At 43.8% G+C, this 208446-nt stretch overlaps 8 protein-coding genes and 1 non-coding gene across 17 annotated transcripts; 2 read left to right on the forward strand and 7 right to left on the reverse strand.

Moving 5' to 3' along the window:
* Nucleotides 1–6758: 6758 nt before the first annotated feature.
* On the reverse strand, nt 6759–9498 carry NHLRC1 (NHL repeat containing E3 ubiquitin protein ligase 1). The gene has a single exon (XM_090037281.1). The coding sequence runs from the start codon at nt 9461–9463 to the stop codon at nt 8261–8263; it is 1203 nt and encodes a 400-aa protein (XP_089893407.1). The 5' UTR covers nt 9464–9498; the 3' UTR covers nt 6759–8260.
* Nucleotides 9499–18506: 9008 nt separating this feature from the next.
* Nucleotides 18507–36447, reverse strand: TPMT (thiopurine S-methyltransferase). 3 transcript variants are annotated; one of them, XM_090039280.1, is made up of 9 exons: nt 36358–36447; nt 34403–34563; nt 33917–34009; nt 30730–30862; nt 30173–30225; nt 23329–23403; nt 22465–22550; nt 20618–20662; nt 18507–19704 (listed from the first exon to the last, which is right to left on the reverse strand). In XM_090039280.1, the coding sequence occupies exons 2-9, from the start codon at nt 34540–34542 to the stop codon at nt 19586–19588; spliced, it is 744 nt and encodes a 247-aa protein (XP_089895406.1). In that variant the 5' UTR covers nt 34543–34563; nt 36358–36447; the 3' UTR covers nt 18507–19585. The 3 variants fall into 3 exon arrangements, with proteins under 3 accessions (XP_089895406.1, XP_089895407.1, XP_089895408.1); XM_090039281.1 differs by lacking the exon at nt 36358–36447 and adding an exon at nt 34697–34718; XM_090039282.1 differs by lacking the exon at nt 33917–34009.
* KDM1B (lysine demethylase 1B) lies at nt 36415–76906 on the forward strand. Of its 3 annotated transcripts, none has more exons than XM_090039272.1 (21): nt 36415–36454; nt 43038–43140; nt 44146–44273; nt 45830–45919; nt 46709–46820; nt 47665–47781; nt 50319–50357; nt 50907–51111; nt 52910–53094; nt 54181–54357; nt 54990–55064; nt 57630–57767; nt 63200–63371; nt 64722–64849; nt 66667–66798; nt 67875–67949; nt 69095–69211; nt 69925–70050; nt 71698–71820; nt 72366–72518; nt 73803–76906. In XM_090039272.1, the coding sequence occupies exons 2-21, from the start codon at nt 43051–43053 to the stop codon at nt 73884–73886; spliced, it is 2466 nt and encodes an 821-aa protein (XP_089895398.1). In that variant the 5' UTR covers nt 36415–36454; nt 43038–43050; the 3' UTR covers nt 73887–76906. The 3 variants fall into 3 exon arrangements, with proteins under 3 accessions (XP_089895398.1, XP_089895399.1, XP_089895397.1); XM_090039273.1 differs by lacking the exon at nt 36415–36454 and adding an exon at nt 73218–73241 and having other exon boundaries at nt 39164–43140; XM_090039271.1 differs by lacking the exon at nt 36415–36454 and having other exon boundaries at nt 39168–43140.
* A 3193-nt stretch (nt 76907–80099) lies between these two features.
* Nucleotides 80100–107975, reverse strand: DEK (DEK proto-oncogene). Of its 3 annotated transcripts, none has more exons than XM_090039277.1 (11): nt 107828–107975; nt 103165–103296; nt 99185–99286; nt 97427–97536; nt 96206–96300; nt 92213–92333; nt 90390–90581; nt 88252–88384; nt 83875–84023; nt 81789–81857; nt 80100–80772 (listed from the first exon to the last, which is right to left on the reverse strand). In XM_090039277.1, the coding sequence occupies exons 2-11, from the start codon at nt 103283–103285 to the stop codon at nt 80761–80763; spliced, it is 1104 nt and encodes a 367-aa protein (XP_089895403.1). In that variant the 5' UTR covers nt 103286–103296; nt 107828–107975; the 3' UTR covers nt 80100–80760. The 3 variants fall into 3 exon arrangements, with proteins under 3 accessions (XP_089895403.1, XP_089895405.1, XP_089895404.1); XM_090039279.1 differs by having other exon boundaries at nt 90399–90581; nt 107828–107974; XM_090039278.1 differs by lacking the exon at nt 107828–107975 and adding an exon at nt 107463–107618.
* LOC149868857 (U2 spliceosomal RNA) lies at nt 106477–106670 on the reverse strand. Its single transcript, XR_016441551.1, has one exon. It is a non-coding gene; the product is annotated as a U2 spliceosomal RNA (small nuclear RNA).
* A 193-nt stretch (nt 107976–108168) lies between the features above and the next one.
* On the forward strand, nt 108169–146686 carry LOC149868858 (uncharacterized). Of its 2 annotated transcripts, none has more exons than XR_016441347.1 (6): nt 108169–109299; nt 113975–114083; nt 130858–130939; nt 141619–141667; nt 142897–143001; nt 146407–146686. XR_016441347.1 is itself a non-coding variant. In XM_090039283.1 (6 exons), the coding sequence occupies exons 1-4, from the start codon at nt 111410–111412 to the stop codon at nt 141652–141654; spliced, it is 297 nt and encodes a 98-aa protein (XP_089895409.1). In that variant the 5' UTR covers nt 108169–111409; the 3' UTR covers nt 141655–141667; nt 142897–143001; nt 146407–146686. The 2 variants fall into 2 exon arrangements, 1 of the variants encoding a protein (XP_089895409.1); XM_090039283.1 differs by having other exon boundaries at nt 108169–111479.
* LOC149868859 (ovalbumin-like) lies at nt 119146–130733 on the reverse strand. Of its 2 annotated transcripts, XM_090039275.1 has the most exons (8): nt 130677–130733; nt 128437–128621; nt 127259–127309; nt 126457–126585; nt 122912–123029; nt 121899–122041; nt 120943–121098; nt 119146–119731 (listed from the first exon to the last, which is right to left on the reverse strand). In XM_090039275.1, the coding sequence occupies exons 2-8, from the start codon at nt 128602–128604 to the stop codon at nt 119330–119332; spliced, it is 1167 nt and encodes a 388-aa protein (XP_089895401.1). In that variant the 5' UTR covers nt 128605–128621; nt 130677–130733; the 3' UTR covers nt 119146–119329. The 2 variants fall into 2 exon arrangements, with proteins under 2 accessions (XP_089895401.1, XP_089895400.1); XM_090039274.1 differs by lacking the exon at nt 130677–130733 and having other exon boundaries at nt 128437–129378.
* A 1180-nt stretch (nt 146687–147866) lies between the features above and the next one.
* Nucleotides 147867–164632, reverse strand: LOC149868860 (uncharacterized). Its single transcript, XM_090037283.1, has 7 exons — nt 162146–164632; nt 159952–160200; nt 158524–158633; nt 158301–158347; nt 151135–151193; nt 149408–149465; nt 147867–147991 (listed from the first exon to the last, which is right to left on the reverse strand). The coding sequence occupies exons 1-7, from the start codon at nt 164630–164632 to the stop codon at nt 147867–147869; spliced, it is 3135 nt and encodes a 1044-aa protein (XP_089893409.1).
* LOC149868861 (uncharacterized) lies at nt 155392–157120 on the reverse strand. Its single transcript, XM_090037282.1, has one exon. It carries the CDS (start codon nt 157021–157023, stop codon nt 155392–155394), a length of 1632 nt encoding a protein of 543 aa, XP_089893408.1. The 5' UTR covers nt 157024–157120.
* Nucleotides 164633–208446: the final 43814 nt, after the last annotated feature.

A 208446-nucleotide genomic window follows, 5' to 3' on the forward strand; every position in this document is an offset into this window, starting at 1 on the left:
TCCTGGGCTCCAGACCTCCGGGCTCCCTGGCCCTGCTTATACTGGCCCTTCGGGGCTCCCACCTCCATCCCAGCAACTGCCCCTCCCCGACCCACATTCTCAGCCCTACCTGAGGCTCAGGCACTTCCATTGTGCCCATGCTTCCATTTCCACCCTTGCCTGGCTACAGGCCCCTGGCCCTGCCTGCTCAGCCTTTCTGGGGCTCAGGCTCTCCCCCCTGGGCCACAGACTCTCTAGTCCATGTTCCTAAGCTTCTTTACTCCCAGACCTTGGGCTTAGGTGCTTCAAGCCCAGCCCCTTCTGGTCAGGTGATTTTCTAATTGGCCCCTGCCACACATGCAGGCTGCTTTTCATGCTGCCTACCTTCTCTTAAAATAGCAGGAGACTTGGTGCAATCAAGAAGTCAATCATAATAAATTATAATATACTAGAAATATGCAAGCATCACTTCAGGCTTGTAAAAAGATAATGCACAGTTTCCAAAAGCTTATATTCCAGAGCTTGAACCTAACCTTGTAATGACCTCTGCACAGCAGACCTCTGTGCCAATGTGAATCCAGTTGATTTCAGTATATTGTCAGGTACAAACCTCCAGCATTCACTTATGGGGACACTCCAATCTGGGTTAGTCATGACCATTTACACACACGTACATGGAACAGTGGGTTAGTCATTGTAACAGAATTAAAAATATTAGCAACATACATATATGAAGAAATGTGCCACTAAAATACAATGATGTACAATTAACAAAGATGAATCCAGCCAGCAGAAGAGTACTGGGTAGTTGTACTATTTATTTAGAGGAATATAAGCTATATTTGGGCCAAAATTTAAATTAGGTATTTTTTCCAGTCATTCAAGGCTAGGAATATCTTCATATTTTAAAAAGAAGTGCTACTTTTGATTGAAACAGATCATGTATAATTAGAACACAACATAGTAACCTATGACCATTGTACAGAAATGGCACATTGTAATTTTTTTTTAGATTTTTTTTTCCATTTATATGTAGTACATGCACATCTCTGGGAGGCTTAGCGTGCCCTAAAACTTTAGATTTTGCATATATGTGTTTCAAATATTAAGTTGAAGCAGATTGATGGTTTTCTTAATTATGTCAGTTTTGAGAAGTGCCAAATTCTGTGTTGTCATGCCTGCTCAAAAGTAGTTTGTTCCACTGCCAAAATCCAATATTAATGAAAAGAAGAGATCCCTTATCTTTCTGTCAGTGTTCCAAACTGAAATGTTTTCCCTTTAATGGAACTTGCTCTACTTCATATTGATGTGGGCACCACATGCATTTAAGCAGTGGACACCTGTTCACTAAATCCTTCTCTCCTTTTCACTTTTAATCAATCCTCTCCTCTTCCACCCCCAAAATAATAAAGTAGGGAATTTACACAGTGGGATAGAACATCACAGCTCTACATTTCTGTATATTACATTCCAAGAATGTGTAATGACTTATGCAGTCTAGTGGAGTGCATAGCTGCACTCATCTAAAAATACATTATGTTCTAGAAAGGTATAATTCACTTGATTAAAACTTTTGCAGTGAATAATAATGGAATTAAAAAACAACAACAAAAAAACCAGGATCAAGAGCAAAGTATCAAAAGCTCCTTACAAAAAGCCCATCAAGGCAGTTCTCAGACAAAAAAAATACTGTCATGGAACTTTCTTCTCCTTTTCAGGAATGAAACAGAGCTGGGAAATCTGGGACCTGTTCTCAAAGTCTGCCACAGGGTTTCTTTGTGACAACTTGTATGCTAGTTCATGTGTCTACAACAACAGACATTGAGTATTTATTCCTTGGTCACCCGAAAGGGCTGCCAGACAGCTTACCCTATTTTCACACATACAACATGCCCCTAAATCAGATATATAACTTGTTAGCTATATAACTTGTTTATGAAAGGCAGAATGGAAAAAAGGTCTTTCCTCGAAAATCCTGGTAAGTATGGCAAGTACTAATAAGTAGATATTTTCCTAGGGGAAAATGCAGGCAGCTACAGCTGTAGGAGAGCAAAACCTCCTAGCTGCAGGATGCCTCGGGACCCTGTTAGCAGGGTCAAACCACCCAACAACCCCTCTTCTCCTCTTTGAGCTGAGCTGGGTGGGCAGCCAGCAGCATCTGCCAAGTCAGCTGAGGGCCCAGTCCCTCAGAGTCAGCTAATTCAGCAGAAACCTCTGCTCCATCGCCTGAAGCTCAACTCCCCTTTAGAAATACAATGGAACTGAGCTCCAGCTACCAGGGCAGAAACTTCTGCTGAGTCCATAATAGCTTCTGCAGCATAAGTCTCTGCCAGAGAAAGTATCCACAGCCAGCAGCCAGGGAGTCTCTTGTACAGCATTATTTTCTCTTTCCTCCCATAAAGGCTTGTGTGGCAAAGACTGCTATTGCTGATTTCCATGTTTAAAATGCACCCTCTCCCCCCCCACCCCCAAATGCCAGCAGCTGACTTTTGGGGAAAAGATGCATGTTATGTGAGAGAAAATACAGTAATTCAATATTAATGGTAGATTTCTACAAGATCCTTGGTTTACAAATAAACAAACAAATGCACTGCATTGTCTGGTTACTAAAACGTCTTTTAGCTTGGCTTACTTTGACAGTATCCAAAAGAATCAAGGTTGCATTTTAAGCAATATTTTACTGAAAATCTGTCTATTTTTAAATTGCCAATGCCACTTAGCTAAATTTGGAGAAGCATCTAGAGCCTTATATTGATGGGGAAAATACAAAAACAATCATGTTTCCCTCTGACTTGTGTTTTACCAACAGGAAAATGGACTGCTTTGCTCTTTGAATTGTAATACTTAAGGTTAGAAGCTTCAGACTTGTGTAATTTTGTGTCAGGAATTTTCATATATAGGTTGTTAATATGTTGGCAAAATAACTCACCAAAACAATGGGCTTGCTAAAGACAAATCAGGTTAAGGAAACTGATTGTCCTAGTTTGTTTTCAAGAGACAATAAGCTCTGGTTCTGGTCAGTAGATCACATAACAAAAACCTTACTTAAGCACAAGATTTGCTTAAATTGCTTAGCCACCAACAGGTGTAACTTTGTGGGAGGCCTACTTTAAAATTGTTTTAGATACTCTAAATTGTCTTGAACACCATGATCATATGCATACCTCCATTTTGTTTTCTTAGTACCACTGCAAAAGCTCTTCATGTGGGCTCTTCATGTGGACTGTTTATTGAGCTGAAACAAATGGGAAATGTCAGAAGAAATCCAGACACCTCCAGAAGATTACAATGGGAGATTATTAAACTTTGAAAATCTACCTTGTGGAAGTACCCTTGGACAAAAAGCTGCACACACCAGAAAGATGCTTCATCTGTGGCCTGCAAATAAACAGATCACCAGACAGGACTGATTAAGGGATCACAGATAGGGTGACCACCCATCCCTAACTGGGTGGGATAGTCACGGAATGGGAACATCTTAGTCCCAGTCCTGGCAGCATGACTCCAGGACAGCATTTGTCGCAGATTCACAGTATCATGCAGGGATCTGGGTTTGGGAAGTGATGGGTTTTCCCCATGAAAGCTGTTTGGGGCTGCCAGGAATGAGATGCATGTGGCCAGGAATACAGCCAGGCAGCATGGAGAGCAGCCCCGTGTAGGTAAGTCTATAGGGCAGTGGAAATTGAGGCCCCCTCCAGTGAGGGAGGGAGTGCGGCTGGCTCCCTACTGCTGTGCACACTTCTGTGGAGGGGCACTTATCTCCCACATTCACTTTCTGAAAGTTGTGCGGTCTGAGGAATAAAAAGTATGAGAAAGTATAGGCTTTTCCCCAGAGATCTGTAACTCTTACGTTATTTGAGAATAAAGGTAATGATGTTTTGGAAACTTGCGTGAAAAGCCTGTAATTTTTTTAAAATCTCTCATGGGACAGTTTTGAAGGTTTAAATTATAATCCACCAATTGGAGACTTTTTTTCTCTTTATGAATCATAGAAAAATAGGGTTATAAGGGAACTCAGCAGTTAATACAGTCCATTTCTTGCTCCTTCTCAAACCATCACAGACAAATGCTTATCTTGCATGTACTTACGAAATTCCAGTGAAGTGACCTCTGTGAGTATAGAGGGTGCTGTTAACTTCTGTGCACCTGTCTGCAAGAATCTGGCCCAGTGTCTTTCCCTTCAGCTTTCATCTTTCTCACTGCTGCACTGCGGAAAACTGCCTTCTCCAGAAAAGAAGTATTCTGTGAAGTCATGTCCATCTGTTTGAATGGGCCCTATCCTGTTCATTTTTTTGCAATTTGGAGACAACACACATTATTGATGCTTGCTCCATCTTCACATATGAAAAACCTACAGTGGCATTATAGTAAACTTTTATGAGAATACAAATGTCAAAATTGATATCATACTCATGAAAAGTTATGTTAAAGGCCACTACATAAATCCCTGACATACACTACATAATCATATGCATATGAATACTCCACCTTTCTTGACAAAGCATAAACCAAAAGAGAAGGCATGTTATAAGATGCAGCCAAAATTGGCCTTTAAAACTTCCTGCAGCTAGTACTTTACTTCCACATACTTTCATATGCTGACATGATGCAATAGTAACATGAAATAATGGCTTAAAATAAAAACCAAATATCAATCTGCACTTAGAACTAAAGATTTAGGGAGGTGTTAGGAATTCTGTACATAAAATTTGGTTTGATGCAAATTGTCAGAGTATGTGATACACAGAGAAGTATACAAACTTTCATTGTATTTAATGAAGGAACAGTTATTATAGTTAGAGTCTGGTAGAAGTACCTTGAACAGATTTTAACTTATTCCCTGTGCCAGCATACAGTCAAGTAGATGAGAAATTCCAGGTCTGAAACACATTTTGATGTTCCCTAGCATAACAGCCCACCCATTTTGAAGGTGCACCTCTGATCTTTAAAATATAAATTGCCCATTTTAACTAGTTCATATGCATGCTTGCATTTGACTTCTTACCCACTGTCATTCCTTTCTATTAGCACCATAAATTTATGCTACTGAAATCACTGGCAAAACTACAAGCTGTCTTCAGTTAGTGGGACCAATGTCTAATCCTCAGGCTTTAAGAAAAACTAAACACCGTGGTATCGTCTTTAAGATAAAGGGCATTTAAATATATACATGCAGGAAGATATGGGTAAGATTTTAAATTAAAACGTGCACAAACAGAAAGAAGAGTGAAAAAAACAAAATCAAGTTTACCCACATGACAGACCTCCCCCCAAGCTTACTGTCTCAGGACATTTAATCACTGAAAAGATTTTTTTTAAGTGTAAAAACATTTTGGCTTATTCCTACCTTCCCCCCCATGAATAGGGAAAACATCCATGAATACAGGGGATATTCCACTTCAGGCAGTATTTTTTTAAGTTTTAACACTGTGCTGCACAAGATATAGAAGAACATGTAGAATGAACAGAATACACTTCAGTTACAGTGGTTATACCAACATTCAGCAACTGTGCCCAAAAGCTTCAAAAGACCTAAAGTAAGCATCACAGCCTAAAGGAAGTTGCATAAATACATGTACACAGGCAATCTTCTAAGCCAGTTGGAGATGGAGTGAACAATCCTTATAATAAGGCCACTTATTTAGGTGCCTGTCTTTTAGGCACCCAAGTCTGGTCACTGAAGTCAGGATTTTCACTGATTTTTACACCCAGTATTTTATCAGGCAAAGCAATGACAATTATAACAAAAACAAAACTGTATCATTTGCAGAAGGAACAAACATCTGACAGACATCAGCTACAGTTAAGTATAGGCTGCAGGAGCCTACAACTCAGCCCTGTGCCTCTGGCTGTCATCTCCCTGCTGCTGCAGGGTGGGGACAAGGGAGAGTAGTGACAGGATGTTTGAATTTGCAAGCAAAATAAACTTCAAGCTGTTGTTTCTGTTCCTCTGTCCTAAGAGACAAGTACAGAACAAGTCACGCTTGCTTTTTGTGCATTTGTTTTGGATTTTAGAATAGGTTAAATGCTAGGGTCAGCATTTCACTTTCCAGCAAGTTGCCACTGTGACCCCGTAGGTGCTGCAAAGTTTGTTCCTAGTTTATGAGCCAGAGAGTAAAGACAGATTCCTTCTGGAGTGTGCTAAGGAGGCAGGGGAATGCCAGCTGATAGATCATGGTCTCAGTTTAGCAGTGTCCTGTATCACCCTTTTTACATATTACCAAGATACTCCTCACACAATAGATATGTGGGTACTATCACTCACATTAAAAAATAATCAGCTTCCCAAAAGAGGAGGAACAGAATGACACACTCTGTTTCTCTATACAATCAGATTGGAATCTCCCACAGATAGCTAGTTAAAAAAAATCAGCTTTTGCTAGCAGCTGGCAAGGAGGTTGTTCTTATTTAGAGGAGCAGCAGTTTCCCTTGCATTAGTGTCATGACCTGCTGAGGGCCAAAGGAATTCCTGTCGCAGAAAATCCCAAAAGAAACATTTCTGGTCCCTCCCAAAACCTTTACTAAGTCACCGGCCAGATGGTAAGGCTGGGAAAGACATATAGTCTAAATCCATACAGTCTCTTCAAGCATCAGGTCACCTTAGAACAGGTACTGCCAAAGAAAAATGAATATACAGCACAACAAGTAGAGAAGAAAGATTATAACCACAATCTATAATAAAGTGAAAAGATTTCCCCAAATTGCCCATGATAGGAATGGTGCCATCCTATCATTATTAATATATCAGTGTGCCACTAATCAATTAAGCCTTTTTTTAAAATAGCTTCTATTTAATGGATTTTTATTTACAAATGTTAACATGACAGATAAAAAATACATTAATTTTCAAGTAAGTGAAAAGTATCTCAATACTGCTTAAATTAACATTGTCACATTGATTATTGGTGCAATATTATCTAATAATTATTACCAGGTCTTGAAGCTAGCTCAAAAGCCTACTGAAGTTAATGGAAGGATTCCCCATTGTAGTAGTTTCACAGTCTGAAAGGCCAAAACTGCTGCTGCCACTATATTACTTATTTCAAAATATCCCATTTTTAGCAAAGAAACCTGAAAGGATTTAGTCAAGAGTCCAGTTACAATATTATCATTTCTGTTAAATTAATGCAATTATATCTTCATTTCTACTCTGCAGTGAAGCAACAGAAATGGTGACCAGAGATATGCAGATTAGCATGGATAAAATAAAGACTGAATCCAAATTTTTCTGTGCCTTTGCCTTCTCTACTTACTCCTATTTACACTCCTCAGTTCTGTTTGGTATGGAAGCAGGAGCACTGATATACTATTTGAAAGGCCAGCAAGAAACAACTTCAAACAAACATGGCAAATAGGAAGAAAAATAAAAATCTTGTCAAACCTTGAGATACAGTCTCCATAACAGATTATAAAAATATTTTTCAAATGAAGTCAGTGATCACGAAGAAGTGGTTTACTATGGAAAGTTGATCCTGGGAAATATCTAAAGAAAATGCCTAGTACTAACAGCAAAATCTTCCAAGTATAACTGTACTAATAATCTCAGCTTTTATGATGAGACATGTAGGGATGAGACCATGAATCAGTCTTTAATCCCATTGGCCTCCAACACCAGTTTTCATGGTAGTTTCAGTAATCATACTGGAAGTCCTAGACTTTTACCTTCCATTCATTTCACTTAGGCTCCTTAAAAATTATAATGGATGCTAGTATGGACCTTAGTTGAATGTTGTCTACAATGATCCTGAACTGAAAGGCACTTTTCAATTTGTCAAGCCAGTTCCCCTTCTATTAGAATTTCTGAACATGAAAATTGCTGTATTTTCTCATGTCATTCTCTCAACTTACCCAACACGTCAGATAAATTAGACACTAAGAAAGAAAACTAAAAGGTAAGACATCCTTTCCAGCAGTCAAAATAGGCAGGATTTCCCGTTATCTAGCACTACCCTTTTAAAAAATGTTTAGAACATCATTCTTTTTGTTCACACATGCACACACAAATCACAACTTCATTGTGTATAATAGTTTGGAAAAATGCAAAGTCATATGGTGGTAATCTCTGTCTTATGCTGCAGTAGACAGACTGTCACACAATATGCAGAAGTCAGAATTGGCAAGAATTTCACAAATCATACAGCACATCCATCCAAAAACCTAGCAGTTTCCTACAAGTTCACAGAAGGAACTAAAATGATGCGACTACCCAATAAAACCATAGCTTAGCTTTTTTAAAAGATGAAAATTGAATTAAATTATATTAGCAGGAATCAAAAATAGTTCAGCTAGTGATATATATTTTTACTGAATGGTCACCATTGTCTAAGACAATCAGAGAATTGTTTGCTGTGTATGTCAATGCTACAGGGTAAGCAAGCCCTTGGGTAATTATGGGCTTAAAGACCGGAAACTCCTTAGGCTTCCCTAAGCACAATACTGCCTGGTTATAGACATCTGCTACTATGATATGTCCCTCTCTGTCAAAGGTCACAGCAGTGACATATATTTTGGAAGGAAAAAATAGGTTGAGACCAAAGCTATCGAGCTGGCCAATAAGCGTCATGTCAGCATTGAATATCTTCATCCTTGTACTGCTGTAGTTTGGTCCTCTAGCCAGAAGGTGCTCAATTACAGCAATAACCCCAGACAGCTGAGAAACTGCCACTTCTCTTGGATTGCATAGGTTTGACTGGGTCTTCTGAATCTTTTTTAGTTCCCCTTTTTTAAAATCAGCTGTCAAATGATAAAGGGCCCCTGCGTTTGCATCAGTCAGAATAATTTTATTTTCAGGGGTGATATCCAAACCCCATGGTAAGTGGAAGGGCCCTCGAATAACTAGCTTGCCTCTTCCATCGAAGTCAAACACTTTCACAGACTGATCCCCGCTGTCTGTGACAACGACATGACCATCCAGTGTGACTGTTACATCAAGTGGGTATTTGATATCATTGCCTGCGTTGCCTCGTTCCCCAAACTGCTGTATACAGCTTCCACTCAAACCAAAGAGCTTAATCCTTTTCTTGCCATCATGTGCCACTACTACACAGCTAGATCTCTGACATATTGCAATCCCAGTCGGATTGATTAGCGTTCCCCAGCCTCCAAAAGAAAGGCTAAACGTTAAGCCTGGAGATGTTGATCCAGTTCCTTCATCACTTGCCCCAGCTGTTGTTCCCGAAGTAGAAGGAATATTAGTTGCAGGTCGTAAGATCTCAGTTAGGTGCAGCAATGGTAAACAGTCACTTGTCTCAGACGATTTGCACACTCTTCGACAGAAAGGGCATTCCAGCCTAAAGTTCCTTGGATGTGCTAGTGAACACACACAATCCAGGCATATAATATGCCCACAGGGTAAGTTCCTCGGACGATGTTGTTTTTGGTGGCTATATTTTTCAAAACAGACCTTGCATTCAAGCAGACTGATCTCAGTTTCATTTACTAGCTCCATCATGAGCTGCATTTTCTCAGAATCCTTGGCAGACATAGCTGCTGCTTTAAGAGGATTGTTGACTATGCTGTGTCAGCTGACGTTATCATCTGGTCACGTTGGGTGGTCACAGGACCACTTACATCAGAGGTCTTTCCATGAATAATGATGCTATTTTGTTTCAAAGCATCTAGTTCCCTCTAAAGGAAGCTTTGAAAAATGCAGTTGGTTTATAAGATTATCACCGATATGTTTATAAATGAGACGCTTCTAATCTCCTTTTTTTCATGTATTTATTTGGAATAAGAATAAATCTAGAGCAACATTTGAATGGTAAAAAACAGTGTCATGTAACTTAATCCATGGTAATTTATATATGTCAGAGTCCATGTAAGTGATCAGGAATCAATAAACCAGTAGACAAAGTAACTATATCATCTTCCTTCTGTACTTTTGTATTCAATCTTTAGGAAACCCTGTTTTAGAACCGTCAGAATTTGCTTCTAAGCCTGATGGGGCCAAGCTGTCTTACACCCATGAAAAATTTTATTTATTTATCAAATATTTTTTGCTTCTATGGTAATTGGTTTGGAAAAGGTTAAAGGTGTAAAACTTTGCAGAAGCTGACTCCCTATTCCTACCCACTGAATAAGTTTATGAATAAAGTACATTGCTAAACAAAATTAACTAACACAATAACTTACATAGCATTTGTTATCAAATTATACAGTGATGCTGGTGCTAATATACAACCTTATCACTGAAAGGAAGAAGCCACAGTTTTGTATGATCATGGTTTGCTGTTAAGTTTGATAAAGCCCTCACTCTCACCGCTACTTGTTATTGGAGCTACAGTGGGAAATAAACTAAAGACATCAAAAGCATCTTACACCACCGTGCTTGGAATAAACAACAAAGACATGTCAAAAAGAAACAAAGGAAAACAGATAAGCAGTTTTTAAGCTCAACTAATTAGTTTAGATTGGATAAGTGTTAATATTAAAAAACTCTCCAAAAAAAAAAAAAGGATTTCTAGCAAATAGAAAAACATACTTATCTATACTTTCTTTTAACTGCAGTAAATTCCATGCTACAATACTGACAGAGAGCCTTGCTGAGCTTATATAGGACAAATGGGATCATGAAAACAAGGAGCCCAAAGATCAGCATAGGACTGTGTTTAGATCCTGGTGACTTTTAGGTTATGTTAATGTACTGTCAAAAGGGACGTGGGTTTTCTGTTCAGAAGGGAAAAATTCAGAAAACCCTGTATTTTCTCATTTTCATAGATTTCATAGACATTAGGGCTAGAAGGGACCTTGAAAGATCATCGAGTCCAGCCCCCTGCCCCTGGGGCCATAGGATCCCAGCAAGATAAACATCCAAATGTCTCTTGAAGGCGTTCAATGCGGGTGCTTGAACCACCTCTGATGGCAGGCTGTTCCAGACCTTGGGGGCTCGGACAGTAAAAAAATTCTTCCTTATGTCCAGTCTGAAATGGTCTTGCTGGAGTTTATAAGCATTCAACCTCGTCATCCCTTGGGGTGCTGTGGTGAACAATTGTTCCCCCAGATCCTGGTGAACACCTGTGATAGGTGGCCACCAGATCACCCCTGAGCCTGCGCTTTTCCAGGCTACAGAGCCCCATAGCTCTCAGACTATCGTCATAAGGTCTGTTTTCCTGACCTCTGATCATGCACATGGCTCTTCTCTGGATTCTCTCAAGCTTCTCCACATCCTTTTTTGAATTGTGGAGCCCAAAACTGGATGCACTACTCCAGCTGCGGCCTCACCAAGGCCGAGTGCAAGGGAAGAACAACGCCCCAGGATTCTCTTGAGAAGCATCTATGGATGCAGGCCAGCGTTTTGCTCGCTTTACTAGCTGCAGCATCACATTGAAGGCTCATGTTCATCTTATGGTCAGTCATAACCCCCAAGTCCTTTTCATCCATAGTGGTAGTCAGCACAGCACTGCTGAGCCTATAAGGATGCTCCCAAGGTGGAGAATCTTGCATTTTTTTATGTTAAATACCATCAGGTTCTCATCCGCCCATTTCCTGAGCTTGTCAAGGTCAGCCTGGATTGCCCTCCTGTCCTCAGGTGTGGATGCTTTGCCCCAGAGTTTGGTATCATCGGTGAACTTGGTCAGTCCGCTTCTGACTCCAATGTCCACATCATTAATAAAGATGTTGAACAATATAGGTCCAACAACAGAGCCTTGGAGGACCTCACTAGTCACAGGGCATCATGACGACTGAATTCTGTCAACCACAACCCCCTGGGTCTGACCACGGAGCCAATTCCCCAGCCAATGGATCGTGGTGGATCCGAGGCCACAGTTAACCGGTTTTGCCAAGAGGTGATCATGAGATACCAGACCAAAGGCTTTTTTGAAGTCAAGATATATGACATCAATTTCCTCTCCCTTGTCCAGGTGATATGTCACTTGGTCATAGAAGGAAATGAGATTGGTCAAGCAAGATCTACCCACAACAAACCCATGCTGGGTATCCCTCAGGATATTGCCATCAGCTAGTCTGTTAAGGATGGTCTCTTTGATAATCTCTTCCAAGACCTTCCCCAGGATAGAGGTCATGCTGATGGGCATGTAGTTTGCCAGATCGACTTCCCTGCCTTTCCTGAAGATAGGCACCATGTTGGCCTTCTTCCAACCTTCGCGAACTTCCCCAGAGCACCGGGAGTTCTCGAAGATCTGTACCAGGGGCTTGCCAGCTCCTTGAGTACCCTGGGGTGTAGATTGTGAGGGCTGGATGACTTGAAGGTATCCAGCCTCTCAAGGTGTTCCTTCACCAGCTCAACATTAATGGAGGGCAGAGAATCTGCCTCACCCAGGCCTCCTTGTCTTGTAATGGGTATGGGTGTCCCATGGGACTGATGAAAGACTGATGCAAAGTACCCATTTAATAGGTTGGCTTTTTCTTGGGCGTCAGTTGTCAGTTGTCCCATCTGGTTTAGAGGGGGTCCAATATTGCCCTTGCTTTTCCTCCAGCTCCCTACATATCTGAAAAAGGACTTTTTATTGTCCTTGATACTTGTAGCTAGTTGGAGTTCAGTCACAGCCTTGGCTTTCCTGGTTCGCTCCCTGCAGGTCCAGACCAGTGTGGAATATTCCTTCTTGGAGGTGGATCCTGTCCTCCATCCTTTGTAGGCATTTTTTTTTAGCCACAGAAGGTCTGCTAGTTCCCTGGAGAGCCAAGGGGGCTGCTGTGCCCTTTTGCTGCCTTTCCTCCAAGACGGAATAGCCTGAGCTTGTGCATCAAGCATCACTCCCTTGAGGAGCAACCACTGTTCCTGAACTCCCCTCCCCTTAGGGTCATGGTCCCATAGGGCCTCACCGACAAGCCTCCTAAGCTTGTCAAAGTCAGTTTTCCTAAAGTCAAGGACTTCTGTATTGCTGACTAACTTGTCAGCTTTACGGCAGATGGTGAAGGTGATCAGCTCGTGGTTACTGTCGCCTAGCTTCCCATCAATCGTTAGGTTGCTGATTAGGGCACCCTCCGTTGCCAGTACCAGGTTGAGCAGCGCTTTACCTCTTGTTGGCCTGTAGACTTCTTGAGTCAGATAGAGGCCATCCACACGAGAGGAAGCTTTGCGACCACTTGGATTTAGCCGATCACTCTTCCCACAAGATGTGGGAATGGCTGAATTCACCATCCAGTGCAGGGTGTCAAGGGCCAGCAGCAAGGCAGTAGCCCTATACTTCAAGAGGGCCAACTTCAACAGTTGAGGAGATTAGTGGGAGAGGCGCTGGGGTTCTCAAGGGCAGGGGAACTCAGTGCCCAAGATGAGTGGTCATTCCTTAAGGGGATGATACTTAGGGCCCAAGGGATGACCATCCCAACAAAAAGCAAGGGGGGCAGGAGTGCCCAAAAGGCCCCCTGGCTCACCAAGGGCATCCTTGAATGCTTGATTGCCAAAAAGATGGCGTACATCCAGTGGAAGGGGGGTGCTATCTCCAAAGAGAAGTATACCTCCTCTACTCGGGCCTATAGGGGGGCTGTCAGGAAAGCTAAGGTGGACATAGAACTAGAACTTGCGTCCAAAATCAAAGATAATAAAAAGTCCTTTTTCAAATATATAGGGAGAATGAAGAAAGCACTGGGAAATGTGGGGCCCCTGCAAGATCCTCTGGGCAATCTGGTGGTTGCACCAGAGGAGAAAGCAGACCTCTTTAACCAATTCTTCACCTGTTTTCTTGAGCAGGGACCGGGACTTCCCCACCGTGATGCAAGATGGACTCGAGGGGAACACCTCCAGACCTCAGGCTCTGGAGGACCGGGTTAGAGAGCTTCTGGAGGGGCTGGACGTGTTCAAATCAGCGGGTCCAGATGCTCTCCACCCCAGGGTGTTGAGGGCGCTAGCAGGGGTTATTGCAGGGCCCTTGGCATGGCTTTATGAGCACTCATGGTGCTCTGGCCAGGTGCTGGATGATTGGAAGGTAGCCAACGTGGTCTCCATCTTTAAAAAAGGGAGGAGGGAGGACCCAGGCAACTACAGGCCCATCAGTCTTACCCCAATCCTAGGAAAACTCTTTGAGAAGATCACCATGGAGCACATCTGCAATGGGCCGGCTTCAGGGATGATGCTCAAGGGCAACCAGCATGGTTTCATTAGGGGCAGGTCATGTCAGACCAACCTGATTGCCTTTTATGATCAGGTCACAAAAGCCTTGGATGCAGGTGTTGCCCTGGATGTAGTCTTTCTGGACTTCAGCAAGGCCTTTGACACTGTCTTCCACCCCATCCTCATTAAAAAATTGGGCGACTGTGGCATTGATGCCTACACAGTCAGATGGATTGCAGATTGGCTGAAGGGTTGTACTCAGAGGGTGGTGGTGGTGGATGGGTCATATTCGACCTGGGGGGAAGTGGGCAGCGGAGTCCCCCAGGGCTTGGTCTTTGGGCCCACGCTGTTCAATCTCTTTATCAGTAATTTGGACGATGGGGTGAAAAGCAACCTGGTTAAATTTGCTGATGATACCAAAATTTGGGGTCAGGTGAGCACGTTAGTAGGGGGGGAAAGACTGCAGCAAGACTTGGATAGGTTACAGGGGTGGGCTAGCAAAAACAGGATGTGCTTCAATACTGACAAGTGCACGGTGCTGCACTTGGGCAGTAGTAACCAGCAGCACACTTAAAAGATGGGAAACTCCCTTCCTGAGAGCACGGAGGCAGAAAGGGATCTTGGAGTCATTATTGACTCCAAGATGAACATGGGCCGACAATGCAAGGTCACAGTTGGAAGGGCTAATCACACCTTGTTGTGCATCCACAGGTGCATCTCTAGCAGGGCCAAGGAGGTGATCCTCCCCCTCTATGCAACACTGGTCAGGCCACAGCTGGAGTACTGTGTCCAGTTCTGTGTGCCCCACTAAAGGAGGGATGTGGACAACATTGAGAGGGTCCAGAGGAGGGTCACCCGCATGATGTGGGTATTACAGGGCAGACCCTACAATGCAAGACTGCAGGACCTGAACCTGTTCAGCCTTCACAAGAGAAGGCTGAAGGGGGACCTGGTGACAGTCTATAAACTCACTAGGAGGGACCAGAAGAGTTTGGAAGAGACCTTGTTTCCCCTAGCTCATAACAAGGAATAACGGCCACAAGTTGTTGGAGAGTAGGTTTAGATTAGACATCCGTAAGAACTACTTCACAGTTTGGGCGGCTAGGATCTGGAACCAACTTCCAAGGGAAGTGGTGCTGGCTCCTACCCTGGGGGTCTTTAAGAGGAGGCTTGATGCCTACCTAGCTGGGATCATTTGAGCCCAGTTTTTTCTCCTGCCCAGGCAGGGGGTCAGACTTGAAGATCTATATGGTCCCTTCCGACCCGACTTCTATGATTCTGTGTCTGGGTAGTTGAAGCCTCCCATGACAACCATGGACTGGGAGCATGAGGCCTCAGCCAATTCCTTGGCGAACTCCTGGTCAAGCTCTTGACTTTGGGTGGGAGGTCTGTAGCAGACTCCCACCATCGTGTACCTTGTGTCATGTTCCCCATGGATTTTAACCCAGAGGGTCTCCAGCCATCCACCCTGGTCACCAATAACTGCTTGCAGGGATGTGTAGCTCTCCTTAACATAGAGAGCTAACCCCCCGCCCCTTTTGTCTACTCGATCTCTCCTGTACAGGGGATAGCTGTTTATACCCATGGTCCAGTCATGGGTGGAGTCCCACCAGGTCTCTATGACATCGTAATTATTTGTGTTAAGCAGGAGGATAAGTTCCTCTTGCTTGTTCCCCAAGCTCCTGGCATTTGTGTACGGGCAGCCAAGTGTCCTCTTGGGAGCCCTTGCGTTGCCCACAGATTGATCCAGGGCTGGGGCTGGGGCAGGGGTGGGCTCCCTTAAGTGCCTAGGCCCGCTGGGTTTGCAAGGGTTGCTCAGTGGACCATCAGTGGCAATAGTCTCCCCATCCACCAGCTGGCTTAGTTTAAAGCCCAGTGGAGCAGGTCAGCCAGTCTGGCTGAGAACAGCCTCCTCCCCAGCGGAGAAAGATGCAGGCTGTCCCTTCCCAGGAGCTGCCTCTCTCACCAAAGAGCAGACTGTGGTCATGGAAGCCAAAGCCTTCCTGATGACACCAGTGCCGCAGTCTTTGGTTCACTACCTGGATCCTCCTCTTCCACCTCAGCCCATAGCCTGAGACTGGGAGGATTGAAGAAAACACCACCAGTGCCCCCAGACTCTTTAGTCTTGCTCCCAAATCCCTGTAGCACCTCATGATCTGGCTGGAAGCACTCTGAGTTGTGTCATTGGTGCCCACATGGATGAAGAGCATGGGATAGTGGTCAGTGAGTTGGAAGAGTTTAGGGATCTTCTCTGCAATATCTCAGATGCGGGCTCCTGGGAAGTAGCAGACTTCCCAGGCTAAGGGGTCAGGGCAGCAGATTGACCCCCTCAGGATGGAGTCTCCCATGAGAAACACTTTGTGTTTGGCCTTAGGGAGAGTGGGGACAGTAGCCACAGTAGAGCCCCTGTTGCCTGTGGGAGCTGGCAACTCAGCAGGCTCTGCTGGGGCTGCAAGAGGTTTGTACCTGATGTTGAGCTCCAGAGGGGCAGGGGCCTTGGTGCGGCAGGCCTTGGGGCCCTTGACCACCCTGGTTCAACCCCTGGGCTAGACAGTAAGGGAGGTCCCTGAGTCCTCCCTTGTCCTGGAAGGCAACCGTGGTCTACCCCCCCATCTCCTGGGGAAGAAGGGCCTGGCAGTAGGAGTCTATTTCCTGCTCACAGTCCTTGATGGCATGCAGTCTCTGGACTGCACCCTGGAGCTCCTCCAGCTGGCGTGCCAGAGATCCCAGTAGGTAACAGACCCCACAAGGGGACGTGGCTATGCTCCTGGCCCCCAGAGCCTGAAAAAGCAACAGGCACCCTCCACAGCCAAGAGCTAGGGGCTCCATCTGTGTGAAGCCCAGAACTGTTTGGGTGGAAATCTCTGAGGAGCCAGAGGGAGGGGCCGCAGACCACGAGGGGACCCTCATGGTGTGGCATGTGCCCATCCGTGGCATGCCGCTGGTGGGCTGGCTACGGATGGGATGGTCTACCTTAGAGCAGAGACCCCCAGGCAGGGCCTCAGGCCTTCCCGCTCACCCTCCTACGCAAACTCCGTGCTAACTCTCATGCCTGTTTGCATGGCCTGTTCGTGAGGTTCCTTGGGGGGCTGGGCAAAGTAGGGGCCGAGACTCCTGGGCAAAGTAGGGGTGAGACCCTCCCCAGTTCCTAATCAGCAGGCTCCCTGCAGCTGAGCTGGGCTAGTCCACTACCACCATGGCCGCATTTAACTCTGGCTGCTGCTGGGGGTCGGCGGGGGGGGCTCCGCAGCAGTTGGGAGTTGCTGGGGGACTTTGGGGTGCAGGGGCATGACAGGCTTTCACCCGTGCATCTTGCGCTGTTCCCTAAGCTTCTCTGAGGAGAAAAACCTGGATTTTCTCCTTTAAGCAAGAAAAATGTGGGTTAAGATGGGTTTCCCCTTGCAGACTGGCAGAGTTCCACCCTGCAAGGCTTGCGGGGAGCAGGAAGAGGGCAATCAGGCAGGGGGTGCCACGTGCACGTGCACATATATGCATGCACATTGCTGCTAGGCAGCCTGGAAAGCAGCTCCCATAGGTAAGTCTTGGTGGGGAAGGGGGAATTAAGGCCCTCATAGTGAGGGAGGGAATTGGGCAGGTCTGGGGCAGGTGCACAGTCCGGGCAGTACATGGGGCTTGGGACCATGTGTGGCTGCAGGGCCCGGGCGGAGACCAGGATGGGGCTGCGGGCAGCTCGTCCGGAGGGTAGGGGGAGTGGCTCCCTGCCACCACATGCACTCTCAAGGGAGATATAGGGGGTCATGCTCCCCCCCAGATCTGTGCACAAGGCGGGGGTGGGCTTCCCACCCCATTGCCCACCCCCAGGGCCTCCGGGACCAGTGGGTGGGACCCAGCATGCCAGGGCAGAGCAGGCCTGGGTGGGGAATCCAGTGCCGTTGCCGTAAGTCTCATGCTGCCATGGAGAGGTGTCCCCTGTCTGCTTGGCAGCAGCAGGGGCCATGACCCCACACCACCACCCCTGCCGGGTGGCCAGGCAGCACCTTGCCATGGCAGTGTGGGGCTCACAGTGGTGGCCACGAGCTTCACTGCCCCACTCTGCCCAGTCCTGCCCACTAGGCTGTGGAGGCCCTGGGGAGAGGTCAGGGAGCCCACGCCTGTCTCCTCCCCCCGTGACGGGCTCCACTTCGGCTGTGCTGCCCATGGGGAAGGGAGAGCCAGGCTCCTTCTGTGGGTGGCTGCTGGGGTTTGGGTACTGCTGCAGGGGGCAGAGGGCTGTGTAACTGAGTTATTGGCCCTGTAGTCCTGGCAGCTGGGACTCCCTCTGGCAGGGCTGGGCGGGTGGGGTATGAGGGACACCAGAAGGACCAGGGGGCTGTGGCTTGGGAGTGAGGGGCAATGGTAGGGGCAGGACACTGACACATCAGAACTGTTCAGCACCATGAAGCAGCGGGGAGGGGGTGGACATGAGACAGCCACAGCTGGACCAGTGTCCTTGTGAGTGAAGGGGGTGGGGAGAGCTGATTTTCCATGATAAAAAAACTCAACTCAAACCCCCAAATTTATAGATATTTAGAATTTATTTTACTACAGTGTTTGAATCACTGGAAGGCTTCCAAATTGCTTTAAAATAGTAAAAATATCAGTAAAACATTGTTTAACCAATACATACATACATTCATACATACATAGTAGCATTTCATTTTAATCATGGATTTTGGGGTTTTAATCAGAGAGTCTGTGGGGTTTTATCAGAGAATTTGCAATTTTTAAACAGAGAAAGCTAGGATCCTTGATCATCAGGGACTTGAAACATGAATGTTCATTTGTAAAATTGTAATAGCCAGTGATGGCAGAACCTCTTGGGTTCAGATAAGTATCCCTATGGCCAGAGGCTTAGCCAAACCTCAGGAGTCTTTCTGTGACACCCCATAACTCATGCTTCCCGCACAAATGACATCCTAAAGCCAGGTTTCCTTTAATAAAAATTGCTTTCTTAAGGGGAAAAACAGCTTTCTTACTGATGCAGGGGCAGCATTTGGTCTCCCCTCAACAGATTCACTTTTGTCACATATTTCTAGTTGACTATGTCCTGTTCACCCAAACATAACTGCTGCTAAAATTCTGCTTTGCTCTCTGTCAACCAGTCTCTTTAACAGTAGAAGCGGGGAGAAAAAGGCAGGAGGCAGAAGCCACCAGACAGTCCTTGCCTACTGGCAGGAGAGCAAAATTACAGGAAACTATAGTTAGGATGATGACTACAAAACCGTCAACAGGTAGGGACCATTGCCCACTATAGGGTCACTTCTTTAAATGATCTTTTTAAGCTTTTAATTTACCAAAAATATAAGAAACAAAGGTACACAGTTAAAATGATTTTTTATGCAGGGAATTTAAACCTAGTTAAGAAAAACGGTCTTAAAACACATATAATGTAAATTAAGATAGAAGTACAGTATAATAGATTTTAGAAGCAGTATCTTAAAATAATCCCAAAACAAAGACAATCCCAGTTCCATACCCAAGTTTTTATACTTTGAAGTGCATTAGAAGAATTCCCATATATCCAGTTCATTAAAAACAAAGCAGAATCAATCAAACTTAACCCCCTCCCCACCTTGCTACTATTAGTGTGTTGCTTTATCCAGGAAAAATCTTTAGTAGATATAATACCTCTAGAAAATAATCTAGTCCCCATTCTTTTTGTCTTTCTGAAAAGATATCTTGCTTTTGAAGACATTTAATTTCACAGAATTTACCTGAAAAAGAAGAACAACACATTAAAATTACAGCTAAAGATGATGACTGTTTTGTTTTGTTTTGAATCTAGGATTTTATATTATAAAAAAATCTTGCTCAATTTACTCATATTTGTAGATTCATCAATTGCAATGAATAATAAATAAGGTGAGCAGGTTTTAGCTCTCACTCAGAATTGGATGCCACTGTTAATGGTAGATGCACCTGGGCACTGAAGGTTCAAGTACATTCTCATGAAGTACAAGAACTTACTGCAATAACAATGCATAACAGGAGGCACATCTAAGGTGAAGTTTCAACATTAGCACTGACTTTCTTTTATCGATAGTTGGGTTGGATCTTTGCTTCTCTTAGCATGGTGTTTTATTACATTTGTATTTCCTATAAATTAATATTTTAGCTTCAAAACTACAATGGAAACTAGAGCTACTGAGAAAGGTTTCTACATTAAGGCTTCTAAGGTAGAATGAATAGATAGAAGAGCCTGGGGAACATTAAAATGTTGGAACAGAAGACATGAAAAAGTCACTATAAAACTAAGAAAGAGGAGTTGCAAGAACACCAAGATCTAGTCTGAATTCTTGCAGACTCAGCATGAAAAATAACCATGGCCCCAAAAGAGACAGCATCAGTCTTACTGGTAAAACAGGTTCAGATTTCCACCATAATGCATAGTTAAACAATCAGCCTCTGCACAATGTAAGAAAGTAAGGCTTTGTTTCCTGGGATCAATATCCTTGCAGTAAAATGATATTTATTTGCCAACTGTATGTGCCCCACATTTTGTACAAGGATGAAACGTCCTATTAAGATTCCTTATCATTTGCCAGAGTGAGAGTCAATACAACAAGAAAACAAGTTTGTCTGCTACGGGTTTTATAAAACAATATAAATACAGTTGGGTTAACTCACCAAACAAACTTTCAATTTCATGTTCAGGGACATAAAATGGTGGGCCTGGAAAGCAAATAGATAAAGCTAAACCACTGGAAGCCACGATGACCATTCCAATATTATAATTAAAACCAAAGGCTGGCCAAACACTGGGAAATGTTAACGTATTTTCAAAAAATTATCATGGTGAATAATCAAAGGACTTATTCTTCCAATAAAGACCCAGAGGCTACAAACAGATGTCACAGTTGTCTCAGAAGAAACCATTTTCTCCTGGGACAAAGTGTGATTTCTCAGACATGCAAGTCCATTGCTCTGGGACAAACCCTAGAAAAGTTCCCTGGAATAAGAAGTCCTACCAGTTTGTGTGGGGCCATTACAAAGTGTGTCTGAACAGTTATCCCAGGATTTGCATAATTGAATCAATGGCAGAAAGTGGCAGTGCATTCAGTCACTCACTAAACCCTGATTGGAAGGGCAGTGTGTGTACATATCAATCCCGGGGCCATTTTTATTCCGAAACTAACAAAGTTTCAACTTATCCCAGAACAAATGCAATGTATGTTCCTAGCCAGGGTAGCTCAAACAGTACGAATGTCTTTTCATCTGACAAATTAAAAATTATCAAGAAAAACTGCAGAAGCTTCTTCATTTAACAGAAATCATTATGCCACCAGATACAATGATACTTAATGTTTACATAGAGTTTTTCATTTTTAATGCATGTTAATACATCGGGGATGTTCAGCCCCTGGGTCACAGGACTCCCCAAGTCTTCAGCAGTTTGGCAGAGGGGAGCAGTGGCAGCATTCATTGCCACTCCCCCGCTGCCAAATTTCTGGACTTGTGGTGAGCCCCGACGGGCTGGATAATGTGGCCTTGCACATCAGAATGCGGCTGGATCCAGGCACAGGAGGTTGAGTCATTGTGCTAGATCACACCCATGGATCAACCCCATGCAAGATCTAGCCTGTGAGCTGAACCTGAGCCACTCATCCAGCCTGTGGGACCGGAACAATGGACACCACTGTTATAAATGAATACCCAGACTAGACTTGAATTACTGTGGTAGTGAAAAGCATGGCTTTGTTTTGATGGAAAAAATATGATTTTTCAGATAATGAGCATAAGTGATGAAGCAGCACTGAAGTTGGGGAAGTGTGCCAAGGAAGTGAATTCTGTCTCAGCTATGTATGAGCAGCTGACCTATAAGGATCCCACTACAAACTCCTTACCAAGAAAAGGGAGATGGGAACCATGTAACTAATGAAAAATGGTTATATGCTTGAAGGAAAAATATTCTTTGCCACTATTTTCACAGCTTAATTCTTCAACAGGAAACTAAAGAATGGAAATGATTTTATTGCTGTTACCATGCAAGTTTAAATATATGGGCCAACTCCCACCTCTTGTCTTTATCAATTTTTATTTGTTAGGTTTCTGCCAGATTCAAGCAAAGTCCAAAAACTTAATTTTTGCACACAGGGAGCTGAAGATAGAAGATTGTTTTTTTACCTCCCTGCCTGCCATCTGACACCTCCAGGGAAGGAATTCTATCTGAGCAACACATCAAAGAGCTATTCAACACAGCTCACGAAGACACTCTCATGGACTCAGAGGGACAGACTTCCATCTTCAGCTCCCTCTGTGCAAAAATGAAGTTTATTTCCTACCTATGGGGACTTTTTACCATCTTGTACTATCTACACTTTTCCCAGAGCCTGACGAAGGGACTTTGATCCCGAAAGCTTGCAGAAAAGGACAATTTTCTTGCCATTTTCCAGTTGGTCTAATAAAAGGTATCATTTTGGCACCAAGAGGTCTAGTTTTTTGTATATGAAACAAAAACAGTTCAAAGTTCATACCTTTATGTTTATTTGGATCATATGAAACAGTAGCCAGCAGATAGGAACAATTTTTATCCATTAGAGACAACATCAAATTGGCATAGCTGAAAAACAAATATTTCATTGTTTATTTTGCAAATACATTGTATATAAAAACAGAATACTTAAAATACTCAGAAAAAGCCAGTATATCATGCATCCCAAGTCAGAAAAAGTTGAACTGAATATGATTTAATGCCACTGAGGTACTGCTTCCTAGCAGTAAAATTTCATGTAGTATACATGAAAAGTAAAAAATACTACATAACATAAACAAAATGCTATACAAACACACATATACTGGTTCTGGTATAAGCTAACAAACAAGAAAATGAAGCATTGACAGTGTTTGTCTGCCACAATGTACAGTTACTACAGTAGCCTGCATGATTATACTTAAAAATGCTGTGAATTCAGGGCGATGAAGGTGAAAAATAAAGAGGAAGAAAGGAAAAACAGAAGTGTGGGGCTAAGGAGGGTAAAACGAGGATGAAGACAAAGATGAAAATAAAAACATAGAAAGCAAAAAGGAAGAATCATATTCAGATCTGCTGCCAGCTTTGTCCAAATCAGCCATTAGAGGGGGACTTTCAGCTCTGCTACTGCTGATGTATAATAGAGTAAGCAACTTTTTGTGCTTAGGCCAACATTACTGTTTGCCCTAGCAAGGCACCTTCCTGGCAGAAGCTCAAAATTCTAGAAAGCATTGTTTAGTGACCCTAGTGGCCACATGGCAGAAAAATACTGGCTTAGGTTACTTAGGGTTTATACTAATGCAAGAGATGGCATATAATCACATTTTCTTCCTTGGAAACAAAAACAGTTATCAAATGTGTTACTTACCGCTCTCGGTCACATGGATTAATGGCCACTAGTGATCCTCTGTCCCAAATCCCATCAAACTTGCCTGCAATTTTACTACAGATAGAGGGGGGAAAAGATTCTGAGTTAAAAACTAGACTTGCCTTATTTTTTAAACTATGCCCGAGCTACTCTGATAAAAGAAGAGAATAATCTCCAACTGAATGTACATATACATAAAGTGCTGTTTTCTGTTATGGTCTGCCCCCTTTATACTACATAATGTTAGGAATAGGCCTCAAGAAGCATCCATAAAATAGAGACTTTCTTTGGGAGGCACAGAAAATCTGTTATCCCGTGGAAATGGGTTTGTGCTAGGGCAAGTGGGAACCTAGCACGAACAATGCTGTTTCAGTTAATTGTAACTTAGAGTAAGCCTTGGGATAATACTAGCCTTAAGCTAAAGGCAGCAACAGTTCTCAGCCACCACTAGAATCCACAGTGGTTGTGAAGGTGGCTCAGAACAGGCTCCCAGCACCTTCATATGCACTGAGCTCAGCTAATCTGACATTCAAAAGCAGGACCCAAGAATGTTTAGCTTCAGCATGACATTCCATTCATTCAAAAGAGCTGGGACCTGCTAGTTTTCATTGCAATCCAACAAATTATTTTACACCCGTTTTTTTCTGTGTGGCATGTTGAAATTGTGCAGTAGCTTTCTGTCTGATGCATTTTATGTTGGAGTCCATGGCTTCACTTTATCTTTCTTGCTGTTTCTCCTTTAAATTGCAACATCATTATCAAGCCTTTTGCTTTTGACTTGCAAGCTGGTCAAATATTTCCCCATATGATGCAATGAGACATGACAATTTAAAAACTGTTTTCTTTTTTTGCAAGCAGTCAAGATTACATCTACATTTGCCCTATGCATACGCTTAGAATCATAAATTTAATTATAAAGTCTCACAATCAAGACATGATATTCAAAAGCACATTTTACATTTCAGTTTGCAACTAGGGGACAAGTTGTTAGATTTGGATTCATGAGATCTGGACCCCAACTCTACCACTGGCCTGCTGCAAGGTCTTGGGAAAGCCCCTTCATTTCTCTGTGCTTCTGCTCCCCTTCTAGTTTCATATCTGCTTTATATAACTAGATAGCAAGGGCCTGATACAGCAAAGTTTGCAGGTGTTTAATTCCCCATTGATCTTAATGGGAAGTTAGATACCTAAATAGCTTTGGAAATTTAGGCCTAAACTCGTAGGGCAAAATCAGGAGCAGATTGGGAGTGGAGGGTGGGAGTGAGAGTGCAATCACTCCCCCCACCCCCTGCATTAGCTGACAAATGCATGTGCTATAAGCCACACATGCCCCACACATGTAGGCTAGGGGCAGAAATTACACATAAACTGGTGTAAGTGATCGGAAGTTAGTTCCAATCTGTAACATAACAGAAGTTCAGTGCACATAAACCAATTTCAAAGTGGCCAAAAGCAGTTTAAGATAAACCTGGATGGATGTAATATCAGACTGAACTGAATTAGGTTAAAATCAGTTTATTGAACTGTTTCAGATCTCCTTCAGATTCAAGTTAATTCACAGCCCCCGCCAGAATAGCAGGATGCTTTGCACCTCCCCTGCAAACCCCACCCTGTAGGGTGGGTGAGCTAGCCTTAGCCCAAGCTGTCTGCTCCAGCCAGCAGGGAGTCATGCTCTAGCACTGTCCCCCAGGCTTCTGGCCTGGGCCACTGCAGGCATGTGGCTGCGTTTCTGAAATCAAAAAGTGAATGTCCAGTTGCTTATTAATTCAATCTCCACAGCTTAGGCTAACTTGCGAAGACTGAATCAATCCAGGCCTTAGCTTTTTGACTGTTTATACCTAGCTGTGCAGTGACCTTGCTGTCATCACTACACTACCCTTTGCAGCATTCTGGATCTGCTCCTGGGCAGAGTGTCTCCCTCACTATATGTCCACAGTGCCGAGAACAATGAGCTGTGATATTAGTTGGGAAATCTTGGTGTTACTCTAATATAAATAACATTAATAACAGTTTATGTACATTCTTTAGGCCCAACCTTGAAGTTCACAGTCAACCAAAAATTCCACTGATTTTAGGAAATGTGACTGAATGAGGGCTCAGAACTATGAGCATGCTCAGCAGTTGCACAGTTAACAAAAACTTTACACTGTAACAACCACAATCATGTTATGGACCACAACTGAATGGTTTAAGCAAAACATATCTGTAGAGAGTAATAATTTCCATAATATGTTAATCAGCAAAGAATTTTTTGAAACATCTTAGTCTGATGAAGCCATGAACTCAAAGTTCCCCTATCCAAAGCCTGCTCAGCATTGAAAACAAAAGTCAGTTATCACAAGTCAGCTAAGGCAAAGGTGAAGTTTGGCATTTATAGTCACTGCATATGAACTATATTTTTCCTGGACAGAAGCCACAACAGTAGTGATGTATTTTGTATTCCAGACGTCTTCCAATGTTTATACCAACAGAAAGATATTTACACTTTCACTGTTTTCTGGAACTGAATATTCTACAAAACATGCATAACCTTTTATTTTGAATTCTGTAGGTTGTAGACTTGACCTCCTTAGTACTGTTTAATAATTTGCAAGGACAGCCTTGTTAATGAGCTACCTATTTTTTTATTTTAATTTAAAATGTTGTTCTGTAGTGCCAGAGCTGAAATGTTAGATTTTACCAATTATATGCAACTGTACTTAGAAAATTCAATCTTTTAAAAATTTCTGACAAGAAGGAAAAATGTTTCCTGGGCAGTATGTCAAATGTTAGTTAGAATGATTTTTAAAGTGTGCAGCAGCAGGTAGATGATATTGGACTGTTCTCCTACCTTTAATATAATTAGCTTTGATACAATGCACTTGGATATAACAAAATCTTGAGGCACAAAAAGATTTAATGACATCTGGTCTATTCTCCAAGATGCTGAGTACCTTCAATGCTCTATGAAGGCAGATTTTTCACTCATGTTGAGCAGAGGCAAGGAAGCAAACTTTAAATTTCCTTCTTGTACCCCCAACCAATCCTCAGATGGTTCAGCACTGGGCTGGCTTCCCATGACAGATTTAGAAGACTCCTCTAAAAGTGGCTGCCAACTCCATTTGAATTATTTGGGTGATTACAGCAAATCACCCAAATAGACAGATGGTTGTCCCAGGCACATTCTTTTATGCTGGGAGCTAAAAAATTATGTAAGAATTGGGATGGTCCCAGCCAAAGCATTGGAACAGTATTGCATTTCCTGGTGTAAAAAAAAATCTTCCACCAATTGTAATTAGCAGCTTTGAGCCAGAGCAAAGCCACTGACTGGCTCTGGTAGTTGACATGATGTTGCATTTGTCTGGATTGAGCCCACTGTCAACAAAAGGTATTTACAGATGTATTCCAAGAGAAACGGAATATTTGAGTTTCCCCACACAAGTCAAAGGGAGTTGCAGATGGCCCGTGCCTTCTGGGATTTGGTCCTTGCTTTTCACATCAGGATGAATAAAAAACAATAAGTTAAAAAAAAAAAAAAACTAAAAAATTTGATTTTTTAATTCAGATTTTTTAACTTAATTTTTTATTTTTTGTTAAGATGCTTTAAAAAAACACTTACATAAAGATCATTTCAATTTAAGATATGTTAAAACTCAAAGATATCATCATGGAATAGGGATTATAACTTCTAATTATATACCTTTTAAGACAATATATTCATGTAACTTTTTTAGAAGTTGTATAAATAAGTCACAACAGTACAGAGACTCGGGGCCCAATCTTATGGGATTCCCTGAATTAGTAAAGATTAAAGAAAACCACTCTACTCAATGGGACTCAGTGCTCAGTCTAGAAGATCCCATTAAGCATCTCTGTGATGCTTGGTTTCAGTTCTCAAACTATGGATTTATGCCTCCAGAGACCAAAGGCAAACAAAGTTCTTTGGGTAAATGTGATATATTAGAGCAACTAAATAGTTGGAAAAATTATTCTTTGCAATCTTTTGGACACAAACACCCTTTTTGGTCTCCAGAGATTTCACAGACATTAGGGCCTGAAGGGACCTCAGAAGATCGAGTCCAGCCCCCTGCCCCAGGGGCAGGAAGTCAGCTAGGGTCACAGGATCCCAGCAAGATAAGCATCCAAATGTCTCTTGAAGGCATTCAAAGTGGGTGCTTGAACCACCTCTGGCGGCAGACTACTCCAAACCTTGGGGGCTCGGACAGTAAAGAAGTTCTTCCTTATGTCCAGCCTGAAACGGTCATGAAGCAATTTGTGACTGTTCAATCTTGTCATCCCTTGGGGCGCTCTGCAGATGTTCCCCCAGATCCTGGTGGTCACCCCTGAAAACTTATAGGTGGTCACCAAATCACCCCTGAGCCTGAGCTTTTCCAGGCTACTGAGAGCTATGGAGCTCTGTCTCTCATCATAAGGTCTGTTTTCCAGATCTCTGATCACGCGCATGGCTCTCCGCTGGACTCTCAAGCTTCTCCACATCCTTTTTTCATTGTGGAATCCAAAACTGGACGCAGTACTCCAGCTGCGGCCTCACCAAGGCTGAGTGCAACAGGAGAATGACATCCTGGGATTTGCTTGAGAAGCATTTTTGAATTTTGCTCGCTTTACTAGCTGCAGCATCACGCTGATGGCTCACATTCATCTTGTGGTCAATCAGGACCCTGAAGTCCCTTTCGTTCATAGTGCTAGCCAACGTAGTACTGCTGAGCCTATAAATATGCTGCAGGTTTTTCCTCCCAAGGTGGAGAACCTTGCATTTTTCAGCATTAAACACCATCAGGTTCTTGTTCACTAATTTCCTGAGCCTATCAAGGTCAGCCTGGATCACCCTCATATACTCAGGTGTGGACGCTTTACTCCAGTTTGGTGTCGTCAGCAAACTTGGCCAGTCTGCTTCTGATACCAATGTTCACATCATTAATGAAGATGTTGAATAGTATAGGCCCAAGGACAGAGCCTTAAGGGACCCCACTGGTCACAACGCACCATGATGATTGACTTCCATCAACCACCACCCTCTGTGTCAGACCACGGAGCCAATTCCCCAGCCAGCGGATCGTGGTGGACCCAAGGCCACAGTTGGCCAGTTTTGCCAAGAGGTGATCATGGGATACCAGATCAAAGGCTTTTTTCAAGTCAAGATTTATGACATCAATCTCCTCTGCCTTGTCCAGGTGATAGGTCACTTGGTCATAGAAGGAAATGAGATTGGTCAAGCAAGATCTACCCACAACAAACCCATGCTGGGTATCCCTCAGGATATTGCCATCAGCTAGTCTGTTAAGGATAGTATCTTTGATAATCTCTTCCAAGACCTTCCCCGGGACAGAGGTCATGCTGATGGGCATGTAGTTTGTCGGATCTACTTTCCTCCCTTCTTGAAGATAGGAACCATGTTGGCCTTCTTCCAATCTTTGGGAACTTCCCCAGAGCACCAGGAGTTCTCAAAGATCTGTACCAGGGGCTTGCCAGCTCCTTGAGTATCCTGGGGTGTAAACTGTCAGGACGAGCTGACTTGAAGGTATCTAGCCTCTCAAGGTGTTCCTTCACGATGTCAGCATTGATGGAGGGTAAGGAATCTCCCTCACCTGGGCCTTCCCGTCCTGTAATGGGCATCCCATGGGACTGGTGAAAAACCAACACAAAGTACCCATTTAGCAAGTTGGCTTTTTCCTGGGCATCGGTTGTCAGTTGTCCCATCTAGTTTAGCAGGGGTCCAATATTGCCCTTGATTTTACTCCAGCTCCCCACATATCTAAAAAAGGACTTTTTATTGTCCTTGATACTTGTAGCTAGTTGGAGTTCAGTCACAGCCTTGGCTTTCCTGGTTCGCTCCCTGCAGGTCCAGACCAGTGCAGAGTATTTCTCCTTGGAGGTGAATCCAGTCCTCCATTCTTTGTAGGTCTTTCTTTTTAGACACAGGTGGTCTCCTAGTTCTCTGCAGAGCAAAAGGGGCTGCTGTGTCCTTTTGCTGCCCTTCCTCCAAGATAGGATAGACTTTGCTTGTGCAACCAGGATCGCTCCCTTGAGGACTTCTGTATTGCTGACTGACTTGCCAGCTTTATGGCTTATGGTGACAGTGAACAGCTCATGGTCACTGTCACCCAGCTTCTTGTCGATCGTTAGGTCGCTGATTAGGTTGTCCCCTGTTGCCAGTACCAGGTCAAGCAGCCCTTTACCTCTTGTCAGCCCACAGACTTCTTGCATTAGATAAAGCGCATCCACACGTAAGGGAAAGGTTTGAGACCATTCAGATTTGGCCGAGTGCTCTTCCCACGAGATGTCTGGGTAGTTGAAGTCTCCCATGACAATCACGCACCAGGAGCGTGTGGCCCCAGCCAATTCCCTAGCAAACTCCTGGTCAAGCTCTTGATCCTGAGTAGGAGGTCTGTAGTAGACTCCCACCATTGTGTCCCCTGTGCCATGTTCCCCACAGATTTTAACCCAGATGGTTTCCAGTCATCCACCCTGGGTGCTGATGAAGATAACATCCTTGTTAACAGCAGTATACAAAGATGAGAGATAAGAAACTTGATTACCCAGCCATGAGCCCTATTTTCTCCCTACAGGTTTGTGTGCACACAGTCAAGCCCTTACCTTTCTGTAAAAGTGCAAAGTTTCAGGAAATTACATGAATAAAGCATATCAAACAACAACATCAAAAACAATGATCAAATCAAGGCTTCCTGACCAGTGATTTAAACTGTGATTGAAATCATGATTTAAACTGATTTGATTTAAATCAAATCCACCACCTCATATTTATGCCTGGTTCAGAAAAGCAATAATTTAAATGTTTAATACATATTTGATTAAGGAAAAATGCTAACATGCTCCTTATTCCTACCTGGACAGATCATAGATACTGCAGCAGTACAGAGAAATATTCCCAGAGGTACTCTGCAATGAAAAGCAAGGAAACAGCTTTCAGGGAACTGTGTTTTGAAACAGTACTTACACAGAGAGGGAGAAATTGTGAGGAACTGTCTTTTTAATATTTTCCTACACTGATATGTCTCAAGGCCCTCAAAATGCTAAACTACTACTTCACCACTGTCATAAAGTATAAGCTTAAAAGTTCCCAATTGAAAGTACAGCTGCAAGCGTCTAAGTTTAAGTATGTGTGCAATCCCACTGACTTCAAACCATTTTAAAATTAGGTCACTAATATCTTGATGAAAATGCAATCAAATTAAGTAACAGCTTGAGATGACAATTACCTAGCACAGAATTAAGACTTGATGCTTCCCCTTCAGACATTGCTAGAATAGGTGAAAGATGCAATAAAAGACAGAGGCAAAAAAAAAAAAATGCAGAGGATGACTTGGCCATCACAGTTATTCTTGAACCACATAATTAGGCATACAAAAGGATGACAATACAAAACCAGTGCATAAAACAAACCTTAAATACTTTGCCATTAGAAATCCCTGGGATTGATTCCTCAGAATAAGAAAGATTTTGTTCTGTAAAGAACTCCTTCAGTGCCTGCTTGCTGAATTCCACACCAGTTACGCTGTGTCCCATGTCAGCTAACCTACACAGAACAATAAACATTTTCATATTTACTTACGAGTTACTGTTTTTTATTACATAAATTGATTTATATTCTCTCTCTCAAGTTTTGGCAACAGAAAATACACATTTCCTGTAGAACATTACAGCAGGTTTTTTTTTTAAACTGCACCTTGTAAAACAAATGGATTTGATCAGACTAACATTTGTTGTCCTTTGCTGGGAAAAAATATTTCTGATGAAAATTGGACTCAACAGCATTATGAAAACTCATAGTCACAATTAATGTGGAGAAGAAATTAGAAAACCACCACAGCTGTTTACAATTGTGGCATGTTACAATTCCCATGTTTTCTTGGCAGGGCGGGGGGGGTGGAAATGGACATCCCATCCAGGGGTGGGCAAAATAAGGCCTGCAGCAGGACTTTGTCCAGCCTGTGGTGGGTCCCTCAGTCCCAACTGGCCAAGGCACCATCTAGCCCGTGGTATGTCCTGCCACCCCCGGCACACAGTGGGGCTGTGGCAACCAGACTGCATTTTTAGGCAGCCCAGGCAGTGGCAGCTCCTTCCAGCTGCTGCTGCCACCAACCCCAGCCCCATGTACTGGTGCACACAGCCCTGACCCCTGGCCTGCCCTGTGCCTGCTCTGGACTCGGCTCAGTCACTGCAGTCCAGCTCCAGACCAGCCAAAACCTGCACACACAGCCCCTCCCCTGGCCCGCCCTGCTCCTGACTGCCTGCCCACACAGAGCAACAGCAGTGACTGGGCAGAAGCTGCTGCTGGGAGTAGGGGAAAAGTGGCCAGGCCCTTTTTGCTGCAACCACCTGAAGCCTGTGCCCGGTCTGCCCTGTGACTCCTCTTTGCCGCCATCACTGCCACCTCTGGGCCACCCAGCAAGGCAGTGATGGAAAGAGAGAGGAGCTGCAGCATAGCCCAGGCACGGGCTCTGGGCAGCTGCAGCCTGAAGGGCCCAGCAGCGGCAAGTGGAAGACAGCTGCTTTTTCCTCCCAGCCCAGCAGCACCTTCTGCCCAGCCACTGCTGCTGCTGCTGCTCAGCGTGGATGGGTAGGTCCAGAGCAGGTACAGGGCAGGCCAGGGTCAGGGCTGGGACTGGGACTGTATGCTCAGCTGCTGCCGGGTGCTGGTAGGGAAGAACTGCAGAGCACTTGGGCTCTGGGCTGTTGTGGGGGGTGGAGGGGTGCTGACAGCTCCCCAAAACTGCCCATATGGCCTGCAGGTCCAAATAATTGTCTTCCCCCAATATAACCTAATATGAGTTTGGATGATTAAATGAGTAGATCTTGGTTTGAAGAAAATGAATCAACTTCATATGATTTTTCAAAGCTGCATATGCAGTTGATTAGCTATTCACTCTTACTTCAATAATGAAAAATAAGGGAACATGCCAACGATAGCATCAGACTGCAAGTTCCATGGAAGATACCAAAGAACTCAGGAGCCTAGTAGATAAAGCATTTTGTTTCAGATTTCATATCCTAAGGCCCCCACTATACATTACATATATTATGTAATTAACTAGCTATTCACGCAATAAATTTAGACTGGTCACACCTGCAAAATAGCTACAACAGCTTAATCATGCAATATATTTAACCCAGCCACATGTGCAAAGTAATTATATCACAATAAAAATGACTATCCAGCTAGAAAAAGAACCAACCAGCTATAAAGTTAGTACTTGAAATGCGCAACAACTCTATAGCTGGTTTCTACCCAGCTTTGGTTTGAACATGTAGCCAGGCCCTAAGTTTACTAAAAATTCAGACATTTGAAAAACCCAGACGGTTGCTTGTTGAATGGTAGAAAACTTTACTAGTGAGTGCAGAGGACCTAGACCAACTGTTTATGAAACATTTGAGCATTTTCTTTTTGGTTTTGATATATTTTTGAAAAAAAATCCTACCCCTTATAGTCATAAAGTGAACCTTCCTAAACATGAAGTAAAATGGAGCTAGTGGCTGAAGATGGCAGTTCAACTTCCAGTAACCCAGACCTATATATAAAAGTCCTTCTGTGTGATAAAGTGCAATCTTCTACCAGCGTGCTTGAATGACTCAGCTTTTTTACTCAAAATACAAAATAATTTTCTCATGAGCCCTCAGGCATACAGTTCAAGGGTTCATCCTGTAGGCCTGACCCATGTCAAAAAACAACCAAGGGAAATTAAGAAACAACTCTGATTTATTGGTGCAAATCAGAACTTCTTGGGTGGCAGCGAAACTGATAAGGATTATATCCATTTAATTCAGCTCTTGGCTTGCAATGCAGGAGAGTGGGTTAGTACAGAGTACCCCCATCTTTTGTGGGAGGAAATGAAAAAAAAAGTAAAAGCAAACAGAGTTTCTTTCCCCTCCCTATAGCTGGGAAAAGTGGGAAACTGTATTTGTTCAGATACCTATTAATTAAAAGGGAACAACTCTCCCCTACCCCTACACTCAGGCTTTAGGGAAAGCACCTTGGTAAGCTTCCTTATTAGTACAGTTGTACTAGGTACAGAGGTACTAGGTTTTTTACCACATCATTATCCTTGAACATTACTTGTGTTTACTGTTCCCATACGCATTTAAATGCTTAGCAACTTTTTCTAGTTCGGAATTGACTTTTGCACACACCTTTCTTCTCCAAATCTATGCATTTATAGATGCTTAGTCTCTTTCTATAATTATACAGATAAGGCAAATCTTTCATGCAAAGAGATGCCTAGAATTAATTATGTGACATCTAGGAACATAGTTATCTTAGTTAAGGGTTAACAGATTAAAACGTAACAATTAAAGTTAACTCAATGATCTCTCCATCCCTTTTGCTCTCCCACAGTTAGAACTCCTTTGTGTCAATTTGTGCCTTGCTTGATGACTGTAAGGTTAGCCCTAACTGGCCATGTCTACACTAGATTAAAGACCGTGGACAAACATTAAAAAACAAAACAAACAAAGACCCCTAATTTCAGGCAATGTGGGTTTTCTGCCACTGTAGATAAAGCATAAACAAGTGAACTGTATGATTTTTTCCCCCCCGTTCTTTACATTTCTACTCCTATGGTCTGTATTTTACCATTTCATTTCTACTGCTTTGCCACAAAGTGGAAAAAATATCCTGAGTCCACTTCTGCCATTGAGAAGAAGATCAAGATGCTTCTTTAAAAGCCTGCCAAAGAAAAGAAGTTAGCAATTTAATATCAATTGTAATACCGATGATGTTTAAATGTGTAATATGTGAGTCAATTGCTCTGCTCATATATTGCAAAGCTGTGAGAAGTTTTATAGAAGGGTTCACATCTGAAAATACATATAGTATTTTTATAGCTTAGTAGCTTGAACATATAAAAAGCATCAGGATCTGCTGACCTCTCTATTATCTTTCTGGTAAATGCAGGCCACATAAGCATTCTGAAAGTTGCTTTGAACAATACCCATAAAATACACTTTGATTTTTGTACATATACGAATTTTTATGATGAGCCTTATGAAAGAGTTGATCATTCCACTGTTATTTGTCTCATCATAGACCTTAACACAACTTGAAGAGAACATTACATACGGATGTCCTTGTTCCTTATGAAATCCAATGTTGTTTTCTTCCCATTTCTGCAGCCATTCCTCTTCAGTCACCACTCTGTTCTGCTGTTTTCCAGTATCAGAACTTTCTTTGATTCTCGACAGGTCTGTTGAACTGGCCATGGTCCAATGTATATGTACCCACTGTGTAGAGAAGGATGCAGTCAATAGTTTGAGCCATGCACCACCTTAATCCTACACCCAGGCAAAACATTTATTCATGCTTAGGCCAAATTCATTTAGATTTGTAGTTTTCCAATACAGGAGGAGTACGTACTTGCTATTATTTACTTCAGTTGGAGTTTAGACTAAGTAAAGTCTATTAAGAATACCTAAAAGAAGTCATAGAACTATTTTATTCATAATATACATGATATAAAAACAGTACTAATTACACAGATTGCTTAATTGTGAGCAGAGATCATGCATGGGATGACACAACAAAACCTCTAATCTGTGCCTGGGTAAATGTTTTTTGCTCTCTGTTCTTAAACAAAATTATGATAGTCCCCTTTGTAAAAATGGAATATAAGCAAAAATTGTATGCAGTATGGTATTTCAAGTAGGAGTCCAGAAAAATGAACAAGGATTTATTTCAAACATAGTTGTAACCTCTGAAGATAAATCCCTGTAGTTTATTTTAGGTTGGCTGTTAACAATAAAGGATGAGCTGTTCACTTTCTTGACAGCAGGCTTAACTTCCAGAAATTTAGAAGTCACATTGCTGATAACATTGCTCTTTCCAGGCATGGGGTCAAAACCCTCTGCCTGCACTTATCTACAATACGTTGCACAGGGCACTGCAGGAAGTGTCTGTTTCAGCTCTTCTCAATTCTCATTTATTGCTGTCTGCAACTTTATTTTATTAGTGGCTTTTTATTTTCAGCTAAGTCTCTCCCTCCCCCCAGCAAAAGAAAAGGTAAAAACTAAAATAAAAGTCTGAGCCAGGTCATTGTGCAACACACAGAAACTCAAGTGTTACACAATGTCTTACACATTTTAGGCAGCAGTTCCTCTGATGCCAGCAGCAGACAGCCCTCTTTTAATTTCTTAAACGACCAATTTCTCCCCACCCCAGGCTCTGGTTTAAGCTCAGAGAGCCCCACTGAAGCCAAAGCAGGAGACCCCTGATTGAAAGCTGAGCAGGGGCTTGGGGTGGCTAATCTGGTGCCTAATCCAGTGCTTCTCAATGTTTTGAGATTCGCTGCCTCAGGTATAGACTGACAGACCCTGTGCTTAGATATGTGCCCCCACCCCCCAACCCTGCCCCACCCCACCTGCCACAGACACTCTCCCTGCTTAGACTCAGGGCCCCCACATCATAGACGCCTGCCCCATCCCTGCACAGACTCTCCCCTTCCCTTAGACTTGCGACCTCCCCAGGGCTAGACTCCCCTCTGCTTAGACCTGCAGCTCTGCCCAGGTACAGACTCAGAGCCCCCCTGAGACAGACTCAGCCCTGCTTAGCCTTGCATCTCTCCCCCAGCATACACTCACGCCCCCTCCGTCCCTGAGATAGACTCCCCACTGCTTAGACTTGCACCCCTTCTTCAGTATAGACCCCCCAGCACAGACTTTTGCCCCCATCCCCTGACACAGACATCCCCTGTTTCAGCTCACAATACTAGCATAGACTCGCACTGGCAGGGATCTGCCCCTGCCTGGCCCGGCCTCCCCCAGCACAGACTCGCACACCCCTCGCCCCGGCCTGCACTCCCCCCAGCTTATACTTATATCTCCCCTGGGCAAGCAGTCGTGCCCCCGGGGCTTAGACTCGCACCCCTGCCCCGAGCACGGCCTCCCCGAGCACAGGCGTGGGCCCCCACACGGGCTGCCGCTGCCGCTGCTTCGGGTCGCAGTCCCCCCCCCCGCGGCAGACTCGCCCCTCGCCCCCCGCCCACGTGCCCCCGGCTCAGCCCCGCGCCCGGCAGCACTCACCTCGGCGCCGCCGCCAGGCCCCGCCCCGCCCCGCGCCGGCTCCTCCCCGAGCTGCGCGCCGAGCGGAGCGGAAGCTGCAGCCGGGGCGGGGTGAGAGGTGAGCGGCGCGGCGCGGCGCGGCGGGGCCGGGGGCGGCGGGGCAGCCGGGCTGGGGCTGGGGCTGGGGCTGGGGCGCCGCCGCCGCCGCACAGAGCGGGGTGCGGGTGCGACAGCGAGCGGTGTCGCCGCCCCGACCCCGCGACTGCTCCTGGGGGCGCCGCGGGCCCCGCCGCGCCCGCCCGGGGGAGCCCCCCGCGCCGCGGCGTGCACGGACACGCGCCCGCGCACCCCCGGACACACGTCCCCATAGCACAGCGCACCGCACCGCACACATACGCCCTCCATATACATGTCCTCCCCCCACGCACACACCATAGACATGTCCTTCCTCCATGTACACGCCCTCCCACACTCTCGCCCCTCACACACAGCACCAAACACATACACCCCCCCCACGCACACACCATATATATGCCCTTCCTCCCATCCCCCATATACACCCCCTCCCCCAACACACACCACACACCCCCATGTACACACACCGCCCCTGCATGCACTGCACCACACACATACACCCCCATATACATGCCCTCCCCAACACACACCACACCCTACCCCTGTACACACTGCACCACACACATACATCCCCCATGTACATGTCTTCCTCCCCACACATACACACCCACCAGATACATGCCCTTCCCCCATATACGTGCCTTCCCTTCCACATCGCCCCATATAATGCCTTCTTCCCCCCACACACCATATACATGACCTCTTCCCCCCACACTCTGTGTCACGTGCACCACACAAGCACACAAACCACCCCCCATGCAACACCCCCTTCCCCTCACACACCACATGCAAGCCCCAGGACTGAAAGGACCCAAAAAACCCCAAGGGAATAAGCCCAGCCAGCGCGCACACACCTGACTGTGAGCCTGGTGCTGTCACGTGTGTCCCGGAGGTGAATTCCACTCTTCACAGGATGCAAAACCATGGGGCCATTTGGGTGCCTAGCAGTTTGGTCCCAGCTGATCATTTCTCAGTTAAAAACAAGATTTGTTTATCTCCCCCCCCCCCCAAGGAACTGAGTATATGTGTGGGTATATATGTATGTATATATGTATGTATTATTTAAAGAGCTGTTTTTTTTCTGGTCACAGATCATTTTGAGCATGTGTGTGCTGGTATAGCTATCTGCTGCCCAAAGTCTGTTTCATTTCATTTTCCCCACCTGCGTATCCCAAGTGTGTTTTTAACTGACTGGGAAGTCAGCAGTGCTTCTGCACTCCAGAATGTTTTCCCCATCCCAGTGCTTTAGAGATAGCAAAAACGTCACCCTGTCACCTCTCTTTCATGAGAGTCTTATTTCATGAGGCAAAAGCTACTATTAGAGCGTGTCAAGTTTAGCACACAGGAGCTGGTGAACTTGCTAGCGATTTTCCCCTCATGTCCCCTCTGTCGTGGGTGGTTTATGTATTTGTTTAACAAGATCCAGTAGGCAGATGACTTAGGATCAGAAAGGGCTGACCTGTGGATTTAGACAGGTCTCCCGGCCTCCCCTCCCTGCCCCTTTTGATATTTAATTTGAAGTATGCCAGCCATTCTTTGATACTGGTCTTGTACCTTTCTGGTCAAAAAGCCTATCAGTTCCTTCAGTGGTCTTCCCAAATGTTCAACAGCACTGTACCAGACGGTCCCAAAGTTGGCTTCCTGGACCGCTCAGTAGCCCTGTACTGGACAGTCGCCAAAGCCTTTTCTGTCTACAGTGCCATATACAGACATAGTTCCCTTTGATTCTCCTCCTCTCTTCAGGTGCCCTGTTTAGTAATTGTTCCTGTTAGGTACCAAATTCAAGTCCAGTTTCTTCAGACTGAGTTGTTCATTTTTTTTCTGGGTAATAGAGCCTACAAGCAGGCAGGTCTACGCACATGTTGCAAAAGGCTGGCTGCTTTAACTTTATGCATTGTTATAGAGTAAATCCTACAAAAGGATACAAGTTGCATACCTGCTTTTTGAACAGCTGCAGGAAAAAGCAACATCCTGTCCCAGAGAGCTGTATGTTTGCCATGTGTGCTTGTGTGCCTATTTAATATGCAAATTAGATGTTACTTAGCTTAGTACACCATTGCAGAATGGTATTGTTTTTGAGTCAGAATAACAGATCACTTGACTTCAGTTCTTCCATTCTAATTGGTGGGGTTAAAATGCATTTCTGCATCCAAAAAGAACATTAATTCGTATACTGACTAGTCTAAACCCCTTTCCCTTTGTCTTTTGATTTACCTAATTATGTTGGTATGACTTTTCCTTTTTCAGCCAATTTTTGTTGTACAGGTAAGGCCCTAAAGGTGTGTTGATTTTCTTGATTCACATAATCTCCATTTGGAAATAAATTTGTTTGTATAAACACCTACTATAATTTCCTGTTGGTTAAACTTCCTCTTTCACACTTTTCTAAAAGGAAGTTGCTATTATTGTTACATAATGGGAAGATGCCACATAAAAAGGTAAATCTAAAGCTAGATTTGATAGAGATTTATTGGAAATGCCTAAACATACATAAACTATAAACTGCCTAGGGTTGCAGTTGGTTGGTACACTTAGATTCCAATAATGCAGAATAAGTTCTCAGGTCAGTTGATTAACATGAATTATTTTTATGGTATTACTTCCCTTTTTGTCTTTTTGTTTACATTTTTCCTCTGTGCTCCCATTTTTTTTGAATATTTTATACCCCACAGGAAAGGCCACTCTTGATAATAGCCTATTCAAGATTTTGTTTTTTTTAAATAGGTTTTTCAGTGTGCTTAAAACCCAGCATTGGTGTGTGTTTAGCTTGTGTAGTAAGCTGTAGCTTCTCTACTCCCCAGCAAAGACCTAAATAACAGAGAATTATAGTGATGCCTTTAACATGCTCAGATTTTATTTTTGCAAAATATGCAAGTCATGCAATATTATAACTACATATAATCACAACAAAAGTTGAGTTTTCTACATCCTGAATGGTGAGTACTGTCCTAGAAGATGTGTGGGTCTCAGAACATCTCTAATTGACCTTTTACTTTTCATTAAACAATGTTTCTAATACGTTCATTTGAAAGATGTAACGCAATCCAAATTCTCCAGTAGGTAGGAGGAGGAGTGCCACTGTAAGTACAAGCATAAGGTTTGCATTTTGAGACTATGCTTGCTCATGATGAGCCAGGTCTTCATGTGGTACAAATCACCTTGGGTCCATTGAAATCACTGATGGGGAGTCTGATTTTGTATGCTTACTCTAAGCTTAAATTAAATACAGTTACTGTTTCTTCTTCCAGCACAAATTCTGTCACTTCCTTTTTTCTCCATGTGATTAATAGATTAATATAACTCGACAAAGGTACTTTGACCAACGTGATTCCTAGATTGTAAGGGGCTGGAAGGGACCTCTCAAGATCATCAGGTCCAGCCCCCCTGAACTAGTAAGGAAAGACAACTGGGGTCAGTTGACCCAAGCGAGGTGACCATCCAGGCTCCTCTTGAAAATTTCTAGGGTAGGTGATTGCACCACCTCTGGAGGGAATTTATTCCACAGTCAGGACACCCTGACTGAAGAAGTTTTTCCTACTGTTAAGCCTGAAATGGTCTTCCAGGAGTTTGTGGCCATTACTCCTGGTTTTCCCCAAGGGTGCCCTGGTGAACAGTTGTTCGCTGAGCCCTTGGTGTACTCCCCTGATATCGTGGTAAGCTGCTACCGAGTGCCCTCTCAGCTTTCCCTTTTTTTAGGCTGAAGAGACCCGAATTCCTCAACCTTTCCTCATATGACTTGCATTGCAAGTCTCTGATCATACGGGTGGCTCTTCTCTGGACTCTCTCAAGCTTTTCCATGTCCTTGTTGAAGTGTGGTGTCCAGAACTGGATGCAGTACTTCAGCTACAGCCTCACCAATGCTGAGTAAGGCAAAAGAATCACTTCCTTGGTTTTGCTTAAGATGCATCAGTTGATGCATGCCAGAGTATTGTTTGCCCTGCTGGCTGCAGCATTGCACTGACAGCTCATGTTCATACTATGGTCTGTTATTATCCCTAGGTCCCTTTCAGTCATGGTGTTAGTGAGTTTTGTGCCACCGAGCCTGTAGTATGTTGGTGATTGTTTGACCCCAAATGGAGCACTTTACACTTCTCAGTGTTGAACTTCATCTGGTTCTGACCTACCCAGCTTACCAGCCTGTCTAGGTCCTCCTGTATCTGCAGCCAGTTTTCAAGCGTAACTGCATTCCCCCATAACTTGGTGTCATCCACGAACTTGGCCACTGAGCTCTTCACCCTCACATCCAAATCATTGATAAAGATGTTGAAAAGCACTGGACCAAGCACAGGACCCCTGAGGGACCTCACTGGCCACTTCTTGCCAGGATGAGACAGATCTGTTCATTGGAACTCTCTGGGTCCTACCCCACAGCCAGCTTTCTACCCACCTACCTGTCAAGTAGTTAAGCCCACAGTTCTCCAAATTTCTCATGAGAACATCATGGGATACCAGATCAAAAGGTCTTTTGGAAGTCTAGGTGTACAGTGTCAACCTCTTCTCTCTCATCTAAGTGGCAAGTTACCTGGTTGTAGAAGGTGATGAGATTGGTAAGACAAGACCTGCCTGCAACAAAGCCATGCTGGCTGTTGTTCAGAATCCTACCTTGTACAAGCATATCGCACATAGACTCTTTGAATTTTTCCAGGATTTTCCCTGGGATAGAAGTTAGGCTAATTGGCCTATAGTTGCCCGGGTCCTCTCTCCTTCTTTCTTGAAGATGGACACAACATTGGCCCTCTTTCACTCTTCAGAGACCTCCCATGAGTGCCACGAGTTTTAGAAGAGTTTCTCCAAGAGGTCCTGTGATAACTTTGGTCAGCTCCTTTGCACTCTCAGATGAAGTTCATCCGGTCCTGCTGACTTATAATTGTCTAACTTTTCTAACTGATCATGTACCAGCTCAGTGTCAACAGTAGGAAGTTGGTCATTCCCACCAGGCCTAATCTGAGCCTTGTCTAGTATGATTTTCCTTTTAGTCCAGTGAAGTACTGGACAGATTTTCCTTTTAGTACAGTGAAGCAGAGTAGTCATTCAGGAGTTCAGTTTTCTCCTGAGTGTTGGTAACCAGCTGTCCTGAGTTGTTAAGCAATGGCCCCACGCTCCCATTTGTTTTCCTCCTGTTCCCTACATACCTTAAGAAGGACTTCTTATTGTCCTTGATTTCTGTTACTAGTTTAAATTCAATTGCTGCCATAGCCTTTCTAATGTGCTCCTTACAAGTGTGGGCCATTTTTGTATATTCCTCCTTGGGGACTGTCCCAAGTTTCCATTGTTTGTATACTTCTTTCTTCTTTTTAACGATATCCCTATTAAGCCAAGAGGGCTTACCAGCCCTTGGACTTCTTTTGTGCTTTGTGGATTGTGTCCTTGAGGAACAACTAATCTTCGTACACTCCTTTCACCTTCGGTTCTTGGTCCTGCAGTGCTTCCCCTACTATTGCCCCGAGCCTGTTGAAATTCACTTTTTTGAAGTCCAGAACTTTAACCCTGCTAGCTGATTTGCCTACCTTGCAATAGACACTGAATGTGATGGTTTTGTGGTTGCTGTCACCTAGGCTACCCTCTAGATTTTTTCAGGCTACCCTCTAGATTCTAGTCGCTCACCAGATCATCTCCTTTGGCTAAGACCAAGTCTAAAAGAGCGTTACGTCTGTTTGACCTGCGCACTTCGTGAGTCAGGTAGAGCTCTTTGATACAAGCAATGCAACCAATCCAACTTTGCTAAGTGTTCCTCCCAAGAGATGTCTGGGTAATTGAGGTTGCCCACGATGACCATGTCAGGTGCACAAGCAGATTCTGCCAGTTCTCGAGAGAACTCCAGATTGAGCTGCTCCCCCTGGTTTAGTGGTCTGTAGTATACACCTACAGTTAGGTCTCTCTCACTGCGGCCACGTGCCCCTGCCCCTGGTAATTTGACCCAGAGGGTTTTGAATCACTCTTCTTTGGAGTTGATGTTGGCCTCCAAGGAGCTTTACACTGCTCCCTCATGTAAAGAGCTACACCTCCACCCTTCTTCCCTACTCAGTCCCTTCTGTGCAGGGTGTAGCCCTCTATGGCTATGTTCCAATCATGTGAGGAGTCCCACCAGCTCTCTGTAATCCCTGCTAGATCGTAATGCCCACTGGAGAGTAGGAGAGCTAGCTCCTGCTTGTTCCCCATGCTCTTGGCCATAGTGTATGGGCACCTGAGTCCTCCAGTTGAGACCCTCGATTTCCTGTCATGCTTTGGGAGAGCCATTCCTTCAGCTTTTGTAAGACTGGCTCTCCTAGTGTCCCCAGCTTCAGAGCTTTCTTTGTGCCGGTCCCCAGGCATGTTCCCGTCAGTTTTTCCCCATCCCCCCCAGTGATCTTAGTTTAAAGCCCTATCTAGAAGATCAGCCATCCTGGCTGAGAACAGGGACTTACCCCACTGCATGAAGTGGATGCTGTCCCTTCCCAGGAGTCCTCTCTCCCTGAAATGTATGGTGATGGGTGATGGCAGTGTTTAAGTATCATCTGATTAAAACACTCTGTCAAACCAGGCCATCTTGTAATGTTACATAACTGTTTTCTGACTTTATCCTGCAGTTCTTATTAGACAATGTCAACTGGAAGAGTACGGGCAAAAAAAAAGGCATCGTCTGTGGATCAGTCTCCAGATAGCCTTCCTTTGCGGAGCTCTGGGAGACAGGTATTTTATAGTATTCAACATCATTATTTCTGCGCCTGTTTAACACTTGCTATGAATGGACTTCCCTGGTTGTTTGTATTCTAGAACTTGCCTGTTTTAAAAATTAACTTAAAATTTGAGGAACAGATGACAGTAACCTCTTTTGACTTTGACTAGCACCAGTAGGCTTTACACAAGAAGAGTTTTAAAGAGATAAGAGAAGGAAGATATGATGCTTGAAACCAGTGGAATACAAAGGAGTTTAAATATTAGTGTATAGTTTCATAGTTTCTAGGGTCGGAAGGGACCAGAGTAGATCATCTAGTCCGACCCCTGCCATGGCACGAAAGAGTATTGGGGTCAAACGACCCCAGCAAGGTGTACATCCAGCCTCCTCTTAAAGTCCCCCAGGGTAGGGCCAGCACCACTTCTCTTGGAAGTTGGTTCCAGATCCTAGCTGCCCTGACAGTGAAGTAGCGCCTCCTGATATCTAGCCTAAACCTGCCCTCTGCCAGCTTGTGACCATTATTCCTGGTCACTCCTGGTTGTGCTCAGGGGAACAGGGACTTCCCCAGTGCCTGCTGGTCCCCTCTGACTAGTTTGTAACAGGCCACCAGATCCCCCCTCAGCCTTCTCTTTTGGAGGCTGAACAGGTTCAGGTCCCGTAGCCTCCTCATAAGGCCTGCCCTGCTGCCCCCTGATCATGTGAGTGGCCCTCCTTTGGACTCTCTCTAGCTTAAACTAGAAGCTCTGCTAATAATTTCTTTAATGGTAGCAATCAGAAGACCAAAGCAAAAAACCCTTTAGCTCAAATGGATGTTGCCATAATTGTTGTTTTCTGTACAACTAGCTTATTTTAACAGCTGTCCCATGCTGCAGCTTTTTCAAAGAGAATCCAAAGATTTGATTGATATTATTATTTTAATTAGTTGTTGCTGTGTCCTGAACTACAAAACCAATAACGCTGTGGTGGAACATAAAAAATGCATTTGCCATCTCCAGTAAGTTTTAACTGTTCTTTATTAGGTGAAGAAGAAGGCGGCTGAAACAGCAGATGACGACGATGAAGCAACATCGGAGAAGAAGTACAGAAAGTGTGAAAAAGCTGGTTGCACTGCAACATGTCCTGTTTGCTTCGCAAGTGCTGCCGAAAGGTTTGTGCCTTTATCTGCAGACTTTTTTCTTTTTTTTCTGACAAAAACCTTTCCATCTTCAAACAATATAGTATAGGCTTAGGATGCCTGTGAAGCACCACAAACAATATCTTTTGCAGATGTGACGCTAATACTAAAATAATATTTTTCTAGGATATGGGTTATTAATGCAGCAGATCTGTTTTCTGGCACAGCTTCTGTTTTAGTGAAATTGAGAGCATGCTTATGAAATATAAGGCAGCAAAATTGCTGAAATTCTTACTTCTGTGCTCTGGTGTAGTGCTGTAATCTCTAGCTAAGGTCCTGACCCTGCAGGATAACTATATTAATTATAACCCTTTGTTCTTATTTGACATAACTTTCTCTGAACTCCTATATAAACACTTCTGCATTTTTGTCTTTGGAATTTTGAGACAGTATTAAATGGGCAAGGCCTATAATAAGCAACATGGTATGCTTAGTTAATATGGTAAGGACACTGCAATTTATGTGACATTCTCTTCCCAGCCTAATAATTAGAGTGTGTGCCTTGTGCTGTGTATTTTAAGATAATGTTAAATTATTTTATGCTGCCTTCAAGTTTTAAATTGTTTACATGTTATAATGTTTTGTACTGAGAATCAAAATGTATTCTGGAAATTGTTAGAGAACAGCTGGACAGTTAGGCAGCTGAGAAGGAGGCTTCTGGTACTTGTGGCATCCAGCAAACCAGACTCAATTTTGTGTTTTTCTAATTTTTGTTTCTAAAAGACGCTTTAGATTTCTCATTCATTTTTCAAGCTTTATTTTTATGTTTGTTTTAAATACTTCTGTATTATTACATAACTGAAATCGGATAGTTTTGTGACTAACTGGCTTAGGCCATTTAATTTTATCATTGCTTAATTTTATATTTAAGGAACAAAATTGTATATCTGTTCAGATTCTTTCATTTACTAAAAATAACAACCAACTCCATAATTGTACAAAAATAATTGGGTAATATGTATTTCATGTGTACAGGCTGCAGCTAAATGTAGATCTAGTTATGTTCTGTTATACTTACCAATTAATGAATCTGTGAGTTTAGAGGCAAAGACTATGTATTCCTGTATATCTAGAAAATACATAGCTTTTCCTGGCATAAATAATAAGAGTGACCACTGCCAATGTTTAACAGATACTTCTGGGGATCTAATTAATTGGTACTGGGAAGATCTGTGTGGAGCAGTGCTGAACCTGCCTTGCTAATGTGAGACTGTTGTAATCCCAAGCTAGTTACAATGCTACACAAAGCATCTGTTTTTGCTGCCTTTGTACCCAGCATTGAAATAAGAGGTTTTTGATGCATCTAAAATGATTGTTTACGTAGTAGTAGTAAAAGTAGTAGTTACTGTAGTATCTAAAAGCAAGACCCCCATTACACTAGGCAATACATGAATATATACATCAGGTAAAAGCGGTAAAGAATCAAACTTATTTCTGCCTTGCCCTTACTATTTGTTCAATTTTTAGAATGTATGACAGTCCATACAAAAAATATACTGTAATCTGTTCTGTGCTCTCTCATTTCATAGGTGTGCTAAAAATGGCTACACATCTAGATGGTATCATCTCTCCTGTGGGGAACACTTCTGCAATGAGTGTTTTGATTATTATTATCGAAGGTATGCTTACTGAGGCCAGCCATGTCATTTCGTTAGATATAGAAAGTGTGCAGACAGCCTTAGTCAATGTTTTTAAACATTGTCCTTTCTTCAATCTCTTGAAGTGAAGCTTGTGTACAGGACTGTGAGTGGTACAGATTGGAGGAGGTTTGTTAGGCTGTCCATCAGTGGAAGCCTGGTAATAATGGCTGAGTGTCAGTGTATGTGACACTTTTTATTTTTTAAGAGTTCCTTCTTTAAAGGATGCAAATGAACAAAACAGAATAATAAGAATAATTAGTTGTTGTTATGTACTTTTAAACAGTAACTCAAAAGCCTTTTTGGCTTTTAGATTGACACTAGCACAATTGTGCTTGTTTTTTGTAACTAAATATACCTACAATGACCTGGAGATGATAGAGATAGAAATTTAGTTTTACAAAGGGACTCTTAGATTTAAGGTATCCTAGTCAGTGAATGAATTTAATATTTCCAATTCCTTGACAGTGAAGATTAACATGGTAGCCTCTATATCCTTAATAGTAGCTCAACTTTGGTCTTCTACATGAGAGCATGTGTTTATTATGAAGAGGAAATGTTGGCAAGGATACTCCCTTACTGTTATCATACTAGATCTGATTTCCCTTTTTTAAAGAAACAAAGTCCTACACTTAGTCTCTCTCTTTCTCTCTCTCTCTCTCTTTCTTTCTTCCGCACTCCTGTCCCTCCTCAGATAAGTGTTATTTCTTAAAACAGACAAGCCCTGCTCATTTAGTAACTGCTTGTCATTAACTTTGTCTCTTTTCCTAGCCATAAAGATGGTTATGAGAAATATACTGCTTGGAAGAGGATTTGGACTAGTAATGGTAAAAGTGAGCCCAGTCCTAAAGCTTTCATGGCTGATCAACAGCTTCCTTATTGGGTAAGAAAAATAGTATTTTGACTACAGTAGCAGCTGTAGTTGGCTTTCATTATGGCAGGAGTTTGGGTATATGTGTGTGTTTGTTTTGATTTTAAATGGTGTTGGGAGGTCAAGCTGCTGGTTCTGAATGGGTTTCCCTAAAGAATTTCTAGTATTAGGGAGATGGGTTAGGGCAAGCCAAGGATATAGTCCCAGTCAGTTTTTCTGCTGTCAAAAATCTGTCTCTACTTCTGCTCTGCCAAAGCACTCTATATCCAGTCCTCTTGTTTCTCAGTCTGGCTACTTGGGCAGGAACAAGGATTTATAATGCGGTGCAATTGGGAGCAAATGTAAGAGCTAAAAGATGGTATATGGGAAGAAGATGGCAGCACTAAGAAGCAACAGTGAGAGATGGAGAATACACATTATAGAGGAGGAGGATTCTCAAGAGGTTTTTGGAAAAAGAATAGATGCAAAGGAGCAGTAGCTTCACTGTGTGGAGTGGAATCAGAAAGATAGTTTGGACAGCTGTGGGCATCATAGGATTAATCCCAAGAGGTGCAGAATGATTAAGATCCCCATTGAAATTGGTGGGAGTTGGGTGCCAATACATCTCAGAATGTAAACCCTGTAGATGGAATTCACCCTCATGCAGATGACTGGCACAAAGCCCTAAGAGCAACTTCCATCTGATGTTAGTCCACAAGGCATAAGTGGCTTGCTGCCGTTGGGCCGATGGTTTGCATGAGGGTAAGTTTCACCTTATGTGAATAATGTATTTAATAACTTCTTTGCAGGTTCTGACCTCAAACCACCTCATTTCCTTGCTGTTGTTTGTGCGTCATCAGTTTGTTTTTATTTTTAGGTACAATGCACCAAGCCAGCATGTGGGAAGTGGCGTCAGCTGACAAAGGAAATCCAGCTCACTTCGCAAATAGCCAAAACGTACCGCTGTGGTATGAAACTTAGCAATTCTACCAAGGTAATACAAATTCTGTTTGCACCTAATGAAACTGCAAAGCAGATGCTTCTACTGTTTATATGCTGTAGAGCAGTGATTCTCAACCTATTTGTTATAGTCGGCCACAGTCACAGCTCTCAAAGAGTTATGTGGGCTGCACCCACACTATTTACTTCATGTGTATCCATTTAAAATGGTTTTAACAGGATGTCACATGGGCTTCAGCAGTGTGCTGATTGGGCTGCATGTGGCTTGTAGGTTGAGAACCACCTCTAGAATGTGCTTGTTTCTCCTAATATTTATATTGTCAAAGTAATCAGTTGATTGTCTTGAGAGCTATGTAATTGGTAACCTGCAGCATGTTCAGTTTAGTAAACTGAAGTAGCCAAGACATTGTAAAAATGCCCAAGTAATCAGTTGTAAACTCATTTGTTTTGAAAATAGTGCTGTACTGCTGTCCCAAATATTTCAATTTCTTTTTACTTTTTTGAGTTTTGTTTTATTTGGTATCTGAATAATCCTATGGGTTTTTTAAAAATTAACATGCTTCTTTGCTGACAAGCGAAATGGAAAGTTTTGGATCTAACATGAAGAAAGTGGTCTGCTAAAGTCTGTACGAGTCATTACAGTGTCTTACTATCAAAATTGTACTTCTCTTGTAAAGCTACATTTTCACATGCTTTGGGAATGGATCAACACATGCTCTGGTATAACTCTCATTGGTTTTCTACACCGATGTACATTATGTTGGAATCAAGAACAGACAAATGTATACCTATTCTGGTGTAGCTCACCCCATAGGCAGTTATTGTTGTGCTGCACCAGATGGTGGGGAAGCAGCCTTGTTTGTTTTTTGCAAATGGCTACCATAGAGTAGATGCAAAAACTGCAGGCAGGATGTAAATCGGGCCCCTGCCACACATAATGCTTAAGACATGATTAACCAGTTAATCACATCTTGAGTTATAACCTGACCACATATTAAAGCAGTTAATGGCATCATAAAACAAGGAATAAGTCACAAAGTTGTTCTGCAAAAAAAATGTAATAACTCGGACTGGTTACAGACATAAAATTAGGAAAAAAACAGCACTTTAGTTTAAACTTGGTATGTCCCTGCACCAAGCCCATCACATGCCCAGAAGAGGCATTGTATCAATTTGACCTGGCTCTCCACATCTGTATAAATTGGGCACTTCAGCAGGGCTTTTTAGATGCTTTGATCTAATAGCTGATTGAATCAGCTGTTATATAAAAGAGCCTAAAAGCCCTGCTAAAGCGCACTGTCTGTATATAGATGCTGTAGAGCTGGGTTTAACTATGTGCTGCCTCTTCCAGTAAAGCACATTTGTGTTGTTCTTTTTAATGTCTGTCAGCAACCTTGGTGGCTGGTTACTATCACGCCATTAATTGAACGTGGCTAAGTGTACCCCTGCAGCTGGGAGCACCATCAGCTGCGGTCTCTCCCAGCTGCAGGAGCTTGCTACTTGCCAGTGCAAGGAGAGCCTGGGATTATGATTCCAGGCTCCCCCTGCACTGGCAGTGAGGCATGTGTCATGGCAGGAAGCATGATTGTGTGGATCATGCATCAGATCCCATTGTGCCTTTACCTGCACATCTGTTAGGGGTCTCACTGTTACTTACCAAGGTAAGATGTTTTTACCTCCGATTCTTTCAGATATAATTCTATGTTGGATTGGACAAAGGTATTCTGGCTTTGGGTTTGCCCTGTCTATTTCTTACTTGTTTTACATTGGTGTTAATGTTAATTATGCTAGTGTAAACAATTTGCCTGTCTGTGCTCTTAGGATGAAAATTCTGGCATGTTTAAAACTGGGGAGTGGAGGGGCAGGGGAGAGGAGACAGGAGTTAATCTTTAAACTCTCTGACAAAGATGCTCTTTAGAAAAAAAAAATCTCATGTTTGTTATCAGCCCGGAGTTGGATTCTTTCTGGAAAATGTGATAAAATTCCACTTGGCTGTTTTACTACATTTCTACAGAGAACTTATGCTGATTTTAGTGTACCACTAGGGCACCTTTTGATTCGATACAAAAAACCAAAACAAACTTGTTACTGAGAGAGCTTGCCTTGAAGAATGACTGATTATATATGTGGAAGAGGTGTCCTGGGGATGACGAGGAAGAATTTTGTACGTGATTTTTGTACCTTGTTCCAGATAGACACATATGCAAAAGAGTGTGTAGCTTCATAGTTGAGTATTGAAATTCATTTCAAGCCAAAATGTCTTCAGCTTTAAAATTCATGCCCTTAGGTTATATATTTAATGTGTGAGTAGTAGATTAAATGAATACTATTGGCAATCATCAAGGAACTTTCTGTCATTTCCCTTTATAGTGTTTTTATATTATTATGTACTATACATTTACTATTTTGGTTAGTTATGTGAATATAAATAGGAGAACTGTGATACAGGCATTAAAACAAGTTGTTTCTAATATTTTTAAGACAAAGAGAATTGTACCACATGCTGCTTTTTTAAAATAATCTTTTAGCACAACTTTAGAAAGGCTCTGATATAGTTACCTTCTTTTTCAGACTGAGGGCTCAGACCAGTGTTCTATGCCTGAGGATTTGGTGAGTAGGGTGTACACAGTTGTTCCTGCTCCTCTACTCCAAAGTATCAAGTTAGCGTGTAAACTGGGCACTGATATGACTCAAAAGTACCTCAGACACCTTCAATTTAAGTTTCACAACACTGAAAAATGTAGGCACCTAGCACTAGGAGGATAATTCAAAGAAAGGGAGTTAGTGCCTATGCAGTCAGTAGGAAAAGTCACGTGTCCTGGCATGATGTTCCACAAAAAATCATTCGTTGAGCAGAAAGCTATATAGGGCTAGCCAATAAAAAATGCTGAGCACAAGAACATATCTGAACTGCTGTTCCCTGGAGCCTAGGTGATTGTCAAATGTTAGATGTCTCTGTTCAGTTGGGAACCAGAGCCTGGAGTTCAGGAGGGACAGGTGTGGGGAAAATGTGTGTGAGACTAGCAAGTCTTTTTTTCTTGAGGTTGGTATTTTGAGTTCTGGTGGGTTTTAGTACTGAGGGTGAAAGCTAATCAAAATGTTTTCAAAGTACTGATGGTTGTCTTCTGTCCTCTCTCTTCCATTTCCCTGTCCAACCAGAGAGTTGCTGAAGTCTCAGACCACTGGTGGTACTCCATGCTCATTCTCCCTCCCTTGCTGAAAGACAGTGTAGCAGCTCCCTTTCTTGCTGCATACTATCCAGATTGTGTGGGCATGAGTCCATCCTGTACCAGCACTAACCGATTACTGGGTGAATCCAACACTGTGAAGTTAGAGCATTTAAAGAGCATGCCTAATTTGGCTGGTAAGGACTGTTTTTAGAGCTCTGTCATATAAATATTAATAGTTTATTTTTTGGCCTTCTTTGAAGGTTATAAATTCACTTATATTTAGCTTGCATGCTTATCAGGATAATAGAAAGCCTTGAGGTTTAGCCACGTGACCCAGTGACAGGAAATCTATGTTGTATTTCCAGTTCTTCTCTGTGACCTCCTGGGCATGTCTACATATGCATTAATGCACTTTTTCTAATGCATCTTAAATTTACTACCTCCAATGTGAGGTACTAAATAAATGCACATTAGGCTGCCCTGATGTGCAGTAGTGAAAGTGCATGTTTTTAAAGTGATGCTTAATGCGCAGTAGCTTATTTTACTGCACATTAGTATAATTGCATGGTTGTTTATGTGATGCTTTAATGCATGGTAAAATAGGTGCATTAAAGCACATGTGTAGATGCGCCCTCTATAACCATTTCACTTTTGCATGCCTCAGTTTACTTCTCTATAATGTGGAGGCAATAATGCTTTCCTGCCTCACAGCACTTCTGTGAGGACTTAATTATTAATGCTTTAAAGTGCCTGTAAGTTCTTGGATGAGGTGGGGCTTTAGAAATGCAAAGAATCATTATTATTCTTTAAAGATTTTGAAAGTATCAGTGTGCTCAATTATCTATGAACAAAATAGTCTATGGCAGACCTAATTATGTGTTATCTGCAGTGCTGATGTCAGAATCTGGCTAGCAACTTAATCTTCAATGTATTCAGCTCTTTTTCAGAGAGAAGAAAGAATTCTCTCTCTCAGACTAGAGCACCTTTTGGCTTTGGCTTCATTAAATCCATTTTCCCATGTGATTGTGTTAGTCATAGGTTCTCTGAGTTAATTTTAACAATTTTCAAAAGCAGCTAAATGACTTGGGTTTGAAAGTGGCTTTTTTTCAAATGTAATTGAGGAGTGTAAGTTTTATTCTAAATTAGTGAGCATAACTTTTAGACTCTAGTGCCCAAGTCATTTTGAAAAGTGTAGCACTTCATCTTTTAGAAGCAGATCTTTGAACTTGGACCTTTGAACTGAACAGTGACTGCATAGGTTGCTATTCCTTCTGAAATACCTTTTGTTGGCAGAAATGGGTGTGGAACAAGGAACATGATATCTGCCTGCCAAATGCCAGTTGTATCCCTGCCAGAGTGAAAATGCATAGGTTCCTTTAAAAATACAACTTTTTTTGACCAATTCTGGTATAACAGAAACTTGTGAGCCTCAGATAAAGAGACTAGACTTCTTAAAAAGCTCCAGTTTTCCCCCTTAAATAAACTGCATGCTTCCAAAATCTGTCAGATTGACAATCCTGGTGTTTAAATCCTCTTTTTTCCATTGGCCTGGGATGTGGATAAGCAGTGACAGTTCGGTCACCCAACTGCTCTGTCTCAGCTCCTTTTCTCCTGTCCTTTCAGATGTTACTGTCTCTAGAGCTTGACCATTGTGTTGCAGGCTCCCTTCTGTTAAAATCTAGAGCGAGACAACCAGCCTTATTTCATGTAAACCACCAAACAACTGTTGGAAGATTATTTTCAGTCACTACGACAGTGGGCCAGGGAGCTTGAGCTTGAAAAATGGAGTCCTCTGAACTCCTCCTATTAAGCCTGTATTGATTCTGCACCCAAAATCCTGAACTCCTTTCCTGTTCTCTGAATCTGACAAAACAAAGCAGGGAATGGATCCAAACCTCTTCAGGTAGAAGGATGAACTCTGTATATTCAGTACATAATCTGAGAGCAGTGATACAGCAGAGTATGACTAATTCACGGCCTGTCTTTATTCAGTTTCAGGGTTGAACAAATACTTCCAGCCTTTTTACCAGCCCAATGAATGTGGTAAAGCACTCTGTGTGAGACCAGATGTCATGGAACTAGATGAACTCTATGAGTTCCCAGAATATTCAAGAGACCCTACTATGTACTTGGCCTTAAGAAACCTCATTCTGGCTCTGTGGTATACAAACTGCAAAGTAAGAAAGGCTAATAATTAATGGTATAATTTTACATTTACTAGAAGTAGGTGCTCTCAAATGCTGCTCTGACGTGCGGGGAGTTTTCCCAGGAGAAGAGTTCACATGGGATGCTCTTCATTTAGATGTAGCAAAGGCATTTTTAAATTTAAGGAAGTCTTTAAGAAAAAAATAGGATCAAACTATAAAAATCAATTGCAGTTGAAAATGCCAAGAACCTTTCTTTAAAATTCAGTGTTTTAAAAAATGTTTGGGTATTAAGGTTTGGCAAAGGGGCATTTCACATATTTCTAAATAGCCTTTTAGAGTATTTCATTGCTGTTTGTTTATGTGAATGTTGATGGAGGTAAGTGAGAGAGCTTTTGGCAAAATTATAGCTAAGTATAACTAGGGAGGGAAAATGTGATATCAAAGCTTTTAGCTGTCAGTTGCCTAGATTAAAAGATCAATCCCAGATGGCTCTGTGGAGCATGCTGTTTGTGTCACAAACTCCCAGCTGCCTTCTTAGATCTCTGTCACCATGCAAGCAACCTCAGACAGCAGGTCATAAGCCTTTTAACTTCTTTTGATTTAATACCACTGAATGTATTGGAGTTGTTTTTTAATTACATCTGATATAAATGAGGTTAGTAGCCCTTTGGGCTTTTCCATAATTAATATTTCTAGATTTTGGTGCTCGTATGTGATGCAAAATTTCTGGATGTGATTACTTGGTTGAAGTAGTGTAGAAATATCTTTACTGTCTAGATCCATGTGGCAAGAGGTAGAAGAGCTTGAATTCTTAGGATCACATTATGTAATTTAAGGAAATGTCTTGGCTATTGTGGATGTAGTGAGGTATCTTGTACTGTAGTTTTCTTTGTCCTGTGTTAATTTTCTCTGTTTCGTTGGGAAAATTAGAAGAATCAGAACTCCCCTAAACAGTTGGCTGGCATACAAAAATGACCATGAGTTTTGCTAATCTCTCTGGGACTGTACAATTAATGGTTACATTGAATTATAGTTTAAAATTTTACTCTTTAGGAGAACATGTGCAGTATATTATGAAAATAAGCTTTTGTTTTGTGTTTTTATTTCTTTTTGCAGGAAGCTCTCACTCCTCAGAAATGTACGCATCACATCATTGTTCGGGGGCTTGTGCGTATTCGCTGTGTACAAGAGATGGAAAGGATTCTGTACTTTATGACAAGAAAAGGGCTGATTAATACAGGGATTTTGTCAGTCAGTCCTGACCAGTATCTTCTTCCCAAAGAATACCACAATGTAGGGCACCATAATTTTTTGTACTTTTTAATGCAGTAGAAATTAAGTAGCAGCATGTTCTGTCCATTCATATTTGGGGATTTTTTTGCAAACAGCAGTTCAAGCCATGTCTGTCAAGATTGGCTTTCAACATGGTAAGGCATTTGCTTCCACTGAAGTAAATGGACATATCAGATGCACAGTTTCTGTGGCCATGGTAGCCAAGATCAAGCTGTATTAATACCTGCTTTATAAAAACCCTGAAGTAAACTGTGCTACTTTTCCATACTCTAGCACTGTGTTGTCTAACTTTCTGTAACAGTTTAACACGGGGCCCACAGCCTCCTGTCTGGCTGCTGTTTCCCCCATTGCTCCCGCTGTACCAGCAGCAGGCAAGGAAGTGTGGGGCAAGTGACTGTGTGCAAGCGACTCGGTTCTCGAGCTAGCAGTAGCTGTACCAACAAACCCTGTGGGCCACAATTGGGCCACCAACCAGCCTAGTATCAAAGTATTAGAGGCCTGATCATACAGCATATGAAATTAGTGGGTTTGGCAGAAATCAATGGGAGAAACATTGACCATGTATAATGATCACCTTTATTTTTCCCCCTCATGGTTTGTTTTCAATTTTTCCTTCTCTTTTCTTTTTAAAGAAATCTGTCATTATTGTTGGATCTGGTGCAGCAGGGTTAGCAGCTGCAAAACAGCTTCACAATTTTGGAATTAAGGTAAGAAGCTTTAGAACTTAAATCAGATTTCGCACCTCACAGAATTTAGAAATCCTTTGTTCAATGGGGAAAATTGCAGATGGATACTTGAGGCAAACAAATTTACAGAACCCACAGTTCAATTAGGGAATGTTGTTTCTAGGGAATGTCTAGGCAACAGGTTGTCTGTTTTACCCTAAAAAGAAGGGAAAAACAAAACAAACAAAAGAACCCAAAAGGAAAACAGTAGTATGTGAATAAAATATTTTACTCTTTGTTATTCACCAAGATCAAATCATACCTGACTAACCTGATTGCCTTCTGTAATAAGGAGATGGTCCCATCCACCTAGAATAGGTGGGGAGCAGTGGATATGACATACTTTGACTTTAGCAAGGTTTTGGCCTAGTCTCCTATGACATTAACCAACTAATATAGTCTAGACAAAGACACTGTAGGGATACAGATACAGAAGTGGTTGGATCATCATGCTTAACGAGTATGGCTCAACGTCTACTTGAGAGGAGGTGTTAAGTGGGGTTTCCTAGGAGTCTGTCCTACATCCAGTATTTTTTAACATCTTAATGATTTGGATGATGGGATAGGGTGCACATTTAACAGATTTGCAGATTCATAGATTGTAAGGCTGGAAGAGACCTCGGAAGATCATTGGGTCCAGCCCCCTGCACCAACCAGGAAAGATAACTGGGGGTCAGGTGACCCCCAGCAAGGTGACTGTCTAGTCTCCTCTTGAAGATTTCCAGGGTAGGTGGTTGTACCACTTTTGGAGGGAGCTAATTCCACAGTCTGGACACCCTGACTGAAGAAGTTTTTCCTAATGTTGAGCCTGAATCAGTCTTCCAGGATTTTGTGGCCATTACTCCTGGTTTTCCCCAAGGGTGCCCTGGTGAACAGTTGCCTGAGCCCTTGATGTACTCCCCTAGTGTAGCAGTAAGCTGCTACCAGGTACCCTTTCTCCTTCTTTTCCCCAGATCTCTCAGCCTTTCCTCATATAGCTTGCCTTTTAAGACTCTACTTATATGGGTGGCTCTTCTCTGGACTCTCTCAAGCTTGTCCATGTCCTTGTTAAATTGTGGTGCCCAGAACTGGACATGGTACTCCAGCTGTGGTCTCACCAGTGCTGAGTAGAGCAAAAGAATCACCGTATTGGTTTGGCTGGAGATGCATCGATTGATGCACGGCAGAGTATTATTTGCTCTACTGGCTACAGCATTGCACTGCTGGCTTATGTTCATACTGTGGTCTATTATTACCCCCAGGTCCCTTTCATTCAGGTGCTGGGGGGGGGCAAAATCCCTGCTGCCCCGTGCTGTGCAAGCACCCAGAGTTCCCCAGTTGCTGCTTCTGCAGTCAGTGAGTGCGGGGCTTTTTTTTTTTTTATTTAAGTGCTGGAATTAGGCTGGGGCCAGGCAGGGCAGCCATAAGGCTTCTCCCGTGGCTTCTCTGGCTGTGCCTGCCCCAATGAGGGGAGCAGGGGAGGCTATGCCCTACTGCTGCTTGCCCAACCAGTGCTGGGAGTAGGGGGTGATGTAGGCACGGCTCGCTCTGAGAGGAAGGGGGTAAGCAGCAGCAGGGAATAGCCTCCGCTCCCAGCACTGCTGCACCTACGTCAGCAGGGGCTCTTTCCTGTCACTGCTTGCCAGCTGGTGCGGAGCACACAATGGCACTGGGAGTGGGCGCTGTGCCCTGCTACCACTTGTACCATTATGCCCGGAGGAAGCTGCACCTGCATCCCACCCTCCCTGCCCCAGCTGGGCAAGTGGCAGCAGGGCAGAGCCCCCACTCCCAGCACTGCCATGCCTACATCCTGCATCCCCCTGCCCCTCTTCTCAAGTAACATGCCCCCTCCCCAGCCCTGGCTTGACCGCTTCGAATCAATTTGGATACTTTGAATCAATTTGGAGCTTTTACTTGGTCTCCCAATTCAATTTGATTCAGATTCAGAGATTCAGTTCCTGAATTGGGCCGAATCTCCTCCAAATCGAATCAGCTTTGCATAGCCCTACTGTTCACTACGACTCTCTGGGTTCTATCCTGCAGCCAGTTTCTCACAAGAAAACCACTCTCTTTCTAGTCTCTCAGTTTTGACCCTCAAAGGGAATTTATAGAACACCTTTTATAGATGACCCTATGAATTTCACTTCATCAACCTACTGGATACAAAAAATCATGGACCAAATATATAGGCATTGTATTTATGATAACCTGCCTAACATCTGACTCCCCAAGTATCTTTCCACTATTTACCAGCTACATCCATTCCCCTCCCATCCCTTCTGCCCACCACCTGTCTCTCACCCATTGACTCTTATTTACATTGTCACTGACTGGCTTTCTTGCATGCATATGAGCCCTGGCTCCTTTACTATTCATTCCATCTAGGAAGAACACACAGCAACCACAGGTGCTTCCTCAGCCTGACAAAGGGTGTTTGTGCCCAAAAGCTTGCAACGAAGAATTTTTTCCAAGTATTTGAATTGGTCTAAGAAAAGATATTAGACTCACCCAAAGAACCTCATCTGTGTTCTTTCTTCAGCAACTTCTTGCATTACATTTGTGTTACAGGTCATCATACTAGAAGCTAAAGAGAGAATCGGTGGGCGAGTGTGGGATGATAAAACTTTCAAAGGAATCACTGTTGGAAGGGGAGCACAGATTGTCAATGGATGTGTCAACAACCCAGTAGCACTAATGTGTGAGCAAGTGAGTTCCCTGCAGTGCTTATGCATTACTGTTAATGAAAAATGTTACCAATAAAAAGGCCTGTTAGCATGCAGATACATAAGCACCATTGCTCATGCTCTGCATGAGTTAATGTTTTCTGGATGTCAAGGAGTTTCTTTCCAACATCTGAGTTGGTAGGTTTATATGCTTTTATGACAAGAGCAGTCAATTACTGTCCAGCTTGATTCAAGAGAGAAGATGAAGATATAATTAGCTTACAGAAGTTACATTCACAGTATCTTTAGTTTGTCTCATAGATAAACCAAGGCCCTGTACAAAAGTTATACTTCTTGCATGTTAAGCCTGCATAAAGTGTTTTGCAGCTGTAATAGAACAGACATTCATGGTGTTATCAGACTTTAATATTAGAGTTTAGGTAGTGGCACTGAATTCATGAATGTTTGAACAAGAATAGTCTGTTCTCTGAAGAGAGCGTTATTGAGCACAGTGATTTGCAATTTCAAGTATGTAACAAAGAACAGAAAAACTTTGCTTAAGCTAACACACAGCAACAGCACACAACTTAGACACAACCGAAACTTTGCATAAGTCTTACATAGTCCTGATGACAGAGCATGTAGCTAGGCATTTAGAAGTTTCTCTGGGGGACCATAGGTCAGGGTCTTCTTAGCTGGTGATGGCAGTCCTACAGGCCTCATCTTTGCTGTGTTTTTATTGGGATCTGCACCACCTTCTCCTGTTTGGATCCCTCACATATCCCATGTCTCAAAACTCATGCATACAGCATCACTCTCTCTTGCCTCTTCTCGGGTATTCCAGTCTCTCACCCCTTACAGGTTCTACATGTAAATGTAGGTCCCTGCTTTTCTATGTCACATCAGCATGTTTAAGGAGTCTGGCCCCTTTCCTGCTACCTCAGGTTATGCATGTAGCTTTAGAATCAGTTAAAGGGCCAGAGAATGTTATGACTTTGCCAGGTCTTTGCCAATACTCCTCTCCTTGTTGGCCCTCTAAGAGGAGCTATCACTATCATTTTTAGGTTTGGGTGTGGTAGAGGGTTGAGGCCTAGCCAGCTCATTGCGTAGTGCAGGAGTGGTCAGAGTTACTCGCTCTGGGAGCCACATACAATCCTCCACTGAAGCTACAGAGCGGTTGGGGGGGCTCTGAGAACCGCTTTAATTAAAGCACCCGGAGCATCACATGTATTCAGGCATCCCATGCTTCAGAATGGTGGCAGGGGTGCTTTAACTAAAGCTTGTTTGATGAGCTTTAGTTAAAATGCTCCTGCTGCCATTTTGAAATGTGGGGACACTGAATACATGTGATGCGGAAGCTGCTGGAGCATGCTAATTAGCACACTCCAGCAGACTCAATTAATTGAGTCTACTCTGTTGCTAATTAAAACATGTCAGAGCAGAGGTCTGTCCCGTGTATAGCTGCCCTTAGTTGCAAGGAGTGGACACTCATTTACCTACTTCGCATGTTAGGGGCCCATTTTGAGGGCATTCCCTTTTTAACAACATACACAATGGGACAGCTTCCTTTGGGTATTCCTTGATAAGAAATCTCTTTCGAACCCTGTCAGTTGTACAAAGAACTTTAAAGTCAAAGAATTTTAAAGAGGTACTGTCTGTGGGAGCAATTTACTGCTGAAATCTTCCTTTTTGTTAAGATAGTTTCTAAGAAACAAACTATAGTCTTATTTGCTCCCTAAAGACATTTCTCACCTTTTCTATTGATACTCATCCTCTTTTAGCAACAGTTTTTGGCTGTTAGAGGGGGTTTACAGAGAAGACTTTTTAGCTCCAATTACTATAGCTGCTTCACCTTTGTTAATAACAGCACATTTCAGTTTACAAACACGTGTTAGTATAATCAATCAAAGCTCCCAATGTTGTTAGGGCCTGTGACCCTAAACATTCCACAGGGGTCATTTAACACTTACAAACTTGCCTGAACAATGAGTAGAACCTAGTAAAATGTTTAATACCTCTGTAATGGGAACTTGGGATAGTTTACCGTTAAATCCTTCTGCAGCAAAAAAGCCTGTGGTCTTTCAGTTTCTAGCTTTTCCTTCTCATATCGCTTCATTTGTGAGAAGGGTACTACTGATTCATTTTTTATTAAACCCCTTCATATTTTTCTCCTTGCTTGTTTCCAGCAGAAGGGTTGCTCACAATTGAAAATGAGCTACTCCCATCAATTAACATTGTGTGATTCCCCAGTCCTTTTTTTTCTTCATGTTTTTCCAGCCTTTCTCAGCAACTCAGCAGTTATGTCTTTTTACTTTTATACTGCAGGATTCTACACTACACTTACACCCTGAGGGAATCAACCAGCTTTGCCTTTTCTCCCCCTCCTGGTTACCCTTTAGAATCTGCTGCTCCATCTTTAGCGCTCTCCATAACATCCCGGAGCGGGAGTTCCGGTGCTGTGCCTTCTAAGCACATGCACATGCCGCCAAGAAACTGCACTGATGAAACTCCAGCACTGCTGTCTGCCCATTTTTTAACTAATGTCACAGGCTTACTCTTTACATCTGGGGGAAGGACTGTGAAAGCCTTTGGTTTTATACGTTCCTGACACCAATCTTGACTTGACACCATTCCCATCCCCTGGAATGAACAACTCTAATACAAAAGGCTTATCTGACTGTGGATAAGCTGAAGCAGGGATTTGAATTAACCCTTCCTTTCATCTCTTCCCTTAATAGGGTGTGTGGAGGAGGTCTTTTAAATATTGAACCCCATCTATCATCCTCATGATTATAATCAGAATGATACAAATCAGAGCCATCGTTATCATCATTCACATTTACATGCTGCCTTATTTCACAATTACTGTCATCTCTGGGCTCCTGCTTTGGCCCTCTTAGCCCCTCAGCTACCAACAGTGCCCCTTCTATTTCCACCTTCATGGTGGCTACACTTCCTTGTGAAATGCTCAGCTTTTTGTCCTAACGCTTTGATCTTCCACTTACAAGCACTGTGATCTGCAGGCTTGTTCGGCTGTGCATCCTTGATAACATGTATCCTTTGACAACATTCCCTGCAACACCTCTATCTGGGTTTTTTAATTCTTTCTCTCAAGCTGGTCTACAATTTTAATTCTCCAAAGGCTGATTCTTTTCTTTCTCCTGAATTAATCCTCAGGCTACTGTAGACAATAAACCTTGAATGGCTACCCACTTTTTAGCTTTTTTATTTGAACATAAATTCCTTTTTGAAGCCACCCAAGAGGACTAGTCACACACATGCACAGATGCGTTGAGTTTACAGAATGCATCCTTATTTCAAAAACCTGGAGTGATTTTTGCCTACCACTTACTTCTCTGGCATTGGCAGGTTTCTGACCCTTTCATTTGCTCTGACAGCTCCTAAAGCTGCTGCATCAAGCTAATCTAAAAAGGGGGGAGCTCCTGAATTCCAACTTTAATCTGAGCTCCCTCCCTGCAAAAGTTTAAGTGAATAAACATCCTAGCCCCCAAAACAGATTTTGCAATCCTGAACAGCTGTCACTTCAAGCAGCTTCCAATTTTTAAGTTCGGTGTTCAACAAATTTTGTAAGTGCTATACACAATAAAATATCTCAATCCAAATGAATTCAGTAGGCTTGTCCAGGGACATCAAAATCTGTTACCAGACTTTATTAGGTTTTAGGTAGTGGTGCTGATTCATGAATGCTTGAACAAGGATAGTCTGAAGAAACTGAAGAAAGTTGACCACAGCAATTTGCAATTTCAAGTATGCCACAAAGGATAACAGAAAAGCTTTGCCTAAGCTAACACACCACAAAATAAGACACAGCAACAGCATACAATTTAGACACAACAGAAACTTTCCATAAGTTTTATGTAGTCCAGAAGACAGAATCTGCAGCTAGGCATTCAGAAGTTTCTCTGGTGAGCTACAGGTCAGGTCTTAGCTGGTGAGGGCAGTTCCACAGGCCTCATCTTTGCTTGCGCTTTTATAGGGATCTCCCACTTGGGTCCCTCATGTATCCCATGTCCCTCATGAGTCTCATGCATTCAGCATTGGTGCCTCTTTTCGGGTATTCTAGTCTCTTACCCTTTACAGGTTCTACATGTAAACGTAGCTAGCTCCCTGCTTTCATATGTTGCATCTCAGAGTGTTTAAGCAGTCTGGCCCCTTCCCTGCTAGCTTAGGTCATGCACATAGCTTCAGAATCAGACTCCTTGGTTGGAGAAAGGCTAAGGGACATCACCCTGACAGAAACATGCCTTCACTGAGGTATTGGTCATTAGCAGTTCTTATCTGTTGCTCTCTGGCAGCTACAGGCATTGAGGCACTGAATGTCTGGACTCGGTCTGGCCTTTGGATTCCCTCTCAATTGTCTAAAGCAGGGGTGGGAGGTCTTGGGCAGCCACCACTTCTCCATACTTTTGCCTAGGCCAAGACATGTTGAAGGTCTTGGTATGATGGTTTAGGACTCTGTATAAGCAGATTCATCAGGTACCTAACTAGATCTCTTGTGCGTACACCATGATCCAGAGGATCGATGGTTGCCTACTATATTCTGAAGTGACATGCATCTCAGAGTCTCACAAGTTTCATGAGACTCACACAAAGTAATGGGTTTAAGTTGCAACAAGGGAAATACAGGTTAGACATGGGGTAAAACTTTTTAAGTGTAAGGATGTTTAAGCAGTAGTTTAAATTAACTAGGGAAACTGGAATCTCCATTGTTGCGTATTTTTAGAGCAGGTTAAAAATAGATCTGTCAGAAGTGGTTTTGTAGAATTGAACCTGCCTTTGGGCAGGGGATGGACTGATGACCTCAGGGTTCCTTCCAGCTCTGTTCTCCACGAGTCTAAGATATATGGAGAGAAAGGGGAAATTCTGGGGTATGTTCCCAAGTAGGCAACTGTGGATTAGATAGCATTTGTTCTGTTTCTTCAGATATCTGTTCCAGAATTTCAAGGACTGTTCTAAGCCATCAGTGGCCAGTATTGTATTAATTTTTGCAAAACCTGGAAAACCAGAAGGGAGAAATGGACTACTCATTTAGACTAGTTAGCAGATCTAGAAGTATAGAGTGAGCAGAGGAGGACACAGTCCTTAGAGGAAGGATTGAGGGTGAGATTGCAGCGAGTCCCTGAAATGCACAAGGATAGGTGGATAGCATACTGGGAGAGGAGACAGGGATATGAGGAATCCCTGGTATATGCCTTGAGTCTGGTCAACTAGAAAAACAAATTTGTCCCATTCTAAGCTTTACCATGTTCTAACTCTTTGAAAATCAAATTAATATCATTTTAAGAGCATGAGAATCAGGATTAATCTGACCAGTTACTTAAAATGTGAAAAAAATTTTAGTAACATAATCTTACTTTTAAAAAATTCCCCTTATTTTTAAATGTTTTTTACCAAGTTAGACAATGAGGTTGTTCCCATAGATGTTTTATTATTATTTTTAAACTTCTTTTGAAGCTTGGCATTAAAATGCACAGACTTGGGGAGAGATGTGATTTGATCCAGGAAGGTGGACGAATAACTGATCCCACTATAGATAAGCGCATGGACTTCCATTTCAATGCCATTTTGGATGTTGTCTCTGAGTGGAGAAAAGATAAGAGCCAGCATCAAGATGTCCCTCTTGGTGGTAAGTAGGAGTTGTAGTTTTGCACCAGAGATTTGAGACATATATTTATATCCATCAGAAGGTGGAGGTTGGTTTTTACTTTATATGTATTCTGAGCATTCTTAAATGTTTGCATGCAGGGGCAGATTGGGCTGGGGGTGGTTGCACCCCACTTTAAGCTGTGTGGCTCTTAGCTTACCAGGTTGTCAGTGTGTCTCCAGAACCTAGGGGGTGGTAGCCACTGCTGCTTGTTCCCCCTTTCCCCATTTTTTCCTGGTCACTGAATTCAGTGGTGGGAAAGGGGATGGATGGAAGAGCAAGTTCCAGCAGTGTTCATGGTCTGGGTTCTGGAGCCATGCCAACAAGCTGGTGAGCACAGAAAGCTCACTGCATATGTGCCACACAGACAAAAGGGTGTGTGGCCATACCCTCCTGCCCCTTCTGGATCTGCTAGTGTTTACATATATGGTAAATTTTAAATGTTTAGGGTGAAATCTTGGCTCCAGTGAAGCTGATGAGTGATTTGCCTTTGAATTTACAGAAGGCAGTATAATATACTTCCCCCCCATACCTCCAATATTGGGAGTTGGCAGTTATGTCACATCTCATTTGAAGTGCATCTTTTTTCCTGTGTAGGATCTTGGTTTTCATGATTTCATTTTTATCAGTTCACTGAACAAAATATACAGTAATCACCACTATTTTGTCTCTTAAATTGCCAAAACAGGCATGACTAGAGAGAGGATATTGGGTCAGCTGTAACTTTCCATTTTTTTTAATGAGTATACATTGAAAGAGTTTGATCCAAAGCCCTCTGAAATCACTGGAGAGAAACCTTCTGGCTTCAGTGAGCTTGGGTCAAATCCAAATTCTTTCAGATCTTTTCTGTTAAAATTAGGCAGGATTCTATACAAGGTGACATTCAGAGTATTATTCATGAGTTTTGGGTTAAAACCCCCCCCAACTTTTGGATGAATTGAACATGCCTGAAAATTCCACCATGACAGTATTCACTACACATAGCAGCTAAACAGTAAATTTTTCTTCCGTCTATTTGAAGTGTTGGGGTTTTTTTGGCTTCCATTTTCATGAATGTTTTGCCTGAGCCTAGACACTGCTATCTGATGTCTTTTTGAGGAAGATGTTTCAATGGGAAATATTCAAAGCCTTATCTGCAGTGAGGGGAAAAATTAATCCCAGCCAAAGTTAGGGTTTCATCTAATTACATATGAAAGATGTTTAGATTTTCCATTACAGAGGAAATACATATGGATGAGTATTAATAACAAATGTAGAAATTCTGAGATTGTGAGAGTACCGATCTCTAATAGTTTAGTTTTACTATTTTATTTTCAATGTTTTTCTATACAGAGAAGATACAGGAGATCTACAAAGCCTTTATTCAGGAGTCTGGTATCCAGTTCAGTGAGCTGGAGGAAAAGGTACTACAGTTCCATCTCAGTAACCTGGAATATGCCTGTGGCAGCAACCTCTCTCTGGTAAGCTTTGTGAATGTGCCACTGGAGTATTTTCATTTTGAGCCTTTTGAAATCAATGGTTGCTACAATCAAATTCATGAAACTGATTCCTTAAATAAGTTTTGCTAGGCGTTTTTATTGCAAACTCCTCTGTTCCTAACAAGATTTGACTCAAGACATTTGTGCTCTGTATACCCAGATATTTACTGCATACTTGAGCTCTGCATACCAGTTTTGATTCTGTTGTGCTGGCAGTGTTGCGTATATATTTACATGCACCATTTTACCTACCCTAGCCAGGTTTTTTTTCTTGCTGTATGCTAAACCAGTGGAAGGGCTACATTTTAAACACCTTTAGCATGTATGAACACCAGAACATTCCTCAGTAAGTTGGGGAATGAATGTCTCTGTAGTCTTTTAGCTGGGTGGTAATGCTTAAACACCCTTATTTCCATTTGGCTGTCTAACAGTGTAACTAACATCAAATATCTTTGTTAGATATGAATATAGTCTTATTTTCAGTTTTGACAAAAGAAGTAATAGACTATATGGTGGCAGGTAACAGAACAAGGATCAATGGTCTGAAGTTGCAGCAAGGGAAGTTTAGATAAGATATTAGGAAAAACTTTCTTACTGGAGCTAGTGACAGACATTACACACAAACTGGTTTAAGTGATCAGAAACTGGTTTAAACCTGTAACAGAACAGATGTTCAGTGCACATAAACCAGTTTGAAAATGGCTGAAACTGGTTTGAGATAAACCTGGTTGAATGCAATATTAGACTTAACTGATTTGACTCAAACTGAGTTTATGCAATGTCTGTCCCAGACCCCTTGCTGGTTTAAATTAAATCAGACACCCCCAGCATGTTCTCTAGGCTGGGCAGGGCTTTCTGCTCCACTGCAGGGCTGGCTCCGCCTCTCTGCTCCCTGGCTGGAGCTCTGGCAGTCTCTGCAAGTGTCTGCCTGGCTTCTGCTCTCCCCCTCCCACACTCTCTGCTAAGCAGGCATTTCCCCATCTCTCACAGACACCTCTCAGCATTGAGCTGTGGCACACAGGACAAAGGCAGAACCAGCAGGTAGCTGGTAATGTCCCTCTGCTGTTTTCTTAATGGGGTGATAAACACTGAGTAGGGCCTGGCCATGCCCCCCTCAGTTTAGCTCTGTGGAAGGGAAGGGAGGTCTGCTGTAGCACCCCCCGGCTTCTAGTCTGAGTCACTGCAGGCATGTGTCCGCATTTCTGGGATGTCTGCCTGGTTACAGACTGGTTTAACTTAGCCAGATTAGACTAACCTGCGAAGATTGAATCGATTCAGGCTCATGCTTTTTAAATGTCTGTCCCTGGCTTAGGGGGGTAGTAAAACACAGGAACAAGTTACTCAGGGAGGTTGTATACTCTCCATCCTTGGAGATTTTAAGACCTGGATAGATAAAGCCTTAGTTGGGATGACTAGTTGGGATGGTCCTGCTTTGAGCAGGGGGTTGGACCAGATGAACCTCCTGATGTCCCTTCCAACCCTAATTTTCTATGATTCTATGAATAAGTATCCTGCATGTAACTACATACATTTCTCTCAGTTCTCTTCTTGCTTTGTGCTAAACAGTGTTCTGAGTAGGCTCTCCTGGGAACTTTTAACCCCATATTTGCCATTTTTTTCTAATTAGAACTTTTTCAATATTTTTGCCTCAGTAAAATTAAAGAATTTGTTTGTTTTTGTTCATGTTATCATGTACTAAGTTGCTCTGAGAACCAAAGTAGCTCCTTCTAAATTGCAAGACTTGTAAATGTGCTGTGTCTTTGTATTTGAAGAGACAGCTGAGCATGTTCTGTCCACAGGTATCTGCACGCTCATGGGACCACAATGAATTTTTTGCCCAGTTTGCTGGAGATCACACTCTTTTAACGGTGGGATACTCTACTGTGTTAGATAAACTGGCTGAAGGTGTGGACATTCGGCTTAATTTTCCGGTGAGTTGTAAAACATCAATGCAGTGTCAGGTCTGACTTGTTTTGAATCATCTCTCCGTGTTCCTTTTGAATGGAAAAATCTGAGTTTGAAATTAATTTAACTTGTTTAACAATGTGAGAGAGGAAAGGGGAGGCTTTGGGGCTTTTTAAATAGTTTCTTAATGCTTCAGCCTTATTTAGATTTAATAAATATTCTTGTCATCTCAGATGTTAGCAAATGAATCTGCACAACAAACCTAGGATTCTGAAAATGAGGCTGTATCTCAGTATTGTAAGGGTATAGTCCAAAGTTTATGACCAACCTAATCATACTGCTTAGCACATACAGAATTCAGATCTGCATAATAATGAAAAAATCAGTTCCTATAGTTAGCTTGGAGCTAAAATAATGATTTTTTTTTTATTTGTATTGGGCAAGCTCTTCTCTTTAGTCATGAAGTCTCTGTAGGTCTACACATGCACTTTACTGCAGAGTAGACTAACTCTGCAATAAAGTGTCACTGTCTACACATGTGCCATTATTAGTGGGTAGTAAATTAATTAACTCTGCTATAAGAAATATACTGTCTGGGACAGTACTATCTTATGGCAGAGTAATTTACTGCCCTGAAACACATATGTGGATGCTGACCGCGGGTATAAATTGTGCCCAGACAGGCCAGCTGGGTAGGGGCTTGCTCCACCCTGTTTCAAATTGCTGCTGTCCTTGGCACATGTGTAAGTGCTGTGCCCAGGAGCAGTTTCCTCCAGCTCAAATCATATTAATTACATGTGTAGATGCACCATGTGTATACCATTTCTGGGAGTTCAGGGATAATTTTTAATAATTATTATACCAATACCATTCTGTTTAGATTATGAGGAGTTGGTTTATTTGAACTGTGATCTTTTGTTTCAGGTTGTATAGTGACTGGTCTTTACATCATAAAATATGCTCTCTCATTATTCATTGTTTCTTGTAAATGGTGCCTTTCTACTTCAAATTCGTAGACTGTGCACCATATACTTATGTGAATGTATATTGTATTGTTCCATTAGGTTTGATATATTGTTTTTTCACTTTTATTGTTAAACAGGTATGCAACATTGACTATTCTGGAGAAGAAGTCCAGGTTACAACAACAGATGGAACTATGTGGGCAGCGCAAAAGGTAGCCAATGCCAGGAGTTTGCATGGACTTAGGTCATTGGTTTTGTGTTTTTAAGAATCTAACCAAAACAAACTGAAGGAGATTTGGAAATCCTAATTATTCATTGAGCCTTATTTGGTTGATACTGTGATTTGTTTCTCACTGAATAGGTTTAAGTTTTGAATGCTAATTGATTAATGCTATGGGTGCTCAACCCCCAGCCCACAGACCTGATTTGGCTTGTGGAGCTGTGTCATCTGGCCTGCTGGACTTCCTAACACGTTTGAAATTTGGTGGCAGGGGAATGGTGGCAGCATAAATTGCTGCTCCCCTGCTGCCAAATTTCTGGACCCATGGGGAATTTGGTGAGCTGGATAGCATGGCCATGTCTGCTAGATCAGACCCAGCCAAATCCAGGTAGGGTAGGACCCAATTCCATGCACCAGCCTTTGAGGGATCCAGCCTGTGGTCTGGCCTACAGGGCTGAAAAGTTGGGTACCACTGATGTACACGATCAGAATCAGTTAATTTGAATTCATGATTTTTTTTAATCACCTGAATTTTGCAAGTAAGTGAAACCAACAGAGACTTTTTTTTTTTTTTTGAAAAAAGGAGAAGAAAAGAGGTCCAGGAATGGTGTTTCTTTTGTCATTTCTTTTGATACCTGTTTTAATTATGGTATTTTATAATATACAAAAAGCATAGCAGGTTTATTTAGTTTTAGAAAAGTATTTTTAAGGGTGCCAAACCAAGGACTCATAAAAGCAATATTAGAAAACCAAAGGGAAAACCAAACTGCTTGCTTTGAGGTGGCAGCTGTAAAGGTATGGATCACTAGGTTCTGTATGCTCTGCTCTCCTGAAACACTCCTGCCAGAACTGGGACAGGAGACTGGAGGCTCTTTGCCTCTACAGGAACCAAGAGACCCTGAAACTCTAAGACCGGAGGCCTAGTTTCATTCCCCAACCCCCAAGCGCTCTGGGTAGCAGCTGCATACCAGGACAATGCCGGCAGTGCAGCTGTTCATCTGTTCCCATCCTCAGTTGTCCTGTCAGTACTATTCTCTCTGAAACAATAATACTAGGTATTAACCTAGATGTTGTTAGTCTAAATTATTGTGTTTGGCTTTTACTATTTTGTGATCATGGTTCTTTATTATCCCACAGGTTTTAGTTACTGTACCACTAGTGCTTCTTCAAAAAAACACTATTCAGTTTAATCCTCCACTACCAGAGAAAAAAATTAAAGCCATTAACGGTTTAGGAGCAGGAGTCATTGAGAAGGTACGTAATTAAGATTACTTTGGAGTTGTGTGAAAATCAACATTGAGCTTTGGGACTTTTACGGTTATAATGTTTCCTGTGTTTGCTGTTATTTTCCTGGGTTTGATTTGTATGCAGTAGCTTAAACCTGTAGTATGCTTGGGCTTTGGATTTTGTACCTTGCAAAGAAGTTAGAAATATGGGGAAAGCATCATGCTGAGGCAAGACCCTATTACTATTATGAAAATAGAGGAAAGAACATTTTAAAATTTGCTTTCATGAGCTTTTTTTACCCTGCACAACTGTGCCTTTTAAACAGAAGAGCAAAATGGTGTTTTGAATCCTATTTTTATTTTCATGTCCTTTCTTTTTGGACCTGGTCTTGTAAATAAATTATTTTTACACACAATCACTTCCAGCTTTCAAGCATTTATGCTTGTTTTAAAACAAAATTTGAGTTTTTCTGTGGTTATAAAAATTGACTGTTACCTTTACTCTGTTTGTTTTTTTGTGGTTTGGGAAATAAGTTTTATTCCATTTTTTCTTTTGAACAGAAAGATTCAAGTACTTTATCCTAAGACCCTTCTACTATAGTTTGGGTACCTGACACTGATGGAAGATGAGGGAAAGTGAACTGAAAGAATGTGTGTTTATTTAAAATAAAGACAAGTTGGCAAGCTGTGGATTTTGTAATATGAATTTCTCTGACTTGGTTTCTCTTTATCTCTTGTTAGATTGCTTTACAGTTTCCTTACAGATTTTGGGACAGCAAAATTCAAGGAGCTGATTTTTTTGGACACGTTCCACCTAATTCCAGCCAACGTGGACTATTTAGTGTCTTTTATGACATGGATCCACAGGTACTATGTGTTATAAATGTCAATATAGCCTTTTAAAGTTTGAAATCGAAGTCCAAAAATTACAATTCTGGAGAATGGAAGTTTTCTTTCTGCTTCTTGGCTCTTAAAAAGTAGGACCAGAAATTTTCTGCAGGGAAAAAAATACAACTGTAAATTGATATTCTTTTTTTCAGTGTTGCTTTTTCCAGTTGTTTATTTTATCTACCTCTTTCTGGGTGATCTGAGAGGAGCCAGCCTGTGTTTCTCCTGCAGCAAAATTTAACCTGCTAGCTATGCCTTTCGAGTATAAATGAAGTACCGGATGTTTGGGGATTGTTATCTGGTTTAGGAGTGGACGTAGATTAAATGCCTCAGAAAGAAGAGAAGGAGAGCAGTATGAGGGAGCTATGGTAGTCTCTATTGCTACTGCTCCTTTCTTTTTGGAACTTCTGAGTATTACCAGACTTACTTGAATCCAAGACAAGGTGTTGACCAGGTTTTTCTCCCCAGTCAGTCATGGGGGAGAAGAGCGGGGAGCCTCATCTTAGATTTAGGTACCAGCCTGGTGCAGGCAGCAGCTCAGCAGTGTGGGGGAGAATGCAAGAGGACTATAGGGGAGATCACAAGTTGGGGTGGCAGGTGTATGGGAGAGGTCACATCGTTGCGGGGGGGGGATTGTCGAGACCTGCAGCATGTAGCTTGGGGGCAGTGCAGGGAAATGGTGCAGCCTTCCCCCCTGCCACAGGAGGGACACATAGTGCAGGGGATGAGGACGCTGTCCCATGGTTGCTTTCCCAACCACAGTGTTGGGCAGGGGGGACAAACTTAAGACTGTCATCCAATAATTAGATTCTAGACGTGGAAAATTCTAATACATTTTTAATTTTCCACAAATAGAATCTAATTATTGGGGAATCGTCTTATATTCGAAGTTGTCTGGAGTTCAGGTAAATATAGTAGCTGAATTTTGAAGTAGCAGAGGCAAGCAAGCCTCACTGTAGAGCAGTGGTCTCCAAAGTGGGGTGCGGGAAGAAAATATTAGAACTTCTATTTGTATTTATATAAATATACATATATTGGGGGTCCGTGCTCAACATTTTTTTACTGATAGGGGCACGCGAATATAAATATACATATATTGGGGGGGGGTGGTCAAAGACTTTTTACTGATAGGGGTGTGCGATCAAAAAAGCTTGGAGACCACTGCTGTAGAGCAAAGCATGTGGTCTGGTCCAAAGTCCACTAACGTCTATACAAAACTTTTAGTAGACTTTGGACTAGGTCTAGAATGACTAGAGTCCTTAATTAGGACTTTTTTGTTGCCCTTTAATGGTGGTGCTTTATCACTGAACTGGGAGACTGGTGTCTGACAGAGAATGTGAATGTAAGCACCTTACCACCATCTGAGTGTGGGTAAGCTGACAAATATATGGTGTCACTTAGCTCTTTTATAACTTCAGAATTAACATGTGCTCAGTATTGTCTTATTACTTGCTTTCAGTTCTTTCATACTGGAGTGCAAAAATTACAGAAAATAAATTTCCTTGGAGACCATAACTGCTTACATCCAAAAAAAAGTCTTTTTCCCCGAATAACTGTTGGAATTGTTTTTTCTCATACTCTTTATCATTTTGAAATTAATTTCAAGTAATAATCCCTTTATTTTAGGGAAAATACAGTGTTCTAATGTCAGTGGTTACTGGAGATGCTGTGATGACAATTAAGAATTTAGATGATAAACAAGTATTACAGCAATGCATGACTGTACTTCGAGAGCTGTTTAAGGAGCAGGTAAGAAAATCCTGTTTTCTGAAAGGAATGGACTTGTGAGAGACTTGAAAAGTAACCTGCAAAGAAAATTACATAGAAGAAAAAATATGTTAGTATCCTTTTTACCTCCCCAATACCTCAAAAAACCCCAAACTCTTCTTTATATATCATAAAGATACAGGTACAAATCTTTCCTTTTTCCCTTTGCAAGTCACCTTCATAACTGCTAAATTAATTGTCAACTCTCGGACAAACACGTGGCCATCAAACACACTATTTGAACTCAGTTCTGGAGACTAAACTGAAATAAATGAAGGAAATAATTTCCCCGTTATGTCATTTTTTCTTGTCTACAAGTTTATATGTAACCTGTCTGTTCTAGATTATCCATACACTACTGCAAATGTTTGGTAATGCTTTAGTTAACATCCTCAGAGTGGCTGAAATAAGTAGTAGGTAGGGTTTCTAGCCCCTTAGCTTAGATGGCAGAAATTTTAATAAATCTGGCTGGCAGGGTCTTGGAGAACATGGATTCTTCTGCATTACTTATTTTCTTGATAATACAGGAAGTTCCTGATCCAGTAAAATTCTTTGTTACACGATGGAGCCAAGACCCCTGGACCCAGATGGCATACAGTTTTGTAAAGACAGGTGGCAGTGGGGAGGCTTATGACATTCTAGCTGAAGATGTACAAGGAAAAATCTTCTTTGCTGGTGAGGTAAATATCTTTATTGCTGTTACTAAAAAAATGTTCAATTAGTTTCTCATAAAGAGAACTTAACAGTGCTGGTTAGAACAAGACAAGATGGCCAAATGCTCTTTAAAGGGTGTTTATATAGTCCTGGCTATTTCAGTATAGGGCTAGTTTTCAGCAGGTGCTGCCAACTGTGGCAAACTGACGAGTGGGTAAATGCAGTGAGACCACACTCTACAGTTTTTATGAAATTAAGATATGAATGTCAGTTGCAGAAGTATTTTAATCTGTCTAGCTATGTGATTAGAACCTGTAGTCTGAGAGGCTGCACTAAAATTATACCTGCAGCAAGACAGAAAATAAGCAAAACTTGTATCAATGATTAATGCTTTCACAGCATGTTTTTCCAGTAAGGATGCACAGTATATGTTGTTGCACTCTACAGAAATAAAGAACAGTGAGCTTTATGCAAGACAAGGCCCTGAATCTGTCTGTATAGACGCATATTAAATAATTCGTTATCAGTGATAAAAGATTAGTGATGCATAGCAGTTCTCTCAAAAGAAACTTCTCAGTCCTGCTATTTTATTTTGGGCATGCTTTACTGGTCTTGCCCAGTTGCAATTTGAGCAATGTGGTCTGATTATATAAACTAGATAAAGCATGTACATGTTGTAGAGCAGGACAGATCCATATGCATATAAAATATCCATCTCCTTGCAGAACTGACTCACCACTTCTCCACTGGTGAGTAATGAAACTGAAGCAAACTCATGCTATTGATACCACTATGTATCCATATATATCTAGGCATAACCAACCTATTTTTGTAATGTTGAAAAGAATAGTCAGGAGTCAGACTTCAAAGCTTTAAAGCAGGGGCGGGTAGTTATTTTGGGCGGAGGGCCATTTACTGAGTTTTGGCAAGCTATTGAGGGCCGCATGACAGGTAGCCAGGGGCAGATAAATATTTATTTTCTAAATTTTTTAGGGGCTCTGCGGGCTGCATAGAATGGCCTGATGGCCATTTTGCCCACCCCTGCTTTAAAGGAACTTTGACAACTTCACTTTTTTGTCATCTTCCCTAAATTCATTAATTTGCTTTTGTAAGAAAAAAAGGCAAGCCTTTCTTCATTTACTCTCTTTAACCAGCTACTCAATAATGTGAGTACTAGCATCTCTTAGTAAAAACTCTATAAAAGCATATGTCACTTTTTTGTGCACTACATATAATTTTCTTTCAGATCAGAATTGTATGCTTCTTGTCCTAAAGGGCTTTCAGAAATTACGGTTTTTATTTCATTATAGGCCACAAACAGGCACTTTCCCCAGACCGTTACAGGAGCCTATTTGAGCGGCGTTCGAGAAGCAAGCAAAATAGCAGCATTTTGAATAGTGGCATTTTGTTTGTATAGATATTTTTTTATCATTTTCTGTGGGTAAGACTATCTTCAATTTTCCTATTTGCTACTTTGCTAAGTGGTACTTAAACAGTGTATGGTACCTGAAAATAAATTCATCTTTCTTCCTCTTTCTTTTCTCCCTTTTAAACCCTGAGGATGCAAGTACTTGTTTTCTTAACTAAAACATTTGTTATAACTTATTAGTCTGCACTAGCATTCAAGTCTCTGGCCTCTTTGGCCCTCAGAGATTTACTAACAACCTTCTAAGTGAACTGTTTTTTTCATGGTTCAACTCTTACTGTTGTAGAACAAAACTTCAGGTCAGGACAAGAGGGCTTTTAGTCACTATACAGTATTAAAACATGCTTGTAGACTTACAGGTGGGGATGATAGGACCCTTCAATTCATTTTCTTCTCAGGTATTCATACTCATTCCCAAGCACTTGAATAAACTGGCCAAATTGTGGAATGACAATGGTTATGAGTATAAGAAAGAACAAACTGAAATATCTCCCCACCTGCAACAAACAAAACCCCTCTTTTGCTATTTTTTCAGTGACCTTACTTTCTACCAGTCAGGTTTTAGAATCTGAAGTTTGTTCCTTTTAACTGCTGGAACAGTATACAGTGCAATTACAGGAGGGTTATTGGAGCTAAGATAATTTTTTAGAAGAAATAAAAATATGAAACTTTTTACATTACTGTAAAAATGTCTAAATTTTTTCCCTCCTACATATTCAGAGGAAAAATACCTTTAAAAGAATCCTCTTTACAATAGGGTTGAGATTTGCTCAGTGGAAGTAGAGTAGGGGGAAAAAGTTTTATAATTCTGTTGTTGTTTGAACAGTGAATCTCCAAATTCATTTGAGATGTGTAGATAAGTCATTTATATGTGTAATTATGAAAGCATAGCAAGGAATGAAAATGGGACTATAAGTTCAAATTTCTTAGTGGCTCATTCAGCTTTTGTATTTAAAAATAGGGAAAGATGAATGAGGTAAAATTCATGCTTTTTTATGAAGGGCTCAAAGAAGGTGGTTTGCACTTTGAAGTTTTTTTTTATTATTATTGAAAGTATTATTAAAGAAAGACTTGAGGGACTAACTCTGAAAGAAAAATATCTTTGATAGAAACTAGAGAAATGGGCAGGTGACTAATAGCATCCCCTAGAACAAAGTTTATATGGAAAATCATTTTAAAATTTACGCTCCCCTGCCCTGCCCCGCTCTCTCCCTGCAACTTTATTACTTTGGCTGCATATGATTCTAGAAAGGTAACAAGCACACAGTTTTCCTTGGTCTCAAGCACAGACTCTTTTATTTTTTAAAGGATGCTCTTTGTGCAACAGAGACTGAGGCTTTTAGTTGTATTGCTTATCTCCAAAAAGTTTTACCTTCAAAAAAGAAACCTGCTGAAGAAAAGCAAATTTTACTCTTCTTTAAAAAACTTATTCATTTTCTAGAGTAGATATTATGTTTAAATGTCTTTATTTAATCTTTAATTTACAAGGTTGAAGATGTTTATGTAATGAGACCTGTTTTTCAGATAAATATTTGTTTTTGCTTTTAAAACAGAGTAAGATGATGATTGAAAAAGTGTAATTGTTCATATTTCTTTCTGCTCTACACAAATGCTAATATTTACATTTCTAATATATTCCAAGTAATAAATTGTAATTTAAGGGTTACAAGAAACAAGGTGTGAAATTCTCTGCTGATAGAAGAAACGGTAATTGAAGTTCAGATTTTGCTTTTGGTAATCGTTGTTACTTTGATATTCCACACTTTGTAGACCAATTAATAATGTAACTGGAAAGATTTCAATGGGAGATGAAAACTTTATATGTGGGCAATAGTGAAGCTTTCTTCTTCCCTCGAAATTTTCTGTACAAGAGAAAAAATGTTACTGGAATGCATCTTAGAAATTTAGCTAAATAAGAGAATCTTTATTAGAAACCTGTAACGTTAATTCTATTCACAGCTTGCTTCATCAGGCCTTATCCAAGCTTCAGTCTGCTTTATAAATGGCAGTATTAACTGAAAGGTCAAGCTCTAAAGCAGCACTTTCCAACCTTTTGCCTTAGTATGGTCCGTCCCCCACCCCCCAGTGCCCCTCACCTCCCACCCACAACCTCCCGCACCCCATGTGCTCCTCATTTGCAACCTGCAGCCCCCTGCTCCCCGCAGCCCTGCCAGAGGGAGCCCCCAGTTGTCAGGGCTACAGGGCCAGGACCAAATCCTGGGCACATGTACATGATGCTCCCTGCCTGATGATCATCCTCCTTCCGTTCCTCCCAGTCCCTTGAGGGGCTGATCACAATCTGTGATCGTCTTTTCAACCCCATTTGTTACTGTTGTTGCCTCAAGGTTGGGAACTGCTGCTTTAAAATCTCATTTCAGTAGTGCATTCCAATTCAACATTTAGTTTTCAGCATGTGTCTTACACTAGGATTTAAACATTTTAGCATACATAGTGATACTTTGCTGAAAAACAAGCATGGGCATAAGCAAATTCTTTGTTAACTTGGGCCTTAGTTAGTTAGCAAGCACTTTTTATAGCATTAAGACAAGTGATGGGTAATAAATGCACAAACATATGGTATATTATTACTTTGATGTCAAGGCATTTAAATTATATTGTGCTGCACCTAAGTGGAGAAAGTAAGCATTTTAATTTATATTCATTCAATCTTCAAAAAAAAAAAAAAAAAAAAAAAGTCAGGCTGGTTCTGAGGCTTCACTCTTAATTACTGTTCCCAAAGATCTTTTCCTTTCACAGCTGTGTCAAATTTAATTTTAGGCATGTCAGTTTTTTATCTGTATGTACAATTTAGTCCCTGTAGATGAACAACTAGGGAAAGTTGGGGTTTGGCTTTTTTTTGTTGTTGTTTTTTAATAAGCTTGTATAAAATATTACCAAAATGTTTGAATGCAGAGCATGATCTGTTATACTTCAGCTCTCCTGTGTGACTGGTATGGTATGATGTCAGAATAAACTGGAAAGTGTCCATTTGGGTGTTGCTTGTTTTCTGAACAAAAGTTAAATCTACATTTCTTCCCTTTTATTTTAATAAATGAACTGACAAAGCTACTATGTGCTATACTGCCTGCCTAGAGGTAAATTTTGTTTCATTTGTTGTATTGCCTGTATGTAATTCAGTTGCTGCTTGCTCTGCCACTGTGGATTTGCAAGCCCAACAGGGATTGCAAATGGGAAATGTAGAAGTGGGGTTAAGGCAGCCACCTTGGGTGTGGACCCTCTAATGGGGGGGGGGGCTTGCACAGGTGAAAAACAAGCATGGGCATAAGCAAATTCTTTGTTAACTTGAAGAGCCCCATAGACTATATCGGTCAGTGGGTTTTCTAGACTTCAAGAAGCCCTGTGGGGCCAGATGTTTGACATCCCTGCTATCCTATTAGATCTTCTAGAGATAATGCATTTAATTTTGGATTTCATGTATATACTAAACAGGGCTAGTGGATTTGATAGAAATATCACCTTCCTGGATCAGGGGGACCACTTAAGGGCTAGAGAGTCGCTAGATCCAGCCCAAGGCACCCTTGCCTGTGATATACTACAGGCTAGGCTGTGGAGAGAAGCAGCTGGCTTGGAGAGTCAGCCTGCCCGCTACTGGAAATCCATCACCAACTGCTGTCCTAGAGGATGAGACTTTTTTGGATAATGTCTTTTTATATTTTAGATAAGCATCTCATGTAAAAAGCTGCCTCTGAATTTAACTTAGTAGTCTAATTACTCACTGTAATAGCCTATATCCAATTTTTAAGGACATTAAACATTGGAGAAGCTATAATTTCTATTGGAAAACTATTTCAGTGGTTATTTAGTGTTTAAATGGAAGCACTTCCCACAGCTTTCTAGCTGTCACATTTTGTAATGCCTTTGTCTGCTACATTAGAACTTTCTCTCTGTAATAAGAAACTTCTGCACTTGTCATTGATCAAGCCTCTCCCTTGCTTTCCAATAAGTTAAAATGAGAGACCTAAGGAGCTCAGTCTTACTGCAAGGTATTTCCCATTTCTTATGAAATGCTGGGGTTCTGCCTGTATTTTCTGGCAAGTGGATATATTCAAGTACACTCTCTCTAGAGGGAATAATACTGAGGTAATAAAGAGGTATTTCCAATCACGTTTTTAAAAATTGTTAAATTTTTTTTCCACATAGAGTAGGAGATTGAGGGTGTTTAGTCAGTCATGAAACTGTCATTGCTTTATCAGCCTTTTAAATAGTCTTTTACTTTATTCATCAAAATACTAAATAGACTGGTCAGGAATTAATCCTACTACAGATTTCTTAATTAATTATGCATGAATTGATTGAAAAACTGCTCAGTGTAAGATTTGTTACTGATTGTGTAGAATACTACTTTTAGTCAGAATTAGTATTAAACTAAATATTTCATAAAGGTTTAAAATTATTCTTTTCAGTTGCACAATGTGTATCACATTTGACAACCTAATAGCCTCTGTAGATAGAGAGGAAGGGCAGGCATTTTCTTGGCTGCAATTAGTATCAGATTACTCATAGCATCTTGTTTATCTTTTTTAAATGTTGGCTCAGAGTCCTCTCAAGGTTCCTTACCTTGACTGCTAAAAGGAATTGGAAATTTTCTTTAGCGTCAAGTGACCAAATTCCATTAGAATCAAAAATGTCAAGGTTGGTTCTAAAAGCATGTCTCCACCTATAGCTTTTCATATATAACTTTCTCCTGAGTGAGCTTCAAATGAAGCATTTTGAGTGTAAGACTTTACACCAAGAAATGTAGTATTTTTTTTCTTTGCAGTGCCACTTGTGAAACTGCACTGATCTAGTTTGTAAACCACTGTTAATTGACAGTGGTTAACCCTTCCATATACTACTGCAGCATTCATTCAAGTGTCCTTGCTTTGGTTTCAGCTGGAAAAGACATTCACTCCATCAAGATGAGGTGCTGACCTGGCCAGAGCACCTACATAGGAATTCTGAGGAGTAAATAGAATGAGTAGTATTAATAGAAAAATCTATCAAAAGAAGATATTCAACTACAATTAGAATACTTCTTGCTACAATGTAGTACATTAAGAGTTTCAAAATCCTTAACTGTAGGCCATTTGCACCTAATTAAAAAAAAATAAAACATACTATCTATCCACAAAACTGTACGTCAAACCTCTGAAGCAGATAAGGCTTTGGGCCAAAATGGTTTTCTTCAGATGAGACAAAGCAGACATACTTTTTCTGCATAGACTTTACTATAGATGGACGTTAATGTTAAATCAAAATTGGTTTACATTTTTCTGAAAGACATTTATTGAAATACAAAACTTTGTTACATTCAGCCTTCTTATAAAGGATTACATGCACAGAAATTATTTAAAAAAGCGTGTAAAGATTAATTAGCTATTTGGCTGAATACTTTCAGAAGTCAGATTATCTGTGATCCTTGATTTTGCAAGTATACAACACTAAAATTTTTAAAATATGCTCACTTTTTTTGAGCAACAGTAGTCATTGAGGGACTTGCTGATTACAATATCAATGGCAACATATTTTTTTGTTTGGAATCTCTTATTTTACACCATAATTACATGAGCATGTGGGCTTTCTATCTTAACAGTAAGGTGTTTGATGGTGCAGGGAAGGACACAAAACTTGGATGAAGAAATCACTTTGAACAAGCCATGCTAGGGACCAAAACTTAGAAACAGGGCTCTAACATTTAAACTACCACGCCCATGTGTAGGCACCTAAGCTTATGTTCCAAAAAAGCTGTCCTATACAGCATAACTACATGTTTAAATGCTGTCCCAAAATGAGGCCTTCACTATGCGAGTTTTCCAGTCTTATTCAACCTGTCATGTGTCCATTACTTCAGTTACCCATTTTCTAAAAATACTGGACTCCAGGACCAATAGAAATATTTACGAAGTCCAAGTTATATTCTTCCATGTAGTCTTCGTTGAGTTTTATTTGCTTGGTCAAGCTGTTGGAATAAGTGAAGCTGTAGCCTTTACATACAGTTAAACACTGAGAAGTATAACTATAAAACTGCAGTTAAATTTCCCTTACATGGTAAGATGGGACAGACAGTAAAACTTCAGCTATTTTGCAGTCTTTCTTCATCATTGCCTCACTGCTGAACACTGACATTTCATGTCATGAATCCTCCAAGAAATAACTAGATTAAAAATGATTTGAACAAAAGAAATCTGTAATAACTTTATATACATAACAGAAATCCTTTTAAAAGTACAAAAATAACATCTATGTGCCAATTAGTTACCATGCTTTGACAGTTCTCACAGTGCATACACATGCAAGACAAGAATCTAGATTCAAAGTAATTCCAAATTTATAAATACGCAAAACAGAATATAAAAGACACACCAGCCTGTGACTTTTATTCCTGATATTTTTTAAATGGATACGTATTCAGAAGTGTTGTGAAAGTAATACTGCATTATTTCAGACAATCTCTGCATGTACAGGTGCAGACTCTTGAACAGCTTTCAACCTACTTGATTAAAAAAGTATCCTGCAAGTAAGCGATTAAAGCACACTAAAAGCTATGATGGTCCTAGTCAATCTACTTATACAAAGCAATTTGAAATGTACAAAACTATAAAAGGGAAAATTTATTGCCATGCAAAAAACTTAAGTATGGTTAACTAAAACTGCATCAAATGCAATTTTTTAAAAAGGTACACAAAGCAATTTACAGTAACACTCTGGATAATAGGTCAGCAGAATCAGCTCTGAATAAACAATACCACAAAGGGCAAGAAACATTCTTTTTGCTGGTGCCTATCAGATCTTCAAATCCATGGGACAGAAATCAGCAGTCTTCATTTCCCAGTCAGTCTAGATCATGATATCAGCTGAAATGAGAGATTTATTAAGTTTTCTCCTTCTGTCAATCCTGCACCAATATTGCCTTTCAAAGCTAAATTATCAGGAACAACCCTGCCTGTGAAGCATTGATTTATGCTCTTCTTCATCAGTTTACTTATAAAAGTATTACCACAAATTATGTTACTGTCTGCTGTTGGACTGTCTTTAGTGGTGTACATGGTACTGAGACTACATATTACCTCTAACTAAAGTCCAAGCTTGTGCATGAGAAAAGAGCTTGAAATAGAGGGAGTGCATAAAGCTTCTTTTCCTAAGAATTTCTGTATTCTCTTATTAACTTAACTTTTAACTCTCTCTCTTTAATTTTAGGGAAAACAAGTTACTTGGAAATTACTAGATTTGGGTTGTATATTGACTTTTCTATGAAACCTGCATTAAAGGTGGCATATTACTTGAGTACCTAGAAAAGAAACTGTTACTATGCGATTTCCAAATCTCCCTCCTGCTGCACCAGTCTACACTTTGTGCAGTATATTTTTGCCAAGGAAGTCTAACATATGGATGGGGTATATGCATGTGCAAAGTTAAGGATGGAAGAGGCCCACTAACAATCTTCCTTGCAGTGCTACCATGCAAATATAAGAAGAGAGCAACTTGGTGTTATACTGCCCAGACTGGTAGCCTGTGAGCTATGCATTAATTAATAATTAAGAACATTGAATTAATTGGAACTATGGTAGTTTTAGGGTTTCAAATTCTGTTTTCTGAAAAATAATTTCCTAAAGGTAAAGTAGTATTGTCTGCAAACAAGTTGGTGTGGTTTGACTTAATTTCTGAGCCAAATTGGGGGGTGGGGGAGGGGAAGAAGGAGTGCAGGGCCCAAAAACAAGTTGTTCGTGCTTCGTTGTGGTATGGGAAGTGAGCAAAACAACAATAGCAATAAAGCTACAGACAGAAGAGTAAGCATGCCCAACCTTCAAAAATGTATGAAAAAGAAAAAAACAAAATAAAAACAACTTTTCCTAGATAATAAATAATTTACCTCTTTGACTGTTTTTTTGATGAACTCTTTCCGGTCAGATAAATCATAGCTGGGATAGCTTTCATATACCTAAAGCAAGCAATAGGATATCCAGAATGAACAAATCTTTCAACTTATTCTGAAAGTAAAGGTAATGAATTGAGAGCCCAAAAATATAAATAAATAAATAAACAGGTAGAATTGTTTGGACTTGAACAAGTCATTCTGAGTGCCAAGTTATTTCCCTCCCTTGTTTTGACTAAACATCCATATTTGAAATGTTTGAGTAGAAATTTTTAATAATGATATAAAAAAAAGAGGTACTGTCAGACAAGAGTTCAAATAGTTGCACTGTATCCTTTAAGCCAGAGGTCAGCAACCTATGACCCATAGAAAGTTTGAACCCAGCCCACCAAGCAATGGCTTCAGCACCATGTCACAATGGGAGTGGGGGTTCTACCTGAAGCAATGGGTGAGTTTTTGCTGTGGCAGCAGCTGAACCCCAATGCCTGCCCACCTCCAGCTTGAGCTAGGTCATTCTGCCCCCCCCTTGCCAGAAAACACTGTTTAGAGCAGGGATCTGCAAATCAGCTATATTCTTTCCACTTTAGTTTAAAAAAAATAAATGAACTGTTGCTAAGGAAAAGAAGAAAGTCAAATATTAGGTGCTTCAAGTCAGAGGCACAGAACTCAGTATATCTGGTACTCTTTTATAATTAGAAAATCTTTTGGGAGAAAACAGACACCAGGAACTGTCATGTCAACTTAGGCCTGTCCCAGGAATCCCAGATCTGGTTTGCAGAATGACCATAAGTTATCTGTAATTACCGAAGGTTGTACTGATTTTGGCCTCATTTTTCCCTTAACATATCTTTCGGGATGAAGGTTTTCCCAAGATAATTTTTTGACAGATTCATAAAAAAGTTTAGTTAACAAAATATTACCCTAAAATCAGACCACCTATGTAAGAACAAGAGCCCCACTTCCCCTCCCCCCACACCCTTAAGTGAAATAGTGTATTTCCTAATAGCCTTTGTGGTAAAATGGTTTAACATTAAGCGGTAAGAACTGAAACTTGTCACCCACTGGCTACATTTCTTAAAAGTTACTCTGACAGCACAGCAGACATGGCAGGAAGATTCTTCCTTCTTAAACCCTATACTAAAAGTTAAATGCATTTATTACAAGTGTTGCAGTTCAGGATTTTATTTCCTGCAAAGAAGAAACGTAGTTAGTAAAATATGCCCCCAACTGGCCCCGTGCACCATGGGCCATGCAGGCCTGGGACTGATGTGTTCTATATGTGGTGTGTGGTGCTGCACATGGCACCTGGGCCAAACAAGGCCAGTCCAGCATGGGCACCACATATACTGTAGGCCCTAGGCATTTTCAAGACTGGAGCCCGGGCATGCTGCAAGCAGCACATGCAGCAGGTCCACAGGGCATGTTGCATTAGACGCACACATGAGACAACCCTTGCATGCTGTATCTGGCAAATGGGGCCACTCTGTGGGTTCAGTCCAGCCCCACACCACTCATCTGGACTGTGGGGCTGGATGAGTTTGACTCCCCTGTTGTAAAGGAATTTCCAAACAGTCGTATTGTCCATGCACCCTTCTGTCCTGGGAGGGAGAGAGAGGAAAGACTGAACGAATCTTAACATTTAATTTGTGATACATTCATTCGTTTCCTTTTCACTGGAGTGGGCAGAAACTGAACGTATAGTGCTGCAAAAGCAAAACAAGCCAAAAACTCTTGACATTGCGCAGTCAGATAATGGGATTAATGGAAGGTTTACTGCTACCATGTGCTCAGGGTCTCAGTTTATCTCAACTTGCAAGTGTTAGCAATGTCTAAACCTATGGTGTTATTTTTTGGAAAAAACAAGAAAACAACTGCTAATAAATGAAATAACCAAATCTTTTTCCTTTAACATCCTGAGGTCTTCTGTGGAGATTTGTGATCCAAGCTTTAGGCAGTATGGCTGACGATGCAGCATGAAGAAAAAAAAGTCAATTGGTATAGTTCCCTAAATATTCAAATTGGAGATTACTAAACAAAATAGGAAAATTGATCTAATTTTGTATGAAACCATCTATACACTTACCTCCTTGCAAATCTGTTTCATTGTAACTTCCTCTAAATTTGCATTCGCCAACAATTTCTTGACAGTTTCCTTAAGCTCATCATCTGTAGGTGGTTTCTTCAGCTTTTTAATTAAAGGTTCATCATCTGAACTATCATCAGACTCGCTTTCTAAATATGGAAAAATTAACTTTATCAAACATTAAATAAATAATCCCCTGCTTTTCTTCCACCAAACTAGAACTTTCATTAGTCACAGAACACACTATGCAGCAGCTCTTCTTCCACATCATATTCCTTTATAGATCATCTTTTTATTTGTTTATAACAAAATTCAGTGTCACCGTATTTACTCATATGCCACCTGCATCTTTCCCCGCAAAATTAGCCTTCTGAACTGGGCTATGTATTTTTAAGCAGGGAAGCTGATTTCTGCAAAGGAATAGAAGCATAGGGATGCTGTTATGCCTGCCCAAAGCAGCGCTATCTACCCAGGCACAGGCAAGAGGAACAGAGTCCAGTTCTCTGACACTCACCCTTTCCTTCCAGCAATAAAGGTCAAGTTTTAACCCTATCACAACCACTGCCAAGTTAATAACAGCTTTCAGCTGATCCATGGTAAGCTTGTGCTGCAGTAGGAAAGATTCTGGAAAAAATCCTTATTATTTCATTCTGCCCTCCCAAAACAAAAGGTATGCGTCTTAGAGGCACGTGATATCCAAGAAAATACCATGGTTTCCATACTTCTCCAGAACTTGGATTCAGCCTCCTTTTTATTAAGCTGAACAACAGATCACTTGCCTTATACAGCAAGTATAATTAGGAATGGTCTGTACATATGGATCTCACTCTTGGGATAGACTCCAGTATGCAGGAGTTCAGAATATTTTTAGTATCAGTGTCCATTAAAGGCTGTGGATATATTCTCTTGTGCTCCCTGTCCTGACAGCATAAAAGGTTAAATGACTAAGATCTGCTCAGTTCCCTTGCCACCCAGAATTCAGACTGAATTGAGAGCTGTTAGGAGAGTGGTCACGGGATACATCTGCATTTACTCTTCAGGAATAAACTGTCTATTTGTACATGTGTAGCAATGAACTCTTCCAGAGAGGAACAACAGTTTAATCAGAAAGAAGACTGCAGAGCTGTTGTATTAAACATGTTCCATTTTCTTAGAACAGCAGCAGTATTGCAAGGAACAATATAGAGAAAGACTGGGTGAGAAAGGACAGTGTCAGAAGTTTGACTGATCATTTTCCAGGGTTATCAATGGCAATGGTACAGACAACTGTGACAAAGATGACAGTCAAATTGTGCAGTACCAGTACCAACGTCAATGAAAGTGACTTGTTCTTGCACGTATAGAGTAATGTGCCTGGCTCTGTACTGGTAATAGACAATGCTGCCAAGAAGTGAACTTGGCATCATGATCTTTGTTTCACTGAACAAGGTTAATAAACGTGCCAAAAGCACCCACAATTGGCTTTTTTATTGCTGAACTCCCTTCAGTAATCGAGAGCCTGGAATGATATCTCTTATCAGGCGCTGGAAAAATGAAGTTTTGAAGGAGATGAAACTGCATTTTCACTTACGCTACCGGTCTGTATCAATGAGAAAAAGAGCAGCCAGAAAAAAAAACCTACAACCACTTTAAAGAATTTCTGTCATTGTTCGAAATCCACAAAGCCTGCTGAAGAACAGAGCCCTTCTGCTACTGCAAACAAACTGGAGGTAATCCTAGAAGAGGGATGGGTTACCTGGGAGACTGTGCTGTTAGAAATGAAAAAGGAATTGTAAGAGTTCAGGCTATACAACATAAGACTCTACCTATTGTGAATGAGATCAAGGACAGGACTGATATCCTGCAGTCTAGAATACAAAAGAGAGAAAGCAGAATTTCAGGTCACCACACTATAGATGAGACTGCTCACCCCAATGGGTTGAAAAAAAGTAGAATTCCCTGATAGGGCTGAAAATCTGGAAAACTGAAGCTTAATCTAATATTGAGGTTCAGAGAAGTTACTGAAGATGACAGCTATGTAAGATCTATATGGAAATTCACAAGGATAAACTAAAATTGTTCTCCTCATCCAACCCTACAGAAATAAAGTATGTACAGAGCTCTGAGCCCACAATCTGCAGAATATGACTCTCCCAGAGCAATCACAGTAAAATTCCTCAAATACCAATGAAAAGAAGAACTTGTAAGAGAGGACCCAGGGGGGATGGGGGAAGAATTATGGTTTTTCTAGGCTTAAGTGCACAAAATACTTAAAAAGAGAAATTTCCCAGATAACCTAAGCTTCTCCTTGGTACTCTGCAAGGGTTGGCAACCTTTTGCCACTGCTGGCAATTGTTTATAATCCAATCTCTTGGGTGTGGGCTGTCAATCTCTGTAATCAATAGAAGGTGTGGAGGAACTAGAGAGAGGAAAAAAAGCAGGCATTAGGACCCTGGGAACAGTGTCTCCGCTGCCCAGGCTTAGGGCCTGCTTCCAGTTCTTCCCTGAGCTGTCACTGGTCAGACCCTATCTTTTCATAGGCTGGATCCAGCCCATGGACCATCGGTTGCTGATTTCTGACCCATTATAAACAAACACTAACATGACTAAATTATATTAAGAAAACATTAAAACAACTGAAAGATTTATATTTAGAGTTAAAACATGCAGAGGAACTCCATACAGAGCCCCAGAAAAGGTGGATTCTACTAGAAATAACCAAAATTAGGGGGCAGATGGCTGAAATTATAATAAAAAAAGACTGAAAAACAGGGCCTCTGAGAGATGAAGTATTGGATGGGGTTCTTTAGAAAAAGATAAGACAAAATAATAGGAGCAAACAGAGTGTTTTCCTAACAAGGGACAAAGAAATAAAAGCAGAATTCCAGGTCTTGCCCAAACCCTAACATCAGGAAGTAACCTTAACATCTAGTTGCTCAAGAAAACTAACTTATTCTCTTTAAATAATGAGCAAAAAAAGTCTGCATTAAATAAAAAAATATTACTCAATTTTTATTGAGGGAGGGGAGCGCAGGAGGCTGCTGTGGGTCTGATTCTGGCCCCAACCTGGGCTCAAGGCCAGTCAGACCCAGAGCAGCCACCTGCTTCCCACTCTACTTTGTATGTGAATTTAAGACGAGGAGTTTTTCCCTCCCATACTGATTGGTGGGGAGGGGACATGGGACAGGTGCACCTCGTCTGTGTTTGAGTAATGATAAATTCTAAAGAAACTGCTACAATTTTGTGCAAGGTCTATATAATCATGTATTGGATTCCAAAGAACTGCCCAAAACCTTCTGTGCCTTCTTTGTCATCAAGAAGGCAGAGAACAGTATGTAAAATTACAGGTCAATATCTCTGTTAAGTGTAAACTTCAAAATCTTATAAAAAACTTTAGCCAATAGATTAAATGCTGCTGTCAGGCTGATAAATCCAGACCAAGTTCACTGGCTCTGTCCTTTAAATCTCTGGATGGGAGAGCATAATGACAAACTGAGCACACACACACAGCCAAAAAATAGAGTCTAGCACAGGGGTTTTCAACCTTTAATAAGTGTACCCCCAGTGGCCGGATGCCGAGCATGGGGGAGAGGTGGCATGTTGCTGGGAGTGGAAGCAGTGGTGGGTGATGATGCCGGAGCGGAAGCAGTGGAGTGGAAGCAGCAGGGTGGTGATGCCGGTGGCCATGTGCAAGCTTCCCCCAAACCCCGGCCCTGCTCCTGGAAAGCGGCAGTGCAGGGTAGCGGGTGGCAGTGCTCCATCCCCACCCACCCGCACGTACCCACTAGGGCCCCCCAAGGGTACATGTATCCCCAGCTGACAACCCCTGGTCTAGCAAAAACATTCTGAACCCTGATATGTGTGCACCACACAGGATACCAGATGTGATCAAGACAGGTTCCTTTACAGATTTTGTCAGACATTCAGCAGACTGTTTATATTTCAAATGTAAAAACCTTATTAGCAAAACAGACAAACTTGTAAGGTCTACATCAAAGAGCAGCAATTAGCAAGCTGTTTCACTTTGCAGTTTATGTTGAAACTCATTAAATAAGCATTCAAGTTAAGCTACAATATGATTCATAGCGTTAAAGCAGGGGTGGCCCACCTGCGGCATGGATGCCAGAAGTGGCACAAGCACTCTGTATGTGGCCTGTGGCAGATTGGAAAGGGGACAGGCAACACAGTGGTAGACAGGGCAGAAAGCAGAGCAGAAAGCAGGCAGAGACCACCAGGCAGAAAGGAGAGCAGCAGCTTGGTCAGGGAGAACAGGCAGGGAACAGAAATCAAGAGCAGCAGATCAGGTAAAAGAAAGGGATGGAAAGCAACACTTGGGGAGGGTATGGCACAACTGCCAGAAAGGCTGGCCCCTGCTTATGTAAAAAATTAAACATTTACCTTTTCTGGAACTGTTCTGATTCTTTTTAGTAGTGCTGCTATCTGCCTTCTTGACGTTAGCACTCTTCACTGCTTTCTTTGTTTTAGGTGTTTTCTGTTTAGATTTTTCCTTTTTAGATGCCTTCTTAGGTGGCTACAACAAAGAGGGACAGGGAACATACTAAATCCTGAGTTCCACCAGAACAGTCTCTACAACCCTCCGACAGTAATACATAGGTCTGAGAAACACCCCTGAACACAAACTGAAGTAAATTCAGATGTGACAGTCTGTTGGTAATTTCTTACTCTGCACCAGAGAATGTTGTTTCATTATTAAGTTGCTGATCTATTAGAGAACACACTCATTTAAAGTTGAGCAAAGTTGGTTATAACACTGTTTGGCTGCTGCCTACTTCTGACATAAGCCAAGCGACGCCCCTGCTTCAGTGTAGCAGCCATTGTTGTTTATGTTGTGTCGGTACTAGTATTCCTGGATTTATAACAGTTGGCATCTTCAAAATTAGATTACTTTAGAAGATCAAATTGGCTTTAACTCTGAGGCTCAAACCAAAACTGTCAAGAATTTGACAGTTTTAACAGCTAGAGTGGTCTAGTATGTTGACTATTTGTATACACTAAGCTTCTTCATACGTGTGTCAAGCTATTGAGAAGTGAATTTTTTTGGAGGAGTTATCTGATCCCTCTCCTAACAGCAGAAAGATTGTACTAACAAAGAGATAAAAAAAAGTATAAAATTAGCTTTTAGTACTCCAGCCAAAGTTTCTGGTACCTATGGTTCAGTAGCATATGCGTGCATGCGTTTAAATACTAAAGATTATATATTTAAAAAGTTTAGCTTAGTCCAGTGATTAGTGTATTGATGTCCATAACAAAACCCACAATATTAATTGTTGGTAAGAGACAATTCCACCTAGTATAAATATCAAATGAATCCTGAGCCTCGTTTTACTTCTACGTAGTAAGTGGTTTTCAGGTTGTAACAATGATAGTTCACTGTGCAGACACTTGTATTGCCACTCCACATATTGCCCCTTTTCTGCAAAAAGATGTAGAAATAAGGGGACAGCTTTGAAGAGGAAGTGACTAGGTAAAAATACAAAGTGTTTTAAGAGAGAAACTGTGCAATAACTCCTCACTTAACGTCATCCCAGTTAACGTTGTTTCGTTATTACGATGCTGATCTATTAGAGGACAAACACACTCATTTAAAGTCAAGCAAAGTTGGTTATAACATTGTTTGGCTGCTGCCTACTTTTGACATAAGCCAAGCGAAGCCCCTGCTTCAGTGTAGCAGCCATTGTTGTTTATGTTGTGTCGGTACAAGTATTCCTGGAACATTTCTAACTTATTGTGATGGTATAAGTGATTTAAAACCTACACCTGTATTAAATCATTTGCTTAAAATTATTTAAAACTTATACTGTATATGTATAGAATGTCTTTTGTCTGGCAAAAAAAACTTCCCTGGAATCTAACCCCCGCCATTACATTAATTCTTATGGGGAAATTAGATTTGCTTAACATCGTGTCACTTAAAGTCACATTTTTCAAAAACATAACTACAATGTTAAACAAGGAGTAGCTGTATTTCTTGGCTATTATTTTCAGCTGACAAAAAGGTTCTGAAGAGAACCCATAAACATAGTGCACAGTGTGGTGGTACATCATCTTAGAACTACACAAGAACCTGGAAACTTATTTCAATGAAACGCAGCTGGATAAATGGGAGTTGTCTTTACAGTATATATTCAACTGTACTCAAAGACTCCCCAGGCAAGCAGCAATGTTTGCCTGTAAAATCCCAAAGTCAACATGAAATATAAGCCAGGCATTATCTTTATGCATTTTGCTAAGCTGCCTCATTACCCTGTGCACCAACTGATTTACAAGAAATATGTATGGATATCAGAAATAGATCCTTCTAGTTTTTCTGCTTCAACACTAAAAATCTTACATTCCTGTATAAGTCTGGTCTGCCTACCATACTAACTTCTCTGCAGTTGTCTACATATACAATTATCCCTCCAGGTACTTTACTTCCTCCATCTTTGTATATACCAAGCACTACCAATTTGTAGTAGTTAGGAAGTAAAGATGCACTCATTCAGCCTTATATATACATGAAACTTTGTTTTTACCGTATTTACCTCCTCTTCACTCTCTTTTTCTTCAGATGATTCATCCTTTTCTTTCTTTTCATCCTCCTCACTACTAGACTCATCTGACAAGATTTCAGGACCTTTGGTGTTTTTGGCTTTTCGTGCTGTTCCAGAACTACTGCGTTCTTTTTTGCTACCTTTGCTGGGTGTTTTCTTGGACTTTGGCAATGGCTGTTCAAGACAGATGTATTATATTAGACCAGAAAAAAAAAAGTTGCAAATTTAAAAAATTCTAATTCCAGTTGAATCACATGAAACAAGAATAAGCAAAGCTCCAAGTAGCACTGATTCACAGCATAAAGCTGGGTTGTTTTGGCAAGCCAGATGCTATGACAGTGGATTAACATTTTAAATTGAACCAAAAGTTTAAAAATCTATTTAAAAAAAGAATTAAAAAATATTTAAGTCCGCCATAACTTTAGCTGCTACAAGTTTTTACGTAAAATTAAATTTATTTGCATACTGTTATGAGAGAAGCTGAATTTACAGAAGCAGCTTATGGTCTAAAGCAGTGATTCTTAACCATGGCACTGTGGCAGCCTGGAGTACCTTAAGATCCATTCAGAGGTGCCCTGGGGTGCCATACAATGTTAGCATCGTTAGGTTTGCAAACTTGATTCTCAAGATAAACCCAGAAATTTCAAACAAATCCATAGTTGTGTTGAGTTCTTTGCAACAGAAAAACTGCTCTATTATTTTTCTGTAGTCAAAAAAGAATGAAAACTAGGGAGCTGGCATTTTCCAAAGGCTGTCTCTCATTTAATCAGGGGTGCCTTGAATCTAAAAAGGTTGAGAACCACTACTCTAAAGTGACAAAGAATGATAATTCTGGATTAACATTTTGCCATGCAAATATTTTAATCCTTTATCTCAATAACTGAGTGAAGTTAGAGATTTATTTCCTCAGATAATGAAGATCCAAATATTTTAAGATTAGCTACTGTCCCATCATTAAAAAAAAAAAATCATAATTTTGGTGAGGGGAATATGTGGGTAGTTTCAGAGCCCTCTTCCTGAAAATTTTTAAATAGAAGGTTTAAAACAAGTGATTACTTTATACACATTTCTGCAGCTTTCTCTTACTGATGCTAGACTTGTATGAAACACAAATCTTTCTGGAGCTAAGAAAGGTATGTGCTCCAATAAATCCTATTTTAGGGCTGCTCCTGAAAAGTAACATAGATTGCAGAAACCTATTTGCTTAAAAGACAGCTGGCAAAAATGCATCTGCTCTTGATTTGTTACATTGTGTTTCCAACAGATTCAGATGGGAAACGCATTGTTTCCAAAAGATTCCAGTACTTGAGTTGAAGGACATGTACCCTCCTTTGCCCACTCATAGCATACCCTGGGCACCCTTAATGCACTTCTCTTCTTCCTGATTTTCTTTCCCTTTCTCCCCAACCCCTTTCAATTTTTTTAATCATGCCTCATGGCTCTTCTCTGTTCAAGGCAGCAAAAAGGCTGCATCTTGCTTGAGCATGGATATCCACTGGTAACAACACCAGGAAGCTGACCATATACACTCTTGCAACCTAGATGAACATCAAGGGTGAAGAAAGATACAAGCCTGTGTCTTTTACTAAAGCCTGCAAGTGATCTGCTGTGGCCTGCTAGATTAAGGGACACTACAGAACCAGGTATATAAAACCACTCACCATCCATTTCTTTAGCTAGACTAACACAAGAAACTGTTATCTGCGAAGGGGACACCCACTGAAATCAACATTTCCCATTCTTCTTCTGTCCACGTCTCACCCCACGTTTGAATCATAAGAGTAAGCATAACAAAATCATCTCACCTTGCCTGAAGGCTTTGGATGCATTAAAAAGTTTAAGATTCTGGTTACCAGTTCACTATTAACTCCTGACCTCTCCAAATCAAGAACCTCACAGATATTTTTCAACATTGCATTCCTGAACCTGAAAAAAGAAAAAGGAGATTCAATCGCTGGAAGATTTTAAACAAACATGCCAGGTCTTGATCTTACAAATGAATCTATACCAGTGATTCTCAACCAGAGTTCTGACAGATCCTCCATAGGGTGCTATGAGGTGTGAGGAAATAAGTGAGGTAGGAAGAGACAAGCAGAAAAGCCAGCCTCAGGCTCGTCCTTGCCTGGATGATCCCCCACCCCTACTGCCAAGACTCTGTGTTTGGAGGTAAGCATTGTATAAGGAGGTAAAATATAAATTAGTTTTTGAAACTGGGTGCCGCTCAATTTACAAGTTATGGAGGAGGGCTTTGAATCCAAAAGGTATGAGAACCACTGATCTATACAAACAAAAAATCCCACCAAACAAATGCACATACCCATAAAGCAGCTACATATAACAAGCATAAAGAGACAATAAAAATAAAAATTCACAATCCCAAACTCAATCTATAAAATATATGCACTCCTATTAACTATAAAGAAAAGTTAAACCAATTGCTCCAGCCGCATTGTAAAGATATGTGTAGAGCAAACACTAACTGATGAAGAGGCAGACTCAGTCTAGAACTGGGCTGTTCAGCTTATATGGCCCCAAGGCTGGACTCAAACTACAGAGCTTCTCATGGGCCAGAGAACCAACCTCTAGCACTGGGCAGCAGCTTGTTGCTGGCAAGACTCCAGAACCCAGGGGCAAACATTGCCACCACTTTCTACCCTCCACCCCTCTTTCCCCTTCTGTCAATGGCAACCAAAGTTCCCAAATTTTGTGGCAGGCAAGGAGCAGGGTGGGAGACAAGTGGAAACAGCATTTATGCTCTGGGTTCCAGAGCTGTACCAAAAAGCCTCAGGGACCACAATTTAACTCCTTAAAGGCCACCACTTGGTCAGCCCTGGTCTAGTACTTCTTGAATATGTACGATTTAACTTGATACTATCCCTTTAACTCAGTTTCCAAAGTCATTAAGGTAACAGGAAGGACAATTTTGTTTCTCATGTATTGGGTATTGAATGAGAAAGCCAACAGCAGGCTGGATTATACTGGGAAAGAAAAAAAGAGAGAGGCTGTTGCTGTCCTAACCTTATCTATTCTAAAAACTTTCCACCCACAAGACAAGAAAGTTAAGGGGACATGTATGAATAAAATTACTAGTACTGACAACACTCTCACTGGTTAGCTGCTGAGGGTGCCATCAGTGCTTCCAGGTATTCCTAGAAGGGCAGAGAAGTCAGCCTTTTATAAAAATATATGATTTCATTAAATTTTATATATAATTTTTAACTATACAGTATATCAGAGTATTATAATGCATTAATAAGAAAAACATATTTAAAGATTAGGCTTCTTGCATTAACACTAAAGTTCTAGCTTCACAAATAATAAAAAATCAAGGGTCTTATGGCAACCAGACATCTGTTGATAAAACTGAACAGGAGAGCCTTTCATAATATGACTAGCAAATTGGGGGAGGAAATGGGGGGGAGCACCTGACTCAAAGCCCCGCAGTGCCACTGCTCCACCTCCAGCACCATGCACTCTCCACTCCCCCAATATCTGGCCCCATACGCCTGCCGCCGCCGCCCCCCCCAAGCATCTGGCCCCATGTCCCCTCCCACCCCACCTGCCACTCTGCCTTGCACCGCCGCCAGCTCCCAGGAGCAGGGTGGGAGGGGAGTTTGCACACGGCAGCTGCCACCACCCAGAAGCAAGCAACATACCCTGCTCCCTGCCTCCTTCTACACCACCTCCCCCCTCTCTGCCAGCTGTTGTTGGGGCTGGGCAGCAGCAGCGCCCGGGGGGGGGGGGGGGTCGGGCGAGACACAATGGCAGTAGGGGGCACTGCCACTGGAAGCCCCCCTTCCCCTTCCCCATCTTGTCCCCCACCCCCAGCTGGCTGTTGTTGGGGTGGGGGAGGGGAGGGAGAAGTGGCTCAGTGGCTCCCTCTGTCCATAACGCTCTGGGACCTCGCAGCCAAGCAGCACACACCCTCTCAGCAGCACAAGTGCAATTGGCCCAGCATGTTACTGACAGACAGACAGACAGACAAACAGACCAAAGCTTTTAATATATCAGAATTACTAAACTAAGCAGCAGGTTGATGTACATTTAATTAGCCAGGGGTTAGATGGCTAGCTATGAAGTTGTCCCAACTAAATGTAAACAGTGATTTTGTTTTCTTGAAAAACTTGTGGTGTGCTACAAACATATACTGAATAAGTTAAGTGTGGAGGAGGCATTTGTGGATAAGAAAGATGGGATATACAACAGTTAAGTATTAAATTGCATTTCCACTACAAAGAGCCACTGAGTGTTTCCATGCTTAAATAAGTAGCTTCCAGATCAAGTGTACTCAGTTTATAAGAATTACATTACATGAGGATTGCAAAAAAATCAACTTTAGACTGAAACTCAAGTTCATTTTTTCTGATTTACACCATTAGACCAAACCTTGTTTTTAGGTGTACCCATTCAACCCTGCTGAAAAGAACGAGTTTGCACAGATATGAAGAGGGCAGTTATACTGCTGCTTGTAACAATAAAGTAAAACTTTCCCAGACAGCTGTTCAGCTTGCTGGGGATAAATAAGAACAAAACTTGCTGACAATGCAGGCAGATACGATTGTTGATTACGTTGGTTTCCCTTTACTTTTCAAAAAAGAGCATGCTAGGTGCCTCGAACTTTGTTAAAGAGCATTAGCACAGGACAACACAAGCATTTTTTTCAAACTGATCACACCTGGCAACTAACAAAAGAATTTCAGCATATTCACTCATACTATGTTGCAGACTCAGGGTAGCACTTACATTCTGCAGCCAATTGCCAAAAGTTCAGATTGTCATCTAAATATAGTGGATGCCAGGATTTGTTATGTAGGTCAAGGAATATTTTATGATAATCAAATAAATAATTAACGAGTTAGAAAACAAGTCACAAGGAACTAGGAACAGTTATGGAACAACACCCCTCCCCAGCAGATTCAAAGGTCTAGGAGTCTCCTCACTGACTTTCAGCTGATCAGAGAAAACAAAACAGAGTAAAAACTACAATAATCCCAACTGTTCCTTCCCCTTATCTACCTTCAAAATTTAAACCAGCAAACTGCCTTGAACTTGGAGCCAGACTGAAAAAACAACACTAAGTAGGACCATCCTCTCATTCCAAAAATTTAAATGCTAAAAAGTTAACTATTTTATTTCTATGTGACCTGGGGAACTAAACCCATGTCTCACGGAGCAGACAATATGCTAGTCCTCATGAAATAATTAGGAGTGGAGAGCACTGGGGTCAAACAGACCTAAAATATGGAAGCAGCACTTTCCAATGCCAGTATGTATAAGTCTGCAAGAATGGGAGAATGCAAAAAAGAGAGCCATTAAAATCTAGGGGGGATGATTGGTGGTGGTCTGGAGGGGGAAATGTTTCTTGATAGAAAATTACTAATGCTCAGAGGTGACAAAATACTAGAAAAGAGAAACTGTCCATATCTTCTCTATATAATTCAAGTTTCTTCAGTATAATTTTTCCAAAATGTGAGTACACATGTCTAATGAAGCTTTACTACATAGCAGCAACTTCTTCCCAGGGTAGTCCTTTGCCACCACAAGACCCAAATCTGAAATTAGTTTAATTAGGCACACATTCTCTAATTCTTTAAGAGATGTTTTAATTATTGTTTCAAGTTGCATTTAAACATCTTAAATTAAGCCACTTGATAAATGGAGCTCTGACAGACATGGGACAGAAAGCAGAACTCTAGAAAAGTCAGCCCAAAGTTTAGATTATCTGAAGTAAACCTTAGAGAAAATAAGTGCAAAACAGCATGATTTAAGCTATATTAAGTAGTTATAGAAATTATTACTTTTTTAGCATTTCTTCCTTCTTTTTATATTGGTCACTTCCTTTTTCAAATGGAAAACCGCTGAACTGACCCACATTCTTCTTTAGTGAGGCAACCTAGAACAGAATACATTGATTACTTCTCACTGCAAACAGTTCAGTAGATTATATCCAGCTACACTTATTCAGTAACTTTTCATTTAAGAAACACAGTTCTAATATTCCAGGTCACTTAAGCAGTGGAAAACCATACACTAAAGCATTTTGGAAACATGAGTTTCAGCTATACAATGACAATAAAACCCTTGTTTATCTTACGACCAGCAGGCTACAGCAACTCACTCTCTTGTACAATTTTTCCCCACTGGGTTACCAGTGAACTGTAAACAACAGAATGCAACTCATGGGTTTGAGCTACTGTGATGACATAAAATCATCTGTTTTCTACTCTTCGCAATGCTATTTAGCAAGCAAATTCAATTTAAACTATCCTTATTTGCTTCCAAATCTCTGAATGGGACTAGCCCAGCGCTGCCACAATTACCACCCTATCTAGACACACCACAGCTGTCATTCCATGCCAAATCTGGCCCAGGCACGGGACAAGTTCAACACCCCTGAACATATTGCTTGGTTCAACACAGAATTAAACAAGTGCAATTCTACGGCTACGATACAAAGGTGGCCAGAGTAGCTGACTTAGCTGTCCCTTTTATCCGTGAAATTTATTGCATTCCATGTAGTGATTGCAAACCTAGTACTCTGAGCCTTTTGTTTGTGCCCAAAGGTCAGAAATTTTCTAGTGTAGTTTATTGTCCAATTATGCAAGTCACATAAATAAGAAAAAAGTGATTTTGGACTTGTAATTCTGCCTTGAACCAAAGCTAATGGTAATTCAAGGAAGCTTTAAAAGATAGGAAATTTCTAGGTTGACATTTTCTTTAACCTTCTGTAGAAATACTGAGAACACTATGCTGTTGGAAAATTACGATTCTAGATTTCAGATGTCAAGGTAGTGGCCTTAGCAAGTCAGAATTGCCAAGAAAAAAGGTCAGTTGAAACACAATTTAAAATAAGATCTTGATTTGTTAGTGCTAGAAATGGACTTTTTAAAAATAAAAGTTACAGTACACTTCTTTATAAAGAGACCTAAGCTTTCACTAGGAAAAAAGCATACATTTGTAAGTATACCAGATGAGCCCTATTATTACACAGAAGATTGATTTTTGAGGAGTGTTCTTACTGTGCCTGGCCTGTTGTAAAGGAGTTTGTGTAGATTTCTGAGTTCATCAGTTTTCTTCTTACTCAAAAAGAACTGTATCCTTTCAATTTCACAAAGTTTTTGTCCCTTTCCTGAAAGAGTTTAAAGAAGTTATTTCCTGCATCTCATTAATTCTTGGAAGCAATACCCTGTTTTATTCCTTGAAGCATCTAATTATTTTACAAATACAAAGAGTATTTATAATTAAACTATTTTAAAGCAGATGGGTAAAACTTTTACTAAACAAATGCTGCATAATGTAATATACAGTAAGCAGGCAGTCATTTACTAATTACATTAAAATTTACTAGCCACGTTTAACTATTCTTTTGTTACCTGCAACTATTACACCCTGGGGAATTATGCAATGATGCGCCTGCACAATTTTACGCATAAAAGGCATGACCACACATGATTGCATAATTTTGCATAATTTAACTGCAGCAGGCTCTGTGCCTCCACCTCCATGATGTGTAGGCACAGAGCCACAAAACTGGACAGCTGGATAAGTGGTGAAAGGAGTTCCTAACTGCAGGAGCAGGGGGTGGGCAAAGGTGTGTGTATGGGGTTTGCGGCTGGGTGAGAGCCACGCACCATTGGGCTGCGCCGGCTGGCCCCATATGCTCAGTGCCTCCATGTGGGACTCTAGTGGGAAGCCACATGTAGAGACATGGGGCCTGCCCGGCCCAATGGCACACTACTCCATGCCTCCATGTGTGGCTTCCTGCTGGCGTACTGGAAACCCCACATCAAGGGCCAGCCCAGCTCAGCCCAATGGCATGTGGACCGGGAACCACATGCCATCGGGCCCCTGCTTACTTCCATATGCAGCTTCCTGCTGGAAGGTCCATGTGGAGGCACAGAGCCCGCCAGGCACAATGGTGTGAGGCTCCCAGGCCATATGTCATTAAGCCAGGTTGGCCAGTTCCATGCCTCCACATGGAGTTTTCAGCACTCCAGCAGCAAGGTGCCAATGGAGGCACAGAGCTCACCTGGCCTGATGGCATGCAGCTTCCACCTGCAGCGCTGTGAGCCCCATGTGCTGGCATGGAGCCAGCCTGGTCTAGTTTGAAGGTGCATGCCAGTGGGGTGGGCCAGCTCCGTGCCAGTATGTGCAGGCCCCAGGACCTCTGCCTGCTATGGCCGTGAGTGCCCGGAGGACCTACTGCTGTGCACCATGGGGTGGAGTGGGGGGGGAAGGGCCATATCCACATACAACCCCCCTCTCTCCACACACACCCCCTTCACAAGCCCCCCACAAGCCTCACCCCCACCCTACATCCACCCCCAACCATATAAAGTACCCACATATATTTCTAAACTAAATAACACTATTTGAACATTTTTTAATTTGTAAAAAAAAAAATCTTTTTTTTTTAATAATTTTGATTTTTTCTGTGCTTAATTCACTGGGGTGTTTACTATGTCCAGATGGGGGCTACAAACTTGTTTCTTTTATTCCAATTCATTTTGACTTTGTTAAATGGGGATTGTTACATTCTTACTCTAACTTTTTTCGAGAATTTCAACATTCTAAACAGACTTACAAAAGTCAAGAGATTCCTATATAATTGTCACAGCTAGAATCTATCTAAACAAGAATTACTTTAAGACCTACATTGCCTGTTAAATATCTTGAAACTGACATCAATTATAAATACTTTATCAATCAGATGTAATTTAAGAGATGTCATTACTAGTCACAGTGTTCTTAGTTTTAAAATGAGTGGGCAAACTTGCCTGGTGTAATTGTAAAAGGTTCCCTTTGTAACGAGGATACCTGCATGGTCAGTCTGTCCACTTTCTTCTTCTCTCTTTTTCCCTCAACAATGAGACTTTTTTCTGCAAAATACAGTGTCATAAGCATAACATTTTCCCTATAAAAACACATTCCTTTGTTACCATATGGAGAGAATTTCAAGGCATCACAAGGTAGGTACTTTAACATGCATTAAAAACACCCAGATAGCTTTAGTTCACAATATATTAACATTTTAATATTTAAGTAGAAGAATTACAAATACACACAATTTATTTAAGCAAGGACAACAACAGTTAACATATGAAGCCATGCCTACGGAAAATTGAAGTAAACAAAATACATTGATGCAATAGAGGTAGGTTTGATTCTTATCATTATAATCTTATTTAAATTTTAAATTGTGACCTCACTACCTGGCACCCCTTCTTGGGATATGGGGCAACCACAAGAATTTTATACTGTAAAAGCAGTAATAAACTTCCCTTTCCTGCCCTAGCTCCAGTCTTAACCATGCCCTCTCCATTAACACCTATCACTGTTTCAGTACTCCAGTACACTTTTAAGTCAGTAATGCTCAGACCCCCAAGCTACAAGTTGCTCTTCAGTTTAATCACCTGGGGCATGTCCAGACGAGCATGGTTGTGCAGCATGTGGCACCACAAACATGTATGCATCACCACATACCACACAGTCCAGCATTCTCAGCACTGCAAGGGCATGCTGTCCAAGCATGCACTGCTGTTTTTTTCTCCCCATGGTCTTTTTTTGACCCCTATATCCAGGGGTCAAAAAAAACAAATCATGGAAAGAGCAGCATGCACTGCTGAAAAGCAGAGCCAGGCCACACAGAGCCATGCTGTGGCTGCTACCCAGGCTCCGCCCAGCAAGTTTATCACAGCTGTAGCCTTGGGAGGCCTGCAGGACCCCAGGTAAGGCTGCTGGGGCCAGCACAGTGCTGGCCCCAGCCTACCCCATCACCCCACCAGGGTAATTTGCTGCACACCAAAGCACACAGGGATAAGTAGTGGCAGCACAAGGTGCACCACTGCTATTTGTCCCTGGGGAACCAAATGTCCACGCATGTCTGGACATGCCCCCTGGTGCTTTGTAGATAAAGGTTTTAAGATACTGCTTGCATCAGACGTGCCTTTAATGTAATCACAAATAATGCAATAGATGCTCTTACTAGGAAGGCTTACCACTTTTAAGACTATTTTCCCCTGCTGGAATATGCAAATGCTAAGTACTGTATTTATTTTCTTTTGAACTGCAACACATTCAATTCCAGCGGGGGAGGTTATGCTTAGGGGCAACCAACACGGGTTCATTAGAGGCAGGTCCTGTCAGACCAACCTGGTGGCCTTCTATGGCCAGGTAACCAAATCCTTAGATGCAGGGGTAGCAGTGGACGTAATCTTTCTGAACTTTAGGAAGGCCTTCAACATGGTCTCTCACCCCATTCTCATTAAAAAACTAGGGGACTGTGGTGTCAACACCTACACAGTCAATTGGGTCACTAACTGGCTGGAGGGCCGCACCCAGAGAGTGGTGGTGAATGGGTCATTTTTGACCTGGAGGGATGTGGGCAGTGGGATTCTGCAGGGCTCGGTCCTCGGGCCCACACTGTTCAACATCTTCATCAGTGACTTGGACTTGGAGGGGGTAAAAAGCACCCTGTTCAAATTTGCTGATGATACTAAGACGTGGGCATGGTAGATGGGAGGAAAAGGTTGCAATTGGACCTAGGCAAGTTACAGGGGTAGGCGGATGAGAACAGGATGGGTTTCAACACTGTCAAGTAAAAGGTGATGCACCTGGGGAAGAAGAACCAGCACCATACCGACAGGCTGGGGAACTCCCTTCTTGTCAGTGCAGAGGCAGAAAAGGATCTTGGAGTCATTATTGATGCCAAGATAAACATGGGGCGACAGTGTGGGGATGCAGTCAGGAAGGCCAACCATACCCTGTCATGCATCCACAGATGCACCTCAAGCAGGTCCAAGGAGGTGATCCTCCCCCTCTACGCAGTACTGGTCAGGCCACAGTTGGAGTACTGCGGCCAGTTCTGGACGCCGCACTTCAAGAGGGATGTGGACAACATGGAGAGGGTCCAGAGGAGGGCCACTCGCATGATCAGGGGGCAGCAGGGAAGGCCCTATGAGGAGAGGCTACGGGACCTGAACCTGTTCAGCCTCCACAAGAGAAGGCTGAAGGGGGATCTAGTGGCCTGTTACTAACTAGTCAGGGGGGACCAGCAGGCACTGGGGGAATCCCTGTTCCCCCAAGCACTGCCAGGAGTGACTAGAAATCATGGTCACAGGCTGGCAGAGGGTAGATTCAGACTAGACACCAGGAGACTAGACACCACTACTTCGCTGTCAGGGCGTCTAGGATCTGGAACCAACTTCCAAGAGAAGTGGTGCTGGCTCCTACCCTGGGGGTCTTTAAGAGGAGGCTAGATGAATACCTTGTTGGGGTCGTTTGACCCCAGTACTTTTTCCTGCCATGGCAGGGGGTCAGACTTGATGATCTGCTCAGGTCCCTTCCGACTCTACCAGCTATGAAGCATTTTTCACAATTCACAACCGTGTAGTGTCGTTTACACTGAATGTTTCTGTTGCTCCAGTGTGGTTCTGTTTTAAAGTCTTTGGGGACCATGTGATGGCCAAACACAAATGCATACACTTTGCAAACATATTTGCTTAACAAGCATACATTACTCTTGACCAGCAATAAGACATACATTCTATTATTCCTAAATCCACCCACTAAATTTATGATTTTACCACACATAAAAGAACATTACTATTTTCAACGATTAGTCCTTGCATGTGATTTTGAGCTATTAAACATTCTTAGAAAATTCTTGCCAACAGATTTCTATCCTGTCAAGAAACAAGCAGCAAAAGAAAAGGCTCTCCTGCTTGGAACTGAGCAAAGCATCTTGGTTCTCAGCAATCATCTGAGGCCAGGCCTGTCCAACAGGTGGCATGCAAGGGGTTAATCTGTGGCTCCTGGGCTCCCCCCAGCTGCTGCTGCCTTCATGGTGGGGAGCTCTAGACTGCGCCTCCCTTTTTTGGTTTCACTTCCTGTCCATGCCCCAGGGGGCAGCAGTATGGCACAGCCTGAGAATACTAGGGGAGCCCAGTCAGGGAAGGGGGGTGGTATCTGTGGCCCTGCTAGCACAGCCCCCAGCTGCTAAGAATCTGAACAGCCGGAACCTGAGGCCATTCTGGATCAGTATTTCCCATTTGCAACATAACTAAGCTGTATTTGTCTGGGCATGTATGCAGCTACTAGGATCAAACCTTGATGTCCATAAGGATTAGCTGGAGGAGGAAAAAGTATAGGGAATGGCACCCTGGAATCTCCTTCCCCAGCAACAGAGAAAGCTTCTTTATTAGTTTGAACCTTTACTCAAAACAGGACAAAAGACAAGAAACGTTTTTGTTCAGGTATGAGCTAGAGATCCACCTTTGGTAGCTTTTGCTGCCTCTGATCTGCCATTCCCAAAGTTAAAAAACTGCAGTGATACTCCAACGTGGGACTGACTCAGAGGCAGAACACAAAATTGAAGACAAGGAGCCAGCCAAGAACATCTTATCTCTAGGTGAAGTACAGTAATTCAGCTGGTGCTTGTTTCCTCTGTGATGCAGAATCCACCACTGAGATCACCTCATGTAGAAATGCAACATGCTCATTACAAATACAGTCAGACACATTCAAAAGCTCTTCTCCTCCCACTTAGACTTCAGTACTTAATGTTAAGAAAAGCAATTTTCAAAATTCAGGGATATATGAAAATATCATACCATCTCTCATTTTCAGAATTCTCCCAGTATATTCACTTGTGCACGAGAATAAATTACCTAAACTAATTATTGGTAAATAGTCTCATAACCATACATTTGTATGCATCTAATTAAAAACCTTACCCAACCTGTGAACTTCTACTTACCTTTTTCTTCCTCTTCCTCCTCTTCCTCACTTTCCTCAGCTTTGTTCTCAGTTTCAGGCTCTCTCTCATCAGCTTGTTCAGTAGGCATTGTATCTTCTTTAGAGGAAACAGGAGACGACATGGCTGTTTGTTCTGCCGAACACAAAAGGGGACCACAGACAACCCTATTATAGCACAGGAAGAACTTCTTTAAATGAATCTATCAGATAGCTTTATAGGGTAGAGTCAAGGAAACTTGCTGACTATTTGATGACACAAAACACATTTTCAAGCACTGCCAAAAGGGTCAGAGTGTTATAGGGTGTTAAGTGGGGTTTTAGTTTGTTGCATCTTATCTTGTGGGTTGCTTGTTCTTGTGAGCTGCTCTAAGCCTCTCTGAATAGGATGGAATAAAGTTCTTAATAACAATAACAACAATCACAGGAGAAATGCACGTTTTTCACATCTCCCAATGCAAATTTGGCCAGCCATTCTGTAGTCACACAAATCCCCCACCAAATCACAGTTAATTTTAAATTTTACTTAGAACAGACAGCACAGTTAAAAATCCTTCTAAACACTAAAGTCTTGCTGTGTGCTTTGTGAGTAACACCTACTGAAAGCAAGCACATTGCATTAACGTATGTTGGTTTTCCTTTGTAAGTTTTAAGACTAAGAAAATACAAGTGTTAAGAAACTACACTTTTCACGATGCTGGAAGAAAAATTAATTCTGGATTTGGTCAAGCAAGCAAAATACTATGTCATGAAACACCAGATCAGTGGTTCTCAACCTTTTTAAACTTAAGGAAACCTGCAAAAAATGAGTTTTCACTCATTTTTTGACTAAAAATAGTAGAGCAGCTCTTCTCTATCAAGGCCACGAGAGGTTGGAGTTTTTAAACAATGGATTCCTGTTTAAAATCTCTCAATTTATCTTGTGAATTGTGTTTGCACACCTAACACTACTAATATTGTACGACATGCCACAACACCGTGGAAAGCATTTCAGGGAACCCCAGGGTGCCACAGCACTCTGGTTGAGAATCACTGTACTAAATACATCAAGCTGCACATTTACAGAGAAAATGAAGTGTGCACTGTGGAAAAATTAATGCTCTTTTCAAAAGCAGCATCACTTGTAGGCTATCCCCTGGCCTATTTTATACAGGCAAGACTAATGATCTAAGTGATTATTTTGGCTCTAAATATTTATCAGCATACTGGAAACAGTTTATTTTTAAAAGAAGTCTCTAGACCAGGGGTTGTCAATTGGAGGTATGCATGCATACTCCTGGGGGTACTTGGATCGGTCCTAGGGGGTATGTGCGGGCAGGGATGGAGTGCTGCTGCCTCCCAGGAGCAGGGCTGGGGTGGCAGCGGCAGCACCCCCGTGGGGCGGGGAAGCTCACATACGGCAACTGCCACACACCAGCCCGGTGAACTTCCCCACCCTGCAGAGGGGCACCACTGCCTTCACCCTAGCCCAGTGAGCTTCCCCACCCCAGCCCTGCTCCTGGGAAGTAGCAGTGCTCCATCCCTGCCTCCCTGCTCCATGTCTAGCTACGTACCACCCCCCACAACCCCAGCATTCAGCTGTACACTAACCACCCCGCGGCATTCAGCCGCCAGGGGTACTTACACTACAAAAGGTTGAAATCCCCTGCTCTGAACTAAGTCAAGCAGAAGATCATGATGGGCCTTAGAAACCAACTCATTCAGAGAAGCGTAAGCTTCGTAGGCAACTGCCTACTTTGTCAGATGCTATGAATGGACTACACTCCCAATAGATAAAAGGCCTCATTTAGCTTTCAAGTAAAAACAAATCTCACCCAAAATTTCTTTGGGTGAATGAAATGGGGAAAGAGAAGTTTCTCTATTTTCCTGAAGACAGAATAATGCAAGCCCTACTCTAAAGAAAATCTCATCAGTCTACACTGCAATTAATCTCATGTTGTTGTATCTTGAAGCTGTTAAGGTTTAATGCAATGTACAGCAAAAGTTGCAGCATTCCTAAAGCAATGACTTTCAGCCAGACTAGCAGGGCACCCTGGGGTGCCACCAGAGCCTTTGAAAGCTGTCCTGAGGTATGAGGAGATAAGCAGATAACCTAAGCAGAAAAGTAGTCAAGCTCAGGCTTATCCTTGCCTGAAAAATCTCCTACTCCCATTGCCCAGTTCCTCTGCCAGAAGCTAAGCACTGTAATATATAAGAGTTATGGAAGTGGGATGCCACTCAATTCACCAGATATGGAGAGGGCCTCAAGTCCAAAGAAGTTGAGAACCACTGTCCTCAAGTCATGCCTAATTGCTTTTCTGTTCCTAAAGAAAGGCCAGTCAGTTTTAAATGGCTCTGGTATATTTGCACAAGAGAGTTTGGCAGAAGGCAGTAAATCAGCTAAAAAACATCCTAGCATAGCAAATCTCAACCAGGGTCCCAAGCCACATGAGGGTGCCAGATTCATCCAAGGGTGCTGGGGAGTATGAAGAGAAAAGTAAGGTGCAGTGAGGAAATAAGCAGATCATCACAACCTCAGGCTGGTCCCTGCCTATTCAATTCCACCCCCACACCTCTGCATGCAGGTAAGCCCTGTAACACATAGCTTGGTTTCCAAAACAGAGATGCTGTTCACTTCAAAGTTACAAAGGGGGCTATAAGTCCGAAAAGGCTTACTGTGGTGCAAACTCCTGTCATCTCCCTTCTCTACCTGAATCAGGTTCAGGCATTATGTCCGGTGTCATGTCAAACAGTTTTACTGAGGCCCAACTATGGGTGTACAAGGGATGGGCTGGCTGGGGATAACTGCATCTCAGGCTGCTGTGGTTCCCCTGCTTTACCCAAGGCAAGTTGGGGTGTGAGGCCCACACTACATCACAGTGGACAGTCCACTTCCAGTGGAGTTTACACAGTGGTTCGTATGGGACGCTTTGGCTGAGGAGGATCTGCCTCAGGCAGAGGCTGGATGAGAGGAGTTCTGGGGGCCCCTTCCTGCCTGACCTCTCTATGGCCCTGCAGCCCTGAGGCACCTAGGGGCAGGCTCTCCTGGCATCCCCGGCTGAGAATCCCTGCCCCAGAGGGACTGCAACTTCCTCACTCAGGTGAGCTGATGCTATTTCAAAATCCACCCGGCTCCTCTCCGGTCCCTTCTGCTGCTCCAGTGTTCTTAGGTGTGCAGTAATTAGGGGTGCACTGATAGAAATTTTTGGGTCCAATACTGATAGACATTTTTTAAGGAGGCATGTCAGCTGATACCAATCTGATTTCCGATACCAGGCTGGCAGCTCCAAGAGCTGCTTCCACCTGGTAAGTGTTTTTTTTTTTTTTCTTTTTCTGTTTTTTTTGCACCGGTCCTGGAAGCACTGCAATACCAGGTCAATGCATGGAGTGGATGGAGCACGCTCCGGTTCCACCACCCAATACCAAAAAGAATATCAGTGAGTGTTATGCATCCACCTGGTAAGTGTGGTGGGGTAGAAAGGGAGGGGGGGAGGAAAAGGACCAGATCAAGGCCCCCTGCAGTGAAGAAGTGGGGCTGGGGCAAACACTGCCCAGCCAGGGTGAGGTGGGACAGAGCCATGGCTCATCCAGGGGGCGTGGACCACTATGCACGGGAGCCACTGGCCTGGAAGCTCCCACCATTTGTCCAGGAGGGCGGGGGTGTGCCCCTGGATCTGCGTGAGGTGGGGTGGGAATAGCCCTGTGCAACCCCAGACTGTTCCGCCCCAATCTGAGGGCACACACCCCTCTCCCATGCCCTCCCAGATGAGTAGCAGGAGCCACCGGATGAGCGCAGGACCAGCAGTATGCAGTGATGGGAGCTGCCCCACCCCCCAGACAAGCCACAACTTTGTCTTGCACCCACTCTGGCTGGGCAGTACTTGCCCCAGCCCCTGCTCGGCTGCGCTCCTCTCCAAGGGGCTGGGCTGCACTCTTTGCTGCCTATGTGCTGCGCTGCAGCTGCATGTATGCACAGCCATTTATTGGCGAAATTAGGCTGATTTCCAATTCAATCAGTTTTATTTATATCGATGCCAGTCTGATACCAGACAAACGTAGCAGTGCACCTCTAGCAATAATCATTGTATTTGTACAATAATTTCAACCCTCGTATGATACACGATCAATAGCAGTAAAAGTGTTTGAACCCCAGGATAATTTGACACAGCTCATTGATGCAGGACATGCAAAACCCAAATCACTTTCAAAGTCTCAACCAACTGTCTGCTGTTAGCACTTTCTTACCACTGCTTGCTTCAAAATAAACAAACGCTTCAACTTTGACCCCTCCCCCCCAGCTCTCACTCCTCACTGGCGCCTTACCGCCAGAAAATAAATAAGGAGACGACGTCTTTGCATACGTTATCCGCCTATTTTTTTCAGCGTACGACTGTTTTTCAGCAAACACGATCGTTTGGAGCTCCCAGTGCCATCACTGCACACTGAAGACCCGGCTACTCCCGGCGGAGGGTGCTCGGAGCTAACTGCCCGCCGAGCCAGGCCCGGGTGCCCCGCCCAAGCCGCACGCAACGGCGCCGGGGCGGCCTCTACCCTCACACCGGACCCGCCCCACACGCGGGAGGCCGGTAAGGCCTGCGCGTCTCCCGCCCCCTGCTCCGGCCGGGCCGGGCCGGGCCGGGCCCCGCAGGCTCCCGACCCATGATGGCGGCGGCGGGCGCGACACGCACCTCAGCTGGGCGCGGCCCGGCGGCGGTAACAGCCGCTAGCGGCGGGTCTGAGGCGGCTGGAAGTGACTAGTAGGGCGCCGAGCTACCGCTCGCGCAATCGACAGTGTTTTCAAAATGGCGGGTTCTCGGAGCGGGGGGAGGGAGCGGGAAGGCTGCGGCCAATCAGCGCCCCGGATTCCGAGGGGGCTGAAGGGGGAGGAAAACAGGGGTAGGCTGCGCGCGCAGCTACCTCCTTGGAAGGCGGTGCGGGACTGTGAGGGCGGGAGCGTGCGGAAGTAGTAGTCAATCAGTGCCCCGGGTTCCGGGATAGGCGGGGAAGGCTGCGTGAGAACGTTGGGTGGCAGCGACCAATCAGCGCCCGAGGATCCGGGGCGGAGGGGGTGGCGAAGATTAAAGTGAGAGGAAAGTAGGGGGTGGTGTGAAGGTGAAGCTGCGTATGCAGCTGCCTGTTTGAAAGGTGGCTGAAGAACACGAGGGTTGGAGCGTTCGGAGGTCGTGGCCAATCAGCGCCCCAGGTTATGGGGTGGGAGGAAGAGGATGCGTGCGCAGCTCCTTGCTTGGAACGCGGCAGAGGCGGCAGGAGCGTTCGGAGGGTGTCGGGAGGTTGGGGCGCGTGTTGTTCGCGTACGCTGCAGTCCGGGGGGCGGGGCATTCGCGGAGCGCGAGTTGTCTAGGGCAACGGTGCCGGTTAGCCAGGGGGTGCACTATCTGTCTCGGGGTCGCTGCAAAGCGCGAGGCTGCGGCCAGACTTGGGAGTAGGTATCTCCTGGGCCAGCTCCAGCCCCAGCCCTGAGGCTCTGCTGCTGCACCCCCTGAGCATTAAGTTGAAACCCGTATACAATTAGGAGGTAGTCGCCAGAGGCGCTCGAGCCTCGTACAATACAAGCCCTTTTCCATCCTTTCCTTCCTGGGCAAGGTCCTGTGAAGAGAGGAAAAGAGGTTATGAGGCAGTTTTCTTTGCTGTGCCAACTGCAGAGTTGGGAGAGGGTAGACAAGCCTTCTGGCCTCTGGTTCCCTCCTTTGGGTCATGAAGAGAGGATACCTCATGCCCAAAAGCTTGTCTAAGATACTAATGCTGCCATTGGTCCAATAAAAGATACTGCCCTCCAAAATCCTTATTTCTTGCATGTCCCCTGAGCTCTCACAGCCACAAAATCACTGTTGGACATCCCAGGATAAAATGGGCAGCTTCTTTTTCTCCTGAAGTGGCCACTCTTACCCTGTGGGGAAAAGTTACCAACTTCTGCACATTTGGGGGGTTCTCCAAAGAGAGCAGGGGCTCTAGAGGAATTAACTACACAAGTAGTGGAAACTGGTAACGCTTTGCCCCACTGCCTCTTGCCTTCAGATACGCTGCGCTGAGAGGAAGAATTACCGAAGGGAGAAAGAGGCTATTGGCTGGAATCCCCGTTCAGAAGCTCAAGTACAGCAGAAATGAAAAGTGTCCTTTTGTCTGAGTTATGGACATGCTTGTAGGCCCTTCCTTTTTTTGTTTGAGTTACTCACTTTCAAGTGGGCTAGGACATGGTGTGCTGGTTGCCAGTGGTCCTAGTTCTTTTAATAGGAACATGCAAGAGAAAAGAGATGAGACTAGAAAAGCTCAGCTGGAGCTATTTATAGGATGGGACAGGATCAACTACCCCCTTAAAAATAAAGAGGCCCTCTCTTAAATGAGCAATTAGCTAATTGGCAAATGGTAAAATGAAAGAACAGTGGGTGGCTGCTTTCACTAAGTACTGGCCTGCAGCCAGGCCCCACCTAGCATAACCCTTATTAATTGGTTAAAAAAACCACACCACACTGAGATGGGGATAAATAACAACTCTGCTGGACAAACAACAATACAACAATAGGTAGACAACAAACAAGGTCCAATAGTAACAAAGCAATATCAAGCTGCCCCCACCTGCACAATACAAAAGACAAGCAAAAGTAGTACCAATGCGCAGCCTAGGTGGTGCTAAAGAGCAATCAGGGTGCTCTCACACCACATGCTGACAGGCACTCCACCTCTCTCTCAACACGCACTCAAGTTACATGGACCACACTGACCATCCTCAGTCACTCAGCTCCACAGCCTGTATGGTCATTCACACACTCAGGGATATTGTCCTCCCAGAACCTCACCCGGGACGGACGCCACAATGGAGGGGATTGATCATAGGGTGGCCGTCATAGAGGGCAGTCCAGTTGTCCTCTATTGATACGGAACTGGATGCCTTTATGTCCTCTGCTGGCCAAATGCCCATCAAGAATTACGTTGGGGGGAGGGGGCTGAGATGGAGTGCTGCCACTTAACGCCCCATGCTACCGCTATTCTGCCTCTTGCAGGGAGCAGGACGGAGGAGCTGAGGCCAGTGCTGCTGGCCTAGGCTCCCCCATCCTCTGTCTGGTCCTTGCGCAGCTTTGGAATCATGGCGGTACTCCCGCATGCTTGAAGCACTCTGATTGGCTGTTTCTGTCAGCCAGTCAGAGTGCAAATAAAGCATTACGGACAGACAGACTTCGGCTTTTATAATATTAGAATTGTTCTAAAATAGAGGACATAAAGGCATCCAATTTTGTATCAACAGAGGACACAGGACAGAGTAGCAGAAAACTGGAATGTCCTCTATGTTGGCCACCCTAATTGACCACCTTGGTCCGTACCCACTCTCATATACGATGATCAATAGGCTCAACTCTCACGCTCAGACAAGGTATTGACTGCCCTGGTCCTCACTTGTCCTGGTCACGCTCACAATTGCCACACATGAATGATCACACCCCTCCTCAGATATGATTACCTTTTATCTACCCTCACTGACAGGCAGCTGTCACTCACACAATGCACCAATCACCACATGGATGCACACAACACTCACCTGTGTACTTAGCACACTCTGCTGCATGCAGCCCTATACTTATCCTTCTAAAAGTAACAATTGGGGTCTCTCAAAATACCTCAGAGACCTCCTGCCAAAACTCATGCTTCAACTGAGCATGTCCACAAACAGAACTGGTTCACCAGTTCAAATGGTCAGTGACTCCAGTGCTTTCTGGAGCTGACCATAACAGGGTCATAGGGACACTGCAATTTCACTGCCAACACCTCTGGACAGGTATTTTTCAGAAGGAGGTAACCTGGAGAGGTCAGTGTAGGTTAGTGTGAAACCCACTTCAGTTTGCTCAGAGCAAATCTTTTGAGATTTAAGGTACACCTGTATAGCGGGGAAACTGAATTATGCTAAGGCTTTTAGCCATAGTCCAGTCCTTTCTGGAACTAAGCAATAAAATTGAGCAGAGCACCTTATAAGGCATTGGAAGAAATAAGTGCTACAGCTACCACTTGGAGTACTATAGGTGAGCAATGTATAGCAACTTTCCCTATAAGGAAAGATAAACAAAAGTAGGATGGGACTCATGTGCCATATAGGAATGCTTGGGACAGCGCTAGGGGATTGGACAATTTGGGATGAGAACATTACAGAAGTAATGAACAAACAAAGGAAAGGTGTGTGTTAGCATGCAGTGATTCTGGGAGGACAGACGGAGCTACTGTGTCCCTGCTGGAACAGCAAGGAAGCCAGAAACAAACATGACATGCTCAGTGGAGGACCCAAGGCCTGGTACCCCCAAAGGTTGCTGCTGAAACATCTAAGCCGCTTGCCAGGTCATATTCTGGGGAGGAAACCTGTAATATTGCCTAGGGATTACTATTAAAGTTCACTTGATACCATATTAGATGAGTTGCCATGTCAATCCTTTAGGGCTCTGGCAAGAAGAAATCCTATTGGTAACACCCTAGATAGATTCAAGACTGCTCTTGGAAGATGTCAACTCTTAGTTTGCGCTCTTTTTTTGACTATAGAAAAATAATAGAACAGTTTTTTCTATCGCAAAGAACTCAGAAAGACTACAGCTGTGGATTTCTATTTGCAATTTCTGGACTTATCTTGTGAATCATGTTTGTAAACCTAGCAGTGCACCTAACAGTGCAATCAACCTAAGACTGTGTGGTGCCCTGTGGCACACTTTAAAGGATCTGAAGGTACCCCAGGCTTCTGTGGCATTCTGGCTGAGAGCGGGTGGGGTTAAGGCAGTGGTTTTCAGCCTGTGGTCTGTGGACTCCTGGGGTTGAAAGATTATGTCTAAGGCAAGGGCAGACATTTATTTTGGGCAGAGGGCTGCTTACCAAGTTTTGGCAAGCTGTTGAGGGCTGCATGGGTAGACCTGCCCATTGACAGGTGCCCTGCCCTCGTCACCATCTTGGGACTGGAAGTCCCACCCCCTAACCCTTGACCTTTGTCATCAGAAGTCCCTCTTCTTGCTCCCGGAAATACTCCTTTCAGCATGGGGTTTGCCATCTCAGAACCAGAAAAATACCAAATTATATTCTAAAAATCAAACGTCTACAATATTCATTAATTTGATTTAAAAAACATTTTTGTCCTGATTTACATGTATTTGTGTAGCGTATATAGAGGTGATTGCACAATAGCTTAAAGCAAAGTCTTAACCTTGTATACTGTGGGGGGTGGAAGGCATGGGGAAGAGGGTATAGATTTGTAGGGGACTGTGGATATGTGGGGGGTGGGTAGGTGTGGGGTGCTGGGGTGAGGGCGCATGTAGGTATGTGGTTATTTGGGGTGTGGGTAGGTAAGGGTTGTGGGAGGGAAGGTGGCTGGGTTGTGAGAGGAGGTGTGGGACTGTGTGTATGGCAGTGCAAGGGGGTGTGGGTGTATGTGTATGGTGGGGTGTTTGTGTGTTTCGCCCTGTGAACTCTTTCTCTCTCTCTCTTGCCTCCTCCCCCCATTACATGGACACCCCCCCCCTTCCTGCTTCTGGCCCCGGGGTACTGGCATGACCCCATGCTTCCGCGATGCAGCCAGAGACCATGTGGTGTGGAAGCAGTGAAAGCCGGGGCAAGCAGAGGCTTCTGGTTGGGGGGAGGGGCAGGGCTGGGTTGGCCTTTCTACTGAGTCCTGCCAGCTTCCCCTGGGACCTACTGGTCCTGGCTCCTGTTATCTTTGACAGGCAGCCTGGAGCAGATAAATATTAGTTTTCTAAACTTTTTAGGTGCCCCGTGGGCCAGATAGAATGGCCTCTGGCAGGCTGGATCCAGCCTGCAGGCTGTATTTTAACTTGGTCTAAGGGGTTCATGAAAGATGACTGATCAATCAAAAGTATATGAATGCCCACACTTACAATTCAAAGGGGTCTGCACCTCCATTCAAAATTTCCAAAGGAGTCTTCACCTCCAATTCAAAATGTTTTAGGCAAATGAAAAAAGGTTGAAAACCACTGGGTTAAGGGTTAAGATGGAAGGACGAGTGCTTGTGACCAATCTGCTTAACACAACCAACAGACAGCACAGCCTGACGGCTGGAATAATCACACTATAGCTCCAATAAGATTAAACACTAAAACTGTACAGGTTTCCCTCAATTTATGCTGTACATGAGTTCCCAGAGAATGGCACATAAATCAAATTCACATAAAGCGAACCCACTTTACAATGTAACAAATAGGGATAGGTTCCCATGGCGGTGAGGGAGGGAGAGAGTGGGTCTGGGACTAGGAAAGGGGCAGGGGGAGGGTGCTGCTCCCAGAGCAGCACAAGGCAGCAAAGCAGAGGGAACACAGCTGCACTCACCCCAGCCACGACAGTGCCAGCTGCCTGCAGCTGCTGGGCTGCACCATGCTCCGACTGTCCCCACTCACTGCTGCTCCTGGGCTGCACTGTGCCCTGGTACAGGCACCTGGTGTCAGCTGCTCCCAGCTCCACTGCAGCTGAGGCTGAGGCTGAGGTGAGTGGGGCCATGGCCCTTTCCCCTCCCTCCACAGACCTACATGCTTGGGCAGTGGGGCATCTGTGCTGATCACATAAGGGTGAATTTACCTCGCATATAACGAATTATAGGTCTAAATATGCTCATTGCATAAGAACAAATTCACATATAAAGAACCAGCATAAATCAAGGGAAACCTGTATTGAATAAAATATATCAATTAACAACATTAACCAGCATAAAATAAACTCAGGAGACAGTTATACTCACTAGCACCACAGGGTGTGGGTATAACAAATGTATGCCTTGTCACAATGAGACTGCTTTGACAGACTTCACTGAGACTGATGAGGATTTCTAATCCTTTTTTCCACAGGATATTCTGGACCTCTACACCAAGGAGGGGCTATACCTTACCCTCTCCGAACAGTGCGGGAGGTAATTGACATCTCTGGACTTGATGCAGTCAAGAGCTGTCCTTTCAGGTAAGTCACTCAACCTGAGACTCGTAGATTCATAGATGTTAGGGTTGGAAGGGACCTCAATAGATCATCGAGTCCAATCCCCTGCATAGGCAGGAAAGTGTGCTGGGTTCAGATGACCCCAGCCAGATGCCTATCTAACCTCCTCTTGAAGACCCCCAGCGTAGGGGAGAGCACCACCTCCCTTGGGAGCCCATTCCAGATTTTGGCCATTCTAACTGTGAAAAAATTCTTATGTCCAGTCTAAATCTGCTCTCTGCTAGCTTATGGCCGTTATTTCTTGTAACCCCCAGGGGCGCCTTGGTGAGTAGAGCCTCACCAATTCCCTTCTGTGCCCCCATGATGAATTTATAGGCAGCCACAAGGTCGCTTCTCAACCTTCTCTTGCAGAGGCTGAAGAGGTCCAGGTGCCTTAGTCTCTCCTCGTAGGGCTTGGCCTGCAAGCCCTTAACCATACAAGTGGCCCTTCTCTGGACCCTCTCCAGGTTATCCACATCCCTCTTGAAGTGCGGTGCCCAAAACTGGCCGCAGTATTCCAATTGCAGTCTGACCAGCGCCTGATAGAGGGGAAGTATCACCTCCTTGGTTCTGTTTGTCATGCATCTGCTGATGCATGATAAAGTGCAGTTAGCTTTGCTGATGACTTCGTCACACTGAAGACTTATGTTCATTTTGGATTCCACTAGGACTTCCAGATCCCTTTCTGCTTCTGTGCTACTGAGCAGGTCATTTCCTAGGCAATAGGTGTGCTGGACATTTTTCCTCCCTAGGTGCAGCACTTTGCATTTCTCCTTGTTAAATCGCATTCTATTGTTTTCTGCCCATTTGTCCAACCTGTCCAGGTCTGCCTGTAGTTGTTCCCTGCCCTCCGGTGTGTCCACTTCTCCCCACAGTTTTGTATCATCCGCAAACTTGGACAGAGTACACTTCACTCCCTTGTCCAAGTCACTGATGAAGACATTGAAGAGTATCGGTCCAAGGACTGAGCCCTGTGGGACCCCACTGCCCACATCCTCCCAGGTCGATACCGACCCGTCCACCACCACTCTCTGGGTACGACCCTCTAGCCAATTTGCCACCCACCAGACTATGTAATCATCCAAGTCACAGCCTCTTAATTTGTTCACCAGTATGTGGTGGGATACCGTATCGAAGGCCTTCTTGAAGTCTAAATAAATGATATCTACCTCTATTCCTGCGTCCAGGTGTTTTGTCACCTGGTCATAAAAAGAGACTAAATTAGTCAGGCATGATCTACCTGCTACGAACCCATGCTGGTTTCCCCTCAGCATAATTTTTCCTACTGGGCTGTCACATATATGAACCTTAATAATCTTTTCAAAGACTTTACCAAGGGTGGAGGTGAGACTGACTGGCCTGTAGTTGCTTGGATCTTCATTCCTCCCCTTCTTGAAAATAGGGACCACACTGGCCCTTTTCCAGTCCTCTGGGACCTGGCCCATGCACCACGAGTGTTCAAATATTCTTGCCAGTGGCTGTACAATGACATCAGCCAGTGCCTTCAGTACCCTTGGATGGAGCTCATCAGGGCCTGCTGACTTAAACACATCCAGTCCTTCCAAGTGACTCTGCACTATCTCAGGGTTAGTGCTTGGAGACCTGGACTGTCCCGCCCAATTAGGGATGGGTGATCATCACCTTAGCTCTGCCGGCAATACCTCTGTGGTAAAGGCTCCTTGGGAGCCACACCTGGTCCCCTGTTTGCTCTCCTCCCTTTTCCCGGCAGATATGCTGTTGGGTGCAAAGCTGTGCCTGCTATGACAAAGACTCCCCAGAGGGAGGAGGAGCATCATCCACACACTCCACTTGCCACCCTTTTCCTCAGTCCCCAGATACACTGCTGGGTGTGGGGTTGCACTGCCTGGCTCTTGTGGCCAAGCAGCATAGGATCGTCCTCATCATAGCAAAAGCTTCTGCTGGGGTGTGTTCTGGTGCCCCCTCATAGTTGGCACTCAGTGGCATAGTTGGTGCTCATGTTCAGGTCTCAATGGTCTCAGCTGCCCCAAAATGAAAAAAAAAATGGAGTTGCCCCATGTTCCCCTTCCTCACAGATACTCAGAGTGCTCCGATTGAAGCATGGCCCTGAAATCTGGGGCTTGGCATGCCACAATGAGCCCTTCAGCTTTTAGCCCTGCAGCCCTGGCACTGGTCCAATGGGTTCTGTGGCCCATCTCAGCTTGCCATATGTTAGGGTGAAAACATTTTTTCTTGTGCTCACCAGGGATATGCTTCCCAGTTGATTCTCTGGGTGCACACCCACACTTGAGCTCACCACTTTCCCACCAGGAATTTTACATGCAAACCCCTGAGCTAGACAGCACCAGCACCTGCCACTTCCCGACTTCCCTGCCTAAAGCAGGCACCACACAGACAGACATATGTACATCACTACCCCACATTTTAATAATAACAAATTATAAACAAAAAAATTCCATCATCTGAGAAATCAGGTAGAATTCCTTCCCTGGAGGTGTCAGATGGTCAGTTGGAACCAATAGTTCTAGTTTTTTGTATGTCTTTTTGTCTCAGACCAACACGGCTACCAAGTACACCCCTGAAACATGGAAGATGCTGAATTTCAGCCGATTTTGGATTTTAAACTTCACTGCAGAACAACAAGGAATTTTTTTTGCCTCCCTGCCTGCCATCTGACACCTCCAGGGAAGGAATTCTACCTGATCAACACATCAAAGAGCTACTCAACACAGCTCACAAAGACACTCATGGACCTAGAGAGACAGACTTCCATCTTCAGCTCCCTCTGTGCAAAAATGAAGTTTATTTCTTACCTGTGGGGACTTTTTACCATCTTATACCATCTACACTTTTCCCAGAGCCTGACAAATGGACTTTGATCCCGAAAGCTTGCAGAAAAGGACAATTTTCTTGCCATTTTCGAGTTGGTCTAAAAAGGTATCATTTTGGAACCAAGAGTTCTAGTTTTTTGTATGTCTGAGGATTTTGTTAACTTTTCATTTGACTCGGTTTGACCAACGTCCTTTATTGATAAATTATTGGAATAACTCTCTCTCTGTCCATTTTACTATCTCTGTGGCACTGACACAGCCACTGAATAGATTTGATTGGGTTAATTATCTCATGTATGGAGAGTTTCTTCTGTCAGTATTTTTGTATTTTTCTTTTGGTAGGAATTGACAGAATCACAGTAAGAAGAAAAATAACCTCCATGCGTTTAATTTAGCTTGACTATAGGCCCTGAATCCATGCAGGAGATGCCACTTTATCAGGGGGTTCATTTGTCCTGTGTACAGAATGACACAAAAAATGCACACTTTCACCAAATATTTAAGCAAGGTTGCCTGAAATAATATTTTAAGAAAGGGACCAAGAATTCCTCTCACTAATGAACTGTGTGGCTTTTAACAAGTCACAGGTAAGTTCCCTGAATCTCCATTTCCTCATGTGTCAAATGGAGCAAAAAGATTATCTACTTCTGAGAGTAAGTCTGAGAATAAGTTAAAACTTAACAGCAGAAAACTCCCTGCTAATGATAATAATTTACTCTGATAATGGGTGACTGGTGTCTCCTGAGTCTGTGGGGGCACCAGCAGGGCATGACCAGGGGGGTGGAGGCCCAGCATCCAGCTGGCTACTGGGGAAGGTTGTCCCACTGGCAGAGCCAAATGCATTCAAAGTTTTTCAAAACTTGAAACAGATGAGTGTTGAGGGTGCAAACAGCTGTGTATGGAGTAAAATTGTCAAGACATTCCAAAAGCCTGAGTTAGAACAAGTCATAGCTGTGAGCAGTGCAAAATGTTTTACATCAGACTTCCGTAAATATTGTAACTTAAAGCCATATCTATTGTAACACTCACACAACAAATCAGTGGGTAGAATTCTCAGTTGTTATCTTACTATCGTATAATAGGCAACTATTTAAGTCAGCTTCTCCTATAACTCCTGTTAATACTAAACAGGTTCATTCAAGTTAAGGGCCTCTATTTTGCTAAATTCTGTATATATGAAAAGATATGGTCCCTAGCCAAAATTGCGTACAGATTTTAAGAGGATTATGCTCAAAGACGGGGGGCATGTTTACACGTGCATATTAATACAATGCAATACACTGTCATGTAAATGCGATGTGTTTATACATGTACTCAGGATTGCAGCATGCTGAGCCAGGTTGGAGTAGCCCCAGCTGGCAGGGGGCACTGGGGGTCATCCTGCCAGCCTGGGGCTGCTCCCCCTTGGCTCAACATGCTGTGTAGGGGCTTGCTAGTGCACAAGGGTACTTCAGTGTAGGGCTAGCCTGCAGGTAGCTTGCACACTGAAGCACCCTTGTGCTCCCGCCAGCTGGGGCAGCATCTGCATGTGCTGCTGCTGTGTATTTATGAGTATTATCCTGCTTCAGAGTAAAAAACTCCAAGTATTTACAAGTAGTATTTTAGTATTTATAGTATTTACAAGTACTATTGTGCTGCAGAGTGAATTAGTTTACTCCAGCCTAATAGGGACACATATGTAGATGTGTGACATTTACTGCACAGTTTATTAGTTTACTGTGCAGTAAATATCTCATGTAGACATGACCAGGAAGTAGTATCCAGATTCTGTGTTCTCAGAGTTCTCAGTTACCACTGCTGTAAAGTCTGTTTTGGTACCTTTGCGTTTTATATCTGCTTATTTTCTCTTTTAGCCATACACACAAAATAGCTTTAGTTTCATCTTGGAGCTTTGTTCCAGCACTGATTCTAAGCAGTGAATTAGAGCCAGTATTTTTGTCACTCTATTCAGCAGTGAGAAGTTTCTATATAAATGTTCAAAACATTAAAGCCCGCATTAACCTGAAGGCTAGCATGTGAAAATCCAGCTTCAAAAGAAAGGAATAGCTTTAAATGAAGGATTAAACTGCAATACTCCATTGCGCCTAAAAGCTTAACATTGTTGATAGCCACACCAGTCTTTTATAGTTAGGTTAATATTGAGGGGAGAGGAGTGAGTAAAAAAAAATAGCTCAGGAAAAGATTCCTGAGAACATACAGATAAATGCTGTGGTTTATTGAGGAGTTCGGAACTGTAATAGATCAAAATCTGGTGAATTTAATTTTTATCACACTTGACAGAACAGGGCAGTCAAAGTACAATTAATGTGATCAGCAGAGAAACAGAAAGAAAATACTATATTTTAATTGGTAGAAATTTAATTATGACTAGTAGTCTGTTGATTCTGTGGGATCAGAACCTGTTGCATAATCCCTGCTTTATTAAGGGGAGGAGAATCTACCATAGAAGAGAATGAGGTTGGTTTTCTTGTGATGGATAAAGAAGAGGAAAGGGTGGTCAGCCTTAAACTTTATAGGAAACACATGAGACATTAGCACAATGGTTACTCCAGTGGCAGCTGCTGCCTCAGTGCCTTCTTCATTAATCTCCACGTGTGATTTATGGATGACCTCTGACACGGCCAGGTTCTTTCCTGTAGAGATGCCAGAGAGATCAGCTGACTGGGTAAAGAGGTCAGTCATGCCCAAAGAGCTTAACACTGGTGCAAGACTATATTGTTCCTCAAGCTTCATCCGGGGGAGGTAAACTTCCACTTTCCTTTTTCTCATGTTGGTAGAACTTGTCCAGGCCATTAATTTGTCAAAGTTGATTGTATTTTCAAGCTATAAAAAAGGAACAGTAGAACCATAATACTGAAATTATAATCCATTTTTCCACATGACTGTGCAGAAACAGTAAATAGGTCCATGTCTCTTCCTCCTATTCAACTAAATCTTCTAAGTGTGATCTGCATTATTATGTACATGGCATATTTATACTGTTTGATAGCTTGGAAGTTTCTGCAGAAAACTGAACACTGGCTTTTCTGTGGATCTCCCATAATGATGCAATCCCCAATGTATTTATCTCTTATAACATTAGATATTTCTCTCCTTTTCCAGTTCTGACCCCACAGATCTATAGAAGATGCTCTCAGTACTACCCCAGTACATTCTTTCTTAGCATCCTTCTTCACAGTAAGGTGTAACCAAAATTGTTCAGGTTTTCTCAATAGTGCCCTTCCTTTTTCTTTAGTCATCATGTCATTAATGTCATATAATGTTACTTCACCAAATTTTCACTTTTAAAATTTTTCCTGAGTATCAAACATCCTTTAGTGCTTGTGTCAGAGTTATGATTGCTATTCCATGCTTATATTACTCCTACAGCAATTATCGCATGTCACTTTCTATGGCAGTAGCTCAGGTTCTTTTATCTCTTGATTCCTTGGTGTTTTCCATTAATTTACAAATGTTTAGTTAGTTTCTTATGAGTTGTAGCACATTCCTTTAGCCAATGATGTATAATCCTTTCACTAACAGGTATTGCCTACCTATCTCTTTTTAGCAGTATTGGTGCCAACTGTTTCTTTGCTATCCAGCCTCCTCGCAATTATTTCTTTATCTTTTCTTTATTCCCATTTACCTGGTTTCTTCTTCCTCTACAACTTCCTGAAACATGCCTCTTAAAAAAACAATAATAACAAAACTGGAAAACTAATGTATGCTTCTCAACTGCCACTTGTGTATGTCAGTACATAATGCCATAGAAAATTAGGTCCTTGAAAGCCAAGGTTTAGGGATGATGATTGTTCTGTTAAGAACTCTTTTTTCCTGAATCACATTTTTTTTCAGTAGAACAGATTCTTCTAAGACCTATTGCTAAGACACAGTTGCTGGTCAACTGGAGGCCACTGTATTCCTGACATGGCTACTGCATTGCAAGTATCTATATCTGTAAATGGCATTTGTGGTAGCTGGATTAAGAAAGGAACAGAGTTATATATTCTTCTTGACTCTCTTGAGTCCATTTCTAGAGTTGAAATAAATTTTACCTGGTCTAGGTCAGAAATGTCATTGGGTAGCAATATGATCATGCTCAATTCTTCATTAGCATAAGGAAGTTCCAGGATATGGATCTTCTCTGATCCTATGGACGCTATTTTAAAAAAGCCAGCCTGATGCATCATCTGCACAGGTTTCGTTTCTTGCTGAAAGATGAATGTGAGAGAACACAACACTTCACAAGCATTAATTTAAAAAATACTGGCTTATTCACGTGCTTAAACCGACTTAACTCTGTCCTAGAACAAGCCGTTTATGTTGTCCAGAAATAAAATTAGGGAAGTAGGTCATAGGAAATTGAAGAATATAAGAATGTTTAAATCAGTAGTAAAATTATACAATATTGAGATGGTGTTTTTGTATAGTTTACTATGCTATCACTTAGCAACTGTCATCCTGTATCATGGTGTATGCATGAGGGCCACCCAGACATTCATTGCATATACCTGGGCAGGAATTTTTGGAGGCAGGGCCATCCCTAGAGTGTGTGTGTGTGTGGGGGGGGGGTACAATTGGAGAGACTGCCCTGTGTTCTGCACTTTGGGGGGCCCTGGGGAGCTGGGCAGCACAGCTGTGATGACTCTGTGCTGCAACTGCCTGCCCCTCGCTGAATCCGGCACGTCCAGCCACTCAGCACTCCCCCCTCACTGCCAAATCCACCACTGGCTTCCTCGTGTCCAGAGAGCAGGGCCCCACACAGGCTGATTTGTCTCAGGCCCCACACCCTGTTTGGAGAAGTAGAGGCTGCCCAGACCTTCCATCCTCCCTTTAGGGCACTGAGACAGAATCCAAGGACTAGACTGAGTTCAGATCTTTGGTGCCTCCATGCTTGTAGTTGTCTGAGTATCAAACCCAGGTCTTCTGTGTGGTAGGCAAGGATTCTACTACTGAACCACAGGGAACTTCACTGTCACTTAAGGGTAAGAGGGATGCTCACTCTCCATACCTGGTTTATCCTAAAAGGCATTTCTTTAGTGTTTTCTTCTTCAAATCCTTTATTCCACTTTCCTTTGAAGTAAATTACATTAACCAAGACCAGTGCCGTGAAGGTATCAATAGAGCCCGTGCCAAACAAATCCTTGATCAGACCTTTAGCGGGAAATCAGCAAGGAGAAGACTGTAATATGCTTAGTTTGATGTTCACTAAATGAAGTACAGCATTTTTTGTTAATAATGTTTCACTTTAATGACTGACCCTGAATCTCTCTCTTTTTCAAATGGCAATGATTAGATTTACAAGAGCTCAAGGCATTATTTAAGATAACATCTGTATATCTCATCACTTATTTCATGAGTAAGTGGGCTATGATTATGATACTGTATTGATGAACAGTGTAATTTGACATCTCTGTTAACCAAGAACTGTGTGTCTCTGTTGCAGAAGTTGGGGGACTGCCTGCATGGGTACGCAGCGCAGCAGTGGTGGGGGGAAGGATGTGGGCACACAGTCCTTACAGATGCGGCATGCAGCCCCCAGCCACTTAGAAGTCGGACATCCCTGTCTTAGAGGAGGCTAATGGGGAAAAAGTTACAAAATCTCAAATATGAGACAAAATATGTCCTTTTCTTCTCTGTATGTTCTTAACCTCTCTGCAGATCCTTTCCCTTTGTCAATATTCTTCAATTGTCTGGTTTACCCCTCTTCATTACTATTACCATCCTGTCCATCTGCCACAGTCTACGCTTTCACCATCTCTACACAAACATCCATGGTATTTGGATCAGGAGCTTGGGAAATCAGTAACTTTTTGCTGTAATGCTATAAAAGGACTCTTTAGAAAGTATGTTCTTTAATCAGTTGGAATCCCAGGTGTTAGTCATACCACTATGTAACAGATATCTGGTCTGAGTAGAAAAGATACTTTTGTTTTCTTTCTGAGTTTTCAATTTCATCAGGTTCTTAGTCAAATATGGTTTAAAAAACAAACAAAAAACAGCTAAAACTTGCTGTACCCTTACCATTTGTCTGGTTTTCCACCCAAGAGTTAATTATCCTTCTGGATTCTTCTGGAGCATTTTTAAAGTCAACACTTTCCAGGCCTGCTTGGTACAATTTGTTTGTACATTTTAAGTATTGCTGTAAAGAGGGAAGCTACAATCATCAAGGTAATCAAATAATTAAAATAAATTCCAACTTTAAAATGACAATGTGATCAGAGAAACACTAATACTTTAAAATGAAGCTATTTTGCTGTGTCCTTTCTTCCTATCTTGAAGAAGCTGATTATTAAGGCTGAACAGAAAATAAACATCATGGGATGAGACTGGAAAGGATTTCAAATTCTGTCTCAAATAATCATGAGGCAGGATCCAGTGGGGTTCACTAGGGGTTTGTCCTAGGTCTGGTATTGTTTAATATCTTGATCAGTGATTTGAATCAGGGGGGCTCAACCCCTGGTTTGCAGGCCAAATCCATCCCACAGAGCCATGGCATCTGGGCTGCGGGGCTCTCCACAGGTCAGGAAAGGTGGCAAGAGAGCAGCAGCAATTAATACTGCCACCCCTCCCCTGCTGCCAAATTCCCAAGCCCTGTGTGGCCAGCATGGGGCTTGAACTTGTCCACACTCCCTTCCCCCATGCAGCTGGATCAGAGCTGGTCCACCTCCCCTTCTCTCCCACATGGCTGGATTGGGGCTGGGCCATGCCCCCTTCCCATGCAGCGGATTGAGCTTACTGGCTGGATCCAGCCTGTGGAGGGACTGGGCATTGCCTATCCAGCCCACAGGGCAACAAGGTTGAGCACCAGTGATTTGAATGATGGGGTCATGCACACGTTTAGCAAATTTGTAGATGGCAGAAAGTTGGGTGGTGTTCCAGACACTCTGAAAGGTAGGGCTAGGATCCAGAATGAGCTGGATAGACTGAAAAAATGGTCTGCAAACAACTGGATGAGATTCACCAAGGACAAGTATAAAGTTCTGCACTGGGATAGAATAATTGCATGCATAAATACAGATTGGGGGAATGAACTGGCTATGCTGCAGTACTGAAAAGAAGGGCCTGAGGATAACAGTAGACCAGAGGTGAGCAATTATTTGGCCCTGAGGGCCACATAGGGAGTTTTGATTAGCTGTCATGGGCCGGGTCAGCACTGCCACCCCAGCCCCCTCCCCCTCAACAACTCACCAAAACTCCCTATGCTGGGGCAGTGGGTGGGTGGGAGCAGTGTTCAGGAGGGGCAGGAGAGGCTGGCTGCAACCACCCTGGCAACAGGCTGCTGGAAGCTGCTCCTGCTCCTGCCCCAGCACACATGGCTCGGGCTTCAGCTCCCGGGAAGCCAGCCAGGAGCTGAAGCCAGAGCCCTGGTGCAGGGGCAGGAGCCACCTGGCTGAAGCTGCTCACCCACCCACCTGAAATGGCATGGTGCAGCATGGTGCAGTGCAGCAGGGTAAGGAGCAAGAGCAGCTTCTGGCGGGCTGCTCTTCATGCAGCTACAGCCCCCTGCCTCCAGCTGCAGCTTCTCCTCTCACTCCTGCCCCACCATGCTGTGGCACTCCCAGCAGGCACATCGGGCTTTGGCTTCGGCTCCCAGGGGGTGGAGTGCAGAGTAGTACCTGTCTGCAGTTGTACAGGAAACAGCCCCGGCAGAAGCTGTGTGCTGCCTGGGCCCCAGGGCAGTGGGCACCAGCTGGAGTCCGATACAGGCTGCTCTGGTGCAAGCGGGCAGGGCATGGCCCCATGTGGAGCACTGTGGAGGCAGCTGTGGGCCAGACCCAGTCACCTGGCAGGCCAGATCCAGTCCATGGACCATATTTTGCCTACCCCTGCATTAGACTCTAAGCTGAATATAAGCCAACAGTGTATGCTTGCTACAAAAAGGCCAACTGACTTGAAGGTGTCCAGCCTCTCAAGGTGTTCCCTCACAAGGTCAGCATTGATGGAGGGCAGGGAATCTCCCTCACCTGGGCCTCCCTGTCCTGTAATGGGCAGGGGCGTCCCATGGGACTGATGAAAGACCGATGCAAAGTACCCATTTAATAAGTTGGCTTTTTCCTGGGTGTTGGTTGTCAGTTGTCCCATCTGGTTTAGCACGGGTCCAGTGTTGCCCTTGCTTTTCCTCCGGCTCGCCACGTATCTAAAAAAGGACTTTTTATTGTCCTTGATACTTGTAGCTAGTTGGAGTTCTGTCGCAGCCTTGGCTTTCCTGGTTCGCTCCCTGCAGGACTGGACCAGTGCAGAGTATTCCAAACAAAAAGCTTGAGAGAGTCCAGAGAAGAGCCACGCGCATGATCAGAGGTCAGGAAAACAGACCTTACAACAACAGGCTGAGAGCTATGGGGCTCTTTAGCTTGGAAAAGCGCAGGCTCAGAGGTGACCTATAAGTTTATCAGGGGTGTTCACCAGGATCTGGGGGAGCAACTGTTCACCAAAGCACCCAAGGGATGACAAGGTCTAATGGTTATAAACTCCAGCAAGACCGTTTCAGGCTGGACATAAGGAAAATTTTCTTCACTGTCCGAGCCCCCAAGGTCTGAAATAGCCTGCCACTGGAGGTGATTCAAGCACCTACACTGAACGCCTTCAAGAGAAATTTGGATGCTTATCTTGCTGGGATCCTTTGACCCCAGCTGACTTCCTGTCCCTGGGGCAGGGGGCTGGACTCAATGATCTTCCGAGGTCCCTTCCAGCCCTAATGTCTACGAAATCTATGAAACAATTAGTAGAGCTCTGGGAATCATGATTTACAAGGAAAGTCTGAAAGAATTAGGGTTATTTAGTCAGGAGAAGAGAAGACTGATAGGGGATTTGATAACAGTCTTCAAATACCTGAAGGGCAATTTATAAAGAGGATGGAAATAAACTATTTTCTGTGGCCATAGGGGACAGGGCTAGGAGCAGTGGCTTCGAACTACAGCAGAGGGAATCTGGATTGGAGACTAGAAGGGACTTCCTGACTATGAGGGGTCAGGCACTGGAACAGGCTACCAAGAAAAGGTGTGAAATCTCCCTCCCTGAAAATTTCAAGAGCAGGCACTTGACTGGATGCTTTAGTCAGGAATGATCCTGCCTTGAGCTGTGTGTTATACTAGATGACCTTATGATGTACTTTCCAGCCCTACTTTACTATGATCCTATGAAATACAAATATCTTTAAAACTTGAATATTTTATTTGAAAGACATCAAAGTGAAATATTTGTCAATTTCAAGTTTTTAAAAAATTTTAACAAGTTTTTCAAGTAAAGGAAGTTGTTGATATATACCCTTGCATGCAGAAAGTTTTGGTTTTGGTGATTCTGTATTTTGTCTCAGGTTTTTGGTCAAATTCTTCATGTGCTCTATTGAGTATTGTGTTCTACTTTTTGTACCACTATTATGCACTGAATAAACTTTTTGCCAAGGTAACCCCACAGGCCCTGCAATAGTCAGGACTATGACCAAGAAATAAAATTGTGGAATAAAATATGATGCATGAATCTCAAATCTTTTGCAGAGCTTCTAGATTGTAGGTTCCCACATAGCTCAACCAGGAATCACACCAAAGACAGATTCTACTATAACTCACCGGCAGAATTGAATATGTGTTTTCAGCATACAGTCTGTTGACCATCCTGAGTGAATAATTAGCACTGTGTGAATTGATTTCCGAGAGAAGGTCTTTAAACTTAAAATGGATGCCTTTAGGTTCGCCACACTGTGTTGTTGACAGCAAAAATAAAATACGATTAAAAAGTGTGTGTTGGATTATTTGTGATAGAGAATTATCTAAGAAATATGGGTAACATGGCTGACTTACACTGCTAACATATTCTACTGAGAGATTTGTGTACAAAAATGTTTTAGTGCCCAATAGACACTACTATAATTAATATCCGAATATTTCAACATTCTTCATTAATGAGCATCATTTTTAATATCATGGATCACTCTTTAAAACCTAAGTTACCAAAGGTGCTGTTTCTGTCAGTAAAATTAGTTATCATTATTTGACATTTCTGTGTTGTTTCCTATAATGCTGCTCTTGGAGACCTGTAGACTTATGTGCAACAACTCTAATTTGGGCCATGCACTAGTTCTAGCAATCAGACCAGTCCATCAATCACTGTCATTTTGCTGCTCTGTCCCAGCATGTAAATGGCTACAAAATTTCAGGGCTTCTGTCCCTCTCCTAATTCTTGAACTTCTCCACACTGAACTACCTGTCTTGATTCTCTATCCTTTTAAACAAAGTTGTGGTTCTTTCTTGGGTCTGTTCAGTTCATATAATCTGATTTTACACAAGAAGGTTTGAACCTTTTGGGAGCACATTCAGACCAGCTCTACTGTTTGTTCTGATGAACAAAAGAAGGAAGATGAGATTTCTTTACCTCTGTTTTTGAAGGGCCTTCAAGTCCTCTAAGTTCATCAAAATGAAGTACCTGCAGTTAAAAATATAACTTACAAATTAAGTGCCTGAACATAATTTAGCCGAATTTTAGATTAGGATCTGCTCCTGTTTTCATTTAAGTCAGTAAAATCAGGATTTTAATGACTCCTCATTCTTCATGTGTCACTCCATCAAATTTCCTCCACCATCTTCTACTTTTCCTGATTCCCAGTTTCCTGAGGCATGACCCCATGCTTTCATGAATTAAAGTCAAGCAGTATGTATTTATGATACTTTCTTTACTTTCTGAGGTCTTATTGCAGTGCTGAAGTTTGAGTAGTGAAACATTCAGAAGTTCCAACCGAGCTTAATATTCTTTTCTATGGATGATTTGTTTAAAATATGTGAATATGATCCTGTACTTAGATTTCATCCTTTCCAAGAGACTATTCTCAGTCAAAATGGATTTGATCCTGACCTCTTTGTATGCTTTACCTATCTTGTTACAAGATTGGCCCATTTCTATAACAAGTAAAACCAAAACCTTGGAATGGCCTCCAGCTTTAGGAAAAACTGGGCCCATCTACATGAGACACTATGTCACCATACAATGTGCTACGGCCATGTAGCATTGGTGAGCAAAAACCATAACACTTCAGCTACATTGCTGTAGTGACACACTCCCTGACATACTGGCTAAAAATAACTGTGCACCACTGCCACATTGCAGTAACAACTGTTACTGTGCCATAGGGGCACGTGTAGACACACCCACTGAGTAGTGTTCCAGACTGTCACTGTGGCCCATCATTGGGGTGTATGAACTTCTCCCATATACTGGATGACCATATGTTCTGATTTCAGGACACTTCTCTTAGTTGTCCCATCAGTTTTAGGCAGGTGAACATTTTTGTTCCATTTTCAGTGGGACACTGAACTCTGGTGCCTAAAATGGAACCATCTGAGCAAAAAACTGGACTGTTTCACTCTTCTCACTCCCACTCTCTGGCATACTCCAGCTGAGATCAGAGCTCAGAGATAACTGAGCATGTGAGAGAGTCGGGTGTCCCATTTTGAAACTAGAATAGTCATCCTATCCATATAAATATCAATGGATAAACAGTTGCTATGTTATTGATCTTCAATCCAAATCAGGCATTTCAACTAATTTAAGTTTACCTTTTCCACCTGCAATGCAGTATTTCCTCTTGTACCCAAGTAGACCATGGCCAGGGCTGATATGATGCTCAGTGGGGAGTAGAAAATATTTTCATTTATGTGTTGAGGTTTCAGTTCTCGGAATAGGTCGAAACAAAATTCAGCATTTGCTGCACTGATGGAGCCCATTGTGAAATCAGTATGGTCTAGAAAAAAAGCAGCAGTAGTGCAATTATGTAATAATGCCATACAATATAAATTGTAATTAGATGTCTCTATGAAATGGTGCTTTGAACTGCTGTTAAATTAAGGGACTGGTAATATTTATTTAGTGTATTTTTAAATAGTCATAATTTAGTGGTGTATTTTGTAAATAGCAGTGATGTTTTTGCAGTTTGAGTAGATGAGATGACAGCTTTTGTGCCTATAAGCTTCACAACAATTGGAGTTCAATTATTTGTTATCATATACCTATTTCCACCTGTACAAATTTTGTTAACTTTTCAGCAAGACAGAATTGGAGATATTTCAAAGCTGAAGCACTGATGACCTATCTCCCTCTATTTTTTGTTCTTTTTTTTAGAAAAATATGTTTTGTTTTAAGAAATGTAATTAATTTAAGAGTGAAGTGTCCTTTTCTATGGCAAGGGGCAGGCCAGCTTTCAAGATGGGGGACTAATACTGGTTAGTTACAAGTGCGTAAATCTGGAGCAAGACCATGCATTTTACTAGATTTGCTCTGGATTCATAATGATAAGCCTAAGTACAGCTTGGACCCTTTTGATTTTTATTTGCTTTTGAATATTGATATGATGATGAGTATTAATTCCCAGCACTAACATGCCCCTTTTCTTTAGATTGGAAAAGTCTTTATTAAAGAATACAGTATCATTAACCTCCATTTTACACATGGGGAAACTGAGGCTTAGAGTGGGGAAAATGACTCATGCATGTCACCTAAGATAGGATAGCAGATGTATGTATAATTTAGTATTATTCAGTTTCCATTATCTTGCTCTCAGGATTATTTTTATGATTTTGGTTTGAATTTTATAACCACCTTTGCTTTGCTTTTTAAAATGCATACAATTTTTTAAATTTAAAAATAACATTTGTTTATATCAGTAATTAATATTTAGAGAGAGCAAGTCATCTCAGAATTTATAAAGAAGATCTTACAGATCCCTTGCAAAGAGGAAAAGAATTAACGTAAATTTTTTTTGACTGCTTTCAAAACACCACCGCAAAATAAAAGCATCTTATTTGCAAACAAAAGTGTTCTTGTTTAGTACCACAGGAAATAAAGGAAGCAATATAGCATTGTCACACATAATACACTACAAAGAGTATATGCAGTGTCCAAATGGCTTAGCTCATCCTATCAATTTCTACAAGCAGGGTGAACTTTTGGAGAAGTGCAGTTCTCCCTGTTAACACAGAAGGGTTTCTATGCTGCTTGAAACAATACAAATGTGTGTTCAGTTCCCTCTGTGGCTGCAACAGACAGTTTGTGGGCAAGAGCAACACAGTTCCAGTACTAACTGTGTAGTCATAGGAAAATGCAACCTTTATAGTAGGGTATCTCAAGCCACAATGGAACTGAACATTTGTCCTGGAACAAAATTAATGGACATTGCTGTATTCAGTATCTCTGAAAATCTGCCATTCTGTACAGGCTGAATATAGATTTGTTGGGCACCCACATCTGAAATTAGACCTAACATTAGAACATATAACTTTCAAAGATTACATTAGGTTGCAGTATTCCAAGGCCAGATGGCCACACACTGTAGGAACATAAGTATAAATGAACACTCAAAGTTTGAAATAAATCTGCTCAGTGAAAATTAAGACTGTATCATGTTTGCTCTCTTGAATCTAGGAGCCATATAATCAAAGATCTTTAACTTTGATTTTGGAAATAAAAAGATATGTGCTGAAAGAAACTAAATAGGGAGAAAATCTGTCTTAAAATGGCATCCTTTTCTGAGATGTTAGATGCAAAAGAATGAGGCAACTCGTGGTTCATGTAAATAAGAAGTCAAACATGATAGCCTGTTAAAGGTACAATAGCAAAATAATGCACCATATATGGAAGGAAAGTAAGCACTGCAGAAGTCTTCTTTGGCAGCATCACTTCAACTGTTCTTATTGTAATGATCTTAAGCAAAATAATTAAAGTAATTTTTAACTGAATATGGTTTAGGTGTCATTCAAAATGCATGTCAGAAGTTTAAATTTAAAGTTTTAGAAATGCTTACCATATGAAGTTACTATCACAGTTTGTCAGCTGTATCTTGAGGAACTTCCTGGTCTCCGTGAAATATATATTCTCTGCTTTCTGACACTTCCATTACTTCCTTTTCAGATTTTGACCCTTTGCATACTGATATCCTTGCATAGGATCAGACTCAGACTTGTTGTTTTATCTGCTTTTTTCAGCATTTTATCATTATGGTTTATGGAAAAGAAGCTTGCAGAAAATCATGTGAAACAGTTCTTTTGGAAAAAAAGGAGAGGAAGGGTGAGTTTTAATATAATTTCCACAAGCCTGAAGCAACTGCAACAAGTTAATTTGGGCAGAGAAGGTTGAAAACCAGACTGTAGGGAATCATACAGGGTGTTAAAAAGGGGAATGGTAATACCAAGAGCTTAGGAAGCACATTCTTTAGCCAAACAGAAGATAATTTGGAGAAAGCTGCTTTGGGGAGGTGACATGGAGACCATTTTTGAAAACAGCAAAGTGTAAGGAAAGGTTTTGAGGTATTATAAAAGAAAGGATGTGTGTGGGATGATCTAAAAGAAGACTGAATCTAGAGGACAGGTTGAAAGACTAGAAATGAAGGAGAAAAAGAATGGCAGACCCCGGAATCTAAGACTGGAATGAGAGGTACGAGAAAGGGAGGCATTCCCTGACTGGCATATATCATTTACTTGAAGACACTGTAAATCCTGGAAAGCAGGACTGGCTGCAGGATGGCAATTCCATTCCAAGGTGATTTCCAAGATCTCCATTTTACATTAGAATAAGACCAAAATGTTTCTCGTGTTTTTTGCAGATGATATATCAAAATGTCCATCTTCAGGTCAAAAATGTTGTGCCTGTAACCTCGTAGTTAGGTTACAGCAGAGCTGTCTAACTCATCCGTCCCTCATGGGCATATGAGCGATGAGGGGCTGGTTCTTGGGCTGGATCAGGCCCACAGACCCCCCCAAACCACATGCCTGATCCAGTGAACATGGCGCCTACCTGGCCCAGTTTGGGACCAGCCCCAGTAAGCACTGTGTGGCACAACTTGGGACCAGTCCCAGCAAGTGCCAGGGCAGTGCAGATCTGGGACCTGGCCTAAGCAACCATCATGGGCAGTGCAGGCCCGGGACCTAGCCTGAGGAAGTGCCTTGGGCAGCACAAACCCAGGTCCAGGCCCAGACCCAGTGAGCCTTAAAGGCAGCCCACGTCCCAGGCATTGTGCACAGGGGCTGTAGGTCTGTGTGAGTAGGCAGCTATTCGATCTGGCTTCGGATCTAGCCACTTCAGACACCAGGGATCCAATCCGGAGCTCCAGATTGGATTCCCACTTCTATCTGGCTGAAGCAGCTCCGAAGCTTCAGAGCCACCTTGGAGATCCGGCCATAGGGTATAATGGGGAATCAATGAAATATCTATAACTTTGGGTTTTTTGGTCTGATTTGGATGAAACATGCAGGGGTGGTAGCCTCTGCTGAGAGAATGAAACCTGCCAAGTTTCAAGAAGCTCGGTGCAGGGGTTTGGGGGGAACTGTACCTCAAGCTGCTGACAGACAAAACTCATGACATAGATGACCCAGTGTGTGTTAAGGTGCAGCGGGCTGAAAACTGCAGGGGTGGTGGCCCCTGCTGAGGCCACAAAACCTGCCAAGTTTCAAGGAGATAAGTGCAGGGATTTGGGGGGAACTGTACCTCAAGCTGTAGACAAGCAAAACTTGTGACATGGGTGCTTGTGCAACTTTGTCTGGCTTGGGGCATGGAGGGGTAAGGGGACAACACACTACTACATTCCTTGGTGCTAAGCTACTGTGTTACCAGTTATCAATTAATAATGATTCACTCAGGGGCCACCTCAATACACAGTACCTAGCTACTATATAATGAGTTAACAAGCAAGGATTAACACATACAAAACCACAGACTAAGGAGAGGAAATAATCAATACAGATAATCAACTGCCCCAAGACAGACACAGTCAGTTGCACCAGCACCCATGTCATGAGTTTTGTTTGTCAGCAGGTAGGGGTGCAGGGCCCCAGAAGTCCCCTGTACCTATCTCCTTGACAGCTGGCAGGCTTTGTGGCCATAGCAGGGGCTAGCAGGCCTACAGCTTTCACCCCGCTGTGCCTTAACACACACAGTGTCACCCATGTCACAAGTTTTGCCTGTCAGCAGCTTGAGGTGCAGTTCCCCCCAAACCCCTGCACTGATCTTCTTGAAACTTGGCAGGCTTCATTCTCTCAGCAGAGGCTACCACCCCTGCAGTTTTCACCACCCCCTGTGGTGTAACATATAGACATGACATGAGTTTTGCTTTCAAGAATGTGGGGTGCAGTTTCCTCTGAACCCCTACACCGATCTTGAAACTAGGCAGGCTGCATTCTCTCAGCAGATGCTACCACCCCTGCATATTTCATCCAAATCAGACAAAAAACAACAAAGTTATAGATATTTCATTAGTTCCCCATTATCCCCTATGGTCGGATCTCTGAGGCAGCTCCAAAGCTTTTCCGAAGCACTTCAGAAGCTCTGAACCGCTTCAGAAAGCCTAACGAAGCCAGTGCTTCAATCTGGACATGCTGCTTCGGACACCAAAGCATCCGAAGCTTCTCCGGATCCAAAGCATGGTCCAAAGCCTTGCACAGTCCTAGAGGGCTGGTCTAGCTCAGCGTTTGGGTCAACAGGGCAGCACTAGCATCAGATTATGGGGCTCTGCAGGCCAGATCCAGCCACTGGGCCATAAGTTTGACACCCCTGGGTTAGAGCACCGGCCTGTGATGTGACATTTGAGGAGAAAATTCCCCTGTTCAGCTTTATGTCAGAATAGTTTTTCATTTCAGATTACTCTGAGTTGGGCAGAACGAGGATCAGAAAATGGGTTTCCCACATTTCTGGGCCAGTCTCTAACCATTAGGACAGGGGTAAGGCAACCCCTGGTACGTGTGCCAGAGTGTGGCATGTGAAGGCATTTTGCTTGGTATGTGTGCCTCAGGGAGGACAGTGGGGGGAGCCATGAGGGGCCTGGTCCTTATTGTGTCAGTGCAGCCCCAGCCCCTTCCCTGCCATTTGCCTTGAGGCATGCATGTACCTGCTGCTGGCAATGGACCCTAGTGCAGCTGCTTGCAGCCTCCCTGCCACTTGCTGTGAGCAGTCTGGGCTGTGCAGCCTCATGGGAAAAGGTGGGGAAGGGACCAGGGCTGTGTTGCCACAACAAGGATTGGGCTCCTTGTGGCAGCCCCGCTGTCTGTCCCAAGGTTTCAGGTGTTTTTGGCACTCTGCCCAAATATGTTGATAACTCTTGCATTAATGATTAGGGTATTGTGTGGGTGGGGGTGGGGGTGGAGGTGGGCTTGGCAGATATTACATTTATGGCACAATTAATGTGTTAATCATGATATAAATTTCAATGTGCCATATGTTCAACCAATTTCTGGTGCAAATTTATATGTGTGACATCTTTGTGGCATGCCTTAAACTGAATGTACGGCATATAACCTAGATATGGGACTGTCCCAAGCCCATGCTGACAGTTAACTGATTGTTGGCATTGCTCAGAACAGCCAAATGAGTATTGGGATCAGGCACAGCACAATCCCTGGGGTCCAGGACACAGCTGTTTCTGCACAATTCATGGGATTAGGTTGGGGGCAGCCCTGAATCTTGGTTTGGTCTCTGAAGTCATGTGGGTGGGATGTGAGGCACAGATGGTGTGACAGGACATTCAGTTTTTGGGATAGGGCATAACATTCCTCAGATACCAATTGTACTGCTTTTTAACATCTGCCAGGGGCCTGCATGGCAGGAAATGAGCCCGTCTCTTTCTCAACTTCAGGTTAAACAGCATATTTTTGCTGACCCTTTATTTTGGTGAAAATATGCAAGTTTGACCTGCTGGGAAGCAATAAAAAACTAAAGAACGACGTGGTTAGGGTAAAGGTACAAGGAAGGAGTTAAGGATAGATATTCATCTCTGTAAAGTTTATGTCTCGGCATGCTCCATGTCACAGGGCACTAAGGTGCCCTGCTCCTAGAACAGCAGAAACTGTCTGGGGAGAGAACCCAAAGAGAAAGACAGAAGCCCTGGTGCAGGTTACCAGGGCAACAAGCCAGAGGGCAAATTAGCCTGCACCTGCACATGGTCAGCTGACCAGAAGGGACAGGGCCCTGGGCCCATATAAACCTCAGGCTGGAAGAGGGAATGCAGTTCCCTGCTGGCAGCCAGAGGGAAAGGATCTTCCAGGGAGGAAGGGTCTAGTGAACCAGCACCTTCCTGATATATTGCACCTAGGGCTAATGGGACTCTATGAGCTCTGCAGGTACCCTTGCCTACTAGACACTTAGTGCTGGGGTTAAGTTCAGTGCTTTTAAAGGGGCAGAGCACATGCTGGTCTCTTGTATTATGTTATAGCCCAGGGGCTTATGTTTGTTTGCTGTTTATAACACCAGTGGTTTGGGTGAGGCTATTTGGGGAAGGAGGAGGCATCATTGGGGGCCCACTTCAGCATGGGGACCCCGGCGCAGCAGAAGGGCACAGAAGCAGGGCTGCAGGGAGTTTGGGCACGGAAGCAGGGCAACAAAAATCATCAGGGTCTTGGGAGATGAGACTTATGAGGAAAGGCTGAAAAATCAGAATTATTTAGTCTGAGGAAGAAGAGACCGAGGGGGGGATTTGATAATACCCTCCAAATGCCTGAAGGATGATTATAAAAAGGATGGATATAAGCTAGTCTCTGTGGCTGTAGGGCATATGGCACAGGACTAGGAACAATGATTTCAAGGTTCAGCAAAAGAAATTTAGGTTGGCAGTTAGGAAGAATATAATATTGCCTTAATTTTTTTTTAAGTAAATACCATTCAGATGTCACTTAAAGTGCAAGCTAGAAGTTGAAAGCTAACGTACAGAAATACCTTTTGATCCTAAAAAATGAAGTTAATATCAAAGCTGCTAAGCGTGGTTGGAGAGGGTTATGGGGAAAATTAAGTGGATGACTTCTGACACTTCTGTAAGTGTTCTATGTTGAGAAGCTTAGGCTTTGACTTTCTGCCCATTAAAGTAATAGAGTCAGATCAAGAGCAGACCTGTTTCCAATGATACAACTTTTAAAAAAATAAAATGAAAATAGCACTCGAAGATCTAGATTATAGATTATTCAAGATACCTTAAATATGGGTATAGAACTTCCAAAAAGCCTTTGATCTGGTATCCCACGATGTCCCCACGAGAGAATTGGAGGATTGCAGGCTTAACTGTGAGACAGTTAGGTGGGTATGAAGCTACAGGATAGGACCCAGAGAGTCCTAATCAATGGATCTTTGTTGTCATGGCGAGTAGTGTCCCACAAGGGTGGGTGCTTGGTCCAGTGCTTTTCAACATCTTTATCAATAATTTGGATATGGGGGTGAAGTTTGCAGATGACACCAAATTATGGGGGAACGTGGTCATGTTTGAAGATGGTCTACAGATACAGGTGGATCTAGACAGGCTGGCAAGTTGGGTGAGTCAGAACCTGATGAAGTTCAACAATGAGAAATGTAAAGTGCTCCACCGCGGGACAAACAATTCCCTGCACACCTACAGGCTTGGCGATACCAAACTGACCAGCACCAAGAACGAAAGGGACCTGGGGTAATAATAGGACCACAGTATGAATATGAGCTGGGAGTGCAATGCTGTTGCCAACAGGATAAATAATACTCTGGCATGCATCAATCAATGCATCTCTAGGAAAACTAAGGGAGTGATTAATCCAATCTACTTGGCATTGGTAAGACCCCAACTGGAGTATTGCATCCAGTTCTGAGCACTGCGCTTTAACAAGGACGTGGTAAAACTTGAGAGAGTCCAGAGAAGAGCCATCTGTATGATTGGAGACCTGTACAACAAACCATACGAGGAAAGCCTGAGGGACCTGGGACTCTTCAGCCTGAAAAATAGAAGGCTGAGAGGGGATTTGGTAGCAGCTTACCGCTACATCAAGGGAGTATATCAAGGGTTTGGTGAGCAGTTGTTCACCAGGGCACTCTTCACAGTTGGTGTGTCCAGACTATGGAATAAACTCTCTCCAGAGGTGGTGGAATCGCTTACCCTGGAAATCTTCAAGAGGAGACTGGACAGTCACCTTGCTGGGGTCACCTGACCCCACCTCTCTTTCCTGCCTGATGCAGGGGGCTGGACCCCATGATCTTCTGAGGTCCCTTCCAGCCCATTACAATCTGAAACTATGAATCTACTAGCCAATTGCCTGTCAATAATGGTGGGGGAGGGAGCGGGGAGGGGAGTCCTGTGCCCCCGCATCTAGGCCTGCTTCCCCCTTCTCTCCTCCCCCCTGCTGTGGCGGTGGGGGGGAGCAGGCCCAGACACCAAGCAGCAGGAGGGGAGTGGGCCCAGGCCCAATGCAGGGGTGCACTGGGCCTGAGGGTGGGGAGGAGCCAGGTCACCATGGGGTGGGGGGGAAGCAGCAGCCCTGGGTCAACCCAGTGGTGGTGGGGGGACAGGAGAAGTGGGCTTGAGGCCAATGCAGGGGAGGAGGGTGGGGAAGGAGAGGGCCCAGGTCCAAGCGGGGGATGAGGCCCATTCCTCCTCCTCTCCCTCTGCTGCTCCCCGCCACCACTGTGGTGGGCTGGCTTCTTCTTGGAATTGCTCCTCCTCCCCACCCCCATGTCAGGCCCATGTCCGCTTCTCCCCCCACCGCTGCCACGTTGGCCCATGTTGGCCTTTCAGGCAGTGACAACAGAAGGGGGGAGGGGCAGGCCAAAGCCAGCACCAGTGGTCTTGCGCTCCCCCTCCGTGCCGCTGCTATCACCATCACCTCCAAAAAGCAAGGTGGGGGGGTGAGGCCAGCTTTGGTGGCCTTGGGGGGGGGCCCCCCCCCTCCATCATCACCACCTGCAGGGAGCAGGGCAGGGTTCTGTCTACTCCGTTGTCACTGCCTCCAAGGAGCAGGGCGGGCGCTGGCCTCTCCCCCCCTACTCTGTCGCTTATGTCCCTGCCTTCATGGCGGTGATCCGCTGCACCGCCACTTCCTGTCAGAACACTTCTTTGCACTCTGATAGTCTGTTTCAGTCAGCCAACCAGAGCACAAATAAAGTGTTATGGACACAGAAAGATGGATTAAGGCTTTTATAATATTAGAATAGACTATCTGGAGGGGGCTAGGTAGACCACAGTAAACAGGGCAAAGAAATATTAGCATTCAAATTTGCACAGAAAACACATTTGGACCATATTAGTACCCACAGTTGGGTTAATGATGAAAGTATATGATGAAAGTATAAGCTGGTTATTGAATAAGCTGGTTGTTATTTAATCTGCTCTTTCTTCTCCTTGCTGTCACACTTGGCCAGATTCCTTGCACAATTGTACCTTTGCAAATCCATAAGATTCAGCTGAGTTGCTTTAAATTTACAATGTGTAGGTGAGGGTAGGTCTTGGCTCAGCACACACTGCGGGAATGCCACATCAGTATAGTTACAGTAACTTTCCTAGAATCAGGGAGAAGTTGGACTCGGAGCTTGTTTTTTAGATCTGCAGAGAACCAGATCTCAATATCCGAGACTGAAATAAAGCAATAGTCACTGGTGGCAGGTTCAGGGATGGAGGAATGAAATGTTTCCTCACTAGCATGCTGCCTAGGTCCCCAGAATCGGGACTGACTACAGGTTGGCAATTCCATTTCATGGCTTATTTTGAGGTTCCATACTGCGCTGGAACAAAGCCCAAAGCTTTACATAGTTTATACATGCAAAGTGAAATGCAGTTAAGTTACTGTGGCTTAGCTTCCACTGACCACAGGATAGATTTAGACACATGAAACAGCTTCTGTAGACCACTAACAAACTGATTTGGATCAAAATATGTGCCTACAACATGTGTTGATTCAATTTGAGAACTGACCTGGGGTGTTTGAACTACAGAGCCGAATCCCCTGCTCTAACACAGAGCCCAGCTTCTCATTTTAGATTACTCTGAATCGGAAAAAGACAGGCCTTTAAAGTCTCCCTGATTCCAGACTGACCTTAACCAACAGGGTTTAGAAGAATGGCACTTGACTTTTGCGGTCCCACAGGCTAGATGAGTGTCGTAGGCATGATCCAGTGCAGTGTTGGCATGTGAGGTTGATCTGATGTGCCGGTCTGACCCCATGTACCAGATCTGTTTGCAAAGTGACCACATCCCAGTGCAGTCTGACCCATAGGACTATGTAATCTGGACCATCAGGCTTCCCACATGTCTGGAAATTTGGCGGCGGTGGAGTGGTTGCAGGGTTAACTGTCATGGCCCTGAGAGCAATTAACGTTGTTGCCACATCCCCACTGCCAAATTTCTGGACCCATGGAGATCCCCACAGGCTGGACAGCATGGCTGTGTGGGTTGAGGTTGAGAACCTCTGGTTTAGAATGAGTATGTGTGTGAGACAAGGGGGTTATGTTCTTGCTCACTCTGGCTTTTATCTGGCCTTCCCAAATAGCATGTTTTGCTGAAATTTAATTTTGGTGCAACGTTCAGAATACTCTACTGGGAAGATGTGGACAACTGAAGAAGGGCACGTTCCAAAAAGGTTTATGGAGAGAGGAAAGGTAGAGAAGTTTGTTTCCTACAACTTGTAGGAGTCATATTTCGGCATCCTCTGACAGGGATTTTTGATCAGTACTAAGAATTTTAAGCTAATTCTTATGGAAAACTTCTTTCTGCAAATCAGTGGAACATGACCCTAAAACAACATGGTGTTAAGTTTGAATGTGGCTACTCTACATGCACAGAAATGCTTCATAAGTCTTCCATGAAGAACATCTCTATGTGGCAGGGAGCTCTACTAGATTACAGAACAACTATAATATACAACAATGGATAAAATAGAGTTTTGAAAGCTGTTGCTCTGTATTAAAATGATAGACTGGAGAAGCGGTAAAGGAACCAGGCTGGCCTCTGTAAATACCATCTGATTTCAACAAAATGAGTAATTTAAGTACAATATAACTCTCTGAAGACACCCTGAGAACATTTTTCTCTTGCATGGGGAGAAGAGTTTGCTTGTTTCCTTTTTGTAGAAGTTCAGGCAAAGTGGAACACTTCTCACAGAAAGTCCTTCAATCTAAGGTGAACAATCAATCAAGCTTTGTTGTGTACAATCATATGAATTACTTCTGCAAAGGTCATTCTGTGAGCTTCTCTAACTCTAAGCACAGGGTTGTTGTGACACTTTTCTTTTCTATGTACTGCTTTAAAAAAGGGTCAACACCTACCTCTGTCATATGACAAAAATAAAGAATCCTAGTGTAACCCAGGTACACCCAAGGGAGTGCCTTATTCTCAACTGAATGGGATGGGTAGGCAAGAGGGGTGCTGTGAGAGGGATGCCAGAATTTCAAGCAGATCCCTCTTTCCTCTATAGAGTTAATCCAAGCCCAAATTTCTTAACTATATACAATTTATTGTTATAATATACATAAACATAAAACTAAATATAATCTCTCTCTCATACACACACACACACGTACTTACACAATCGCTAACCTAAATCTCAATACAACACTTCAATTGCACAATATAAGGTGCAAACATGAACAATCTTAATAACATCTGTTCCTTATTATACTCCCTGACCCATGGCAAGAGAGAGTCCTTCCAATGGGGTCCCTTGCAGGGTGCCCAGGAAGCACCAGGGACCCCTCCCCTTAGGGCCTTGACTAGGCAGGGGGCTGCTCACACAGCCCCTTCTCTGGGTTTGCCTGTCCCAAATGTCTTTCCCCTGTGGGACCCAAGGGTCCAGTGACCCACACTCCCTCAGGTGGTGGTGGTCAGGGCGCAGTTCGATGGGGTCTCCTCTGCTGGAGTGCCTCTCCTGTGCTGCTGGGCTCGTCTCCACCCTGTGCCCTGATCTGGGCACTGAGGGCTCAGCTCCTTTTAGCTGCTGAACCACTGCTGCTGGCTCCTGGGTGCTGAGCTTCACACTGCAGCACTATTTCCCTGTGCCCTGTGTACTGTGGGCTCTCTTAACACAGGCCGGGCCCTTCAGGCTCCAGCCATCCGTCCTCACATAAGGTGGCTAACCCAAACAGCCTCTGCAGCTCCCTGGCTCCCAAGGCTTGGGCCCGTGCATTGGACCTGACCGTTTGCTGGGAGATGGGGCCTGAGCTGCCTCACTGCGGCCCCCAAGGCCCTGCTGGGGTTGCAGGCTCAAGCTGCCGCTTGCGGCTCCCAAAGCCTGGGCTCTATGCACCAAACTGCCGTGATGGGTCCAAGCAGTCTCACACCGCTCCCAGGGCTGCTCCTCCAGTGGCAGCTTCAGGAGCCTTGGGCCTATTGCCCACTGGGGGAGAGTGCTCCAGCTCTTGGCTCCACTCTTCTCGAGTCCCTCGCCGCATCTACCCCTTGTGCTGAGCACATACGCTCCAGGGCTCTGCCCCTGAAGTCTTCCGGACCTGATAGTCCACAGCAGGGGTGGGCAAAATGCAGTCTGCGGGCCAGATGCGGCCTACCAGGCCATTCTATTTGGCCCAAGGGGGCCCTAAAAATTTTACAAAACTAATATTTATCTGCCCCAGCTGCCTGTCATGTGGCCCTCTGGTTTGCCAAAACTCAATATGTGGCCCTCCACCCAAAATAATTGCCTGCCCCTGGCTTACAGTCTTCAGTCAGGTCCAGGGGAGCTCTTCTACCCCTCCCCTCATGAAAGGGGTGTGACTTTATTTCTCCTGCTGCCTCCTGATTGGTGGATGGGCTCCACCAATGAAAACAGCAGGATCTCAAGCCTGGAACTCAACCCAAGCTCTGAAAGGTGAGCCTGTTACACTAGTAACAATGGATTAATTGTAGTGTCAAAAGTAACTTCCTCAAAATAGTGAAGTTTAATTCTTGAAAGTGTTCTTTGTCTCTCATTCAAGATCTGTTTCCTAGAACCTTTTCCAGCTGACAAATGCTAGAATTTAACGCCCCCCCATGCATTGCTTTACAGCTGTGCTCTGTAGAGACTGGACAGGCACCGGTTTAGAAGGGGATAGAAGGTAAGGAAAATGGTAGAGAGACTGGAGGAAGGTAAGAGCCATCAAAGACTTGGAGGGAGGTGAAGAAAGGGGCAGAGTGGTCACATGCCTATTTAGCAGGGATAATGTAGGAAAGAGTGTCAAAAGAGTACTGTGAGCCAGGATGTGTGCTTTGATTGGGAGGGAATGGGAAATCAAGCAAAGTGTGAGAGAGAGACAACTCCCAAGTTATGAAAGGGAATAAATATCCCTTTGAGTTCCAGCAGAGTGTAGGTGAAGGGTGAGAGTCTCTTTGAATTTGTGTCTTAATATTGATTGGACTTCTACTCATTTTTAATGCATGGGAACAGAGGTGAACTTCAGAACTTGCATCCTGTCACCATTGACGATCTCAATTAATTGCTTCTAATGCACCCACCCACACTTCTATTTTGTACACAAAAGGTAGGCTTCTATTAGCCTTGGCAGTTTTCCCATTGCATGGGTGGAATTTTTGGTGACAACAGTTTACAGTTCTGTTACCTGTGAAATGCAGATGTGTAACCCTGCATGCAGACACAGGGCACGCACAGTAGGCTACACATTGACTAGGTAAGAACATGAGTACATTTACATGTCCAACATATGCATGTAAGTCTCACAACTGTAGCTGAAGAAAACCCTGGGACTAGCAGGTGTGAGATGTTGAAGGAGCAGGCCCCTTCCACAATTTAGCTCCAGTATCTGAATGGTTAGGGTCCTTGCCCAGGAAGCAGACCTGGCTTCTAAGCCCTCTTCACAGGGGTTTGAGAGGAAGTGGACCTTTTAGGACCAGCAGGATGAATTAATAGTGCTGAATTAACTTGCAACCTGGCTGCTGTCAGTGCTTACTCCAGGTGGTGATCCCAGGAGGCAGCAACTGGCACAGGCCTGAGTGGCGCACTCCAGTGGCCACAATAACCCCTGAGTGCTAGAGTAGTGGCTATCCTGAGCGGCAGCAATCCTGAGCATATATGGGGTTTAATAACTTGGGTGTTTTATAATTGTTGTGTTAGAGTTGTGTAAGATAAGGTCTGTTGTTTTCTATTTAATACACTTTTATATTCAGCATAGTATCCAAAATGCATGCAAGTGGGTTCTTTCAGGACTCCCAGTAAAGGTTAATTTTCCTAGGTTTCTGGATGGGGCCTTGAGCCAAACCCCTATATCCACCCCTCAAATTTGAATTGACCTGAGAGCCATTTTTTTCTCTCCTTATTTCTGGATCCCAGGCTGCCAAACAAGCAAGACAAGGTAGGATGCCCCCTCCCATGTGAGATGATTGAGTTGCCTGTCTCTGGAGAAGTCTGTGAATGAAAACAAGTCCGTGTTGCATTGTAAGTATGAGATGGGCCTGCCCAGCATAAAGTAGCTGCTTCCATTGCATCAGCACTTCCAGCGAGCCCATATCTGGGAGACCCCAAGACAGTGCAGGGGTATGAATGTGGAAAAAGCAGAAGCAATGAATCTTGGGTAAATTAATGTTTTTTGTAACTCCCTCCTCCCCTTAGTACTGCAGCTAGGGGACCTTCTCATGCTGTTTGACAGGAAATAATAATAATATTTGGTCTCTCAGTCTCTAGCGTCTCATCACCTGCATATGATAGGGAGTTACTTTGAAATATTTGGCCCAATTAAAGCAAGCAAAAGATCCCCTTTTGTCCAAGAAAATTACTGCAAAACAGGCTGGCATGCAGCTGAAATGTGGACTGCCTTGGATGGATGTGTGTGTGTTTGTCACTGCCCTCTACTGGATCTGCTCAAGACTGGATTATTACAGTAATTGCTAACAGCCCTAGTCAGTAACTAGTCCCTGTTACTCCTGTGTGTTCCACAAACAGAACAAAAAGATGGTCGCTCTCCCTAGAGAGTTCACAGTCAAAGAGAAGAGACCAACAGAAGGACCCAAGGGACAGTATTGATCAGCTTGATAGGCAGTGGAGTCAACACACCAGCACCTTACCTGTTGCCATGTTTTTGGTAGGCTTCATGGCTTGTGAGAGTTTTGAGGGATGGCAGGGAGACAGCTTTGCAGATTTTTCCAGGGAACACCTCACAAGCAGCAGAGTGTAAGGGACTGGGGCATTAGACCACTGATGGAAAGCAGGGCCTGGGGCTGGGTCAAAGAGCAGAAGCCACATATCAAAGCCAGGGGAAATCCTGAAACAGGCTCCATGACAGTCCAGAGTCAGGATCTGGGTGACAATCCACAGGGAAAGCCTAAAACCAGAGCTAAACCTGGGTCAGGAGCCAGGAAACAGAACCTCGGAGAAGCCCAAAGTCAAAATCCAGAAATAAACTAAAAACCAGAGAACAAAGAGGTTTGTCACAGCAAAACTGGTGACTGTCCTGTAGACTCAGGGCCCTAGCTGGTGCCAAATGGATAGGCGGTGCTCCCAGTAGTTGGTCAGGATGCTTGCTGCTCCTAAACTGGGGCAGAGTTCATTAGCTGAGGCTTGCTGCAGGTATAGCTGCTGTGGTACTTGGTTCAGGCTGTTCAGAGTCCCTAACAGCACTGGACCCAGGCTGGTCACTATCCCTGGCATAGGCAGTACGGAAGAAAACAGGCAGATGTTTCCAAGCTGCAAAAGTGGGTTATGGAGGCTGTTATCATCCAGAGCTGACATCCCTGATAGCAAATGGGAGCTGAGAGCAAGGAGGGGACAGGCCAGGAAGCAGCTTGAAAGAGGAGAGGAGCAGGTTTTATGTAGCATGATAGTGGAGGGGTGAGCAATCAGTACAGTGAGCCAGGAACAGATCTCTGCAGCAGCATCTGCAGGGGAGTCAGCACTTGTTAAGGCCAGAGAGGAAAAGGTTGCAGTCAGTGAGGGGTGAGGTAATGAGAGCTTGACTGGGAGTTGCAGTATGGAGACATTACACAAAAAGGATCTGTCAAGTGTTGTGTAGTCTGAGGTTGAGGAGATACTCAATATCCAGTGGCTGTGTAGGTGCCTTCCTCGCTGCCTTGCCATTGTGCTGCAGCTGAAGACACTGACCCAGACTTTTCTTTCTCTCTGTCCCACAGCAGCCATGTTCAATGATCAGAAATCTCCATAAAAGCCAGTACTGGGCCACCCTGCAGGGGCTGCACTGGCTCCTGCGGACCATCTCAGTCAACTACAATGTCCTATTCACCCGGATGCAACCAGACTTCCCTGAGCAGTGAAGGCCCTGGGAACAGGATGCTCCCAGGAAGCCAGAATATGCCTGCAGCCAGGCTCAGGAAGAGTGGTTTGCTCTATGAAAAGTTAATATTTTGAACCGTTGCCCAGCCTGTGATCAAACATGAGCAGCATTTCCAGTCTAGAGCAGGGCATGGAGATAGTAAAGCCCCAAGGACAAGGAGTACTGCTCTCACTGGAGTGCAAGGCAGGCATAACTTGGTTGAAGCAGAAGGATTTCCACCAGGGTCAAACCTGCTTTCAAATAGGAGGGGAATCAAGCCCAGAGGAGACATAGAATCACTGCTAAAAAGGATTGTGCTGGGCCTCTGCTGCTCCTTCCATGCTTGAGGGAGAGCAAGTCTGTGCCATGCCCAGTAATGATCCACATTTCAAGGGACTTCAGAGTTAGCTGCAGACTTCCCTCTCATGGCAGCTACTGAATCCACAAGGTCCCTGGTTCCTGGAGACCTGAAACCTAGTGTGTGACCTGACCAAGAGAGAACAGCTGTTCTAAAAAATGGGAGGATGGGAAAGGCAGCCATTTTAGCTGGAATGGTGACCGCAGGGGCAGTGGGGGAAGTGCTTTTCAACATCTTTATCAATGATTTGGATGTGGGGGTGAAGAGCTTGGTGGCCAAGTTCATGGGCGACACCAATTTATGGGGGAGCATGTTCATGCTTGAAAATAATCTGCAGATACAGGTGGACCTAGATAGGCTGGTAAGTTGAGCACATCAGAACTAGATGAAGTTCAACACTGAGAAGTGTAAAGTTCTCTATCTGGGGACAAACAACCCCCAACATACTTACAGGCTCAGTTGCAACAAACTGATTAGCACCCCGATTGAAAGGGGCCTGGGGTAATAACAAACCATAGTATGAACATGAGCCATCAGTGTGATGCTGTAGCCAGCATGCCAAACAAGACTGCATCAACTGATGCATCTCAAATAAAATCAAGGAAGTGATTCTTGACTCAGCATTGAGACAGCAGGTGGAGTACTGTGTCCAGTTCTGGGTGCTGCACTTCAACAAGGACATGGAAAAGTTTGAGAGAGTCCAGAGAAGAGCCACCCATATGATCAGAGACTTGCAAGCTTGAAGACTTGGGTCTCTTCAGCCTAAAAAAAAGAAAGCTGATTGGGGACTTGGTAGCAGCTTACCACTACATCAGAGGAATACATCAAGGGCTCGGTGAACAACTGTTCACCAGGGCAACCTTGGGGAAACCGGGAGTGATGTCCACAAACTCCTGGAAGACCATTTCAGGCGTAACACTAGGAAAAACTTCTTCATAGTTAGGGTGTCTAGACTGTGTCCAAACTCCCTCCAGAGGTGGTGCAATCACCTACCCTGGAAATCTTCAAGGGGAGACTAGATGGTCACCTTGCTCGGGTCACCTGACCCCAGCTGTCTTTCCTGCCCAGTTCAGGGGGGCTGGACCCCATGATCTTGCAAGGTCCCTTCCAGCCCCTTACAGTCTACAAATTTATGAATCTGTGAGGTGAGGGCAGCACCCCACCACCCTTGGTTTGAGGTTCTAAGTTTCCATCTCAAAGCACAATGTATCTTTTCCAGGTGACTCCCACAGGGTGTCAGCATCCAGGAAGTCTCCAACATGAGCCTGACCAGCCAATATCAGCTATGGCAGAGAGACTGACGAACCTCTCAGGCAGAGTTGCTGCGGATTCTTGGGTTATCCAGTTGGAGTCTCAGGTAGCAAGCCTTGGAGATGTAGTAACCCATGTCTTCCTCCAGGGGATCACGGGAGCATCTGGGATTCACGCCTAGGAGCTGAAAGTTCTTCTGTAAAATCAGTTCAGCAACCTGGCTGCAGACCTCTGATTAAAAAGGGAAATGCAACATTTCTGCAATGGACAATTTTCTTGTTTATATTCTGTTTGTAAAACTGCCTCAGCCCTGAAAGGCCCTGTGGGGAAAGGGGAGATCTGCTCAAGTCCTCTTGGTCACTAAGCCAAAGAAGAGGGTCAAGCGCATGAGACTCAGGTGTTTCAGCAAGGGTGCTTTCATGTTTATGCTGAGCCTCAGACTCTGTCCAGCCCAGATCTGTGTTTATACCTTGCTTGTAGAGTGATCTTGGAATTAATTGCAGCCAAAGGGAAGGGAGAATGAGTGAGCACCCTTGTAGCTCAAAATCAAAACACTTAGAACTAATTAACTGAGGAAGCAAGAGACTAAGTAAAAAAAAAAAATGAGAGAAACTATGTCCCTACTCATTAAGGACATAAATGAGAGGAACTACAGGTTCTCATTAGGGGGTTTAAATTCCACCTCAGTGGTTTTTGCTGGAGCTGCATGTACAGTTTCACATGACTGGAATGTTAAAACAGTTTTTGGATTTTATTTCAGAAGGATGGAGTGGGGGGAGGGGGGCACTATATCTAAAAATCAAGGTCATTGACAACTTAGGATCAGATGATCTTGAATGGTTATGAGTCAGTATCCTAACAAATCCTGCACAAGATGGGGCACTAGTTGGTGTCTGCTGCAGACCAGACCATGAAATCAGTCTAAAGAATTCTTCACACACACATGTGGATCATGAAGGAAGGAAAGAAACCTGTCATGTGGGCTTCAACCTGAGATACAAATGCTGGAGATCTGCAAGCAAACTGGTTTGCAAAATCATGCAAGGGAATTAGTTTGCCATTCAATTTAGCAGTACAGTAATCTTCATTCTATGCACATCAGGATTTGAGCCCTGAAGCTGAAAGGGAGAGTCATACCCATGCCATATGAAGCTTGCCTTTGGTTGTACAGAAAAGGGGTGGCTAGTTGGGAAAAACCAAACAGGAAGGGATACCCCTTCCTTTGTAAAGTCTGTGTCTAAAAAAAAAACCAAAAAAACCCCCAAACATGTCCCCTTGCTTAGATCTTCCCGATTTCTGTTAGGCTTTGCTTAACTCCACAAGATTCAATCTATAATTAACGGCTCCAATAGCTGACAAAAAATTACTACCTGAACCTCCAAAATGTTAGATAACCTCTTTATTTCATTTGTGTCTGGCATAGATCTCCTATGGGCTTTCTGAGTCTCGTGGGATCTTGTTGGGAGACATTTCTGGGGAAAGAGCAGGAGATGCTCTCTCATATGTTGAGACATCTTGTCCAGTAACAGGGGAGTCTGAAGCATTGACAGCTCCTGTGTACAAAAGGTACAAAACAAAATTGCAGTGTAACATCAGTTCACCATGCAGCCTGGTCTTAGGGCAGGTCTTGGGGCACACAGGACACCTATACACATGCCCAATGCCTGCTCCAACATGTGCCAATTAGTGCACTCCAGCACCTCAGCATCTTGTATACTTAGTGTCTCGGTGCTTCAAAATGGCAGCAGGGTGCTTTAACTAAAGCTTGTTCAACAAGCTTTAGCTAAAGCACCCCTGCTGCCATTTTGAAGCATGGGGTGCTGAATACACAAGATGCTGTGGGTGCTTTAATTACAGCGGCTCTTGGGAGCTGCTATAATTAAAGTGCCCCTCATCCCCTCCTTGGACCATGTGAAAAGATGCCCCGACTGATTTTAGGTACTTTGCTGATGCTCAGACTCCTCTACAGTAACCCAGGGGAAGTAGGTGTCTAAGATAAGGATCCACAGAAGAAAGCATACTAAGTGGGGAGCTGCCTTTAAGGAGAAGTGTATGTTTTCAGCCCCAACTCTACAGGGCATAGAGGAAGGGGTTTTCTTTCTTACAAAGCAGAGGAGGAGGCAGAACCATAGCCTTTCTATCCTACTGCTCAGTGAAGAAAGCATTCACCTGGGTGTGGGGGGGCCAATTTAATTCCCTCTTTTGCAGGAAGGGATTTGAACCTGTTTGTCTCACTGTTCAGCTAAGTGCTCTTTCCATTAGGCTTCCCTGGGCCAGGGCATGCTCCGTCTCTTTTGTTGAGCTGTTCCATTTTGTAGAGTATGATCAAATTTGTACTGGGCCAAACGGAGCCTAACTGTATTGTCTAGCTGTTAGGGCAGTGTTCATCGGGGAGATGAAAGGGGCTGGAACTTAGGTCTCCTCTCTTCCCTTACCACTAGGTCATAAAGTCATGCTCCTCTCTGGCCCCTTACCCCCAGACAAAATGGCTATCAGCAGGAAGGGGCTAGCAGCACAAGCTATCTTTCGGCCTGATGACTGAAGCACTCGTCTTGGAGGTGGGAAATACAGGCTCAGTCTTCTTAGGTAGGGGAGGGAATTAAACTTAGGTCCCCTGTGTTCTGGGTGAATGCACAAACTGCTGAGCTTTTGGATACAGGGCTGTGATTTGTACTGGGGTCCAATCCAGCAAGCATGCTTTGAGCATGCCCACCAGGCTTGGTCCTCAGGCAAGGTAAACATTGTGGGGGTAAGCACTCATGCTGAAGCATGAGTGAGGATCTATGATGCTAAGCACTGTCCAAGCATCAGAAGCTTTCCTTATTCCCAGAAACAGGCACTTGACTAGGAAATTCTCCGGCTTCTGAAGACTTTGGACACTTCCAGGGCCAGGCTGAGTGGTGGCTTTGAGGATTAACATTTGGATTTAGTGCCTAAATAGGGGGCTTAGAAAGGACCTGTATATATACCTGTATCCTCCTGGAATGGGGAATCCCTGTATCCAAGGTCTTCACAGGGCAAGACAGACTGTACCAGGAGAGAAGAAAGAAAAGTCAGTATATAATTCTGTCTTCAGGATTATGTAACTGCAGAATGGGAAACAGGCAATGCTTTATGGAGACATGAGCTGGAGTGATTAGTCCCTTCAGCTTGCAGATCATAGTTCTGCAGTTTTTCTAAGTGGTCTCTAATGCTCCAGTCCAAACTGCTGGATGATGCCTAACTTTGTATGTTCAACTGCTTTCACTCCAAGAGGAAACAAGATGAGAGATGCCTCTAGCCCAGAACCATTCTTCCCTGAAGAGCATGCAGGTATCTGCCTAGATAAAAAAAAAAAATAGCACCTTGTCATTTCCCTTTAACAAATGCAAACAAAACCATTTCCCTGGACTCTTTTAGGGCCAAGGCCTTCATTAAGTATCTAGTCCTAATGCATTGCAGCTGTTGTACTGGCTCCAATCTCCCCAGGCACCTACCTCTTTAGTTCTGAGGTTATGGGAAGTAATGAATGCCAGATGGTGATGTGAAAAGCTTCTATGGGGGAGATGAAGACCTTTTCATTGAAGGAAATGGTTTATATTTTTTACATTCAGGTAAGTTTTTCAACATTTGAACCATGTCAGGGAAGATGACAAGAGCTTATTACTTGACTGTAAGTACTGGCTGATGTTACAGATCCTTTTGAATGTGTCTGTCTTTGGGTAAGGGAGGCATTTGGGGTCTGCTTCTCGGCACTCCTGAGAACCTGCAGCCTTTTCTCATTTCCAGTGTAGTTGTGAGTACATGGTACATTTGAAAACCACAGCCTTTGATTGTTATGTGACAGAAGATAGAACAGATGAGGGCAGGCTCTTGTCTCGAGTCCTCTACGATAAGGTAAGTGAGAGGAGAAAGGGGCCCTGATATAGCTTCAGGAGAGAATAGTAAGAAGATACCCCTGTGGGTATTAATAAGATCTCATATGCTCAATGCCTGATCCCTTTTTTTCTTTAGCCCTGAATGATCTGTTCACTAAGGTTGGGCTCTGTTGAAAGGCCTGTTCATTGTGCTCTGAAGTCTTGGGTTAAGCATATAAGGGTCCCGTTGCAGATCCCGTCTCTGACAGCATTGCTACTTGCTCAGTGGCCAGCAGGGCACTGCCAGCCCTTGAGCCACAAAAGCATGAAACATGAATTGAAACTTGTTTCTTAGAAGACAGAGGAAAACGTGGAAGCATTCAATGTGGCAGAGGTTTTCTCTGACAAGGAAAGGAACAGCCTGCTGTTTGTATGTGTTTCTGAGGGCTGAGTTGAAAATGCAGGATGAATAGCAAGTAACAATAAACCTGGGGGTTAACTCCAGCTAGGGTCCCTTGTGATGCCATATGGGGAAAGTTAAAGCCAGAGCCCTTGGGTGCAAAGTCTATCCTGCTGTGCCTAGAGTTTGAACTAATACACGGAGCCATTTTTTTTTTTTTGTATGGAAACCTCAGTCCTGCTTGTTCCTTGTCCTGACAACTATGTCCCTCTTTCTCTGAGTATCTCACTAACTTCTCTGCACTATCCCCTTGTTTTCTCCAGCTCTTTCTACTGTGCTTCCTTCCAGCCAACCCCTGCTGTACTCTCCATCTATCTTGCAAATGCCACCTCAGCTCCACTGCTCTGTGTCCATTGCTGACAGATGCAGGCATATGTAATGCTATTTTAAACACATTTACCTCCAAAGTGCGAGATGTGACTTCTATATCCTTAGGTTGGGGTGAGTTGTCACAAATTCCTGTCAGGAAGAACAGACAGTATCTGATGAACATCAGTTATTTTCCATTCTGAATGCTTATCTGTTACACCAACCTTCTAGTGCTATTTTGTCCAGCTGTGTCTGTAAATAAAGGATTTGTCTTGACTATGGCAGTTGCCTTACGTCAGTACATTTTGAGTTACTCCAGCTAGGTCAAATGGGCTGTGTATAGACGAAACAAGAGGAATGTGTGCACAACGCTTTAAAGAGGTCTAAATGCTTTTGCACCACTTTAATGGTGTTGGTTTCTGCACACCTCAGCAGTGTAATGCACCTTAAGTCACTTGGGAGTTTTAGTTTGCTGCCCCTACAGCTGTGGAGTGAAGCTTTTTTTTTTTTTTTTTTAATATTAAAAACATTTTATTAGAAAAAGCTGTCACTATGAAACACATTAAGAAAAACTACAAGTAAACAAAACGCACCTGAGGTTTCACAAAGTTAATACAAACTCACTTTTACACAATTTCCTAACATTCACAGAAGGAATAAAATCACTTGTGAATTCCTGAAAACCCATTGAGAAATCATTTAACTTGTTTCTTATATAATTGCAAGTTCCCTCACCCACTCTTGGAGCCCCTTATCCATTTTATCAGAGGGGGAAAAACAAAAACAGGCACTATTAAACACATTGTGGAACCAGAATCCCACCTTATTACATAATATTCCCATATTCAATGTCGCAATCGACCTGCTGAAGGCCGCCCCCCACCCTTGTTGGCAAATATGCTGTCCCTTAAGCTATCCTATGCCTACGCGGGGCTGAAACAACCCTCTGAAGTCCAGCCCTTCCCAGGGCGTTGTATCCCCTCCTTGCGTTCTCTGCTTTCCTCTTCCTCTATAGAAATACAACTCGTGCATAGCTAATTGCAGACACTCTACTGTTGAAAAGCACGAGCCCTTTAGTGCTAGGAGGGAACGCACTTTCCAAATTGCTACTTTAATACATGTGACAAGCACCCTCACACCCCATGACCCATCCGTCCCCTCTGTCAAACCATAGAGCACGTTTTCACTCGTGATCCCCGTTGCCTTCCCTGTCTCCTTCAAAAAAACCCCTGCCCTCCCCCACACCTTCTGTGCATAAAAACAACCCCACAAAACGTGCGCCACGGACTCAGGTTCGTCACAAAGTTCTCTTGGGCACTTGGGGGACCGTGTGAGTCCCCATCGATATAGTACTTGTCGCACTGGCAGTGCGTTTCTCACGGCCCTCCAGGCCAGCTCCTCGTGCTCCCCTTTCCATTCCTTCCCCACCAACCCTCTCCACACCCTGCTGACCTTGTCCGTGCTCAACTCCCCGACATCAGCCATTCTCTGCTTCCCCCTGAGAAACTTGAGGACTTTCCTGGCATCCGCCAGGCCTTCCATCCCTAACCCTGCCAAGCCTTCCCTGGCCACAAAGGATCCAAGGCGTGCGTAAGGGAGTGACATCCGCCAAGCCCACGCCCCCCGCCACCCGCTCCCAAACAGTCCCAGCCTCTGTAGGAGCCTTCCCCCCCAGAAAACACAAAGGTTGGAAACCGGTCCCGCTGCGCCCCTCGCTTCCCTCACGACCATCTTCAGAAAGTGCACATAAACAAAAACCTCTATATTCGGGAGAGCCCATCCCCCCAAGCCCTCTTCCTTATATAACTCTGTCCTGGCCACCTTCTCTGTCTTCCCCCCCCAAAAGAAGAGGCACAATGCCCGCTGGACCCGCCGGGCCTGTAGCCAGGATGGGGGGTACGCCATCGCCGTGTACAAGATCTTTGGCAACAGGCACTGTTTGATCACTTGCACCTTTCCCCTTGCGGATAAATGCCGGGTGCTCCACAACCCCACTGTCTGGTTGACTCTCGTCTCTAACACTTCCCAAGCCCGCTTCCCTTTTCCATGGGTATCCATCCACACGCCCAGGATTTTCAGTTCCTCTCTTTCCACCCTCAATCCAAATTTCCCCAAATCCCCCCAGTTCCCAACCGCCAGGACTACGCTCTTGTCTGTGTTCACTCTGGCTCCAGATACCTCCCCAAACTCCGTAGCGTGCTTCACCACTCTTTCTAAGGACACCTCGTCCCTCACCACGCATGTCACGTCGTCCATGTACAGGAGGACTTTTAATTCCCCGCCCCTCGGCACTCGAACCCCGCTGATCTCCCTATCGCTTCTAATTCGTTGTGCCAGCGGCTCAATGGCGCAAACAAAGAGCCCCGGCGACAGCGGGCACCCTTGCCTCACCCCCGAATCCACTGCAAAGGCTTCTCCCAGGAAGCCCCTCACCAGCACCCTGCTCGTTGCCCTCCCATAGAGCGCCCGCAGCCACCCCACAAATTCCCCCGGCATCCCCATGCCTGCCAGAACCCCAAACAGAAACTCGTGCCCGATGCTGTCGTACGCCTTTTGCAGGTCCAGACTCGCCACTATCGTGTTCCACTTCCGGTCGGTAATGTACGACAGCGTATCCCGGAGCAGCCAGTGTGCGTGTGTCATCCGCCGCCCCCCCACCACGCACATTTGTTCCCCGCCCAGCACCTGCGGTAACACCTCCCCCATCCTTGTCGCTAGGATCTTGGAAAATAATTTATAATCCGAATTCAGCAGGGTGATCGGTCTCCAGTTCTTAATGTCTTCCCGTCCCCCTTTCTTATAGATCAAGACCACGACTCCCTGGGCAAAGCCCTCCCCTACCTGACCCCGATCCATAATTTCCTTAAACAGGGCCAACAGGTCCCCCTTCACTAATTCCCAAAACTTCCCATAAAATTCCACCGGGATCCCATCGCCTCCCGGGGTCTTCTTTAAAGGCATTGTCCTCAAGACCCCCAGCATCTCGGTTTCGGTCAATTCCTTTATCAGCCCCTGTCTCCCGTCTTCCCCCACTTTGGCTTCCAAACTCCCCACCAGCCCCTCCAGGTCTTCTCGCCTCCCCGCTTTCCTACGAAACAAATCTCCGTAGAACCTAGTCACCTCCCGCAATACCCCATCCACGTCCTCCACCCTCCCTCCCTCGGCCGTGCGGACCGCCCCCATCACCCGCTTCTTCCTTCTCACCCGCAAGGCGAAAAACTTGCCCCATTCCTCTCCCTCCTCCACCCACTCCGCCTTGGCCAGGAACATCCGCTCCTGCATCCTGGTCCGGAACCAATTTTTCACTCCCTCCCTCGCCCTTTCCCATTCTCCCTGTACCGCTGCCCCCTTCTTCCGCTCTTCCCACAACCTTTGAACTTCCCCTTGTAAACGCACTAACTCCTTCTTCCTCTGCCATGCCCGCTTCCTCCCCACCGCAGTGAACCACTCTCGCACGCGTTGCTTGATTTCTGCCCACCAGTCCCAGCATGTTGGGAAAAGGGGCTGTAAGGATTGCCACTGGCGATACGCCCTTTGAAAGGCCATGCATTCCTCTGGGTCGTCCAGTAAGGACACATTTAATTTCCAGACCCCTCTGCCCTGTTTCAGCCCCTGCCCGATGCCCACTTCCACCCACAGCACGCGGTGGTCCGAGAAGCTGACATCTATCAGTCGCTTGCCACGGATTGCCAGTCCCTCCGACACCAGCACAAAATCGATTCTCGATTGGCCCCGCCCACCGGGATCCACTCTAGTAAAGACTCCTGTCCCTGCCCAAATATCCTGGAGCCCCTCATCTTGAATCCACCCTCGCAACCACTTCCCTGTACTATCCATCCCGACTCTCTCCCCAACCCCTACCCGCCCACCCTCTTCAAGTATGCAATTGAAATCCCCCATCACGATCCGCGGCCCTCCACCCCCCACACACATCCCCATTTTGCGGAAGAAACGCACCCTCTCCGTTCTCTCGGCCGGGGCGTAGACGTTGTACAACGTCACCTCCACGCCCTCCACCTCAACCACTGCCTTTTGCAGTCGCCCTTCTTCCAGGACCTGCTGCCCTTTGATTTTCAAACCCCGCTCCCTCATCAAGAACCCTACTCCTGCCGCTCGATTTTCGTTTGAGCCCCCCCACCACGACGGTCCCACCTCCCAGCGCTTCTCCAGATAGCCATAATTTCTCCCCCAGGGGATCCCACACTCCTGTAGGCCTAACACCTGTGCGTCCAGACCTTGTAAGGTGCTATACATTGACTCCCATCTCTGCCTCCCATATACACTTCTTACATTTAAGGATGCTATAGTCAACGCCATCATGGCTATTTTTCAGGCAAAGCCTACCTCGTTAAACATCCGATCCGCTACTGGGATCTGAGCTGTCTTCCCCCACTTTCCGCATCCCCGTGGCCCTAGCCAGATGTTCGATAGCAGTCGGGCTGAGGTAGCCACAAACATCCGCCCTCCCAGGCTCCTCAACCTCTCGTCCCTCCACCAGCAGTTTCCCGCTCTTCCCCTTGTCTCCTTTCTGTGCAGTCCCTTCTGTCCCCCGTACTGTTCCCCCTTCCTCCTCTAGTCTCTTTTTCATAGGTTTAACCCTCCGCTTCTTCTTTCTTTTTACAGGGGAGGGTTCTTTCCCCTTCTCCCCAGACAGGTCCAAGTCCATGGTTGCCGAATCCGATTCGTGTGCCCCTTCTCCTGCTGCCTCGCTCTGCTCCTCCTCCATGTGTTCCTCTCCTCCCGACTCCAAAAGCTGGTCAGCCGCCTCAATCACATCGTGTCTCTGCTCCACTTCCGGTGTTTCCTCCACTAGGAAGGTGTCTACATCCGGGTTGGTGGACTCCGCCTCCTCTGGCTTTTCTTGATCCCTCTCCTCTGCTGCGTAGGACTCTCGGGCTTTGTTCGCGTAGGACCGGGGGCACTGGCGCTGCAGGTGCCCCTCACCTCCACAAACGGTACATTTCAGTTCCTCTTTACAGGCTTGTGCCCGGTGCCCCCTGCCACCACACCGGTAGCAGACTGTCAGGCTACAGAAGGCAGCCAGGTGCCCCGCCAAGCCACACCTGCTACACAGTTTCGGCTGGCCGTGATAAGTCACGTATCTGCGGTAGGGCCCTATGGACACGACAGAGGGCAAGTGTCTCACCCCGCCGGGGTGTCTGGGGTCTTCGTCCAGGAGGACTCTGGCTCTCCATGCCCCGGTCCAGATTTGCCACTGATCCAGGACCCGCTGAATATCAAGGATCTTTTCGACCCGCCCCTCCAGCCACCTTCTGACATCTGCATGCTCTAGGTCATCTGTATACATTTTAAAATATAAAACTCTCTCCCGTGCCTTCTGGCCTGCTTCAAAATGCAGACCCCGTAAGTCCTCCGTGTCTGCTACTTCTGCGTAGCGGGCCCAGAAGGCAGCGTACGCCTCTCGCCTCCAAAAGGTGATATTCCAGTGGCGGAAGTTATCAAAAGCCACCACGCAACTTAAATCTTTAGGGTTCACCTGCAACTCTTCAAAAAGCACCCTGGTCATAAAGTCTGCTCTCAACATAGTTGTTTCTCCTTTGACCCCTTCTGGAGTCAAAGTGGCCTTGACCCGCAGCTTCAGCGTTCTTCGGGGGTCTCCTTCTTCCCACAAACAATAGGAAGGTTCCGGGCCCTTCCGGGCAGCTTTACTGCTCTCTGCAGAGCTCCGCCTCCCTTCCGGCAGTGGGACCGCCCCCTCTCTAGAATCTTCCTGCCCAGCAACATTACCACTCTTCCTCTCCGACGACACCACCTTGCCTCTGCGGCCCACCGTGGACCAGTCCCCAACCACCTCCGACGCCATGCCGCCAGGACGCTCACCAGAAACGCTCTTCATTGTCGAAGCCAACAGCATCTTAGATGAAACACTTGCTGATCCATACTCTTCAAGAATCAAGGCTTGCTTCCGCGCCGCCGCCTCCAACAACCGAGCCTCTTCAGCCTGCTCCACCACCTCCATGGCTCCAGCAAGTCAGCAGTCACACCACTTCACAGCTCATAGTACCCTCCCGGCCGGAGGAAGCTCGTTGACGATTTCACGCTGCTTCCCCTGGGAAGCTCGCCTACGTGGTCACGCTGCTTCCCCTGCCAGGTAAGTATCGCACTGGGCTCCGTGCAGTTCCACGGCTCTGCAGGAAGCCCTGCAGGCAGACTGGCAGCAGCCTGGGAAAGCAGGCTCCACCCAAGAAAAGCAGTGAGCCTGATCTTTTTTCTTCCCCCATAGAGCCTGCTTGAGCCATGTGGGGGGTCAGTGCTTCCCTCTGCGGCTGTGGTACTCCCTGGGACTGTCTGAGCTGGGTGCCTGTGGGCAGATGCCGCCTGGGGTGGGGGACTGCTGCTGCCACAAAGAGAAGCACCAGCCCTCCTGCCTTCCTCTCCCTGCTCTGCAGCCCAGGGACTGCTCTGCCTGCTGGCAGCTCACCCTCCCCTTCCCACCAGAGAGGCAGGTAAGTCTGGTGTGTGCGCACAACACAGAGGGGTTAATCAGCCCTAAATTGAAGCAGTGTTTTTTAAAACCCACTGCTTCAATTTAGGGCCCTGTTTCATCTACACATGCCTATGGAATGATGGCAACCATGCTCCAGCTACACCTAGTGCTTTGGTGTGCAAGAGTTACAGCACAGGGTATGTCTATGCTGCAGTTGCTGCAGCTTGTGGAGATGCATCTGAGCTAGTGGAGTATCTGGCTCAGGTATTAACAGGAAAAAATTGTCCAATCAGGCTGCAAAACTCAGGTGAGATCCTGGGTAAATAATCTGACAGTGGGCTGGGCTGATTGCCAGATATCTACTACTAGCAGAACCCCAAATGGCATATAGGCTAGCTTGTGTGTATTAGTGCTACACTACATTACAGACATACCTTCAAATTGCTGCTTCTCTACTCTGTCATTAACTCAAGCTTCAACCTTGATCGCCAGGCCAGCTAGCTTGTGCTTAATTGCTGCTTAGCTTAAACTTGAATAGGACAGGTCAGGGGCAAAACTCAATCTATACTTCAGATAGAGGTGGGAATGAGCCCTTGTCATTGACAACCTTGTTGCATCATGACACAGATGTTCATAAAACCAACACTCAAGCCTTACCTAATTCTTGAGTCCTTGACAGTGTAAATTGAATAATGTTTTTGTGTGTAATCAGATTTAATTTTGAAGCTTTCACAGTTTAAATAATCACTGAAATTTAACCACAAGTAAAGACCTCAAACTGTCTCGAAGGCAAAATATCAGCCCCTCACCTCTGTTCTGTGTCTCTCTGCCAGGTGATGCTTCTCCAATGTTCCCACTAAGGTATACAAGGAAATAATACTGTCATTATTAATAATAACAAAGAGTAACAAAAGTTCTACATCACATATTCAGTCCTCAGATTTGCTTTCAGTTGTTGGCTGCCTAGTGCTTCGTCTGTTTGGACTTTCTCTTACATGACACTTGGTGTGTTGTCACAATTGAAATAGTTACCTTAAAATGTAACTGTTCTTCTTCTGAGCAGATGGCAGATCTGTGGTTGAGGACAGGTCTGAGTCTGGCTTGGGAACAGTGAACTGAGTGAGTTCTACCTCTTCCAGGCTCTGTAAAACAATTACATTCACTTCAATCCACATTGAGTACAACTCCAGGACTGGCCATCTTCACTCTGCCTCTTCTTTGCCTATCTGGGCCTGTTTGCAAACTCATGGTCACTTCACCTGAATGCTACTGCCCCATGGAGGAAAGGCAAGAATAGCAACCTTAGTGGGCAGGTTATACGCAGGTGGTGACTGCATTTACCTTCATTGGTGTGTGCAACATCTGCCCGGGCTAATGTTATCTTTACAGTTTTGAGTAATTTAATATTGTCATTAGATTTTTCAGGCTAAAGCTGTCTGTCAGTGGAGGGGTGTGAACTCTTTGGTGGCTCCAATCACAAGGTAGAAAATAACCAAAGCAATTCCTGCATTAAAAATAAGCAAGGGAGCAAATAATCAAGTTAGGAAAAATGGTGTAAGAGAAGGAAGAGTGAATTCCTGCAGGACAGGGGGAAAGGCAGAACACAACGTCAGCTGAAGAAGACCTGTGCATTTCCATTGTCTAAAATGCCATGCATCTCCAGCATTCAGCTCTGTTTTCAGTATTGACCATCAATTCTTTAGGTCAGTGGTGCTCAACTTCTGGCCCATGGGTCAAATTCAAGCAATGGAGCTGTGTTATCCAGTCTACAGGGCTCTGCATATAGCTAGAAATTTGGCAGTAGGGAAGTGGTGGGAGTATTAATTGCTGCTCCTGTAATGCCAAATTTCCAGATCCATGGGGAGCCCCATGGGCTGATTAACGTGGCTGTGCATGCTACTCAAGCTAGCGTGCAGGATTGGGCTGGCATGCTGGATCACACCTGCAGACCAACCCTGTCCACCAACCCCCTGTTGGATCTGGCCTGCAGACTGACCCCATGCCATTTGTCTGTCCTGTAGGGCCAAAAACCAGGCACCCCTGCTCCAGTTAGTCCCTCCTCTGACTCCATCTCTGATCTCTGCAACATCTCCTCTCAGCTTTACACAACCTTGTGGAAAATCACAGGAGTGTGAAGGTAAGTCACATATCACTTAGCAGGAGCCTGACCCTGAATTCAAGATATCTCAATATGTTTTGTATTTGACTTCTGTGAGAGCAGATGTAGTCAGCTGTCTTGTGCCATGTGCTTTGTATGGCTCATTTCTTGATCAGCTGAAAAGCAATTAAAATATTCAGTGTACTATCAGAAAGGATGTGTGTCAGATTCTCCTGATTCTCCTTGGTTATAACTTCAGGAACAGAGTTACCTAAATCTTGGGAATGTGTGCTTGAAGGCAGAATTATTTCCTGGCTAGTCTCAGTGCTTGCCCTGGCTCCTGGTAATGAAGTTGTACTCACCGAACTAGCATTGGTATCTTCTTCACCTGCACTGAGTGGATCAATCTCTGAAAATGTGGAAGAATCTACTTTTATAACACACATGTTGTTCTTTTCCTGCTCCAGATCATGGTCATCATCTTCCTTATGCTCCGTATCAAAGGTCACCAACCGTACCAGGAGTTCATTCTCGTTCTGGACATCTTTTAAAAGTTCAACAGCACTGATGTCAGGTCTTTTCAGGTTCCGAAATGAATTTCTGCACACAATCTGCAATTGAGGAGAGCAATTCTCAAGAACTGTAATGCAGTCATCCTTCTTCTTTTCTTTGTCTGATCACCATTAATGAAAAAGCAAACATGTATCTAGGCTGTTTTAGATTTGCATATAGGTACATTGGTTTTATTTCACTTGAAGACTCAGAAAAATCAGAACTTATTAGAAGAATCATAGAATAATAGAAAATTAGGGTTGGAAGGTCATCTAGTCCAATTCCCTGCTCAAAGCAGGACCATCCCCAATTGTATCTTCCCAGCCAAGGCTTTGTCTAGCTGGGTCTTAAAAACTTTCAAGTGTTGGAGAATGGAGATTTCACAGCCTCTCCGGGTAACCTGTTCTAGTGAGAGGGTGTTTTTCCTAATATCTAACCTGAACCTCCCTTGCTGCAACTTGATACTGTTGCTCCTTGTTCTGTCATCTGCCACCACCGAAAACAGTCTAGCTCCATCCTCTTTGGAACCACCCTTCAAGTACCTAAAGGCTGCTATTAAACCCCCCCAGTCTTCTCTTCTGCAGACTAAATAAGCCCAGTTCCTTCAGCCTCTTCTCAGAAATCATATGCCCCAACCCCTCAACCATTTTTGTTGCCCTCTGTTGAACTTTCTCCAGTTTGTCCACATCCTTTCTGTACTGAGGGCCCAAAACTGGACACAGGACTTGAGATTTGGTCTCACCAGTGCCAAACAGAGGGGAATAATCACTTCCCTCGATCTGCTCACAATACTCCTCCTAACGCAGCCCAGTACACTGTTAACCTTCTTCACAGCAAGGGCATACTGTTGGCTTATATTTAGCTTCTTGTCCACTGGTCCCCAGGTCCTTTTCTGGAGAGTTGCTGCTTAGCCAGTCAGTCCCCAGCTTGTACTAGTGCATGGGATGTCTCCATCCTAAGTACAGGACTTTGCACTTGTCCTTATTGAACCTCATAAGATTTCTTTTGTTTCAGTTCTAAAATGTGTTGAGGTCTTTCTGAATCCTAGCCCTACCCTCCAGTGCATCTGCTACCCCTCCCAGCTCAGCTTGGTGTCATCTGCAAACTTATTGATGGCGCACTCCATCCCATCTTCCCAAAACATTTTGTTAATTTATGTATTTTTTTACACCCCTTTCCTGCAATAAACATAAAAGAGAGGAAAGAAAGCTGTGATGGAATCTTAGCACCACTAAAATCACTGGGGTCAGCTTGTCATCTGCAATACCTATAAAGTTACCAATCTCATAAAACTTTTGGGGCCAGAGAGAGGGTTATCATGAGACCTTATTGACTTTGTCTAGGATGAACAGCTCTGTGAGCTGTTTGATCTGAGACAGTGGGATGGCCTGAGAAGTACAGCACCCTTTGGCCAGAAGAAGGGAGTCAGCTCTGGTCCCTCATGACTCATTGTTAGTGGCTTTGGGAGAGTCAGGTAGAAGTCCTGGCTCCAAGCTGCTGGCGCTTGCCCCTAGGAATGCTACCCCTCTGTTGCTGAGAAGAATTGGTTTGCTACTGGGAAGCTGATGATACTTCTGAACATACAAAGGATCAGTAACCAACACTTTTTCAAGTCTAGATTTCCCACTCTATTGTATTTAAACTGTCTGTGTCAAAACAGATCAGATTGGAATATCAGAAGAACATTGCAATTGGAAACTCTTACCTCCCTAGTACTATCTATGAAAACAGATACTAGCCTCAAATTTAGAAAAGGACCTAAACACATGCTTATTGGAAACGCACGCTTACATCTGAATTATACTTATTTAGTTGTTTTGCTAAAGCAGGGTTTTGCACCCACTCCTGCGAAGTGCTTAACCAAATGAGTAATCCTGCTGATTTAGGACTTATTGTCTAGCCTGCACTTAAATGCTTTCTTGGATCAGGGTCCTAGTGGGGTTATCATGAACGTTTTTTAACCAGTCTGCCTATGAGAATGACTGACTCATTATGTTCACTTACTTCCCTTGGTCTTACATCTAGCCGTCCTAAAGCAGTCACAGAGGACCGTCTGTGTGACTTTTTCCTTTGCTCATAACCAGTATCGACATCCATAAAACTCTCCTTTGATTCTGATACTTTTCTTAGCACTGTTTGACTTAATTTAGCTTTCCTGGAGCCCACAGCATTTGGTGTTTCAAGAGGCTCTGTTTTTATGGAAATAACTGCTAAATGCTCTGCTACAATTTCTGGATCTATTTGTATTGGTCTGTTCTTGATACAAGGGGTTATTTCAATTGATGGATCTTTTCCTTCTGGTGGCATTTCTTTTGTTTGTTCATTTGTTTTCAGCACTGGAGAGTCTTCTGTCTCATGTTTTGCTATAATACTGGAGACTTGTGAAAGAGCTCTATCAACAAATCTGTGAAGATTCATAGCACTGGGGCTTTCTGTAGGCTCATCCTCATTGATAGTGCAGTTTAGATTGCAAGTGGAGATTTCACTCAGTATCATGCTGGGTGCTTGTTTTGGGAAAACTTTTCTGGGACTTGTTACATCATCGTAAATGTCTTGCTGAGATCCTGATTCTTGCAAGACATTACTGTAAGCAGAAGAGACCACTTGATTAACTGTTTCTTCATACTCTTCACTTGAATACTGTTCTTCATTTGTAATTCCTACAAAATCCATTTCATATTGAGGCATTATTTTATCTATGGACTGTTTAAGTGGGTCAGCAATTTTACTTGCATCCCTTTCTGCCAATCTTCTGTGCTTGGGGCCTGTGCTACAAACTGAGTTTAAGATTGTAGACACAAATCTGTTTACTAGATCTTCCATTAATGTTTTAAGTGACAGATTATTGGCCTGACATGAGGGCTCACTTGTCATGAGCTCCCTATGCTCTTCACACATGGGCCTCCATGTTACTTCCCCTTTGGGACATGGCTTTGTGTCCTGTGCAGAGCAGGGCTTTCTTGGAAGTGGCCTGCCAATGGGGGGCAGAGGCCTTTTGGAAACAAAGGCTTTTTCTTTAGTTTTTATTTCCTTTGATATCCTAGAAGACCTCAGTCTGGGAGCTGCAGTGTAGTAAGGAGACTTTTGGGTCCCCTCTGATTTGGTGCGAGTATTCTGTTCAGAGAACTGAAGGACTGTTGGGAGGAAATTGGATGGAATACCCTCTTCGATTTCTGACTCCTCTTCTGAGTAAAACACCATTCCAGGAATGTTAATAGATGGCAAGTCTTTGCTTAGGCAAATTTCTTTCAATTTTCTGGCAGGTATTTTCATTCTTTCGGACCATGCAGTGCCATGACCAGGACCTTTATTACTTGCAAACAGTTGCCTAGACTCTTCTATTTGCAGATTTCCAAACTTCAGCTCTGAAGTAAATTCAGCCACCTGTTGACTACATCGATCTAATATGGTCCTAATGATCTCATTTGTCACATTTGTTTCGCTCTGATTAATTTCCCTTTCTAGATTCTGTTGGATGATTCCAAGAACATCATAAACAGCAATACTAGCATATGTGCTTAATTCTGAATGGAGTCTTTGAATTTTGAAAACTGCATCGTGTATGCTTTCCTTTGTAATCCAACTACTAACTCTTGATAAATCTGAAGTACTTGGGTATGATTCTAACCCAGATGGCATTCTTTTACCTGCTCCTGACATTTCTATTTCAGTTGTTCCCTGGGTAGAGAGTGGCATCTGTTGTGTACTAGAGGTATTTTCAACAGGAAGTTTCATTATTTCAGAAAACTTGCAGTTAAAGTCATGTTTAAACTGAAAGGCCACAAATGATTCTAGCATGATTAGAACATTTTCAACTGTCTCTTTAGCTATTTTATCAATAGAAGCCAAAGAAAGTATTGGGTCATAAACGGGTAATTCTGATTGTGCACACCTATTTCTTTCTGATTTGAAAACTCTGTTCGTTCCCCTAGCAGAGTCCCACTCTTTTCTTCTCGGGAGAAGTTCTTCTTGGTCTGTGGCAGTTGCTATGCTGAATTCCAAACACTTGAGAAAGTTCTCAAAAATAGTTTCTACAATCTCTTTAGCAACCGATTCCACTTCTTTCTGAGAATTTTTATGAAAAGTCTTAGGATAATCAGTTCTTTTAAAATGGCTACAGAACAATTTTTCACTCATCTCAATAGGAGCCTTCTTTAAAATGCTGACAGAATGATCCAGGTCTCTTACTCTTGTAAAAATATCCTTTACAACATTCTTGGCCACCTGTAGCAGCATCAAGCTGTCATTGTCATGAGTTTCTGTTACTGATTGCTGTGCAAACAACTTCTTAAAAATGCCGCTTTTGGGGTGATCTTGTTTGCAGTGTGAATCAATATTGTCCGAAATCCATTTTTTTGGCCTGGCATCTCTTATTGCAGATTTTTGTTTAGGGTAAATTTGGTTAAAAAGATACTTGTCAGAATTAAACTTCATTTTGGGAAACCCAGACATAACTTCTGTGTGTAGTCTTTTATGATACTGTGGTGACATTCCTTTTCTCCCCTTATAAATGTCATTTTCCAGAGAGATCTGTGTGCTCTTTGTCAGAGATGTGGACAATGGTTTTTGAGATTGCTGTGGAGTTGGCTTCCCTCTTATAACTGTATAGAGATCTCTTGGTGAGCTAGTGGATTTTATGTTCTCATCTGTAAAGGAGACATTTCTGGTGCTGGAAGAAGGAAGACTTCCAAATATATTGCAGATCCCTCCATTAGGTATGCGACAACTGCTAGAGTTGCATAATGACAGTCTTGACTCTTCAGATATTGCATATACTTTATCTTTAATTTTCTCATTGTACTCTGTTACAGTTGAGTATAAGACACAGTTTACTTTAGCGACAACCCAGGTCAATATTTTTTCTAACTTATTCTTAATTTCTTTATTTAAATTGTTCTGTAATGGAAGCAAAAATAACAAATAAATTAGTATATTTATTTACTCCAGTTTTTCTTTTCTTTTCTTATGCTAAAAGCTACTTGTAGTATCTATTTAAAACAGTTAGCATATATAGTAATCAACCCTGAAGAGATATAATAGCAGGATGGGCTTCATCCAATGGAGTGGCCTAGAATATGTAAAAAGGACAAATTTTGCTGTTATGGGAGATGGAAAACATATGTTGGAAATCCAGGGCAGTCAGTAGTGAATGTTTATTGGCTGGTCTAAAAGAGCAGATGAATGGATGGTTAAAGAGAGGTAGAGTGATCAGAAAATGTTTACTAAACATCTAAAGAGAAATTTATTCTTTTTTTTTCTTATTAAGAACATTTGTTTAAGCAGGATGTTATTCAGGCAAAGGTGAGATGATTTTGCAAGTGCAGAAGAAATTAACTTAGTAACTGTGCATTAAGTGTTACTAAAAAAACATGCAAACGCACTACTACGCATTGGGGCAGCCTAACTTGCATTAATTTAGTACCTCACTTTTACTAGGTGTATCCACGTGTAGACATGTTCAGTAAAAAGAATACTTGTTGAGCACCACTAGTGGTAACATAGATTAGAAAACTTAAGTATTTTGTAAAATTGCACAAATACAGAATAGTTTGAAATAGAAAACTTTCTTACAAATCAATCTGTTTGTGGAAAGACAAAAAGATTAACAGTGGACTTCTTATTCTGAATTATTAGTTCAGTTCTACTCAGCAATTTGCTTTTTTACTTTTTAGATTCCATTGCAAGTCGCTCAGGATTCATGATTTTTCAGCACCTTTGTGATTGTTTGATTTCACCTTAATTTGTCCCACCACTTCCAAGCGAAGTGGTGCTGGCTCCTACCCTGGGGGTCTTTTAACACAAGGCTTGACAATCACCTTGCTGGGGTTGTTTGACCCCAGTACTCTTTCCTGCCATGGCAGGGGGTCAGACTTGATGATCTGCTCAGGTCCCTTCTGACGCTACTAACTATGAAATGGTGCATGCTGAGTTTGCCCATTTGAAGGCCAAGAATTTTTAATTGTGGTTGTGGTATAAAGTGTATTCTATAAATCACCAGCTGGTTGCTTTAGATTCCAGAACAAAGGTGGAGGTTGCTGCCTCCTCTGGACTGGACTGTTTCCTGTAGTTGCAAAGTGTGGGTCAGGCATGGAGAGATCGGCAGATTGCTTCAGCAAAGAATTTTCCTGGCTTTCAAATGACCAGTCTGTTGCTTTTTAATTTTACATTTGACATTTGATGTACAGTGACCTCATACCTGCAGCAATGCTCTTTGTTGATAGTATCTCAGACAGCCAGTCTCATCCAAGCTCTGTGGGGAGACCACTGAAGACAGTAAAGATTCTATAAAACAATTGCCCTTATGTGAAGGTTGACTGGAGGGGTCAGCTCCTGGGATAAAGATTAAGAAAAGAATAGTTGCCTACTGTGTTTCTGTGAGATGAGGATGCACCTGAAGATCCAACTCTAAGAGCTGGACTTGAACTGACTTGAGGAAGGATATTTCATATCTGAAAGCTTGTTTATATTCTTTCCAACTATACCATTGATCCAATAAAATATCACCCACAAAAATCCTTGCTCCTTAAAATAACCACTTTAACTGGTGTAACTTAATGTAGACAAGGCCTATCTTCTGGCATCAGTATTTGAGCCAAGGAAGATAATGCCTTATTAACAGCATAATGTCCTACAGTATGGGCAATAAAAGGACCTTCTCTTTTTTTTACTTAGAAGTCTAGGCTCAATAATAACTTAAAATGCCAATTTGAACACATTTTTAATTGTGATGTTAAAAATTCCCAATAGCCCCACTTGTGAAAATAGCCAAGAAGTAAGATTACAATCTAATTCTGGAACATCTCTATCTCCCAAAGGCCTTGTCTGTCTCAAAAGACATGCATCAGACTTTCTAGAAATCTTGAGCCTGGCATGAATGTCTAACATGAAATTTAACACAGGTTTGATTTAGTTAAATTAGGTATCATGGGCAAAAGTCCACCTCCTCCTAACAGCCTGTTTGGCACACTAGTTTTTGTACCCAGCAGCACACAAGGGAGTGATGGATATCACATCTAGTTGTCGTCTTCAGTTGTCTAGGCTAAATAACCAGGTTCCCATTAAAATTGAGAAAACTACGGGCAGTCTTTGGCATGATTCCAAAGCAGAGATTGAAATTATCCCTTCACAGTTGTAGCAAGACGTCTGAGCCTTTCTTCTACTAAAATGTGTGCAGACATGGATATTGCAGTCCAGAGTCTAATCACTTGAACAAATTTAATCTTTAACCATAGTTGACAACAGTAACTTTCTACAATGAAGAGCCACTTACCAGAGGAAGAAAAGGGGAATTTGCTAGTGTTGGTACTTCTTCCTTCTTCACAGCACTCTGTGCTGGCACAGTCACAATTGCACATGTTGCTGTTCTCATATCTACCGCTTTTGCTAAGTTCACAGTCAAAACTCTTGCCATCATACTTGCTGGTGTTTTGTACAGGACATTTGCCAGATGCACAGTAAATAGGATTGCTATTGTTGATGGTGCCTCCTTGTGAGGAGGAATGGTCCAAGGAACAGAATGAAACGGTGTCCTTGCTCTCCTCATCTAGTTTTAATGAAGAGAGAATCATAGAGAAGTAGGGTTGAAAGGGACCTCCAGGCTAGGGACAGAGATTAAAAAAGCCTGAGCCTGAATTGATTCAGTCTTTGCAGGTTAGTCTAACCTGGCTAGACTAAACCAGTTTGTAACCAGACAGACATCCCCTCTGGACTGAAGAAATGTGGGCCTGCAGTAGCTCAGGCTAGAAGCTGAGGGGGACCTAGAGCAGCCCTCCCTTCCATTCTACAGTGCTGAGCTGAGGGGGGGTTGTGGCCAGGCCCCAGCAGGATGCTCTGATTAGGGAGGGGTTACCTCCCAGCTCCTGAGCAGCTCAGCAGGGAGTTGATAACACAGTACTGATCATCCCTAACTCAGTGTTTATCAGTCCATTACAGCCTCTTTCCATTAGTTCAAGCTCTTCTTAAATAGCTTTTCCAAGGAAGGAATGGAGGGACATTACCAACTACCTGTTGAGTAGCTCCAAAAAGCCCTAAGATGACACAGTCCTGTCTGCCTTTATCCCATCTACCACACCATGGTCCATAGCCATGTGGTATGCTAGCGAATGCTGAGAGATGTCTGTGTAAGGCAGAGGGGAGGGGGGAATCCCTGCTTGAGCAGAGAGTGGTGAAGGTGGTGAGGGGAAAAGGAGCAGGAGGAAGCCAGGCAGACCCTGCTGTACATGCAGTCTCTGCCGGAGCTGCAGTATGACAGCAGCAGGAAGGGGCCGGCCCTGCCAAGCCCAGAGAGCGTGCCAGGGTACTGGGGGACACTGATTTAACTTCAGCCAGGAAGAGGTCTGGGAAAGACATTGTATAAACCAGTTTGACCCAAATCTGTTAAGTCTGATACTACATTCATCCTGGTTTTTTTTTTTCTCAAACTGGTTAATGTGCACTGAACTACTTTTCTGTTAGAGGTTTAAACCAGTTTCTGATCACTTAAACTGGTTTATGTATAATGTCTGTCCCTAGCCCCAGAGGTCAACTAGTCCAACCCCCTGCCTGAAGCAAGATCATCTCTATCCAAACCATTCTATATAAACCATAATCTAAACTCTCTGGGTGCCTGTAAGCAGGCTGGGAAGCTGCTCTGATGTGCTGTAATTACATTGTATCAGACCAAAGTCAGTTAACTGAATCTGCTGGATTGTGCTAATTAATGTGCTTCAGCCAGCCTCTGTGTCTTGCGTATCAGTGTCCCCATGCTTCAAAATGGCAGCAGAGGCACTTTAACTAAAGCTCATTCGACAAGCTTTAGTTAAAGTGCCCTGCCACAGTTTTGGAGCGCTGATGCATGAGATGCTGCACTACTTTAGAGTGGCTTGAAGTGGAAAAACTGCTGAAATCGCTTCTCCCCCACTCTTTTTTGTCCTTGAAAAGTGAGAAATCACTTTTGGTGAAATACGGGGAGAAAAACCACCTTCTAATAAAGCAAATCCTGGAAGGATTTCAGCCTTAAAGGCAGTAGTTTGAGAAACTTATTTAGCCAGGTTTATAATAAAGACTTGTCCAATTTAACTTTAGTAATTACCAGTAGCTGGAAGTATAAAGACATATATTAAATCGCATACTGTAGTAGAGATGGTCCAGTACTTACCCAGTGCATATTCCTCGCTTTGATTTCTGTTCAAGTTGTTTCTATCAGTACTGCCTGTGTAATTCTGCAAAAACATACATAAAAGGAAAAAATGAATGACATTTTAGCAATGTGACTAAACTGCAAACATCACAAGCTTTGGGATATTCAAATGTACCTAAGTCTCCTAAAAGCCCTCACTCACTGGAGGTCTTTTGAGTTGAGATATTTGAATGTGCACATGGAAATTTAAGCCTAACTTTTTGTTTGTTGAATCTGACAATGGCAACTAACTCTTGGGTTTACTTTGTTGAAAGAGATTCAGTACTGACCAGCATGGCAGCATTGTTGCTACACCTGTGGCTGGAGTCACTTTATTTATGGCTACATTTGAGGACAACAAAAGTTAATAGCTCAGAAAACTTGGCTTTGAGAATTAGGCAGCCTACCAAAAGCCTTGAAAATTCAAGCTTGAGAGCTGTTCTTTGCCAGGTATCAGAAACTCGGTAGTCAGGGGTGGGAATGCTTGGAACATCATCTCTGAGCAACACACCTGTTAGCCACAAAACCTACTTAAACACCTGAACATGATGACCCTTTCAGTTTTCTCTTTTAATACCTGATAAGATCCTCTGTTCTTCTCCCTGACCTGGTTGTAATTGGGTTCAGGTGTTACTGAAGAGACTGAAGTTTTTGTATGAACTGTTTCATTAAGATATGAAGGTTGACAAGAGGAACTGACTGTACTGTCTCCTGGAAAAAAAATCAATAAATAATTTCAGATCCTTCCTTGCCCTGCATGAATGCATTATGCAGGAAAGGAGTAACACACAAGTGATGCTTACCTTAATTAGGTAACAACACAGGTCTATTCCCCACCATACCTCTTTGCAATTTCTGTTAACTCTGGCATTCTCTGTGCCCCTTTCCCTTCCTTTAGTTTCAGTTAACTCTTTGAAATAAAATGAGCTATTTACCCATATCCTCATGACAGACATACATATTGTGATAACCTGGCACTCTGGATGGACACAAGTCCACTATACTTGGACTAAATCACTGAATCCTCTGTGGTCCAATGGAATTTGGGTCTGGGCATCTTAGGCACTCCCACAGGTGTGGAGCTGCTATCTGACAGACTTCTTGGCCAGTGGAACCCCACGCAGTTCAGTTTCTAAGCCTTGGATCCAGTGTCGCACCCAGCCTGAACCCCCAGCTGATTAGTCACCAGAAGGCCATCTGGTGGTAAGAGGTCTGGTTTCTTAGGGTGCAGACAGAAGTTATGTTGTCATGCAATCAGCCCCCTGAAAGTGCTCTACAACCATGCCATGATGCACATTCATGACTGCAGAGCACTTTTAAAGTGGCTGTTCACGTGACAAATTAACCCTCATTAAATGAAAGATCAAATGAAGGTGCTCCACTTTGGATCTCCTTAGGGAACTTTTTTTTCCTAGGGCTAACTTGTTGTGTGATGGGAGCTATGCTGCATCAGCCCAGCCCCATCCCTGGGGCTGTCAGCAGGAAGGGAGGAGTGAGGGGCAAAAAGGGGTGAGCTGCCAACTGGGGTTTGCCTGCCTTGAGCTGGAGGGGAAGGTTGTGGGAGTGTGAGGTGTGGGGATGGGCAACAAGCCACTTGCCCTTCCTCCAGCTCTGGCTGGGCAAACCCCAGCTGGCAGTTTGCTCCCCCTCTCTCCTCTGTTCCTGCTGACAGCCATAGTACTGCAGGAGGTGGGTGTGGGGGAGCAGCTTGGCTGCAGGCAGACTCATTGGGCTCATGCAGGTAGACTCAATCACCCCGCACCCCCACCAAGTAAGTAAATGTACTTTGGGTTGGGGAGGGGTGCTGTAACTCATGGTGCTCTATGTAGGGTAACATGAGTTGGAGTAGGGGCCTGCACGTCTGTCAGTGCCCTTAGTTACCCCCTTCAAGGACACCTTGACAGTATGGCAAGGAGCGCTGTTTTGGCAAAGGAATTTCTTATCCATGAATGTTTTACTCTTACAAAGCACTAAAAAGTTGTAGATGTATAGCAAAGCTTTGTGGAGGGCCTTTCAATGCTTCGTCCAATGAATATTGAGCCTCTGCTCCATTATGGATGTGTTGATCCACATGGAAGGTTACAATTACAAATGATGTCAGTAAACAAAAAAGACATAATAATTAGGCATAGATATAGTCTTAAATGGCCAGGTCTTATGGGTGACAGTTTGGCACATGCATCTCTCTCGTGCACAGGGAAAGAACTGTCTAGAAGGAAGTGGCTCCTTTTCAGCACGATTCCCCTCATACCATGTTTGGAAGATCTAAAAAGAGCGGTATCCTTGACTTGCTCTTTTTCCCTTACTACCAATTCAGGAATCCCTTTGCAAGAAGCTTAAGAAAAGGGTAACGCTTTGGAAGTGCTGGTAATCATATATTACTACAGTGATATTAAACACTATGCTTTAACTGAGAACTCAGTGCTTACCCACTTCACATTCCTTGCTTGGCTTTCTGTACACATCTTTTTCATCAATAGCATCTAAGTCTTTCTGTCACATAAAACATGCAAAAGAAACAATATTGTGTTGGTGATCCCCCTGCCCAACATTAGATCAGTTGCATGGAAATGGGATTCATGGGTTGGTCATGTAAAACAGTATCTGGCCTCCTTGTTTCCTTTGGAAAAAAAAATGCAACAGAGGCTGTGATTTCAAATCTGTCCGACTCTCACAGGAGCACTTGCTCAGTGAAAGTTAGCAAAGCATCTACTCCAGACCAAACTCAGGGATTTAGATGAGGGTTGCTTATCAAAAGCTTGAGAACTAAAGTGCAAGTTATCATGTCACAGGCATTAGAGGCTCTGAACTCTGGGATGGGAGTTCTCAGAACATTATCTGTGACGCATCTTTTAGACATGAAATGTGTCCAAAGCCCTAACACGATGACATCTTTTTTTTCTACTGGAGACTGTACTGGTGATGACTTCATACCTGTAAAGATCCTCTGCTCCTACTCTGTATTGTGTCATAATCATGTTCAGATGTTACTGAAGAGAGTGAAGTTTTTGTAGTTATTAGTTTGTTGAGAAGTGAAAGTTGCCTAGAGGGACTGTTTTCACTATTGCCTGAGGAAAAGAAAATCAATAAGTTAATTTCAAATGCCTCCCCATCCAGTTTGAGAAGCGTTAAGGGAAGGGTGAGGACATTAAGAAGGGTTTTTGCTTCTGGCTTTGGTTACACTTCCTTAAAAATGGTGCTTTTTTAAAACTGACTTTGGTCCCTCTCTCACCATGTGCTCCACACTGGGAAAAAGGTTCAAATCCTACCCTCCCCAGCCATCAGATGATATATGTATTCTTCTATACTTTACATATACCTTGATTTACAGTCTCTTGGGATTCAGATAACGGCGTATACCGATCTTCACGATTTTCCAGTTCTTTCTGTTGATAATCATTCTCCTGCAATGTTAATGCCATGTTGTTTTCTGGCACTTCTTGTTCCTACAATATTTTAGAAAAAAGTTTGAGTTTAGTACAGGAACTGAATGGCATAAAAGATTGAAAGAGAAGTCTTGAGTCCAGGAATATTTTCATAAATGTTTCTGTTGAAATCCTTCACAGAAATCTATTGATGTTCTGAGTCTGAAAAGACCATTCCTTTTAATAAGTAAGACAATGCTGTGAATAAAGCAGCTGACCTGATACTGAACTGGAGACTTTTCTGTTGCTCCAGAGTGAAAAAAGGGCAATGGCTTTGTTCCTAAACAATGTCTTGTGAGAAGGAAACCCAAAAGAGAGTAAAAGTAGAGTATGTTTCTTCTCAGATTCTCTTGATCTTTGCCATACTCCTAGAGGCGAGCTAACAGCTTCTTTCCCAGCAACCCTGAAAATTGCAGCAATGGAATATGGTCATCAGACCCATTGTCTAGACAGTACCATAGCCAAGAAGCCTTAGTATTAGGTATTCACCAGCTAACAAAGAAGTCTGAGCACAGAGTAAATAGAAATAGATTCCTTCATAGGGTTGTTCCTGAAAGCTATGAATGGGCTGGAAGATTTTCAAAACATTTTTAGAACAATACCTAGCTTGGCACCCTGTTCACATCAAGATTATCTCCTCTGACATCACTGGAAGATGCTACCAGAATTACACTTTTAATATCTCAGAGTTTGATTCAATCCTATCTGATCTGTCAGGGTTCAAATACACAAAATCCACAAACTGCAGATCTATTGAGCTAAGTACCTTTGGAGAACATATTATCAACCTTCAGCCAAACAGTAAAAGGTGGAGGGGGCTTGCAGGCTTCCTTTCCACTGGGAGAGGAATCAGCAGTGAGGAATGTGACTATACATTGTACAGTAGTACAGGCTGGGGATCAACTGGCTAAACAGCAGCTCTGCAGAAAAGGACCTGGGGGTTACAATGGATAATAAACTGAACAAGAGCCAAGAGTGTGCCCTTGTAGCTAAGAGGACTAACAGCATACTGGGCTGCATTAGTAGGAACTTTGCTAGCAGATCAGGGGAAGTGATTCTTCCCCTCTATTCAGCACTGGTGAGGCATCTGGAGTACCATGTCCAGTTTTGGGCCCCCCACTACAGAAAGGATGTGGACAAATTGGAGACAGTTCAACAGAGGGCAACAAAAATGGTTAGGGGACTGGGGGACATGACTTGTGAGGAGAGGCTGGGGAAACTGGGCTTATTTAGTCTGGATAAGAGAAGACAGGGAGGGGATTTAATAGCAGCCTTCAACTACCTGAAGGGGGGCTCCAAAGAGGATGGAGATAAACTGTTCTCTGTGGACAGTGGTACCAGATGATAGGGCAAGAAGCAATGGTTTCAAGTTGCAACAGGTGAAGTTTAGGTTAGGTAGGAAAAACTTTCTCCCTCAGAGGGTAGTAAAGCACTGGAACAGGTTGACCAGAGAGTTTGTGGAATCTCTATCCTTGGAGGTTTTTAAGACCCAGATAGACAAAGCCTTGGCAGGGATGTTGTAGTTGGGGATGGTCCTGCTTTGAGCAAGGCGTTGAACTAGATGACCTCCTGAGGTTCCTTCCACTAATTTTCTATGATTCTTTGATTCTATATTATTAATGTAACTTGCTTATTTACACAATAGAAATGAGTTGTTAACTAAAAATGGTAACAAACAGCATGTGAGCAAGCCCCATTTCAGAAACTTCTGGTTAGTAATGCCTCAAGATATGATCCATTAGAAAGACTAGGACAGAAAGCAAGCTCTTGCTCCTTGTAATAATTCCCCCTAAAAATGATACATCATAAAACTAAAACTAATACAGTATTTCTTCAAGGACTGAATATGCAAGACTATATGTAACAATACCACCTTGTGACTCCTGTTTAATAGATTTCAGTACGTGAAACACAGCTACCCACATCCAACAACCCATTAGATCTGTCTATGCAATGATGTTCTACCTGATGAGATGCTCTTTTCCTGTGTGTGATATCATTATCGATTTCAGAGCTCTGCTGAGAGACCACTGAAGAGGGTAAAGGTCCATCACCTGGTGGCTGACTAGATAGATTAACCCCTGAGGAAAAATTATACTGATATATAATTCATAGTATTAAATTATGTAGTAAATATGTATGTAATATAGAAGTGCAAGGTTATTTTTAAACATTGTGGGGCTAAAAAGGGTTTACTTCCATGAGGTTTAGGACAAATACATTACTTAAGTCACAAACAGATGAACCAATATTATTACTCGTGTGTGTGTGTATCAGAACCAGTCATGAACGGTAAAATTTTCTGGTACGTGCAGTTCAAACATGGAACGATTGTGGGTTTTACAAAAGACTCAGAAATCAAGTGGCAATAAAATGTTTACCCTATACTATCACAATTAACATTTTGTTGTTTATTTTTTGCTTCTATGAACTTCTTTAGGTTGTACTTTGCTTTTTGAAATACTAGCTTTGACAGAAATTAAATCTGTAATATCAAATGACTTCAGTCAAACCATTCCTAACACCGGTGGAAACTCTTATTTGAATTCAAGAGTAATTTATTTTAGTTTTGCTTAAACAAATTCCTAGACACTGTAAAACTTTCTCAGATGGACAAGGCCTAACTCCTGGAGTCAATACTGAACTAATGGAGAAAATACCTTACTTACTAACTGAAAGCTGTCTCCAAGTTCCTGCATTTAATAAGCCATTGCCTTCTCATCCTAAGGGTTGGGTCCAGAGACATTTCCATTTTTCAATAGGCCCCAGTGTCACCTCTGAGAGTTGAGGACACCCAAAAGATGATTGCGTACCTGTTTCCAGGTGAGTACCTCCGGGATTAGAGGTGGGGAAGTGTCAGTGGTGAATATCTTCATCATCACCAATGCACAGGAGCAACTGAATGACACATTTGGTCTCATTCATTCATTTTAATGCCCCTGTCATGATCCCTTTTTATTTATCTTGTTTCAAATTAAATAGCCGTAATCATTTAACTCCTACAAAATGAGACCTTTGACTTCTCCTTCTATCCTTCTGAATCTCAAATATGAGAGCATCACTCATATTCCTCTTTACTACTTTTGTGGAAATCTCCAGCTGAATGCCAATTCTTTAACCCTCTGTATGTTCTATGCACAGCTTAGGAAGTCTGTATTACCTGTTTGTGTCTTTCAGAGCTTAAGTGGAAAAGGCAAATTCTGCCATGCAGTGTAAAGAATGAGGAGTTATTTTATCATATAGGCAAAGCAGACTTTAACACAGAACCTCTAAGGAAAATGGCCCAATATGAGATCACCTCTGGGTTTTGGAATATCTGTATCTCCCAGTTTGTTAGACATGCCCGGAACTTTTTAGAATTTACACCAGGAAATACAAGGCAAATTCGGTTTGGTAAAATTACAAGTGCCAGTGCAGATGTCAGGATTGGGTTTCCAATGTTACGTTTGTTCCAGTCACAGCCCCGGTATAGACGGCAGCTGTCCTAGAGGGCCACCCAGAAGCTGCAGAGGTGGCCTGTCTTCTAATGGATGTGGGTCACCAGGAGCAATTTACTTCTGTGCTCCAGAGTCTGTGCTAGCTTCCAAGAGCTTTCTGGAAGCAACCAAATGTGCCAGTTTTGACCTGTAAAGTCCTAAAACAGCCTCAGCCCTAGATACCTAAGGGACTGCTTCCTCCTTTATATTCCATCACAATCCCTAAGGCCAATCCAAAATAACCTCCTACAAGTACTACCTGTCACCACAGAACAGACCTGGTGCACATGTTGGAGGTTCTTCTTAGAAGTTGCTCCTCAACTCTGGAACTGCCTCCCCCTCGAGGTTTGTCTCAGCCCAAGCCTGGACATTTTCTGGAAATGATGTAAGACCTCTTTGTTTGGGTAGGCATTTAGCAAGTTAGGTTAAGGTCTGAGACCCTGTTTGAGGACTTGCTAGTTTCATACTATTTTAATATTTTAATGTTTTTATCATTTACCTTGCTTTTTATTGTGAGACACTGTGAACCTTGGGGGAAGATAGTATATTGTATGAATGGCTCCCTTCTGTAGTGGAGGGCCACTTACCAGAGGAGGAAACAGAGAATTTGCTGGTGTTTGTACTGTTTGCTGCTTCACAGCACTCCCTGGAGGCACAGGTAGAACAGTTGCCAATGTTTCTGCTGTTTTCGCATCCGCTGTTTTCTCTGGGATTCAGATTGATACCATTGCCACTGCTGCTGGTGGTGTATTCGAGGCCTGAGGTACAGAGGCAAAGGTTATCATTGCTTTGCTCATCTGGTTTTTACTTAACATTTCCTCAGTTTCCCTTATTTCATTGATCTGTTGTTCTATCTTTAAATATCCCTAAAGGAATGTTTTGGCTTACTGTCGGGCCAGAAGGAAAAGCTAAGAACTTTTCTATGGTTTTATTTGTATAACTGGGGTAGTGATACAGGTTAAATTAACCAGTCCATACAGTCAAGGAAAAACAGACCTTTGTGTCCCCAAAAATACACATATGAAGTACGGGCTGCTTCTCTTGCAACTTTAGCACTCTTTTCATTTGATTTGTGCTGCAGAGTTCCCTTGGTATTTAAAAACAGGAATTAAGTTAATAACAAAGCAGTTGTGTTCACTAGATACTTAGGGCCATATTCCGCATTGCACTTTGAGCTGCTGGAATGCTGACCAAAGTTAGTTGCTAGCTTGAGTTTGGAGCAGTCACACCTTAAGGCTAAAAAGTGTCCCCCACCTGCCTAGCTGTGACTTGCCACTAGAGGGCTAGTGAGCAGAGACAGGACTAGGAGCTACAGCTGTAATGGCCACTACAGGGCTGGTGAGCCAGGACAGGCTTGGGTGGGGGTGGGAACATGAATCTGGGAGGCAGAGAGTTAATGGTCTGGGGTTGGGTACTGAAATGGGAGGTGGAAAGGAAATGGGGGTGGAATGGTAAAAAGAAGGAAGACGGCCACTACAGGATAAAATAAAAAGAAGAAGAAAAAAAAAATAAAATGAAGAGGAAGTAAATTAAAGAAGGTCTCATGTTTTAATAAATTGGTATTTAGGATTGCGGTATGAGGGGTGTTGGCCGTGCTTTCCAGGATGGCTGGGAGGTGGGAGCAGTAAGGGAAGGCACTTTTGGCAGAGCTACTTCCCCTGTCCTGGGAAGGAAGCCCCAGCTCATTGGGACCTGATCCAGCCCATTAATATCACCCTCCCTGCTTTCATTATTTCTCACTCTTGGACCCATCCATGCTCTGTGACCTGGCTAACTGGTATGTACTCTGCAGGCTGTTTGCTGTTGCACCCCTGGGAGTGGTCACACTCTGGGAGGTGGCGGGGAGTTGGCTTGGTGCCAGAACCCTTCTCCCCAGGTAGTTGTGTTCAAGGGGTAGAAAGTTTGTCCGTTCAGAACAGGAAAGTGGGGGAGGGAACACTGCATCCTGGGATGCTGGAGGACTGCAACTTGGGCAGCTCATCTCTGGGAAATGGCTGCACATTAATGGAACATGAGCTAAGTAACATGGATCAGAGAGAAACCTGCCCTAGAATATGTAAATAGGAAATATATTGCACTGTGGTCTAATTGATAAGCTGTTGGTAAATCACTTTAAAGACATGGCTTCTGTTTTCAGTTCTGCCATTCAATTCTAAATTACTTAAGTTACAAACCTGTTCTAGCCTCCTGTTTTCACTGTTAAATTGGAATTGTGCGGAGCACAGAATTAAGAGCAACTCCTAGGAGACACATGACTAGAGCTTAGGCTATATGGTTTCAAGCACAGAGCCTACAAACTGTCTACAGGACAGCAGAATAGAGCTCTGTTTCTAGCCGAGGTGCAAAATTTTTCTAAAAGGTTAGAAATGTTGATAAATAGCAAAAGATAAAATTGGCAAATATAATTTAATTTGCTTTGTCCTTGAAAATTGCCCAGGTATTTTTGGTATAATGTTTAAAACTTTAGTGTCTAGCATAAGCAAGAATTTCAACCCAAAAGCTTGGAGAAGCTATGAGCTACTGCAAAATAAGGATATAATAGAAAGATCCATGCAGCCTTCACTCCTGTTGTTACAGTAACCACATGTACAAAGCCACAGTAATACCCAGCTCAGAGCTATAGCTGGGATAGCTCAATGCTTACCTGTCTCACATTTCCCACTTAGGCTGTTGTCCAAATGCATCTCACTACAATCTGAGTCTTTCTGCAAAGTTAAATATGTAAAGAAACTTTAATATATTATGATGAAAATTACAAAGTGGTTCATGTTCACGGAACAGTCATCAATGTCCAAATGTCGAACTGGGAGCAGGTATTGATTCGATTCAATTCGATTTATTAAGGATTCTGGCTGAAAGTCATGCTCCCAGAAATAACACAACAGACATACAAACATAATATAATGTAAACAGAAATAACAGAAATGCACATATAATAATATAATAGGCCAACGATTATAAAAGCATTATTCCTACTCCTAGAATTAATGTAATCAAGTGCAAATATGGTGATAAATCAGATCATGAATCTATAAAAAATATTGTGCATAGGCCCACAAGACAGTAAAAACAAATATAGTGATAAAATGTATCTGTCATATCAACAGTAAAGGATGTTTAACTCTGATTGCTTCAGCTTTGTAAGCAAAAATTCCAAGATGGTTTACTAACTATGAATCTCTTTGCTGAAGAAGCCATATTACTTTCTCTCTATTTGAGAAGTATGGAGAAAATGCCAGACAGGGAAATACTTAAAAAGCTCAGTCTGTTTCACTTTAAAAGGAGATTGAGACTTGCTTATAAGGTATACATACTCCCACAGGGAAAGAATACTGGATGCCAGTGGGCTCCATAAACTGGTGGAAAAAGTCAAGAAGCCAATGGCTGGAAACTCAGTCCAAGCACATTCAAATAAGAAACTGAGCACAAATTTTTTACAGTGAGCATGTTGAACCAGGAGAAAAAACTACCAGAGGTAGTAATGGATTTCCAATCTCTTGAGGGCTGTGAGATATGCTTTATCTAAACATAAGATCCTGGTTTTCATACAGAGTTAACTGTGTCAAACTGGATGGCCTGTCATAGTGAAGACCATACTAGGTGACCTAATTAGACTTTCAGGCTTTAAACTCTGAATGAAATGATATGTCTTTTAGATATGTATCATTATGTCACTTTTTTTTATTTTAGGTTCAAGACTTGCATGGGTGATGAATTTCATACCTGTGAAGATCCTCTATTTTTCTGCATGAAATCATATTCCAATGTTAGTGAAGAGAATGACATTTTCCTAACGTCATTTCCACTGAGAACAGAAGATAGACAAGAGGGGCCGACCGTGCATTCTTCTAGAGGGTGGAAAAACATCAATATATCATTTTAAATATCTTGTTGCTACACAAAAGAAACATGAGAGAGTAGAATGCTAGAAAGAGTTTATGCCGTGAATTGTACAATACCTATATTTGTGAGAAATGTAGGAAAAGAGGTAAAAGGAGGGAAATTCTTTACAAGGGACTTCAGAGAAGATAGATTCTTTGGAAGTGAGAAGTAACCACATTTGCAGACCTGGCATGCAAGGCAAAGGCAGAAGACTGTACATATTATCTTATAGATACCTTCATTTTTAATCTTTTGTTGTTCTGATAAAAGCTTGTCCAGGCTCTTTCCAGGACTTTCAAATGCTACACTTTGATAAGAATGCTCTTGCAGTTTCCTCAGGTGGTATGCCATTTTTTTCTCTAGCAATACTCTCTTCTACAGAATTAAAGAAAAATGTTAGGTATTTAACACAAGTTTCCTGATCTCAAGAGCAAAAAAACAATCTTGAACACAATGCTATTTTGATAATGTTTCAGTTCATACTTTTCTAATATTTCATAATAAAATATATTAGCTATCAGTGTAACATATGTAGATATAAAATGTGCTTTGGTTTTATTAATAATAATGAATATCTATGACCGTTTCTAGTTTTCAAATAAAAAATGACTTAATCTGTCACTATTAATAAAAAGAGACAGGAAAATTCTACCCAAATTATTCTTACCCAAAACGCACCTATTTAGTTCTAATTCCATTTAGGAAACAGAAAAACAGATGACAAAATCCAGTTTCAACAAATGGACTTCTTATCTGTAAGAAACCTGAATAAGTTGAATTCAGAATCTGAATTTCCCAACAATTATGAACTGGAAATTACTTGTCAAGAATCTTGTATACATTTCCATACACAGAAGTAGTTACTATGGGCATCTATACACACACAACGAGGCTGCTCCAATGCACTGTAATTACGTTAATCAAGTCTGCTGAAGCATGGTAATTACTGCATTTGAACGTTAGATAAAGGTTCCCCGCCACCATTTTTAAGAGCAGGGATGCTGATACACAAGATGCTCAGGATGCTTTATTTAGAGTGTCTCTTGGAGCTGCTCTAATAAAAGCGCCCTTGCCCTGCCCTCCTCCCCGAGCATGTGTATAAACACCCTTTGTGTTTGTATAGCTCTAAAGGCCTGCTTTATATGGAGATTGTCTATATATAGAAAAGTCTATAGGCATGCTTTATATGGAGATTGATAGATTACAATTAATCAGGTTATAAAGAAACCAGTTGTAGTGTTAAAATGGGAAATTGCTGGTTTAAACTGGTTAGAAATAGCTTGCTCTCTGACGTAATGCAACTGAAGTTGGGACAGTCAAACTTATTGGTGCTGCTAACATCTAAATAATTTTTCCTTACACTTTAGACTAGAAACTGTTCTTTTGCCTGCCTTTATGAAATCTGATGCAATCTCTACATCAAATCCGTTTAGAGTATGTATTAAAAGGAAATACACTTGATTCTTTTCTATTTGGATTGTAGCTGCATTGTGGTAATGATATGAACTGTTACATAAAGAAAAGAAATATTGGAAGATTAATAGGAAATTATTTCTGAAGAGGGAATTCTCATTCATTTGTGAGTCAACACAGAACTACGGTCTTTGAAATGAATGAAAATATAAGGTCTCCACAGAAGAATCAAAGAAATCTTGTTACGCTGATGTAAACACCAGGAAAACAGAAAGAACAGAAATCTGGGGCTTCTTTGTAAGTGTCAGATTAAAAATAAACCCAAACACAATGACTATTTTTCCTCAGCATTTCAGAAAAAAGGTCTGAGGTCTTTGAGTGGTACTTCAGACTTTCTCAGCCTATAAAGATGCACAATACTTGGTACCTGATTTTTGGACTAGACAGCATGGACAGTCTCCCCCTTCTTCCATGGATTACCAGGATCAAGAAAAAGAGGTGAGACAATTTCATTGATTGCTTTTCTCTTTGTTTTATTTAATTTAGGTAGCTGAAACTTTTCTGCTTGGCTAACTAGACAGTCAAAAAGCCCGAGGCTGAATCAATTCAGTCTTTGAAGGTTTTTCTAAGCTGCATAGATTGAACCAATAAGTGAATTGATGTTCACTTTTGAATCTGGACAACTAGCCAGATGCCTGCAGTGGCCCAGGCCAGGAGCTAGGGGATGCTGGAGCATACCTCCCTGTCTGCTGGCCACTGCTGAGGGCACCCAAATGCAGCCTAGCGGGATGCATCCCTGATTAGCTGCCCAGCACACCCACCCAACCCCATGCTGTCCCCTGCAGGGCTGGAAAAAGCCCCCCCAGCTCAGGGCCCAGTTGTTACTGGGCATCAGCCCACATGGAGGGTATCTCAATGCCTTGGGCCGGGTCCCTCAAGCCTTGCCGTCGGTGCAGGGGGGGAATTCCCCCCTCCCACTCCTCTGCGTGGTCTGCCACCAGCTTGGCTGGCCCCACAGGTGTGTGTGGGGAGGGAAGCAGTCCCTCCAGCCTGGGGCTGAGGTGATGCCCCACATCAGCTCACATGGGGGGATCCCTTTGCCTCAGCCCCGAGCTGGAGGGACTGTTTTCCCCTGCGCCTGTGGGGATGAGGCTTAGCCATTGCCAGACTGCATGGAGGGGTGGGATGGGGGGATTCCCCCTCTGTGCCAGTGGCAGAGTTGGGGAAACCCTGCCCCCCCCCCCCAAGGCATGGGGATTGGGGTAGCATTGCCAACCCTCCTGAACTGGCCAGGGGTCTACTGGGATCGGCATCAATCTCCCAGTGACTATTGACAGCAATCTGGGAGATTGATAGTGTGAATGGGCGGAACAGTATAATTAACGACATTACATCATGTTAGGGAAAAAGAATAGCTTCAGTCAGAATTGGCAACCCTACACTGGGGCCAGCCCTGGGCCCACCTGTGTGTCAGTGACTCGTGTGGGCTGGGGGGCGGCACTTGCCCAGCAGGGCTTGGGCCAGGGCTGGAGAGGGGGACTCTGAATTAGCGAATCTGGTTTGTTAAAGCTTGACTTTACAATCTAATTGGTACCCTGGCAAAATTCATATTTTTGATTACATTCAGACATACGTCAGTTCATATAATTCTGTTATGGTACACACACAATTATCCTTCTGTTGCTATTGCCCATGCTAACGAATAATGAACTGCGTAAGTTGCCAAGTGTACCTTAGAAAGAAATCTCCACAAGGCTGGTAACACTGTTCCATTAACATTGACCAAATGAATACCCAGTCTTCTACATATACCCTCTGCTTGAAAATGCTTTATTTAGTCTGCTGCCATTCCCCTTCTGATGCCTCTTCAGCAGTTTTGCAAACCCTCAATCAGTATTTGTTTTGGGGCAGGGAAACTCAGTCTGCACCCTTGTTTTGGCTCACACTTTGTGTTTCCCCCAGCAGCAGTTATCAGATAACTTAGATATTAAAATAATTTCAGTGTCTTTTAGAACTTCAGCTCATGATAGGATTCAATATGAAAGAGGCTCTTAAGTAAGTTAAAAAATGTTGCTGCTCCAGTCATAAAGGGCTTCCTGTGAGATTCATGGAAATCCTATAGTGCACTATAATGTACAAAACAAATTATTTTAAATATGATGAATTTTAATACCATGCAAGTCATTGTTTTTTTTTTGTCAAAATTTTTAACCTAACTCCATCTCTTCATTCTCCACTCTTCCCCCTCCACCCTGCAAAATGCCACCAGAACAAGTGGATCAATCTTTATCAGAGGAGGTATCTATCATACACCAAAGACCTCAGTGTTTCCAAGTATGGGTAGCTGATAAGGATTTTTGTATTGGACACTGTTTCTGTTAACTCCTCTAGATACTGTTCTTGTGGTTTTAATTTTTATGTTTTTCCTACCAAGGCATGTGCATTTTATCAGAAATAATTAAGGCACCTTTTTAGCTTTCTCTTCTCTTCTTTTCCTTTGGAATTCAGCAATTCTTGCTTCACGTTTCAAATCCTCTCCAATTCTCAGCAGCAGGAACATTTCTCTCTTCCATTCCTAAGCATTACAAATGTGTTGCACCAAAAGGAAACAACGAGGTGTATGCTGAGTTCTTTAGGGCATATCATATTTTTCTGTTGTTTCATTCACTGATATTTTTTGTTTGTTTGATATTGGTACATTTTGAAGACACTGGCCAAATTCATTGCTAGCATCAGGCCACTGATTTCAGTGGCATTACCATGGAAATACATTTGGGAAATAATTTTGTAAAAACTGAGTAGTATTTACTGTCACGCAAAGCAGTGAGATTGTTGGGTTGACAGTAGAACAGAATAACCATTTATAAGGACTTTGCTTTTCCCCATGCCCTGTATAAACTTGCAAACCTCCATATTTTGATTCCACCCTGGATGTGACCCCACAGATGTTGCTCTTTAATGGAGCCTATGCTCCCACCTTGTGGGCAGAATTTTGTATTCAGAAAATTCCACTTGTATTTGTTTCAAGCAGTCATTAGCACAAATCCTGTTGTTCAGACTCTCAGTGCTGGTGGATACAGATCAGGGTAAACTCCAACTGATGAACTCAATAGGATTTTTACCCTTGACTGCATTTCAGCCAGGATTTTACCTACAGCTACACAAATGTCTGAGTCTTATTGGTTCATGCATGCCAGCATCTAAAAAAAAACATGAAGTCAATGGATAGGACATCAAGCTTACATACCACCAGCAGTGCACATACTGCAGTTTGGGAGTCCCTGCTTCATGTGCTAGGACTGGTAGCTGTAAAACTCATGCACCCAAAGGGCATGTTTGTCAAGAAATCTGAAGTCTAAAAGTATAACAGTCTGTCAGGCTTAAATACTGAACTCAGTGGGACTCGTGTGCCTTCTGTTAAAACCATGCATAAGTGTGTGCAGAACTGGGGCCATATTCATCAAGTTTTTCAAAATCTTTAGGGACATTCTAGTAAATTCATTGGCTGCTGGCAATGTTAAATATTTGCCAATTGCTTATTTAAGGTATGTAGGTTATATACAATTATACTGTCTTTCAATACTTCTTGTTTCTAACCTCCATTTTTCTATAAAGGAGAACTTGTTTCTTTATTTTTTGTTCACGTTGCTTTCTTTCTCGCTCGGCCTGTTCGAGGCGACGTTTTTCTTTTGCGATGTGTTCAATTTTTTCCAGTTCCTTACTGATTGCCTCTACATATCTTTTAAAGAAAAATGTAAATAACTGGTAAGAATCAGCTGGGGCTATCTTTCACATCAAATTTCTGCTTACACATTGCTGGCACTACCGTTATCTTTGCCTGGATCACTGTTTATTTAACATCTGAAGAATTTACCTTTTACTTTACAATGTTTCACACAGAAATCATTCCTGGAACATTAATCATTTTAAATTATAAAAAAATTGTTAATAATGGAGCATGTGTAAATAATGACTCCCAATCCTTCAAGGGATTCTGTAAAGCAATACAGAATATATGATTCCGTGTTGCGTACCTGTTGCTCATCAGATTCTCCTGGTCTTGGAAACCTTGTCTTTCTTCTTGTAGCAGCCACTGCCTAAGGTGAGAGGTGTCAGCCCCTTCTGGAAGCTCACTGGGCTCTTGTAATGTGGTCACTTGTTTTGCCAATGCTTTCTGAAAATTTGGACCAGATTTTAGGTCTTAATTCACCAAAAGTCCTTTCTCCACACAGCAGGCTGTGTTCACAGACTTCAAACGATTCACAGAAAATTGTACTTTGCCAAGGGCCAAAGTTCCCCCTTCACCCCCCATTTTTCTGTAGGTAAGCAGGGTCATCTAATTTCTGCAGTTCACAGGCCACCTACAGATCCACAGTGTCTTCCCCTTTGAGTATGAGGAGAGGCTGAGGGAACTGGGCTTATTCAGTCCGCAGAAGAGAAGTCTGAGGGGATTTAATAGCAGCCTTCAACCACCGGAAGTGGGGCTCTAAAAAGGATGGAGCTAGCCTGTTCTCAGTGGTGGCAGATGACGGAACAAGGAGCAATGGTCTCAAGTTACAGCACGGGAAGTTTAGGTTGGATATTAGGAAAAACTTTCTCAATAGGAGGGTGGTGAAGCACTGGAACGAGTTACCTGGAGAGGTGGTAGACTCTCCATTCTTGGAGTTTAAGGACCGGCTCGACAAAGCCTGGCTGGAATGATCTAGTTGGGAATGGCCCTGCTTTGAGCAGGGGGTTGGCCATGAATGACTCATGTGCCTGATGGTTGGGGGGCCACAGTGGCAGCTGGAGCATGGCAGTGGTAAGCAGAGCAGCTCCAGCAGACGCCGCCGGCAGTGGTGGACGTGGTGGGGGGAGGTGGCGAGTGCTGACCAAGGGTCGGCGACCACCTGCAGCTGCTGCCAGCAGCCGTGGCAGCAGCCATCGAGGATTGTGGACTGCCTACAGACGCCAGCAGTGGCAGGGTGGCGAGTGGCAACCGCTCGCAGGGTGGTGCCTTTTTGTAGGGGGTGCACTGTCACGTTCAGGGGGAGCCCCTAGGGTTGGCCTAGATGACCTCCTGAGGTCCCTACCAACCCTAACTTTCTATGATTTCTATGAACAACCTGCTGTTTACCACACCACTTCCCTGCCCCACTTGAGTGCTCAGAACTCTTGTGGGTATTTCTACCCACCTTGCATAACATATTTGGACAAGACAAACTCCTTTTTATGGATCCATACTGCCTAATTTGCATGCCCAGGCTTTGGAGAGGGCTGGCTTTTGTTTTTTGTATTTCTCTGTTTAAAGAAATAATTAACTTGGGAGCCTTAGGCTTTGAGCAAATTAGCCATGTTAAAGCAGAAACTGGGATATGAACCACTAGCGAGTGTGGCTAAGCAACAGAGTAATGGGATGTCTGTTGAGTGGTATAGGCAGAGTGGTCCTCACCGCTAAGTTTCCTTCCTGAAGTCATGTGAACACGGGGTAGGAATCTGGTCATATCCCTCAGTCTTGCAGCTTCTGTAGCCACACTGGATGTTTGCCCAGCCCTGACTTCAAATACTGTAGTGCTAGTGGCTGCATTTTATCTTGGCTGAGCCCCAGAGGTCAAGGAGCAAGAAAAGGCTCCTTGAAGCCCTTTTACTCTCTCCCATTGCTTCTCCTTGCCTGCCTTTACAGAGGAACCAGTGCAGCCCCACAATGGAAGCTGAGTTTAGACTTGTACTTAAAACTAGAGGATCCAGTCTCCTGTTTGGAATGAAGCCTAGTGTCACCTTCCCTAAAAGTACGGCACAGAATCTAGGTTTTCTGAGCACTTTACAAGTAATTGCTTGGCACTAATGTGAGTTCAAACTGCTTGAAAACAAGCCCTCAATGTTTGCTTTTTTTTAATCTTGCAATTCTAATTGTTTGGAGGCTTCGTCTAGTTAACACTGTCTAGAATCATCATTCCTAGACAACCAACTATTCACACACTTTTAATATTGTCATTAATGGCATTGGAAAGACTGCTTTTCAAGGAAATAGGCTCTTATCCAATCAAGTCATTATAGGTTGTTGTAGCTACGGTTTCTGATTAGACTGAGGAGCTCAAGTCATTCTTCAGTCCTATCAGTGTACACCGTTCTTCTCCAGTGAATGTGCAGGATGTATTTTGGTTGGCTGTGGTGTCTGGCTTGTTCAGGGGGATGTGCTCTTGGGTGGCTGTAAGATTTCTCCAGGCTGCAGACTGACAATGGCTTACTTGATCTTTTCCTCGTTGTTATATTTGTATTGGTGGTGTTACATGTAGGATAGCAAACTGTCTTGGTACACTGGGCCAAGTTCTGGGTGTGTTGTGAGTTGTAGGAAGGACATCTGTGATGCTGCAAACCCCATGTCCTGCACATTAAGGTGGTCATTGCACTGTGAATTTGCAGCACCGTGGTTGTTTTTGACATTTTGGAGATCCTAGTGTAAAAAAAACAAAAAAACAAAAAAAAAAAACCCGCACCAGAAAAAAGCAGCAGTGTGTGCCACCGGAAACTGGAGCCTAGCCGGCCAGAGCCACACTCAAGCTGCCAGCTAGGCTGTGTGCTCCAGGATTTATTTATTTGTTTGGGGTTTTTTGTTAAAGAAATGTTTAGTATTCCCAGCCAAATCATGTCCAAATCCGTGAATCAGCCCAGAATCATAAGTGGCCCTACAACCAGCAAATATCTTCCACCCCCGCCAGGGGCTTCAAATATTTCCGAAGTCTTTTGGCAGGCATCCTATGTACAGGCCCAAGCCCGGAGCCTTGGGGTTTGGATGCCCCCAAGTTTCATCTGCCCTCAGCCATGTGGCTGCAGAAGCAAGCTAGGTAGGCGCCTCCCATTTCCATAAAGTGAGCTTTAAGTCCCAACACCTTGGGTGGATACTAACCTATGCCAGAAGAACAGTGGTCCCTGGGAACACTTAAGGAAAACTACCTTCATGGTAGTGTTTCCATCGCTGGAGCCCCAGAAAGCCACCAGGACCCCAGGCAAAGCTGCTGGGGCTAGACCAGGTGCTGGCCCCAGCCTCCCCTACTTCACTTGGGATAACTTGCCATATGCCTGAGTGCACATACAGGGGTGCTCTCTGGGGACAACTAGCAGTGGCACAAATATTCCTGCTCATGGGGATGTGCCCATGGAGTGTGGAAGTATGCATCTTGGGGCACATTTGGAAAGCCCTGTGCCTCTAAAGACCCCTCTAGGACACAGCAAATCCCTCCCTCCCAGTGCTCTGACACTGTCTAGTCCATAGCCTTCTCCTTCACTTCATTGTAAGAGTTTGCATTTGATCTTCCAATGTCCAATCGACTGCTAGAATGTTGCCCGTCTCCAAGGTTCCAAGAACCCTCCCATTTATGGTGGTAACAGTGACCTGGCTTGCCACACTCAGGCATCATGTCTGTAAGTCATGCACTTCATTAGACACAAGCCAGTTTATTCTCAATGCCCTGGTAACCTCCCCAGAAAACTTCTCATTCAAGATTAGCTTGTTGGTAAGCCCCAAGGGGAAGCTCTGCAGGAATTACAATCTGATTGCTATTTTGGGCCTATCTTTGGTACAAAGCAATAGAATTACTTACTTGTTCTCTGATATAATTGTTTTCAGACTCTATCTTGAGGGTGGTCAGATACTGTCTGTATTCATTGAATTCCTTTAGTGTGCATATTACCTGAACAACAAAAAAAATGGTCACTAGGAATTTCTGTCTGCTGCAGTCCTGTACAATCACAGTATTAATACTATAGTTCCCTGCGTAAACTGTAGCTCCTCATCCCTAGTTTAGGAGCTGCATAATGAGCCACATAATTCTTCGAAGGAAGGACCCATGAGAAGTCATGTATGCATGTTTCAGCCATCTAGACCAAGAGTGTAACACCTTTTGCTCCCACCCCTAACCATCCCTATTTTCCCTCCTTTCTCCTAGTTGGTGCAGTCATAGCATCAAACTCCTTTTCAGCATAGGATTATCCTTGGGGATGGTTAGGGGTGACCTAGTTGGGGATGCTTTGAGCAGGGGGCTAGATGACCTTCTGAGGTCCTTCCAATCCTTATTTTCTATGATTATGGTAAATGTGCTTGCTAACTTTTTATCTTCTTTATAGTATGTACAAAGAAAGCTGTCAGATGGCAGCAGCTCTCTTTGGCTATGGCAATGTGCATCCTGTTCTTGAAAGACTCTTATAGGACAGTATGGGTTGGAATATGAATGAGAATTTCCAGAGCATATGGTGTTGGCCTTATTTTTTCATATAAAAAAAAATTACACACAGAGTATCTACTTCTTTTACACTGTTCCCTGAACATCTTTTCATAGCATCTGATAAAGTGAGCTCTAGCCCCTGAAAGTTTGTGCTATATCTCTTTTTCTACTTTAGTTAGTCTATAATGTGCAAATCTACCCTGCCTCCTAATTGTTTTTCCAATGGAAATCAGTGCCTTTGGTGAGAATGGGGTTGGATTACACTGACTGCTTTGACACAAATAGATCTGTAGCACTTAGTATTAAACCTACTTTATTGTCATGGGTGATGTAACCTCCTTTTTTCAATTTCCGTAGGTTATCTTTGCGCATGTAGTAGGAACGCAAGTGGGGATCGTGTAGACTTCTGTACTTTGTTGTCATTAAGCGACTGTAAGGATCCCCAAGATTGAAACACCCCAGGGGTCGATAAAGCTGTAAAAACATATATGCAAAGGTCTGAAGATAACATTAACTGTCTGCCAAAGAGATAAAAGACATTTCACAGTTCCTTAAACACATGGGTCAGCCTTCTCAAATATGAATGTTTTGAATTGATTCCTGCTTTTAGTGATTACACTAGGTATGAAATTTATTCTAAAAAAAGATTTCTATATGAGGGAATAACTGGTGTCTGAGTCTTCAATTTACCTACCTTTGGGTAACTACTCTACTAGTAACTGGTCTGAAATTGGTAATTACATTCGAAAATGTAAGTTGTTCCACTAAAATACAGAAAATGAATTCTATGTTTAGTGATAATTTATAATTAGGAGACACTCCCTAGTTGTTAATGGAATTTTATGTTAATTGTATGTAGTTATTAAGTGGAGAAAAATGTAGTGATAGTTATAATTTAGAGACCTTCCCTAATTTATGAGAGTGCCACTGGTCCCTCAGTTAAGAATTATTCAGAGACAGACAGGGTCTGCAGGCATTGCTTACTGCTCCAGAATAGAACCTGTTGTGTAGTTCTTCTTATTCACTTTGGTCTGTGTTTATTGAACCTGGTGATCACTACCGTATGGTATGGAGATGATTTTGTGCCTGAAATGAATTGTGCCAATATCCATTTATAGTTTCATAGTTTCTAGGGTCTTTCTCTTGAAATTTGTGTCTTTGGAAATTCACTGCAGCTGCAAAACTGTAGATGCTGTTCACGGTAGATACAAGATTTCACTTGCCAAAAATTGAAACCTGGCTTAAAAGTCAGACCCTAATGCTGTTTTAATCCCTAGTTACTCAACAACAACAACAACAACAACAACAACCTACAGCCAAATCTCAGAAGAAATTACTAACAAAGACAACACCACAGGCTGTAAGCATCAGTCATGCAGGAAATTCTCCAAAAACAAAACAAAACACAACAACAACAAAAATCAGTCTTTAGCTGAAACCAGGCATGGAAAATATCAGCTGAAATGTTCAAAGTTTGTCAAAGATATAAACTATTGAAAATAGTCTTATAATAGTAAGCTTAGGACAACTTTAATAAGAGGCAGTGGCCCAGCCCCACCTATAATATTTCTATTATGTACAATGCTGTCTTTGAAAAACTGAAGAAAAAATGGTATCTAAGCTTTGTTAGTTGCCATATCTGGATGACATTTATCCCTAAGATGATGTTTGCTGAGCTAACTTTATTGTCTTCCATAACCTAAGTTAACTTGTTACTTAGTTGTAGACATGTTGGCTACATGGGGCTTAAGCAAACTACAAAGAAAATGTAAGAAATTGTGCCACAGGTAGTTATGGAATAACTTGCTGAGGGGGAAGTTTCCTTCAAACCCCCCATTTCACAGCAGTTGGCTTAGGCTCTGACGTATGAAGGTTTATATCCCTCCCAAAACTCTTGTGGCAATGTATTCCATAGCAACAGCTTTAAAGAACCCCAGTTCCTAATAAATACCTTTCCAGCAATTTTCACACTATCACCCTGAAGAAAAGACACACAAGTCCTTTAAAATGATTTTACTGGCATGGATTTGGAGAGCAGAGCTTCTTTTGGAGTCTTTTGATGCTCTGAGAAGTTTTGGCCTCACCTGGGGGCCTTGCCACAATGTCTCTAAAGCAATGAGATGTTTCAGTGAATTTCCAAAGAGTTGTTAAATCCTGGACTTGGGAGGGACCAGAGAGAGGATTTGTCCTTGAACCAGATTATGGATGCGTGCAGAGTGTAGCCACGTGATGGTTGCAGGGAGGAAGAAGAATTTAAAGAGGCTTGAAAGCACCTGAGTGAACCTTGTGGCTAACATTTTCCAGCTTGCCTCCATCTGCGACCTGCTTTTTAGGTTGTATAACACTGGGTAAGGGACTCTGTGCAACTAGGACTCTGCTTTCAGAAAGCACGTGACAGCTGAAGGTCCTGGGCTGGGATGAAGCAAAGCTCCTTAGACGGGGTGGAGGGAATCACCTATGAACAACTTCTGAAACTGCCAGGATCAACAATTCACATCTGTGGCATGGTGGAGCTAATCTGGAACTGCCAAGGCCTTTGAACTGCTCTTTCACCTTAGCTGCCAGGTGGGGATACTGGTAAGGAAAGCTATGCAAGACGCTTCTTCCAGAGTTCATGGTAAAAGGTGTTGCTTATTAAAGCAGACTTTTCTCAGTGCCACAAGCAACAAGTTCTATCATGGGGGTTCCCCCACCTAAAGGAGATTCAGCATTTGTGGCTGAGCAACTGACTTGGCCTGTGACTGTTCTTTACCCCTGGTTCCCCCATGCTGCTTCTTGATGTAAAACACAGGGTCTCCATGGCTACAGGATCTCTCAAAAATCTTTAGTGAGTATGGACAATCCTGCTTTCATTTCAAGAACACTTCTGTGAAGCTGCTGTTCCAGGTAGAAAAATACTCTGTGTAGTTTCCACATCCAGTGTGGACATATCTGTGCCAGTGGAATTGGGTATTCAGGTCCTAATTAAACAACATTCTTGACTGTGACTATAGTAGACCGGCCCTGAGGTAAAGTGCCTTCTGGATGAAAGAGTCCCTGTGTAATTTTTTTTTTTATTAGAGTTGAGGTCAACTGAGGTTGCTTCCTACCAAAGTTGGTAATTGGTCGCAAATTCCCTCCACAATGCTTATGATATCTTGGGTTAAATCATAGGGGAAACTTCTGAGCTGAGTCATGCCTGACAGAGTTCTTTCTTATTTTAGATGCCTGGTGGGGAACAAGCAAGGACTTGGAAACCCTACTGATCTGGATTGATTCTTAGATGGTGGTGCCAGAAAGGAGAAAACGGGTATCAGCATCTGTAAGTTAGTAGTATGTTCAACTAGCATTGAAAAATACATGAACAAATGGAGTGGTGAGCTTAGAATCATAGAAAATTAAGCTTGGAAGGGACCTCAGGAGGTCATCTAATCCAGTCCCCTGCTTAAAGCAGGATCACCCCCAAATACATCCCAAGGCTTTGTCTAGTTGGGTCTTAAAAATCTCCGAGGATATAAATTCCACAACGTCTCTGAGCCGCCTGTTCCAGTACATCACTACTCCTCTGGTGAGAGACTTTTCCCAATATCTAACCTAAACTTCACCTGCTGCAACTTGAGACCATTGCTCCTTGTTCAGTCATCTGGCACCACTGAGAACAGTCTAGCTCCATGCTTTTTGTAACCACTCTTCAGGTGGTTGAAGGCTGTTGTTAAATCCCCCCTCAGTCTTCTGTTTTACAGACTAAATAAGCCTATTTCCCTCATCCTCTCCTTAGAAGTCATTTGCTCCAGCCCCCTAACCATTTTCATTGCCCTCAGTTGGGCTCTCCTATTTGTCCATATCCTTTCTGGAGTAGGGAGCCAAAACTGGACATAGGACTCCAGATGTGGCCTCACTAGTGCCAAATATGGGGGAATAATCACTTCTCTTGATCTGCTAGCAACACTCCTCCTGGTGTAGCCTACTATGCTGTTACCTTTCCTTGAAGGAAGGGCACCCTGTTGGCTCATGTTCTGCTTCTTGTCCACTGTAACCCCCTGCTCCTTTTCTGTAGAGCTGCTGCTTAGCCAGTCAGTCCCAGCCTGTACTAGTAGATGGGATTGTTCCATCCTAAGTACTTGTCCTTATTGGACTTCATGAAATCTTTTTGGTCCAGTCCTCCAATTTGTTAGAGTCTGTGCAAATCCTAGCCCTACCCTCCAGCATATCTACTATTCCACCCAGCCTGCTGTCTCCTTCACCCTTGCACCCAGAGCACTGTAGTCACTTCGATCTGCTCAGGGTCACCCCTGGTAGTATTGCTGGTGCCCACATGGATGAGCAGCATGGGGTAGTCATCAGCGGGCTGGATGAGTCTCAGTAATCCTTCCGTGACAGCTCTGATCTGGGCTCCAGGCAAGCAGCAGACCTCCTGGAAGAACAGGTCAGGCTGGCAGATGGATTCCTCAGTTACCCTCAGAAGGGACTCTCCAACCACCCCCACCTGTCGCTTCCTCTTGGTGGCAGTGACCGTGACCCTTCCAATGTTGGGCATGCCTGGCCTGGCCTTTTCTACTAACGGGATATGCTCTTCCTCTTCTGTTGCTAGGGCTTCATATCAGTTCTCCAGGCAAACCATTGCAAATGGGGGTGAAGGCTTCAGCTTGCTGCCTTGGGTCACAAGCTTCCAGTTCCCACCTTCCTGGGAGTCCATGTCCTCTTCCTTCTCTAGTGCTGCCTCTGGCACATCTTCCTTTGTAGTCTTAGAGGTTTCCTCCAGCACTGAATTAATGAAGTCCTCATGGTGGAGGATGCTTTGGAGCCTTGCCATTTCCTTCTGTAGCTCTCTTTCCTGCTCCCTGAGGGATACTACAAGGAGACACTGCTCTTATCACAGGCACCCCCCCCCCCCCCACTATTGCTGGAAGGAATCTGCAGGCTGCAGTTTCCACAGTGCCAAATCAAGCCCTGGGTGGAAACCTCAACAGTGGATGGTTCTGCCTGGACAGACACCTCATAGGAGCAAGCAAAGTTGGAACTGGAAATGGCAGTAGCTCTGGCATTGCAATGTCCTCCAGCCATCTTTGAGTCTCTTAAATCTGTCATCTCTCTCTTCCTGCCCCTCTCTCCAAGCAGGCCTTCCCTAGACAACTCCCTTGTAAAAGAAAGAGTCCCTCTTCCCTGCTAACCTATTTCATCTCAAAAAGCTTACAGTGACAGGAGGCGAGAGAGAGAGAGTTTCCAGGCAAACTCCCTAGTGAAGTCCCCCTTGCTCTGGACTCTAGTTAAACAAGGGGCTTAAGTATTCATCTAACTGCTCAGTTTTAGCTACTGATGCTAAATATACATGGGTTAGTTACTCTTATTTAAGGAAAGAGCTTACCTTAAAGGCTCTCCTTCAAAGAGGGGGCCAGCAAACCGACCTGCAAACAACCCTGTTTGTTGTTTCTTGTTGCTTACTCCCTGGTTGCTGGTGGAGTCTCCTTTTATTCCCTCCTGGACCTGGACTGGCTCATCCCTCATTGTTAGGGCTTTTGTTGGAGATGGGCAGCAGTCACCCAGCTAGCAGCACTCCTAGCTGCTCAGTGCATATGCCCAAACACACAGCCTACCAAACACTCAGCAAGCCAAACACAGACAGCTCTAGCTCACTTACCTACCTGGAGCAGGATCTGATGCCTGATGCCTGGCTCCTCTTACTCCTCCACTTCCTCCTGTTGCTCCCAACAAATTGATTACAAACTGGCCTATTTGCTGTCCCCATTCTCTTGGTCCCTGGTTGCTCAGGGAGTCTCCTTTTATACCCTCCTGGGCCTGGACTGGCTCTACCCCCTTGTTAGGGCTTTTGTCAGACACAGGCAGCAATCACCCAACTAGCAGCACTCCCAGCTTGCCTCTGTTAGAGGCAACGTAGAATTGGTTCTGCAGGTCTTCTATGCCAGATGTGAGGTCTGTGCTTGAAATTCATGCCTGTGTTGCATATTGGCTGGGATTTTCTAACCTCAGAGGATTTAGACACCCCTTTGAAAATCCTAGCTGTAAGTACTGGCAGTGTCAAAAATACAGGGTCAGTAGCCTGAACTTAGGAAGGAAGATTATCATTTCCTGAGCGAGCTTTCCTTTGTCCAGTACTCCCAATTGGCTGGAAATTGAAAAGGGTCTTTTGGATCCTGCCTTTTGGGTTGTGATTTTTGGAATTCCTTTTATTCCTGCCCTCCTCATCCCCAGTGGCATGAACTCAATAGTTTTCTTTGATTACTTGAAGCATCTTTTCCTGATAAAGAGGTACCTAAGAACAGTAACACAGCTCAGAAATACCGGGGCACATTCTGCCTGTTACAGACAAGATATATATATATCTGAAAGCTGTACATTGTCAGAGAAATTCTATTTTGCTAAGATAAGCAGTTTTCCCACTGACATCTGTTTTCAGTGGTGTTTTACACTGGGAAGAATGTAGTCAATATACAGAGATACTTGAATAATGACAGTGCGAAAATCACCTGTGATTTCCCAGGATACTCTGCATATTTAGTAGCAAGAGGGAAGAGTAAAGAAAATTAGATGTGCATATGGTACTTTCTATATTTCATTTTTTACCTTTTCTCCCAGATTTGCTCTATAGAATAATGCGTTGGAGCCTGGTAGCAAAGGTATCTTGATCCCAAGGGGGATGTCCAGTAGCTGAGTAGGTCTTAATCTTAGTAACTGCTTTCTGTGACCAATCTAAAAAAAAAAACCCCACAAGATTTCAGTATGACATTTTAATAGTTTACTTGCATTGTAATGATCATAAACAACCTTTATAGTTTAGTAACCCACACATTAATTTCTACAAGAAAACAAATGGCACAGCGCTCTAATGGCAAGATATTTAAAGGCTGGTCTTTTTTTTTTTTTGAGCACAGAATTTGCGGGTGCAACTGAGATCAGTGCACATGACTTCACATTGATATTGGGTACTTAAAGAACTGAGGGCCTAATATGAAGCCTAGTGAGGTTAGTGTCAAAAAGTAAATTACAACTGTGGATAAAAGCCACACGCTAGGAGAAAATGAGACCTGACTATTTAGTCCTAAATCTATATTTAGAATCTAATACTGCCATATCTTCTGAACCCTAACATTGAGAGCACCCCAAGAAGAAAAGAATCAAATTAGTAAAGAACATTGGATTTTGTGAGCTTCATTAAGAAGAAACAGGGAAGGAGCTTTGTTGCATGCACTGCTATCCACCTTCTGCTCTCGTCAGTTATTTTTACATATATATCAATCTCCTAGCCCTCCCACTGAGGCTAAAATCACCATTTTCTTCCTCTTCCCCAGCCCTGCAAGTCAAATTCTATATGCCTTCTCCATTCCCCCCACCAGTTCCACACGCTTAGCTGTTGTCTGGAATCTGGCAGAGAGACTGTAATCTCCACTCCAATGTGAAATTTCTTCCCTCTGTCCTCACATCCCCTGCTCCAGTTTCCCTCCCAGCCTTGCTTCCTCTGTTTGGACTAAACCCACTAAAAATCCTCACGTATCCACTTCTGCTCCCCTGGGCTCTCCTCACTTTGCATGTCTGCACTCACCTCTCCCATCTTCTCTTCCGAACTCAATTGCTTGTCTGCCAACCAGGACCCAGAAGAGAGATAGTGATCCATGGCTGCCTTCAGTTCCCTCTGGCTGAGATGCTATACCTCTGGCCTCCGACTCCAAACGCCACCTTGGAGCTTTGGACCCAACTTCTGCTTCTGACCTGTGGTTCTAGAACAGCTTAGCATTGTTGCCCATGTATGATTCTGGCACGATGGCTGAAGCTCTGAGTATTTTAGTGGACAGATTTTGGAGACTCTCATTTCTTGTCCTTGAGTTCAGTCCTGCTGCCTCACATTTAACTTAGCATGGGCTGCAGCCACTTAGCTAGCAGCTTCAGCTTAGCAGAAACTCTGTAGACCATCCTCATGATGGCCCCATGGTGCAAAATAAGGGGGAGCTTTTGGGGGCTGATCCCCCCCATAAGAGATGAGAGCCCCCTGTAAAATTTGCAAATCATAACCTGCAGGGGAGGGGTCTCTGGATTGTTCCACCCCCCTCCCTTGGCTTGTTGCTGTATTTACCTTGATATTCGGCAGTTTCCTCTTCTTTGGTGTAAAAACTTTCCACCTTTCATTTTTTTTCATCTAGGGTGGGGAGCCCTGAGCCTGCAGTGGGCAGCCCACATCCTGCCACCACTGATGCAATTCACTCCGGCCATGCTGCCCTTGGGGGAGGAGGAGCTGGGCTCTGCCCCTGCTCTGCCACAGCAGCTGCCACCTCCCGCAAACAGCAGTAGGGTGGCCATCATAGAGGACGTTCTGGTTTTCTGCTACTCTTGTCCTCTAATGATACGAAACTGGATGCCTTTGTGTCCTCTGTTTTTCTCTTGAAGAGAAAAGAGATTTTTCTTCAAGAGAAAAATAGAGGAAACAAAGGCGTCCGGTTTCGTATCAATAGGGGACAGAGGACAACCGGACTATCGTCTATGATGGCCGCCCTAAGCAGAAACAGAGCTCGGGAGCTCCTGCGGGGTCAGGGGGCTAGAGATCCAGGTCCCTGGCCCTGTAGCCTTGGCAGCGGGGGGCCCCCTCCGACAGGGTTGAGAGGGTTGGGGTGCTGTGGGTGGGGAGTGAGGGCACTGGCAGGGCTGGGGGTATGTAGGTGGGGAGTGAGGGGCACCAGTAGGCTTGGTGGGTTGGGAATGAAGGGCAATGGCATGGGCAGGGCACTGGCATATCAGGGCTGCTAGTGCCCCAAAACAGTGGGGAAGGGGGACAGCTGCAACTGGCCCTATGTCTTGGTAAGCAAAGGGAGCAGGGGGAGCTCTGACTTTTCCATGATAAAAACCCCAAAATTTAAATGCCAAAATGTATAGGTATTTAGAATTCATTTTATAGTGGCGATTGAGGCACTGGTAGGCTTCCAAATTGCTTTAAAATTGTAAATATAGCAATAAAACTTTGTTTCATAGTTTCATAGTAGCTAGAGTCGGAAGGGACCTAGGTAGATCATCTAGTCCGACCCCCTGCCTTAGCAGGAAAGAGCACCGGGGTCAGATGACCCCGGCAAGGTGCTCATCTAACTTCCTTTTAAAAATCCCCAGGCTAGGAGCCTGCACCACTTCCCCTGGAAGCTGGTTCCAGGCCCTAGCCACCCTGACTGTGAAGTAGCGCCTCCTAATATCTAATCTAAACTTACCCTCCGCCAGTTTGTGACCGTTATTCCTGGTCACTCCTGGCAGCGCACGGGGGAACAGGGACTCCCCCAATACCTGCTGATCCCCCCTGACCAGTTTGTAGCAGGCCACAAGGTCCCCCCTTAGCCTTCTCTTGTGGAGGCTAAACAGGTTCAGGTCCCGTAGCCTATCCTCATAAGGCCTGCCCTGCTGACCCCTGATCATACGAGTGGCCCTCCTCTGAACTCTTTCCATATTGTCCACGTCCCTCTTGAAGTGTGGCGCCCAGAACTGGACGCAGTACTCCAGCTGCGGCCTGACCAGTGCCGCATAGAGGGGGAGGATCACCTCCCTGGACCTGCTCGAGATGCATCTGTGGATGCATGATAGGGTACGATTGGCCTTCTTGACTGCCTCCCCACACTGCCGGCCCATGTTCATCGTGGAGTCAATGACGACTCCAAGATCCTTTTCCGTCTCCGTGCTGGCAAGAGGAGAGTTCCCCAACCTGTAAGTGTGGTGCCGGTTCTTCCTCCCCATGTGCAACACCTTGCACTTATCAGTGTTAAACCCCATCCTATTCTCATCCGCCCACCGTTGCAACCTGTCAAGGTCAGCTTGTAGCCTATTGCACCCTTCTAGTGCACCCACATCCCCCCACATCTTAGTGTCATCAGCAAACTTGAACAGGGTGCTTTCTACCCCCTCATCCAAGTCACTGATGAAGATGTTGAACAGTGCGGGCCCGAGGACCGAGCCCTGCGGAACCCCACTGCCCACGTCCTTCCAGGTCGAGAAGAACCCATCCACTACCACCCTCTGGGTGCGGCCCTCCAACCAGTTGGCGACCCATTTGACCGTGTGGGCATCGACACCACAGTCTCCCAGCTTTTTGATGAGGACAGGGTGAGAGACAGTGTCGAAAGCCTTCCGGAAGTCCAAAAAGACTACATCCACAGCAACCCCTACGTCTAATGATTTGGTGACCTGATCGTAAAAGGCCACCAGGTTGGTCTGACAAGACCTGCCACTGATAAACCCATGTTGGTTGCCCCTGAGCATGCATTCCCCCGCAAGGCCCTCCTGGATGTGTGCCAGGATAATTTTTTCAAAGAGCTTACCCGGGATTGAGGTCAGACTAACTGGCCTGTAATTTCCCGGGTCCTCTTTTTTTCCCTTTTTGAAGATAGGGACCACATTGTGTTCAACTGATGCCTATATATAGTGGCATTTCATTTTAATAATGGAAAAATGCATTTGGGGGGTTTTAGTCAGAGAATCTGTGATTTTTAAACAGTGAAAGCCAGGCCCCCTGTTAGTCACTATGAGCAGAGGTGCTCTCTCCCAATGAAACTGCTCCTTTGAATTCAAAGCAGAAGTAAAAACTACACAACTGCTCCTTCTGAACACAAGATTTTGCTGGAGGTTCACTTATCTGAGGAAAGAGCATGAGAACTGCTGACCGTTCTGGAGGCTCACCGCCATGGGGTGTGTCTTCTTGTAAAAATAAGTGGTAGAAGCTGTGTCCCACCGAGCCATTCCTGACTGCCTAATTTCAGCCTAACTTCTTGGCCTCAAGCCCAAGAATTTGCTGCACAGCTTGTATTTTTGGGGCTAAGGATGTTAATATTTTTGATTTACAGATCAATATTTCAGTATGAGAACTTAAAAGCCTATCTGTTCAACCCCTTCCTCAGCTGAGGAATGAGATACTTGCTGTGACAGAGGCTACTTTCTAAGGTAAGGCTCATTCAGTAACTGATAAGGACATAATGGGATGTTCTAGAAAGCAGCTTATACCCGCCTTCTCTCAAAAGGAGTATAAATGTATAAGTATCCCCTCAATGTCTGATTCTACCTACTGTACATGCATTAGGGAGGGACAAAGAATTAGCAGTAGCCTGGAGTTCATGGTCATGGCTGTCCAACATCTTGACAGATGAAAGAGGACCTGACAAAGCCAGTCAGTCAATGTTGCTTGGCAGTGGTGTGGGAGAAGAGCCCGATGCTACAGGTGTACTCATCAGATGCAGGTTGAAGCACACTCTGCTTCCTGGGCTCTCTGATGCTTCTCTGCAGTGACGGCACCAGCCTTGACCCAGCTTCTCCAGACTGGGTGGTTGTGGGGAGGGTTCTCCCAGTTGTCAGTGGGAATGCTGAATTTCTTGACTGTGACGTTGTCACTGTATTGGAGCTTTAGCCTTCCTTTGCATCATGGGTGATTCTTAGGTTGGCCACAGAGCCCAGCTTTCAGCAGACAGCCTTGAGGTATGTACTGCATGGTCCCAGCCAGAGAAGCCTGAAAGCATCCAGCAGTCTGCACAGACAGTAGCCTGGTCCTCTCAAGGATCCCATTGTTGGTGATCCATTGGTTCCCAATGATTCTGAGAGAGCAAAGGTGGAAGCTGTTCAATCTCCACTCCTGCTTGCAGTACGTGACCCAGCTTTCACAGCCATAAAGGAAGGTGCTGAGGACAAGCCTGATAGGCAGACACCGGGGTTAGCAGCTTGTTATTCCAGACTCAAGGTAAGTTTGCCAAAGGTGACAGAGGTTTTGCCAATTCTCGCATCAAGGCAAAGTGAGCTGGTAAGAGTTGAGCTGAGGTAGCAGAAGCGATCTACGCTGTCCAGAGCCTCATTATTGATGTAGATTGGTTGGGATTTTGGTGCTCTGTGACATGACAGCTGCTTTCTTAATGCTGATTGCCATATGAAACTTGGTGCATGCATCAGAGAACTTATTCATCATGATCTGCAATTCATCAGGTGAGTTAGGGATGACTGCAGCATCATCTAGTGCAGGACAGCTGAGAGAGAAAACTTGAGCTGGGCTGTCAAACATATGGCCTGCAGCCTGGATTAGATCTATAGAGCCACATGGCCAGGCCTGTTGGTCTGGGACTGACACCATGTGCATGGTGCAGCATGTGGAGCTGGGCTGTGCACAAGCTGGATCTGGCATCCTGGGTGCTGCTAATGGCACATAAGGTCAGTCTGGGCTTCAAGCTGTATGTAATGCCTGCACCAGCCCAGCCCTGCACACTGGCTTGCGGCCAGGTCTAAATTGGGTTGTGCCAGAGCCAGCGCAAGGCTGTTTGGTGTGGGAGGGACAAGCCCTGGAGTAGGCCCATACATAGGCCATGTGTGCCTACTGAGGTGGGGGGGAAATGGCAACTGCCTGGAGGCGGTGACATGGGCATTGGCAATGAGGGTGGGCTGAGTGGGGACTGTCTGCAAGCGGCCATGGTGGTGTCAGTGGCAGGGGGTCTCCTCACTGCTGGACGCCAAGCCTGGAAGTGCTGGTGGGGCACCTGGCAGTGCCAGTGGCACTTCTTGGGGGGGCACCAGCACTCCCCCTGCCCTCCTGCCCATTGCCTAAGCCAAAAGCTCCCACTCACAAGGGGGCACTAGCACTCTCAGGAGGTGCACATGCGCCCCCGTGCACCCCGTATGTGTTGCCTATGTGACCACAGCCGCTAGCAAGACCTTCAGCCCCATCCGGGGTCTCATTGCAGATGAGGCCAGAGATGTGCTTCATGCTGGCAGGTGGTGGATGGCTGGCTTGGTGATGCTGTCGCGGAGAACTTGGTGGTGGTGTTTGATACCTTCTTTTCTCAGCCTCTTGCCCACTTTGCCACAGCTGGCCCAGTGCACACCACACTAGCACAGGTTCAAGTGCTATTGCTTTATGTGCCCCTTCTTCACAACTAGCTCTGGTAGTGCCCAGCCACAGGCCAGCTGGAAGGTGCCCTTCCCCTTGCTAGCTCTCCTTTCCCCACCAGGGTCTTTTGTCCTGATGCCCAGGATATCTGGGGAGGGCATGGGCTTGGTGTGTTAATTCTGGCCACCGCTTTGACCTGCAGCGGGCGGGAAAGGGAGGGTTTGCCAGGAGGCTGCCGTAGTGGGGCCCTGCTCAGGCATGCTGCCCCTGCCCTGTGGGCTGTATGCCGTGCCCCTCTATGCTGCCCTCAGTGGCAGCTGGGCATCCCAGTTGTTTCTGGTGCTGGCTGCACCAACATCCCAGGGGGAGTTAATGAAAGCCTGTGGGTTCATGATGCAGGTGGCGGGGGCCATGTGGTGGCTGTGAGGCCTGGGCAGCTGTGCCCTGTGCTGAAGAGCCCCACAGGTTCCAGGTGGCAGTGGCAGACACTGCACCGAGGCACTCCCAACCTGGGAGTGGGTCCTGCTGCTAGGGGTTTCCCTGATCTGGAGGCTTACAGTGAGGCCCCCACTGTGTTGGGTGCAGCCTCTTGGCCCCCTGCTCCAGGATGGTGCTCATGGTCCTCCATGTTCATGGGCTGGGGACCCCAAGAGGGGTGTTTTGGAGCATGGTGCCAGACAAGGACTGTGGGTGGGTGGTTGAGAGGAAAGAAACCATGAAGAGAAAGTGGAAGAAGAAGAACCCTAGAGAAGGCAGCAGATGGCCAGGCCTGGCTTGCTCCTGGGAAGAGCACATCTGCAAGTCCAGGGCTTCAGGATTTTTCTGATGCCAGTGCTGTAGGTTAGGGGTCTTCCAGCATTTGCAGCTGCCATGGAACCAGTTGATGTCATGAGGTGTTGAACACCCACTCTCAGCAGTGGGATGGCTCACGTGTGCCCACAGCAGAGTGTATAAGCAACCAAAATGGCTGAGTTTAACAAAGGCTGTAATTTCACCACAGCAGGGGTATCAAATTTGCTCCATGTCCTCAGCCAGATCTGGACTGCAGGGTCCTTGGGAGCTGGATCCAGGCTGGGGCATGGGGTGGCTATAGCGGCAGCAGCAGGTTTCCTGGCAGCTGCAGTGGGGTAAGCGGTGGAGGGACCAGCAGAGCCAACAGGGTTGGCAGTGGCAGAGGCAGGACCACTGGGGCCAGTAACAAGACTAGAAGGGCTGAGGGTGGGTCTGGCAGCAACAGAACAAGTGACTGCAGGGCTGCATGAGCACAGCCCTCTCTCACCATCCTGCTGCCAGATTCTGCAAAAGTCCATGCCCCTCCCCAGCCACAGCCCCAGTTTTTGGTAGCCCAGTTAGCTGAATAAAGTGGATCTACAGGTCAGGTGCAGCTCATGGGCCAGAAGTTTGACACCCCTGCACTAAAACCTATTTCACTGCTGGCACTCATAACAGCCCCAGAATATGTTGCCATACACACAGGAAACACAATCACTACCATTGGTGCCCAGGTGTTCACACCTATCTCAATGTAAACCTCCACTTGTCCAGGGCCTGTGTAGACAGCAAACTCTGGTACAGCAGTTGCACCAAAGGAATTGTCCCTTTCAGGATTATCCACTGTGTTCCTGCTTATTTATCTTTGGCAGTGCTTCTTCTTGCCTGACAATTTCAGGAGATGCAGTTCTTGGCTGGTGTCAGCTCTGCCTCTCCTTAGCAGCGTGGGTGCAGGCTAAAAAAAATTGATCAGCCAGTGCAATAGTGGAATGAGAAACACATGAAGAAGTATCAGTAAGCAGACAGGAAAATCCTGGGTGCATAAGAATTGCCTTAATGGGCAAAATCTGTAATTGATCTACTTTGCTCTCCTGTCTCTTTCAGAAGGCTGTGCTAGAAACCCAGCATGAGAAAATGATGGCCTACCTGGCTTCAGGGACAGTTTCATCCTAAATCCGAGAAGACCAGTTGTTGGATGATGTCCAGCAATCTGTAGTTTTATGTCCTTTTCTTCTATCAAAATCTATTTTTATATCATTCTTATTTGAGTCCTCTTACTGCTCTGCCTTAGAGCCCTGCAGCTCTGAGTTCCATAGGTTAACGCAGGCCATTAGCTGTCCCCTGAATGAGGTTGGTGGATAGCTAATCATGGGGTAGGAGCACTTCAGGAGTTTCAGGAGTCCAATCAACTGCTGTTTTATCAGTTGGGGTGTTTTCACCAGAGACGAGGCAATACACAGAAAGATGACTAGGCAGATGGTGGAAGGAGGGGTGTCTCAAGTGCCAACAGAAAGAAGTTTCTTTCTAGTTTAGGAATAAAATGGTGGAGAGGGTGAGAGCTGAAGTTGTCATGCATGGGATGGATGCAGCATTGAAGGGGGTGAAATGGAGTATGTGTTACAAGGAGGAATTCCCTGGAACATGTTCTAAATAAGGACTATTTATGTCTGGAACACTATCTTTTTCTACTCTGCCATGTATGACATCTTTTTTTTTCCCCCTAAGCCCCGTATTAGGTAAGCACTCTTTCCCTTGTATCACCAACTGAGATTCAGTCAGCAGGCTGGGGTCAGTAATGAAGGTTTCCTCTGTTGGAGCCTTCTTTGTTGAGTAGTGAAGGCAACCACTGGGTGTTTCTGTTTAGGGCACAGCCAGTGTTGGAGATTTCCAAAGTGTACCTAAGAATTGTCTGCTGTATCCATGGAACAACTACCATGCAATGTGGTCAGGTATTTTCTGTGTGCAGCTTCTCTGTGTGTTTGCATATTGCTGAGACTGCTTGTGTTTGGGATGCACCTGGATCTGTTTGACCACTGTCCTGTGCTTTTTTCAGGCTTTCCAGTGTGGCAGTGCCACTGTGAAGACTCTTCTCTGAAGAACGCACGAAGGTAAGATATGCTTGTAAGGGGTATCGTGTCGCGTAATATCAGCTACTCAATTCTACCCTCTTCTAGGGAAGATACTTTGAATCCTTCACCATTGCTAATTCTATAGTCCATTCAGCTCCTATATACTGCTGGTTTCAATCTTTTAAAGTAACTGAATGGATGGACCTGTTATATAGTGAGGTGGCTTATACCACTGTCCTCTGAAGGGTAGAATGACCACCAGAATTACCACCAGCGTGTGTCATAAGCCTTATGCACTGCTTCTCTTTTAGATCAACTAGTAGAGACAGACCTTTTAGGGACATGGGGACCCATGATCTGCCTCTGCTTTTACTGTGAAGCTCTGAGGGACTGTGGTGTACAGCACACTGAAAACTGTGGTGCTCCTACAGGGCTCTGCCTTGGTTACAGTATATTCATATACCTGGTTGTATGTCTCACCTTACTATTGAGCAATCTGCTGCTCTCCTGTGTTTCTGAGAGACTTTCTGATTTAGGGCTTCTCTGAAGGTAAAGTCTGAAAGTCAGGAAAAAAGTTTTGCTGATACTAGCATTTTGTCTCAAGAAAGTGGGCATGGGCAAACAGGAAACCATGCCAACACCAGATGGACTCCTTTGTCCTGTCCGTCCTGTAGTCCCCTCAGTGAGTGCTACAGTGACATTTTTCTTGGGAATTCCACCAGTCCAAGACCCTGACAGGCCTCCTACCCTGCTTCTGCTAACAACCATGAGATTCGCAAGAGGTACAGAGCAACCGAATGGGAGCAATAGCAACTCCAGCTCCTTAGGCTTCTCTGCACACAGGGAGTACCACACATGGGAAGTGAGTCAATTCTGTCTATTGGGAAACCTTGGCCTTGGACACGAGCCTGGCCTCTTGCGTGCATCCCCTGAGTGGACTCTAGGTCATACCACCTCTTTAATATATTGGGAATCCAATGTGTAAGAAACCCCTTTAGTTCAAAATGACCACCTTTGGAAGAGAGAGTGGCTTATAAACTCCTGGCAAACAGTGTGGGTACTGACATATCTTCCTCTCCCGGCTGCCCATAACATAACTAGAATGAGTGGGGAGGGATAGAGGGTTCCCTGTCCTTTATCCTCCTTTCTCTTCTTCCTCAGCCTGTCATTCATGGCTGCCAAAGCAAATCCACCTTCTCTGTGAACTGAACTGCTGATGGGAGCCCAGAGACCATGTGGTTCTGCCCGGGACATAGTGGAGGTCAGTATACAAACAAGGTAGAAAGGGGCCAATATTGTGTTAGGTCTTAAGCAGGGCCCAGACTTTGAACTCTGATCATTTGCACCTAATCCTACAGCAAGGTCCCTGAATTCTGTAGTGGCATCATTGTAACCAGGATGGGCCAAGGAATACGCCAACTGCAGGATGTATTTGGTAATCATTTCTGCAGTCAGTGGCATTGAGTGCTCTAATGGAGTGGTTGTAGAATGGGAGGGGAAACAATGCTTCAGTCCTTTTTTCCAATTGCTTATGAAACAAGTGATATTTTATCTCAGTCCCTGTGGCCATTGTGCAGGTTGTGGGCCTTGTCTCGATGAGTTAGGTGGTGGGGACTCATGCTCTTGGCTAGTCAATGGAAACCAAGTCATAAACTGCTGGAGGGTCCGACGGTAGTTGCCGATTACCAGTGCAGTGTCTCCAAGTGCCCCTTCAAGGCACGTGGGGACTGATCCCAGCTCTAGCACTGGTTTCTTTGGGGGCCTCGTTCGGGTCTCTCAGAGGACCTCTCTACAGCTGCAGGTCCCCTGTCCCATGCACTGGCTCTGCCTCAGGTGCCCAGCTGCCTTGTTACACTTGTGATATTGGCATCATTGGCAGGCCAGAGGGGGAGACAAGAGACTGAGGAAGGAAAGAGGGAATACAGGACAGCCATATTCAGGCTCGTGCTTTTGGATACTCTCCACTGGTGTATCAGCGTTGCAGACCACCCCTTGTGTTTGTTCATCCATAGACGCTGACCTGAACCAGGTGCTCTCCAAAATGTTCACAGAAATGTGAAAGCCGCCAGGTAACCAAATCAAGACAAGTATTACTGGCTTCTGAACCATTCTGATTTTCCAAGCCATTGTGTCTTAACCAGCACTCCTTTGGGGAGCGTACAGCCCTCGGGACTGGCTTCAATTCCCTTGCTCTGCTCATTGGCAATGTCCAGACCAGTCTGGAGAAGTGGCCAAGTAACATGGGCATTTTCTTCCCCCTTCACTTGGGGGAATAACTGAAGTGCGCACAGGATGGCGTGCCATCGGGGAGCGTGTAGCATGGGCGAAGTAGGAAACGGGCACTGCCCTCAGGGCGGGGGAAGCTGGGAGGAGTAGGGGGAAGGGCCTGGTGGAACTCGTGCCTGGGCGTTGCCACGGCAGCATTCGGATCATCGCGCCAGCGCCGGGGAACCGCAATCAGTTGCAGTCAGTGGCTGGAGCGGTGCTGACGGCTGTCCTCCATCGGGAGAGGCACGGTAAGTGAGGGATGGGGAAAGCTGCCTCCTCTTCTGCCCCGACATGAGGTCAGCAGGGCTTGCAGAGAGGAGTCAACAACCCCCTTCCTCAGGCAGCATCCTCCCTGTTCCCACCAGCCCACACACACCATTAGTGGAGCCGTGTATCAGACTGCTCCCACCCCTGCCACAACACATACCTGACACCAAACCTTGCCAGAGGTGAAAGAGGGGAAGCACAGCACTCAATGTCCTGCTTCTATGAAATGTTGTCAACGTACGCTCGAGAGGTCTGTCGTAGCGGGCCATGCCCCCCGTGGTAAAAAAGGGCAGCCAAACACGAGCGCCACGTTAGGATCACACCTCAGATTACCAGGTTGTGGTGCAAAGGGATGCAGTTTTGTCTAGGAAATGTTTGTATTCCTTCCTCCTTTTGCCTGTCACATCCTCAAACTCACCAATAAGACTAGTAGCAAACAGGGCAGACAGCTCCTAACATTGAAACCCACAGAAGTGTCGCTCAATCCCGGCACTTCTTCACTGATCGCGTTGAAGGATTCACTTCCTTAGTTACCCGACAGTCAACAGATGCAACT

This window comes from Crocodylus siamensis, chromosome 3, assembly GCF_052110815.1.
Source record: "Crocodylus siamensis isolate JL-2025a chromosome 3, ASM5211081v1, whole genome shotgun sequence".
NCBI lineage: Eukaryota > Metazoa > Chordata > Crocodylia > Crocodylidae > Crocodylus > Crocodylus siamensis.

Excerpts from the sequence above, each read along its gene's own strand:
- LOC149868858 (XM_090039283.1), top strand. The coding sequence starts at position 111,410 with ATGCTCAGTGGAGGACCCAAGGCCTGGTACCCCCAAAGGTTGCTGCTG. Across the intron at positions 114,084-130,857 it reads GTCAAGAGCTGTCCTTTCAG|CATTTTATCATTATGGTTTA; the intron begins GTAAGTCACTCA and ends TGCTTTTTTCAG. Across the intron at positions 130,940-141,618 it reads GGAAAAAAAGGAGAGGAAGG|CTGTGCTCTGTAGAGACTGG; the intron begins GTGAGTTTTAAT and ends ATTGCTTTACAG.
- LOC149868859 (XM_090039274.1), bottom strand. The coding sequence starts at position 128,664 with ATGGCATTATTACATAATTGCACTACTGCTGCTTTTTTTCTAGACCAT. Across the intron at positions 121,099-121,898 it reads TGCCTTTTAGGATAAACCAG|CAAGAAACGAAACCTGTGCA; the intron begins GTATGGAGAGTG and ends TTCATCTTTCAG. Across the intron at positions 119,732-120,942 it reads ACATTTCTGACCTAGACCAG|CTTGAAAATACAATCAACTT; the intron begins GTAAAATTTATT and ends CCTTTTTTATAG.
- DEK (XM_090039277.1), bottom strand. The coding sequence starts at position 103,285 with ATGTCGTCTCCTGTTTCCTCTAAAGAAGATACAATGCCTACTGAACAA. Across the intron at positions 99,287-103,164 it reads GGAGGAAGAGGAAGAAAAAG|AAAAAAGTCTCATTGTTGAG; the intron begins GTAAGTAGAAGT and ends TGTATTTTGCAG. Across the intron at positions 90,582-92,212 it reads ATCCAAAGCCTTCAGGCAAG|CCATTGCCAAAGTCCAAGAA; the intron begins GTGAGATGATTT and ends TGTCTTGAACAG.
- KDM1B (XM_090039272.1), top strand. The coding sequence starts at position 43,051 with ATGTCAACTGGAAGAGTACGGGCAAAAAAAAAGGCATCGTCTGTGGAT. Across the intron at positions 45,920-46,708 it reads TTTGATTATTATTATCGAAG|CCATAAAGATGGTTATGAGA; the intron begins GTATGCTTACTG and ends CTCTTTTCCTAG. Across the intron at positions 66,799-67,874 it reads ACATTCGGCTTAATTTTCCG|GTATGCAACATTGACTATTC; the intron begins GTGAGTTGTAAA and ends ATTGTTAAACAG.
- LOC149868861 (XM_090037282.1), bottom strand. The coding sequence starts at position 157,023 with ATGGAGGTGGTGGAGCAGGCTGAAGAGGCTCGGTTGTTGGAGGCGGCG.
- TPMT (XM_090039280.1), bottom strand. The coding sequence starts at position 34,542 with ATGGCCAGTTCAACAGACCTGTCGAGAATCAAAGAAAGTTCTGATACT. Across the intron at positions 23,404-30,172 it reads AGTATCTATGATCTGTCCAG|TAAAATTGCAGGCAAGTTTG; the intron begins GTAGGAATAAGG and ends CTCTATCTGTAG. Across the intron at positions 22,551-23,328 it reads AATCCATGTGACCGAGAGCG|CTATGCCAATTTGATGTTGT; the intron begins GTAAGTAACACA and ends TTTGTTTTTCAG.
- LOC149868860 (XM_090037283.1), bottom strand. The coding sequence starts at position 164,632 with ATGTCACCACAGTATCATAAAAGACTACACACAGAAGTTATGTCTGGG. Across the intron at positions 160,201-162,145 it reads TAGATGTAAGACCAAGGGAA|ATTGTGTGCAGAAATTCATT; the intron begins GTAAGTGAACAT and ends CCTCAATTGCAG. Across the intron at positions 147,992-149,407 it reads CCCATTCCAGGAGGATACAG|GAGCTGTCAATGCTTCAGAC; the intron begins GTATATATACAG and ends TTTTGTACACAG.
- NHLRC1 (XM_090037281.1), bottom strand. The coding sequence starts at position 9,463 with ATGTCTGCCAAGGATTCTGAGAAAATGCAGCTCATGATGGAGCTAGTA.